Source organism: Phodopus roborovskii, unplaced genomic scaffold (assembly GCF_943737965.1).
Source record: "Phodopus roborovskii unplaced genomic scaffold, PHOROB, whole genome shotgun sequence".
Lineage (NCBI taxonomy): Eukaryota > Metazoa > Chordata > Mammalia > Rodentia > Cricetidae > Phodopus > Phodopus roborovskii.
In genome coordinates, this window is record NW_026126407.1 from 22304817 (window position 1) to 22590278 (window position 285462).

Below are 285462 nucleotides of genomic sequence, written 5' to 3' on the forward strand. Positions count from 1 at the left end.
AAAAGAAGTATCTGTGGTTGAGAGACTGGTCATGCAGCCAGCTGGAAAGAGTAACTGCATACTCAAGTGGAGATCTGATGACCTGGCAAATCTGTTTTTTTTTTTCTTTTTCAAGGAATATTAACTTTTAACAAGTCCAGCTCTGATTCTTTAAGCAGGCATATCTGGAGTTATTATTGGGAGATTTTAGACAGAGGGTTTTATTTATTTCTGAGCTAGTTTGTGTGCCTCAGGCTCTAGCAACTAACAAATCCACGGGGCCTGTACAGGTCTCAGACTCCCCAGGCTTCAAGTCTATCTCAGACCCCTGGCCCTGAGTCTGGGGTCACTCTGTGATCTCCTAGTGTTGTGGAGTTTGCAACCCCTGGGAAAAGACTATAGGATCATGCAATTATAATTAAAAGATTTATTGATTGCTGCTAGCAGGATGAACAGTCTCTGAAGCAAATTTGAGATTGCCATCTATAACAGTCTGGAGAAGGAATTTAAAAGGGGAAAACCCATAAGAAGGGCTGGAGTATCTGCACAAGCAAGCCAAGGCTACCCTTCTCTGCCAAGATGAGTAGTCGGGGCAACTTCAAAATCATCCTTGCATGTCTGAATAAGCAGTTCACAGAAGCCAAAAAGCAGTTAGTATTTCAGGCTACATCACTGAAAAGCCAAACCCAGCATGGGTCAGAGGTCATGAAAGCTGCATCCCTGGAGTTGCCAGGTAGCTTCAAAATTGTTATTACTTATATAACTTTGTGGAAAGGGGCCTTGTGAATGCTGATTACTTCTGGAACTGGTGAGTATCCCAGGAGGGGACATGTCATTTCTGCAGAAGTAACCAGTCCATGACCAGTAACTGTCCTGTAGCAGAACCTCACTCCCAAGTTCTGCAAGTCTGTCACTCAGCAGCTTTTGGAGTCCCTGGCAATCAGAGCTCTTTCACACTGACACTATAGCTCATTCTGCTTTGTTTGGAGCAATAATTAAGAGTAGCTTCATGTTCATGCTAAAGTATATCAAGCAGTCTTTTCCGGGGAGGTAATACCTAAGGGTAGACACAAATATTTACAATTGGACTAGCCAAGCCTCCTGCATTCAGCTTATTCCTTTGTGTTAGTTCCTCCCTGGTAAATAATGATGGAGGAGATCCTGGGATTTGATGTGGGGGGAGAAGGCTGCTGTGCTGGGGAGCCTCTGTGGTTATGAAAACAGGTGTTGACACTTCTGATGTAACAAGGAAAATTTGAAAAAAAAATTGTGGGTGTATGTTTGTTCACCAGGGTTCGTGTGTGGAGAGGCCAGAGGTTAATGTCATGTGTCTTCCTCTGTTACTCTCTGACTTATTTTCAGAGTCAAGGTCCCTCACAGAACCTGGATGTTGCTGATTTGGCTAGACTAGCCAACCAGCAGGCTCCTGGGATCCACTTATCTCCATCTCATTACAGGCCTTTTTACACAGGTGTTAGACAATCAAACTCAGGCCCTCATGCTTGTAAAGTGGCTTTTGGCCCTTTGAGGGCTCTCCCCAGCCCCTGAAACTGTATTCTTAAAAAGCCATGATTAGGGACTGGAGAGGATTTCCGAGGTTGAGAGTGTATACTGCTCTTGCAGAGGACCTAAGTTCTGTTCCCAGCACCCACCTCAGGATCACAACTGCCTCTCAACTCCAGCTACAGGGAATCCAATGCCTTTGGCCTCCCTGGGCGTCCATACTTATATGACCACACACACATACACACACTTATCAATAAAATTACCCTTTTTTTAAAAAAAATCCATCATTGCTAGGTGGTAGTGGTGCACACCTTTAATTCCAGTACTCTGGATGCAGAGACAGGTGGAGCTGAAGGCCAGCCTGGTCTACAGAGTGAGTTCCAGGAAAGCCAGGGCTACACAGAAAAACCCTGCCTCCAAAAAAATCCATTATTAGAAACATTTGGGGGAATACCTGAGGAGTATGTGGGGGAAGGGATGGGTGGAAGTGATATAAACATAGCACTCATGTACGAAGTTACAAAAAAACAAAAAAGGACAAAAACCAATACACATGTTTATATAGTATACTATTTATTTCTTTATGATAAACACTAATGTATGTTATATGCAATACATAATATACGTGTATGATGAATATGTAGCATGCACACATATTTCTGTGTCTGGATAACGATAGATATGTATATACAACTAACAAGGAGAAAACTCTACATCTATGTTCTAAGACATAGAATTTACACCCTGCTTTCCAGCAGGCTAACAGTGAGTCATAATCTGCAGGTCAGGTCAGTTTTCTCAGTGTTGGAGCCAGGTTAGAATCCCTGTGACAAACACTGACAGACATGTACGAGTTTAGCAGCAGCAGCCACATGACTTTTAAATCGCAAGCTTGCTTTTTTACAGTGAACATACTGTAATGAAAACTGTGCTATAAAGTTGACCTCAAAAGTGACTTCTGAGCATCATCAGGATGACAACAAGACTTCTGTGATTTCTTTGTAGACCTTTCCTGTGAGTCGATTGAATTATGTTAACAAAAGAATGAGCAGGTGGGATTGGAATTAAGGTTGAACAAAGCTCTGCCCTCCCACCACCACTGAGACTTCTTAGTCCATCCCATCTTTACCCCCAGCATATAAAGAAGGCCTCCCTTTTACATTTAAGTGATGATTTTTTGCAAAGTACTTGTGCCTGAAAGATGATACAGTTGATGCATTTTTCTCAACAAATACAATTATATTTTCTTTCTGTCTCAAACTTATTTTATTTCTTTCTGGGTTTAAAAACCATAGCCTCCCATGTGCTAGGCAAGCATTGTACTACTGAGCCACACCCAACCTTCTACCCACTATAAATCAATAAAACTCTAATATACCCCTCTGCTATCACAGTACCTGTGTGGTTACTATTGAAAGTCAGTTTGGCAGGATCTAGAATCACTATGAAACAGACCTCTGGGCATATCAATGATGGCGTTTCTAGAGGTGGTTCATTGTGGCTGGAAGGCCCACTCTGAATGTGAATGGTGTCATCCTATGGGCTGGGATCTTGGGCTGAATGAAAAGGAGGAGCAGTATTCATTTCTCTCTCTGCTTCCTGATTGTGGACACAATGTGACCAGCTGCCCTGCTTTCCTACTGTGATGACTTTCAGCTATGATGGGTTGTACTATGAGGCAAAAATAACCCCATCCTGGAACAAATGGCAAGAAAGCAGACATGCTGGGATGTGACATTGGTAACAGTTGGAAGTGGGAAAATATTTAGTGTTATGAAAGGAAAGGATGGAGGGAACAGGGGTTAGACAGTTACAAAGTTAAGCTGACGACACTCTGACATCTACTGAAAGTAGGATTGAGAGAAATGGATGTGGCAGAACACAGAGCAGTGTCTGTCCTAGATAAACACAAAAACACACAAACTGAGTGAAATGGAAACCTCCCTGTGAGACAGAGAAGGGCCCCTGTGTCTGGACAGGGGTTTGGCCTGTAGAGTTAGGGATGGCTGAAGAAGTTCAAATCCAATAGGAGACTGTAGGTGCACAGAGTGTGAGGGACCATGACTAGACATGATGCTGTTGGGGGCAGTGCCAGGGACTTAGAATTTTTTCATACAGAACTTTGTGAATCCCATTATCAGTGGGACTAATTCCCCTCCCTTGACACATCGGAGGAGAGGTCAGAGAACAGGCCTCTACTAGCCATGCTTTCAGACAATGGGCAAAAGCAAGCTCTTCCTCATTCCAGAAGGGATGCTCTACCTCCCTAGAAAGGGAGGAAGAGCGGGGAAAGAGATCAGGGAAAACCAAGAGGCCTCTAAGAGAAACAATATAGGTGCTAAGGTGACTATGTGGCAAGTGTAAAATTCTGTGCAATTAGAAAAACATAATGTCTCCTCTACTGGAATCCAAGATAGTTCAATTAATAAAATTAAACAAATGGCACAAAGCAAAATCTATTATGGTGTTTCCTAAGGGGAACACCCATCAAAAAAAAGTCGGCCTAATGACCTCAAGGAACTTGGAACTCATAGGGTGGGAAGATGGAGGGGATACAGCTGGGGAGAGGAACTCAGTTGTCTAGCCATCCTAAGGAAGGATAATGAAGTCTTTCAGGATTTTCCTCAAAATTTTCTTGGTTTCCTCAGCAACTTCATCAAGTACACGTTTCTGTTGTGTGTGTCTATAATGACGAGAATTAAAACAGCAATAGACAGAGTCAAACCCTGTAAAGAGAAGTTGGATTCCAGAATCATACACCCTAGACAGTGCCGAGCCATCTTGTGGATATATCTGTGTAACCTGGGACTGCTTGGCATCCATGTAATAAGCATCTGGCTGTCTCATATTCAGAGCCACCTGCTGGAGGGTTTTGTCATCCACACCAAAGAATTGTTGGAAGACTTTCTGACACTCTCTCAGATTATCTGGACACATGATTCCAAAATCATTGCTTAGATTATCTGCATATATGCTCCTTTTAATGGCTTCTACTTTATCATTAATAGTCTTATCACAGATATGGAAAAGGGTTTCTAAGAGGCCATTCTTCCTGCTGTTGAAGATGTCTTCTTGCAGCATCTCCCTAAGCTTTTGGAAGTCATGTGCTAAAGGGTCAATGTTGGATACCAGGAATATGGGGGGCTCCTTCACCCCCTCCTTCTGCAAGTTCTCCCAGATATTCTTTTGGATACTCTGCAGTAGCTGGGGTTCTAAGAGGGGACTTGAGCTGAGGTCCCTGTCCAGCTTTGTCCAGACAACATAGAACCTCCTTCTCATCCTCTGCATGGCTTTAGCCAGCTTCACATGATTTGAACTGAACTGCTCAGAAGCAATGATGATGACAAGGTCATAATTGTCTAACTTCATCTCCTCCAGGTAGTTCTCCATGCTCTGGGCTGTGACCCCTGTGCCAGGCAGGTCCCACAACTCCACATTGGGAAACTTGGAGGAGAAGTACTGGGCTGGTTCCTTGGTGATCCTCACCACCCCAGTGGGAGCTGAATCCTCTTCCTCGTGTCCAATGAGCCTAAGGGCATTGATGAAGGATGACATGCCATTGCCTGAGTCTCCAGTCACAGCAATTTTCACTGTGCTTATTGATACTTTCTGTTGGATATCCTTGACTATAGAGACCACTTCAATCCAATCCTTTCCTTCCACAGCCGTTTTAATCTTCTCAACAACTTCTACAGATAAAATATTGCTGTCTTTGTGAATGAATATAGGATCAGAGAAGTATGTAAATTGTTTATCCTTGGGGAACCCAACTGTCTCTTCCATGTTGGGGAGCAATGGAGCAACCTGTAGGTACATTATAAAGGGAGTTAGGATAGTTGTGAATACAGATACGCACAGGAAACACTGCTCCTTGTCCAGGCTTTCAGATCTACAGTCAATCCTACATCAAAACCTACTGATAGCAGACAGAGCTGGCTGAGCCTTCCTGTATATGAGCACATTCTTGGAGGGCAAGGATAGCTCTCTAGCTGTTGCTGCAACACTAAACCCCAAAGGTAAGCACTGGAATGTCAGGAAGTTCTCTTATTCGCCCCTTCCTGGTTGTCAGGATTACCGAAGAAGTGCACTCAGAGCAAGGAACAGCGTATGCCAGCTCCCTGTCTGGAGGATCCAAAGGTCTTCCTTTCACTCATCCTTTTACACCAGTGGCTGTTTAATCCTGTTGCACTCTGAAAAGTGCTTTTACTTCCCCCAATGGTGTTCAGTAGTAGAGGTATAACCAACACACTGCTACACATCAGGTTCAACAGCAAAACCTCAGGTTTTCCAAATAACCGCATCTGTGTCTAGAGACATGGGTTAGTGTTTAAGAGCACTGTTGGGTTTTTTGTTTTGTTTTGTTTTTGTTTGTTTTTGGTTTTTCTAGACAGGGTTTCTCTGTGTAGCCCTAGCTGTCCTGAAACAAGTTCTGTAGACCAGGCTAGCCTCAAAATCACAGAGATCAGCCTGCCTCTGCCTCCCAAGTGCACCCTAGAAATCCAGGGCTCTTGTCTGTGGAAGATGCTTCTCAGCCACCCTTAAGTCTTTTGGTACTAGGTTTTGCTCTCCATAATCCCAGTGGGAGCATCCTCTGGCTTGCTCATCCTCTGCCTCGCTCATCCTCTGGCTTGCTTATCCTCTGGGATGGACTGTCCTGCCTGCAGCACAGACCTTCTCCCCAGGCTCCCCTGTTCATCAGTCCTGAGGGTCTGGCTTCAGTCTACACATAGAAAGAGCAGGTTGACACCCCTCCTGAATTACCACAGCAACTGCCTTGGTGAATTGTGGGAAATTTCCTAAGCCCATAGTTTTCTGCAGATTACTAGATTAGTTGCTTTTCCCCTGTGACAAAATACCAAGAGGAGTCCTGTAGAAGTATTCATGTGAGCAGCTGCAGGAACCATGGCTCAGACACTGACAAGGCTTTGCTGAGAGTTCAACCTGGAGTTCGAGTGGCCCCACTTGAACATTTGAGGGTTATATTCAATATATACCTCTGGTGTCTCTGGTTTACTTCTGGGCACATGGGTCAGAGATCCAAGAGAATGAGGAACAGATCCTCCTGGCCTCTGAAGGGAGCCCTGATGGGAGATACCATTCTGTAAGTATGTTTCTCGTATTGGATAATGAATAAAGCACTGTTGGCCAATAGGAAAGCAAGATAGGCGGGACTAGGAGAAAAGGAGGATTCCAGAAGTAATAGGGAGGAGATTGAAGATGGAGGATAGAGAGCAGAATGCCAGCCCCTCTCTCCGGTAAGATAAGACCAGGTGGAAGTACTTAGATTAATAGAAATGGGTTAATATTTAAGACAGAGCTAGTCGATAAGAAACTAGTAACAGACCAACAGCTTTATAGCTAATACAGGGTCTCAGGGTATTATTTGAGGTTGGCAAGGTGGTGGGACCAGACTGGTGGAAAAACCTACTCATAACAGAGCCCTACAAGCAAATCCACTGGAGAGGGACAGCCAGACCTGGGAGGAGAACCAGAACCTGTGAGCCATGACTCAGGAACCTCCTAACATACAGAAAGAGGTGCATGTCACAGAAGCCAGGGCTTGCTCTCACACACACACATGCACGCACGCACAAATGCACAGATTCACACACATACACACACAAATGAGAGGTTGTGCAAAGTGGTTCACCTAGGCTACATGTGGTTCTACTGGATTAAGTTGACTTGTATTTTATTTTATTTATTTATGTTTTTTTTTTTATATATAGAATCTCTATATAGCCCTGGCTTTTTTTAGAACTCATTATGTAGACTAGGCTGGCCTCAAACTCAGAGATCCATCTACCTCTTCCTCCCGAGTGCTGGAACTAAAGGCATGTGCAACCACACACAGAGACTTGTATTTTATTATATTTATTCCAATTACACAACTTTACTAAAAAGTTCCTGATAACTAACCAAAGTGTCATGACTTAAGTAAAACAAAATAAAAACTATGGGTAATAGTGGGAACAATATACTTTAAGCACCTATGAAGGCCAATTTTAGTTGTGTGCTTGATTGGATTAAAAATACCCTGGGCTAGCCAGGCAGTGGTGGTGCACACCTTTAGTCTCAGCACTAGGGAGATAGAGGCAATGCATCTCAGTGAATCTGAGGCCAGCCTGATCTACAAAGTGAGTTCCAGGACACCCAGGGCCATTACACAGAGAAACCCTGTCTCAGGAAAAAAACAAACAAACCCCAGGGCATTTGCAAGGCACACAAATAAGTATGTTTGCAAAGAAGTTTCCAGGGTGGGATACCTGAGGTAGCAAGACTCACCCTGGATGTAGGCATCACCATCTCCTGGGTTGGGGTCCAGAACTAGATAAAAAGACAAAGAGATGAAATGAAGCCAAGCCCCAACATACACCCCTCTCTGTATCCAGACTGTGGATGCCTGCAGACAGCTGACTTGAACCCCTAGGGCCATACCTTCCTGCTCGGCTGAGCTGTATCCTCTCTAACCATAAGCCACAATAAACCCTCCTCCCTTAACTTGCTTCCTGTCTGGGATTTTAACACAGCTGAGAATGGTAATGAAGACTGATCTTACCCTCATGTGAAAATGCCATCATGTAAAAACATTCTGTTATTACATTTACTCATTTATATGTGTTGAAGGTGTGTTGAGCATGCCAGATGCACAGGTAGAAGCAGAGGACAACTTGTGGGGGTCAGTTCTCTCCTTCTCCCATGTGGGTTCTTGAGGTCAAACTCAGGTCATTAGGCTTAGGAGCAATCACTTTTACCCACTAAGCCAGCTCATTGGCCCAAAACCCATTATTTTATGCAATTACCATAGACTAATAAGCATACCTTTTAAAATGTAGATAACAGTCTAATACAGCTCATACTAGTCTAAAACTCACTATGTAACCTTGAACTGAATCTTCTGGCCCCACCTCTCAAGTGCTATGCTTACAAGTATGAGCCACCTCACTCAGTTAAAAAAAAATACAAATATTGAAAAGTCACATTGATGAAGAGAATGCCCATGCAGGGCTCTGTGGAGTTCATTCCTCCTCCAGTGACCTGAGCCTCCATCAAAAGGCTTGTAGAGATGTGGGGAGCAGCCTGGACTGGTTATGTCTCTGAGCTGTCAAGGACAGATCCTATTGGGCCTCGACCCTCACTTTGTGTAACTCTTCACCATTAGGGGACACAGGGAATTCCCAGGTGCTATTTATTCCCAGGAAAATGTGATCCACAATGGTGCCTACAACATGGGGCCCAGGAACTTTTACTTAAAACTTAACAAAAGCTTTAAAAGGGGTTTTAAAAACAAAAGAACAGAGACAAACAAGGCTTCTTAGTAACACCATTTTTCTAGGTGTTTTGCTAGAGACAAGCAGAGATGTGCACAGCTCCTTTAAGGAAAGTTCCCTGACTCAACATAAAGATAGATTCAGATAAAGGGAAAACCTCTAAAGGTTTACAGTATGTTTTAAAATATACGTAGGCTTGGGAGAGAAAAAGAAACAGGATAAACTGGTTTTTTAAAAAAAATACAAAGAAAGAGTAGCTGGGTATGGTGGCACATGCCTTTAATTCCAGCACTTGCGAGACAGGCAAGCAGATCTAAGTGACCCTGGTGTACAGAGTGAATTTCAGGACAGGCAAAAGTTACAGAGAGAAACCCTGTCTCAAAAAATAAAAATTAAAAAAAAAAAAACAGAAGAAAAAGAAATAGAGTAATAAAAAAGCCACGTAAAGATGGAAAGTACACACAGAGTCTGGATACTGTGTGCTATTGTGTTGTCTTTGTATTGTTTAACTGCTGAGGAAATAACAACTGTTAAAAGAAATGCTGTTAAATTGATCCAATTTATATATCTTAAAAATACTTTTAATTCTAAATTTAAGTCTAAGGACGGGTTACTGGGGAAAAGAATTTCTACTTTTGTTTCCACAGAAAATAGAAAGCTGTGGATTCCTTCCAAATTAACATGGTTTGATCAAGCAAGACCCCCTCAAGCAGTGTCCCAGGTGATCCAACATTCCAAACAGCTAGGACAAAGCAGCCTTGCAGACCACTACAGCCAGAATTTCTACTTCTTCTTAAGATCCCCATGACAGTGTTCCCTACCAGCAGGAAGCAGTTTGGAAAGAACAATGCCCAAATTCCCAAATACTGTTTATAAATGTTTGTTTTCATTAAAATGGAGTTGGTTATAAATGGTTAATGACCACAACCAATCTCTTTTTAAAGGTAACAGGGGATTATGGTATAGAAATGAATACTTCTTTTTGAAACAGATTTTCATTTATTGATACAAATTTAAGGTCAATTTTGTGATATGTATATTTCTCCTCTTGTTTAGGTATTGTGTTTAGATAGCTCATTTAGAAATGTAATGTATAGTTTAACACAGATCATAGTTACCTATGATAGTCAAAAGTTAGAGTTAAGTTAGATAGATTTTCTAGATATATAGAGATATATTTGAGATGGATAAATATCCTTCAAACCTTTCAAAGACCTACAGAATATGGCATTTAAAATGCTTTAGGGTTTTTCTTGACAGTGAGACATAACTCCTGGCAATACCATCTGCATCAAAAAGGAAGATGGACATTGAAGAAACTTATTATGGAGTTTGCCTCCAATATGACACAACTAGCCATTTGGGCAAGATACTGCTCTTGTCTGGACTTTTGACTTTATGCTGTATAAACTGGACATGCAAGATACGCAGGAAAGTGACTGCTAAAACAAGGTGGACATTGCTACAGAGTTCCTGCCTCATGGAAGAGTCTGCCAGACTTTCTGCAGGACACAGAGAAAAGTGACTGACAAACTACCAATACAGGTGGACAGTTTAAAGTTTCCTGCTTTGCTGAGGAGTCTGCCAGACACATTATGGCCTTATAGGCTAATGATAGAACATTACAGAAGAACTTCAGGTAACTGTTCAGGTAGCAAGTTGTCTCTGTCATTTCTAGAGATTATATATTATCCTTCTGTGGTCTTTGATGGAGTTGAAGACAGATAGTTAAGGTTATAGTTTTCCTTAGTAAGGATTAAAGGTAAGTTACATATAAGACTTTAGACTCACAAAGATAGGATAGATGATAGAATATTTTCTTTAATTCTTGGTAATGTTTATGAACTAAATATTATTAACTATGGTTCTTATTTGATAACTGTTTTGTTATATATTTTACTATGTTAAAGTTAAAATCCTTCTTTTTGTTTAGACAGAAAAGAAGAGATGATGGGAGATGTCATTCTGTAAATATGTTTCTCTTATTGGTTAATGAATAAAGCACTGTTGGCAAATAGGAAGGCAAGATAGGCAGGACTAGGAGACAAGGAGTATTCTGGGAGATGTAGTAGGAGAGTCAAGATGTAGAGATTTGTGAGGGAAGAGGTACAGACCATCTCTCCAATAAGATAAGACCACGTGGAAATACTTAGATTAATAGAAATAGGTTAATATTTAAGACAGAGCTAGCCAATAAGAAATACTAGAAACAGGCCAACAGAATTATATATAATACAGCATCTCTGTGTGTTGTTTGGGGCTGATGCCGCTCTGGGACCAGGCTGGTGGGAAAACTGCTCAACAATCCACCGCCATGGTCTTTGGGAAAAGCCTTGGAGCTGGCATGCAGGCTCTGGGCAGGTGTCCCACACATATACACACATGCTCTAATGATCCATGAAAGACTGACCTGGTGCCCATGGTGTGTCAGCTTCTCCAGTGCAGATGAAATAGTTGAACTGGTTTTTGACTTGTTTTGATTTTTTTCCTTTTTCTTTCTTTTTTTTTGTGTGTGTGTGTGTGTGTGTGTGTGTGTGTGTGTGTGTGTGTGTGTTTTGTTTTAAAGGGGCCAGTGAGATGGCTTAGCAAGTAAACACACTTGCCACCAAGCCTGGCAATGCAAGTTCATATGTAGAAAGAATCAGCCTCACAAATGATCCCTTGACCTTCACATGCACACAGATACAGACAAACACACATACACACAAAACAACAACAACTTTTAAAATAATTGGATTGAGTTATACAAAACAAAAGTTTACTTAGAACGTCAGTCTTTCAAGTCCCAGTCTCACTGTGATCTGAATTTAAAAAAAAAAATGTGTTTACATGATCCTGGGACATCCCAATATTGCCATATTGCCAGTGGGAAGTTCTGACCCTGGACTCTGGCCCCAAAGGGAACATCAATAGAGTGGCTGAGAAAATATGAGAGAAACCCAACCTGCTTTCTCTAATCTAGGCCCCATCAGAAGACCTGCAAACCAGGGATGTGCAGGGCACATTGCCCCTCTGTTGGTGGCTTGGAAGGACTCTACAGCCAAAACATGAGGTACTGTGTGGTTCCAAAGATAATCAGAGAGGGTGCCTCCTGCACGAGATCCCGGACAGGAACACCAGACCCCAGACTCTCCTGCCCTGAGCAGGTTAATAGGCCAAGCTGCACTTAGGAGCCTCCCACCTACCTACCTTATAAAAGTGGAATCCAGGCCCGGGATGGTCAGGAGGAAGAGATCACAGTGAGGGGCCCTCCTGGGAAGAGCACATAGAGGAGGGGAGCAGCTGAAGGGCAGCCTGAGCTCCTGGGTTTCCTCCAGACCCTGCTCCACTCTGGACCTTGCTCCAACTCCTCATTTGTAGGCATGAGCCCTGGCAGCCTCTCCTGAGAGGTGGGGCCTGCAGCCAGAGCAGCTTTCAGTTTCAGTTCCTGGAAATGGCTGGTTTTCAGGATTCAGCTGCAGGCTCCACATTCTCCTTCAGAAAGGGGTGGGTTCTGTCAGATGGCCAGGCTCAGGGTGGGAAGTCTGCCCAGGGGCAGTCGGGGCCTCCTGGTGTGACCCTGCTGCCTTCCTTCCAGGAGGCTCCTCCTGGTCAGGTGAGGTGCCAACCCCTTCAGACCTCACTTCAGGAACCTGAGCACTTTGAGAGCTACAGACCCTTCATAAGATGGCTCACACAGCTGCTGGCCCTGCCACACTGTTCACTTGGTCCCTCCCACACCACTCAGCACAGATACACGACTCCCTCCACCAGGGAGCTAGCCCTTCTAATCTAACCTAAGTCAGTCTATACTCTCTCCAGAATCTGATGCCTCTGCTGCTGTCACTCCTGAGTCCAGAAGACACAGTACCTGGCTCACATTTGCTCTGATCACATGATCATTTTCCATTGTACTAGGTAATGTCTTTTTTCAGATAATGTACCCTGGGCTATTGATGACCTTGGAGTAGAGGAATTATAACTATTGAGCCTGTGTCAGTATTTGACACCATGGCGAACAGGTTTGGTGTCTTCAGCACAAGGCAGCGTGAGCTGGTAAATGCCAGATCCAGAAGGTATCCTGTGGACCAAAGGTGGCATGTCTACCTGGCTTCTCATCCCCTCACTCTCAGTCTCTAGGCTGTTCTGAGTTCCTCCAAGCCCCTGTCTTGCTGTTCCAACACATGGAGAAATGCTTCCCATGGTCACACAACCTCGTCCTCTCCACCCACCCCACCTCAGCCTGGAGTGGCCTCCCTGGATGCCTGGTTCCTCTTTCCAGAAGAGGACAGCCCCTGGAGCACCCAGCCCAGAACTTCCAGGTCTGTGATCTTCATGCTTATGCTGGTCAGCAACTTCCACCTCATACCACTCATACAAGTGCAAGTGCACATGCATACTTTCATTTACGCACGTATGTGATCTAAGTATGGGTGACTTCATTATACATACACCTTGGACCCAAAGTGGTCCGCTGAGTCTCTGGGAAATATTAAAAGCAGCGGCTTCATGCTCTGCGGTGATCACTACTGCCTGTGAGATCCCTAAGTGCCCTTTAATCTCTCCACAGGCCTCATGTCTTCATTTGAATATAGGAGCAGCAGTTGGGCATGACCAAGCCCCTGGGGATGCTTCATAGTGAAGCTCATTAATTTATGCAACTAATGTATATTAATAATTATGGCACTGGTATGATTTAGGTGGCAAAGAACTTAGCTAGCATGCACAGGTCACAGGTTCCATCCCCAGCACCACATAAAACTGTGTATGAACTCAGCATGGTAGTGCATGCCTTTAGAGCTAACATTCTGAAAACAGAAGCAGGTAAGCCTCTATGAGTTCCAGGACATCCTGGTCTACAGAGCCACATAGAAAGAAAGACCTTATCTTGAAATAACAACAAAATCCTCTGGGGAGGGGGCTGTATGTCTCTCATCCCAGCACATGGGAGGAAGTAGAGGTAAAAGGGTCAGGAATTCAAGGCCATCTGTGTGGGGACATCAGGCCCATACCCAGGCTGGGCCTAAAGGCATGACCCAAGCCTGCCTCAAGTTTGGAGACCTGTCTCTGGTTGCACTTCTGTATAGTGAAAGTAAAGTAACCTCTGCCTGGTAACTGATGATTAAAAACAACACTATTGGCCCTCACTAGTCTCTCTATCCACTATCATCAAAATTCTCCCTCTGAAGCCCTCTGCCCCTACCCTGATGCCTACTTGAACATCTGCTTGAAACAATAAAATGAGTTCCTGCCCTGACCAGGCTCCCTGTCTGATTGTCTGATTGTCCTTGCAGTGGGCAGCAGCTGGGGAACAGGAGGACACAACACTCACCTTTCCTTGGTCCTGTCCTCTGAGGAGGGAATTGTGGAGGGAGCAGTGACCCTTCACTTCACTGGCATGGGGGAGCACCATCACCAGTAGCATCAGTATCTCCTTCATTATTACCAGGCCCTGGATGATAAACAGAAAGGGGGCCTTCAGGGATTTGTGATATTTGGGATCATGATTATTTGGCACCAATGAGGAGTAGGACCTAGGCATAAACTTAAGATTTTGGGCCGGTAGCTTCCCCTGTGGGGAAGATGTATCCAAACCCTCTCCTCATTGTTAGGAGTGGTTGGGTCCTCTCCATTGGAAAGATAAAGGGGTCTTTCCATTTGACCAATATATAAAGTTTAACATTCAGTGTGCCCCAATGTTTTTGGAACCTTGATTGGTGTTCTCCTTTTGAAAATTTTAAAATATTTAATGTGAGGAAGGCTCTATATAATTGTATATGTGGGCTATCTATCCCCCCTTTTTGTTTTAATAGCTATTCCTTAAGGCTTTGGTGATGTCCTTCTATTATAGCTTGTTCTTGTGGGTTATATGGGATACCAGTAGTGTGTGTAATATCCCAATTTTGAAGGAACTTTTGTAAGGATTGACTGTCTTAATACATTTCGGCAGGCCCAGAGTAGCAAAGCATTGGAGGAGGTGATGTTGGGCATGTTTGGTCTTTTCGCCTGCATGGGCTCTTGTCCAACAGGCTCTTGAACAGGATCTGTGGTAACAATGACATGTTTGAGTTTCCCAAAAGGGGCAAAATGTGTAACATCAGTTTGCCAAATATTATTAGACCCCAGTCTTCAGGGATTACTCCCCGGGGCTGCAGAGATGGCACCTTTAGGTAAGGCCAGCATGATCTGCAAGTGTGGACTAGCTTCTTTAAGTCCTTAACAGGAACCTTGGAGAAGGCCCATTGGAGGCCTTTCCAATTGAGATGTGTTAGTTCCTGAAGTCGCCCAGCTTGTTCTAGTTGGTTGCAAAGGCAAGTCCCTTGTGACAGCAGCCCCAGGAGGCCTTGATGGCCACACAGTTGTTGATTATAAATAGGCTCCCTTCTTTCCTCCATTGTGTGGAGCTGGATCATAAGGGCGGATTTGGGGTTAGAATCAAGGCCTATATGCATTCCAGGGAGGTGTGGAAGTAGGTTAGCCATATACAGGCTGTCAGTGAAAAGATTGCATGGGTTGGGGGTTCCCCGGAGGGCCATGAGTATTGCCATCATCTCCTTGTATTGGGCAGAACCATGGCACAGGAAAAACTTTTGTAAACATGGGCGTTGTTTCCCTGCCCTGAAAGTTACAAACGCCGACCCTTGTTTCCCCCAATCTGTGAAAACATTAATAGCTCTGGGGATTGGCACCAAACTAATTAATCAGGGGATCTGAAGAGTCAGTCTTTGGGCAAGGGTCAACAGTTTGGCTGGGCTATCTCAGAAATCTCTTGAGGGCCATGGCCAGATGAGCTTTGGTTGGCCCTGCATAGCCAGTCGATGTCCACCAGGTAGAAGGGGAAGGCTATATCATCATGATCTCTTCCATAATGTCTTAGGGATATACTCTGGGCCCTGATTATAAAATCAGCCATTTGGTCTGACTGGGAATACATCCAGGGGAGCACCCCAAGGATCTCCCTTTTGGGTCAATGCCCAGCAGGAGGGTCCCCCAAAGAGCAACCATAACAATAGCAGAACCCCAGGGGAACCCTTCCAGTGTCGAAACTTTTGTATAATCTCCTGGTGATAGGTCTCAAGAGTGTTAAGATCATGGGGGTCCTCCCCCCTCAATAGCTCATATAGGGGTTTGAGCTCTCCCATACCTAGAGAACCTGGGGTCTGAGCCAATTGATCTCTCCCAGCAACCTTTGTAGCTGGGACAACATTAAAGGGCTTGACACCTATAGTGTGGGCCTCATTGGTCCCATTGTGAGAGACATGTCCAGGATTCTAAAGAGAGGAATTTTCTGAACTTTATTAGGGGATACCCAAAAGCCATGGGAGGTAAGGACATTAAGACTTCACCAACAAATTTCTCCAGGGTTTGAGGATGGGTGTGACCTAAGACCAGGTTATCCATGTAGACACACAAGAAGGAACCCTCTCTTTGTAAAAATGGGTGGAGGATTATAGCAAGACATTGTTGGAAAACGGCTGGGCTATTGGTCATGCCCTAGGGCAGAATTTGCCACTCATAATGGGCATATGGGTAAGCATAATTAAGGGAGAGCACTGAGAAGGCAAACTTCTTGAAGTCCTCAGGGAGAAGAGGAATGGAAAAGTAACAGTCTTTGCGGTCCACTACCATAACTGAATAATTAGATGGTATTTCGGGTATCCAAGGCATCCCCCTTAAAAGTGCACCTACCAGCTCCATTCTTTTGTTGACTTCCTAAGGTCTTGTAACATTCTCCAAGACCCAGAGGTATTTTTGACCACAAATACTGGTATTCCAGGGGCTCATAGATGGCTGAATATGGCCCAGCTTAAGCTGCTCATCCACTAAAGAGCAGAGGGCTGAAAGTTTGGGTCTGAATAAAGGCCACTGCTCTACCCATATGAGTTTACCTGAGCTCTACCAGATGGTTAGAACACGGGGAACAGTGGCCCCTAGCATGAGGGTGGATCAGGGTGGGCTTCCTCCAGTCATGTTTCTCCTGGTCATGGTCTCCCCTTTCAACAGAGGGCTCATGGGGCCCATCATCATCATTGAAATACTCAAGATGGTCTGTGGTGATGATCACGTCCATCTGCCCCAATAAATCCAGGCCCAGCAGATTGGTCAATAAGCCTCGGACAACGAGAAGCCTGATTTTCCCCTGCTCCCCATTAGGACCTACCCATCTTAGGTGGGTGGTTGTCTCTTCACACTTGGTATTCCCTCCCACACCCAATATTGCAGGCCCTGGGAACAGGCCCCAAGAGGATGGTACCTCCTCTTCTCTTAATACCATCCTGTCAGCCCCCAGTGTCTACTAAACAGTGGAATCTCTGCCCACCGTTAATAACACTCTCAGCTTTGGGTGATATCCCTCTATGATAGGCACCATCCAGTGGGCAGCAGGCCTCCTTGGTGTAACCGGGCTGGAGGTTGCCCCGCCCTTGGTTTAAAGGGCCATTTCTTATTGAGTGCCCTTCTAGATCACACTTAGAGTGGCATTCCACCCTTCAATGGTAACCCTTTTTACAACAGGGGCAGGGTATAGGAAGAGCATTCCCTTTATTTGGCTTTTGGCTAGGGGCTCCTTGAGGACAACCATGCTTAAAGTGTCCTGGCTGACCACACCTAAAGCATGTCCCCTTCTGGGCTTCCTTTTGGGGGCAGCTAATGTATTAGCAATTGCTTGGGTCATCGAGGCAGTCTGAGCCTGCAGTGCTGCCACCAGAGATTGCCTGCTGATGTTGGGTGCCAATATCTTGGGTGGCTATAACCAATTGCTGAGACAGCCCAATGGGCCCCGTTCATTCCCTCCCAGACTACTCCAGCTTAACAAATTCATCCCTAATCCAGCCAGAGAGCAACTTTTGGTGGATGCTTTTTTGGACCCTATCAATGAATTCTGGGAGACATTCCCCTGGTTTTTGCCTCACCCCAGCAATGGGTGACTCTGTGGGCCCTTCCTCCAATTTTGCCCAGGCTTGTAACTGGGCCTGTTGACTTGATCTTGTACAGGGCAGCGGCTACCACAGCTTGTTGGATTGTGATTGAAAATGCTTCCCCTGTGCCAGACAACATGGCATAGGTAATGGGTATGGCCCGGTTAGCTTGTTGGTTTTGTTCCTCTCTGACCCGGTACTCCTTGTAGAAGGCAGTCCGTTTAATGAACTGGGTACTGGGTAGGACAGCCTTGGCTAGGTCCATCCAATCCTTGGGAACACAAGGTTTGTAAGCTATTTCTTGAAGGAGGGCCAGGGCCCATGGGGAATTAGGTCCATCCTCTGCTACTGCCTTCCTCAACTTCTTAAGGTCCTTGGCCTCCCATGGATACCATTTGAGAGGCCTGTTAGGATCAGGGATACATGAACAGGAAAAGCTCCAGGTACCTCACCATCCTCCCTTTTTCTTTCTTTCTTTTTTTGGTGGGGGGGGGGCAGATATGCTTCAGCATATGTTGGCTCTGACAATCCCCATGGCGTGGTAGCAAAGGGTCATGAGACAGAAGATCCCGTCAGAGGGCAGCATACAGGGAACTGTTTCCTGGGGTGATTTAGAATCTCCAAGGGTGTAAGGAGGAGGATAGTAGTCTCCCATGCTTGGCCCTGGGGGATCCCCAAGAACTTTGGTCTTCATTTCTATTCTTTTACTTTTGGTCATTTGGGCTCTTTATTGAAATCAGCCCAATTTTGTTCTTCTGCTTCCTCTGTGGAAGCAGGAGGGGCCATTGACCTAATTCCCGAGCCTAAGCCCATCCCTTCCCGCCCTGCCCCTGCCTTGGGTGCAGCCGACAGATGGCTGACCAGAAGGTTGAGGCTCAAGGTCAGCCTTTGGGGGGGGGGAAGGTTGGGTAAAAAGTGATAGTAGGGTAAGGGGACCCACCAAAGTGCTTTTCTCTTTCCACCACCAGCCTCCCAACCCTCTCCCAGGATTCCCCGATACGAAAGTCTCCCAGATTTCTGTTGCATTTGCACCTGTGAGCTCCAGCCCTGTAGACTGAAGCATGAGGCAGAGAGCCTTAAGGGCTGGGTCATGTTTGGTTGACTTGTGTTACCCATACTAAGGGTCTCATTCACCTTCCGCTTGGCCTCGGTTGTGATTGCCGCATCGCCTCACGTTGGGCACCAGTTGCAGGGCTGCTGCTCCACAATTCCTCCCTCAGAGGAGAGGACTAAGGAAAGGTGAGTGCTGTGTCCTCCTGTTCCCCAGCCCCTGCCCACCAAAAGGACAATCAGACACAACAGGGAACCTGTTCTGGGCAGGAACTCTTACTGATGCAAGCAGATGTTTAAGTAGGCTTCAGGGTAGGGACAGAGGGCTTCAGAGGGAGAAGTTTGATGATAGTGTATAGAGAGATTAGTGAGGGCCAATAGTATTGTTTTTAATCACCAGTTACTAGGCAGAGGTTACTTTCCTTCTCGCCCTGATGAATCATCGCTATACAGAAGTGCAACCAGAGGCAGGTCTCCAAACTTGAGGCAGGCTTGGGTCATGCCTTTAGGCCTGGCCTGGGTGCAGGTCCGGGGACCATCCCCAGACCTGATGTCTCCACACATCTGTGAAGCCAGCCTGGGATACAAGAGACCTTAGTACACACACACACACACACACACACACACACACACACACACACACACCTGCCCCTGTTTGGGGTTGGAGGTAGCTGGAGAAATGGCTCAGCATTAAGAGCACGTATTTGCTCTTCCAGAGAACATGAGTTCATTTCTCAGCAACCATGTCAGGCAGCTCACACATGCCTTTAACTCCTGATGGCCTCTGAAGTCACCCACATACCATGGCATACACAGACATACATGCATAATAATTCTTCTTTTACAGAAAGTCTATGGGGCTGGAGAGATAGCTCAGGGGTTAAGAATACTGGCTGCTCTTCCCAGCAACCACATAGTGGCTCACAACCATCTATAATGAGATCCAGTGTCCTCTTCTGCGGCATAGCATACATTTAGGCAGAACACTGTATATATAACTATATAAACCTTTAAAAAATAAAAAATAAACAAAAATATATGTAGGGCATTTGTAGACAGGAAAGGGGGCAGGAAAACAATGGTAGCAGGGTGACAAAATAAAAACATAATAGAAAGATAACAGAGTGACACAGCAGTTTATTTTCTGCTGCTTTTCAGAGAAACTGCAGATGTCAATAAGGCGTTAGGAAACACGGAACAGCTGAGGGACAAAGTTAGAAAGGGACAAAATCAGCCCAGGCTGCTAAATATACTTTGATATTAGATAATAGTGTGGGACGGCCAGGGACCCTCCTGGGGAAGTCACCCCAGCCCAGGACTGTGCAGCAGCACTTTTCTTCACAGACAGCCAGGCCGCCTACACTAGCAGGTTGTGCTGTGCCTGTCCCTGAACCAGAGGGCGCATCTAGATGAACCACCCTTGCTCTTCTGTGTGAGCTTACAGACACAAAGTGAGGGCTGAGATCTGGAGGCAGAGGCAGGTGGAGCTCAAGGCCAGCCTGATCTACTGAGTGAGTTCCAGGACAGCCAGGGTTATAGAGTGAGACCTTGTCTCAAATGACAAATAAAAAGAGAATGGAATTGGACCAAGCTCACTTCTCTCTGCAGGTAAGCAATATGTCCTACAAAGAGCCCTGGAGAGTTGAGGGTGTGGGGCAGTTGGCGGGGTGCTCTCCCTGCTCAAAGCCCAGAGCTCCATCCTTGGTACTGTATACAACTGGGCATGATGACACAAGCTTGTAATTCTACATTTGAGAGGTAGAGGCAGGAGGATCAGAAATTCTAGGTCATCTTCCACTGTCTCCTAGGATACATGAGACCCTGCCTCAAAACAGCAGCAGCAGCAAGACTTCAAAACAAAACAAAAAACAAACAAAAACAAAACTTCTGAGTGCTTCTTACTGAAAAACCTATCAAGCATGACCCAGCTAAGGACAAATGGAAGCGAGCTGAAACTCATTTCCATCCTCTATGTCCTCCATAGCCAATCAGCCAGATGCTGACTGTACCGTGTGTTCAGGAGTGGCCAGAGCCTTTCTCAAGGTAAGTTTTTAAGTACAAAAACTATATCCTGGGTTGACATACTTCAGTTAATAAGAATAGTTAGCTAGGCTGGGCATTGTGGCACACCCCTTTCATCCCAGTACTCAGGAGGCAGAGGAAAGTGGATCTCTGAGTTCAAGGCCAGCCTGGACTAAAATGCAACTTTCAGAACAGCCAAGGCTGTTACACAGAGAAACACTGTGGGACCACTAGCCAGAAGTGGAACTACAGGAGCCAAACATCAAGGTTAATAATTTAGAGACTTTGCCAGAACTATTACTTTGACGGATGAGGTCTTTGGCAGGTCATGCTGTCTATGTGCTGAGTTTTATGACCTGAATGGTTCTTCCATCATGGGGTCAGTTGTGCTAAGGCCTGGGGACCTCTCCCATCTCCACCCACATACAACAAAATCTCTCTCTCCTTCCCCCTCCTCCCCTTCCTCCCTCTCTCTCTCTCTCCCCCTCACCTCCATCTCTCCTGCAGGAGCACACACACGCCCCTCCTCCACACACACATAGATGTGTGGGCTAGGAAGATATTTATGCCATAGTGTCATTGCTTTAGGAAGGGACCAATCAGGTTCCTTAGGATTCAGCTGCTTGAAAGAACACCTGGTCCTCAACCATTCTCTTACCTCTGTGCCCTCTTTCCTACATCCTTGCTCTGCTGACTATATAAGCTCCGGGTGGAAAAATAAAATTTGCCACTTGCTCAGATTCTTGTCTTGTGGTCAATTCCCGGCCCCTGGATCTCTTATATTCTGTTCTCTCCCACATGAGCTCCTGCCATTGTTATGGCCTCACCAGAGGCCAACCTGATGGGAACTCCCAGGCTCCAGAATAATAAACTTTATTTCCTTTTATATTGCTTAAACTCAAGTACTGTGTTGTAGCACAAGAAAATAGATGAAGACTTTGATATCTGGGCCTTGAGGAATCCACTCTTCCCTGTGCTGGGACAGGCTCAACAGCCTTGGTGATCTCCTTGAAGACATTTTCAGCAGGCCATCAACATGGCTCAGCAGGTAAAGGTGCTTGCTACCAAGCATGACAACTTGACTTCAATCCCCAGAACCTAGAAGCTTTGGAAGAAAATAAACTCCACACACTATGGTATGCATGCAACCACACACATGCACTTACACATGCACTCACACATGGACACACAGTAGATTTTAAGGGACAGTTTCCACCATCCTCTCCACCCTCCAAATTTGTAAGTTTTATCCTGTGCCAGTTGAGGCAACACCAGGGGTATCTAGAGAATGATAAAGATAAGAATAAGACAGCATTAATGAAGGCAACTTTAATAGTTTGGGGGGGGGACCATTTGATTTAAACATGCATCACAATGAAACTAACTGAAACATCAAAGCTATGTGCTAGGCTAGGAAAACATGGCTTATTATCTTGACGGCTACTTGTTCTTTAAAGGAACAGTGTATTAGAGTTGAGTGTGGGAAGATGAACAATTTTTCTTAACTTCTCTAACAATACTAAGTCTTGTTACAATGAGTTGCTACAGTTATTGATTTCTATTGGATGGCTAGGGTCTTAAGGAAAAAGAATACTCTGAGGCAGCCTGAATTTCACTTGAGAGTAAAGTCAGATCCTCCTCAAAGGACTTCAGTAGGGAAGATATTGTCCTTCAGGACTCTCCTCAAGAAGGTCTTGGTGTCCTGAGTAACTATTTCAATGATGAGCCTCTGTCTCTGGTGTCTGAATTTACGGACAACAAAGTTCCACAAGCCAAACCACCACCAGTATGCAAGAAACTTGAAGAACATGTCCACAGGAAAACACATCAAGAACTTCAGCCTCCAATCCATCTTATGCAAGTCCTGGAACTGGATGGCTCGGTAACCCATCTCCAGTGTCCCTGTCCTTTGAGCCAACTGCTGAAGTGACTCATCGTCTACACCAAAGGACTTCTTGTAGGTTTCAAAGCTCTTCTGGAGGTCATCAGTACCATACATGTGGCTCATAGTTATCTTCAGAGAAGACGTGAGGTTGATGCTCTTGTCACAGATGCCAGAAAGGGTCTCTAAGGAATCTGTATACCTGATATTGGAGATATCTTTTTTCAGTGTGTCTCTAAGCTTTGGGAAGTCATGTGATAAAGGGTCAAAGTTGGATACCAGGAATATGGGGGGCTCCTTCACCCTCTCCTTCTGCAGGTTCTCCCAGATATTCTTTTGGATACTCTGCAGTAGCTGGGGTTCTAAGAGGGGACTTGAGCTGAGGTCCCTGTCCAGCTTTGTCCAGACAACATAGAACCTCCTTCTCATCCTCTGCATGGCTTTAGCCAGCTTCACATGATTTGAACTGAACTGCTCAGAAGCAATGATGATGACAAGGTCATAATTGTCTAACTTCATCTCCTCCAGGTAGTTCTCCATGCTCTGGGCTGTGACCCCTGTGCCAGGCAGGTCCCACAACTCCACATTGGGAAACTTGGAGGAGAAGTACTGTGCTGGTTCCTGGGTGGTCCTCACCACCCCAGTAGGAGCTGAATCCTCTTCCTCGTGTCCAATGAGCCTAAGGGCATTGATGAAGGATGACATGCCATTGCCTGAGTCTCCAGTCATAGCAATTCTTACTGGGTTTCTAGACATATTCTGTATTATATATCTGACCACACAGATCACATTCCAGAGGTTCCCCGATTTCACTGCCTGCTCGATTTTCTCATTGACTTCTTGAGAGTAAAGGATCTGGTTGGTATAGAAGGACTCACTAGCAGTGATGGATTTAGACGATGGACTGATGATGAAGGATTTTACCATGTTTATGAAATATGTAAAATGCTGCAGGAGACAAGAAGACACAGGATGACACAGGAATCCACAGAAGTCACATACCCCAGTCATGGGTTTTAGATCTGCCACTGAGACCTCACTTGAACAGTGTGGCACCTCCTTCGGGATGGGGTTGCTCTACAGCCCTTCACAGTGCATAGTTACAGCTGCACTGAAGGTGTTTGAACCCGAGCTGCAGAATGTCAGCTGGGCCCTTCAATGGGAAAATGGGTGGGCAGGTCTGACCCCTGAAAAAGCCAGCTCTCCCCAGCCAGCCATTCACTGAGCTTCTCTTTAAGAGTCAAATATTTAGCCTGGTGTGGTGGCACACACCTATAATCCCAGCTCTCCAGAGGCAGAGGCAGGTGAACCTCTGCAAGTTTCAGACCAGGCTGGCCTACACAGCAAGTTCCAGGTCAGCCAAGCCTATATAGTGAGACCCTGCCTCCAAAATAAATATTAATTTTTTGTTTGTATGTGTCTGCATTGCACACAAGTGCATGTGTATATGTGCATGGGATGGTGGGTAGGCCAAGGGTCAATCTTGGGTGTTATTTCTGAGGAGTCCACTCACCTTGTTTGTTGTTAAATTATTTTACTTTTATGCGTATGGGTGTTTTACCTATGTGTATATGTGTGCACATGTGTTCCTGACACTTTGGGAGGCCAGAAACGGTGTTGGCTTTGCTGGAGTGTAAGCTGCTTCATGGATTCTGGGAACTGGACCCTGATCTTCTGGAAGAGCAGCCAGTGCTCTTAACCACTGATCCTTCTCTCCAGCCCTTGTTTGTTTACTAAGATGGTCTCTCATTGGAAGCTGTGGTTCATTAATTAGGTTAGACTGGTTGGCCAGGGAGTCCCAGAGATCCTGTCTCCACCTCCCAGCATTGGGATTACAAACCCATTTTGCCATACCTACACTTTTTGTTGTTGTTGTTTGTTTTGTTTTTTGTTTGTTTGTTTGCTTGCTTGCTTTTCTTTAAACAGGGTCTCACTGTGTAGCCCTGGCTGTGCTGGAACTCACTCTGTAGTCCCAGCTGTTCATAAATTCACAGAAGTTCATCTACTTCATTGAATGTTGGGATTAAAGTTGTGTGCCTATGCTCAGCTTTTCTCATGTGGGTTCTGGGGATTGAACTCAGGATTCTCATGGACTCTACTGACTGAACCATCTCCCCAGCCCAAAGAAATTAATTACTTCTAATCATACTATGAAAATTGGGATACCATTCATCAGTAACTACCTGCAGACAGCTCAAACGAAACTTCCCAAATAACCTAATGATTCAGGTTTTTTGTTTGTTTGATTTTTAGATTTATTTGTATGCATGCATGTTTTTCCTGAGTGTATGTCTGTGTACCATGTGTGTATCTTCTGTCCTCAGAAACTGGAAGAGGGTGTCAGATTCCCCTGAGAGGGGAGTAACAGACAGTTTTGAGCCACAACGTGGGTGCTGGGAATTCAACCCAGGTCTTCTGCAAGAGCAGCCAGTGTGCTTAACTGCTGAGCCATCTCTCCATCCCAAACCTACTGATTCTTAGAATTCAGTAAGATTTGTGGGTCCCTGTGCATTGACATTGGTACTAATATGAGGATTTGAACTATTCTGCAATCAGGGGCTGGCTGAATCCTTACCATGTAACTCAGGATTGTAATGAGAGGTGGGTGGGGTGACATAGTGGGTTGTATTCAAGATCATAGAAAAGCTTTTCCCATCTTGCTATAACTGCCTCTCTGATGTACCCACCAATGTACTTTAAATTTACTTTGATCTATGGCTTTTTGTTGTTGTTATTGTTATTCTGTAAAACTATAAAAACTTCATGAAGCTTCCATGTTAGAACATGAAGGTGGGGTAACCTAAATCTTTATTCCTGGGCCATGGTAACTCAAAGTGGCTCCAGAATACACTAGCTCTTATTTCCTTTAAAGGAAGAACAAAGGAGGAATTGCAAGGAAAACAAAACTCTTTTTTTGTGCATTACCACCAATGTTTTAAAAATTAAGTCCAAGAGGCTGGGGTGTTCTCCATTGATGGAAGTGTTTGCCTAGCATGCATGCAGCCCTAGGGTCAATCATGCATGACATAGTAACTGGGCATGATGCCATACACATGTATTCCCAGCACTTGGGGTTGGAGGCAGGAGAAAATCTAATCCATTCTGTGTATATTGCCAACTCAGTCACATGTAGTGGTAAATGCTCTTCATCCCAGCAGAGGCAGGCAGATCTCTGAGTTCCAGAACAGTCAGGGCTACACAAAGAAACCCTGTCTCAAAATTAAACAAGCAAGTAAGCAAATAAACAAACAAAAACAAAAATTCTTTTGTTTGTTTGTTTCAAGGCAGGGTTTCTCTGTGTAACACCCTTAACTGTCCTGGAACTTTGTAGACCAGGCTGGCCTTGAACTCACAGAGATCTGCCTGCCTCTGCCTTCCAAGTGCTGGGATTAAAGCAGTGCACCACTATCACTTGGCCCTCAAGACCATCTCTTTAATCCACACAGTGTATATCAGATCCATGAAGAGCTCCCAGCCAGACCCACTCCTTAGGATCCCATGAAGCAACTAAACACTTGTCCTGTCCTAACACTGAAGTGCCCTAGTGTCTGCCACATAAGGCCTACTATTCTGTGGGATGACTTCCAGGGTAGAGCTTCTGAGTGTTGTGGTGGCCTCACCTGCCTCCTGGGGGTGGCTTCTCCCTTTCTCTTCTCCTGGGATGCCCTCTCCCCTCAGTTGGCTTCTGGGATGGCCTCCCTCCTTTCCCCACCAGGTGGTGGCTTTTCCATTTCTCTTCTCCTGGAGTGGCCTCTCCCGACTCAGTCCTCTCCTGGGATGGCCCCTCCTTTCCTGGAACTTCCTCCCCTTGGTCCCCTCCTGGGATGGGTCCAGCTGGACTCCCAAAACACTTGCTACTGCTCCTTGCACAGTCCTTGGGCCTGGACATGAGTTCCACACGGAGGGGATCAGCCAAGAGCCCCTACCTGTGTTTGAAGAATTACCCTGCCCATTGCAACCCAGACAAGTTTCTGAGGTCTCAGGTTTCTGACTGCATTGGGCAAGCATGCTACCCACCTCCCAGACCTTGGATGGCCACATCATGACTGAATCCAAGGGACGCTCTATGCTGTCTGGGTGAAGGCTCCTTAGTCAGACCTCTGTACTGGCGTTCCTCTGGTTCTTCTTTCTCCCTTCAACTTTATGCAGTGTGAAGGTCTATGTCCGTGGGCATGAACTTTGTGGGTCTCTTACAAGTCTTAATGATCTTTAATCTTCTTCAAACCTATTACAACACCTGTAATAGAAAAAATGATATTACATATGGAGAAACATATTGTTAGAAACCAATAAGGAGCTCTTTCTGCCATCTTTCCACACCATGGTGCACATGATTGCCCCAGAAGATGCTCTCAGGAACACCAACAGTGCTGAGAAGAGAGGCAAACGCCAGGCCCTCATCAGGCCCTGCTCTAAGTCACCATTCTGTTCCTAACTAATGATGAAGATGGTCGCATTGGTAAATTTTAAATCACTGATGATCACAGAGCTGGGAAATTTGTTGTGACCCTCACAGACAGGTTGAACAAGTATAGAGTGACAACCCTAGATTTGATGTATAACTCAAAGACCTAGAAAAACAAGCCAAACAATCTGTTCTCATCCTGTCAGTTTGGCTTTATTGTACTGACAACCTTTGCCTTCATAGACCACGTAGGAGCAAGACAAAAAATATACAAGAGGGAAAATCCTGCGATTCTTTTCATAAAGATGTAAAAATACATAAGTAAAAAGCCTCCATGAACTGTTTGAAAGAAGAAAGGAAGGAAGGAAGGGAGGGAGGAAGGAAAGAAGGAAAGAAGGAGAAAAGAAAGAAGTCTTGAATTACACAAGGTAATTCCTGATCATTCTTCTGATTGGTCTAATGCTGACCATTATCCTGCAAGGGATCTAGATCTCTTTAAATGCTCTGGAGGAATAGGATAAAAGAGAGGGTTCAATGAGGAAAGTGCCTGCCTCACAAGCAGAAGGATGTGAGTTTGGATCCCCAATGCTCACTTAAAATAAACCAGATTTGATAGCTCATGTCTAAAACACCCACAATGGGGATGTGGAGACAGAAGAATCACATGGGGCTTGCTGGCTAGCTAATCTAGCCAAAAGTTTCATTGAGAGATTCTATTTCAAAAAATAAAGGGGAGAGTGACCGAGGAAGACATCCTGACACCCGACACCAGCCTCTGAACCACCCCCACAGACACACAGGCACTAGGAAGCACACCCAAGTTTATGCACACAGTTACTCACACATGCACACACACACATGCATACACACACAAGCAACACACTCTCACACCTGCATGAGAAAGTCATATTCACAGTTTATGTGGCTGCATGTTGGTCTGCTCTATATTACTGTGTTCTGTCCAATTGTGTTTTGTTGTATTCTCTTCTGAAAGATTAAAGATGAATGTTAGCACCCTGCTGAAGAGCCAGCTTTTCTGCTGAGGTGGACAAACGATCACTTAAGAAGCCAGGCATGCAAGCCAGAAGTTTTAGTCCCTGTGTGTTCCACAAGAATTACATGTAATTCCAGGACTTCCCAATATTGCCAGTGGGAAGTTCTGACCCTGGACTCTGGCCCCCAAAGGGAACATCAATAGAGTGGCTGAGAGAATATGAGAGAAACCCAACCTGCTTTCTCTAATCTAGGCCCCATCAGAAGACCTGCAAACCAGGGATGTGCAGGGCACATTGCCCCTCTGTTGGTGGCTTGGAAGGACTCTACAGCCAAAACATGAGGTACTGTGTGGTTCCAAAGATAATCAGAGAGGGTGCCTCCTGCACGAGATCCCTGACAGGAACACCAGACCCCAGATTCTCCTGCCCTGAGCAGGTTAATAGGCCAAGCTGCACTTAGGAGCCTCCCACCTACCTACCTTATAAAAGTGGAATCCAGGCCCGGGATGGTCAGGAGGAAGAGATCACAGTGAGGGGCAGCTGAAGGGCAGCCTGGGCTCCTGGGTTTCCTCTCAGACCCTGCTCCACTCTGGACCTTGCTCCAACTCCTCACTTGTAGGCATGAGCCCTGGCAGCCTCTCCTGAGAGGTGGGGCCTGCAGCCAGAGCAGCTTTCAGTTTCAGTTCCTGGAAATGGCTGGTTTTCAGGATTCAGCTGCAGGCTCCACATTCTCCTTCAGAAAGGGGTGGGTTCTGTCAGATGGCCAGGCTCAGGGTGGGAAGTCTGCCCAGGAGCAGTCGGGGCCTCCTGGTGTGACCCTGCTGCCTTCCTTCCTGGAGGCTCCTCCTGGTCAGGTGATGGTGCCATGTTGAGACCTGTGAGCATGGTCCTCTTAGGACTGTGGCCCTTCAAAGGCTGGTCCTTGAGGCTGCTGTCCCTGCTCACTTGTTCACCTGTTCCTTCCCACCTCACTCACCCCAGGTGCAGAAATGCCACCTACTTGGAAACTTCTCTGACCTGCTCCATTCCTGTCATCTGTGCCAGGATAGAGGCATGTGGTCCCAACAGAGTATGTCACCTTTAACTGGTCTCCTTCTGCCTTGTCCTTGTGCATTTCTCCAAGTTTGGAAGAAAACAAAACAAAACAAAACAAAACAAACAGATCACTTTCTTTTGTAAGCTCACTTGCTACTTCCTGGGCAACAAACACCGTTGTTCAGGGGCATGCATTGGACTACTGAGGTGCCCAGGCAGAGGGGAATGAGCTACTTTCCCTGCATTGCTGTTTAGCAGGACAAGGCACAGTGGCTGGTGAGAGGTAATGCAATTATCAGCACAGTCCATGCACCCTGGGCTGCCCTGATACCTTTTACTGACCTAAACTTTCAGTTTCTCCCACTCATTGTGTCCATCCCCATCCCTTCTTTCAATATGTGTGCCTAAGTGTATGTATGAGTACCACATGCATGCATGAGCCTCAGAGGTCAGTTTCAGCCCCTGGAACTGGAGTTACAGGCAGTTGTGAGATGTGAATACCATGCCATGTGGATGCTGGGAACCGAACTTGGGTCTTCAGCAAGAGCAATAGCTCCAGCCCTTCCTCCATGTTTGTGAATTGTAACTCTTGATAGGCACACAGATTCCATTGTGGGAAGGGCACAGGTCTTCCTGGCTGCACTTTCCCACAGGCCCAATCGAGCATGGCATGTGGCAAAGCCTCCATGCCCCAGCTACTTGTTGATTCTCTGTACTTCCTGTCCCTTTCTGGGAACAGGTTTCTAGTCACCGACACACCACTTCAGTAGCTTTCTCAGTGTCTATGATTCAAGTTGCAGCCTCAGAAATCCCTGCAGGACCCAGCGCTTTACCTCTGTAGTGGAGCTAAGAGCTGTACTGTGCTGGCTGGGTGACCTGACAATATGAGCAAAGGGAGGCTTGTGGGCCACCTGTCAATGTAAGTCACAGCCTCATTCTTCTTTATAGTAATAATAAAACACTTTTTAAAAGATTTACTTACTTTATGTATATGAATGTTTTGTTTGCATGTATATCTGTCTGTGTACTATGTGTGTGCCTAGTGCCCACAGAGGTCAGAAGAGGGTGTCAGATTCCCTAGAACTGGAGTTATGGGCAGTTGTGAGCCAATATGGGTGCTGTGAATTTAAACCCAAGTCCTCTGTAAGAACAAGTGCTCTCAACCACTGAGCCATCTTTCCAGCCCTTCAAAGCCTTTCTCTACCATGGGAATCTGTGGGGTAACCTCTCTAGGGTCAGGAAAAGGAGGACCTTGGGGCAAGGACTCTGTTGTCTTGGAGTGACAGAGGGCGATGTGGCTAAAAGATTTTTTTTTTTTTTTTTGTTGAGAATGACACCCTTGCATGCATGGTCTCAATCTACAGATGATTGAGGAAGCCAGTAAGGTACTTACTGTGCAAGCAGCAAGGCCCTGAGCTCAGGCCTCCAGAACCCAGGTCTCAAAAGTTAAGCATGATGATAGGTGCTAGTAATTCCAGTACTGGGGAAATGGAGACAGGCTGATGGCCAGCCTGCCTAGCCTATTTGGCAAGCCAGTTACAGTGCCTCAATATACAGTGCTAATTACTTTACCTCCACAAACACGGAAGAGAACATCTGTGGAACAGCAGCCAAAGTCGCCCTACAGCCTCCACATGGTGTGCACATACACGAAACAACTTACAAAGAAGGTATAACAGGCCCTGGTCTAGGCTGTCTCTAACACAACTCTAATAAAAAAATACAAACAACTAATTTTATTAATATATACATTAAAAACATTACTTTAGCCTTATCAAAACAAAAAATAATAAATTTAAAATTAAAAGCAAGACTAAAAATGGTAATAAAATGAAAACAAAATATTAATAACTTTTTATAAAAACACAACTTTCCAACAAATGCCATACAAACTATAAATATATATATGTTACACCTTTAATTTATAATGAGACCCAAAATTAAAATAAAACTAAAACACATCTATTAAAAATTTAAAAGGATACAAATCTATCATATAATATAAAATTATTACAAAAACAAATTACAAACATAAGTCAACAAAAGTTAGACGCTTAAAATTTGAAAAATTTAGCGTCTACTTGTACCTTTAATTTAAAGACACTAAATCCATAAAATTATATACAGTACTTTATATTTCTTAGGGTAGGAGCTACAATGTTATTACTACTTTGCTTAATTTTTCCAATTCTTTTTAAAAATCATCCTATACTCACTACACACTGTTAAACATAATCTCCAACTATTTTTCGTAAAAAAAAAAAAAAATTTCCACACCTGCTCCGGTGGAGACGGTGCAGCATGGAGCATAGAGAGCTTGAGGCTGTCTGTCCCAAGGTTCGCACCACGTGTGGTTAGGCCTTCTGGAGGTCCCTGGCATGATCCCAGAAGAAGGCCTTTAATCAGCTTCCTGCTTGGCTCTGGTGCTGGGTGCATGAGTGCATGGATCTGTGTTCTTCTATTAGTCTTTGAAATCATAGCCTGCAGCAGTTGCTGTTACAATTGCTTCAACGTTCTAACGTATCATTTGGGAAGATTATAGATGTTGTGCAAAAACTTGAGTTAGGAATAGAGGGAAAATTTAGAAATAAAAGAGAAACTAAAAGTAAAGACAAAGTGCAATTAGAAATGAAGGATTTACAAAAAAGGGGATTAACAGGCGAGTAAACAATTCCCTAGAAATTTGATTAAGGGTGGCAGCCTCCCAGATATAGAGACCCATACATTACAGTCCCACAGATGCTCCACTCCCTTGGACAGGTGTTTATGATAAAGGACCTAGTTAGATGGGTGATGGTGAATGGAAAGCGAGTTAAGTTCAATGTTATCTATCTGGGAAAGAATCAGGAGAGCTCAAGCACCATGGTTTGCCCTCTCTGAAGAACAGCAATGGCAGTTGAGGTGGCAAGTATATAAGTTTTTAATATTTAAAAATAATCAAAAAATTCCTTGTCATAATCATCTTAAATATAATATTTTCAACCACCCCAAAACCAAAAAAAATACTAAAAATTATAAATCAAAACTTGTGGTAAAGGCTACATCATAAATATCAAAACTAGGTGTCTAACAAGCTAACCACAGACAAACATAAAATAAAATTTTCTCTTCCTATATAGTCTATGTCTAATGTTCTCATATTCCCATTGTCTCAACACTAATAATTTCTAAACAAAATTATAACCTTTTGGACTCCTGCCAAAAAATTTGTTCCTTAAAATGATTGTATATATTCTAATACCCTAAAATAAAATTTCACAACAATAACAAACCTCTCTTATGTTTAACTCTGTCTGTCGCACCAAATTCACTCCTGACCTAAATATCCGAGTTAGGTCTCCCTGCAGACCAATGGTCCGCTAAACAGTCTGCGACACCAAAGGGGACTACTGAGCATGGGACCTTCCCCACGCTCGCTCCTGTGCCAGGAACATTGAGTACACCAGGGGATACCAGCAGGATTGTCACTGCCCACCTTTTCAGCTCTGTGCCCTTATAGCTGGCCTCAGTCCCCCCACTGTCATGGGAGCAAGAAGAAGCAAACTCCTGTCCCTGCTGGGCCACAGGGAAATTTCCAGTCCCAGGCAATGAAGGAGCATGCATTTCATCCCAGCACTCAGGTAGATCTCTGTGAGTTCAAGGCCAGCCTGGTCTTCAAAGAGAATTCCAGGACAGCCAAGGCTACATAAAGAAACCAGGTCTCAAAAAAAAAAAAAAAAAAAAAAAAAAAAAAGACCTCTGAGTAGGACTTGGGGCTGGAGACCCCGATCTAATTTAGAAATAACAGGCCTCTGTGATATTCCCACCAAAAAGATAGGAGTTTTCCACTAAAGGCAATGTGGAGGAAAGGGAAGAGGCAAGCGCAGGGTCAAGGCAGCTCTATACTCTATAATCCCCTCCTCTGCTCTGTAGATCCTGACATGTCTGTTACCCCCTGCCCCCACCCCCACCCCCATAGGTGAAGCCCACTCACAAACTCACTGAGGAAACTGACAGACTGCAGAGACAGGACAGAGAGGAAACTGCATTGACTAGGGACCTGATCCGAGATCCACAGCAACGTGAATCTCTTGACACCAGTGCCTCTATCCTGCCCAAGTGACTTCTCCTTCCTCACCCCCAGCTTCATTTAGGACCAGCAGAGTCATCCCTTGAGCCCCTGTGCCTCCCCCCTCTTTCCTTCCTAGAAAAGACTGAGTTAAGAAAAGGAACAGCCCCCAGGAGGCCTTGATCCCAGCAGACTTGCAGGTCCCTGAGTTTGAGACCAACCTGGTCTATAGAGCAAGTGCCAGGGCAGCCAGGGCTACACACAGGAATCCTGTCTCACAACAAAACCAAAACCAAAGAAAAGAAAAAGTAGAGCTTTGTCCTGCCTTCACATCCCAATTCTTGTTTATATGTGATTCTTTTTTTCTTGTTTTGCATCCTAACCAAAACTTCCCCTCTTCCTAAGTCCCCTCCTTTCTTCCTCCCAGCACCCCCACACACTTTCTGCCCCCTCCCCAGCCCCATCCTCTCCTCCAAGGCTTCAAGAGGCAATTCAGCAGGAGGAAAGGGTCCCAAAAATCAGACATCCCCCACTGCTAGGATATAAGTGGATCTCCGTGAGTTCAAGGCCACCCTGGCCTATAGAGTGAGTTCCAGGACAACCAGGGCTGTTATACAGAGAAACCCTGTCTTGGAAAAAGCCAGCTCTCCCAGGAAGCCTAAGGAGGTGCGGCTGCTGCAAACAGTTACACACTGGTCCTGGCTCCAGCAGTTTCCATAGTTTCCATATCTTGTTCTCAATGTAGTGCCTGCAAGAGCCACATAGAGTGGGTCCCCAAGAAGTTTGGGAAGAACATTTTTAGATTCTTCCATTTTAAATGTTATTAGCATTCCAGCTCAGGAGTTTTGATCACTCAAGCAGTCCTCCCAAAAATAAATATAACCAGTGCTCTCTGGGAGGGACCCTGGCTGGCGAGACAGGGTATATTTATAGACTGGGCATCCAGTTAGAAGTTCAAGGCCAAGTGACTTAGCAGATAGATACAGTGTATGGACACAGGCTATGCAAAGCACAGGAAGCCTGCTCTTGAAGCCATTTGCCCAGGATCTCCTTCCAGCTGGGGCAATCTGGAGCTAGGGCTGCATCCTGAGACTGGAGCTTTGTACCTCCTCACATGGTGACCCACCTAGAAGCTGTGTTTGTGGATCATCTCCCCATGGAAGGAACATGGAAGCCCATCATCCCCTCCTTGCTCCCTTCACTCAGCAAGATGTGAACAGGCTCAGGTGTGAATCCCTGTCTTATACACACTGAGAAGTCTGGCTCGTCAGCCCCACCGTGTGCTCTGCTGTATTGGCAGGGACATCACCGACACTTCTCAGGGATGCGGGTGCTGTACCCACTCCTGGGTGTTAGATGCAGATGTTTGCCTGTAGCTAGCATATGTCACACATGAAAACATTCAACACATGTATATATGCACACATGTGCCTATATGCAGGCAGGCACAGAACCTTCCACTTCTGGTGGCCCAAGTTGATGAAGTCACCTACTATTTACTTTGAAACTAAATAAAGGATCCTGGTGTCCTTCTCAGAGACAGTGGGAGAGGGGGCCTTAGCTCCAGATCAAGCAGATTTGGTGTCTCGTTGACAGGGTTCCCACATGAGACCCCAACCCACACTGTGCTCATCTCACTGTGACATGGAGACTCTCTGTGGCTCTGATGGAACTGACTTAGTCTGCTGCTGTCCTGAGGCAAAGGTGGCTGTCGTCCCCTCTGTCCTCCTCACCTCACAAAGCACCTGAGTCCAGGCTCAGTTATCATAAAGCCAGCTACTCCCAAGTTCAGTATAACTGAAGAGTTCGTGGTGGGGTTCAGAGATTAGCTCCCCTCCTCCTGCCTCTACCCTCAGATTAGATAATGGCCCAGAAGTCTGTGCACCAACCCTGGTGAGGGTGCCTCTACCCTGACAGCCCCTTGGGGGAGTCGGTCCTGTTCTCAATAATCTGGGGTGTAATTCAGCCAAAAAGAAGCTTGTTGCTGTTGTTGTTGTTAATAATAGCTCTCCACTTGTCTGAGTGGTGGTGATCAGGTGGCTTGAAAGAAGCTAGAAGTGGTATGGATTGGGTTAGGCTCCCTCTGAGCCATCCCTTCCCTTGAGCCCAGGAATCCTCTGCTGGCCTGCATGATCTTCATGGGTGTTGGCATGCTTGCTGAAAGGGAATTTATGTTTTCAGAGCTTTTTCATGTAAGAAACATGAAAATGCGGCAGAGGAGCAGAGTAGACCTCACCAGGCTGAGGCTGCCTTATTGAACAGCGAGGGGCCCCAGCCTTTCTGTGGGACAAAGGTCAAGCGTACTTACAGGGCCTGGGAGTCATGCACATATACATAGGTAACTACCAGAAAATTACAGCTTTGAGTGTGTGTGATTTGATTTGACTGGGAGCAGGGTGGGTTGTTTTTTGTTTTTTTTTTGTTTTTTTTTTTTTTTTTGGACCTGGGTATATTGTTTCTATAGACAGAATGGTCAGGCTGGGTCTAAGGCAGTTTTTAGGGGTAGGGGCTATTGCCCAATGCAGCATGACTCAATTCTTCATGACCTGAGTCTATTACCCAACACATGTAATTTACTCACCAAACACTTAGTAAGCTTTACAGGGTCATAAAGGGCCCCAACTTTCAACAAGATTACCCCAATAAGGTAACTGCTTAGAAGGGTTTTCTACACAAGTTGGGCCTGAAGAGAGTTGTCCACAGTCCAGTCTGAGAGCTCTAGACTCGTCTCCTCCATCCTGTTCTGGATGCTGACCTTGATTCCCAGCCCTACCAGATAGTCACTCAAAGGCAGTCTGGGCCTGGGCCTCCTAGTCAGGCCCTCCAAGACTGCCAGGGCTCAGGTGACTAAGAGATGATGCACTCACAGCAGGTGAGGTGACAGGCTCTTCTAGAAGAGGGAAGAAGGGGGTAAGGCCACACACCCCAAATTGAAGCTAGGCTGTTGGGTGGACCTTATGGGTTTTTTGTTTTGTTTCACTTCATTTTGTTTTTGTTTTGAGCCCAGTTTCAAATCCTTTCTTAGACTCTAAAAAAAAAAATTTTTTTTTTGTCAAGTATGCTCCATAGTCCAATCTGCCCATTTTAACATTCTGCTGTCCGCTGTCCGCTGTCCACTGCCCAGGTCCTAGCCTAGATGGCTGCTCTGTGCTGGCAGACAGTGCCCCTGTAAAGCTCTGCCTGATAGGATTTCACCTGAAGAAGCAGAAGTGTGCTGGTTTTCCAGGGAGCATGTCTTCTTAGTTGGCCATTATTGGTGATAATCTCAGCTCTGCACCCCTTACCACCACCACACACACACACACACACACACACACACACACACACACCTGGCCTGAGAAGGCTATTGGATGCAATAGGTCTGACTGAAGGTGTGAGGTCAAACCCTGAGCATCCCACAGTGTCCTGAGTACAGGGACCACTAGACCAGAGAAAGAAAGGGAACCAATTGTATCTCACATCTGGAGTTCTGTTCAAGGGCAGGTGAGACATTTTCCAGCGAGTAAATCTTGTCTTTCTGTAGGATAAAAAGGGCCAGTCAAAGATACACGCTTTGTCCCTGACACCAGAGTCAGCTCTTGACACTGACCAACTGAAACACAAAAAAACAATCCTTGAACAGGAAACCAACCAATCCCTGAGCACTTTGGCTCTAAACCCAGAGCCAGTGAAAGAAACACACCCAGGATTTGAAACCTGAGCTGAAAGAAACACTTTATCCCTGAACCCAGAGCCAAAGAAAAACATCCTGACTTTGAAAGCAGTGCTAAGGAAACACACTTTGTCCCTAGAATCAGACCCAGTGAAAGAAATTTTCCCTGACCCTAAAATTAGAGCCAAAAGGTTAAAAAGTATCAGTGAATGAAACACAGTTTGCCCTGAAATCAGAGCCATCTGTGCCCCGACTAAACTAACCAATCCCTGAGCAGGAAAAACTAACCAATCCCTGAGCAGAAAAACCTTTCCCTGGGACAACTCCACCCCTAAGAAGCCCTATATAAGCCTGTCTGCTGGTCCAATTGCTGGCTGTCCTTCACCGTCCTGGCAGAGGCAGCTGTTCTCCTGGATTCCTCCTTCCCAAATAAACCTCTTTCTCAAAAGAGTCTTGGGTGAAGCTCTCCATTCACCAGTGCAGAACAGAAGTGGCTGAGTTGCTCCCTTAGGGGGATTGAGCAAGGCTCTGGAGAATAGGAGAAACTTGCTAGGACATTCCCTTAGGGGGCTGAGCAAGGTTGTAGCAGAGAAAGTAACAACTTTTTGCTGGATGATGACTCTAGGACAGGAGCAGGATTGGTAAATCCTGTAAGAAGACCATCCCCTACCACACCCCAGCTTCAGGTAGCCTGGCTTCCTGGTCAATCAGGACACCTTGCTCTCTAGGGCTGAGCTGTCCTAGGTGGCTTGGCTTACTGATAAATCAGTACACCTTTGCAGCTCCAGAGCTGTGAACACTCACACTTGCTTACATTTTGGTGGAAAGCACTCACAGTGCTAGACTTTCTTTAATCACCATGTGAGAGTCAGTCACGTTGTGTTTGTGTCACTTGTCTCCTGAGCACTAGTTGTTGTTGAGTAGATCTTTTGTTATTTGTGTGTGTGTGTGTGTGTGTGTGTGTGTGTGTGTGTGTAAGAGAGAGAGAGGCAGAAAGAGAGAGAGAGGAGTCCATGTGCAAATGTGCATGCAGGTGCTCAAGGAAGCCAGAGAAGTCAAATCTGGAGCTGGAATCACAAGCACTTGTGAGCCATTATGTGGCTGGTAGGAACCAAACCCAAGTCCACTATAAGAGTAGTAAAGTGTTATCTTTTTGTTTTGTTTGCTTGTTGGTTTGGGATTTGTTTGTTTGTTTTGTTTGTTTGGTTGGTTGGTTTTGGTTTTGGTTTTTCGAGACAGGGTTTCTCTGTGGCTTTGGAAGTTGCCCTGGAACTTGCTCTATAGACCAGGCTGGCCTGGAATACACAGAGATCTGCCTGCCTCTGCCTCCTGAGTACTGGGATTAAAGGTGTGCACCACCAACGCCTGACTAATAGTTAAGTGTTGTTAACCACTGAGCCTTTTCCCCAACCCTGGTGATATTCTCTTAGTCTGGACTCTTGGCTTCTCCTGGCCGCATCTGTATCTTTAAATTCTCCTTTACCTTTCCTGTGTGTGTTGAAGATGCACAAATGGGGGGGGGGTGTTTATGTATACAAGCAAAGTTTAAATTTCCACACAAAAAGTTCTTAGAAATCAACAGACTACATTACTTTTGCTGATAAACAGTGCCAGCTTCCAAAATATATTTTCTCATTTGTGTATCAGTTACTCGTGCTATTATCCATTCCATTTAATTTTTGCTTTACACATACAAAACAATCATTTAGATGCAGTGTATTTTTAAACCTTCTAAAATAATTTGATCACGAATAGACAAATGATTCAGCTGTTAATATAGCTTCTGAGGAGGACTGGAGTTCAATTCCCAGCACCCACATCAAGTAGTTTACAACCACGTATAATAACTCCAGCTCCAAGGAATCTAAAGGTTCTGGCCTCCACAGGTATATTCATTCACAGGCCAAATCCTCACCCCAAACACACATATATACACATAATTTACAAAATAAAACCTTTGAAAAGAAAAGAAAATAATCTAAATGAGAAAGTAAGCAATTCAATTTGCTAATAAAAATATTCCAGATAAAACAATGTAAGGACTCAGTTATTATTCTGACCTGCCCCTGTCACCTGGCAGAATGCACTCAGGCAGTAGCCCAGCCAGCCCAGGGTTCCATGATTGCCTAGTCTGCACGCATGTGCAAAGGACCCCTTTAAAACAAAGACCTTGGCCCACTTACATTCTCTTTCCTGGATCCTCTTTTTCCCCTCTCTCTTTCCTGCTCTTCCCCTTGGGGCAGACAGCACTTGTCCTGTCTCCCCCTTCTCTTCTGTCCTCTCTCTGTCTCTTTACCTCTTTTCTCTTTCCTTCCCCCTCCCTCCCCTTTTCTAATAAAACTTTTCACTAAGCTCTGACTGCCCGGCATGTTTGCCCCTCCACCACGGTCACCCTCGTCTGCCATGTGCTTTATCCTGACAATGTCTCCATTAAATATAATGCAAACTTCTGAACATGAAAATCAAACAAAAAAACAATAGCCCAACCCACAAACAAGGACTTTCAGGTGTGCTCTGCTATCTGACACATACATGTTTGCCTGGGCAAGCTCATGCCACCAGTGTGTGTTGAAATCTCATTGTAGCTCTTTGTCCCTGTACACAAATAGAACCAAGCTTTCCAGATTAAGCGGCAACCACTTTCTCTTTCTCACATGAAAGAAAGGCTTACTGTGTCTAACAATGTCTCCTGGAGGCCAGCCCTGGAAAAGGCTTCTTTATGTGAGTCACAACCTCCAAAGCATAAAGAAGGCCTTCAAATAGATAAGGATATCTCCATACAAGTGGGAGGGGCAGTGTGCTCAGGACTTTCCTGGGGAGACTTAGAAGCAAACTGCTAGAAGGCATAAATAACTCATACGAAAATGTCCATCGACCCAACATTCCCAAATATTGCACAAATATAGAAGCCCCCTCAAGCATGTTACACTCAGAGACCAAAACCAAAAGTGGCATGGCAGCCATCATGCCACTCAGCTTGCTGGATCTTTGTCAAGCAACTGTGCTGTCTTTATGACTTTTGTCATTCCCATCAAATATGGCTGCACCAACTGACCTCAGGCTGCCACTGTGTGTGGATCTCAAGTGGGAAAAAAAGTATCTCTTAAATTAGTCTGCAGTTGTGACAATTATCTATTTTTTCTTCATTCCTCCCTGATCCACAGTAAAGCCTGGACCACCCAAACACACTGGGTCAGGAATGGTGGAGCACAGGGATGATGGGAAGGTGTCTAGCTACCAGCAGGTGCATCCACTTGGGACACATCCCTGCACTGCTACACATGTAATATTCATCCACAGACTTCTTATAAGTACTCTCAATTCAGTATTCTACTTTCCGGAGCTCCAGGGGGGGCTTTGTAGCCCTGTGGGAAGTAACCAGCAATTCACCTTCAACCTTTGTCCCTTTGATGTCCTACTATCGCTGTTGGTGGTCCTTACCTTCTGTGACTGTTCATAAACAATTTTGTGTGATTATAAATTATTGGTATGCATTTTATTGAAGGCCTAAGTCTCAAGAGTTCCAAGTTCAGGTTATCCAGAAATCACAGAAACAGTTTTCTTTTCCTGGAAATGCTTGTGCTGCCCAGCAAGAAACCAAAGCAGGCCTGGTTGGTTTCATTTTTAATGTTTATGGTTGTGAGTCTCAGTAACCAGCCATTTCTGTCCTGACAGAGGGACCCAGGCCAAGCTGGGAGCTATTCTAGGCCTTTCTTCCAGCCTCACTCCAGTGTCCTCATTTACTCCCCTCCCCCGGCTTCCAGTGTTAAACCAGGAATGTGTGCCCTCGCGGGAGGACATGTCTCTGGGGTATTTGTTGTGGAGCTCTGTGCTGCAGTGGCCACTTCAAGGGGTTCAGCATTCTCCACCATTGTTAGGAAAATTGTGGATCCAGTTGCTGCCAGAAGGTTTTTGGTTTCTTTTTAACTTTTTTATTTATTCTTTGTGGCTTACAGATCCTGCAACTCTATCCCACCCATCTCCCTGTCCATTTGTATCTTACCTCTGCCCTTGTAACCTTACCACCACCACCACCAAAAAGTAAGATATAAGAGAAAAGAAAAAAGAGGGGGGGGGATGAAAAATCAGGTTGTGGTAGCTGTGGTGTGGCCCAGTGAGTCACACAGTACACACTTTAGTCCACACATCTTTACTTGTGTGCGTTGCAGAGTCATTGGTCTGATTTGAGGCCTCTGGTTCCTGCTGCACTATCAATGCTGGGCCCTCACTGGGGCTCCTCTTGGATATCCTGTTATTGCCCTGTGTAGTGGAGATTCTGTAGCTTTGAATCTGCGGGGCCAGCCCCTCACCAGCTGCAGGGATGAGCAGAGTGGCCCCTACACCTCACCTGGGAAACACAGTAGAGCTGGCCCTGATGGTGCAGGTGTGGGTAAGCCCGCCCTGAAGGTGTGAAAGCAGGAAGACCAGCGCAGCCCCTTGCTTATGGCTATATAGGGTGAACTGGCTAGGGCAATGCTGGAGGACTCTTAGTAGTTAGCTCTCAAACCCAGGACAAATGGCTGACTGAGGTGCCTATTTAACATGTCAGATCAGATCTGGCTGCCAGGTCCTGCCAGCATCCCGCAATCCCTACCTGTTACATGGTACAGCTGGTATAGCCCATCCCCTACCCTAAACTCCTCCAGCCCAGAGGCTGGGCTGCCCTTTCTCCTGACTGCCTTCCCCTATATAGTCCATCCATTTTGGTTACCTTTTGTCTCTACCCTTTACTCTCCTGTCTTGGTCTCTTGGCTCTCCTCTCTCCCCTCCCTCCTCTCCTCACATGGCTCCAGGTCATGTTCACTCTGGACTCTCCCGATGTCCCTGCCTCTGATTATGCTCTCCTTTTCATCCACAATAAACCTTTACCTCCACCACAACCAGGAGCTGTCATGTCCTCCTCCTTCCTTCCTTCCTTCCTTCCTTCCTTTCTCTTTATTTTTTTTCATTCAGGGGCTGTTTAAGTGTCTCAGTAATCTAAATTATTGATGGACATTTCATACAAAGAAAAAGCCTCCCTTTGCCAGGATGGTGGCGCACACCTTTAATCCCAGCACTCAGGAGGCAGAGGCAGGTGGATCTCTGTGAGTTTGAGGCCAGCCTGGTCTACAAAGTGAGTTCCAGGACAGCCAGGGCTACATAGTGAGATTGTCTCAAAAACAAACACACACACAAGAAAAGAAAAGAAAGACCGTCCTTTACCTTCTTTTAGTGTACAATCTATACTTTTATTATAATAAACAGCATGCACATTAATTTCTTCTTTTTATACAGTTTCCTTAGTGTATTTCAGAGTTGACCACTGAATCTTAGTTTTACTGTGACGTTGTTGTCATAAAGTCTAAACGTCATCACGGCCTGGCCAGAGTACTTCAGGAATCTTTCCAGTTTCCAGTGTCTTGGAAGCACTAGAGTCACCTAAGTCCCAGGCCAGCTGCCTCATTCTCCCAGTCTTTGCAGCCTTACTCAGAGTTCTCACGTTCTGCCAAGAAAACTTTTTTCTTAAGTAAAATTTTAGCATCATCAGTCACTACATCAAGAAAATAATTTTGGATGTAGTAACTCTTTCTAAAGTAAAGGCCAGTGGCTATGAATCCGCCGGTGACAGCAAATATTTTCTCCAGGTATTTCACCAGTTTATCCCCCACAGATTCATCCATCTCACAAGACAGCAAATGGGGTGACTTAAGGATGGACTCAAGTTCCTCCAAAGGCAGGGACAAATCCCTGGCCACGTTTTCCAGAGACTTGTCATCCATCCCAAAGCAAGACCTGTAGTGGAGCAGGATCTTCTCCAACTCCTGGACATCGTCCTTGAAGAAAGACATCATGGGGATGGTAGCTGATGCTCCAGACTTCAGAGCCTCCAGCCAGATCTTCTGTTTCAGGGCATCTTTCCTGCGATCAATAGCAGCCTCGGTTATATTAGGGATGCACTGCATGAAGATGTGACGCTTGTGTGCTGGCAACTCCTTCAAAAGGGTGGATTCCAGTTGAGGAAAATCAAACTGTGCTACCTCGATGCTAGAGACTAAGAAGACACGAGTGAAGGCTACATCTGCTTCCTGGAGTTTCTCTACACATTTTTTTCGGATATTCACCAGGATTTCTTCCTTATTGTAGGTCCTTGGTGTACATCTTTTCTGATTCCACAAATCACTATCAATCTTTGTTCGAACAAAATAGAAATTCTTTTTCATTTTTTCAATTGCTTTGGCCAGCTGGGCATCATTCTCTTTGAAGCGAGTAGCTGAGATGATAAGAAAAAAGTCGTACTCCTGGAATTTCATTTTTTTCAGATATTCTTCTGGTTTAAAGGTAGTAGACCCAACCCCAGGAAGATCCCAGATGGTCACATTAGGGAACTTGGGGTGGGTATATTTCTCTCTTTGAATTGTTGTCTCTACCACTCCACTCCTAGCTGATTCCATCTCTTCATGTCCAATGCCCCGCAGGGCATTGATGAACGTAGACTTCCCTGCCCCAGTCTCTCCTGTCACTGCAATGCTTAGAGGGGCATTCTCGATGTCAGTCAAAGCAGTGTTGATTGCAGAAATCGTCTTCTGTACATCCCCTTCCTGCAGAAACAACTGAATTGAATTGATGGTCTCCTCAGAAATGACTTTACTCTCCATCTTGAAAGTTTTGAAAAAGGCATTAAAGCTGGAGGCCATATTGTGGGCATTTGCATCAGGTGTGGAAGAAGACTGACCCATGGCTGCAGTCAGTGAAAGACACTGGAGGGAAGGCAAAAAGAAGATCAAAGGTCAGCACAGCACGGAAGGGCTCAACTCTGCTGTTAGGGTGGAAGCTGCTCTCCAAACTTACTAGGACTAGGAGCATTGCCCTACTCTGTTCATTGGTGTTTCTGGAACTTGGCTGCTTTGCTTTTCAAAAAAATTGTTTGTTAATTTGAAGATCTGATTTCTCAATCCAAACTTTTTAACCTATTTTATTCTTCATCTTGTTTTATTTTTATTATTTTGAAAAAAAAAGTTTGGACACAACACCATCTGATAAGCAAAAGGAGAAATGGCACCACACTGCAGCCCATTTGTGGCGTGGCAATTCCTGACTCTGAGAAGTCTTGGAGAGTGAGAGTGTAACACAGAGGCACAGTGTTTGCCTAGCTTGCGCCTGGCCATGGGTTCGATCCCCTGGACCACATACACACAAAAATCAAGGATTACCATAAAGTTATAAGACAGTATGGGGTTGCTGAAAGAGTAAACAAACAGAATGATGTAAAAAAAAAAAAAAAAAAAAAAAAAAAAAAAGACTCCAGCTGGAGAGATGACAGCAGTTAAGGGTACTTGCTGCTCTTACATGGGACCGAGTTCAATTCCCAATATGCAGATCAGGTGGCTCACAACTACCAACAACTACAGCTCTAGGGGATCTGATGCCCTCTTTTGGACTCTGAGTACATCTGCACTCACATGCACATACCCACATGAAGACAAACACACATATACATAAATAAAAGTAAAATAAACCCTAGCAATAAACCCCACTACTTCTCTACAAAACACAAATGTTACCAGCAGACTGACAAGATAATCACAAATTGGAAAAAAAAATATTTGCAAAGTCCCATCCAATAAAAGACTGTGGCCTGAAAATATATAAATAACTCTTGAAATTGAGAAATAAGAACAAAGAGCATCATAAAAAAGATGGATGTGGTGGCACCCACCTTTAATCTCAGCACTTGAGAGGCAGAGACAGACTGACCTCTAAGTTCAAGACCAGACTGGTCTACAGTGAGTTCCTAAGGTATCCAGGACTACATAGGGAGACCCTGTCTCAAAACATCAAAAGTAAAATAAAAATAAAAAAGTAAAATGGAACTGAAGGCAAGGATGTAATGATATCACTAAACCCTAGATAAATATTAAATGGGTGTTAACTGGGGAACCATTACACAGAAAACTACAAAGAACCACAAGAGCGTTTCCCTGTCCTTCCTACTGGATCCGCTGACCCACCAGGAATAGCATGCCAAGGAAAGCCACGCCTCAAACTCCTCTTTCTGCTTCTGTCTGCCTGAGGCCATGCCCAAGGAGGTGTGCCTACTGTTACAAGTTCATTGACAAGACACCTACCTGGAACACTCACTTTAAAAGACAGCATGGCAGTTTCTTTATCACTAAACAGTCAACGTGTGCGCTCCTTGACATTTTACATGTTTTCTCCCACAAAAAAACATGCACATGGATGTTTCTAGAGGGTTTATTCATATTACAAACCTTGGAAATATCCAGGATGCCCTTTAGTAGGTGAATGAACTAATAAGATGTGGAATTCCCAAGATGACCGTGTACTATTCAGAAGTATACGAGCTGCACTGTTAAGCCATGAAAAGACAAGTGAGTCAAAGCACCCACAAAGGCTACATAACTCCCTAGCACATCACACATGCTGAGTTACCTTCCAGATATAGCAAAGTTATGGGGAAAAAAACAAGAATCAAGTCAGTGGTTGCCTCTTGTAAGAGCCTGTGTGAAAAGGCAACACAAAGAGTTGTGGGCAGTGAAAGTACTCAGCGTGACACCATAACGGGGTGTGTGCCAAGATGAATCCTGGATAAATATGAGCTGGAGGCAACTCTCACATGGTCTCTTAATCTTGTCTGGCCACAACCTATCACTGACAGTTTGCTATTCTGGTAGGGATGCTGGTGATGGGACATGCATGTTCAGGGACAGCAGCCTTTGGGGAGACCATTCATGTGTCAGAGCAGCAGTCTGTAAGAAGTCACTACCTGTCTCTTGATTTCTCTATGGAATCAAAAACTTCTTTTAAAAAGTAAAATATTAATTAAAAAAAAAAACAAAACCTAAAGAATAAAAAACAGAAGAGACGCCTCTGGGATATTTAATGAGATTCCTTTAAATTATATTTTGTTTACTTTGTGTGTGTATGGGAATGAGTCTCAAGCAGAGGTAAAATGCCTTGTGAGAGTTGGTTCTCTCCCTCCACCACGTAGGGCCTGGAGACTGAGATCAAGTCATCAGGCTTGGTGTCCAGTGCCTTTACCTACTGACTCATTTCATGGGATTTTCTAAGAGGCAGTCCACCCGAGCTGAGCCCACTCCTCACCCTGCTCCATCTTGTGTAGAAGGAATCCAAACACATCCCAGGACTGACTCCTGTAGAATGTCCCACAAGTAGAAGGGATAGTGTGAATGATACAAGAGTAGGGGTTGAAGAGGGAAGAGGGCATTGTCAAGAAGATTCCTCTGTCACTTTGGAAGGGCCATGTGTAAGGATTCAGGCATTATGCTGGCCTGCCTCTGTCACCTGGCAGAACGCACTCTGGCAGAACTCTGGTCAGCCCAGAGTTCCATGACTACTAGTCTGTACATAGGTGCAAAAGACCCCTTTAAAAGAAAGACCCCACTCATTCACCCTCTCTTTCCCTCTCTCTTTCCTGGTGTTCCTCTGGGGCAAACCTGACGTTTCCTGTCTCCCTCTTTTGTCCTCTCTCTGTTTCTGTGTCTTTGTATCTTTTTACTTCTTTTCTCTTTTCTCCTCCCCCTTTTCCCTTTCTAATAAAACTTCTCACTAAGCTCCATCTGACTGGCATGTTTGTCCCCCCACCTCAAACACCCTCACCTGCCATGGAATTTGACAAGGTACACCATGAGCTTTATTCCTAACACCATGACCTCTCAGGTCATAAAAGACTTATGACACAGGAAACAAGAAGAAATCACATGTCCAGTGTAAACATAATTATATAAACCCTCTATACTGAACCTCATAGAGAGGGGGTATGTGGAATATTCCTTTATACTATGTGAATATATGTCATTGTGATCAGTTTAATAAAGAAGCTGACTGGCCAATCACTGGACAGGTAGAGGATAGGCAGGACTTGCAGAGAAAAACAGAGTGTGAGCTAGAAGGGAGGAGTCTCAGGATTTCGAGAAGAAAGAGAGAGAAGGAAGACAAACTTGCCATGTTGAAATAATTCATCTGAGAAGATATGCAAGTTCCGTTTTGATATGTATATGACCAGGGATGGCAAAAAAAAAAAAAAATCTCCTTGACAGAATGAGAGACATCTGGCTTATAACTGGGTAGGTAAGGAAGCTACCTATCTGTGCCTGTCCAGCATAAATATCCACACACATATCCCTGAATGGACACACACACACACACACACACACACACACACACACACACACCAGGTGGGGAAAGCATCCAACATGTGTAGACAGCAGCAACTGTCTCACCCAGCAGCATCTCTGAGAATATGTATTTTGTGTTACAATGAGCAAGTCTGAGGACAAAAAGGATTGACTCCCAGAACCTTGTCTTCTAACTGTTGGCAGTGCACCTATCCACTGAGAACAAGCCAGGGCAAAATGAGAAGGAATGAAGGGAATGTGTCCTATGAAGCTTGTGTGCTTTTGCGCACAGTTTCACTCTGTCCTAACAACCCTGTTAACACAGTGTAAAGACTTCCTCCTTAAAAGTAAGCACTCGGGTTCTAAGGCTTGAGCCCATGGCCTTGTGCATGCTAGGCAAGTACCCTACCACTGAGCTGCATACCCAGTCCTTTCCACCTGAAGAAGATTAAGGATCAAAGAAACCAAGAAATTGAGAGATATGAAGGAGGGAAGTCCTACTGTTCCCTAAGATCAGAGCGAGGATTCAAGGTTGAAGTTCTGAGGACAGAATTATTTGCAGAGGCCAAGGCCAAGCTCCATAGTTTGATTGAGAAATGAGAGTTCAGGAAGACACATGAACTCTTGAGTTTATGCTTAGATAATGTTCCTTGTCTTCCAAGTCAATGGTGTTTAGATATTCAATAGGAGATTAGGAGATGTCTAGTGCTAGATATTGTCCAGTATAGTCCCTATCCTTTGATACCCCTGTCCCCTGTCTTTTCCATAACCTGGATATGAATGCTGTCTAATAACATTACAGATATTAAGTTCTCTGAATGGCTCTTAGCTGTCCTCCACCCATCCCGCCCCTCAGCCTAAGTCCATGGCACTCCAACCACATCAGGCATGCAGGCTGTTCCACACTCAGACCTATAGCCTACAATCCTAGTTGTAATCCTGTATTAATTAAAATATGTATCTTCTCACTCACCAGCTCCCTTGAGATAAGGAGATTTCTGGTGGCAGAGTTGAGTTCCTAACCTTCCCACTGGAAGAGCAGAGAATGGGTTCTGTGAAGAGCTTCCCACAGCATCAGGCACAGCTAGTGCACACAGACCTGCACAGATTGGACTTTGAAATCCACCTGTGATGTGCTTGACTGTGTAACGGCTGTGACTGCTACAGAGGAGACTGAGCTGTGTTTGAAGAGCTCTGAGGTTTTTGCTTTCACAAGAGTCCTGTCAACAGAGGGAGGGAGCCACAAACAACACTGCAGAGTAGGAACTTCCAGGAACATGAAAATGAAAGTAAACTTCTCATCACAACAATTTCTATCCATAGAAACTGAAAGCCACAGTTGGCCTGCTTCTGGCATGAACAATGGGGGGGGGGTGTGCAGAAATCATGGGAGGAGGATGCAGTGTCTGAGGAGAGGTCATTTCATCTGGACTGTATTTATGCTATCCAAGAGCTGAACCAGAACTCAACCCACAAACCCACTCATGGCCTGGTTCCATCATCTGTACAACCAGTCTCTGTGGGGATAATAAATAAACTAATGTGTTTACATGCCCTGTCCTGGGTTCAGACTTTCCAAAACTCTCTAAGTTTCCTCATTAATTTACTATGGACTCTTGAGGTCCCACAGAGGAAGGGAAAAAAAGTATTTGCTCAGGCTTGGCAATTGGCCACAATAGCTCTCAGGACTCAGGAGAGTGCTAGATTTACAACTTCAGTTTTAGTGCAAAGAGGCAGGTCTAGGAGGGAGCACACAGCATGCCTTCCCTCCTCCCTAGAATCAGGGTACATCCTCTTCCAAGCATATTGATGTATTGTTCACTCACAAGGCTCCACTGAGCTTTATAATCCAGGGATTGTGCTGTCTGCTTCTAGGCCCCTTCCTCTACACAGATGATACTCATTGGGAGAGGAGCTGTCAGGGTGGCTAGAAGCATCCCTGGCACCTGCCCCCTACATATCAGTAACATCCAAGTCCTCTAAATGGGAGAGGGGAATAGCCCCAGGTGAGTTACGTTCATCCAGAAAGAGAAATTGCCAATATTGAGATAAAACAATATCACTACAGATATAAACATTAAGCAGCATATTGATTCCCTACTGATGCTGTAACAATCTAGGCAGTGCAAATCCATCATAGTGCTGCAATTAAGAAATCCAGCCAAGGGCTGGAGAGATGGCTCGTGGTTAAGAGCACTGCCTGCTCTTCCAGAGGTCCTGAGTTCAATTCCCAGCAACCACACAGAAGCTCACAACCATCTATAATGAGGCCTGGTGCCCTCTTCTGGCTTGCAGGCACATGCAGGCAGACTACTGTATGCATAATAAACAAACAAAATCTTTAAAAAAAAAAAAAAAAAAAAAAAAAAAAAAAGGAGGCAGAGGCAGGTGGATCTCTGTGAGTTCAAGGCCAGGCTGAATAGCCTGGTCTACAGAGCAAGTTCCAGGACAGGCTCCAAAGCTATGGAGAAACCCTGTCTCTAAAAAGTTAAAAAATAAAATAAAAAATTCAGCCAGAGTCCCAGCAGACTAAAATCAAGACATCTGCAGGGCTGCTCTGAGAATGTGCCCAGTAGGTAGAGTGTTTGTCTGGCACTCATGAAGCCACTGGTTCCATCTTGGGTACTGCATAAACTGGACTCAGAAGAACATACCTGTGATTCCACTTGGGAAGTGAAGGCAAGAATTTCAGAAATTCAAGGTCAAGTAGTTCAAAGTTAGCCTGTGCTACTATCTCAAGAAATCTTCAACAGAAGTAATTTTGAAATTATAAAAACCCTTTTTACCAAGGAAGCTGCAGACTTTGCACAAGGCCAGGTGGTTTCCCTGGATGCGGCCAAGAATAGCCAGCCCACACTGACGCCTTGTCTGAGAGTCCTAGTACAACAGAAGGGCTCTTCCTGGGTCTAGCTTTTGGCGGGAATCCACAAGCCCTCAACTCTGGTAGCTCTTTCTTTACACATCTTAACCTGGAAGTGGCAGTGGTGTCCAGACTTTCTAATTTGTGAATGTCTTCCTGTTCCATTTTGCCTCCTTATTTATCCCATCAACAACATCATAGCAATCCAGTGTGAAATTCCTAATAGTCCCACTTTCCTGATTGCTGATTCAGAGAATGCATTTAAAAACAGAATAAAAGTCTTTGAACAGAGACTAGCAGGGACTAATAGCTCTGAGCACTGCAGCCCAGCAGCAACCAGCAGGGCCACCCTGCTCCCCAACCATATAGCTCAGCATCCAGCTGCCTAGTACTCTATAGCACCACAGACCTGCACTTCATCATGGAGTACCATTGAGAACTTTTAGAAAGAACTTGACTTTTTTCATTTTATTGGCACATATCAATTTATGTTTTCCTGTTAACTGCATTAGCATACTCTAATTATATAAGTGTTTTCAAGACAATGTCTGCATGCCTGGGTCATACCTGGATTATATTTAGCCCTACTGCCCCTTTATCGTCATTCTAACAGAGTTGTTTCCACAGTTGTTGATGGGATGTGTGCTGGTCATTCACTGCACCCTGCCTAACCTTCCCAGACCCTGTGATTATTTTCAGTTCCTCAGTTCCACATGTGAGAAAGCACAGTTGTCAGTCTCTCATTACACATTTCACATTTTGCTGCAAGCAGGATATCTTTGGCTTCCCATGTGAAAAGCTGTCTCCTGTTGTCCACAGGTATTAACAGTATGTGGCAGACATGTACAGACACCCCTTCTGTGTATCCCCAGGAGTGACAGGGCTGGACCCTTCCCCGTTAAGATCACATGGAAATACTTAGATTAATAGAAATGGGTTAATAATTAAGACAGAGCTAGTCATCGGCCAAGAGTCTTATAACTAATATAGCATCCGTGTGCTCATTTGGGGCTGAAGGGCGGTGGGACCAGCCAAGACAAAGAACTTCTCGTAAAAATGTTATATAGATAATGCACACTGGAAGTGCCTGTATTTTCTTAAGGATGCATTTTAAAGTATGTATATGTGTATAAGTACACTTAGAGGCTTGAAGAGGATGCTGATATCCCCTACAGCTGGAGTTACAAGCAGTTGTGAGCCACCTATGTGAATGCTGGGAACCAAACTTAGGTCATCTCCAAGAGTAGCAAGTACTCTTAACTGCTCATAATGTAATGTTTTAATAGTTTTAAGCAGTGCCTGGGATGTAGCTTAGTAGTAGAGCATTTGCCTACCATGCCTAAGATCTGGTGCTGTAGATGAATGAGTTTATCCTGGGATGTCTGTCTTGTCCAATTGCTCTGTGTGTCTGAGGTTTCTTGTATATTAGTATCATATTGGTTTTATTACTATGGCTATCTGAACCATACTGTCTAGCCTGGCTGCAAACTTAGTATGTAAAGGGACCTTGTCATTTACCAAGCTCTGTGCCAGTACTTGCACTAAAGAGAAGCTGAAGTTTAAAAAAAAAAAAAAAAAAAAAAAAAAAATAGCCTGGAATTAAGGATTTTGGTTCAAGTGTTCCTACTATAAGGATTGGAGTAACATACATATCAAGTAATCACATCAAAATACTAAGGTCATTCTTCACAGAGGGAGAGGGAGAGGGAGAGGGAGAGGGAAGGAGTGAGAAAGGGAGGGGAAAAGGAGGGCTCTATGAGAGCCAGGCGTACTACTTTTGATATTAATTTCTGCTATGAGAGCGCCACCTACTGTCTGGTTTTAGAATGTAATGCTAAGGTTGGTTCAAGTCCTCATCTTGAAAAATGAAACAAAAACATTGGCCTCTGGCCTCTGCACATGCACACAAGGATATGCACACCCACACACATGCATATAAACCCCTCCCTCTCTCCCTCTCTCCCTCTCTCACATATACACACACCCTTGCAGTTATACACTGCACTTGAATAATTCAATGTCAAAGCATAAAAACCATTTTTTTTGTTTTACTTTTTAAAATAAATGTAAAATATATACACTGTGGAGAGAGAATCACTGTCACAGAGTGTGGATGATGGTTCGGCTTCTAAGTTGCTGAATATACTCCTTGGCATGATCAATTGTTGTCTTGGGTGCTTCAGGTGGGGGTGGGGGTCCTTCCACCAGCTTCACAAAATAGTGGCAATAGACCTTCTCCATGATTCCAAAGCGACCTCGGCCATGGTAACGGAGGCGCTTCAGGCACTGGCCCCGACCTGAGGTAGACTCAGCTACAGAAGAAAAGAGAGAATTATGGCACATGTCTACTGTCCATTGGACTACATCTGCACTGGCGAGCAAGTCGTGATCCATCTTTCACTAGATCCTAAGAAGACAGGAGCTTGCTGGTTAGCTAGAACACATTCCATCTCAACCATAAGTCTCTTAGCACACAGTTTATGTTGCAAGAAGACAGAAAATATGGTAACACCTTCAACTATCAAATCTGACCAACACGGTAGAGACTGTTAGGACGGTGGAGGCATCTCTGAAACTAGGCACGGTGTTGGTGGTGCCTGTAATCCAGGAAGCAAAGGCAGAAAGATCAGGATTTCAAGGTCATCCTTAGCTATATTAGCAAGTACATGGCCAGTCTTTTGTTTTGTTTTGTTTTTTCGAGACAAGGTTTCTCTGTGTAGCCCTGGCTGTCCTGGAACTCACTCTGTAGATCAGGCTGGCTTTGAATTCAGAGATCTGCCTGCTTCTGCCTCCTGAAAGCACCACCATACCCGGCTATTGAGGCCAGTCCTAAATAGAAGAGGTAACCCAAGGAGAAACTTGACCTGAGACCAGAATCACCCTGCATCCCTGTTCCTGTTAGAGGGCAGTAAACACATCCTGATAACAAGCACACTCAGCTTGTTTGAGAAGACAACAGGGGCACACTGACACTATGTGTAAGAGGCACACAGAGGAAATAAGAGGCAAGCAAGGGGTACTGACTGCTTGCTGACTCTAAGTCCTTTGTGTGTGTCCTTAGGAGTGCTGGGGCTGCACCATGTGGTCGGTCTGCTTTTAGTGTCTGGAGTTCTGCATACTGATTTCCCTAGTGGCTGCACTAGTTTATATTCCCACTGCCCCCACTAGCTGAGGATGTTGAGTCTTTGTTCAGTAGTTTATATTTGTCTCTGTGTAATTCATTTGCCTGTTCATTGATTGGATGGTTTGGTTGGATGGTTTGGTGGTTTTGATCTGTCTGCCTCTCTTTTATAGATCAGCAGGTCTTTCACCCTGATGACTCAGTCACTTGTGGCAGAGGCACATTATAAAAAGATCCTTTAAGTTTACACACAATCCTATTCACATCCTTCCACCCGACAATTCATCTATCTTTCCTCCTCCCCACAACAACCCCCACCCTGAGAGAGTCTCTCTGTGAAGCTCTAGCTGTCATGGAAATCACCATGTAGACCAGACTGTACTTGAACTCAGAGAGCCACCTGCCTCAGCCTCCTGGGTACTGGTCCTAAAGATGTGTGCACTGTGACCAACAATTAATCCACCTTTTAGATGATCTGTGGTCATTCTCAGTTTTATTGTGGCTAAAGGGTGGCAGCATGAGACAGTCCTAAAACCCTTGTGTAATAAGCACGGGTGAGTCCATGGCCTCAGTCCCATTCAGAACAGCTGCTTGAAGCTAGCACATCTATCAATCATGACAGATTAACACTGAGGTACTCAGGGCTAAAGAAAGTCCTTACCAGAACAGGTAATTGGCCTAAGTGTTCAGACACCAAAGACCATTTGCAACAAATTAGGCATCAAGTGAAAGACATCTCTGGTGCTGATGATAGAAAGTCTTACCTACGTATAAGTTGGATCTGAACTCCACATTGTGTTCTCTCACTGCCATGTCTTGTGCTTCTAAGAGTACCTTAAACAACAAGAAAGGCCTGCTCAGATAGCTGATTCTGAACTAAAGTGGAATTAAACATCTCATCTCTTGTTATGTCTAAAATGTGTGTAATCAAACATTTACAACAAACAATGAACTTTTATTTATTTATTGGTGGGTTTTGTTTCTTTTTTCTTTCTTTCTTTTTTTTTTTGTTTTTTGTTTTTTGTTTTTTTTTTTTTTTTTTTTTTGTTGTTGTTGTTGTTGTTTTAGGCAAGAGCTCACTTTGTAGCTCTGGCCTGCCTCTGCCTCCAAGTGCTGGAATTAAAGGCATGTGCCACCATTCCCAGCCACAGTGAACTTTTTACAGGCACCAAATGCAGGTTGTACCAAGGAACAGGAACAGTGAGCATCCATTCCTCAGAACTAAGGTAGGGCCCACCACCCTGCTGAGCCATGGAAGCTCTGGAAGGGAAAGACAGAGAGCCCACACCCAGGACACACCATCAGAATGAACATTGAATCTGAGTAAGGTACTCAGCCTTCTAAAAAGGGAACAGCCATGTGCCCAACACGTTAGTACTATGCTCAGCAAAGTGTTGGAGACTCTAGGGCCCACCTAAGTACAAATACAAACCGATGACTATAGGGGAAGCATCAGAGATGACAAGCTTCCGAGTCTCCTGAGTGGCCCTTCCATCAGGACTTCTTGTGAAAAACAAAAACCATACCAAGTCTGGGCTGCAAGTGCACTTTAGTGGTAGGGTGCATCCCTAGTGTATGCTAGGCCCTGAGTTTAATATTTGGTACCACTCCAAAATAAGGCCCAAGTCATTAATCATTTCATCAACAACAAAAAAGTGTCTGGTACATATAGAGGCATCTGAGGAAAATTGCATGCAAAGCATCTATTTCTCAGGAATAAGGGACTTAAGAAAAGCAGGAGCCCTGAGCCTGTATCTAATAAAAAAATACACTTACACCACCTATCTTAGGAATCCAGGATTTAGACTAAAGATCCCTCCCAACCACCAAGTCTTACCTCTTTAATTATTTGAGCCCCCTTTTTATCATTGAACTCCAACTGAGCCAAAGCCTGATCGATAGACATGCCTCGTATCTAAAGGGGGATAGGTGAATGAACAAACTCCTTCTCAAAAGCAATGTTCCCTTTCGATGACAGTAAGAACCTTATACCCAAACAAAATAGAAAAAAGGTTTGAAAGGGATCCTATCATTTAGTTAAATCAAATTTACATGCTACAAGCACAAAACTACATTTTTATGTATAACACTTTCAGAACTATTAAGGCAGACATGACTGAGAAACAAGTTGATGCCAACCACACTCATCCTAACGGGATAAATGGTTCTGGATTGCTGTATTTCTCTCTCCTCCTCATCAAGGAAAAAACCCAAGAACCAACAGTGCCATGATGTTAACCCTGTTTGTACAGGTGAGCAAGCATGTGTCCTGGGTCCTCTGGCTAAAGACTATTCTCATGGGAGATATGGTTCTGTATGCTGTGAATATATGCTTTTCTTATTGGTTGATACATAAAGCTATTTCAGCCAATGGACAGAAGGATTTAGCCAGGCAGGAACTCCAAACGGGATAAAAAAAGGCAGTAGGCAGAGTCAGGGAGACCCCATGTAGCTACCAGGACACCCAGGCATTCTCCGGTAAGCCAAGACCCCATGGAGCTACATAGATAAATAGAAATGGGTTAATAATTAAGAGAGAGCTAGCCAATAAGAAGCCTGAGCCATCAAACAGCTAATAATTAATATCAGCCTTTGTGTGTTTATTGTTTTTGTTTTGTTTTTTGAGACAGGGCTTTGGAGGCTGTCCTGGAACTCACTCAGTAGACCAGACTGGTCTCTAACTCACAGAGATCTGCCTGCCTCTGCCTCCTGAAAGCTGGAACTAAAAGCAAGCGCCACCACTGCCCAGATCCTTTGTGTGTTTATTTGGGACTAAACAGTTACAGGACTGGGCAGGACAGACACTTCTGTTTACACTATTTTGCTGCTCTGGTTTCAGTGTCTATTTCCACTGAACACACAATGACACTCCCTACTCTTTGGGAAAATTGGGATAATAATCCTCATGTTCAAGTCTTCAGAGGGAACACAGAGCTTCTTTTCCTGGGTATCACATGGAAGTAGTCATGTTAACTTACCAATTTTGCCAGATACCACATCTTGTCCTTGCTGTATTTTATTTGTCTCCTACAATGGTAAATTTCCTTGCAAGTAAGAAAAAAAGAAAAAAACATGTTGTAGGTTTATCAAAGTGACAGTGACATAACTATTAGTTCCCATACTCCATGCCCAATGACAACATTGTTGTCACAGGGAATAAAACACTACAAAGACTCTAGAGATTCTTCTTTTTAAACAAAATTTGCTTTTTCTCCAAGCCTCATTATGTTAAAAGACTAGTAAGGAAGAAACAGAAACTGTAACTCTTTAACCAAGTAACTATTAACAATTCACAATTTTTAGTAAGTTGAGTGGAGAAAGGAGTCACTTTATAATTCTTTTATAAACTAAAACTGACAAACCAAGTGGTTTGCTCAAGACCTGAAAGTCTGTAAGCTGAGGGGAAAGCCAGGCATGGGAAGAATCCAAGTCCAGCGTGGCTGCCTCTTGAGGTGGTGTGAATGAAAATGCCCCCATAGACTCATAGGCAGTGGCATAATTTCAAAAGATTAGGATGTATGGGCTTGTTGGAGTAGGTGTGGCCTTGTAGGAAGAAGTGTCATTGGGTTTCAGAAACTCAAGCCAGGCCTAGTGGCTTTATCTCTTTTTGGTGCCTGCCCATCCATATGTAGAACTCTCAGCTATCCCTCCAGCACCGTCAGCCCGTGTGCCACCATGCTTCCCCCATGACCTTAACGGACTGAACCTCTGAACTGTAAGCCAGTCACAGTTAAATGTTTTCCTTTGTAAGAGCTTCCATGGCCATGGTGTCTCTTCACAGCAGTAAAAACACCAAGACACCCCGAAATGTTCCCAAAGACTCTAAAGTTCACCTCCTTCCAACTATTAGCCCTATTACCACTTAAAAAAAAATTTTAATTACATATTTTTAACTATTTTTTAAAATTAGATGGCTGGAGTTGTGACTCAGTTGTTAGAATGTTTGCCTAGTCTTGGGTTTGAGTCCCGAAACTGCTTACACTGATGTGGTAATGCTCATGTGTAATTTCTAAACTTTTTAGCAGATGTATATGCTGGAAGCTGCTTTACATCTCAGACTAGAATAATCTCTGGTAGTTGGGCATATGTAAAATAATAATTTTATTACTGAGCAGCTAAAAGTAAGATACATCTTTGGTAGGCATCCAATGACTCAATATAAACCTGAGGTTCAACGGTTTGTATATTACAAAAAGAAAAAAAACAATAATTGTACCTATATTCCAATAGACAATGAATAAGGCAACATGTGCCAACCCATCATGTTTCACTATCAATAATTTAGCAGCGAGGTATAATGTTGCACAACTTTAATTTCAGCATCCAGGATGAAGAGGCAGGCAGATCTCTGTGGGTTTGAGTCCAACCTGAACTACACAGTAAGAATAGCCAGGGTTACATAGACTCTGTTTCCCGCCCCCCCCCACACCCCTCCAAAAAATGTCACCAAAAAGCCCCAGGCAGTGAAAAATCAGCATCTCAAGCCCTTAGTGAGGCTCAGAAGACTGAGTAAGGGCAAGCAAATAAGCAACAGCACTGGCAATCTAAGATACAGAGGCAATCTGGTCCACTTAAGTCAATTAATTAGAACATGGAAATTATTGCACAATTTCCCTTTAACATTAAAAAAAAAAAAAACCTCATTCTGGACACAAAAGAACACAAGTACTGGTCAGGCACGGCACAGTGGCACACGCCTTTAATTCCAGCACTTGGGAGACAGAGACAGGAAGATTTCTATGAGTTCAAAGCCAGCCTGGGCTAAGTTTTGAATTCAGTATTAGCCTATACTGGCTAAGAACTGACTCAAAAGAAAGAAAAAACTTAAGAGATTACTTCTACCCATAAACTTACTGCTGGTCTCCGAGGTTCACCAGGCAGTTGTGGTGGGTAAACAATATTATTCTTCTTTTCCCATCTTCGAGAAACATCAAGAGAAGCACTTGTGTGGACACATGATTGGGGTAAAACTCTGAAAGGAGAGAAGTCTGTAAGAATCGAAACTTGGAACTTTCCTGGAGTTTTGGAAGCCACATGACCACCATCTGGGCAACTTCAGGCTCACAACTGTAAGTTTTTTAACTGGAGACTAAGATGAGGTCTGGAAGCTTGTGTGAGCCAAAATGGCGAGCAGGTATTAACCCACACTCTTTGCCCTGACGAGTGAATGCCAACAATTTAGTCCTAAAAAGGACTGAAGGAAGATATAACAGATTTACTCCTTGTTTGACCTGTGGAGTCACCTAACTTTGCTAAATATGCAAGACAAATAAATGAAACAACTAGAAAACAATATAAAACTAAAGCACAGGAAAGACAGCAGAGGACTTCACAGAGTGGCTTCAGGTAACTTTTTTTTGGTGGTGGTGGGGAGCGGGTATTTGAGACATGGTCTCACTATGTGGACCAGGCTGACCTTGAACTCACAGAAATCCACCTAAAAACTGGGATTAAACATGCTGGGATTGCACATGCAAAAAGATAATTCTTAAATAATATTCACCTAGCAGAAATGGAGACTCTGACTTCCACAGGTGGTAAAGGCTTTTATCACCTGTGCAAAGGACAGATCTGAGAACAGCAGAGATCTGATGCAATCACTAAATGTCAAGTATTAAAAACCAGGCAGTGGTGGCACATGCCTTTGATCCCAGCACTCTGGAGGCAGAGGCAGGTGAGCCTCCATGAGTTCAAGGCCAGCCTGGTCTACAAAGCAAATTCTAAGACAGCCAGAGCTACACAGAGAAACACTGTCTGGGGAGTGGGGGGAACAACCACCATCAGAGAGGTTTGGATTGCAAATTGAGGGTGCAAAAGACTTCTGTTAATGCTGATTAGCAGATTGGAATTCGGTGAAAACTTTAAATTCCATGGCCTGAACACCCCAAATGTCCATTCTTCCTCCTGTCTTCCCCAGTAGCAGCCACTCCTCCATATCACTCAATAAACCCTTCTTGGAAAGCAGTGTCCTGGAGAGCATCTTCAACTTCCCTGCCAGGACCAGTCACCAAGTCTTACTGACGTGACCAAGAACTGTCTCTCAAATCTTGGTTTATTGGCTCCTAGATAGAGGTTCTTGTCCATGGTTTTTGGCCCTATTACTATAGACCTAGGATGGCCTACATGTTAAAGCAAGAATGTATGGCAAGGATGTAGAGGATATTCTTGCTGCAGGATCGTGAGAAAGCAGAGGAAGGAAAGGTATCTTCAAAGCCATGGCCCCAGGTGACCTAACTTCTTTCTACTCAGACCCATTCTGAAAGGTCCAGCCACCCCGCAATAGCCCTAACAGATGGGCTTTCTGGATCATTCAAGATACACAGCAATGCAATAAATAGGTAAGTGAAAATAAATAATCAGGAATCTTTTCCAAAATGTCTAAATCTACCCCCAGTTTGCTACAGATGCAATGCTGCAACCACCAAAATGCAGGACTACTGTCTTCTACTACATCAGTCCCTCTGGGATCATTGTTCTCCCATCACTTCACCAGTTTCAAACGCTATTCCTTTGTTTTTCAAGACAGTTTCTGTGTAGCTCTGGTTGTCCTGGAACTCACTATGTAGACCAGGCTGGCCTAGAACTCAGAAATCTGCCTGCCTTTGCCTCCCAAGTCTTGGGATTAAAGCCATGCACCACTACGGCCTGGCTTCAACCACTCTTTCTATGCCTGCACACCACAGGGAAGTCCTTCTGTAACAAGAATGTTCATGCTGCCAGGCAGTGATCGTATACACCTTTAATCCCAGCACTCAGGAGACAGAGGCAGATGGATCTCTGTGAGTTTGAAGCCAGCCTGGTCTACAGAGCTAATTCCAGGAGAGCAAGGGCTGTACACAGAGAAATCCTGTCTCAAAAAAAAAAAAAAAAAAAAAAAAAAAAAAAAAGGTAACTGTTTTACTAGTAGAGTCAGGGTCTCTCTATGTAGTCTTGGCTGTCTTGGACTTCTCTACAGACTAGGCTGGCCTCGAACTCATAGACATCCACCTGTCTCTGCCTCCTGAGTGACAGAATTAAAAGTATTCATCACCAAGCCTTGGGTTTTTTTTTTTCTTTGTTAGTTTGTTTTGTTTTGTTTTGGCTTTTTGAGACAGGGTTTCTGTATATATCAGCCCTGGAACTCGATTTGTAGCCCATGCTAGCCCTGAGCTCAGACATTCACCTGCCTCTGCCTCCTGAGTACTGGTATTAAAGGCATGCACTACCACAACTGACCCAGTTTATTATTTATATAACATAAACACTTACTTTTATTGTATGTGTATTTTGTGTATGTATGTGTGCAACCATAGACATGCAGTACCCTTGGAGGCCAAAAGAGATCACCAGATATGCTGGAATTGGAGTTACAGACAGTTGTTATCCAACATGTGATACTGGGAATTAGAACCAGGTCCTCTGGAAGAGCAGCCACCCCTGAACTGCTGAGCCATCCCTCCAGCCCCTATGACTGTATCTTTCTATTCTATCTCTTCCCCAGTGTCACTGACAACCAAGAGTCTTGGTGTGGCAGCCAGCAGTTACCTATATAAAAAGATTGAGTTGGGCAGTGGTGGCATAGGCCTTTAATCCCAGCAATCATGAGGCAGAGGCAGGTGGATCTCTGTGAGTTCAAGGCCAGCTAACAGTACAGAGTAGTTTCTAGGTCAGTCTCAAAAAACAAACCAACCAACCAAAAACCAAATCAAAAACAAACAAACAAAAAAAAAAGAGGATTGAAATTTCCCATAGTAAATGACCCACCTGGAAGCCATGAGCACTCTAATACCCAGACTATGTTCTTGAATATCAAAAGAATCAAACCTCTGGAGGAAGAGGCTGGTCACAAGATCCTAAGCAGAAAGTATGCAAGACATGTAGCATATGTAATACAAACCCAGAGACAGATATTGGGGCTCAAGCTGAAGATCAGAAAAGCAAAGCAGCCAAATCAGAGAGCTCTTATTTCTACCAAGGCTGGGGCAATCCTGTGCTCAAGGTGGCTAGAGACTAATTCCCCAAGACTGAACACCAGCTCTGTGACCTTGCTCCTGTCCTATATACCTCTCTAATGCTGGGATTAAAGGTATGAGCTCTGTTCCTGTTTTAGACTGATTCACTCTCATGTAGCCCTTGGGTGGCCTTGAACTCACGGAGATCCATCTGTCTCTGTCCCCTAAGTACTGGGATTAAAGGTGTGTGCCACCACTGCCTGGCATCTATGGCTGTAGCTAGCTTTGCATTCTGATCTCCATAATATATCACAATTCCCTTTTTCTGTCTAATAGAAAAGAAGGTCATAACCAGTATAAGAAAACTCATGTATAATAACTATATACAATATATACAAACAATAAATACTCAACAATGTCTAGTTCATTTGCATTTAACTAATTCAGAGAAAATATTCCACTATCTATCCTAACTTGGTGAGTTCAAAGTCTTGTTCCTAATTTCTGTTCTAGTCTAATTTGCATTATCAAATTATCTTTTAATGTCTCTCAGACTTTTACACTTTACACCTCTTCAGTGAGTTTCTTTCCTGAGTCTGGTAAATGAGGAAAACTATAACTATACTATCTAGTCTTCAACTCCCTCAAAGACCCAAGAAGGAAGTAATATTAACTGAGTAAGCCGGTAGTATGAGCAAGTGACTTCCAAAAAAAGTGAGAAATGACAGTATGCAAGGCAGGTAAAACCTAGTTTGCCAAAAAGAAAAAAAAAAAAAAAAAAAAAAAAGAAAAGAAAAGAGAAATAGTTTGCCAGATCAGAGACCGAGCAAACTAGCCGAGACCACAGACATGAAAGGGACCTGGGAGTCACAGGCCAAAATGGGACAACCCTAGCATAAGTAAAAGTAATGCCATCAGGGAACTGAAACCATCAAATATATTTAAAGCCATAATGAAACAGAGCAAATGCTAGTAAAATGCTTAACCTAATTCATAGAATTCAGTAAACTTCAGATATAATTTTATATAGTACAAGAGTAAAATGAACTTCATTCTGTTATTGGATGACTAATTAATGCACCATACCAGACAGTATCTAACACAGCAGTGGGCTGATAGCCAGTAGAATTGAAAATGAGGCCCATCAGTTATCTGTTCTGTCTCCCCTCCAAATATGCCTGTGATCTCTAGACCTTATAGAACCCAGCTTCAAAGTTCCTTAAACTTCAAAGTTCATTAAAAATCCGTGGGTACATTGTCACTTCTTTGGGCTTGGTTTTCATATGTATAAGAAAGAAGAGTGTGATTATGTCTCTAAGGCCTCTGACATTTTTTAATATCATCACTCACAACAGGATGACAGAACCATGAACTACTTAGCTCTGACTTCAATCCTTCTTCTAAGCAGCCACTATGATAAACTATGAAACAAGATTTCTTCAGAGAGAGGTACATATCTTCTGACATCCCTTCATGCAGAAGGGCCTTCCATTTCTCAAATCCTCAACACAGATTTGGCAAATTAAATATAATGCTTGGTAAATTAAGTATGTCATGAATTAATAAATGGCAAAGTTTTGTGAATACTTAACAACATTCTCAAGATTCAAGAGGATCTTCAACTGCATCAAGTACCAAACTACCATTAAATGAAAATATTACTCTAAACAAGGCAATTAAGGTACAAGTACTATATATGCAATCAAAACTTCCTAAGTACCCTATGGCTCCACACCAGTGCTAACTCAACTACATTCCAAACAAAGAACGTTTGTTTGTCTCCTGCTATAGTTGTTGCACGGCCTGAGATTCCAACCTATGACTGGGAGGTGGAGGCCAGCCTGACCTAAGCAGACTCACAAACAAACAAAAATAAATTAAAAAGCTTCTCTCGGGAGGCTCTGGAACGTTCTGCAGAGCAAAAGATTCAAAACTCCATTTGCCTGAGGCGCAGACAACACGGAGGGCGCCTTCAGTACAATGTCAGGCAAACCTCTAGTCTCCAAACGGTCCTTGCCCACATAAGTAATCACAGATGCAAGGAGGATGTTTGCTGGTATGCCACACGACGTGGAAGAGTTGAATCGTGGCCATAAAATAGGAAGAGACTGTTCAGAAAACACTTAGGAGCCCTCGGGGCAACAGTCCTCACATGGTTACAAAGTACAGTCTCGGGCCGTGCAGCCCTCTCACCCGAGGCCTAAAGCACAAGCGCCGGGTCAGGGATGAGGAGCGGCGCGGCCTGAGCCGCTACAATCTCCGGGGCGGAAGACTTACCGCAGCGTCTGCGTTGCCCAGATCCTCAGGTTAGGTACCCACAGTGCACCTGCAACATGAATACGAGCTGTCAACTCTGATTCTCACTGTCCCCCCCAGTCCCCAAGTTCTAGGAAAGCCTTAATTAAGACTTACACAACTCTCGAACCACTGCAGCAGCCATGTCGGGCTCTACGGAAGCCCCGGAGTTCAAACAACCGCTGACTTCACGCATGCGCAGTCCGGGGCCAGCCACAAACCGGAAATTCTGAATACGTTGTCATGGAGACCTAGAATACATAGTCCAGGAACTGATCAGACCAGCCTTGCTTTAAAGTGAATGACCTCATAAAGACAGAAAAATCAGTGGATTTCCGGAAATTCACCTGGATTCAGAAAAATTGTGATCTCACCAATAAGCAGCCTGAAAGAGTAAGGGGCCCTGTTAATTCCAAAGATACAAGGAGAAAGATCACAAACCCAAAATCATCATGGCCAAATTAATTATGCAATTAATTGCCAGGCAGCGGTGGCGCACACCTTTAATCCCAGCACTGGGAAGGCAGAGCCAGGCAGATCTCAGTGAGTTCCAGGCCAGCCTGGTGTACAGAGTGAGTTCCAACTGCAGAAACCCTTCCTGATTCATTTTATTTATTTTAACAGGCTCTCACAGTATAGCCCAGGCTGCCTGGCCTGAATCACTCACAACAATCCTCCTGCCTCAGCTTCCCAAGAGTTGGGATTTACGCCAGAACTCCGATTCATTCTTTTAGTATTTAGTTAAATACATTGTTTTTGTTTTTCGAGACAGGGTTTTTCTGTGTAGTTTTGGAGCCTGTCCTGAAATACATCGTTGCAACAGTCAAAGAAACCTTTCTTTGGAAGGAAAAAAAAAAAAAAAAAAAAAAAACAACCCACCTCCCAAAACTAACAAAGTACGCCACTACATGTCTTTAAAAAAAAAGAAAGAAATACTGGATTGAGGTACTGAACTGCCCAGAAGACTAAATCGCAGGGGCTGGTTGGCTGGTTCCACCGGTCTAATCCCTTAATTAAGAAAAATGCTTAACCTCGGGGCCCTGAATTCAGTCCCGGGAGGCGCACGCGAGCAGAGAGCGAGCGTCAGCGCGGCTTGGACCCCGGCGCGCTCCGTAGCGCCCGCCTTCAGGGGCGGGGTTCAACTTGGTCCCGCCCCCTCCAGCTACACGCCGCGGTTGCGAACCACACCACCGGAGCTGCTCGCCTGAGCTTCGGCGTCCGCGGAGATGAAACCAGAGCCGCGGACGCTGCCGCCGTCCCCTAACTGGTACTGCGCGCGCTGCAGCGACGCGGCGCCTGGAGGCATCTTTGGCTTCGCTGCGCGGACCTCCGTCTTCCTCGTCCGCGTGGGCCCGGGCGCCGGCGCGAGCCCAGGGGCGCCCCCGTTTCGAGGTCAGCCCCCGACGGGCCGGCGCAGTCCTTTCCGCCTTGCTCTCTGGAGGGGGGGGGGGTTGTAGGTCGCCGGCTTGTATCACGGTCGCACGTGGGACCATTACGCTCAGAGGGGCAGTCCTAGGCTAGATCCGGCGTTTACCGCTCTCCTGGCCTTCCTCGCCAAGGCCCCGCCGGCCCCTAGGATGCCCCCCTGGGGTGGGGGCTATTCTCGGTTCCCTGATGCTGATTTGTGTAGGATGAGTGGGGTGAGTATGAATTTGCCCCAGATGCGATGATGCTTGTCTGTGATCCCACTACTCTGTGGAGGCTGAGACTGAAGGATTGCCGCGTGTTCAAAGCCAGCCTAGTCTACAAAAGTGAATTCCGGGCCATCCAGGGCTCCATAGCAAGATGCTTACTCAAAAGAAAATGAAGCAAAGAAAACCAGGGTTTGGTTATGCGTTGTGTTACGAAATACCAGTTTATTCTATTCCTTATGACCAATGGCGGCAAGAGTAAGTAAAAATGGCTTTCACGTTCCACCTGTGGACTAAGACTAGCTCAGCCCTGGTCCAACAAAGGACGTGAATATTACTTTATAGATGAGAATACTGAGGTTCAAAGAAAATGCACCTGTGTGAGGTCCCCAGGATACTGGCACCTGCCATTTCTGTTGTGAGTCTATGGATGGTTTTGGTCTACTGTGTTGACTCCCGTTCATCTGCTTGTTCATCCAGCAGCATGTTGTCTGGTTGTCTGGAGTCTAGTTTAGTTAAACAAGTCTGGTTTTACTTGCAGTTGTAGGAGAGTTGGTGGGACACACTGAGAGAGTATCTGGCTTCACTTTTTCTCATCACCCTGGACAATACAACCTCTGTGCCACCAGCTCAGATGATGGGACTGTGAAAATCTGGAATGTAGAGACCAAGGCAGTGGTGACAGAGCACTCACTCCATCAGGTAACGTTTATCCTGAGCCCTCTGAGTGTTTTAATGTGTCTCATCCTTGTGAAGGAATGTGTTCATTAGTCAGATATGTCCGAAGGTCTTCCAAAACCTTTTAAGTTGCATATACTTATCTATCAATTAATTTATTTTAGAGAGCAGAGTTTAAGGTAGGGAATGTAACTCAGTAGAGTGCTTGCCTAGCATACACAAAACCATTGGCTCAACCCCTAGAACTATATAAACAGGCAGAGTGGTGCACACCTATAATCCTAGCACTTGGGAAATGGAGGCATTTCAAGGTCAGCCTGATCTACAGGCAATCCAGTCGAGAGAGAGGTAGGGGGGAGAGGGGAGAGACAGACCACAAGTTAACTATGCACCTATTTATGAAAGTAATACTAAAGTGTGGCTTCATGTAGTCACTAAGTCTTTTATGTATTTTGGTAGTTTTTCTTTGTGAGCTACCATGTAAGTTCTAGAAATCAAACCTCTGGAAGAGCATCTAGTAACCTTAACCACTGAGCCATCTTTCTAGCCCTTGGTCACTAATTCTTATCTATGGCTGCTTCCATGATACAGCAACAAAGTTGAGGAATGGTGACAGTGTGACTTACAAAATCTAACAGTCAATAAGTTTATATAAAATAAATACCTGGGCAGATAAGATGGCCTTCCAGGTCAAAGTGCTTGTCGTGTAAGCCTGATGACCTGAGTTTTGATATTTTGTATGTGTATGAGTGTTCTGCCTGTGTGCCTGGTGTGTGTGTCCAGAAGGCCAGGCATGGTGGTGCATGGCTGCATTCCTAGTATTCAAGGGAGAGGATCTCTCTGAGTTCCAGGCCATCCTGGACTACAGAGTGAGACTGTGTCTCAAAACCACGCAAAAAGTTTTCACTTCATATTGAATATATTACTATACAGGGAGTTATAGCACATTTCTTAAGTTCCTATAATGTGCCTAATAATAGGCTGGTTTATAGTACATTGACAGATGAGACTCATCTGGCTTTGCTTTGTTTGAAGCACACAATATCAGCTCTTCATTGGTCTCCGACGGTTAAGGACTTGATAGTCTCTGGGGATGAAAAAGGAGTTGTTTTCTGTTACTGGCTTAACAGAAATGACAGCCAGCACATCTTCACGGAACCCAGGACCATTTTCTGTCTTACTTGTTCGCCTCATCATGAAGATTTAGTAGCCATTGGGTGAGTACCAAGTACTGTGCTATTTGTTGATGATTTGGTTTAATGTACGGTCCTGCTTTTCATTCTCCTTGCCTTATACACCTCAGTCCTCAGAGGAAGCTTGCAACCCTGGTGTCATGTGATCTGTAGGTTCACACTTTTCTCCACTTTCCTGTTACCATGATATTTTGCTTTCTTCCCTCTTTCCAACTAATTGTTCCAGTCACCCTCCAAATATTCGTAGTGTGTTCTTTCTCTCTTGGCTTATGCTATCCTTGGATGTGGCATTAACTCCAGAGCATCAAATGACTCTACTCTGGGTCTGGCACCATGTACCTGAACTAGGGATACATGTATCCTTGTGGTGATGTATTATTTGTGATTTATTAAAGCTTGTCTAAGGATTCAGAAAGCAAAACCAGCCTCAAGCTATAGAGAGCAGGCAGTGGTGATACATATCTTTAATCCCAGGACTCAGGATTAAGAAGTAGATGGATCCCTGTTAGTTCAAGACCACACTGACTACACAAAATTGATCCAGTCCTAAAACAGCTCACACAAAGGTGATCTCAGCTCCTGGGGATCACACACCTTTAATCCCAGCATTAGGAAAGTATATAAGATAACAGTAGGGTCTCAGTGCTGTCATTCAGTCTGAGAGTTAGTCTCTAGCCACATTGAGGCAAGCAAAGCAATCTGAGTGAATGTGAGGAGCAGTGAGAGAGGTAAGAAGTAGTGGCCAGATGTTTTGTTTTTCTGATCTTCTTCTTGAAGCTTGAACCCCAATATTTGTCTCTGGATCTTTTATTTGTTGTGCTATATATCCTAACATGTTCCTCACAAACAGGACAGATAAAGAGAGCCAGCTTCATGATATCATTTATGGAGCATTTGGGTGTAGAAAATAAAGTTGTGTCTTACTTGGGAATATTTATGAAGATAGGCTAGGGATGCTAGATCGCAAATTAGAAACAAAGCAAAGCAGAAATTCGGTGGTGGTGGGTCATATAAGCTGTTTTGGTGGTTAATTTTTTTTTTCTTAAGCTAGGTAGTAGATACTTTAAAAGGGTCCTAATAGTGACCCTTTAGTACAGTTCCTCGTGTGTTGTGGTGGCCCCCCAACCATAAAATTTTTTTTGTTGCTACTTCATAATTAATTTTGCTACTGTTATGAATCATGTAATATCTGTTTTCTGATAGTCTTGAGCTACCCTGTGAAAGGGTCATAAAGGGTCATGATTCACAGATTGAGAATCGCTAGTTCAAGGTTTGGTGTTTGGTTGGTTTTTGTGAGTGTGTGTTTGTATGTTTGTTTTTAACATGTGTGGATCTTTTACCTGTTTATGTTTGTGCACCAAGTGCTTGCAGTGCCCAAGGAGACCAGAAGAGGGTGTCAGATCCTCATAAAAGGTGTGAGCCGCCTTGGATGCTACAACTTTAGATCCTCTGGAAGAGCAGCCTATTCTCTTAACTGCTGAGCTGTTTCTCTAGTTGATATGTTTTAATGTGTCCATAATAATTCACTTTATAAAAAGCTATTAGAATTTCTCAGTTTGTTCTCAATTCATAGATTGATATTTAGGACAAATATAGCTCTAGGGTACAGTGTGTCTTAGGGTTTCTGTTGGTGTGAAGAGACACTGTGACCACCACAACTCTTAGAAAACATTTAATTTTATCTGGCTTACAGTTCAGAGGTGTAGTCCATTATCCTCATGGCAAGAAGCAGGCAGACATGGTGTTGGAGAAGGATCTGAGTGCAACATCTTGATCTAGAAGCAACAGGAAGAGTCTACCACATAGGGTGTGGCTTGAGCATCTGAGATCTCAAAGCCTACCCTCCTTCCCCCAGTGACATACTTCCTCCACCAAGGCCATATATCTATTCCAACAAGGCCATAGCTCCTAATAGTGCCATTTGTAATGGGCCAAGCATTAAAACAGTCTATGGGGGCCATTTCTATTCAGACTATCACACAATGTAACAGTTCTTGTTAGGTTTGTAGTTGGAAAGTAGTATCAATTATGGAGCTAAAGATGTAGCTCCTTTGGTAGACTTTGTCTAACACATATACCAAAGTCCTGGGTTCAGTCCCCAGTACTGCATTAAGCAAATATGTTGGCTATTGCCTGATCTCAGCACTTGGGAGGTGAATGCTCATAGTGGGTTTGTGGCCAGTATGGGATGCATGAGGCTGTTTCAAAAAAAGAAAAGTTAATTAACTAGCTGTCTTTATTTTTTAGTAACATTTTTAAATAATTTGTTTCTACTTTCAGGGCAGCAGCAATACAGACAACTGTAAATCTAAAGGGTACTGGGTGGAAGGTGTGGAAAAGGGGGAAAATCATGACTTTTTAGTTAAGCCCTGGAGGTTTGCAAACAGCTGTAAAAGGAGGTGGGGCATGGTGGGAAGGGACTCTTCAAAGAAAAGAGTAGAATCTAGAGTTTCAGGTCAAGCCCACATACGATTTAAACTAGTATATGAAGAAACAAAAAGGAAGAAAAGGCAAAGTTATGCTGCTTGAGTTGGAGCTCAGAAAGGTGAGAGACTTAGCAGTGCTAATTCCTCTAACTTATTTTTCAGCTACAAGGATGGTATAGTGATTATCATTGATATCAGTAAAAAGGGAGAAGTCATTCATAGGCTTCGAGGTCACGATGATGAAATCCACTCCATAGCCTGGTGTCCTCTATTTGGTGAAGACTGCTTATCCATAAACCAAGAGGAAAACTCTGGTAAGTCGATTGAAGGAGGTTCTGTTCTCCTTAGACATAAAGAACTAAGTGTAGAATTGCAACTTCTAAATTATACGTAAAACTTGTGTCTCACGGATCAGACTAGGAAAGGGAGAGCTGAGTTTTGGGAAGTAACTTTTTTTTTTTTTTAATCACAAGTGCTTGTTCAATGTAAATTAAAAATAAAATTGTTATCTCTTTACTAGAAGAACCTGACATTCCCAATGGGAAACTTATAGCAGAAACCCCCATCACAAAAGGCTGCTACTTAGCCACAGGAAGCAAGGATCAGACCATTCGAATCTGGAGCTGTTCCCGAGGTCGGGGTAAGGTTGATCCCTAGGGTTTGTTGTACTATTATTTCTGTGGTGAAATAACCACAACAAACCAACTTGGAGGGAGTATTGGAGGGAGTAAGAGTGAATTAAGATTGATTTCCTTTTGTTTTATGTGTTTGGGTATTTTGTATACCCCAAGGATGGTGGCATCCATTTGTAGACTGTCCTAGCTTTGTTTCTGATGCTTTAATAAAACACAGACCAAAAGTAACTTAGGGAAGGAAAGGTTTTATTTCAGCTTATAGTTTGCAGTCTGTCATCGAGGGAAGTCAAGGAGGAACTTGAAGCAGAAACCATCTGATGGTGGCTCACTCCCTGGCTTACGCTTAACTAGCTTTCTTGTACAGCCTGGGACCACCTACCCAAGGATTCATCCCGTAGTGGGCTGGACCCTCCTGGTCTGTTAGCAGTCAAGACAGTTCCCCACAGTTTATGCTCAAAAACCAAACTAATCTAGATAATACCTCACCGTGACTCTCTTTCCAGGTTTTCTGTATTCTGTCTCAGTGTCTCTTTGGTGGCAAAACTTGTGCTGCTACAATAGAATTAGGTACTTGTTTCACCTTATTACAAGGATATCATCTGTCCAAAATCTATTATCAAAGTCATTATCCCTCATGTCCTGGTTAGAGTTCTCTGTTCTGGACATCTGGCTTTTGTGTCTGTTTTCTGGTGCCTTCCAGAAGGCAAGGACTCCTACTTTGCTGAAGGAGCCATGCCTGTTATGCAAAGTAAGGTTGTCCTAGAACTTGCTGTGTAGACCAAGGTGATCTGAGACTCACAGAGATCTGCCTGAAAGCAAGATCTTTACTGTAAGAACAGGAATACTGAGCTTTCCTTGATTCTTAAGGATGGAAAAAACTTGAGTTGTAGCTCCTAGAGATGATTAAGAGCAGGTGATACAGTCCCACATGTGCACTGTGCACATGAACAAGCTTGCTGTGTTCATATGGTCTTCAAATTTGTGTTTCCTGCTGTTGGGTAGAGGGTATGTGCAAAGGAGAGTCAGAGGCAGCTGCAGAGTCATCAGTTCTCTCATATCTTTGGGTGGGTTCTGGGGATCAGACTCAGGTCATCAGATTTGCGTGGCTGTGCACAGTGGCCTTGGGTTCCCCATTGCTAGGGAGAATGAAAAGTCCAGTTGTCTGAACTCCATTTGGAATCTCCTAAATCAAATGTGTGAACTCAAGCCCTGGCATGTGTATTTTTAATGTTGTGCTTAAGGTTCTAATGAACCTTACAGCTCTCCAGGTCAGTACTGGTGGAGGTTTCCCTGACCCAGTATGTTGATTGCCAAATTTGCCCATTAGAATTATAACTAACTCAACCTGTGGGTCAAAACTCTTTCACAGGGATTGCTTATGGGATATCCTGCATATCAGATATTTACATTACAATTCATAGCAATAGCAAAGTTACAGTTATGAAGGATCAATGAATATAATTTTATGGTTGGAGGTCACTACAACCTGAGGGACTATATGGAAAGTTCATAGCATAGAAAGGTTGAGAACTCTAACCTAGGAAAATTCCACCGTTCTGCAATTATTGGAAACGTCAGGAAGGTTCTTGCATGTGTGTATATTCATGCTATGCACACATACATCAACAAGCCAAAGGATAACCTTCTGTGTTATTACTCAAGTGCCATTTAAAGACTATTTCTTACTGACTGGGAACTTAATAAGTCAGCTAGAATGGATGGTTGGCTAGGGAGCCCTCCCTAGCATTTGGACAATCATATGCTACTGTGCCTGGTTTTTCATATGGGTCCTGGGGCTCAAACTCAAATCTTAATGCTTGCAAGGCAATTACTTTATGAACTGGGCTATCTCATCTCCCCAGCCTGTCTCAGACAAAAATACTCTTCATTTTCAAGTTTGCAGATAACCTGTTAAAGTTTGTTTGGCCTAAATGGCTAGATTGGGGTTAACCTCTATCTTAGTAATGTCTCTAGAATAAAAGGAGTGTGTCTTCTTGTGTGTGCACATGTGTATGGGGTTGATGTTGGGTGTGTTCCTCAGTTCTTCAAGTTTGTGTTTGTTTCTCTCAGCTGTGATTTTTTTTTTTTTTGAGACAGGAGCCCATTGAACCTGCAGCTCAGTGATGAGGCTAGACTACTAGCAGCTGGCTAGCAAGCTCCAGGGATCTGCCTATGTCTGCACCCCCACTGCAGCAGACTTCTTTTTAGTGGGTGCTGGGGGCCTGAGCTGAGGTCTTCATGCTTACATAACCAACACTTTACATAGTCATCACTCTAGCCCCCAAGGTTTTACTATAACTTAACTAAACAACCTATAGACAGACCATAGAATTGAGGGTTTCTGGGAGGTTCAGGTTACTCTTTCACTGTCTTGAGAGCGCATTGACTTTCTTCTAATCTGCAGGTATAATGGTTTTGAAATTGCCCTTTCTGAAAAGAAGAGGAGGGGGTGTGGACCCAACAGTTAAAGAACGTCTTTGGTTGACACTTCATTGGCCCAAGAACCAGCCAACACAGCTGGTATCCAGTTGTTTTGGGTAAGTCTTGGGGTCATGCTTTCTAACAAATACTATTTTCCTGTTGAGATTCAGAGATTTCCAGGCATATTGTATGTTCACAAAAGGGAGAAATAAGTGCGCACACCTTTAATCAAAGCACTTGGGAGCAGAGGCAAGTGGCTCTCTAGTTCCAGGACAGCCAAGGCTATACAGAGAAACCCAATCTTGGAAAAAAGGAAGAAAATGGAGAAATATCCAAGGTTTATGTTACCATTGTAATTCATCTAATTAATTTTTGGGGGGTGGGGGTGAGACAGGGTTTCTCTGTGGTTTTGGAGTCTGTCCTGGAACTAGCTCTTGTAGACCAGGCTGGTCTCCAACTCAAAGAGATCCACCTGCCTCTCTGCCTCTTGAGTAGTGCTGGGATTTAAAAAAAGTGTACACCACCACCACCCAGATCATCTTTTTGTTTGTTTGTTTGTTTGTTTGTTAAGACAAAGTCTCAGTTATGGCACAGATTGGCCTAGAACTCAGGATCCTCCTGCCTCAGCTTCTCAAGTGTCTCACATTGCCCATCTTGGCATAATAATTGAAATGGTAGATGGGAAAATTTTTGAAGCCTGTGCTAAGGGAAGCATGACACCTTGGATCTGCCCTGTCATTCCCCCCCAATCCACGCACACATGTACAGGCTGGAAAACCCTAGGTGGTTTGACTTAAGTTGCTCTATAAACCAGGGTTCCCTGATTCATAAGTGGCATGAACCACTTATACAATTCACCCATTTATACGGATATTCAAGGGGGTACAGTCAAGATGCACAGGGCAGCATGTGGGAGAGAGAAGGCCTTTCCATTCCTTCTTTGGATGTTATAGAATCATCATTACATACATGTAATTGATGAAGTCATTGGTGACCAACTTATCTTGATCCTCCCCTTCCTTAAAATTTGGCTGGAACTGCAAGTCACTCACCTATCCTGCCTGGGCCTGCTGAGTGACCTTCCCACATCTTGAAGCTACCTAGAGGCTGCAGGTACCAGCTTAATGTGCAAAAGATACTGCTTCAGAGATACATGCCAGAAAAGAACAAAGACTAAATACAGTGTCAAGCTGCCCCTGATTGCCAAAGACATAGAGAAAATTTCACAGGCTAGTTCCTTGCTTTTAAATAAGACAATACAGAAAAGCACATACAAATTGCCCAAAATGTTAGCTACACCTCCTACTGACATCTATCTCAAAAAATGATAAATCTTAAACTTTGAAAGTTTTTGTTGACTTTTATAAATTAAAACTAAATATGAAGTGAAATGTCTAAAAGAGAGTACATGGACATGGTAGCCCATGCCTAAAATAGACAGTCCTTTTGAGACTAAGGCAGAATAATCTTCAGGCTAGCTTGGGATACATAGCAAGACTATCTCATTTTTTTTTTTTTTTTTTTTTTTTTTTACTGTGTGCATTGGTATTTTGCTTGCAATCATCTATGTCTGTGTAAGGGTGCCAGGTCTCCTGGAACTGGAGTTATAGTTGTAAGCTGCCATGTGGGTGCTGGGAATTGAACCCAGGTCCTCTGGAAGAGTAACCAGTGCCCTTAACCACTGGGCAAACTCTTGAGCTCCTCAAAAAAACTTTTAAAAAGATAGTCATGTACATTGAAGTTTCAAGAGTAAAAAAAAAAAAAAACCGAAGTGTCATTCCCTCTGCTACCTTGCAGATGCATACTTCCTTTTCCTTCCTCTAGATAGAGTAAGGGAGTGTATGTTGCAGTTTCTTTGCTTTGCTTTAAAATATTTCAAAGATTTATTTATTGTGTGTGTTCGAAGTGTGTGCCGTGGCATGTATGTGGAGTTGAGGGGACAACTTTCAGGAATCGGTTCTCTCTTTCCATCATGTGGATTCTAGAGACAGGACTCAGGTCAGGCTCTGTGTAGCCATAGCTGTCTTGGAACTTGCTCTGTAGACCAGGGACTCACAGAGATCCACCTCTCTGTGGCATGTGACACTGCCACAATAAATTTGTAAAACAGAAAATACGGCCACCAAAGGAAGGGAGTATGCAGCAGGCCCAGCAGTTGGGACCTACAGTTTAATCTGGTTGTAAGCTCTGTCAGAAACTGGTCAGCCCACTTACAGATTCGGGGGGAGTGTTCCTCATGGCAGACCCTGTTCTTGTGAGAGCAGTGTGTTTTCTGCTTCTTGTAGTGAGCCTCTTGAGCTAAGAAGAGGACTACGTCTCTCTCCTCAGCCATGCTAATCTTTGAAGTTACTATAGGAGCATATATCACATTCTTCTGCCACTGAGGTTCCAGACCTGGCTAGACAGCCACAGTCTGACATCTGGTGAGAGGTGTGCTCTTCTTCTTACAGAGGCGAGCTGCTGCTGTGGGACCTTACCCAGTCATGGAGACGGAAGTACACACTCTTCAGCACCTCAGCAGAAGGACAGAATCACTCCAGAATCGTGTTTAATTTGTGTCCTCTGAAGACAGAGGATGGCAAACAGCTGCTCCTGTCCACGTCCATGGACAGAGATGTAAGAACTGATTTCCACCTTTGTTTGGAGAAGTGGTGTGTCACGAGGATGGGGCTGGAAGGTGAATGGCCTCATACACATGTGCATTCCATTCAGAGCCCCAGCTATCACATGCACTGGATATGGCAACAGCAGAGGCTGTGAAAAGTGGCTAGAGGCACTTTTTTTGTAGGGAATGGGGTTTGAGACAGGGTTTCTCTGTGTAGAACCAGCTCTGTAGACCAGGCTAGCCTCAAACTCATGAAGATATGCTACCCTCTGCCTCCCAAGTGCCAGGATTAAAGACATGATCCACCATCTCCCAGCTAGAGACACTTTTTGGAGATAGGCCTCTAGCCTAGTCTGGCTTTGAATCCATCATTACCTTGAACCTCTTATCTTTTTGCCTCCACTTTGGAAGTGTTTTAACCATTCCTGGTTGTACTTGTGGTTGGAGCCATGACCTCATGCTAAGCAGGTGCTCTACCAACTGAGCTGAGACTCTAGCCCTTGATCTAGGCATCATTTTTCTCCTACACACACACACACACACACACACACACATACACACACACACAGGGCTTGTCAGGCAGCAGCTCTTCCAGAGTTGTGAGAGAGGTGTTTAGCAGTGCTGTGACCTAGGGAAATGATAACCCTGTGCTCTCCATTACTAATTAGGTTCAGGATGCCAAATTCACTGAAGATGCCTGAGAATGAATGTGCCACTAGATCCATTTGAACTTTGTGATTCAATTGCACATTTGTTTCCCATTTGTAATATTTAATTCTTAACCCCCATTTCTTTGCTTTTTTGAACCTTTGCTCTTTTTTAGGTAAAATGTTGGGACATGGCCACCCTGGAGTGCTGTTGGACATTGCCTTCTCTTGGAGGTTTTGCCTACAGCCTGGCCTTTTCTCCTGTGGATGTGGGCTGCCTGGCCATAGGTGTTGGGGATGGCATGATCCGGGTGTGGAATACACTCTCCATAAAGAACAATTATGATGTTAAAAACTTCTGGCAAGGTGTTAAGTCCAAGGTTACAGCGGTAAGGGGGCTTCTTGGAGATTTTTTTCAGATTCTTTTTAGATACTGCTGGAAATCAAAGGATGTTTAAAGGTATCTGTGATGAAGATGAAGTTCTCACAGTCTAAGCTCTGGATATTTGAAGCACATGGGATTGGCCTTGGGTTGCATGGGGTGGTGAGAATACAGTGACTTTAACTTTGTTACTGTTTTTCTTAATGCATTTATTTAAGTGTGTGCAGTGGGAGGGGGGTTCAATTCTTCCTTCTTCATGAGCCTTGGGAGAGTGAAAGCTTGGAGGCAAGTGCTTTTACCTGCTGAGCCCTTACTGGCTCTTCTTATCTAGTCCTTCTTGTTATTAAATAAGAGAATTAAATGAAGAGCAGAAAAGTTTTCCATGAAACAGTCAGGACTGCATAAGGACTCCTTTCTGTGCACTTATCTCTCATCTGGTAATTTCTCTTGTAGCTGTGCTGGCACCCAAACAAGGAGGGCTGCTTGGCGTTCGGAACTGATGATGGAAAAGTGGGATTGTATGACACCTGTTCCAACAAGTAAGTATGGTGACTGTCCCAGCTTAGTGACCAGAACATCTGTGATGTAAGATTTAACATGGAGTCCATAATCCCAGCACACAGTAAAGCTGTTTTAGAGTAAAATTTTTTAGTTTTTTAGATAATGACAGTGTAGACTGTTATTTAAGAACTACCAAAATGGGCTGGAGAGCTGGCTCAGCAGTTAAGAGCACTCACAACTGTCTCTAACTCCAGTTCCAGGGGATCTGATACACTCACACAGACATATATGCAAGCAAAATACCAATAAAATAAATAAACAAAAGCCATTAAATAATTAAAAAAAAAAAAAGAAGATAAACCAGTGTGACTTTGTACAAGAGTTTCCAGATACACACAAAGCTGACAGACTTGTGGAGAAACACACATGCACTTTTTCTGTTTAATTTGTGGTTCTTGATGTCTTGTGTGATCAGCCTCGGGACTAAGAGGTATAGTTGACTTGCAGAACACTTGCCTAGTGTGCCATGCGCTTGCACGCTTGGTGTGAAGATGAGGCTACACGCCTTTAATTTCAACACTTGGGATGCTGAGGCAGGTGGATCTCTTGAGTTGGAGGCCAGCCTGGTATAATTTGACACTTTTCTCAAAATAAAAACAAATACAATGTGAAGATGGTATTCTGTATAGTTGTAAAGTTCTGTTATGACTGAGAAAGTTTCAGATTTTTGTGATGTGCTGACATAGGTGAAAGTCATGTTTTCTGAGGTAATTTCTGTTTGGGTTCCTGTGGCATGTTTGGTTGTCTTTCTCTGGAGTACCTGCTTCTTTCTGTAGCATTGGTACATTTCCAAATCTTAGTGCATTTTCTAAACCTCTTCATCTTGTACTTGTCTGGCTGTTTCCTTTTTGCATGGAACTCCTGATGACACTTTTTCTGTTGTCTACAATTTCTGCCTCATATCCGAATAAACATTAGCACAGATGACCAAATTCTGGAAGAGCCATGAACCCAAGTGTGATAGGTTGTATGTGTTATGTACAGTCTTAATGTTTATAAAGAGTGTAGATAGGGCTAGAGAGACAGCTTAGGGGTTAAGAGCACTGGCTGCTCTTTCAGAGAACCCAGGTTCTGTTCCCTACCCCCACATGGTGGTTCACAGCTGTCTGTAACTCTAGTTCCAGGGGATCTGATCTGATGCCTTCTCACCTCCATGGGCAACCAGGCACACATTTGGTAAACAAATGGATACAAAATGCCCATGTTCTTAAAATCAAAAAAGAAAAACCTTTTTAAAAGATAAAGTAGCTTATAAGTAATCTTTTTAATCTTTTTTTTGAGATGGGGGTTTCTCTGTGTAGCCCTGGCTGTTTTGTAACTCTGTAGTCCAGGCTTGCCTCAAACACACAGAGATCCAGCAGCCTCTGCCTCCTGAGTGCTGGGATTATAGGCATGTGCCACCACTGCCTGGCTGTAGTCTTTTATTTCTTTTATTATTGTTGTTACTTGTTTGAGACAGGCTCTTCATCCATGTTGGCCTTGAACTAACTCCATAGCAGAGGCTGGCCTGGTCCTCATAGTCCTTCTGTCTCCACCTTTGATGTTTTAGGATTATAGGCACTTTGTATATGTGTCACCTTATAGAATATGTTTACTTTAGTGAGTTATTTGACACATACTAAGTCAATCTTACTTGTTCCTTTGCCTTATTTATTTATTTTCCCTTTTCATAGGGATTGTGTCTGGCCTCCTTGATCTTTTTTGACTATGACTTCTAGTGTGTTCTAGGTTACATTTGGGGTTTGTATTTTTGCCTCAGACTGTATATTGGACACAGCTGCCCTGATTACAGATTAGACCTGCTTGTTCAGTTCAGCAGCCCCTTGCCACACATGGCTATTGATACTGAAATTACATGAGTTTAGAAATATGGGACTTCATTTACACTGGCCACATCTCAAATCACAAGAGTAAAATGTGGCCTAGCGTGTTCCTTTCTCAACGTGGGAATGGGTGGGTTCAGGGTTCCATAGCATAGGAAGAAGCAGGATGACCTCTTAATGTGTGTAAATAAAATTCTGTAGGATGTAGGGACTCATCCATACTCACTGATTACATCCTGCTGGCTGCATGCACACCACAGCACCCTGCAGTGATTGGCAGACCACAGGACTGCAAAGCCTGACCTGCTCACTGTCCCTTTATGGAAAAGGATGTGAGAGCGTTTCTACTGCGGAGCTGCCCTCTCTTCGTGTTGTTCCTCCCTCTGCCTTACCTCTGTTTCTTTGCTGTGGTAAGGTTCTGTCTTAGTCACTTCTCTACTACTCTGATAAGACACCATGACCAAGGGAACTTACAAAAGAAAGAGTTTAATTTGGGGTCCACAGTTCCAGCGGGTGCGTTCATGACCAGCATGGCAGCAGGCAGGTGGGCATGGCACTGGAGCAGTAACTGAGAGTTTACATCGTAATCTATAAGCATGAGTCAGGGAGAACTTCCCTGGGAATGGTGCTGGCTTTTGAAACCTCAAAGCCCATCCCCAGTGACACACCTTTATCAAGGGCACACCTTCACAAACAGGACCAAGAAGAATTCACAGGTAGTAATCTATTGGGGCCACTCATTCAGACCATCATAGGCCTCATGAAGTCGATTCCACAGTCTATGTGCAGTGCTTTAAATATTTATGTAGAACCTGTGTCTGCTTGACTTTTTGCTTTTTTCTCCCTTTTTGCTTAAGTACAGTTTCAAAGGTATATAACTAAACAAAACTGTGTTGACTTTAGTAGCAGTAAATCATCCCGTAAGCTGAGTAGTCAGCCTACAGTAGTTAAGCAGTGAGGTAAGATGGAAGGTGTCACTGTTAGGCATCAGGATGGTTTATTTTGTTGCTTTGAGCCAAAGAAATTTGTACTGTCAGTGCTGTAAGTGTGTCTGGTACTTCAGTCAGTAACATGGTTCCTTCAACGTAGATTCTGGAGTTCTAAATCCGTACCTAGACTATGATTGAGACTAAAAGTTTTGACAGTGCTGGGTTTTTTTTTTGTTTGTTTGTTTTTGTTTTGTTTGTTTTGTTTTTCCCCAAGAAGTCAAGCTTGATGCCCCTAAGAGCAAGACCCCCTGAAATAAAATAAAACACTTTGAAGATCTGCCTTCTTTCAGGTTTAATTGTAGTTTAAGAATGTGGTACTGGCTGAGCTTGGCTTTGTGGTGCATACCTCTAATCCTATCATTCAGGAAACAGAAGCAAATGGATCTCTGTGAGTTTCAGGGTAGCCAGATCCACATAATGAGGTCCTGTCTTGGGGGCGGTCACTAATGGCAGAGGGTAGAAGTGAGGAGCCTGTCAGCCCTCAGGTTGGGTGACTGGTTGTCACAGCCTCTGTACTCCTTTGTGACTACTGAAATGCCAAATGTTTGGCATTGCTTTACAGAAGAGAAAAATGATTCCAGCTGGGTGGGCAGTGCACTCAGGAATTGTTTTGGTGGTAGACATTATTACATGGTAAGTTAAGTGTTTGCTTTTTAACAACCATTTGGGGCAAAGTTAAGTTGTTTTTCTCTAATACCAACAACCACATGTACACAAAGGACCTTTCAGAGAAAGTAGGCCTATTTATTAAGTCATCCTGTTTTCTCTTTCCACAGACCTCCACAGATTTCGAGCACATATCATAAGAAGACTGTGTATAGGTTGGCTTGGGGGCCACCAGTACCCCCAATGTCACTTGGTAAGTATGTGAGTCATTCTTAACACACGAGTGTATTCTTTAATTAGAGTCTGAAAGCTGGTTGTGTGTGCATGTGTGAACTATGCCCCCAGGAGTCTATGAGGGTGGCAGAGATGGGTGATCGTGGTGGTTAGAGGAAAACCTTTTCTCCCGCCTCCCCCAACTCTGATGTATTGCTTTTGTGTTTGAGCTGGGTCTTCACTGTACAAAGTAATCTGTACAAAGTAATCCCAGGCTGGGCACTGGCCTTCCTATCCTGGCTGCTGCTTTCCCTAAAGCAATGTGTCTGGGGTTTTTTTGTTTTGTTTGTTTGTTTTTTTAAGCCATCTGTGGCACTGGAGGGAGTTTTTTGTTTGTTTGTGTTTTTGTTTTTTTAATTTTATATAAATTGGTGTTTTGCCTGCTTGCATGTTTGTGTGAGAGTATTGGATCTTGGAGTTACAGACAGATATGAGCTGCCATGTGGGTTCTGGGAATCCTCTGGAAGAGCAATCAATGTTCTTAATCACTGAGCCATCCCTCCAGCCCCCAATATATTTCCCTTAATGTCTTTTAAAAAGAGTCAGAAGTTTTCCACACTCTATCTTCTGGTGCTGAAGTGTCTGCATTCCTTAGCATTAGCTTTGTGTAGAGGGTTGCATTGCAACCAGGGAGGTAGCTAGCTCTACAACTAAGGACAGTGCCCTGAAACCCCCTTCTTGGCCATGTGAAGTCCTGTACTCTGTTTGTACAAACAGTAAGACTCATTTCTGGAAGAAAAACTACACTGTCAGAAACTTTTATTTGAAATCATAACATTTTTTTTCTCTGATCACATCTTTAGTGCTGCTCTTGAATGTCAAGAAGAACCTTTGCAGTGAACCCAGTATCTCAGAAGTTAGCAGTACCTGTTCTTCTCCCCATAGCTTTCCAGATTGGTAGGAGGGTGGCTTTATCCCAATGTGTCAGGTCATTTCCCATCCAGAGCTGGAAATGAAGGGCTGTTAACAGTGTGGTGCACTGCGCTAATGATGTAGCTATGGAAGCAGCTACACTGTGCAGTGAACTGAAGAGTTTTTCTTTCATAGGAGGGGAAGGAGACAGGCCTTCCCTCACCTTGTACAGCTGTGGAGGGGAAGGCATTGTGCTGCAGCATAACCCATGGAAACTCAGTGGTGAGGCCTTCGACATCAATAAACTCGTGAGGGATACCAATTCCATCAGAGTAAGTTCCAGTGAGCTGATGTCCACTCCTTTGATGTCTCTTATTCCTCGGGGCCATCTCTAAAGATGCCCATTATGTTTAGCCACACTTCGCAGATAGTTGAAAAAGCTATTGCTGAATTTGTGGTTTGCCTGTTAAACCTTAGAGATATTTATCATTGAGTAAAGCAAAGAACTGTATGGGGATGAGGAGACTTAATTGCAATGGCAATGGTAAAAACTTTCTTTATCTCACTGGAAAGTACCCTCTTGTTTTGGGTTTTTTTGTTTTGTTTTGTTTTCTTTTTTGAGACAAGATTCAACATATATAATCCTGAGGGGCCTGGAACTCATTATGTACACCAAGCTGTCCTCAAATTCACAGAGAGCCTCCTGCCTTTGCTTACCACATGCTGGAAGAAAAGGTGTGCATCCTTTTGAAGCTAACCCTTTCAACTAGAAGTGCCCTGTTGACAATGACTTTATGTGGTTGACCTCAGGCCTCGATGGTCTTTTCTTTTGATATGGTGACTTCTTGTTATCCCAGGATGACTTCAAGTTCCTGATCCTTCTCTCTCAGCCTCCCAAGTGCTGGTATTGCACAGGGGTGTTCACCAAGAGTCACATGCACAACAATGCAAAAAAAAATTGTGAGGTCCAGGCAAGGACCTCACATTTAATCACATTTGCTTTAACTCTGTGTCATTGTGTTTGTATGACTCAACTAGTTTTTCTTTTCTGAGACAGGATCAAACATAACCCAGGCTAGCCTCAAGCTTGGTTCCTGCCTCCACCTCCCAGGTGCTAGGATTACAGGTGTGCACCACAATGCCTGGCTTCTACAATTGTTCTTAAGTCAAATCATAAATATTGAGACTTCTTTACCCCTTGCAGTTTTAATTGCTGCTTCTCATTTTTCTATACTTACCACAAGGTAACATAATCCTAAATCATATTTGATTGTATTCTTTCATTTTCTTCAATGTTGTTTATGTATTAACACCCAGTAATGAAAAGAACTCCTGTCCTGACAAGATTTTAGTTGAGTGACAGCTGAGTTTCTGTACTAGAGTTCAAATGAGAATTTTGTACAGGAGATAGAAATTTGGGCTCTCTTCACATAAATGACTTTGAAAAGGCTGTGGACATGTATGGAGTAGACAAAAGACACAAGAAAAACAGTCATGAAGCCACTGAAATGGCTGAGCAGGTAAAAGCGGTTGCCACTAAGCCTGACTACCTGAGTTGTGTCCAGGAACCTTCATAAAGTTGGAAGGAGACACTAATCCCAGAGTTGTCTTCAGGCTTCTACACACACCCATGCCCTTGAGCAACATATACACACAAACATAATCAAATGTTTTTAAGAAAAAGCAAGCAAACAGGCAAGGTTCTTACAGGACCCTGAGGAATAGCTGGTCTGATTTTGAGCAGTAGACTCATGGGAAAATGCTGGGGAGTGTGCCTTTTGCTAAGGGGACTGGCAGGGTAGAAGGAATCCTTTTGGTTAGCTTTATTCTGTAAGGTGGAAGGCTGCAGACAATACTTACTGGCCTCTGTTTCATTTAAGAAACTGTAGTCAGAGTACTTGTTCTCAGTAACTCTTTGGCTGAATGTGGTGTTAGTCTAGAAAACTGCCCTTCAAAATTAGAACATGTTTTAACCCCAGGGAATTTTTTTTTTCTCCCCTCATGATGTCATTGATTTGTGAGATGAAGAGCGAGAAGAAAATGTTATACCCATGTCTGGCTTGTTTTGCTTTCTAGTACAAGCTACCTGTGCACACAGAGGTCAGCTGGAAAGGAGATGGCAAAGTCATGGCTCTTGGCAATGAAGATGGGTGAGTGTGTCCATTACACAGTTGTGTTATTGCAGCATTCCTGGCTGGCCAAGGCTTTCTGCAGTGCCCAGTGGCAGTCCCTTTGTGTTCTATGTTAGGATTCACTGTGGATATCCTCAGCTGATCTGCACTCTTTATCTTTGTGAAGACAGAGTTATTTGAATCTTTGTAGCTCAGTTATATGTCTGACTACACTGTGATGGCTAACTGTGTTTTGTCTATTGTTCACTGTAGTCACAGTCCTTTTTCGGACATTAGTTCATAGCTCTGTCACCCACACCTCTACCCCCAGCTAGTTCCTGGTTCCTTGTGAGAGAAGGGCAACTGCCATGGATAGAGTGTGCTGTGTTTCTGTCTCACCTTCCCTGAACTGAGGGAAGAAGGGGAGGCTTGTAACTTGATTAGCCATCATTGTCTTCCTGCTGTGTCTTGTTCCAGATCAATAGAAATATTCCAAGTCCCCAACTTGAAACTGCTCTGCACCATCCAGCAGCACCACAAGCTGGTAAACGCCATAGTGTGGCACCATGAGCACGGCAGCCGTCCAGAGCTGAGCTGCCTCATAGCTTCTGGCTCCAACAATGCAGTCATCTATGTGCACAACCTGAGAACTGTCCTAGGTAACACTGACTTCTGTGCTGGGTTAATGCAGGATTTTTGAGACAGGCTGGCTTTGTGTAGCCAGAAATGACCTTGAGCCCTGTCCTTGTGCCTGTGCTGAGGTTGTAGCCTTGCACTTCCGTACCCTACTGTAATCTGGGGTTCTATGCCTAGGGGAAGATCCTTTAAAATGAAGGTGAAATTATAGACTTCACAAATAAGTATTTTTTTTTAAAGTTGCCTCAGGAGATAGAGGCAGGCAAATCTCTATCTATAGAGGCAGGAGTTCAAGGCCAGCCTGGTCTACAGAGCAAGTTCCAGCATTGGCTCTATAGCTACTGGGAAACCCTGTCTTGAAAAACAAACAAACAAAACACATGAGGGACTTTGTCACCATTAGAGCAGACAATAAAATGTTGGATTTCTTTAGGTAAAGGAATTGATAGTGGTTTGGTCACTCTTCCTTGCAGTTGGGTTTGATCTGGTGTTTTCTCATGAGTAGCTCCAGATGATCTGCTACTGCCATGTGAGTGCAAGTGTGTCTAGGAGGAGGTAGCCTGTGGTAGCCTGTGTGGCAGCCCTGATAGTGAGCTACACTCTCTCTCTCTTTTTTTCTTTTCTTTTTTTTTTTTTTTTTTTTTTTTTTTTTTTTTTTTTAATCTTTAATTTTGAGCTTCTATCATTTCCTCCTTCTCTTTATATCCCTCCAAACCCTTCTGTGTACCCCCTTTACTCTTTGGTTTTTTGAAACAGGGTTTCTCTGTGGCTTTGGAGCCTGTCCTGGAACTAGCTCTGTAGACCAGGCTGGCCTCAAACTCAGAGATCTGCCTCCCTCTGCCTCCTGAGTGCTGGGATCAAAGGTGTGTGCCACCACCAGCCCCCCTTCTTACTCCCCTTACTCTTTCGAATTCATATACTCTTTTTTCTTTAATTTTTGTTGCACATATATATTCTTAAATACATAAATGCAACCTTCTCAGTCCATTTAATATTATTAATACAAACATGTTTTCAGGACTGAGGATTTCGTATCCGATAAGCAATTGATGCAGTCTTCTTGGGGAAGACTGTTTCTCCTTATCTCAGTATTTCTTAGTTGCCTGTAGTTCTTTAAGGTTGAGGCCTCTTAAGCTTTCTCCCTTGTACCTTTGAGCTTTCTCCCTTTGACATTAGTCTATTGGCGTCATATTTGTTCAGGTGATGTTTGCGTAGCCATTTTGGTGAGACTTCATGTCTTTTCAAGGAGACACAACCTCATAGAAAATTCCCTGATCCACTGACTCTTAAACTCTCTCTCTCTCTCTCTCTCTCTCTCTCTCTCTCTCTCTCTCTGTGTGTGTGTGTGTGTGTGTGTGTGTGTGTGTGTGTGTGTGTGTGTGTGTGTTTGTGTTTCTCAAGACAGGATTTCTCTGTCTAACAGCTTTGGCTGTCCTGGAATTTGCTTTGTAGTCTAGGCTGGCCTTGAACTCACAGAGACCCACCTGCCTTTGCCTCTTGAATGCTAGGATTAAAGGGGTGCGCTACCACTGCCTGGCTAAGCTCAGTCGTAATCACTGAGATCTCACAAAGCCTTCCCTGCCTCTTGCTATGTTCTGTCTTCCTGTGCATCCTGTCCATGGCTGTTGTTTTGACTTCTTCCTCTTGCCTTTTAGAGAGCAATTCTGAGTCTCCAGTGACCATCACAGAGCCCTTCCGGACCCTGTCAGGGCACACAGCCAAGGTTACCAGTCTGGCGTGGAGCCCTCATCATGATGGAAGGCTGGTATCTGCTTGCTATGATGGCACAGCTCAGGTACTGTGTGTATCCTTGAGCCTGGAAGTCCTTCACTGTGTAGTCTGACTTATTTTTGGTGGGGAGGTTGGTTGGTTTTTCTAAACAGGGGTTTCTCTGTGTAACAGCTGTAGTGGTCCTGGAATGACTTACTCTGAGTTAAACTTTCTCTTCCCTATGTTTTCATTCCCCTTCTGTCATTTATAAAAGGACTGTTTGAGCTAGAAGACACTGTAGTTTCATCATAGCCCTTAGCAGATCACTTTTGACTTATAGTCAATGTGGGGAATCCTGATTGCTCTCAGTGTGGTGGACCCAAGTAGCCCAAAAAGACTCTTTCAACCAAACCAACATAAAACTTTTAGATAATAGTAAATTCTGTTGTTTGAGTTTTTGCTGCATGGTCATGCTGTACAAGGCAGTCTGTCCTCAGACTCTTTGTATTTTGATTAAGTTTGGTGGGTTTTTTTTTTTTTTTTTGTTTTGTTTTTTGTTTTTTTTTAATTTTTGGTTTTTTGAGACAGGGTTTCTCTGTGTAACAGTCCTGGCTGTCCTGAAACTTGCTCTGTAGACCAGGCTGGCCTCAAAGAGATCCACCTGCCTCCCAAGTTCTGGGATTAAAGATGTGCGTCATCCCCCACTGGCTTGGATTGGTTTTGTTAATTAACATTTTTTTGGGGGGGGGAAGTAGAGGGGTTGGTGCTCTTCTCCCATCATGTAGGTCCTAGGGATTGAACTCAGGTCATCTCAGACTTGGCAGCAAGTGCCTTTTCCACTGAGCCATCTCACCATCCTGTCCTCAAAGTGTTAATCATCTTGCTTCAACCTTCCATGCTAGAACTGTAGATGTGGGCCACGGGAAATAGTGTTGTCACATGAATGCCTTAGTTACATTACAGATCATGTGAAAATTAAAAGCCCATCATCAATTTATTTTTAATTGAGCAACTTATGCCCCAAAACAATATAACTATCAGTTGTTTGTTCTGTCATACTAACGTTGATTCTAGGTGTGGGATGCCCTTCGGGAAGAGCCTTTGTTCAATTTCCGAGGACATCGAGGCCGACTGCTATGTGTGGTGTGGTCCCCAGTGGACCCAGAATGCATCTACTCAGGTGCAGATGACTTCTGTGTATACAGGTGGCTGACTTCCATGCAAGACCATTCCCGGCCTCCTCAAGGTTGGTCAGAATGAGGTTATAGAACCCATACTGGTTGGTTTTTTTTTTCGGAGGGGGGTGGTTCTCAATCCTTTTCTCTGCCTTAATAATTGCTGCTGTGACCCCATTTAGCATTTCCCATCACTGCCAAATTATAACAAGTGTGGCTGTGCTCTTAACAGAGTTGTTAGACCTCATTATTCACTAGGAGTAGGAGGGCATTGGGAATGAAGGCACCTGTAATATCTTATGCCAAAAAGAAAGGGTGTGCTCAGAGAACTGAGACATCAAAGTACAGGGAGCAGCTTGAAGGGCCCTTGCTAAACATAAGGAGGACTGTTGACAGGAGGGGCCAGCAAGATACCTGAGAGTGGAGGATTAGTCAGGATTCTCTAAAGGAACAGAACTGAAGAATGGAACACACACACACACACACAGGACTTATTAAAGTGGCTAATGATCTGTGGCCTGGGTAGTCCAACAACGGTTGTCTCCAGATGGAAAGGCCCAAAATCCACCAGTTACTCAGTCCACAAGACTGGCTATCCCAACAGTTCCAAATCTGGTGCTGGATGGAGTCTGGGAAGATTCCTAGAGAACTGCTAGTCCTTCAGTCTGTATTGGAACCCTGAAGAAGTAGATTCTAATACTGATAAGCATTAGGGCAAGCAGGCAAAAGGTAAAGACTTCTCTTTCTCCATGTCCTCCTTCTATACAGGCTGCCACCGTAAGTGTGACCCAGATTTTAATGGGTTTTCTGACCTCAGATCTAGTCAAGAATATCCCTTAGTAGAGAAGCATAGTAGAGACACGAGCCTTTAATCTCAGTACTTGGGAGGCAGAGGCATGAGAATCTTTAGATGTGACTTCAAAGACAGCCTGGTCTACATCGCCAGTTCCAGGACAGCCAAGACTACGTAGAGAGACCCCTGTCAAGACACCCTCTGATCACATAATTAAAATAACTCAAAAGGTCAGACAAAAAGCATGTACTATGTATCTCCCAGGTATCACAGAGGAACATGTCTCTGTCTGCAGTTGAAAATGTAGTCTGCATCCCTTGAAAAGTGTGGGCAGACGTGTGGAATTAATGGAATTGCAGGGGGTGACAACTGAGAAGAATGTAGCTATGAAGTCCTGGAGAAGACTGGCAGAAGAGGGCTCTGTGGCTCAGCAGGATTTCTCCAGGGCATTTCTGATCCACAGTGTGTATTTTAGTCTATTCTTATTTCTATTGTGATCTCTGTAGGGAAAAAATGTATTGAACTAGAGAAGAAACGGCTCTCTCAACCTAAGCCAAAACTTAAAAAGAAGAAAAAACCCGCCTTGCGCCTACCTGTAAAGCAAGATTCATCCATTGGCAATGAAGATGAAAGTTCAAGGGAGAACTCGGGACCCATTGAGAACGGTGTGTCAGACCAGGATGGTGAGGAGGAAGCCCAAGAGCTAGAGCTGCCACCGTCTCCAGTGGGTAGGTACCTCTAAAATACCATCTCACTGGTGTATTGGTGTAACAGGTCCTTCCTCAGTGTGAAGCTTCTGTGTCAACTGAGTCTTTGCAAACCAGGTTAGCAATGTTTAAAGGGGTTTGGTTTGATTTTAAACATTTTGTTTCATGTGTATGAATGTTTTTCCGGCAACTCTGCCAGTGTACCACAAGAGTGCAGTGCCCATGGAGGCCAAAGAGAGCATTTTTTTGGGTCCCCCAAAACTGGAATTAATGAACAGTTGTGAGCTGCCACATGAGTTGGGAATTGAACCCAGATCTTCTACAAGAATAGCCAGTGTGCTCTTAGCCTCTGAGCCATCTCTCCATATCTCTAAAAGGTTGTCTATCTCTAAAAGGTTATCTAAAGACCACTTAGAAATGTTACAAGAGATGTAGTGGATGATTGGGGTGGAGTCAGTAGTACACAGAAAAGCTTCAGCTCTTCAGGGTAAGGCCATGGGGCACAGTGAGATAGGGCAGTGTGTGAGCAGAGGCATGGGTGGAGAAGAGGACACCATCTGTGAAAAAGAGCACTGTCCCTTGAACAGCTGACCTTAAATGTTCCTACTTAAAAGGGAATGAGCAAGTTTCCCCTGTTCATCCTGGAGTCTTAATCACTGTTGTATTGCTATAAAGTGACACCATGACCAAGGCAAATCTTATTTTAAAACAGAACATTTAATTGGGAGGTTACTTAGAGGTTCAGCGGCTTAGTCCATTATCATCATATGTCAGCACTCGTGGTTCTGGAGCAATAGCTGAGAGCTACATCCTGACTCACAGGCACCTGTGTGAGCCAGTGGGGGCCATTCTTAACCAAACCGCCACGAAGGGTCAGTATTCTTCTGTCAGTTCTGCTGTTTCAGTTCCCAGATTCTCATGGAATACATGTGTCACTAGCTCCCTTTGTGATCTTGTGCATGTTTTAAGAGAAATGGTTTGTAGATAAAAATAGCACTTTTATTCTTTTAATGCCTTAAATATCTGTGTTTATATCTATCAAAATGAAAAATTAAATACCAGAGGGGATAAACTGATTTAGGATTGTGGCTGTTGCATACCTGCTGTTTTCTATTAGTGAAGCCTAAGTTATCTGATAAGTGACTTGTCATGTGAGCAGTTTCTGAACCAAATGTTTGAATGATGGGAGTAGTAACACCTGTAGTGCAGTCTGTAAAACATGGTTGCTGGAATTGCATTGTTGAGCCTGTCAGTGCTCTTAAAACAGCAACTAGACTAGACCCTATGGTGAAACAGGGTCTCACTCTGTAACCACAGTTGGTTGTCCTGGGATTCATCCTGCCTCGGTATCCAGAATGCTGAGAGTACAGGCCTGAGTTCCCTTGCCTACTGCCTTTCTATATTGTTCTTGTCTCAAACCTTTTCTGTTTTTGTTTTTGTTTTGTTTTGTTTCTTCTCTTGATGTAGTTGCTGGTGAAGCCGTTTCCTGCACTGCCGTTTCCATAGGTTTTGACAAGTCAAAAGTCATAGTTAGTAACAAAGTCACCTCACTGAAAAAGGAGCCACCCAAAGAGAAGCCAGGTCAGTATCTTCTGTGAGCACATTTTACCAAACATTCCTAAGACATTCTGTGCCCAAAAGAACATGGAATGTCTTATAGTTGTTGAGACCACTGTAAATGTTAGCAGAGTGTTTTGCATGTTTTGTGACCCTGCACCATCCAGTGGAGTGTGAAGTCTGCTGTCTGGGAGTGGCTTGCTCAGTGCTGCTCTCCTACAGGTGGCACCCACACTGCCCACATTTGCATTCCTTCAGCTCTGTCTCTGATCTGTTTTTCTGAAACCATGTGCTGTTGTGTCATTTCAGACGCCTTGCTTAAGAAGAGAAAGGCTCGCTCCATGCTCCCCCTGAGCACAAGCTTAGACCACAGGTCCAAAGAGGAGCTCCATCGGGACTGTTTGGTACTAGCAACTGCAACACATGCCAAAGGTACCATGCGCTGCTTCTTGCACCTACCTGTGTGTGCGCAGTTGATAATGCTATGTTAAGTGAATGAATGAATGTCTGAGGTCACTGCCACCTGTGCTTTTCTCCCAGCTTTCCTTATACTTGACCTACCTGTCCCACTGCCATGCCCCTATCTGCCAGTCACTGCTCCCAGCATCCCATCTGTCATTTCATCACCAGCCAGCCATCTTTGTGTCACATCTGCTTTCCATTCTTCCCTGCTAGTGTCTTTAGAGATGCCCTGTAGTGTGGCAGTTACTTTAAGGTATTTGATGGAGTTTTTATTTTTTAAACGACTTTTGTTTTGTTTGTCACAGCCCAGTATTTTGGTATTTGAGTGACTTTCTATAACTAGCAGGGGGGTAGAGTAAATGAGGATCTAGAATGTGGGTTTTGTTTTGTTTTTAAATTAGCAGAACTAAAGGAAGATGTGTCTGCTGACCTTGAGGAACGGTTCCACTTGGGCCTTTTCACAGACAGGGCTACTCTGTACAGGATGATGGAAACAGAAGGTGAGGCCTCACTCTCCCTAATTCTGTCATGTGCCTTTGTGTGGCTACCAGCCTATGCCTTGGCATTCCATGCAGCTTGACCTGCTTACACGCCTGTTGCCATCTTGGCTATTCCCATATATCTTTTGTGTGGTTATTGCACTAATTGGTGCAGTGCACTTGAAAGCCACTGGTGACAGTGGCCTGCCAGGCTCCAGTTGGGTGACAGTGATGAGCTGGCCTCCAGCCCCATTCACATATGTTGGATTTGGTCTATGGTTTACATTGATAATCCCAGTGCTAAATCCAGGCTATAATCCAGGTTAAAGCAGGAGCATCACAAGATTGAGTCTATCCTGTATGTTCATCCAGTGAGCTCTAGGGCAGCCTGAGCTATGAGGAGACTTTGTCTTTTGAGAAAGAAGAAAAAAAAAAAAAATCCAGGGAGCAGATAGATGGCTCAGCAGGTAATAGTACAATCCTGACCAGTTTAGTCCTCATAACACACACAGCTTATACTATAATCCAAATATCCCTACAAAATAAGGAACAGAGACAAGAGGATGAGCTGCAAGCTGGTGTCATAGTGCAGAAACTAAAATCCTGTCTCTGAAGCAAAGTGAAAGGAAAGATTTAAAATTGGGGCTGGAGAGATGGCTCAGTGGTTAAGAGCACTGACTGCTCTCCCAGAGAACCCAGATTCAAAACATAAAGCCTCTCTTCCACTGTGACTTCTGTTTTATGAAGATCATAGCTTTCAAACACTGTCTCTTCCAAACAGGGAAAGGTCACTTGGAAAGCGGCCACCCTGAGCTTTTTCACCAGCTCATGCTCTGGAAAGGCGATTTGAAAGGTGTCCTCAAGGGGGCAGCAGAGAGAGGAGAGCTCACAGACAGCCTCGTGGCTGTGGCACCAGTAGGTAAGTGCTTCTTAAAAAAGTGTCTTGCATTCCAGAATGTGCCATTGAAGGTGCCTCAGCATTGGTGTGATTGTGCACAGCCAGTACCTGGGAGGCTGGGTTAGAAGAATCACCAATTCAGGGCCAAAATGAGAAAAGATGACGGCATGCATGGCCACGGTGTCTTGTCACTTTCTACTCCCAGCCAGTAGTGTTCCCTGAACTTTATCTTTTGTGTGATAGAGTCAAAAAAAAAAAAAATCCTGTTTCAGAGTATGGGTGTGGGGAGGGAAATGAATCAGAAAAGAATCAGAAAAGTTACAGCAGCATTTGAGCATTTAAAGTAGAACCTGATTGTTCTGCCTATGGGAGTGATGAAAATGGCATTTTTAACTCAAGTATACCTCCTTTTATGTGCCCTCCTCCTCCCTTTTTACCCCTTTAAGCTGGCTATAGTGTGTGGCTGTGGGCCGTGGAAGCCTTTGCCAAGCAGCTGTGTTTCCAGGATCAGTATGTCAAGGCAGCCTCTTACCTGCTCTCCATCCACAAAGTGTATGAAGCTGTGGAACTTCTCAAGTCAAACCATTTCTACAGGTATGTGCAGTTTGTCCTCAACAAGCATCTGACATACTGTGATCTGAACTTGCTGATGAAGCAATGTGAACAGATAAAATAGTTGGGGGCTTGATGACTCATAATTATGTGTATGTGTGTGGGTATGTGCATATGATCGCACTTGTCTGTGGGGTTCAGGGACAGTAGATCCCCCTAGAACTGAAATTACAGAAGGTTCTGCACTACCCAGCATGCTGGGAACCAAACTGGGGTCTTCCATGGGAGAGCAGTGAGTGCTTTTACCCACTAAGCAGTACACATGTACACCTTTTTATAAGAAAAATCCAACATTCCTGTCTTAGGGTTTTTATTGCTGTAATAAACACCATGACCAAAAGCAACTTGAGAAAGAAAGGGTTTATTTCAGCTTACACCTGTAGTCTCAACTGCTGGGGGAAAGTCAGGGCCAGAACTCAAGGCAGGAACTAGGAGATAGGAACTGAAGTAGAAGCCATGTGTCTCTTGGCTTCTTCAGTTTGTTTTCTCATAGTCCAGGACCAGATACCCAAGGGTGGCACTATGTGCAGTGGACTGGGCTCTCCCAAGTCAATCATTAATCATGACAGTATCCCACAGACTTAACCTTCAGGTCAGTCTTAGGGGGCATTTTCTCAGTTAAGACTCTCTTCCCAGATCTTGTCTAGCTTTGGGTCAAGTTGATAAAAGCCAGCTGACACTGTTCTCAATTAGGTGAAGGGCCTGTCCTGTCTACTGTTCTGTTTTGGGGGTTACTGGTGTCTCTTTTCAGTGTAATGCTGTATGTCAGCTACAGTGGCGAAAGACCATTCTAGATGGCATGCACTAGACCCTCTGTTCTTTCTGTCTTACCATGTCTGCCATTAAGTAGGGATGTTTGAGTTGGTGACATTTAATATTAATTTGCTGTGGTTGGCTTGAATCTGCACACCTTGGTGTTTCTTTCTTGTTTGTCGGGTATATATCTTTTTCTGTTTTATTTTGAATTGACTGTTTTTGTCAGGTCCCAGTACAGACTTTCTGGCTACATCCTCTTAAATTTGTTTCTTTAAATGTGTATGGATGTTTTGTTCACATGTTTGTGTGCTTGAAGAGGCCAGAAGAGGGCATTGTATCCCCTGAAGCTGGAATTACAGATGTGTGGGTGCTGGGAATTGAACCCAGATCCAATGGAAAATACAGCCAGTGCTCATAATCACTGAGACATCTCTCTAGCCCCTGATTTTTTTTTTTTTAAATATTATGTTCTACTGGTGATAATTCCCAAAACTTCTTTTGTATATGAAAGCCTATAATTTCACCTTCATCTTAAGAGAGCTTTTCCAAGTTTAGAATTCTAGATAGTTTCCAGGTGTGGTGGTCCATACCGCATCCCAGCACCAGGAAGAATGAGGACCAGGAACATCAGATGTGGTGAAACACACCTGTGATTCTATCATCTTGAGGGGCTAAAACCTAGAAGGATCCTGTACTGCAGATTTTCTTTAACCCAGGCTGGCTTAACGCCTGCCTTAGTTTTCCAGGTGCTTAAATCAGAGGTGTGTGCTCCACACTGGTTGCATTTTCATCTGTACTGCATGAGCACAGTGGAGTTTTCTCTATTCGTTATCACTGATTTTCAGTAATGTGATGATGCACTGTGCTGAGATTGTCCTTTTGTTTATCTTGTCTGGGTTTTGTGGTCCACCTTTAGAGAGTGCTAAATTTTGTTGGTGGCTCGCTCATCTTGACCTTTTTGGAAACAGGGAACAGAGTATAATGGTGCTAGCCTCAAGTCTGTGGCCATGTTGTCTGCCTCTGGAATGCTGTGAATGCCTTCCCCTTATTTCAAAAAGGCAGATTTAGAGGACTCCATACTGTGGACTGGTGTGGCCTCCTACCTTCTGATAACTCTGTTGCAGGCGTTGCTTAGTGAGTGAGTTGCAGCAAGCTCTATGCCTAGAGCTCCAGGCTCTCTGGCTGTTCAGAGTTTCCAGCATGGCCAGATACCCAGCAGGATCCACAAGCAGGAGCTCTGGCAACCTCCCTGTCTATGAGCAGCTTTTTCCTCCTTTGCTGATACAGTCTTTGGTTTAAAGAACTGTGCCTAGGGGTAAAAGCCCCAAGTATTACTTTTTTCTTTTCCTTTTTTTTCTTTCATGACAAGGTTTCCCTGTGTAGCCCTGGCTGTCCTGGAACTTGTTTCTCAGACCAGGCTGGCCTTGAACTCACAGAAATCTTCCTGCCTCTGCCTCTCCTGTGCTGAAACTAAAGGTGTTGCTCTTTAGATCATTTTCATCCCTCCTACAGCTTTATGGCTGCTGCAGCTCACACTGGATTGCACTTGGAAGATATTTGCCAAGTGACATGGATCAACCACAGATGCTTTCTTAAGAATCCCACAAGTGCCACATTCTTAATCTTGGGTCACTTTCACTGGGAAAGTTTTCAACTTTGGGATGCTCTGTGTCCCCAGTGGCAGATACACTTTTCTGAAAATCCCATTTCCCAGGAAAGTGTAAACTTTATCATTGGAAACAAAAGTGACAGGCTTTATTTTGTTCATTTTTGAGAAAGTATCTGTAAGATACTGGAAGCTGTTAGTTTTATTTGTTTTTGAGACAGCCTCATTTACCTCCAGCTATTCTGGAATTCACTATGTAGACCACACTAGCCTCAGATTCAGAGAACTGGCTGCTGCTTTCTTCTGTGTGCTGGGACCACTGAGCTTGCCAGTGCTTTTTAAGAAACGATATGAGTTTTCTTGAAGAAAGCAGCTAGCTGGGGCTGGAGAAAGAACTCTGGGCAAGGTGGGCAAGAGTGTTTGCCCTGTAAGGAGGAGGCCTGTGTTTAGATCCCATCACCCAGTGAACAGCTGGACAAGGCTGACTGACTATGCCTATGACTCCAGTGTCAACAGGTGAGAATGAAAGGACCCCAGGGGCTCATCGACCAATCAGCCTACCCTGTCTTAACTAGGATAGCGCAGCAGTTAAGGCCTCTTGCTGCCCAGCCTATGGACCCAGGTTTGATTCCCAGAACCCATGCAGGGAAAAGCCTTACAGAACCAACTCCAACTCCTGCAGGTTACCTGACCTCCAAATGCATGCCTTGTACATGCACAGTCACCTGCAGTCTAAAAGGGAAGGCGAAGAGTGATGTGTAGGCACAGACACTGACATGCACCACATACACACACACACACACACACACACATACACACACACACACAAATATTGAAGGTAAAAGTAGTCAGTTTGTAGTGTACTCATAAATTTTCCAAGATGACTGACATGTCAGAAGCAAAGCATTTTTGCCATTTTGCATTTTGTAATGGTGAATGTTTAAAATGCTGATGGAAAGAATTAATGAAGTTAATCATTTGGCTGTGTCAATGAAAACAAGGCACTCACTGTTTTCATTGGTAACCTCCTGTGGAGGAACCCTTGCGGGTTGACTGAAGTACCTGCTTTTTGCCTTTAGAGAAGCTATTGCAGTTGCCAAGGCTCGGCTTCGCCCTGAAGACCCTGTTCTGAAGGACCTGTACCTGAGCTGGGGGTCCATCCTGGAGAAAGATGGCCACTACGCTATCGCAGCCAAGTGGTAAGCAGAGAGGCTGAAGTTAATTTAGTATCTGCCTGGAGCACACAGAATGGAAAAAGCTCAGTGTAGAAATGGGTGCAGTGACTGGAGATGTAAAAATGGAAAATGCAGCCCAGCTTCATGTCCCACAGTTACCTGAATTGGCACAGGCAGTCTTGAAAGTTATACCTGTTTCCATTGATTAGATAAGCAGAATGTGGGGGTGAGTCCTCTCTAGGTCTATCAGCACTTGTAGAGGTTCAGCACAGTGTACAAGTCACCAGCATGTGGCCATCCTGACCTTGACCATCACAGAGACAGGGCCACCGGGATGCACAGGCAGTCATATGGACAGAAGAGGTGTGGAGGGTGGCATTGCTGGTGACAGGGTTTCATTCTTGCCACAGCTACTTAGGAGCCACTTCCGCCTATGATGCAGCCAAAGTTCTGGCCAGAAAAGGAGATGCAGCCTCACTCAGAACAGCTGCAGAGCTGGCTTCCATAGCAGGAGAAAGTGAGCTGGCTGCTTCCCTGGCTCTCAGGTGTGCCCAGGAGCTGCTTCTGGCGAAGAACTGGGTGGGCGCACAGGAAGCCTTGGGTCTGCATGAAAGCTTGCAGGTCAGTGTCTGGAGCCTGGGGGGGGGGGGGTGCCTGGGTCCCTCTCTGGTCAAACTTGCAGTTCATTAAGTGTCCTTTAGAAATGTCCAGAAGCCATGGTGGCTATCCTGATGCTACAGGGCTGAGGGGTGGACCAGGTGTAGCTTCCGTCCAGATAGAGAGGGACTGGGTTAAGGACCCTGGGTTATAAACAGTTCCCTGGGCTACCAAGGCACCTGCAGAGCTGCTGCATGGTCCCTTTCACACTACTCCAATGCAGTAGCAGGCATGCTAGGAGGCTTGGGTGCTGTGTATTCAACCGGACATGCCCTGTCATCTTTGTTTTTGTGTGTTATACCTCTTTGTTGCTGGATCCTAGGGTCAGAGACTGGTCTTCTGCCTCCTTGAGCTTCTGTGCCGGCACTTGGAGGAAAAACAGCCTCCCGAGGTCAGAAGCCCCTCCTCCGTTTACCACCAGTGGGCCACAGGCTCTGAAGGGACCTTGGTGCAGAGAGTGACTGATGTGTGGCGCAGCACCTTCAGTGTGGACACCCCAGAGCAGTGTCGGGCCGCCTTGCAGAAGCTGCAGGATGTCAAGTATCCATCTGCAACAAGTAACACTCCCTTCAGACAGGTATGCCATGGCCCAACCTTAACAGGAGCTATGTAGGGCAGGTGTTCTTTATCCCTCAGAAAATACGTAAAACAGTTTGTATCTCAAAACAGACATGGCAATCCAGGCCCTGGGAAGACCCCTCAGATGAAAGCCTTAAGCTATGTATTCCTTTGGGGCTCTCATTTGTTTAATTTTAAAATACAAGCAAGTTTGGGGCTGGTGAGATGGCTTGGTGGTTAAGAGCACTGGCTGCTTTTGGCAGAGTCCAGGTTGGGTTATCAGCACCCACATTTCCAGGGATCCAACACCCTCTTCTGGCCCTCGTGGGCACCAGACATACACATCACACATAGACATACATATAGGCAAAATACTATATACAATAAAGTTGAAGTCCTCTTAGTCTCCTGAGCTGCTTCTTCACCCATTGTACTCCCTGCTCACCAGAGAGTACCTGCCCCCAAGTTACCCATGCTATGCCGAGATGTACTGTAACCACTATGTTCATCTTGGAAACATACTTCAGTTTGTCTGCTTTCTGAATTTTTAAATGAAAAGGCACATTTTTTAGTAAGGAGACTTCCTCAAATGGTATACAAAATGGGAAGCAGCTTTGCTGTTTCTTATCAAGTGACTGGGTGATTCACAACAAGAAGTGAAATCAGTTTAATCCCAGCAGAGGCTGGCAGAGACTAGCCTGGTCTACAAGAGCTAGTTCACAGGGCAGGCTCCAAAGCCACAGAAGAACCCTCTCAAAAGACCAACAAAAAAAAGAAGTGAAAGCAGGAGGCCACTCAAAAAACCTGTATACAAATATTTGGAGATATTTAGTCCACAACAGCCCCCAAACAAACAACCACACACAAGGGAAAAATAGATCTCTGCAGATCATTGAGCCCCCAGAAACATGCCGACAGTCCCAAGACCCAGTAAACTGAAACTGTGGCTCTGTTTACATAGATTCCAGGAAAAACATCTATGTGGCATAAAAAAGTAGCTCGAAGTCTGAAGTGGGGGGTGGGGGTAACTAGGAAAGATACTGTCAGAAGGTTGGTGTTTGACAAAGGTATTCTGTGCCTTCATTCTAACTGCGTGTTAGAATGCTTCAAACTGCATAATCTAAGGGCTGGAGAGATGGTTCAGTCAAGTAGGTAAACTGGGTTTAGTGCCTAACACAGCAGTTTTCACCCATGTCCCCAGGACTAGGGAGACAGAAGCAGGTAGACCTGAGGGCTTGCTGTCAAGACAGTCTAGCCAGATTGGTGAGCCTCAGGTTCTGGGAGAGACCCTGCCTCAAAAGATAAAATAGGGCTGAGTGGTGGTGACATACCACTTTAATCCCAGCACTTGGGAGACAGAAGCAAGCATATCTCTGGATTTGAGGCCAGCCTGGTCTACAGAGTGAGTTCCAGGACAGTCAGGGCAGAGAAAACCTGTCTCAAGAATAAAAAGATAAAATGGAGAGGGATTGGAAAAGACAACTGACGTTGTACCTCTGACTGCCACATCCTAAAATGGATCGCTATCAACTGTATTCCCATTATTCTGTTGATTTTCTTCTTTTTGTTTTGTTTTGCGATGGGGTCTCAGGCTGTAGCTGAGGATGACCCTGAAGCCCTGGACCTCTTGCCTCCACCTCCCCAAAATGCTAAGATTACAAGTGTGTGTCACCACACCAAGTTTATGTAATGCTGAAGACTGAACCCAGGGCCTTGTGTGTACTGAGTATGCTCATGGCCAATTAAGCATAACCCCCCCCCAATTTGTTTTTCTAATTATAGCTTTTTAGATACAGAAATTTAACTTGCTTTGGTTTTGTTTGCAGTCTGAAAACAGGATGTTATACAACCCAATCTGCCTTTGATCTCATGATCTCCTGCCTCAGCTTCCTGGGCATGCCAGCTTTCTTTGCCTTTACTGTTTTCATTAAGTGTAGTGGTCAGTGCATCCTCCTCAGAATACTCAGACTTTAGCACCAGACAGAGGGTAATAGGTGGGAAGTAAAGGCCTTCCAGGGTAGCTGTTCTGTGCAACTGGGTTCCGGGACAGTGGGACCAGGATGGTCAAGTCTCTGCCACAGCAGGGTGTTAACAGATGAGTGAGACTCTGGCCTCTTTCCAGCTGCTGCTTCATGTCTGCCATGACCTGACCCTGGCAATGCTGAGCCAGCAGGCTGCCTCCTGGGAGGAGGCTGTACCGGCACTGCTGCAGGCTGTACTTCAGAGCTACACCTCAGGGAACTTCACCCTCATGCAGGAAATCTACTCAGCCTTTCTCCCAGGTGGTAAGTCACACGCCCATACACACACCTCTGCCTGGGGCCCTCGCATTATAGCACAATATAACCACCTCAGATGGTACTGTACTAGGAGTAGCAACATCATTAAAAGGTGATAAGGCTGTAGCATGAGGAGCACAGATTTTGAGCTGCATAGGTTACAAAGTGGGGGGGAAAAAAAAAAAAAACAAGCCACTGGTGTCTTTACCTGGCCATGCTCTGTCCCTTAGAGCTTAGCTGGAGAGGTAAAGAAGCAGCTGGTATGGGGTGCAGGCACTCTGACATCTCAAACTCAACATGGAGGAAGATGGTCAGACTGAGCAGTAGTTCAGGGTAATCTTTGGTTATGTGGTGAGTTTAAGGCTAGCCTGAACTACATGAGACTCTGTCAAAACCCCCCCCCCCAGAAAGGGAGGGGCAAGAAATGTGACTTTCCAGCTGGGCAGTGGTGGCACACACCTTTCATTCTATCACTCGGGAGATAGGCAGGCGGATCTCTGTGAATTTAAACCCAGCCTGGTCTACAGAGAGAGTTCCAGGACAGCAAGGCTATATAGAAACATTGTCTCAAAAATAAATAAATAAATAAATAAAATGTGAGTTTCCAAGCTGGAAAGATAAGGAAAACTAGGCATTTCTTAACTATGTGATTAGTCCCTACAATTAATCTCAATTTCCAGAGCACAGTGTGGTTCAGACCCCTACCCCCACCACATTAGTGTGACCCCAGAGCTCTTAATGAAACAGTACTTTCTGTCATGCTGTGACCTGTGGCAGTGTTTGCATTGTCCTAAGGAGGGAAAGGAAATGATTAATTCCACTGGCTGTGGGCAGAGGATATAATCCCAAAAGTTACATTGCTGTCCTTTTCCTGGGATCTGTCTTGTTGGATGACAGAACACAGGGGTGAGAAGCCAGGTTTCTCACAGATAAATGTACAACCTATCCTAAGATCCTTTTCTTCTAGGCTGTGATCACCTACGAGACAAACTGGGTGACCTATCTCTTGCCACTGCAGCTTTCAAAAGCTTGGAGGCCTTTTTTATTTACGGGCAACTATATGAAGTATGGTGGTCACTCTGTGGTACTGTCCCTGAATCCAGCGTCTGGGTGAAAAACACAGTCTCTGCAGAGCAGAGGGAGCCAGAGGACAGAGCCAGTGCCAAGGACACAGAGCCTGAGGCTATTGCTGAGCCACAGGCAAGCCAGGCTCCAGCCCCAGGCCTCAGGCTCAGTGCAGAGAGTGAACATTTACTTAGTGCCTGCAGAGAGCTATTCTCAGAAAGGCACGCCAGCCTCCAGACCTCCCAGAGGACTGTTGCTGAAGTCCAAGAGACACTGGCAGAAATGATCCGCCAGCACCAAAAGACTCAGCTCTGCAAGGCCACAGCCAATGGCTCCAACAGAGATGACCCCAGCCAGGAAGCAGAGCAGGCACCTTCTCAACCTGAGAGCCTAAGGTAAGTTCAGGTCTGGGACTATGGGTTGCCTTGTTGTCTGCAACTGTGTCAGGATAAGTTTGTGATGCCGTTGACTAGGCTGCTGGGAATCAGCAGACCTAGATCAGACAGCTAATTCCAGCCCTCCTGAAGCCGCTCAGTGCTTACAGATTACACCTACATTAGCATTCACCACTGAGATTACAGGTGTGTGCCACTCACTATGTGTGCTTCTGGTGCTTCATCTTGATTACATTCCTTACTGATAGAAAATAGCAGTAAGCTCAGAAATCTAGAACTTGTATTAACTGTAAAAAATTATGGGGCTGGAGAGACAGATTGTAATTAAGAGCATTTGCTCTTTTAGAGTTCCTTTCTGTCACAACAGCTGTAACTTTAGCTCCAGAAGATACAATGCTCTCTTCTGACTTGTATGTGTGCCTGCACTTTTATGTATATGCTCACACATAGAAACACCTGCATACACATAAATAATAAATCCAAAAAAGGAAAATTGTAATCTCAGTGCTCCAGAGCTGGAGGCAGGACACATTGAAATTGTGGCTACCTAGGAAATGTGGGGCTTTCTCCAAAGAAATTAGAAAGTGGTCTGTTCAAACTTCGAAATCCCAGTCACTGCTATAGGCAGTTAAGATTTGCTTTTTATGTGTGTAAGACATGATGTTGGGCTGGAGAGAAAGCTCAGAGGTTAAGAACACTTGACTGCTCTCCCAGAGGTTCTGAGTTTAGTTCCCAGCAACACATAGTGGCTCACAACCATCTATAATGAGATCTAGTGCTCTCTTCTGGTGTGCAGACATACATGCAGACAGAACATTGTATACATTTAAAAAAAAGACATACTCTTTCCCTGTGGCAGTCCTTCTATCTCAGCCTTCCGAGTGCTGGGATTATAGGTATGAGTACAGCTAGTTTGCTTTTAGGAAAAAGTGCTGGAAAGCCCTCAGATCAGCTCTTTCCTTTCCTGTGAGGATCTTAACACTGCTCCTGACTGCCTCTCCACTCCTTGGAGGCCCTGGTCTTTCACATTTGTCTCAATCTTTCCGCTAAAGCCCCTATATTTTGTGTCTCAAGTTTTGGAAACACAACACATCACATCTTTAGGTGTATATCTCACCCCATTTTGTTGCCTACTCGATTTCTGTATTTATGCGTTGAAGTTACTTAGGCATAACAAGTGACTGGATTCAAGAAAGTACAGAGGATGTGACAAATAGCCAGTCACTCATCACTGGAGACAAGCAAATCACGACACAATGAAGGAAATCACGACACAATGAAGGACTGGGTATATGGCTGAATAAGGATAGTCTGTCCCCAACATAGAAGCCCTGGATTCCATCACTGGTGGCACACTAAAAAAAAAATGGACATAGTGGTGCATGCCTGTTATCCCAGCGCTGGTAGGATAGAAGCAGGGGATTGAGAGTTCAAGATCATCTCAGTTACATTGTGAGGTTCAAGGCCAGCCTATGTGAGACTCTTCCTTTAAAAAATAAAATGAATCTACAGTGAAATACTACTTCACACCCAGTGTGCTGTGGCTGCTACCAAGGATGGTACAGCACAGCTTGAATCTGTGTCCTTGGTGAGAATGATGAAAATTCCTCAGTATTAGAAAATGAGATTTGCATGAGATCCAGCAGTTCTACTCCTGTGTCAAGAAGAGTTGAAAACAGGGCAGCCCGGCATGGTTCTACATGCCTATAACCCCAGCACTCCAGACCCCAAGGTTAAAGCCAGTCTGAGCTATACAGCAAAATCAGTCTGTGTGTGTGTATGTGTAATTGAAACCCCTATATTAAACACTTGTAGCACTGTGCATGATAGTACTGAAAATGGGGAGCGGCCTAGTATCTCGAAGGACAGTGGGTAGATGAGCAGAAATGGTATATTCATTCAGTGAAATACTATTCAATGTTTACAATATTCAAAAAGAAGGGAATTGTGGCGTATACTACATTTACTACAGGGTAGATGGCATAATGATTCTTGGCCAACAAGCTGAGATAGAGCATTACCACAGAAGGGCAAGCTTCAGTCTCACAAGAACTCTGGCCCTGAACAGGTGTGGTAGTGAATGCCTTTAATTCCAGAACTCAAAAAGGCCAGCCTGCCTGGTCTACAAATCAAGTTCCAGGCCAGCCAGGGTCACACAGGACCTCAGGTCCTGGATGATAATGATGGTTGCACAGCATGATGAGTGGAAGTATGTTTTTAGATGGGTGAAATCATATTAACTATTATTTTACCATAATAAAAACATTGGGGATAGGCAGGTTACTCAGTAGGTAAAGGCATTTGCCACCAAGCCTGATGACCTCTGTTTCATTGGAGAGCACCAATTCCCAAACGTTGTCTTCTGACCTCCACATATACACACTGTGGCGTGCAAGTACAACCATGATCATACACATGTAAACATTTGGTAAAGGTTGGGTGACCATATATGACTTCTGTTTATTGTTACTCTTAGTAGCAGAGAAGAAAGAAAGGCACCAGCCTCTCTCCCTGAATTAACCAGAAGACTCACAGAGGCAAATGAGAAAATAGCTGAGTTTCCAGAGAGTGTAAAGGTAAGAGTGTTTGGAGATGCTTCATGACAAACCCTGAAGGTCATCTACATCCACCATTGTATATCCTGAAAATTGTAGGATACAAGAATTGGGTGTGCTAGTGCATGCCTTTAATCCTAGCACTGGAGAGGTAGAGGCAGGTGGATTTCTGCGTTTTAAGGCTGCCTGGTCTACAGAGCAAGTTCCAGGACAGCTTAAGGGTATACAGAGAAAGCCTGACTTGAAAAGACCGCCCCCCCAAAAAAAAAAAAAAGTAAGATGCAGTTATCTCTGCTTAGCTGAAGTGATTTGGGAAAGTAGCAGTGCAGTACTGACCACATGATAGCTTCCAGCTCAGTTTGGGGGAAAACCAAACAAGACTTACGTATGATTGAGAGATAAAACATTCAGGTCAATGTAGAGGGTAGGTAGCACATGCCTAGCACTCATGGAGGAGCAGTGCATTGGACTGTAGCCTGGTGCTAGGAGCAGTGGCGTGTGTGAGTTGATCTGGGAACACTTAGAAGACTCACCCATGAGGACATGCCAACAGACATATCAGTTTCATCCATTTCTCCATACAATTGTCAGTGCACACCTCTGCAGACGCTGCCTTGTCTTATCATTGTTTTAGGCCTGGCCCTTTCCAGATGTGCTGGAGTGCTGCCTCGTCTTGCTTCACATCGGGTCACAGTGTCCTGGTGCTGTGAACCCTGAGATGCAGCAACAGGCCCAGGAGCTCCTTCAGAAGTATGGCCACACTAGAGCTTACAGAAGACACTGCCAGACCCTGCACACATGAACTACCAGAGGCCATAAAGCTGTGTCGCACAACTTGTGACAGCTTTCTTCTCAGTCACAGTTCACCAAGCCTTCACACCCTGATCTTCAATGGAATGATGCTGTGGTCCAACTGACGGCTGAGGGTGATGTTCGAGTCCACTCACAATGGAGCCTGCCTGGTCCCTCCCAAGTGGTTTCCTGTAATGGAGTGAAAAGCCAGCAGAGTCACTCCCAACCAGCCCTCACCAAGACTGTCGTCTCAAGCCTTACGAGGTGTCCCCAAAGAGAAGCCTTTGTGTTCACCCAAAGTCTGTCTGTCCCAGATGCAGCTGCCTTTATAAACCCTCACCTCGGAAGGGTCTCCTTCTGTTGGAGCTGCACTTGACATGCTTATCACTGTTGGGGAGAGGGGGCTTCTTAATTATTTGTTAGCTGGGCCTTCTCACCTCTCAAAGACTAAAGGAATTAGCCTTGCCCATCCTGTTGACAATCTCATTCGGTCAACAGTGATTTTATTTTTTATGGAGTTGCTTATAGGGACAAATGGCTAAAGCTTTCTGAAAACAGCTAATGAGGCCAGGCCATCTGTTGTCCTCCAGTTTTTGTGACATGGCTGAAGGTGGTCAGACAGCTCAGGAAAAAAAAAAAAAAAAATCACTTCTAGTGGTTCTTTAATCTTTTGGGGTCATAAAATCCTTTTTTGAGAATTGACTAAAACACAGCCTGAAGAACAATACATTATTTCCTCATTTTATATGTGCCTCCCAGGTCATTACTTACACTTTACACCCTGAACCCTAAAGTACTATTTATTCACCAGCTCTGGACCTGCTGCTAATAACAACCCAGCAAGACAGGTCAGAGACTGATGCCTCCACTGTCACTGGTTTCTAGGACAGGAAAAGCAGATATGTTCAGCTTGGGTACTCAGCATACCTTCCTCCTGTCTCTTGAGGTCCATTGTGAAGGCTTCATCTGTGGGTAGCAAGTTTCCCAGCTGGAACTCCATGGGATGTGCATCTAGAGATAGTTGTGTGTCTAGCTTTGGGCTCTAAAACATGCTAAACCCAAAATAAGTTAGTACTGTACCACTGTGTGAACACTAGGAAGATGCATTGGTCTTAAAGGCAAGAGTCTTAAGAAAGATGCTAGTGGGCTTGACTTCATAGAGGACTGGATAGTTCCAAGCAGTTTCATCTACAGAATGGGAAAAGCTGGTCCCCTCTACTTGAATAAAGAGTAGTTGGTACACTACAAACTTACCTTTGTTATTTGCTGAAACCAGTGCTTGATGGGAGCAACCCTGCACACTGCATGCCTCTGTTACTGCTGGGAAAGACCAGAGGCAGGAGGAATTCAAATTCAAGTCTAGCCTGGGCTATGAAGCAAGACGTCTCAAAAATAGTAATGATAATCCAATGGGCTAGAGTGATGGTTCAGGTTAAGAGCCCTGGCTGTTCTTTCACAGGGTCTGGGTTCAATTTCAGCACCACATGGTGGCTTATACATCTATAACGTTCCAGGGGATCCAACACCCTCCTCTGACCTCCAGTCACCAGGCGTACACATAATACATAGATATACACACTCAAAAAGAAATGTAAAATAAAACTACCCAATAGAAAAAGTGACAGCCATTTTCCACCTAAACTACTCTTCAGTATTGTATGTTATCCACCTGCTATTACTTGAATATTAATTCTGAATCCCTACTTATGAGAACCAGAGAAGCAAAGGCATTCTCTCAAGGTTCTAGCAGGAAAGCATGTGTCACTAAGCAAACTTTTCTTGGGGATGGGGCAATGTCTTTATCCCTGTCTAAAGTAATTTGGTCTAGACCTGTTCAGTTAACTTCTACTCTTTTCTTTTGGAGGGGGAGGGAACTTTTGGTTTTTTCGAGACAGGGTTCATTGTGTAGCTAGCCCTGGTTGTCTTGAAACTTACTCTGTAGACTGGGCTGGCCTGAAACTCATGGGATCTGCCTGCCTCTGCCTCTCAGGTGCTGGGATTAAAGGCTTGCACTACCACTGCCCAGCAAAAAAACTGAATTTAAGTGGTCCAGACCCTGTGTAAAGCCTAATTGCACACTAGGGCACCCTTAACTGAGAGCCACTTTGCTCACAGGTATACAGACCTGCCAGCCAAAGTTCTAGATCTGTCTGGTACAGTGGTGCAAACCCTACACTCCTTGCTATTCAGGAAGACAGCTATTCAGGAAGTCTGGGACAGCCTATGTAACAAAAGACCCTGACCAGAAGAACCCTCTAGAAGGGCCCTAATACTTGACTGACAGCCTTACTTTTTTTGTGAACAGTAAAAGCTTTGGTGGTGGTTGGGGGGGGGGGTGGACTCAATTAGGAAGTCTTAAGTTCAAATGCCCTACAGAATTCCACTGAGTCTAACCTATACATAGATATACAATTAAAGCTACTCCACTGTCCTAGTAAAACCCAACAGCCAGCAGGGTGTGAAGGTATGCTCCCTCAATGAGATCTTCCTTCCAAGGCTAATTTGTTCTGAGGTAAGCCAATTCTATCACAGATACCAGATCCTTGCTACCAAAGACCACATCTCATGCCAGTGATTAAAAAGCAATCTTTATTTTACAAAATTAAAAACATAAATAATATTTACAAACATCTTAAATACCAGTTGACATTTTGTAATCATTTCAAATTCAGTTTCCCACAAGCTTTTAAAATGTAAGACCACTCCTGCCTGCTTCAGTGAGCTGCTGCCATCTGTCTCCACCTTCCAAAGAAGTTTCTGCTTTCTCAAAATTGTACTTTCTATAGTCATTTTAAAAAAGTGTGCTTCCAGAAGGCCTAACCTTAAAAAAAATCATCAGCTTCTGACAGAGCTCTGGGATGACTCCCAGATGTCTGAGGTGAAGTCCCTTACTGCCCTGCTCACAAGTGACTCATGTGACTTGCTAAGATTCAGCATTCCAGAGCTCAGCTTTACCACCTCTTGACATCTCAGGCTTGCTAAATAAAAGCAGGGGAATGGAATCTAGAGAACACAGCTGATTGAGATTACCCTGCTGAGAACAAAATGAACTTGGAGCATGATCTAGCCTAGGGAAGTTCATCTCAAAACTAAGATGACTTGAGGTGAGGCTCAGCTGCCAGCTTAACACCACAAAAAGGAGAGACTCTGAGCTCTCCAGGTTTCAGCTTGGCAATCATTGAGTAGAACAATCAGGACTGCTCTGTCCTGGAAAACATTGACAAAGGCAGGGCAGAGCCGGCTGGTGCAGACCTACTTCCCCAAACATACACCATGTTCCCTGACAGTCTCAGCTCATCTGAGAATCTTCATCAGAGCAGCAAAAGAAAAAGAATGACAACGCATAAGAGTCATATACATTTTACTGGTTTGTTTCAGACATCCTGGAGGTTTAAAAAGGTGTCCATGGAGCCATGGATGCTGGTGGCAGGAGGCAGCAGAGGGACGTGGGCATGAGGAAAAGGAAGACTTGTTTACAAATTCAGAGCAAACCCCCTTCTTCTGGATCTAAAATAAAGGCATCTTTAACAGAAACCCGAAGTCTCTGCTTGGAGCAGAAGCAAGTCAATGGCTGGGGCAGATGGCACAGGCGGCATGGTGCATGGTGCACACGCTATCACTGCTGCATGTTGTTGATCATGGCCAGAATGCTCATCTTCTCCTGGGCAGAGTCCACATCCTCATTCTGCTTCTGAGCCACTCCTGTGCCCAGGCCATAGAGGCGCCCACAGTACTTGGCATCATCAATACTGTCCTCAAAGAATAGCTGCAGAACAGGACAGAACCAGCTGAGAATGGGGCTAGGAGTCATGACACCTCCCGGCTTCTTATGCCATGACACTCAGCAGACTGGACACTAACTGAGCAATGACAACATCTCCCACGGAGGCTTTTCCTGTTCCTCTACATCAGGGCTCTGCTTCCTAAACAGCCTGGGAATTCTGATTTGTCACTGCTGGGAACCATGAGCTACTGCCAAGCAAAGCAGTGATTAAGAACTCAGGCTTGCCAAGTCACTTCAATTCCATTCCACCATGCTTCCTTATAAAAGTCAGGAAAGCCGGGTGAGGTGGCACACACATGTAATCCTAGCACCCGAGAAGCTAAGGCTGAAAGTGACTGAAGAGATCATGGACAGTGAGCAGCTCAACCTTAACATCACTGGGCAGATGCTGTCTAGTTCAATCACAAGACATTGAGCACAGCCCTGGCCAGAAGCACCACCTCTGCTACGTGTAACAAGAAACATCTCCAAGGCATCACCAAATGTGCCAGTTGGCAACCACTGACCTAATAATACACTTGTTACTATTTAGATCTAAAATGTTCCTAGAAGTCCTTGTGTTGAAGGCTTAGCACCAGCTTGTATGGTTACTAGGAAATGGTAAAAACTTGAGGTGAAGAGTTGTCTGGGCCAGGCTCTGTACTCAGTCTCTTCCTCTATTCCCAAGCCACCAGAAGATGAACAGACCTCCTGCCAGGCCCTAGAACTCTGATACTCTAACTTGCTGGGGCAGACAAGAGCCAGCCAACCACTAGCTAAAATCTCTCAAGTTGTAAACCAAAATAAACTAGTCCTTTGAAGTTGATGGCCTCAGTTATTTTGTCAAAGCCACAGAAAACTAGTTAAAATAAACTCCTGAACTCATAATAGTGGTTAAAAACACAAAAAAGAAATTCTAACTAGTCTGTTATCCCAGACTTTAGGAGGCTGAGGCAAGGAGATAGTCAGGTTCAAGGACAGGCATAAGCCTTTAATCCCAACACTCATGAGGCAGAGCAGGTAGATCTCATGTACATATGAGTTTAAAGCCAGACAAGGCTACACAGACACAGGGAAAATCAAAAGCAATAGAAGAAAAATGTCAACAAAATTGTAATTTTTTTCCCCTCAAAGTAGGGTTTCTCTAGGTAGCCTTGACTGTACTTGAACTCTCTTTGTAGACCAGGCTGGCCTTGAACTCATGAGATCCACCTGTCTCTGCATCCCACGTGCTGGCAGGGCACCACCATTGCCCAGCTTTCATTGTAATTTTTCAAAGCATATTTTTCCTTTTCAAACATTTTAGAACTTTTAAAGAGTAGGTAAATAAACTAAAAGAGAAATTCACTCTTCGTTAACAGTGAATTGGCCGAACTGGGTAGACTAACAAATAACATTCCTATAATAGAAAGCAGAAGTAAATAAAGGAGAAGCTGCCTGGAAACTCAAGAAGCCTTACACTGGAGCATTACCTCTTTCATCCTGAAGAAAGCCATCCCTGTCAGCAGGGAGTCTGAGCCTGCTTGATGCTGCCTTCCAATCCTCTGCAAATCCAACTGATCAGCCACCTCCTGAAGACCTCCCTAGAGGACAGAAAACAAAAGATGTCACATACTAACACTATTCTGAACTCAAGACTACTACTCCATTTAGCAGTGAGACAGGCTCATTCATTGAACAAGCCTCAGTAGGTAGGCATTTTTCAGATTTTCACTCTCCTTCCCACACAATACACTATGTACATGCAAAGACAAGAAAACAACTTCTCAAGTTCTCTTCTACCACACAGGCTGCAGAGATCAAACTCATGTACATCAAGTTTGGCAGCAGGAACCTTCACCCACTGAACCATCTCACAGGCCCAACTTCTTGAACTTTTTTGTTTTTTGGAGACAGAGTTTCTATGTGTATCCTGGCTGTCTTAGAACTCACTCTGTAGATCAGGCTGGCCTCAAACTCACAGAGATCCTCCTGCCCCTGCCTTCCAAGTGCTGGGATTAAAGGTGTGCAATACCACCACTATCAGGCCCTTCTTGAACTTTTACAAAGTTAGAGAACCCCTTGGAGAATCAGAACTGCCATAACATACTGCACATGACTTCATGTCACCAACTACTTTGTGAGGTTCTCAGGTCTAAGAGAATGGCAGCCAGCCTCAATATGCAAGAAAGGAGGCTCTTTTGGTGCCAAAGTTACCAACAAAGACAGCTACAGTGGAAGCCCTGGGCCTCTCCGATCAATCAACACCCTCTTCAGAGCAGTCTGGCAGGCCTCGGAACATGCTGTTCAACTGCAAACACCAAGAGGAACGCTGTCTGTTACCTTAAGATTTTTGCAGCTCTTCATCAGGTATTTCACATCATAAATGGACGGAAAGAAAAGGTTCAAAATGTGGAAAAACTCATGCTCTTCTTCTGGCAATCGAGAATCGGTAAGCAACTTTACCATGTAGCCAAAATCATAACCACTGCAGGGAAGAATGAAGCAGCTGTCAGAGCACAGCTCCAGCCCAGCCTGAAACCACTCGAGATTTAAACTGTGCCCCCCCCCCCAGGCTGGGGACCTGACCAATCTGAACTTCACATTCATTGAAGACAGGACAAGTTACTATGGGAAGCAAACAAGGACCTGAGAGTTTATGGATTTTATTCATCAAAACTTAAAAGTAAGGCTGTAGGGGTCATGGAGAAGGATCTGCTAAAAGAGCAATCATGAGGATCAGAGTTCAAATCCCAGCACCCATGTCAATAGATCAAAATGAGTCCAACATCCTCTCCTGGACTCCCTGGGCACACACAAACCTTTAAAAACAAAAAACCCTCCAAAAGTATTGAAAGGCTATCTACCATTTGATGTTGTTAGGAAGGACAATCCACACCAGGCTGGAAACAAGCAAGCACACAGCACCTCATCCACCAGGAATATAGCACTGAAGGATATGTGAAGCAAAGCCTGTGTATGTGCTCCAGTGCTCCCTAACACTGGACAAAGGAGCACCAGTACCACCTCCAACATCGCACTGCTGCTGCCAAAGAGCCAGCAGGACTCACATCAACCAGAATTCAGTTCCTCTCCAATGCAACCCAAAGGCAGAAGGCAGAAGCTATGAAGGAAGAGACAGAGGCCAAGTGCCCAGGGACTGACCTGTGAAACGAAAGCCACTTGACGTTGTCACAGAGAACCACTCCTGATGTCATGAGCAGCTCTGCAAAGTGCAGTGTGTCGATCCCTTCCTCCTCATGCTTCTGGAACTGCAGCCCTGAGTTTGCAAGGAGGTCTATAGAATCCTGGGAGTACATATCCTCTCTGAAAAACAAGGTGTCAGTGTGAGCTGCTGGGTAATGAGGCAGAAGCAATATCACCATCAGCTTATAATTTGGAAACACAGCATTCCTGAAACACTACAAATCTATAGCTCTGTATTTCCTAATTACAGAAGATCTACATCATCTCACTTGAAGTTTGTTTTTTGGGTGTTTTTTTTTTTTTTTTTTTTTTTTAAAGCAAATGAATGAATTAGACAAGTGTTTTATGTAAGCCACCACTTGAGTCCTCCTGGGAATCTTCTGCAAGGGCAGCCAGGACCTTAACCACTGAGCCATCCTCCCAGCTCATTTTTTGGTCTTGTTTTAAATCTTTTTTTAAAGATTTATGTATATGGGTGTTTTGTTTAAAGATTTATTTATCTATTTATTATGTATACAGTGTTCTGCCTGCGTGTATGCTTGCACACCAGAGGAGGGCACCAGATCTCATTATAGATGGCTGTGAGCCACCATATGGTTGCTGAAAATTGAACTCAGAACCTCTGGAAGAGCAGCCAGTGCTCTTAACCTCTGAGCCATCTCTCTAGTTCGTACATGGGTACAAAACAAACTTCACAGAACTAAAACAAGTTTATTCTAAAAATAAATAAAAAGGAGGGGCTAGAGAGGAGGCTCAGTACATAAGAACTCTTACTGCCTGTGCAGAGGACCCAGGTTCAGTTCCCAGCACCCACATGGTGGCTCACAGCCATCTGTAACACCAGTCCCAGGGAATCTTATGCACTCTTCTGACTTCTGTGGACACAGGCAAAACATTCATGTACATAAAATCTTAAAACCTTAAAAAAAAAAAAACTGCTGCAGAATAATTGATCATACTGTGTGAAAATGTGTCACTGTTTTATTCTGACTGGTTTAATAAAGAGCTGAATGGCTAATAGCTAGGAAGGAGAGAATAGGCAGGATTTCCAGGGAGAGAGAGGAGCTCAGGTGCACAAGAGATTAGCCATAGAGACACAGAAGAAATGGGATATACAGAATGGAGGAGATGTAGAGCCATGTGAGAACATAGATTAATAGAAATGGGCTAATTTAAGTTTAAGAGTTAGTGGGACAAGTCTAAGCTAAGGCCAAGCTTCCACAGTAAGTTTCCGTGTTGTTATTTGGGATCTGGAAGTCCAAAGAAAGTCTGACAAAACCTATTACAATCTACTCAGACCTTTTCCCGGTTGTTTTTGTTTTAAGGTGAGGAATTTGAGACAAGTTCCATCTATGTAGTCTTGCATATCCTGGAACTGATTATATAGACCAGGCTGGCCTTGAATCTAGAGAGATCTGCCTGCTTCTGCCTCCTGAGTGGTGGGATTAAAGATGTGTGGTTTTGAACTGGCTTGTTTCCCTTCTGAAGTACTAGGGAATAAACTTAAGACCTCAATTTGAGTGCTACTCCACTGAGCTACACAAACAGCCTGGAATTCTTTTTAGGCTAAATTGCAAGAGTTCTTTAAGAAAACTAAGCTATCCAGACATTATGGTTTATGCCTGTAGTCCCAGCACTCTGGAGGCAAAGGCAGGAATATTTCTGCAGGTCGGAGGCCAGCCTCTACATAGGAAATTCCAGGACAACTAGGGCTACATAGAGATCCTGTCTTACCCCTGTGTTACCCCACCACCCCCGAAAAGGAAAACTTCTCTTCTTGACTATTCTAACACCTATGTATGTTAAACATAATAAAAATATAATTAGCCTGTGGTAGCACACACCTTTAATCCAAGCATTCCGGATTCTGGAGGCAGAGACTAGTAGATTTCTGAGCTCAAGGTCAGCCTAGCCTACATAGCAAGTTCCAGGACAGTCAGGAAAACATAATAAAGACCCTGTGCCCCAACCCCAAAAAAGCTATGATTAGTAAAACCTATGGCAATCAGTTCAGTTCATTCAAATGTAGCCATCTAAGAATAGCAGTGAGGGGGTCTCAAGACACTTACGTCAAGTTGAACTTGAAGTTGAACTGCCAAGTGTTGATTCCTGAAGGGTATTCCCCTTTCTCATTTGTGAATGTAAGGCCCAGCTGGATGATTTTTAGAAGGTCAACATTGCACCGCAAAAGCTGATACTGGTAATCTATGGAGCTTCGAAATTCACCAATTGGTCGTACCACAACACCTGGAAACTCTGTGTCCTAGGAACAAAAGCCTCTCACCATTAAATCTCACCAAACAGTGGAAACTGGGCTAGCAACTCATGAGCAAAACTACTCTTCAGTTTATCGAACCCCCAGGATAAGCTCCCATGGTCTGGAACACAAAAAGGACACAGGACAAGTGACTGAAGGGAGATGTAAAATCAGATAGAACTTATTTTGTAATAATTTTTATTTCATGCGCATTGGTATTTTTGCCTGAATTATATATCTGTGTGACAGTGTTGGATTCCCTGGAACTGGAGTTACAAACAGCTGTGAGCTATCATATGGATGCTGAGAATTGAACTCAGGTCCTCTGGAAGAGTAACAAGTGCTCTCAACTGCTGAGCCATCTCTCCAGCCCCCAGGTAGGAGTTTCTAATATGAGTTAAATAAATACAAATACAGCCAAGTTGGATGTGGTGGTTCACAGGTCCTTTGTTCCTGTACATTAGCTTCTTTGTATGACTTATACTTGAGAGAGAAGCATGGCTGCTGGCCTGATGTTCAGAGTTTTCATCTTGGTCTAGTCTTAAATACAGCCTTTCTTTTTCTTGAAAAAAAAAAAAAAAAATTACACACACACACACACACACACACACATATATATATAAAGCCCTCTTCCCCTTTATAAAGCCCAAACTGACCTAAACTTGCTGGTCTTGAACCCCTGATCTCCCCAAGTGTATTGGACCCCTGATATCCCCCCCCCAAGTATCAGGATTACAGAATCTCAGCCTGCTGGAAGAGCTTATGATGCTAGTGCTTCTCATGACAGAGTAGCGAAAGCAGGGTTTGAAGACAGTAGCAAGCAGCAAGCCTGGAGTGGAACAGAGCACCTGCTTGCTCAGGGGCTGGTCCAAGACAACAAGCCTCACCTTACCAGAAGTCAGACAGGAAAGTGAGCCACATAGTAAAAGATCTTCCCAGTTGACCCAGAAATGCCAGATGTCGAATTTAACATGTCCTGACTTTTGAGTGCTAGCAACAAAATGAGTATTTCTGAAAACAGAAGCCAGGCATGTTGGCACATGCCTATAATCCCAGCACTTAGGGGATAGAGGCAGGAGGATTAGGAAGTCAAGTAATCCTCCTGATAATCCAGCAAGATCAAGAGGAGCCTGTGTTTCATGAAACTGTCTCCAAATTTAATTAATTAATAAACACCACAAGGTGAGATTCACATGTGTGAAGAGATGCACCTATGCAGCTGAGGCAGGTCACATGCTATAACACTTGTCACGCAGCACCACACATACAGTGGGCACAATGGAGCACACCTATAATCTCACCTAAGAAAGCAGATGTAGGAAGATCAGCACAAACTCATTTCGAGGCCTGCCTGGGCTAGGTATCCAGATCTTAAAGTAGTAAAAATAAAAATATAAAAGACTTTCAAACAGAGGAGCATTACAAAAACTTGCATCAGAGACTGTGACCTCCTCAGAGACAATAGCTGCCTTGACTCACAGAAGAAATGCAGGTTTCTGTCAGTCTGACCTTTGGTGGTAAGGACCTACTCACCATGGCAATGTAGCTGTAGCTGAGGACAATCTCTCGGATCTTCCGCATCTCTTCCTCAAGATTGCTAGCCCACACCTCACAGATGACCTGACTGTTTTCCACAAGAGCCGCAGGCATCCTGAAGGCACCTGAGGAGCCACTGTGAGTTAACTATGTGAGCAAACAAGTTTCTTCTGGTTTGATTTGATTATCCACACTGGGTCCAATCTAGATTTAAAGATTTTAAAATCATGTAAGTTTACACTATAGTGTAAGATATCAATAAAACAAACATCAAAATTGTATTTTAGCCACATACAGTGACCCAGATATGTGATCCTAACACTCAGGGAGCCAAGGATGGAGAGATTAAGACCAGCCCAGATTGAGTCCATTCAAGGTCAACCAGTGCTACATAGCTGTTTGAGACAGGATACCCTATCTCAAAACAAACAAAAGGGGTGGTGGTGGCCCACACCTTTAATCCCAGCATTTGAGAGGCAGAGTTTGAGGCCAGCAAGAGTTCTAGGACAGCCAAGGCTGTTACACAAAGATATCCTGTCTCAAAACACTCCCCCCAAAACAAACACACACAAACTTGAGTTTTACAATAACTTCATTAACAATCAATACATTCAGCCTTCACTACCTATGGAGTGTTTATACTTGCTTGTCAAGTTCTCTCAATACAAAGAAAAGCCCTACTTACTAACATGAACCCTTAACAATGACACTAAAAATGGGAAGTTATAGCCAGGTGTTGGTCGTTGGTGTTGGTCGAGCACGCCTTTAGTCGGGGAGGATCTCTGAATTCAAGGCCAGTCTGCTCTACAGAGCTAGTTCCAGGACTGGCTCCAAAGCAATACAGAAAAACCCTGTCTCAAAATAAGCAAAAAAAAAAAAAAAAAGTTATGTGGAGTGTGGTGGCACTAAGGAGGTAGAGGCAGAAACCCTGTCTTTGGGGGGGGGGGGAAGCAGGGGGGTAACTAGTGTGTACATGCACATCTGTGTACCATGTGAGTGCAGCACACAAGGCCAAAAGAGGGCATCAGATCCCCTGGAACTGTTCTTAGAGATGGTTATGAACAACCATATAGGTACTGGGAACCAAACCTGAATTTCCTGCAAGAGCAGCAAATGCTCTTGGCTGCTGAGCCATCTCTGCGCCCTGTGAGATCTGCTTTTTAAGACATAATAAAGAAGCTGAGCACCAACTCCACAATGAGTGGTGGGACTGGAGAGATGGCTTAGCAGTTGACACTGGTTACTTCTCTTGCAGAGGATCCAGGTTCGGTTCTTAGTACCCAGATTGATAGTTTACATCCATCTGTAATTCCAGGCCCAGCAAGTCTGATGCACTCTGGCCTCCACATGCACCAGATCGACACATGGTAAACAGACATTCTGCAGGCAAACATTCATACACATAAAGTACAATTAAAGAAGAACAGAGGGTGGCAAGTAAAATAATTCAAGCAGGAGCTGGCCAAGGATGTATACCACAGAACAAAGTACTTGGCTGGGTCAACACAATCTGAGCTCAACACTGTCACAACAGCAAATCAACACAGCTCATTTAGCAACCTCAAGCTGATCCTTGACACCAAAACACACATACACACTTCCCACTGCAAGGGCTCTGGCTTTAACTTGGGGAGTTAAACACAGTGTAAAAATATAGGGAAACCCTGGGGTGGGGGTGTACATAATGGCAAAAAAGCTTCCTTTTTTTATATATATATTTTTTAAGATTTGTTTTTGTTATTTGTCTGCATCTGTGTACCATAGGTGTACTTAACTGTCTGAGGAGGTGGTAAAGTCTCCCTGTGGTTGCTGGAACTAGATCCTGGTTCTTTCACAAGTGCCCTTAGCCACTGAGTTAACTCTCCCGCCCATAAAAGCTTCCTCTTAATGCAAACCCACTGTATGGATCCCACACACAATATGCAACAGTGGGCTCTGGTGCACATGGGCAAAAAACTCAGTAACAATACATGAATTTGAGGGTTTCTAAAGACCAGAACAAGAGAAGTCCTTGTTTTCAACCTCAGAATTGACAGGTGCAATAGAGACACCAGAAGAGAATGAGGATCTTTACAGGGTTTCTCTGTGGAGCCTTGGCTGTCCTGGACTGGCTCTGTAAATCCACCTGTCTGCCTTCTAAGTGCTAGGATTAAAGGCATGTGCCACTACCACCCAGCTGAGGATTGTTCTTAATGCTGTCTACTTATTATTAGACCTTTCATTCAAGGCAGACTACACTTTACAGATGCTTCCTTGAAACTACAAACTTAAGTGACTGTGGTAGTTCCCAACATACACACACGTGGCAGCTACTTCTTAGAGGCACAATCCACCTCTCCTATTTGGTCTATTAATGAAGGCTTGCGAGTGAACTAACAGAGGACAGAAAAGATGCACATTCACAATGATTGTGCAGTAAATTCAACTTTCTGACAACTGAGAAAATGTAACAACCAATCCTGTCTCTCCCTCCCAAGTGCTGCAGTTACAGGCATGAATGAGCCCCTTCATCTGGTTCCTGAAGTCACTTTCCATGCCCAGTTACTGTGAAATAGGTGCCACGACCTCATTTCCCTGGACACAACCATAAACTACAGAAGGTAAGTGGTGTCACTCCTGAACCTTTAAAACATGTTTCCATTAAAGCAAAAGGGATACAGGCATAAAGAAACAAAGTGCCTCAAGTTGTTTAAAAGGGAATTTGTTTTAGTATGCCAACCACTTTCAAAGCTACAGCTACATTATCTGGTGAAGGAAGACCACATAGGAGCAGACACTGGCAAAGAAGATCCACAAGACATTCCTGCAGCAAACCTTTGGGAATATGAATAGCAGACTCCAGCCTGGAGGAGAGTGGTGGCTCATGCCCCAGGAGGCCACCCTGGCCTGAGGCTTCCCAAGGTCCAGACCAGTCATGGCTTTGGACCCTATTATTCACAGTGCGCATTTAACTGAGCAGGTGAACTTCCCAGGCATAAGGGCTGCTGGGGAGAAAAAAAAAAAACAGCAATCCAACAGAGGCCAAGGGCACCCACCTTCCATCCAGGGAGCCCAGGCTCCAACAAACAGCACAGACTTGACTTTTTCAGTCTTTCCTTCAGAATGAGTCTATGCTTTCAAGTACAGTTAGTATAACACAACCCCTAAAGTAACTTCATTATTAAAGCTACAACCAAAAGAACAATAACAAATTTCACAACTCAAAGAAAAACTGGGCACACTAAGGTGAATATACTTGGAAATAAGATGGCAGTCCTGCCCTCAAGAGGCTGAGACAGGGTCACCAAGGAATCTGAGGCCAAGGCCAGCCAGGGATACAGAGTGAGATCTGCTTTTATCTTATTTCTTATTTTTTTTTTTTTTTTTTTTTTTTTTTTTTTTTTTTTGGACACAAATCTCTCTATTCAGTCCTGGCTGTGCTGGAACTCACTCTGTAGACCAAACTGGCCTTGAACTCAGAGATCCACCTACTTCTGCCTCTAAATGCTGCGATTAAAGGTGTCCCCCACCATAACTGGCTGAGCCCCCTGTTTTTAAAAGAAAACAAGCAGGCCACTGGTGGCACACGCCTTTAGTCCCAGCACTCAGGAGGCAGAAGTAGGTGGATCTCTGTGAGTTCGAGGCCAGCCTGGTCTACAGAGCTAGTTCCAGGAGGGGCTCCAAAGCCACAGAGAAACCCTGTCTGGGGGGGGAGGGGGAGGACAAAAGAAACCAGCTTGTCGGTAAAGACACTTGCTGCCAAAGCCTAACAATTTAAGTTTGAGCCCTAATCTCACTTGATAGAAGACCTTAACCCCCCAAGTTATCATGACTTTCATGTGGGCAACTTGGCACGTGTGTGCACACAATAATAATTAAAATTATTATATATAATAACACACAATAATATGACAATATACAATAATATTATTACATAGCTTAAAGGAGAAGATACAATAATAATACAATAACTTAAAGGAAAATGGGGGCTAGAATGATATCTTAGAAGTTAAGAGCACTTGCTGCTCTTCCAGAAGGCCGGAGTGTGATTTCCAGCACTTGAGTTGACTCACAACTATCTGTAACTCCAGCTTCAGGGAATGTTAACACCTCTTCTGCCTACTTTTGACACCAACATACATGTGACATACATCCAGAGACATACTGAAATAAAAATTAGATTGATAAAAACGAATTTCTAAAAAAATATATATTCTTCAAAATTCCTTAGAGAGGTTTGGACGCTGAGTTTACATTCTTTTTTTTTTAATTTTTTAAAAAGTTTTATTTTATCTGTACTTAGTTTGCATGCATAGATATGTGCACCATATGCATACCTGGTGCGATGGACCCCCTAAACTGGAGTTACAAACAGCTGTGAGCTGCCATGTGGGTGCTGGGGATCAAACCTGAATCCTCTAGAGCCACCTCTCCAGCCCAGGCTGCATTATTCTTTAAATTTTTACTTTCTTTATTTATTTATTTATTTATTTATTTATTTATTTATTTATTTATTTGTGAATGGAAGGGGTGTTGTGTGTATGTAAGTGCAATGCTGGCAGAGCCCAGAACAGAATACTCTTGATGTGGTTACTGGGTACCGAACCGACCCTCTGCATGAGCATAATGCGCTTTTAGCAGCTGAGTGATCTCTCCAACCCCTAAAAGCAAAATTTTGATCCAATACAATGTTTGTTTCCCTAAAACTTGATCCCCACACCAGCTCCATTTGAAACTGCATAAGGGAAAGGTGTTCACAAGCACACAGACAGACACACACACACACACACCCCTCTGCCCTGTGCAGGCTTCAGAGCAATCTGTTCAGACTGCTCCTGATTATTTAAACTTCGAAGCAGAGATCCCTGTGCATCCAGGTGAGCTATGAAGAGCAAGTCGTGCGAAAGCCAGAAACATTCTTTCCCTGCCAACAGCGGAGATCGTTCAGCTGAGTGTCTCCTGCTCCTCTGGCTGTTTTCGCCAGTGCGACTGGGAAACAATAAGCTTCACTTCCCTGTTTCAGAAGACTAAACAAAGACTTTGCCGTGCAAGACCAGCGCAGGAGGAAGCAGCGGCCCGTTAGAAGAAATGGCAACAGGTCCCCTCCGGAGCGTTCCAGGCCACAGCCCTGAACTCAGCCGGTGCCCCAATCAGCTTGCTGGCTCTCTCTGGGTAGCCCTACCACGCAAAGCTGCAGCACCCCAAGATCCAAGCAGGGCGGCCTCCAGCCTCCCCTACCACTCCTTAAGGGCTCCAAGCCGGACTCCAAGGACCCGGAGCACCGTAGCCTCTGCGCCTCAGTGTTCCCGTGTGTAGTATGGGTCGCCACAGAGGCACTTCCGCCCCACGCTCCTACCCTGAACAACCCAGCCCGCTTACCCTGGCAGGCGGCCCCGCCGAGCGCGGGCTGGCGGCCGAGTCCGGGCAGCAGTGGCCCTTGACCCGGAGCTCTCTTCTCTTTTGCCCCGGATCCGCTCCAGGAACCCAGAGGGACAGTGAGACTCGAGCCCCGGCGCCCAGAGAGGCCGACGATGTGCACCAAGCCAGCGGGATGTGCCGCTCTACCCTTCGGCCCTCCCGACTCGCCTACTCTCTCGCGTCATCCCAGACGGGCACGCGCCCGCCTGTCCCCGCTCCGCCCCAAGTGCGCGCTCAGGTGACTGCGCCCGCCTCTCTGCGCAGGCGCAGAATGAGGGGCCTGGGAGGTGTCGGAGGACGCGTGCGCAAAATAAGGTGTGACGTGTATCCTCAGACAGCACGAGACAGCCCAGACCGTTCGGTGCCTCATCTTTTACGACCTCAGCTGAGTTCTGGGGTGCCCTGAGTCGCGCCGCAGGGAAAGACAGAATCTAAAGCTGGCTCCAGGGCGTGGCCCCTCTGACCAAGGCTCCAGTCAAGACACCCTTCCTAATGTCAGGGCGCCTTACGACTACTGGTTGGAGGTGATGGCACGTGGGGTGTCCTGTCCCCTCGATTGCTGCGCCCTGGATTTTCACTCACATAACATCCACCCGCGGAACCCCTTCTGGGTGGCCATTAGCTGGGGGTGGGGGAGCGCCACCAAACCGAGTCATGGCTGAGGTCAGCTGAGCACGGCCTCCCAGGACCTGTCCGGAGCATTGCCATAGCAACCGGAATGTCAATGCAAGGCAGCTTTCGGGCCTGCGCGGTCAGCCTTTAGCGCTGCGGGCGAGTGCAGAATGGGAAAGACAACAGAACCCTCCATCCACTGTCCTGCTGGGGACAGGGCTCTGGTGGCAACGAAGCCAGGCTGGGATGCACCGTCGCCTCGTGCTCTCTCTCCCAAGAGGCAAGAAGACTTAGAGCCTCACAGGAGGCCTGCCCTTCCCAGGGAAGAAGTGAGGCTCCTGCCTCCATCCCTAGTGCTTCCTCTTCAAGGGGCTCTAGGTAAGGATACAGCAGGTGTCCCCCTTCTGACATCCAGTCTCCTAGTCACTCTGCCCTTTTCATTTTAAATTTTAAAATATGACTTGCTGACTTTTCAAACGGGATTCCCGAAAATTACCCTCTAGAGAAATGAAATCCCACAGCCAGCCTTTGGGGTAGAGATGTCAAGGGCAGTTTCTGAACCTCAGGCTTTGCTTCTCTCCAGATCTGTAAAATAGAGACACGGGTCTCAAGGTTTCGATAATGATGAACCCCTAGATAGAGAAACAACAGTGGACCCTAAAAAGGAGTAATTAGTAACTGTATCTGCTCTGGGTTCTCTCTGCAACAATGTTGACGACATTTGCAACACAGCCGGCCTCTTTTGAGGTGTCGGGTTGTGTGGGCTAGCTAGACACTGCCCTTCCTCAGTCAGTTCGTGTTCCGTGCGGTCAGTGCTCTGTTCACACACTTGTAAAAGAGATTCAGGAAAGGGTGGGTCTGTCATGTGCGAGTCATGTGAGGAGCAGCCTTTGAAATTCTTGGAATTTTTTTTTTCTTGCCACCAGTAGGCCTGGTGTGCACTGAAAGCGTTAAATAGGAAACATCCTGTTCGCCCCACACCCTTCACCTAGAGCTTCTCATCAAACACCAGTTGTATTTCAGGAGGCATTGGAGTGTAGTGTCTGCACTTTAAACAATGGCTTTCAAACTGCAAGTGAAAGAAAGTAAGGTTTAAATTCATTTCTTCAACTGGAAAAGCATACTTTTGAACACACAGAAAAACAATGGTTATAACAGGGTTCTTAAGAGTGGTTGAGGATGGTGGTGGTGCATGCCTTTAATCCCAGCACTTGGAAGGGAGAGGCAGGCAGATATCAGTAAATTAGAGGCCAACCTGGTCTACAAAGTGCCAGAACCCCTGTCTCAAAAACAAAACAAAAAAGAGTGGGTGATAGCTCTCCATGGCCAGCCTGGCTTCCTGTTATCCCATTCTGAATAAAAGTATTCACTTCTTTAAAAAAAAAATGTATACTATGTGTAAGAAAATAAGATCTGAAATACATTTGAGTTTGAAGTATTTTGAATATGGACAAATAACCTCCAGGTCAGTACTAAATCAGTTTCTGTGACCACATTTACAAAACCAGGCATGCTATAAGCCTATGGATTGCTTACCAACCCCCCCCCCCATTTAAGTTCTCACTCAAGGTCTAACACTTTATATTAATCTGCCCTTCATTAGAGCCAGTACTTAGAAACTGGTTTTGGCCACAAGGTGGCTAAAAAGGGGGTTAAGGAAACAGTAGTTTGCTGAGTGGTGGTGGCAAATGCCTTTAATTGACTTTAATCCTAGCACTTGGGAGGCAGAGACAGGTGGATCTCTGAGTTCTGGGCCAGCCTGGTCTACAAAGAGAGTTCTAGGACAGCCAAGGCTACACAAAGAAACCCTGTCTCAAAAGCCAAACAAACACAAGAAGCCATAATTCACACCTGTAACCCAGAACATGGGAAACGAAGCCCAGAGGATTGCCAAAAGTTCTAGGCCTGGTCTACCTAGTGAGTTCTAGGACAGTCAGGGCTACACAGGAGATAGTGTCTCAAAAATAAATAAATAGGGCCTGGAGAGAGGGCTCACTGGTTAAGAGCATCACTTGCTCTTACAGAGGACCCAGGTTCATTCCCAGCACCCACATGGCAGCTCATAACAGCCTATAACTCCAATTTCAGGGGATCTGACAACCTTCATACAGACATACATACAGGCAAAACCTCAATGTACACTAAAATAAATACATCTTTTTAAAAATCTTTTAAATGAATAAATGTTTTGAGTAAATATATAAAAACAGGCTAAAGAAAGCTAGGCATTAGTGGAGCATGCCTTTAGTCCCAGCACTCAGGAGGCAGAAGCAGGTGGATCTTTGTGGGTTCGAGGCCAGCCTGGTCTACACAGCTAGTTCCAGGACAGGCTCCGAAGCAATACAAAGAAACCCTGTCTCAAAAAATAAAACAAAACAAAACAACAACAACAACAAAAAAAAGGCAGGCTAAAGATTAGTGAGATGGCTTGATGGAGAAAGCCCTGTCTGGCCTGAGGCATGAGTCAAATCCCCAGGACTCAGATTATGACCTTCACATATGATCCATGATTTGTACACACACAAATAAATATTACTGGAAAAATTGAAAGCAGTTTAAGATTCTGCCATCCTGCCTTCACTTAACATCTGTTCCCTTTGTTGTAAATTTGGGTCAGATTGGCATGCTAACTCCAGGAGGGTCTGCTCTAGACAGACCAACCAGATTAAACCTCTTCCCTAGATAAGGACCAACCACATTTCACCAAGACTGCTTCATTACCCAGGCCTCTCACCCAGACCCAGTCCTCTGTTTAAACCTAAAGCTCTTGCCAGTGCCCTCATAGATGGGAGAAATGTTTACCTCCCATATTGCCAAATGGTTATTTTAACTAAACTCCCATTTTGTTCTAGATACATGCTTGTTTCAGTCTAAGTGTCTGAACATTTTATTTGCATCCAACAAAAAACAAAAGCCTGCTGTGTAACAATTTCAGGTTTCTGTGTAGTGATAGGTTGAACCCAGGGCCTCACCAACAAATACTTTGTCCCTGAGCCACAGCCACAGCCTCCAGTTCATTCTTAGAAACCTATATTAAATCTGTTTTATCTGTATTAGATTTTCCCTTTGCCTTAAAATCTACTAAAGTAACATTTCAAATCTCCCTATATTAATCAAGAGACCTTTAAACTTCAAAAAACCTGGCCTAGATGTGGTAATGCACTCAGGAGGCAGAGGCAAAATAATTGCCACATGTTCAAGGCCAGCCTGGGCTACATAACAAGACCCTATCTCAAAAGTGTTATTAATTTCAAAAGTGTTCCAACTATGCATCCTCTGTTTCATAGAAAAGGAAACAGATAGCTTGACTAAGGAGGTTGCCTCTCAAAGACTCCTGACTCCTCACCCAGGATGAAGGGCTCATCCAGGAGGTTTGTCTTCTGGAACCTTTGCTGTGATCATGGACTCATGTTAACACTGGTGAATGAAACAGAGGCTGATGAACAGGTAAACAGGCATTCTAGTAAGAAAGGGTGGTGTATGGCACACTCCTCTATGCCAATGCTTGGGAACTTGCAGCCAGCCTGGTGAACATAGCAAGTCCTAGGCCAACCAGAGCTACATAGTGAGTGAGAACCTGTTAAAAAGAAGAAGAGGAGGAGGAGAAAGGAAGGAAGGAAGGAAGGAAGGAAGGAAGGAAGGAAGGAAGGAAGGAAGGAAGAGAGAGAGAGAGAAAGGAATATCAGTGTGGTGCCACACCTGTACCCTAGCACCCAAAAGGTTGAGGAAGGAAGCTCAAGGCCATCTTTGGCTACACACTGATTTCTAGACCAGCCTGTGCTATATAAAAATTGATCTCAAATGTACGTAAGTGATTCTGAGAAATCGTAATATTTGTAGAGCCCAGTTGATAATCCAGAACAATATACTAGAGCAGGTGGGGGGCAAAAGAAGGGAGAATGACAGGCAGGAAAGAAGGTCTCTCTGAGGAGGTGAAATTTAAACAGAAAGGAAAGAAATGAGGAGTTGGGCAAGTGTATTTCAAGCAGAGGCTGGGAGATGAGTTTTTTGTGAAGAGGTTATGAAAGGTCAGATAGCTGCAGAGAGGTAAACCAGGAGGCTGTAGTACAGGCCAAGAAGAGGCAGACCTAGGAGACTCCTTCCAGGTGCCTGGGGAAATCCTGGAGTTCCTACTCACTCAGGAAAAGAGCTGGTTGAGATTCGGAGTGGAGAACAAGGCTGTGAAGTGGTTTCTCATAGCACAGGCTAACTTCAGATATGAACTCCTGATCCTTTTGTCTCCATGCTGGGTTTACAGATGTGTAGCATCACACCCAGCCTGGTTTGTCTTTTGAATATGACTTTGATATCTACAGATGTAAAAACAGAAACAATTTGAATTTTACTAAATTTGGTTCAAAAGGCAGCTAGTTTTTCCCATAAGGTGATAGCTGAGATATGTTTTACAGGTGACTGACTGAGAAGTAAGGCCACTGTGAAGATATTCACACTGCTAAGTGAATACAGCATAAAAAAAAAAGTTGGTCCTGGCCTACACAGAGCTGGGCAGATAGAAATATAGGCCAATGGAAAGAGGTAGGCAAGTGAGAGGGAAATTTGCCAGCTGAGCTCTTGTCACCTCTGAAACTTTCTTTGTCATCCATTCACACAGCAAACCCAGTCTCCAATATTGAAAAAAAAATTTTTTTTTAATTATGTGTGTCTGTGTCTGTGTATGTGTCCCAGTGAATGCAGGTTCCTGAAGAGGCCAGAGGTATTGAATCCCCTGGAACAAGAGTACAGAGGATTGGGAGCTGCTAGACATGGGTGCTGGGCCCTGTGGAAGAACAGTGTGGGCTCTTAACCCTGGGCTGTGTCTCCGCCTCCTGATTTGCTTTCTCATGAGCAGGACCAGAAACCTTCTTTTGAACTGTGATGTCCTATAATGTTCTAGGAGCAGCGGGAGCCCGAATTGCACAGATGTTTCCAACCACAGAAAGAACCAGAGGCATGAGAGTGGGTGAGAACAGGAGAAACACCCTGGGGTGGGGGAGGGGTGCTTTAGAAGCAGGGATGAAAGGAAAGGGAAAGTTCCTGTGCATATTTGTAAGTGAAGAGTGGAAGTTTGCCCATAGCAGTGACACTTGGAGGAGTGGATAATGAAATCAGGAAAGGACCCAAAGTAGGTTTCAGGGCCTCTGTCATGGTAAGCAGGCACCTTACCCACTGTACTACACTGTCCATGCCAGGAACCTGCCATAAGGGAACCGTATCTGATCAGTGCACACTATACGCTCATTATGTAAACATCTACCTAAAGAATGGAGGAAAGTATATTGATGCCTCTCAGAGATGAGGAAAACTCTGAACAAGTTGTACCCAACCATGTAGTTAATTTTTAAGCAAGTGTTGAATGTTTCATTGAGCCCTGATTTAATACAACAAACTGGTCCAAGAATATGACTAAGGCATGGTCTTTTGTTGGCTAAATAATGTGTGACACATCTGGACATTAGCTTTGTGAGACAGTCTCACTGGGTAACCCTGGCGTCCCTCCAGTGCTCAGTCCTCCTTCCTCACTCTACTGAATGCTGGGGTCACAAGCAAGCACCCCTATACACAGCAACACAGCAACCCTCCAGTGCACTAGATGGAAAACTCTCCACATTCAGATGTTAAAAACCTGGGCTGGAGAGATGACTCAGAGGTTAAAAGCACTGGCTGCTCTCCCAGAGGTCCTGAGTTGAATTCCCAGCAACCACATAGTGGCTCACAGCCATCTATGATGAGGTCTGGTGCCCTCTCCTGGCCTGCAGGCATACACACAGGCAGTATATTGTATACACAATAAATAAATCTTAAAAAAAAAAAAAAAATCAAGGTGTAACCCCAGCATCAGGGAAGGAAGAGGTGTGAGGAGCAGGATCAAGGCCATCCTCTACAGGTGGAGTTCCAGGGCAGTCTGGCTTACCTGACGCCCCATCTGAAATAAGTAAATAAGTAAATAAATAAATAGGGCTGAAGGGATGGCTCAACTTTTACTGCCTTTGCCAAGTTCAATTCCAAATACCCCAATCAGGCAGCTCACAACCACGTGGGACTCCAGCTCTCTGAAGGCCCCTGTACCCACATGTGTACATTCCCACAAACACACACACATATAGTAAAAATATTTTTAAAGCAGTATTAAAATACAATGAAGGACAGTGAAATGCGCACTGCTTCTGAAGGGGTTTGCAGAATCCAGGCCTGGCATGCACAAGGCCATGTGCCACCCCAATTCTGGAGATACCAACTCTGGCACATGCCTATAATCTCACCACTATTGGAGGTCAGGAGAATCAGGAACTCAAGGTCGTCCTTGAAACATGAGTCAAAGCCCAGCCCAGCTACATGAGGACCTGCCTCTCAGAAAACTGAGGAATGGGGCTGGAGAGATATCTGCCTCTTGTGGAAGACCAGTATCCACATGGGACAGCTCACAAGAGCCTGTAAATTAAATTCAGTTCTGGGGGAGCAGACAACCTCTTGTGGCCTCCTGGGATACCTGCAGCCAAGTGCTGCACATACAGACAGGCAAACACACAGATATACAGTTAAGTTTTAAAAAGAAATTAAAACTTGGGAGGCAGAGGCAGGCAGATCTTTGTGAGTTCGAGGCCAGCCTGATCTACAGAGCTAGTTCCAGGACAGCTAGCACCATTGCACAGAGAAACCCTGTTTGGAAAAACAAAATAAAATAGAATTAAAGTTGGGTGTGGTAGTAGTAGCAAACATCTTTAATCCCAGCCCTTGGGAGGCAGAGGCAGGCAGATCTCTGTGAGTTTTAGGCCAGCCTAGTCTTGAAAGCAAGTTCTGTTATGCAGAGAAAAAAACAACAAAATTAAATGCAACGTGTGTGTGTGTGTGTGCGCGCGCGCGCGTGCATGCGTGCTTGTGTGTGTGTCTGTGTGTGTGTGTGCGCGCGCGTGTGTGTGTGTGTGTGTGTGTGTGTGTGTGTGTGTGTACACACACACACACATTTTGGTGGGGGAGGGAGGGAGGGGAGGAAGAGAGAAAAGGAAAAGTGAATCAGTCACTTCTCTGATCTGGAACCTTTGGACTAACTGTGTGCCACTGCCTACTACACACATCTTTTCCTCAGCCTGTCTGACATGTGTTAACATTTTCTAAAACTGGAGAAGACAGAGGGAAAAAGAAAGTTGGAAGGGAGCAGAATTTGGGCCCACGCCCTGTTTCCTTGAGCTGTCCTCTCTCATTAAGGGCATGTCCTTCCAAGGGAAAGGCATTCAGTTTCCAGCCCACGCAGACCTAAACTTTTTCTCATCACGTGCCTGGCCAGAGCCAGTCATCAGCCATGTAATGTGATCACCAGGGCCAGCCTCCCGACCCACCCAAGCTGAGCCCGGTGACAATAAGGTTAGCCTGCAGAACTACGCAGCAACCACAAAAAAAAAAAAGACAGAAGCACTATAGGCTGGACCTGTGGCTTGGAGACAGGGACTCTTGGGAACAGCCCTCTGCAGAGGTGAGCAGGGGACTGTTGGGAGGGGACCATTTGGGAAGGCCAGGGTACATCCAAGCCCCCACTCTGCCATCAGCCTGTCCTTGCCCCTCCTCGGCAGGTGGAGTGTGCCTGGGCTGTTCTCTACCTGTTCCTCACCACCTGCCTGTGTCTGCACCTTTTCTCTCCTCCATGTTGCTTTTCTCAAAACTGACTTAGTTCTAAAGCTGGTAGAGAGACAGCTCCCCAAAGGAAAGTGAAACTGGAAGAGACTGCTGGGAGGCAACCCTCATCCTACCAGGGCTGCTGCAAACTGCCACACTCGGGAAGTCTCAGGAGGGAGTGTGGGCTGGGAGCTGGTGAGCCAGGTCAAGGTGCCTTCAGTAAAAGTGGCTCCAGGTCTGGGTGATCAATGTGTCCAATAGTCCTGAAGAGGGACTCCTACCAAAGCTATTGGGTAGAGATGGCACGGCGAAATGGTTTGCAGGGAGATCCTAGGTGCTTAATCCAGGCCAGACATGGGGCTTCTGCATGTGAGTTGCTGTCAGTTTGTCTTGTAATTTGAAACATTTGTCACTGGCTGAGACAGAGCAAGTCAATTTGATAAAATAAATGCAAAGAGGGTCTGCTTCTGCCTTTACCAAGCAAGTCACACCAGCAGGGAAGAAAACCATAGAAGTGCTCAGCCACAAGCACTGGGTACAGTCTGGGAGCCAAAACAAAACACTTTTCTTATTTTGGGCTCTGTGTTTATTTATTCAGGAAGTGTTTCCTGAATGTGGGCTGGATGCCAAGCTGTGTTTGGCGCTTTGACACCACCTAAGCCAACAGGCACGTACTGACATATTGGTGATTTTTGTTTGTTTGTTTGTTTGTTTTTTGTTTGTTTTTTAAATTGTACAAGGGTTAGAACCCAGGGCCTTACAGATGCTAGGCGTGTTCTATAATCAAGCCACACAGGTTTTTCTGGTATTTGTTTAATTTTGAGACAAGGTTTTGCCAAGCTGTCCAGGGTGACTGTGAACTGTGATCATCCTGCTTTGTCATCCAATGTAAATGGGATTCCCAATGTGCACAACCATAACCCACTGGCCAGAAACTCTTAAAGGACACTGCCCAAAGGGAGTCTGAGCTTCTGGAGAACCCTTCATCTCTGTTCAGTGTCAGCCACCCTTCCTTCTGGCTCTTCTCACACTAGGGCCACTCTTGCTCTTGTGAGCCTTCTCTTGCAAAAGGGCATGTTTAGGCTGCTGTTTCTGAGGCTGGTGACTGTCCAGGAGGCCTTCCTTTCTTTTTTCTTTCTTTTCTTTTTTTTGTTTTTTTTTGTTTTTTTTTTGTTTTTTTTTTGTTTTTTTGTTTTTGTTTTGTTTGAGGCAGGGTTTCTCTGCAATACTTTAGAACCTGTCCTGGAACTGGCTCTGAAGACCAGGCTGGTCTCAAACTCACAGAGATCTGCCTGCCTCTGCTTCCCAAGTGCTGGGATTAAAGGTATGTGCCACTAAAGCTTGGCTAGGAGGTCTTGACTGGCTGGCTCTTCCCCAGGATACAAACAGCCTGTGAAGAGGCTGGGGGTGGCCAAAGCATTATGTCAGTTGCTGGCTCTGACATTGCCCCACTTGTGAAATAGAATTCTTAAAGAACATGGAGCCTGAGACAAAATGTTGAGAAGCCTGGCTTCCACTGGCGGCAGAGGCAGACAGATCTCTGTGAGTTATAATGAAATATATTCTAAAAAATATTTCTGGCTGGACAGTAGTAGCACATGCCTTTAATCCCAGCACTCAGGAAGCAGAGATAGGCAGATCCCTGTGAGTTTGAGGCCATCTTGGTCTACCAGGACTACACAGAGAAACTCGATCTCAAAAAAGCAAAAACAAATTTAAAAAGGGAGGTGGGCAGGGGTAGCCTAGCCTCCTGCACTGAAAGCCATGCTGGCCACTAGCCTGACACATGGTGTTTCTTTTCTTTTTTTAAACTTGTTATGTATACAATGTTCTGTCTGTATATACCCCTGCAGGTCAGAAGAGGGCACCAGATCTCACTACAGATGGTTGTGAGCCATCATATGGTTGCTGGGAATTAAACTCAGGACCTCTGGAAGAGCAGCCAGTTCCCTTAACCTCTGAGCCATCTCTCCAGCCATTTTTTTTTTTTTTTTTTTTTTTTTTTTTTTAGTGAGTTTTATTAGACAGGGGAGAGAAAGGGGAAGGAAAGAGAAAAGAGGCAAAGAGACACAGAGATAGAGAGATAGGAAAAATCCTATCTGGCCCAGGAGAAGAGCAGGAAGGAGAGCCAAGAAGAGAGGGGGAAAGAGGGCGGAGCAGGAAAGAGCCATACTCGTGTTTCCACCTGCCACAGCAAAGGGGCTATTGGCCATGCCTGGATTTTCATTTAGATTCTACGGATCTGAACTTAGGTCCTCATGCTTATACAAGTGCTCTTACGCACTGGACCAGCTCCCTAGCCCTGGAGCAAGTCACTTCTGCTGTCTGTCTCTTGAGCTACAAAACAGAAGCAGGGCCAGATGACCACGAGGGCTGACCTAGTTTTGGATTGGGGGTTTGGTTTTGTTTGTTTGATGCTGATTTTTTTTTCCCCCTGAGGCCCTCATGCCTCAAACTCATTAGGTAAGGCTGGCTTTGAACTCCTGACTCTTTCAAGAGTTGGGATGTGCCAGGCTGTGGTGGCACAGGCCTTTAGTCCCAGCACTTGGGAGGCAGAGGCAGGCGGATCTCTGTGACTTTGAGACCAGCCTGGTCTACAGAGCTAGTTGTGGGACAGATTCCAAAGCCACAGAGAAACCCAGTCTTTAAAAAAAAAAAAAAAAAAAGGAAAGAAAGAAAGAAAAAGAGTTGGGATGCTAGCCCTGGCCCACCACGCCCAGCTTACTTTGGATACCTCGGGCCAGCCTGAAACTCCTCTTCCAGTCCTCCCACCTCAGCCTCCCCCGTGCTGGGATTGCAGGCATGAGGCAACACCAGCGATTTTGTTGAGACTGTTATTGTTTTTGTTCTGTAAGTTATTAGGCCAGGTGTAATGGCACACACCTGTGACCCCAGCATTCTGGATGAGGTTGGCCTGGGCTACAAAGAAAGAGCCTGATGCAAAGACAAAGCCAGCTGGATGTGGTACTTCATCCAGGACTCCAGCACTCATAGGTAGCTGCAGAGGAATGGGCTGTTACTCCTCTCCAGAGGAAGGAGGAAAGAAACAGGAAGAAGCAGCCCTTCTTAGTTACCCACCTAGTTTCCTGGTTTGGTTTGTTTTTAATATTTATTCACTTTTGTTTTACATGTATGAGTGTTTAACCTGCATGTATGTTTGTGTACCACGTTTATGTGTGCCTGGAGCCTTTGGAGGCTAAAAGAGGGTGTTGAATCCCCAGGAACTGGAATCACAAATGTTTGAATTAAGAGCACTTGCTGCTCTTGAAGAGGACCTGAGCTCTGTAGCACCTACACTGGGCAGCCCCTACGTGCCTTTAATTCCAGCTTCAGAGGAATCTTACGCCCTCTTCTGGCCTCCACAGGCAGTGTTTCCACATAGGAAAACCACACACCGATACAGACAGAATTCAAAATTAAAAAGAATGCCAGTTATAGTGGGGCAAGCCTTTAATCCTAGCACTTGAGAGGCAGAGGCAGGCAGTTTGAGGCCAGCCTGGTCTACAGAGAAAGTTCCAAGATAGCCAGTCCTACTCAAGCCAGTGTCTTGAAAACAAACAAAACTTAAAAAAAAATCATTAAAATAGCTTTACAAGATGTTTACAAAGAAAAGTTTTTGTCAGACTGGCTCAGTTGGTAAAATGACACTTGTCAAGCCTGAGAGCCTGAGTTTCATCTCCAGAATTCACGAGGTAGAAAGAGAGAATTGACTCTTAATGGTTGTCTTCTGATCACCACATGTGGGCTATGGCTGTATATGCATGCATGAACACACACTCACACACACAGATATGTTAATTAACATGTAATAAAGCAGCTGGGCATTGGTGGCACAGGCCTTTAATCCCAGCACCCAGGAGGTAGAGGCAGGGGAATCTCTGTGAACTGGAGGCCATCCTGGTCTACAAAGAATTCCAGGACAGGCTCCAAACAAGACAAAAAGATGTAATGGGACATTTTTATATAAATGACACACCCATTCACATAAGGACAACACACACCATAACAACATACCTACATAAGCAACAATGCAGAGAAACTAACCAGAGCACTCTGGGCAGAAAGAAAGATTACTGGGGATCAGGCTGGGGGCAGAGGGAAGAGCAAGCAGGATTTTTGTCATTCTGCAGAGTGGAGATCTGAGTGCGGCAGGCTGTCCAGATCTGGATCCCTAGCATGAGGTAGCTGACCTTTGGGGGAAGCTTACAGTTAAAATTATCCCTGGAGGATTAAAGGTAATTCCCAGCAGATAGGGACCCCCTAAAATACCTGTTTTTCTAGTAAATAGAACCATGCCTTTATGCTTGTTTACCAATGGCAATCCTTCTGTTTACACCACCACCGCCACCCAACTAGCTCTTAGATGTTTAAGGCATAATTTTTCCAAATTGAGTTTGTTTGTTTAAATAAGGCAGCACAGCTCCCACCATCTGCTTTACACAGACCAATGCTGAAAAGTATTAAATTTATAAAAAATCATAGCAAGCCAAGTTCTCTTTAAGAGATAATCAATTCACTGTAATACCAGGAACCTGTTTTTAGTGCATATTATTGTGTCTTGTTTTCTCTTTCCAGGATGTGTCCCTTATCCTAAATAGTACTCACTCTTCCAAACACTGTGTCATCTGGAAAAGTTAGATAATACTATCTTGAAAGTTAGGAACAGGGAAGGAAGTCATTCTTATCTTTAAATTTGAAGGGTCTTGTATATCTCAGACTGGCTTCAAACCTGGTAAGTGGCTATACTTGCTTTGAAGGGCTTTTTACTTGTTTTATTTTGTGTGTGTGGTTTTTTTGTTTTGTTTTGTTATGTTTTGTTTTGTTTTTTGGTTTGGCTTTTTGAGACAGGGTTTCTCTGTGTACCTCTGGATGTCCTAGAACTCACTCCGTAGACCAGGAAGGCCTCATAGTCATGTATGCCTCTGCCTCTCAAGTGCTGGGGTTAAAGGCTTGTTCCACCACCACCCAGCCTTGATTAACTCTTAAGGAATGGGACAAGAATATTTGTTGCTTCACAAGAAGCCAATGGCTAGATGATAATATTAGAATATTTCTCTTTTATCTAACCATGATCTATTGTGTGTGTGTGTGTGTGTGTGTGTGTGTGTGTGTGTGTGTGTGTGTGTGTGTAATAGGAATTGGTTCTTTCCCTCCTGCTTCCTTTGAGGCAGAGTCTTGCTTTACTTCCTGTCACGAAACTTTGCATTGAGTCTCCTATCTGTGCCTCCCATTGTACCTACAAGTACTGAGACTAAAGATTGGAGCTGATAGATGCACCAGTACACTAGCTTTTTATGTTCACTCGGGTTCCTGAATCGAACCTTGCCTAGCAGATGCTTTACCCACTGAGATGTCTCCTGGCCTAGTGTTAGGAGCTTTGGGCGGTTTCAGAAGCCTCATCTCCACCCAGAGCCTGAGGTCAGAATTGTGCTGTTTCGGCTCCTGCTTTCACAAGTTGCTGGTTATGAGGCTGGGATCCATCCTGTGGACTTCTGTGCTACTGTTCTCTAACTAGCTACCACACTGTTACATTAGAACAAGACCAGCCTAAGGTAACTTCCAACTCTTAGATTAGAGAGGGAGAGAGAAGGGGACTGGAGAGATGACTCAGCAGTAAGGGCCACTTGCTGCTCTTCCAGAGAACACAAGTTCAGTGTCCACGGTCCTCATCAGATGGTACACACACAACACACACACACACACACACACACACACACACACACACACACACATTTTGTTTTCAGACAGTATTTCCCTATCTGGCAGGAACTCAGAGATTCACAAGCCTCTGCCTCCTGAGTGCTGGGATTAAAGGGGGTGTGCCACAATTTAAAAAAAATGTGTGCATCACTACACTCTGACCAATAAAAAAATTTTTTTTCATTAAAGGTAGAGAAAAACAGTTTAGCCATCAAGTAGGAGAGAGGAAACATTTTAAAAAGAGATGTTGCTGATCATGGTGGCACACCCCTTTAATCCCAGCACTCAGGAGGCAGAGGCAGGGGGATATCTCCGAGTTCCAGGCCACACAGAGCTATGCAGTCACAGCCAGTCTCAATAAATAAATAAATAAATATTATAGTATATAATGTTAAATATTTTATAAATGTCATTAATTTTACTTGTCAAATTTACTAATTTGAAGCTGGACGGTGGTGGCTCACACCTTTGATCCCAGGACTTGGGAGGCAGAGGCAGGCGGATCTCTGTGAGTTCAAGGGCAGCCTGGTCTACAAGAGTTAGTTCCAGGGCATGATCCAAAGCAATACAGAGAAACCCTGTCTCAACAAAACCAAAACCAAAAAAAAAAAAAAAAAAAAAAAAACAAAAAATTACTAATTTGAGCCAAGTTGTCGGCAGCAGTGTAAAGCCGTTTCTATGTTCCAGGGCCCCCTGCTTCCCCTCATTCCTTGGGAGCCTATCCCTAGAAACTTTCTCTGCCCTCATAGAACTGAAAATTTGTCTACCCCAGGCAGAGAAGGTCTCAGGAAGCGAAGTATTTGACATAGATTCCAGAAACTATGCCTCATCCTCAGGGACTCTGGAGCCTGGCCACCACCTCCAGTTCATGGGTGTTGGCATAGCTCAACAAACAACACATCAGGGAACCACAGTAGATAAACTCCACTGCTGCCACAGCCCCAGGGCCTTCCCACACAGGAGGAGAGCCTCCTCCCTTTGTCCTGTGTGTCTGCAGCAGAGTCCAGCAAATGTGTGTCCTCACCCCTTGCTCCCAGCAATCCCTGGTTCCCAGAGCTCAGCTCTGCCTCTTAAATGACCATGGCTGTCATAGGCCTAGCGTTTGTTGGGTCTCGATGAACCTACAGTACCCCCAGAGAGTTTGCTCCTATCTGTGATGACCTCTCTCCAGGGCCCTTTCTTCTGCTTTCTCCACAGTCTCAGACCCACCATCCTCTCAAAATCATTTGACCATCAGGTGTCAACTTTGTTAGATTCCATCTATGAGAGACCCTAGTGCTTGTCTGTCTGTTTGCCCCCCCCCAAATATATTGTTCCTTCCTTCCTTCTGAGTATAATAATGAAGATAACATTCAGGGCCTCATATGCAGGGGAAGATGCTCTACTATTGAGCTACACCCCATACCTCCCTTCACTTAAAAAAAAAAAAGTGATTTTTTTTTTCTAGATTAAATCACTTTATTTTAATTGACTCACAAATAAACCATCACACAGCTGGCTCAAGGAAGTCAAGCACTTGGACAGCCCAACTCTACAGATCTCAGTGACTGCCTTCCATGATCACTGAAACAATGGTACTGTTATAATAATGAGGTTTGATTTGTGTTCACAGTTCTCACCCTCAAGTAACTTGCACATCAAAGCTTACTTTCCATTTGTTCATGAAAGGAGGTTTCAGTTTCTGGTCAGGTTAACAGTCTACACTGCCTCAGCACCCCTTTGAAAACATCTGGTGGCCCTGGTTATGGGCACCCTCCAGGAACTGATTTCAAAAACACAAGCCCTTGCAGATTGCTGCTGTACCAGCCAGGCTCCCTGGTAACGGATGTGGGCTCTGAAGCCTGCTGGTGTGGGTGTTAACTGTCACCGCATCATGAGCCCACAGCTGCACTGGCTGCAGTGGTCATCACCCAGGCCAGACTGTTGGAGGAGCCACCTGAGATGAGAGACTTTGGTTTCCATGTGTCATCCTGAATGTTTAGCTGCTCAGCATCTAGATATTCTAAACTGTCAATGAGCATGGCATGCGAGCAATGAGCATGGACGTGCAAGCATCTCTATGGTAGGGTTTGGTGATTTGAATAAGAATGGCCCAGCAGGTTCAATTTGAATGTTAGGTCCCCAGTTAATGGAACTGTTTGGGAAGGATTAGGAGGTGTGGCCTTGTGGGAGGAGATGTGTCACTGGGGGTGGAAAACTTGAAGATCTGATGTGGACTCTCAGCTACTTCTCCAGCACCATGCCTGTCAGCCATTGGCCTTGTTCCCTCCCCTGGTGATCCTCAACTAACCTTCTGAAACTAAGCAAGTCCTCCAGTTAAATATTTTACTTTAAAAGTTGTCCTGGTCATGGTGGTTCCTCATAACAGAACAATTAAAGCATAGGGTATAGAGTCCTTTGGGTACATGCCCAGGAACAGTATGGCTGGCTCATATGCTAGTTCCATGTTTAATATCTAAGAATGTTCTGTGCTCATTTCCACAATGGCCTTGCTCGTTTTTTTCGGTCCCACTGAAAGTACTAAGGTTCCCTTCTCCTTGGTCTTTGCCAGCACTCGTTATCTTTCAGATAAGAGACATGCTTGCTTAATCCCAGCCCAAAGAAAGGTTGTAGGCAGAAAGATCAGGACTTCAAGGACATCCTCAGTCACCACAGTGAGGCCAGCTGAGACTACATGAGACTGTATCTCAAAGAAAGAAAAAGGAAAAGAGAGGGTGGGGTGTGTGTGTGTGTGGTGGTGGTGGCACACGTCTTTGATCCCAGTATTCAGGAGGCAGAGGCAGGTGGATCTCTGTGAGTTCAAAGCCAGCCAGGTCTACAGTGGGAGTTTAGGACAGCCAGGATTGTTAAACAGAAAAACCCCATCTCAAAAACCGAGCCAACCAAACAAATAAATAAACTGGAGAGACTGAGAGATGGCTCAACAGTTAAGAGCATTGGCTGCTCTTGCTGAGGACCTGGGTTCAGTTCCCAGCACTCACATGCAGGTTCACAACTATCCCTAATTCCAGTTCCAGGGAATCTGATAGCCTCTTCTGAACTACATGGGCAGCAGGCATGCAAAACATCCATACACATAAAGTAATCTAAGACAGCTTCTGAAAAACTGGATTTCAGTTGCATCCCATGGAAAGCTTCCAGAGAGGAGAGCTATGTCCTGATCTCATTGGGACTGATCTGTGTCCTTAGAGTGTGCTATATTTCCATGGAAACTAAAACTGGCAAGAAAGAATAGTTTAATGGTAGTCACCACATTCACACAGCCCCATCTTAAATCTATCCTGACATAAAGATGTCCCATGGCTTAGGCCGGCTGCAAAATCCATAAGTAGGGGCTGAAGAGATGGCTCAGCAGTTAAGAGCACTGGCTGCTCTTCCAGAGGATCTGGATTCAATTCCTAACACCCACGTGGCAGCTAACAACTGTCTGTAACTCCTGTTCCAGGGAATCCAACACTCTCACAGAGACATATATGCAAGCAAAAATCCAATGTACATAAAATACAAATAATTTATTTTTAAAAAACTCCCTAAATAACTGAGAATGACTATGAACTACTACCAATCTTCCTGCCTCCACCTCCCACATGCTGTGTTCACAGACGTGCCCGCCTAGTTTATGCAGTGCTGGGTATCAAACCCAGGGAGGGCCTCGTGCATGCTAAGTGAGCACCTACCCAGCTACAACCACCACCCTTTAAATCTCAACTGGAAACATAGATGTGGTTCTGACTAAAGCTCAGCTTTCACAGTACACTAAAACCCAGTCTCAGCCACTTGAGTTGGTCACATGTAATCCCAGCACTCGGAAGGCTGAAGCCCGAGGAAGTTTGAAGCGAGCCATCTGAGAGGAAACAGTTCATTGTGAGCTCAGAGACCTATGCCTAAGGATGGGAAGCACCCTGGGCATTCAAGGGCTTTTGTCGTCAACAGTTTCTCATCACAGATCCACTAATTTTTTTAAGTCATGTATTAATTCATCACTGTCTTTAGAAAATTTGTTTTTAGTCTGGTCTACACAGCGAGTGCCAGGATAGGGTCCAAAGCTATGGAAAAACAACAACAAAAAGGCTTGCTTTTATTTTTAATCTTTGTTTTTATGTGGGTGTGCCTGTACATGTGTAGGAGCGATGAGAGCATGGGATCTCCTAGAGCTGGAGTTGCAGGCCAGCAAACTCTCTCTGAACAGCTCAGCCATCTCTCCAGCCCCAGTCTTTAATTTTTTTGAGACAGGATTTTACCATGTATCCCGGCTGGCATGATATTCACTACGGAGACCAGACTGTCCCTAGTCTCTCAGGTGTTGGGGTGACGGGTGCATATCACCAGACTTCTAGCTTGGTTCTTCTGAAGGTGATTTTGGAAAGTATGGGTTGTTATGGCTGAACTGAAGGTTTTCCTTCAGGTTCATACCTCCAGAATTTGCTACAGTCCCCTGTCCACAGTGAGTTCTTCACAAAAGCTTCTGGAAGGTGTGCAAAGTTCACATTTCACAAGCTCTTGACAAAGATAATGTTGCTGATTAGAAGATGCTGGGAGAAGACTTTGACTTGCAAGGGAGGTTACCTGTGTGCTGTTACAGCACACGTTCTGGAAGTTTACAGAACAAATACTCCAAAAATATGTTCCACCTTCTCCCAAGTGAGAGGGCCATCCTGACCTTGTTGGTTACCTTATACTGCCTGATAGCACCAGAGAGAAAACTGAGCCAGAGCTATGCTGGCAGGAGACATTCTGCAGACATCTGGATAACCTCACCCTTCCCCATCTTGAAGCAAACATGGACATTTGGCTACTTGTCCCAAGACTGTCAATAGGCTCAGACCTAAAGCCCCCACCCTCCTGCCTCTCTGGGCTGTGTGCATTGTACGTACATTTTCAGGTCCCCAGACAGCAAGCAGACTGTGGGTCTAGGGAAGGACCTATGTTACTCAGAGTCCTGGCGGGGTGTGAAGGAAGTTTCTCTGATCTTCCCTGTCCACTTAGGAATATGGACCAGACCAGGGTGGAATCACAGAGACTTTTATTTTTAGGTCAACAAAGTAAATAACAAACAAACAAAATCAAGCAGTGATTTAAAGGAAATGCATGGGCTGGAGTATGATTCAGATGACCCCAGCGCCACACAAACTAGGATTGGTGGCTTTTGCCAGCACATGGGTGAGAAGGCAGGAGGCTCACAAGTTCCAAGTCAAATTAAGGGGTTTTGTTTGTTTGTTTTGTTTTTTGTATGTTTTGTTTTGTTTGTTTTTGTTTTTGGTTGTATTTGTTTTGTTTGAGGCAGGTTACTCAGCGTAGCCTTGGCTGTCCTGGAACTCGCGCTGTAGACCAGGCTGACCTCGAACTCATATGAGATCTGCTTGTTCTGCCTCCCAAGTGCCGGGATTAAAAGTGTGCACCATCACTGCCTGGCTCAAAGTCGAGTTTAATGTTGGCTTGGGCTACTACAGCTGCCTTAAAACACTGTGCTTCGCCATCCCCTTTAAAGCCAGTGTATTGATGCAATGGACAGATGCAGCTACCTCCGGTCCTAACCAAGGCTTCAGTCCCGAAGTGTCCACTGCAAAGGGTCCCCAAGGCTTCTCTGTGGTACAGAAATGACTCTGTCAGGTCCTATTACAAGCTTCCTCATCCCTGCCTGGCACCTTCAGGGAAGAGCTCCCCAAGAGGCAGGGGATAAGCAGGCCCACGCCTACCCCACACCAAGCATCCTCTTTCCCTTTGTCTAAGCTCCTTCTCCTTGTCCCACATTGGGCTAGGAGACCTGAAATCCCTGCGGCTGGGTATGGCCCCAGGCACACTGGATTGATGGTGACCCATTCTTCTGGGCTGGTCTGCTGGCCTTGTGAATCAGACTATGCTGGAAGTGCCTACTAGAGACAAGGAGAAATTACTACATAGCTTTCAGTGACAATCTGTGTGTGCACACGTGTGTACACACGAGTGTGGAGTCCATGGAGGAAGTTGGGTGTCTTCCTCAAGTGCTCGTCATATTATTACTATGTAGCCAGCCTGGCTGCCTCCCAATGTTGGAATTAAAAATTAAAAGCATGCCCCACCATGCCTGACCATCCACCTTAATTTTCCAAGCAGGATCTCTCATTGAACCTGGAGTTTTTTGATTCAGCTAGACTGACTAGCTGGCGAATGAGAGCCCCAGGCATCCTTTTGTCCTTACCACTCCAGCATTGAGATGATGACGGTACCACTGCACCTGGATCCAATGAAAACTTTCTTCTCTGCACTCTGTCCTCCTGAATCCAGAGTGCTGGGATTACAGGCATTTGTGCATCACCCCCGTCTGCTGTTGGGATTGGAACCCAGAGCTTTGTGAGAGCTACACACCTGCTACAGTCACTGTCACACCCCCAGCTCTAGGTTGCATTTTCATAGTAGCTATTCCAACCAGTGTGAAGTGACTGGCTCATTGTCCCTTATGGTTAGTGAAGCTGAGTATCTTTCCATGGGCTTATTAAAGCTTTGTCATAAAACAAACAGGATATTCAGTAGCCAGGCCAGGGGTAAATCAAGGCAGGTACCAAACCCTGAGGGCCTCTCAGCACATCCTAGCTGTCCCAGGCAAACACCTCCCAGAGAACAGTGGCTCCGAGTCAACAATTGAGAACTTAACGTACACTCCCAATTAAACAGAGTAAAAGAGCCAAGAGGTACAGTAAAGAGAAAGGACAGGCTGGACAGGTGGCTCCGTTAATAATAGTGCTGCTCTCTTTCAGAGGACCCGGTTCAGGTCCCAGAACACATATTTGGTGTCCCACAATGACCTATAGCGCCACCTCCCCTCTATGAGATGCCCTCTTCAGGGCTCCACAGGGACTGCACTCATGTGTAACACCCATGAAAGACAAAAACATCTGTACATAATCTTTTGTTGTTGTTGTTTTGTTTTGTTTGTTTGTTTGTTTGTTTTTTAAGATTCACATATATGATTGCTTTGCCTGAGCCTGGTGCCCAAGGAGGCCAGAAGGGGCATCAGATATTCTGGAACCAGAGTTACAGATGGTTTTTGAACCATCATGTGGGTGTAGGAACTGAATCTGTGTCCTCTGCAGCCCCCCAAATCAGTTTTGTATAAAGATCTGCCTTCAATGTTGGAAGATCTCACATTGTCTCTGCCCCTTCCGTTACTCTGCCTTTCTGGCATTTTCCTAGCTACTTACTGTTTATTTCCCCAGTATAAAGGCAAGGCTCAGTTTATCTAGTGCCAGCCGTGTCTTCCTCCACTGCCCCCTCTTCAGTGGCACGTGGCAGGGACTCTAAAACTTGTACTTTACTTTCCAGATGACAGGAGACATACAAAGCCCAAGACGCCATGAGAGGACCACCCAGGTAAGCACCTGCTCTCCCACCGTGCTGGTTGAGGGCTGCCCCTCCCCGGGCACCATATTCTCCTGTTCTCTTTCATTCTTTGAGATAAGGTGTCCCTACATAGTCCTGGCTGGCCTTGAATTCAGAGATCTGCTAGCTTTTGTCTCCCAAGTGGAAGATTAAAGGCGTGTGCCGCCACCACCTAGCTCTACTATGCTTCCTATACACTCCAAGGCTTTAGGGGTGACCAGGCTCCAAATCCCTTTGTGACTACACAAGGTATTTGGTTCTGTGTGTATATGGTGTGAGTGTGTGTGTGTGTGAGTGTGTGTCATGTAAGCTGGAAAGCCCACAGCCTCCTACACTGACCCGCTCTCTGCCTCAGCTCTGAGCTTTGGAACCAGAGAACCAATCATTTGTTCAGCTCCCATCACTGAGAGATGGAGGGACATCCCTTGACCCAGCTCAGCTCTGTACTGCCTGCATGTCCCTGCACTATAAGGCGACCACTGTACTTGTCCTGCTGCAGAGATCAGGAAACCCTCTGGAAGGAATCCAACCCTGCACATCAAATTCAGCCTTTCTTTTTACTTTTTGTAATTAAAAAAAAAAAAAAAAGATTTATTTTATTCTGTGTCTGAGTTTGTGCCACCTTGCCCAGGTCTGAAATTCAACTTTTCATTAACTAATTTGGTTTATTGAATACAAAAGTTTAAGAATCCACCAACTGGCTGGGTAGTGGTGGCACACCACACGCCTTTAATCCCAGCACTCAGGAGGCAGAGGCAAGATCTCTGTAAATTTGAGGCCAGCCTGGTCTACAGAGCAAGTTCCAGGACAGCCAGGGATACACAGGAAAAACAAAACACAAAAACAAAAAACAAACAAACAAACAAAAACCTGTCTCAAAAAGAAAAAAACAAAAAACAAACAAACAAACAAAGAAACAAACAAACAAAACAAAACAAAAAAACAAAACAAAAAAAAAAAAAAAAAAAAAAAAAAAAAAAAGAATCCCCCAACTGTGGCCCATGGCTTTTATTCTAGCTAGCACTCAGGAAGCAGAAGCTGGCAGAGCTCTGTGAGTTTGAGCCAGTCTTATTTACATAGGGAGTTCCAGGCCAGCAAGAGATAAACAGTGAGACCCTGTCTCAAAAAACAAAACAAGGTCGCTGGCCTTCCCTCTTTCTTTCTGTGCCGATATCACTCCCGCCAACATGGTGAATGTTCCTAAGACCCGCCGGACGTTCTGCAAGAAATGTGGCAAGCACCAGCCCCATAAAGTGACACAGTACAAGAAGGGCAAGGACTCTTTGTATGCCCAGGGAAAGCGGCGTTATGACAGGAAACAGAGTGGATATGGTGGGCAGACTAAGCCCATTTTCTGAAAAAAGGCTAAAACTACAAAGAAGATTGTGCTGAGGCTTGAGTGTGTTGAGCCTAACTGCAGATCTAAGCGGATGCTGGCTATTAAGAGATGCAAGCATTTTGAACTGGGAGGTGATAAGAAGAGAAAGGGCCAAGTGATCCAGTTCTAAGTTGATCTTGTTATGAAGACAATAAAAGAAACTCACCTCATTTGATTGTGGTTGGTCTTTTGGGAAGGAATAAACTGAAACTATCGAAACAAAAACAAAACAAAACAAAAACAAACAAACAAACAAACAAAAAAAAAAAAAAACAGAACTGGAGAGATGGCTTAGTGGTTAAGAGCACTAGCTGCTCCAGAGGACCCAGGTTCAATTCCCAGCTCCCACAGGGTATCTTACAACTGTCTATACTTCCTGTTCCAGGGGATCTGACACCCTCACATAGACATACACACAGACAAAACACCAATGTACATAAAATAAAAAATAAATTATTAAAAAAAAGAAAACCCAACCAACCAAAGAGACAAAAAGGATCCCCTGACAGTCTAGAAAGTTGCTGATTTGTTCTCAGAGCCCTTTAAGGGATTCACTGTAATAACACAAAGGAGCTTATGAAAGTTGGGGTGATGAGTGTCAGAGGACAGTCCTTGGGATGGGGAGATGGCTTGGTCAGTAAAGTACTGATGTGTAAGGACCTGAGTTTAATCCCAGCTCTGGGAGGCAAACACAGTCTGAGACCTCAGGCTTGCTGGCCAGGCAACCAAACCTCATTAGTGAGCTTCAGGTCCTGGTTAGGGGTTCTGTCGCAAAAGACAGCTCGTGACGAACAGCGTCCAAGGACGTTTTATCTTTTGATGGAGAGTAGAATAAACAGGGTTGAGATCTGACTTGAAAATTCAGGTGTCTGGGAATGGACTAACAAAAACCATATGCCCCTCAGGTCCTGAACCTGGTAGAAGGTAGTGTCCTCTCAGCTCAGCCCCATCAAAGCTCCATGGCTGTCCTTTTCGTTAGCTGGAGTGAGCCCAGGTGCCCACCTCCAGTTATGGCCTTTGTTTTTGGAGACAGGGTTTCTCTAGCTTTGTAGTCTGTTCTGTAACTCACTTTGTAGACCAGGCTGGCCTCAGACTCAGAGATCTATCTGCCCTTGCCTCCTAGTGCTGGGATTAAAGGCATGGACCAGCAAGGCTTAGGAAGAGTGTGGTGTGACATTTGTCATTAATGTCTATAGTACAAGAGATGTGGGTGTCACACTGGGAGCCTTTGGTGCCTTCTATGACTTCTGGTTAGAGTTTTGTTTTTTTTTGTTTTTTTGAGATTGTATAAGGGCTGTCATCCAGTGATTATCAGTGGACTCTCTGTGAGACAGGCAGATCTTGAATTCTTGATCTTCCTGTCTCCGCCTCCCAAGAGCTGGGATTACAATTGTGTGCCACCATACCTGACTGTAATTGTGGTCATTGAAAAGGGGACTCCAGGACACACTGAGTGGCTCTTTCCCTTTGCCAAGAGGTCTGATGACATACACATGGCACAGCTGTTAAATGCCTTTCCTATCCAGATCTGGGTGGCAACATTGCTCAACAGTTTCTCTGGAGTTGGGGCAATCCTGTTCCCTCCCCCAGCTTAGAGTTCTGGTTTTTATAAACACACCCAGTTACAGCCAAGAGCCTTTGGTAGGAAGGGCCTTCCACAGACGGGGAAAGGTCATCAGCCTGCTCCCAGCAGGAGTCTGATCGACCTGACACCCTCAACTGCAGGAGGGACACATCTGGGGCTCCATGAGGAGGACGGCTCTCATCCTGGGCTCTGGGCTGCTCCTGTCTGTAGCCTTCTGGAACTCAGTCACATGGTAAGTGTGCTCTAGACCTTTGGGATGAGAGGCAAGGCATGAAAGAGCTGGCTTTCCAGTCTTCTCCCAGAAACATAAATATCTTTTTCCTTCCAAGGCATCTTCAGAGATTTTGGGGTGCTTCTGGCTACTTTTGGCAGACCCAATGGGAGAGACTGCTGTCTACATTTGAAAGCAATGAGTGGATCCTGTTCATTATAGGTGAGGTTCCAGCCAGAGGGCTGTATGTTGGACTCCACACTTGCTCTTTTCCCACACTACTTTATTATCATTTATTGTTTTATTTATTTATTTATTGGTTTTTCGAGATAGGGTTTGTCTGTATTGCTTTGGAGCCTGTCCTGAAACTAGCTCTGTAGACCAGGCTAGCATTGAACTCACAGAGATCCGCCTGCCTCTGCCTCCCAAGTGCTGGGATCAAAGGCGTGTGCCACCATCACTTGGCTTTTTCTTGTTATTCTTAAAGATGCTATATCAGCATTTCTATGTGGTGTATTTGCTTCCTGTCGCTTTTTCACTTGAGGATTTTCCCAACTATCCTGCAGAATGAGTCTACCAATGGCCTTCCCACACTGGCCAAGTCCTTCCTGTATCCTTCCTACCCCAGATACCATGTTTGCTGGGGAAGGAAAGAACTAGAGGAAGGGGACAGAGGCAGAGCTTAATGAAACAATGTCTTTGTCCATCGGGATTCTCAATCCAGTAAGAGGCCACAGTAGTTAGGCACCACTACTGTATCCCTGGACGACTGCCACAGGTGGGAGATTAGGGACATGAGAATGTGGCATGCATTGTCTCAGTCAGTATTTTCTTAATTTTTACTTGTTATTGTGTGTGTGAGATGGGTGGGGACATGCACATGCCGTATTATGTATGTGGAGGTCAGAGGACAAGTCCAAAGACTGTTGCTCTCTTTGCACTTTTACATGGTTTGGGGGGTGGAGCTCAGGTCATGGGGTTTATCTAGCAAGAGCTTTATCCACTAAGATGCCCTGCAGGCTCTATGTTTCTTCTTCTTGACATAGGATTTCATGTATCCCGGGATGTTCAAGAATGGGCTATGTGGCTGAGGATGGCCATTGAACTTCCAAGCTTCCTGCCTTCCACTAATATTTTCTACAAGTTTTTGTTTTTCAAGACAGGGTTTCTCTGTATCTCCATACATGAAATGACATGCCAGACAGTGGTGGCACAAACCTTTACTCCCAGCGCTGGGGCAGATTTCTGTAGGTTCAAGAACAGCCTAGTCTACAGAGCAAGTTCCAGGACAGGCTCTAAAGTTACAGAGAGAGAGACCCCCTCTCAAAAGACAGTGTTTCTCTATGTTAACAATCCTAGCTGTCTTGGAACTAGCTCTGTAGACCAGGCTGGCCTTGAACTCAGAACTCAGAGATTAAAGGCATGTGCCACCACTGCCCTGATTCTAAAATGTTTTATAGAGCATCGGTACTGGGAATAAGAGACCAGGCAGTTAGTTTTGGTGGCACATGCCTTTAGTCCCAGCACTAGGGAGGCAGAGGTAAGCAGATCTCTGGGAGTTCAAGGCCAGTGTGGTCTTCAGAGCTAGTTCCAGGACAGAGAAACCCTATCTTGAAAAGAAACAAAACAAAATAAAACAACCCAACAAAACAAAAGAAACAAACAAACAAACAAAAAAAAAAAAAAAAAAAAAAAGAAAGAAAAAGAAAAAAGAAAGAAAAAGAAAAGAAAAAAAGAGACCAGGCAGTCAAACTGCTTTACCATCCAAACAGGAACACTTGAGAGCAAAAGGGAACAGCATCAGTAACTGTGCTGAGAGGGTACAGCAGCGGTTATTCCAGAAGGCAGCAGAGGCAGGGTGACTGCTGGAAGTGAGTGAAACCCTGTCTCAAAGCAAGTCAAAAGAACAAAACAAAACCCCAAACCACACATGTGGTGGTACACACCTTTAATCCCAGCATTTGAGAGGCAGAGGCAGGGGGGAAATCTGTTATGAGTCAAGGTCAGCCTGGACTACAGTGAGAGCCTCTGACCCCATAATGAGGATGCTCCAACTCCCCCTGCTCTCTGCCTCAGGAACTGCCCTCGTGCCTGGGCTGTGCTTCTGGGCCTTCAATGGCCTTCTACTGGTGGTGGACACAACAGGGAAACCCAACTTCATCTCCCGCTACCGCATCCAACTGGGCAAGAATGAACCGGTAAGTGTCACTGCAGCTCTTAGTTCTGGGAATACAGGGACCAAAGTTAGGGCAAGATAAAGACTTACCTTTGAGGTGACCTGAATCCAGAGAGTTAAAGAAGGGGAGCTGGAGGGTGGGGTAAAAGGCTTATCTAGCCTCAAAGAAGCCTTGGGTTCCACCTCCAATGTACATGTGGGGGTGTAGAGTCACTCAGGGAAGCAGAGGCAGGGGGATTAGAAGTTCAAGGTCATCCTTGGCTACACAGGATGTTTGAAGGTAACTAGGGCTACATGAGATCCTGTCGATCCTGTCTGCTTCCCAAGTTCTGGGATCAAAGGTGTGCGCCACCATCATCCAATGCAACCTGTAGAGTGAGCTGTCAAGACAGCCACAGTAAAGGAGGGAAAAGTCCTAGCTCCTAAGCAGCTGCATTTACTCACTGTATTCGGGACCTGCCTTCCTGGTGCCAAGCTGCAGAGACAGTCTTCCCTTACACAACAGGGCAGTGGCTGACTCTGAAAACAAGCTGTCCCCTCAGCCCCACCCAAACCCTGTCTTGGCAATCTGCTCTTAATCTTCCCAGGTGCCCGGTGAGTCACCTTTGCCCTCAAGGCAGTCTGCCCAGCCTGACACCAAAGGCAGCAGTGTAGAAAGGAGTCCTGATGGAGTCCCCTGAAATGGTCCCCTCCTGAGATGGCAGCTGCCAGAGAGCTGGGAGAACTTCCTCCAATCCACCCTGGCAGACCGGACTGGAGCCCTTTGTTAGTATCTGACCCTTAAGACCGTTTTGTCTATAGGCCTGCTGTCTCCAAAGCAGCCACCATTGACAACATGCCTTCATCTTTAAGGCCGAGCACTGTAATGACTGTCATGGTTCAGATGAGGCTTTGTCATGGTCCCTGGGTAGGACATGAGACAGACTAGAATCTCTTCTCCCATCCCAAACAGGGTCTCATGTAGCCCAGGCTGGCCTCTATCTTGCTAAACAGCTGAGAATAATCTTCCTTCCTCCACTTCAGTGGGTTATGCTCCAAGGACACAAAGAGGGCACTCTACCCACTGAGCCATGTCCCAGCCCCACCCTGGGCCTTTGCAGGTCCAGGGCTCCTACAGACCCCCAGTCTACAGCTCTGTATACCACGTGCCACCTAGAAAGCTTCCTATATGCAGTGACTAGACAGCACTCAGCAGTGTGGGGCCTCTCTGAGGCCAAGGTCTAGAGGTGAGTGACCTGCCCAAGTTTCAGCTTTCCAGGTCACAGAAGCAGAGTTCAATCCATTAGCTCCAAGGCCAGCACACCCATGCTTCAGACTTTCTGAGGACACATAAGGATGGACCTTGGGACCATCTAATGCCTGGCTAGCTGTAAGAGGTGCTGACTTTAGGAGGATCCCAGAACAGACTGCAGTGGAAGCTGAGGGTGGCAGGAATTCCTAGGATCCTGGCCTGCCCACACATTCTTTCATCTCTTTCTTGCTTATGCACACCTCTCCTCTCCCAACTCCTGCTTCCTAACCCGGTCCCCATTGTACTGAGGGAATGAGAGCCCAATGCCCAGCTCCCATAGCGTTAGGTCTCATGCCGTATTTTGGGTTGCACCAGCCACATCTCCTGGCTCCTATCTATCCAGGAAAACAGCTTCGGCATTCTCCCTTCTTTCTTACTATTTATTCTCTCTCCCAACCCCAGCTCTTTGCATTATCACATAAATGTTTTACTGTTTCCATCTCTAAGACATAAAGCACAAACCTGGAAGTCCAGCTGAGAGGGAGGCAAGAGGATAGATTGGGAGTTAATGCCTGCTTGTGCTACATGAGATTTTCAACACTTTTTCTTTTTTTAATGTGACAGTGTTTTGCCTGCTTCTATGTCTGTGTACCATACATATGGAGTACTCACAGAGTCCAGAAGAAGGTATCAGACTGACAGTCTTGAGCTGCCATACGCATGTTGGGAATCAAACTGGATCCTCTGTAAATACAGCTAGTGCTCTTAACCAAAGTCATCTGTCCAGCCCCCAAGACTTTCCAAAACCTGGCCCCACTTAACACAAATACACACTGCCACCCATATGCACCCCCCTTGAGACAAAGCTCTTTGACAGAGTCATTTATGCACTCTCAGGGCTGTCTCTGCAGCCTCTCAAAACTGCATATGCAGTCCTTCTTCTGGGCTGTCTTTTTTCCAAGCATTTAATAGCAAGGACGTTTTAAACAGAAAGAAATGTAGGAAAAATATACGAGACTCATTACATACCACTTCAGATTCAACCATTGAAGACTAACTTTTTCCTAAACTGCTCCAAGTTTGAGACATTGGATGACCATTATTGTTTCTAGTCTTTTTCTGCTGCCACCTTCCTGTTTCTGTAGACCACACAAGTGGCCTAATTCTCAGGTCATAAATTCCCAGCAGGTGTCCTGCAGTCACCAGGGTACTTGGTGGAGGCTGCCAATACTTACTTAGGTAGGCAAACCAAAGCGACCATTTAGCCCTTTCTCTTGGGACATGTTTATCACCTGTTCTGTCTCTCTGGATTGGCCATAAGCAGAGGGAGCAGAGGTTGGGGCCCTGGGCACGCTGGCCTTGAACCCATGCAGATGTTCCCTTTGTTAGGCTAGGGCAGTCAAATCTCTTATCTAATCCTTCAAGGTGACTGAGGCAAACATCACTGCTTGTGTGTTCCTGTGTTTAACTGGTGTTTCATTGTCCCTGTAGAGTACTGGATGCTCTGTGGGCCAGAACTCAGGAGTGGCTGATCCTGGTCCACAGAGCCTATGCTCTGGTAAGGCATGCTGGAGGACAGACTGTACTGCTCATGGCCAGCCCCAGACTACCCCAGTCACTCCCAGAAGCCCACCTTGAGCAGGTCAGGTAGAGACCTACTTCTCTTGTGTCCCCTCTCCCCACTCCTGTCCTCTGCAGGTGGATCCTGTGAAGCTGCGCCAGTCTATCCCCACAGTTCTCTTCAACCAGACCATGATCTCGCTTCCCATGCTGGTCATCTTCTATCCTCTCTTCAAGTGGAGGGGAGACCCCTGCTGCCGAGAGCTACCTACCTTCCACTGGTTCCTTGTGGAGCTGGCCCTTTTCACCCTCGTGGAGGAGATCTTGTTCTACTACTCACACCGGTGAGCTCTCTATGTGCACACAGCTGGCCTCACCCTGGGACAGTTCTTGGTCAGCAGAGGCCTGTTTTCAGCCCCCCCCCCCCAAATTGCCAGAGACACAACTGACTCTCCAACCTGACAATGCCAAGTGAAGGAAGAGCCACCCTATTTGTATGGGAGAATGAGTCAGTTCCCATCCACTTCCTGACAGTCCTTTCTAGGTACCACCAGTTTACTTCACCACTGGGGCTGCCAGGTAACATAAGCCAGCCTCTTCCTCCACAGACTAGAGGAAGGCAAGGAGCAGATGCCAGCTTCTCAAATGTGGACTTCATTCTCACCTTTGCTTTCTGATGATCTGCTCAGGATGGGGAAAGAAAACTATGAATTATCTTTCCAGGCTCCTTCATCACCCAACATTGTACAAGAAAATTCACAAGAAACATCACGAATGGACAGCACCCATTGGTGTGATTTCTATCTATGCCCATCCTACAGAACATGTGGTAAATACAGCCCCTGGAGCCTCGTGGTTCCTCACCCTTTTTCCCCCTTCCCACTGAATGTGGGAAGGTACCTAGTATGCCAAGTACCCAGTGTGTTATTGTATTCTCCCCCAACTCACCTTTTACACACCAACTGAAGAGGAAGGTGAAGCTGAGGTGTGTCCAAAGTTACAAGCCAAGGTTGTCTCCCTAAAGCACCATGCAGGCAGAGTGAACACTCAGCTGGGTGCCTCCATCTGCTACAATCAGCCTTTCTCTTGCAGGTGTCCAACATGTTGCCTGTTCTGGTGGGTCCTTTAGCAATGGGCTCTCATCTGTCTTCCATCACTGTGTGGCTGTCCCTCGCGCTCATCATCACCACTATCTCCCATTGTGGCTACCACCTGCCCTTCTTACCTTCACCTGAGTTCCATGACTACCATCATCTCAAGTAAGCCAACAGTACACTTGCTCAAGTGTCTGCAGCTAAGTATGTGCCAGCCAGGGGAGACACCTGGCTGCAGGGAAGATTCTGACTAGGTAGGGTTATCTTCACCTTTTTCTCTGACACCAGGTCTTTCCTACAGTTGGGATTTTTAACCGTTATTTGGGTTCTGGGTTTACTGAATCTCAGAAACTGTGTGTATAAAAGCTGACACATTTGTATAACATGGGCTCTTTTCTTAGTTTTGAGATGGTATTTTTCTATGTAATCTTTGCTATCATACTTCTCATGTAGACCAGGCTGGCCTCAAACTAGAGATCCTCTTGCCTTTCCCTCTGAGTGCTGGGATTAAAGGTGCCATACAACTGGCCTCATCCCTGGCTTTTCAAAGCTCCATCTACTAGCTTTCTGAGTCACCAGACAGAACACTCAAGTTCTTGGATCCCATCCTGTGAAGCATGGCCTGGGAGCCAGCCTAATGTTGTCCCTTCCCAGGTGTTCTAATGCAGGGAGCCTCTCAATCTATCTGCATAAAGTTCTAACTTCTACACACCAGACTCACATAATGGGGTAAGGAAGGAGATAGAGGCAGGTGGATCTCTGCTGAATTCAAGGCCAGCCTAGTCTACAAAGTTGAGTTCCAGGACAGCCAAGGCTACTGAGAAACCCTCTCTTGAAACTACTACCCCAAAGGAGGGGAGAGGCATGGTGGCAGGTCTTTAATCCCAGGACTCAGTAGGGAGGCCTCTAAAGTGTGAGATCTCAGCACCTGCATAAAAGTCAGCTTTGGTCCTCTGCATACCTACAGCCCCTAGCATTGAGAGAATAGCTGGGGCTTGCTGCTTGACAGCTTAGTGGATTTAGGGAAAAGAACTCCAGGTTCAGCAGAACAAAGTAAGGGAAGGTCAGAGTAGTGGAGGACATCAATGTCCACTCTCGTCTCTGTGCAAGTAGTCATGATTGATACCCAGAAGAAACCTGGTAAACACTTGCCTAACATGTGCAAGGCCCAGGGTTCTATCCTCCAGTTCATAAAGTGGCTCACAACTTTGATGGCAAAACTGGGGAAGCAAAGCCAGTGACAGTTTCAGTTCAGTTTGGTGAAGACTGTCTCAAACACAGTAACAAAAACCCTAGGCAACCCTCAATCAGAACCCTTCAAATGTTCCAGCTCTACTGCCACAGCTGGGCAGCATGGTGACACTAAGCATGGGAGGTTCTCTTTCCTCCTTCAGGTTCAACCAGTGCTACGGGGTGCTAGGCGTGCTGGATCATCTGCATGGGACTGACATCATGTTTAAGCAGACCAAGGCCTACGAGAGACATGTCCTCCTCCTGGGCTTCACCCCACTTTCAGAGAGCATCCCTGATCCTCCAAAGAAGATGGAAAGTCCACTTGGACCATCTGGACTGTTCCCTCACAAGTAGGAGGTGTGGAGATAGCCTAGGTGCTATGCTGCCCTTAACAACTTGGCCACCATACTCTAAGGACTATACCATTTGGGTAAAGGGAATGCAAGACTCCTGCCAAGAAAAGGCCATGATAGGGTCTGGGCTTTCCCTATACTTCTCACATTAGGACCAGGAGTTGAGTTAGGGAAAAAGAACTAGCTATTTGGGCTGGAGGCCAAAGGAGAAAAATCACTTGGTTCTGATACAATCCCCATACAGGTAGATCCCCTGTGGCCAAGGTGGCACAGAGAATAGGGTGACACTGAGACTGGAGGCTTCCTGGCTCCAGAAATTTTTTCCTCACACCCAAAGCTAGGGCACCCTGGGGTAGTCACAGGTCAGATGTGTTGACATGCTAGATACGGTCCGTGCTTCCCATCAAGAAAGCCTGGGTTACTTTCTCCCACTAAAAGACACAAATCCCTCAGAAGGAACAATGACAGCCCTCAAGAGCTTCTCAGGAGCACCCCAGCCCCTGTGCCTTAGCCTGTTTGTGAACTGGGGCTGAACTCATGTGGGGGAGGACCCAAAATCATCTCCCTCAACAACAAACTTCAGAAAACATAGCCCAACAGCAGTCCATCTTTCTTTAAATGTTAAGTCCAGGGAGTACTATAGCAGTGTGGTTTCTCCAGTAAAGTTTTACCAGGCCCCACCCTGGCAGGTCATGGTTAGAAACTACAGGATCCCAAGAACTTGGCAACTAGGTTGGTTGATCTGGAAGAATGCCACCATTACCAATTTGCTAAATCCCAGCACAATTGTGCTGACCTGACACTTTCAGTTCAAGGTTCGTCAAGGCTCCCTATTGTGGTTTAAATAAAAATACTTTTTAAACACAGCTCAGTACAGCAATTTGTACTGTAGTCCCAGCTGCTCAGGGGATTTATGTCCAGTTCAGAGCCAGCCTAGATACAGGAAAATGGATAAGCCAGTTCTCCAGAATAGGGTTTCATTCTGCAGCACTGAGGCCAATGCAAGAGTAGGCCAGCTGGCAACTGAGCACTTTTGCAGGCAGTCCCAGCCCAGTCCTCTGCCCTTGGCAACCTGTGCCCTTTGATTCCTTCAATACCAATTCACTACCCCTTTCTACTCTACCATCACCAGTTGGCAGCCATTCCCTTCCTCATGAGCATCTGAAATGCTTTCTGTGATATCCTCAAAAGGGGCAGGGACAAGAAGCTAAAAATGGAGATTGAGGTACAAAGCCTGTCCCCATAAAGGCCTAATATTGGTAAATAAGGTCTTAATTTCTCCATAAAAGCACGACAAAGGAGAAGCATGTAAATAAAGTGTCTGTTTAACTCTAGTAGATCGTGTTGTCCCTCCCCATACACACTTCAAAACCCCAGGGAAGTAAGAAGGCCACTCAATTGAGGAGCCAGCTGACACTGTCATCCCTAATGATGCGACTGAGGTGGCTCACTGGGCAATCTACAGAATGGAGGCCACTGGTGGCAGCTATCCACTCACCTGGCAGTATGAAATGCTGTGTCAGGTCTTGGAGGAAAGCCATGACCAAGCCATACCTACAGTTCTACAAACACTTTGCACACATCCCGCGGAACGGAAATGCAACTTCACCTTTTCACAAGCTTTACAGTATGCAGAGTCCATGAGGGTCAAGGGGGCTGAGCACCTGGATAGCAGCACCAAGGGCCCTGCCTTAAGTAGATGCCCAGGAAGGAGCCAATAGCACCCTCTTCTTAGAGGCTGTATTTCATTCACACTATGCTCATGCAGATAGCATGGGCTTCTCCATCTGGGGACACACACCAGGCTCATTTCTCAACCCAACAGAAGTGTCCCAGATGGAAGACCAGCCAGTGTTTTGCCTTTTCAAGTTTTTATTTTTATACATTTTTTTTGTATTAAAAAGAAAAGCATAATAATTACCACCAATTACAAAGGACTAGAGCAGGACCAGAATAATGAATCACTTCAGCCTGGGAAGCAGACACTCTCAATAATATTAATGTTATGATACAAGCTCATTCAAGTATTTTACATTTTTTTTTTTTTTTGTCCTGTTGAATGTGATATCCTAGCACATGGTAAAGACAATGTATGAGCATAAGGTGGAACCTTCTCTGAAAAGCCCATGATGAGTTTTCCTTTCCTGTGAGAACTGGGCTGAGTGTTCTCTTCTGCCTCTGCCATCACCACAGCTGGAGGGAGAGTGGGGCTGGGGAGAGGTACTCTGGGGCTCCCATCCAGGGGACCAGGTAACCCAAGCCTCTGGTATACTCCATTAGCCTTGTCTTCATGCCCTTTCCCTTGCTTCCAGACCATCCAAGCAGCTTGCTTTCTTTTATAAATGTCATCAAAAAGAGTGGGAAAGAGCAACAGAACAAAAACATTTAACAATTTGACATGGGGCTCAGCAGCTGTCTGAACCCAGGGGTCCAGGCAGCCTTTTCTTAGATGAGCACATTTGCTCTGAGGCTCAGAGGGCAGAACACAATCTGCCCCTTGCTGGGCCCAGGCTGATGATCAACCCTGGACAGGCAGAGGATGAAGGCGGTTCAGTTTGGCAGGCTGTCTCTGTCTCAGGTCTTGAATCCCATGGGAAGATGGTGATGGGGAAGTGGCTTGCTCTGGTGGCCCCTGCCACTCCTGGCATACTTGTCACAGATACATCGGTCCTAAATTCAAGTGTCTTCAGAAGGTGAAGATGTAAACTACTCTGCAACGTCAACTCCTAATATGTCACAACAAACAAAAACATGCACGCACACACACTCACATATACACAACTCATACATTCCCACCCCTCCTCAGCCTATGTTGAGATGATAGCCTTGTCTTCCTGCCCCAAAGGGGCTTCCTCCCTCAGAGGGGCCTGAGAGGATCAGGGAGAGGATGGCAACCCTAGCTTGGATAGTCTAGATGGGAACCACCTTCCTCCACACTGGGCCTCAAAGCCCTGAGGTTCTGTGGTACTGGATACAGTATAGGGCTGAGCGGGGAAAGGAAGGAGAAAGGAAAGAAAGAAAAGGGTAGCCCACTCTTTGGTGAAGGTGCACTACAGGGCAGGTACCAGACTTCGGGAAAGGCCTTAGTTCCCATCAGCAGACCCTGTTCCTTTATCATTTGAGACAACTGAGTCACAGGAGCTGACACAGGATGTGCACATACTAAGTAAGCACCAGGAGGGCAGAGTGGGGCACGGCACAAGCTAAAAGCAACAAGATACCCAAAGACAGAGGGCAAGTTCTTGCCAGCCTGGGATGCTGTGTCCTAGTCCCAGCCTTTGGGACAACAGAGGAACTCAGTGATGAAGAGGGCCACGCAAACTTCAGGAACTGAGTAAGATCATCACATCCCTTGCACTTCCCGGGTCCCAGTGTGGGGGTGAGCAGTCTCCCCAGCCTGCATGCTCAGTTCATCATCACCCTCCCCAGCTCCCGACGACAGCAGCCTCCAGCCACTCCTCTATCATGTGCAGGGCAGCTCAGGCAGGTGGTGGCTTAAGAAGAAGTCAGGTATACTCTATGTCCGCATATACCTTCCTGCCACAGTGCTTCACCAAACGGCAGGATCCCCCAGCCCTTGGTTCCTCTCACCTCTTGATCCCTCGCAGGGTCAGTGAGAGGGGTGGGCAGAGATGGCTTGCAGGGGGTGGGTGGGTGTATTAAGATGGGAAGACCACACCAGACCCTTGAAGAATGGCACCTTTCTCCACACTGTGAGACAAGCCTCCTTGAGGTCAAAGGTCTTTAAGGTCAGACACAGGTCTAAGCTGTGGCCTTGAGTGGATGTTCACTTCCTTGCCCTGGGGTTGGGGAGACACTCAGGCTGAGGACAAGTGTGTGCCAGACAAGGCCAACTCTGTTTACAACAGTCTGAAGCAAACTTGGCCTTGGGGTTCCGAGGGAAGGGCAGGGTGGGCCTGGTGAGACGACAGCAAGCAGAACAAGGACAGTGGCAGCAGTGTGCAGACAGAGGACATCAGCTTGAGACGATGAAACAGCAGGGGTGTCCTGGGCACAGCTCTGATTGAGCTGCCCTCAACTCTCTTGCCTCCAGGCAGGAGGCCCTGTACATGCAACTCAGTCCCGAGGAAAATTCTAGTTAGTCCAAGCCCAGGGGCATCCCAGGCAGGTGGAGCTCTTCGAGGCTCGAGGAGGAAAACAGGCATTTGGGCATTAGTTCAGGTTCCCGCTCCACAATAAGGCAACTTTTAAAAAAATATTATTTCCAAAAACAGAACAGAAGAAAAAATTCCAAGGAGGGGGAAAGACATCACTTTCTATGGATTAGGTGGGTTCTGACTTTTTTTTTTTTTTTTTTTTTTTTGTCATTTTTTTTTTTAGTGGTCGATTTTGTCTTTTTTTTTTCCTTTTTTTTGGGGTTTTTTTTTTTTTGTTTGTTTTGGGTTTTTTTTGTTTTTGTTTTTGTTTTTTTTTTTTTTTGTTTTTGTTTTTTTTCTGTTTTCCCAAGGATGGAAAGGTCAGAGGAAAAAAAAATAAAATGAATCATCTTTCAATAGTCTCTTCTGGTGTGAGCAGCGTCTCTGGGCTGGGGAGAGGGGGGAGGGTGGGAGAGGCTGAAACTCCCCAACCCCCACTCTGAGATCCTTTGGTTTCCTTCCCCCAGAGGTGGCAGAAGGGTATGTGAAACAGCAGGGGGACATGGTGATGGCAAACCCCAGTTGATGGAGGGGCTGGTGCTTCTGGGGCCCATGGGCACCGCCAGAGCCTTCTGGTGGGCTGCATAGTTGGCTTGAGGGGAGCGGGAAGAGGCAGGGAGACAGGTCGGCCTAATAGCCGCAAGAGGGCAGAAGAGTGATTTTGGTAATCCAGACAAACTATCAATAATTTAAAACTTGATATATATATATGTATATATATATATAAAAAATTTCCCCCTTCCCCTCCCCGCTTAGAAGTTAAGATGGAAGTCATGGAGACAGGAGAGGAAGAGGGAACTTGGAGGCTCCTGCCCAGGGGGCACCACTAATAGCCCAAATGGTGTACACTGCTACTTAGCATAAAGGCCCATCCTAGAAACTCTAGGCCTGTCCCTTCTCTGTCCACTCTCCTGGGACTGGGCACCCCCATGGATCCTCACCCACCCCACCCCTTCTATCCCAAACCCCAGGGGGCTTCTGAGCGTTCACTTTCCCAAAGTCAGTGTGTCCGAGTGCTGGCTTGTCCATTTGGCATCTTCCCGAGTAGCCTGGCCAGTAGGTGTCGTAGGGGGTTGGCAGATCAAAGTGGCAGGCCTGCTGGAAGACTGGGAAGGGCACCGTTTTCTGCCCTCACCGCTGCCTCCTGCTACCACTGGGTGTCGCTTGTGGTTGCCTTCCTCACCCATGGGGGGCTGTAATAGAGGAGTCATAAGTGGTCAGAAAGCACTAGCCACACCACTTTCCAGGACCAATCAATCAGAGGCCTCCTTTCCACCTCCAAATATAGACAAATGAAGTAGGCCCATCCCATACCTTCATGCTGACACTACCAGAAATAAGATAACTGACCAAAGCATAAAAGTAATTTACAAAAACCCCCCTATATTTAGGTCTATATTCTAAAGAGCAGGATCTGATCCTAAAAATTTCTGTCCCCTTCTATAAAGGGATATCCCTTACTGTGGTATATGGCATACAGTATGGTACATGTGTTGGCTCCACAGGGCCACATATACTGGGACTGTCTTACTCCAGCCCTCACTAGGTTCACAAGCTAACAATGAAGGCTGTGCTCAGTCGGCTCTACTATTACCAAAGGCCACCAAAAGTACATTCAAGGTACCAGGGTCAAACCACTGGTCTACCTTAACTAGTCTACCCAGCTACCTACAGGTTCTCTGCACACCCTCTCCTCCCCAAGAGTTGGTAAGAACACAAGCCAGTTTGCCCATCCGTATGTGACATAATTCTACCTGCATTCAACACTACCCTGCAGTGGGCACTGCAAGCAGTACCAGTTTTAAAATAACTGATGACCACTGCTGCTACTTACTTATATCTACCACTTTTTGCTAATAGTTCTCAAAAGAACAGAGATTGCTACATAAAACTTTTTGGTTAAAACCTTTTCTATCTTCTTTTGGAAATGGTCAAACCCAGGGTCTTGAATAAGTTAAACATATAACTTACCACTGAGGTACACCCCCAGCACCAATGATGAGTCAATTAAATTGACTTTAAAGGCAGCCTTTGATACACTCAGAAGCGATACCCAGACTCACCACAGGATGTCACTGTACAGGCACTGCTCCAGACAATGGAGAACTGGACATTAACTTACAAATTTCTCATCTTTCCCAGAAGGAACAAGTATATTTATCAGGATAGCTGGTCCTGATCCTGACACAAACTAGCAGTAGTGGGCCTGGGCAAGCAGGTGGGCCGTGATATGGAGGGAAGGAAGGCTGGGAACCACCAATTCTAGTGAGTACCCGCTGTCCACTCTCACCATCACTTCAGTTAAGGAGAGGGATGCTGCTCTTTACAGGACAATTAAAGGAGTCATAAGAGAGGCTTTCACTCACGTCCACTCGGAAGTCTTCTAGACGTCGGAATTTGCCGAGGTATTCTTGCAGTTTGGGGTCAATGTCCAAATTTTTGGCTTTGGAATATTTCAAGAAGGCCCAGAACTTCTCTAACCCATATAGCTGGCCTGTGAAGAAAGGAGAGTTGGTGAGCTGGACTGAGATGAAAGGAGACACAGGGCCTAATACAGCAAGGCCCAGGAGGTTTCCTGCAGCTCTGATAGACTCTTACCAGCCTCATAGTCCTTCACAGTCTCCTCCTGGAAATCCTTGAATATGTCCAGTCGGAACTTCTTCTCCAGACCATAACTGTAATATCGAAAAAGGCACTCCAAACCATATCTGTGGAGGACAGAAGCTGATGAGCTTAGCACAGTGTCCACTGGAACATGGGGGGGTGATGGTGTGAAACATACCTTGCTGGCCTAGAAAAGGAACTCGGGAACAGATATGACAGTGAACTATCCTAGACCAGAAACATGGCCCACAGAAAAACTTCCAGCAGCACTAACACTAGCCCTGAAGAGCCACAGTGTTCAAATCTTCCAGGGCTCAGTCAATTCTACCCACCACAACCTGCACTCACATTGATCTGCTTGCTCTGTCTCTAACTACTGCTTTTTCCTTCAAAAGCAGTAGAGTAGCCCCAACAGACCTTCCAGCCCACAAAGTCAACACTATTTCCTGTTTATAGGAAAACGTGCCCTTCCCTGTACCAGCTCTTTGACACACAATCAGCAGGTTTGTTCATTTACCTTAGAAAGTTTACCACTAGGAATGTGATATCAAGGAAATGACCAAAAATACAGATTTCTATTTTACAGGTACATAAAGCTATCCACAGCTATTATGGAATAACCTTTTTGTACACTGTGAAGATGTGTTTTTGCCAAGGTGCCTTCTGATTGGCTTAATAAAAGAATGGACTGGCCAGTAGCTAGGCAGGAGGTATAGGCAAGACAGCAAGACACAGAGAATGCTGGGAGGAGGGAGGGTGGAGTCTGAGTATAGATCAACAGCAAAGAGAAACAAGATGAACATGCCATGTTGAAAGAAGGTACCACCCCGTGGCAGAGGGTAGATAAGAAATATGGGTTAATTTAAAATGTAAGAGTTAGCCAGTAACAAGCCTGAGCTATTCACTTTAAGTCTCTAAGTGGTTATTTGGGAGCTGCTGCTGAGACACAGAAAAACTCTGCCTACACATAGCAGCACTGTTAAACAAAATGAAAAACCTTTAAAAACAGAGATGTGGGCTTATGTTAATAAAAGTTCACAATGAAATTCACTGAATGGGGCGTTGGTGGCACATGCCTTTAACCTAGCACTTAGGAGGCAAAAGCAGGTAGACCTCTGTGAGTTCAAGGACATTAGGGATATGCAGAGTGAGTATCTTGGGGGAAGAAAAGAGAAAAACTCAGTGAATGATACTGGCCATATATATTTCACAGTGCTGTGTAGATGACCCTCTGCTTTTTGGCAGGAGTCAAGAGCCTACCCTATGTGGCAAGGCATCCCCCCCCCCCCCCCGCATGCTTATGGCTTAAAGGCAAAACTGAGCAGAGCAGGGAGCAAAGAAGAATAAACAAAGGAGACCTGTATGCACAGGTACCACATAACCTTTTAAGCTTTGAAAAATAGAATATGTGAATACCCTGCTCATCTTAAAATTTTAATTTCAGATCTGGCAGCTGACTCCCTGGGACACTACCAGTCTCCAAGTGCCATACAGAGTCCCTGGCCCACTCACCTGTAGCCTTCTTTGGCATCCTCCAGTGCCAGCTGCTTGAACTCCTCATACATCTTTTTGTTGAAGTGATCCCGGAGGAAGAAGGACCAAAAGCGGAAAAGGGTATTCATCTCCTGAGACTGGCCAATGCCCAAGCGCTTCCGCTCTGATGGAAAAGACAAGAGAGGAGAAAGTCAAGTCAGACTGTCCTTTGTTCACTCAGAGCTAACTACTCTGCAGGCCTCGCTGCTAGGCAGCATTGGTCTTTGATCTGGCCATCTATCCAGCTCTGAGGCTCACCTGCTATCACTTAGAAGAGTGGTTCTCAATCCTCTTCATGCTGTTACCCTTTAATATAGTTCCTCATGTTGTGATGGCCCGGCCCCTCCATGTAAAAAATTATTTCACTGCTAATTCATAACTGTAATTTTACTACTGGTATGAATTGTGATGTGAATGTCTGATATGTAGCCCCCTCCAAAAGGGCCAAGACCCACAAGTTGAGAACCACTGAATTAGGGCGGTGGTGGCTCATGCCTTTAGTCCCAGCACTGGGATCTCTGTGAGTTTGAGGCCAGCCTGGTCTACAGAGCGAGTTCTAGGACAGGATCCAAAGCAAAGAGAGAGAGAGAGACAGAGACATAACACAGTGCCATCACAATAGAAAACTCCAACTTCCTCCAAAGGATAACATAACAACTCTGCTCAAATTTTCTATTGTACACACCATATAAATTTTATGTTAGACACTCACCCACCCCCTCACTCCCAGAGTAAGGAAATAAATAATGAGCAGGTACCAAAGCCATTAAATGGTAACAGACTGACCTGCATATCCTCATGCCACCCTATCAAAACTTTACACCTTTAAGGTATTTCATGTGAGCAGACATTCTACCAAGGCACTCTCCTACCATCTTCAGGAGCAAGGCCAGTAACTGGCTTTACTACAAAGGGCCAGAGGAGAATAAGCACCCAGGCTTTGCAGGTGGCATAAAGTCTGTTTGTTACTATTTCTTCTATTCTTACAACTGCTTCAAAAGAAAAGTTGCCCAGGTTCCAGAGCCACTCACTAGCACTCTGAGCTAACCTGGACCCAAATCTTTACCTAGAAAGCCCTGCTCAGTCTCAGCCCAACCCTAAAGTCCTTTTCTGGGGCACACTGGCAACAGCTAACACAGCAATGTTGCCAGAAATAAGCAAAACCTGACATTTCCTATACTTATGGGTGAAACAGAAGAGTTAGAATATTCTGGGCACTATAGTCCCTTAACTTAAGTTTTTATTTTTGAGTTTCAGTAAGGAGCCAGGCTGGCCTACAACAACTCATGATCCTCCTACTCAGCTCAGCTTTGAGATGTTTCGACTACAAGCCATTTCTTATTCCAAAGTCAAGAAAAAGTCAACTGTTGCCTGCCCTGCCCCCTCCAACCTTTAAGCAACTGCCAGGGACTAGGCTGGCCCATACTTACCGTTAAGGCAGCGCCTCCGATACTTGTGGTAGACATGTTGTGTGAAGCCATTCTCCTTGAGCAGCTCATGGGAAGGGTGCTGGAACTTGGGCAGCGACTGAGGGGTACAGCCATAGCTGCCAACTGCAGGTGTTCCTTCTGAAGGACTGGAGCTATGGAAGCCACAAGAATGATGGCATCACCAGTCACAAATTTCCTACTTAGCCCCACACTAAGATTAGGGGAAGTCTTTCTGACCTACCAGCCAGTGTGCAGCCTTATACTGCATTGCCCTTAACCTATAGTAACCAGCTGTACAGTGACCTTGGGAAAGTTCTGAGGAGTTACTGAGGCTTACAGGGCTTAGGACACTGGTCCAGGGGTGGCAGAGATCAAGGCAAAGGAACTGATAGCATTATACTTGCTTCGAATCCTTACCTAATTTTAGTGTCCGCCATCTCTGTGGGAAGCCAAGTACACGGACAGGTGACTCCCAAACCTTACTTTAAAAGATTTGGCAAAAATAAATTTGAAAAGTGTTTGGCCCTACACTGAGTAGCTGAGTCATTGACCTGTGTGATGCTGGGGATGAAACCCAGTCTTGTCATGACAGCATGTCTTTGCAGTCAGGCATGGTGGCAGTCTACTAACAGCCAGGCATGGTATCCATGCCTTTAATCTCAGCACTAGAGGCAGAATCTCGTGGGCAGGTGGATCTCTATGAACAAGGCCAGCAAGGGCTGCATAGTTAAGACCCTGTCTAAAAATAAAAGGACAAAACACAAAGTAGCTTCCAATTCCTGGACCTTGGGCTAAGACTCTTCTCTCACAAGGTTGCTTGGATTTAGATTCAGATGGTGAGAGTCATGTGCCCTACATGCCCCAAAGGCAGCCTGACTGCCCTGGCCATAGTACCTAATAGAAGCAGTCCTGGGCCTGTGCTCCCGGGAATCCATCACCCAACCCACATGACTCTCCAGGGGAGGGTTCGAGCTATGCCTTGTCTTCCTTTTTCGAGGCATCTGTAAAATGAAACCAGAACTTGTTATCTACCCATCTACTACTATGATGTCATCAAGCAGTCCTTAGAATAAATACAAGTGGTATATTCCATTTTACAAAAGCATTTTCTTATTTTGCTATACTTGCAGGTTGAACACAAGGCTTTGTGTACTAGGCAAGGGCAATACCACTGAGCTAAGTACCCCCACCCCTAAAAAAGCATTTTCTGATTATCTTACAGTGAAGTGGAGGAGCAGAGTGATGTACCTGAGGCCTCACATCTGGTCCACCCTCCTTCAGGCTCTGCAGGCCATGCCTATACTCAAGTCTACTTTGTGAGCTCTCAGTGTAAGTATGCTGCTGGGGACCTTGGCCCTTTGTTGGCTCAGACAGGCTGGAAAAGCAGGCAGGATTCCACCTGGCTGAAGTACCTTACCTTGGCATCTAGGGTTCTTCCTTCTTTCACCACCGGGTAAAACCGTGGTGTCTGACTAGAATCTTTGAGCTGAGGGGTCCGGGGTGTGCGGGGAGTCCTGGCGTTTCGGTAGTTTGGCGACTCTGGGACAGTGGTTGGTAGAGATCGGGCAATGGTGGACGGCTCAGGAGCACCAAACAGCTTGTTGGCCAGGGCGTCAGTGGGAACTGCAGAGGCAGAATGGGGTCAAGGAAATTTCTGGCCAAGGCTCAATACCCCTTACCCTCACTGGGCTTCAGGTGCCCACCCCTTACCTTGTTGGAATCGAGGTGGTCCAGGAGGAACCTCCTGGTTGGGATCCACAGGGGGCTCAGGGGTCAGTGTATCAAATTGCTCCCGACTAATCATATTCACTTTCTTGAAGTTCTCGACTTCTTGCTGTAGATGTGAAGTAGGTGGAAAAGCTGTTAGTCAATAAGATGCTCTGGGTGGCTCAGGAATCAAGATTGGCAGGAAACTGGTGAGGATAGCTTCCCAGTCCACACAGTATTCTAGTCTCTATCACCGCCCCTCAGCCCAGGTACCCTGCTGCTCTCAAAGAGATCAGTGCTGATCCTCCTCCTCTCCCCACACATGACAGCTACCAAGGAACTTGCTGCAGACTGCCCTTACACTTCCTGAGTCTTCCTATGACTGTGCAGACAGTGCCAGCCACTTTCATCTCTACATTACTATTTGTTTATCGCATTAGGCCCACTCCGCCCCAAACATAGCTACTCCAAAAAACTGACAAGAAATATCTCCATGAGGGTCTCTCTTTTCTCCACATTCCACTAATAAGAGTCCCTAAAAACTTTTTTTTAAAAAATATGTTTGATTACTTAAGACTAGAGATAAAAATCCAATTTTTCTTTTATTTTTCATAAGGGACATCAAAATGATTAGGTAGGACAGCTATTCACTCTATGTTGTTTACACTATACATATATACATTTCCTCTTGTCACAGTATCAATCACTCCCTCATACATAAAGACAGAAAGTTATAATGAAAGTACCTGCCCAAAGTCACATGGCCAAACAACTGTCCTCCATTCCACATTACAGAACCCCAGGTACTTGTTTAAAGCTATGCTTGAGCCTCACCTTGATCTGTGAATACTCAGGTTCAAACTTCTCAGTCCAAAGGTCTTGCTCATAGTAGAAGAGCCCATCATTAATGACCTTGGCCAGCTCAGCACTCATCTTGGCACGAGAAGTATGGTTGCCTGTGCGGTCCCCCCCAGGGTGCCGACGCATGTAAGGTGGTGTTTGAGTGACAATGAGGATCTTGTTGACATCCCGGTCATCGATCTCATAATCAGAGTCCTCATCAGACCAGGCAGTGAAGGTATTCTTCCGCCCATCCATCTGCTCCATCTCCTCGTCAAACAGGAAGTCCAGTTCTTCTTGCTCATCCTGATCCTTAGACATCAGCTGCTGAGAGGGAAGCTGCTGAGGCAGAGCAGTTGTGTGGGAGAACCTGGGCTCCTCTGACTTCTGAAATAGGGACAGACACCAAAGGGGAATGACCTAGGAATGACACATGAGACCCCCTGGACCAGATTTTCTAGCTGCCCAAAAGGCAAAACAAAACAAAACAAAAACATCACAACTGTAACCCTGGCAACACCAGCAAATCACAGGTGTCCTCTCTGGACTCAGCTTCATGGAGGAAGAAACACCCCAAGGGAGCCCAGTTACACAGTCATTCACAAACAATTGCTTCTGTTTACCTTCATAGTTCACACACTGGCTGCTGGAAGCAGGCACAAAGCAATTCAACTGAACCTTTCATCACCTGTCTACTCAACACCTTGGCAGAAAGGAAGTTTCAGACAAGCAGTCTTGCTCCAAGACTTAAGACTGAGGTGGGGGGGAAGGGAAGCAGCCACAGCAGATATTCAATGGTTTGATCAGTGAGCATCCACCCAACAGTACCAGGCCCTATATGAAAACCCGAATGAGCAAGACAAGAACCTGTACTTAGAAACTTCACACCTCAGCAGGATAAAATGTACCAGCAGCCATCTGCAGCATGGTTCAGCAAAGGCTCAAAACAGCCTAGAACGTCCAAGGATGGTGCTGAGCCAGCCAGAGTTGGGAGTGATTAGGCCAAGTTTCCTAGAATAAGCCACTAGATGATATTGACAGGAACCGAGTAGGGTAGGCAGAAAAGACTGAATGTCCCAAAGGCAAGGTGAGACATTTCAGTAGTGACAGATTCAATGGACCTGACACCAGGAGAAGCAGGTCTTCTTCTACACAGTATCCATCAAGGAGTCAATTCTCTGATGGGTCAAGCACATCCCACAGAAACTCCAAACTTTTTCTTTGAAGGTTCAAGGTATGCTATGCAGGAGGATTGGGGCTAGCTACCCCTGGTTCCTATCTTCCTAGAACTTATACATTTAGTTGCCTGGGCCTTGGAAAATTCTTGTCTACTCAATGTTTCTCTTGGCTGAGGCCAACAACAGTGACATATTCTAGGAATGAGCAAATAGTACAGGCAAAGAAGACAGGAGACCCAGACATAGTGGCAAAACATATGTAGGACAGAATTATATAGAAGACAAGTCTAAGGTCAGCTTTGAGGCCACTTTACAAGGCCCAGACCAAAGGTCTCTCAAGAGGGAGCTGAGGTTGCAGAGGTAGAGGAAACGAATCTGGTGCTTGCAAAGAAGGCAGGGATCCTACCTGCAGTCAATACACAACACACACACTACTTTCCTTTTCTAGGACAGTTTTACTTTGACTTTCTTCATCTAAGCGAGAAATTGAGACCCAAAGTCACTAGCCATCACTGTAGGAGACTTGCACTCTCCTCTCCATTGCCTCTTCTAAAGACCTGAGGGACTTACATACAGAAGACCAAAGACAGATTTGGAGGAAAGGCCCAGAAAATGAAAAAGGATTGGCTACAAATGAGAAACCGAAACCACGGCTACATGACCTTATTCTGTGGAAAAGCCACACATAAACTGAGTTGGGTGTCTGAGAGAAGTTCCCAAAGAATATAAACAGGCTACTTCAGCATTCTTACAGCAGAAAACCCAGGACCACCTAGGTTTTCAGCTTAGCCCCTCAGGACTAAGCCAGGCCTCACCCACCTTGGGGCGTGCTGGGGAGGGCCGAGGCCTTTTCTTCACTTCAATCCAGCTCTCAGAGTCCAGGTCTGGGAGGCTGGCAGACAGGCCCTTGGGAAGGGTTTTCAGGTTGCTGACCTCTTCTGTTTTGGTTGGCACTGGGGTAACAGCACGGGGAGAGCCAGGTGCCGACTCTGGAAAAGAAAAGCAGGGCTACATCATCCTAGTCCTTTCAGGGCAGTCCTGAGGTGACTGCACATTGTAGAATAAGGTATCTAGCCTCTACTGGGCACCTACCAGTCTCTTTCTGGTAGTGCTGGCGGGGAACAAACTCTGGGCAGTTGAGAAGCTGAGAGAAATCTGTTTGTGAATAATCCACTATTGGGGGACCAGGAAGTGGCCACTTCTCAGGTTGTTCCCTCCTGCGGACTTTCTCCTCTACGATCTCCACCACTGTGCTGTCCTTTAGAGCCTGAAGAAGAGAAACAAGAATGCAGAGAACCACCTAAGGCAAACAGATATCTGAGACAATCCTTAAGCACCTGGTTTAGGCCAGCAGCGGTAGTAAACAACTGGCCACACTTTCCCTGAGTGACAGACACGTGTAAGAGGTACAAACATGAAAATGAAAACCAAAATTAGGGATTGACATGTAAAATAATCTTGTTTCGAATTTAAATAAAATATCATAGCAAAAGAAAGAAAACCAAAAATACTTAACAAACCCACAAGTCAACTTCAAGAAATCTAGAGAACACTTGCATGAAGGAGACTGTATGTCCAAGATTTAGGCAAAATCCTATATTAACAGTGACAATGACTGTAATAGGGAAAGCACCTACCATCATACTGGCATGCTGGCAATTTAAACCATAAGACAGGAATAGGTCAGGACAAATACCAGCCTCTTATTTGAATTTTGAGAAAAACAGATTTATATAATACAACTGTTATTAAGAGGCACAGGTGAATTATTATGAGCTGTAATCTCTGGATACAAAAGTAAAGATTAGTCTTTTTTTTCTTTCCTTTCTCGAGACAAGGTTTCTCTGTGTAGCCCTAGCTGTCCTATGTGGCACCAAACTCAAGAGATCTGCCAGCCTCTGCCTCTCAAGTGCTGGAATTAAAGGTGTACACCACTACATCTGGCTTAGAGGTTTACAGCACCCATATGGCAACTCACAACTATCCATACTCTAGTCCCAAGGGGAATTCAACACTCTCTTCTGGGCTCTGGAGGCACTACATACACACAGTGCACAGATATACAGGCAAACAAAACACCCATACATATATATACTACTCCCCCACCCCCGCCATGAAAGGAACTGGAAACAACCATGATTCCACTTTAATAGTTAACCCCCATGGGATAGTGTACTATGCAACTTATAATAGAACGGGGTAGTGAGTTCTAAGATATCCAAGGCTATGAAGGGAAACCCAGTCTTGGGAAAAAGAAAAAACATGGGGGTGGAGTGGGGTGGGGTGGGGGGATCTGTCTATTTAACATTGCTTTGCAGCTAGCTCCCAGATACAGTAAAACCAAGAAGTGATAAAATACCTGTGACTTATCACCATTTACCAGTATTTGGGAGGCAGAAGTAGGCAGATCTCTGTTGAGTCCCAAGCCAGTTTGGTCTACATAGCAAGTTCCAGGACAGTCAGAGTTATACAGAGAAACCCTGTCTCAAAAATGTAAAACAATAATAACAACAAGAATTTACCTCTGACCCCTAGCAACAATTTTATGCACATAAATCTCTATGTTTTTATTTATTCATTTTGTTGTCAGTATTTTTCCAGACAGTTTCTCTGTGCAGCCCTGACCTAGAATTCAGAGAACTTCCTGCCTCTGCCTCCTGAGCATGCATCACTACCACCAGCAAAAATGATGTTTTAATACTTTAATGTCATAAAGACTTTGAAACCACATATTTTACTTAATATTTTCTGAAAACTGAGAATTATGATGGCTGATATAATTCACAAATAAAACTAGTATGTACTAAGTTAAAGGCATAGTTTCACAAAAAATATTTTCATGACTTGCAGTGACATTTATCTGACCATGTAAATTCCCAACAACAAAACAGAAGCCAGTCTGCAGTGGTAATGAAAGAATTATTATAGAAACAGTAAGTACATAATATGGATTCAAATAAATTAATTGGGAATTTGAGACATGAAATTAAAACAAAACAAAAGACAGCAGCCAGGCATGATAGCACACTTTTAGTCCAGCACTTCGAAGGCAGAGAGGCAGGCAGATTTCTAAGGGATTCAGTCTAATCTAGTCTACATACCAAGTTCCAGAATAACCAGGGTTACACATACTGACACTGTCTTAAATTAGAAGAAAATAAGCCAGGTGTTAGTGGCACACGCCTTTAGTCCCAGCACTTGGGAGGCAGAGGTAGGAGAATCTCTGTGAATTCGAAGCCAGCTTGGGTCTACAGAGAGTTCCAGGACAGGTTCACAGGTTCCAAAACAATACAGAAAAACCCTGTCTCAAAAACAAAACAAAACAAAACAAAAAGAAAGAAAACACACACACACACACACACACACACACACACACACACACACACACACACACGTCTGGTGGCAAATACCTTTAAAGCACATGGAAAGCAGAGGCAGAGAAGCAGGTGGATCTCTGAGTTTGAGGCCAGCCTGGTCTACGCAGTGAGTTCCAGGATGTCCAGGGCTACACGGAGAAACCCGATGTTAAAAAAGGACGGAAGAAAGGAAATGAAAATAATCACCTCACACTATGTACTTTACTGAATCTAGAAACAATAACCAATTAGCGACCACTCTGAAGAGGAATTAATATTTTCTTTAATCCCAATGCTTAGGAGGGGAAGGCAGGCAGGCAGATCTGTGAGATCAAGGCTAGCCTGGACTATACAGAGAATTCCAGGATAGCCAGAGACGTTATACCCTGTCTCAGAAAACAAGAAAAAATTATTAACAAAACAAAACCCTAAAACAACAACCAGAAAGCAGCTCACCTGGAGCAGGATGAACTATGGCTTCATGGACCAAGAAAAAAATATAGGGCAATCCATCTTGCTCAAAATGCATAGTGAGTCCTGAAGGGAAAGTCACCTTTGAAGGACATGGGGTGCCCACTCTCAAAATTGTACAAACTGCTCACAGGGTACAGAGGATTAAGCTCCTCATCTGTCCCTCCTGTTCTACATGTTGGTTATCGAACAACGTGACAAGCAAGTGTCTCCTTAAGCTAGCTAAGCAAAGGTTGACTAAAGTGATTAGAGTAGCACTATTTTGCAACCCCTAAGGAAATTGTTTTTTGCAATAATCGCAGCCGTTTTTATCTCAGGCAACAGAGTGTCACAAGCCATCCAAAAGAAGACACTAGCCATTTATTTACAAAGCCCCAATTCTCATAATGCCTCTAAAACAGAAGACCATGTTACCCAAACTCAGGACTATAGATGAGTATGTCAGATGCTGCCTCTATCCCATGAATCATGTAGTCTTGTATACGAAACGTGGCCTAATTTACCCAACAAAAAATAGCAAGGGAAAAATGAAAGGGTTGAAGGAGATACAAGTTCACACAGATCTGATCTCTTATATTTACAAACAATTTTATTTTATTTTGTTTTTCTGAGACAGGGTTTCTCTGTGTAACAGTACTGGCTATCCTATTACTCACTTTGAAGAACAAGCTGGGCTCAAACTCACAGAAATCCACCTGCCTCTGCCTCCTGAATGCTGGGATTAAAGGTGTGCACCACCACCCAGCTCATGAACCATTTTTAACTATGTTTGATAGCAACAGGGGAGAATCTGAAACAATATCTGGCAATATTAAATAACTTATTATTTTTAGGTGTGATGATGATACTGCGGCTATTGAAATGATAGATTTTGTAGGAAGACCTGCAAGGTATAAGTTAAAGCAGACGAAGGGTACACAGGCAAGACCAGATGTTGTTGACTCTTGATGTAGCTGAAGTGCTGTACCATGGTGGCCCCCTGGGATTCAGTAGATGCAGTTAGTGGGGTTTATGCAGAGTTTAGCCCATCAACTCAGGACTCACAGGGATAATCTTACTTTCCCACCCTTACCCAAGGGAGAAGACATACCGCAAAGATGAGTGAAATGTCAGTGGTTAGGGCCTGTACACGGTGAAAAGAAGCAATAAGGGTGATGGGAAGGAAACCATCAGCATCCATTTTCCGTCTCAGGAAGAAGTCTCGTTCTAAATTGTCCACGCTGAAGTAGTATTCACTAAGTGGGGGGAAAAGGCATCACTGAGAGGCTATGGGCCTTCCCTGCTTCCTATCCACCCCCGCAATCTCTGGCCTTCTCACCCCTCTCCTATCATACAGCTCTAAGTTGAGGCTCTCATCCTGTGGGTTACAATCCTATGGAGGCCAAAAACCCCAACCCTTTCACAGGGCTGGTCACCAAGTTCCATGAGGATATTTACATTATGATTCATAACAGTAGCAAAATTATAGTTAAGTAGCTACAAAACTAATTTTTATGGTTGAGGAACTGTATTAAAGGGACACAGCTTAAAAGAAATGATGCCCTGCTACTGACTCCCACCCTTTCTTCTATCACAGGTGAGCCCAACAAACTAATCCTCCTTTGAACTCAGTTCCTATACTGTTCTGCTCCTAAAACATTAACAATATGCTCGCTGCCTGCTTCCTTGTATGGGTTTCTCTCTGATCTGTGAGCCGGCAAAGTATTTATACAGAAAGTATTTATACAGAAATACCTTTTATCCTATGCTTTGTTACTTATTGTGACTTTGGAAGAGTTACTGGCCTACCTGCTCCCCTATAAAATAGGGATAGGAGGAGACCTAGCTTACGGGACTCCAGTATGCAGATGGGATAAAAATAGCCTGCAATCGCTTGGCAAGAGCTTGGCCACAGTCACAGCTCAAGGACATGCTTGGCAGTACCCACCACAGTGCTGATGGGCTGCTTTGTGACTGACTAAAGAGTATATAGGGGAACCAGGCTGTTCACCTGTTAATGGTAGTCTTTACTTTCATTAAGGCAAAGTAAATGTGAGTTTACATCTGTAATAAACAGTATTCTATGAAAGCACAAAAGTTACTTTGCATAGCTTAAACAGGGCTACTACATCATCGTTCACTAAACCCTGTTCTGAGCCTCACATTGGCGTAGACAAGCAGGCAGAACCTTCACACTCACATCTGGCGCTTGATATAGTCCTTGAGCAGCTCCTGGTCCACATTGTAAATCTCAGTGCTGCTGAGATTGTCAAAGTAGTAGGTGATGTTGTTCATGTATTTGGGGGTGCGGGGCCCCTCAGCACCATCAAATTTTCGGTAGCCAAACTGGTAGTCAAAGTGGGCTACAGGAGAAATGGGCATCGTTAAGAAAGAAGATACCCCACCTACTACCCATCCCGCACTCCCTTGGTCATCCGGGAGCCCAAATGGGTGGGTTTCACGTACTTCGAGTGCCGCCCCGTCCGCGGCCCCGTCCACGACCACGCCCCCGTCCACGGCCACGGAAGGAAGCCCGCGCCCCACCAGCCCCATCACTCTTCACACTCGATGTCTCATCCTGGTCATGCCAGGCAGGCTCTGTTTTGGTCTCTGGTTGCCAGGCTGGGGTGGGTGGGGCCACAGATACAGGCATGTAGGTGACAGGTTCAGATCCTAAGGTGAGAAGGAGCACAAGGTAAATCCTGAGAGCATCCTCCTCATCCAAACCCTCCATAATAGGCAGTACATACCTTTGATCTCCCCTCGGCTAGCAGGTGTATGTCTTGGCTCCTGTGGTCGAGTGGGACGTGAGGCCAATTTCTCTCTTGGTACTTCAGGCTTCATGTCTATTTGCAACGGAACCCACTTGTGTTTGTTCCCTGAGGGACAGCATGGACATGTGAGAGAGGCATGACAGGCCCCTCCTACATGGCTTTTTCCTCCCTCCCCCAAAGTTTGGGCCCAAACCCTGTGCCTCTTCCCAAATCTCTACAACAAGGAGGTCGGTACTCTCACTTTCTGGAGCCAGACACCTGGCTGCCCAAAGTTAAGACTAACTTTCCAGGCTTCCTTCACACATATGCTACTTCACTGCCTGTGAGAACTGTGAGAGACTAGTTTAGGTGGAGTGAGCAGGAACCAGGGAGCCATCTTGGATGGAGAGTGGCTGCTGTGCTGAGATGAAAATGAGAATGTGTCAGGATTGCTATCTCAGGCCCAGCCTGTGTGTCTGTGAAAAAAAGCAGTCAAACTTGTATCATTTCTACAGGTTTTAGAAACTCTTAGAGCAACGTAAAAGCCCATTTAAGAATAGATGTACTAAGGCTTAACACGGCTATTCTAAACAGTGAGTCACCTCCTGGCTTGAAGACCCTCCAAGCAAGTGATAGACTTATGTCATTTAAAAGTTCTGCAAGCCACACCACCTCTCAGGTCCTTCCCAAACAGAAGCACTTACCTTTCTTCTTCTGTCCGCCTCTTTGGCAGTCCTCATCCCCATTCTTTTCCTCCCCTGATTCATCTGACTTTGTTTTCGGGCTCTCCTTACTATCACTTCCATCTCCTTTCTCCTGCTCCTTCATGTCCTTCTTGGGAGGCAGCTTACGGGCAGGCTGAGGCTTGTGGGACTGTGGCTGCAGAAGGCAAGGGAGAGAGTGCATACTAGAGCCTCCTGGGCTGGAGGTCATTGGGAAGGTGTTAGGGTACGCTACACTGGATACATCCAAAGGCCTAGCATTCACTACACATTTCTCTAGCCTACCTAAATCTGTGGGCTAGAAGAAATGATGACCCTAGCTTGTCTGTACTATCTTTACAGCAAGGGTAAGACCCACTGAGGTGGTCACTAGTTCAGAACAAAAGTACGAGAGGAACAGAACTGACCAAGAGTCTCTTCTGTCAAGGTCTAAGGGAGCTATATATACTTTCCCAATCTGGAGCCAGGGCTTGACCTGATACCTCTCCTTAACCACTCAGAAAATCCTACCACAGTTGCCTCCTAACCTACTGAACCATCAAGAGCTACTATATTGACTTTTGGGAATTAGATCACTAGAAGGCAAAGAGGAAATGAACAGTGCCTGGAAGATCCTGAAACTAGGCAAAAGCTCACATGATGGTAATTCCTAATTATTTCATTGCTGCTCACCTTATAACTAGTCTATACATGTATTTGTTCAGATTGGGGGGGGGTTCCTATGTTACCCAAATAGGCCTTGAACTCCTGAGCTGAGCAGCCATTCTTTTTGAGTAGCTGGAACCACAAAATATCCTGTAGTGCCCTAACAACTACTCTTGAAAACTCAAGACAGGTGAGACTTATGGTTCTTGGACAAAAGCTAACAGTTTGTAAAGATGGCATCTGAACCCTCCCCACACTCACCTGCACGCTCTTGTTGGCTATCTCTCCAGGTGTAGGCCAGTTGATTGCATCTCCAAAGTCACCAACCTACAAGATATAAGTCTATGAAGGCCTCAGAATTACCCCGCCTGGGTCTTTTTATCCACACCCACGCTCTAGTTCCCCCAAGAGATTTAGATTACTTCAGTGTGTACAATCAAGATGCTGTGCATGGGCACCCAGAAAGGGCTTCCACACTCTTCATGAGGGGCCAGAAGTGCTTACTAGAACATGAAGAGGGATCACCCACAGGAGTCACGTGCACCGCTCCTTACCTTACTGCCCTTGCGCTGTTTAGGAGCAGCTGCCCTCACTACTTTTGCTGGAACAGAAGGTTCTATGGGAACAACGAGAGAGAAAACAGCTGTTAAGAACCCGTATCACCACCATGCACCTGCAGGTTCCCAAAGGAGCCACTGCAGAGAGGGTAAGAGTATGTGCTGACAGTCTGCCCCCAGGAGTCCAACTCTGAGTGGGAAAGCCTAGAATCCAAGTCTGTATTTCTTAGGAGATGCCAACTGAAGCTTGAGAAGGAAGCCCATGCCCAAATCTTCACCGTAACTCAGGCCTCTAAAACTATGGCAAAATCTCTAAGGAGAAGGAAAAACAAAACAAACAAAATTAAATAAAAATGAGCCCTCTATAAATTTCTACATAAGCAGTGAAAGGGAAGCTAAAAACATGTAAGTGGACAAGTCTAGGGTCATACCAAGGCCTGCTATGTCCTCACTGACCTATAGTTGAGGCAAGAACCAGCTTCTCCATCCCTAAAGAAAAGGTATACTCCAATTTGACCCTATAGTTCTGTCTCTTTGGACAGCATCTCACAGTGTAGCCATTACTGCTTTAGAACTCTTCAGGAACATCAGGCTGTTGAACTCAGAGATCCCCCTCCTCTGCCTCTCAAGCATGCCACCATGCCCAGCCAGTTCCATCTTTTAAGCTTAACCCCAATAATAAAAGTTAGACATGAGCTATGCACAATTTCCGCTCCAACAGTACTGAAATCACCAAATTAAGTCTATCTACTTTCACAACAGTCATTAAAATGCAATGGTCTCCAATTGTGTGAAGATGGACACAATGAAACAGGCACAAAAAAAATGTTTTCTATGGAATAGATAAGAATGTGTACATTCACACACCTACAGGACAAACTATGGAAGGATGTGTGTTAGGAATAAAAGGTGTATCTATAAAGACAAAGATGGCTTTTAAAGAATGGGGTGGGGTGTGCATGTCTTTTCTAAAGGAAGTGGCTCTGGTTAGTTTGCTCCCGTATACATGCACATACTTTCCCAACACTGCTCTGAAAACCAAGAGTGTATGTCTGTCTCTCCCTCCTCTAGAGACACATAGGACTCAGCTCATCCACTTATCTCTTGTTTCCCTCCCCTGCCATGCCAGGTCAGGAACTGCCCCAGCCTCCAAGCATAAAAATCTGCCCAGCTAGCCTCACAAGAAGGTTCTTCATCAGACCATGTCTTTTAAATGAGCAGAAAGTGTTCTTGCCCAATGCATCCCTGGCTTCCGGCCATTACTGGAGCCACTGCCCCTAATGGTAGATACATGCCTTCTGATAGCTAAGGTTGTAGAGACCAGCCCACAGCACCCTCACCCTCCAGCACTGAGAAGCAGAAAACTAGAAAATCTCAGCTGTAAAAAAAAAAAAACTGTCCTGTGTCCCCAGAATGACACCATCTAGTAGTTCCTTGACTAGTCTAAATATCTTCACCTGTGCCAAGTGTGGTAGCATATGCCTTTAACGCTAGCACTTGGGAAACAGAGACAGAAGGAGCTCTTGGCATGTAAGGTCAGCCTAGTCTACACAGCAGTTCCAGGATAGCCAAGGATAGTAGAGTGACCCTGTTACAAAAAAAACAAACAAAAAGATTTTCACCTACTTTAGCCCAGGGCCCAGCTAGTCCCCACTTGAGCTATAACTGAAGTAATTTCTTCATGTGCTCAGCAGCATTGGCACACAAAGGAAAGCAGGCCCCAGGGCTATCGACAAAGTTTACTATCAGCAAGTACATGAGAACTGGGAGTGAGGTATATTAAAGATGTATTTGAAAAAAGAACAAAAATTTTTCTAGCCATTGGTCTTTTAAATTTCTTGGTCTGGGTAAATATACATCACCAGAAAATGTAAAACCAACTGTTTTTTTTTTTTTTTTTTTTTAATTTCCACAGTCATGTGGTGGAGCTGCTGTACCCTCAAATAAATTAATGAAATAAACCCCCTTTAAGCTATTTTTTCACTTAAAAAAAAAGAGGTGTGTGTGTGTTGTTATGTAGCCCAAAGCAGTCTCAAAGATTCCCCTGTCCCAGCCTGCCAAGTGCTGAAATTCCAGATGTGTGTCCCACTACCCAGTGCATGCATGCGCTCTCTCGCTCTCTCTCTCTCTCTCTCTCTCTCTCTCCCTCCCTCCCTCCCTCCCCCATTTTGTTTTTTGAGACAGGATTTCTCTGTTTAACAGCTCTGGCTGTCCTGCAACTAGCTATATAGACCATTCTGGCCTTGAACTCTTATAGAGATCTGCCTGCTTTTCTGCCTCCCAAATGCTGACACTGAAGGTATGCATCATCAATCATGGCTCCCCAGCTTACTTCTTCTAAAAACTCTCAAAACTGAATCATATGCTGGGATCACCCCTAGATTTCAGCAGATCATGATCATCGAAGTTCTGTCTCCAGTACAGAGAAAAAACCTGAAGAAGCCTATTCGTTCCTATCTGAGCATCCACCTGAGTTACTTAAGAAAGGGGAAAGCAGCATCACACTTTCCTGGGTGACACAGAACCAATCCTATGGAGTTTATTAGAAAGTTCCACCCCCCAGAGGACTTACTAAGAGGATCTATGATGTCCCATTTCTTCCCCTGGCACCTCAGTTTGACCTCCAGGACCCATTTTGGGGGGTGAGGGTGGCACTTTTGAGGCAAAATTTCTCTGTATAGCCCTGGACAAGACTGGCCTCAAACTCAAGAGCTTCACCTGCCTGTCTCCCGGAGGACTAGGATTAAGGGCATATAGAGCCACCTCCACCCAGTGAACCCATATGATTGAAAAGAACAGATTCCTGCAACTGACCTTCACATGTGTGCTATGCACACACAAACACAGAAAGGAAGGTGGTAGACAGACAGTCCAGTGATTAAGATCACCAGTTGATCTATCAAAGGACCTGGGTTCAATCCCCACCACTCACACGGAGGCTCAAAAAGTAAACTGTCTTGGGGGGGAGGGCGGTTAATAGCTCAATTAAAAATAATAATAATAATAAAAAAAAACTGTCTCTAACTCCAGTCCTAGGAGATCAGATGCCCTCTTTGGGTCTCCACAGGCAGTAAATGCACATATGCCCCCCCCCAAAAAAAGAGAGAGAGAGAACATTCAATAGAAAGTACATAAAAACATGGCGCATGCCTTTGAGTCTGGATCTCCTCTGTGAGAAGTGGGATAATATGTATGTCAGAGGAACATGTAAGTGAACAAAACACAGAATGCCTACCACATAGTAAAGCATTCAACAAATGTGTTACAATTTGAACCCTCAGCAATGACAAAGGCCACCAAGCCATCTCTCAAAAAAAAAAAAAAAACACCATTCCAGGAGATTTCTAGAAAAGTCTGCTTCAATTCCCACCCCAAATTATAAATCAGACTCCCCCAGCCTGTCTCCTAGGCAGATTCCTGGGGAGTAGGCACCCATATCCTCACACTACCCCATAGACAAGAAAGACCTAGGCTTCAAGGTGTTTCCCTAGGAAAGAAAACTTTTAGAGTTGTACAGCTGAAATAGGAAAAGAGGAGGAAATGTACTACTGAACCTAGCCCCTTATCCCACACAGCTTTGGCATAAAGCTCTGATTTGCTGGAGGAAGAAAGGCCTACCGCCCCTTCAGCTGAATTTCTGGAATTCAGCTTTTCACTCAGGAAGAGGAAGAAAGTCCAGGTGTCAGGGAATCCCTCCAGCCCAGCAAAAGGACTAAAATCAGAAATACCTGGTATGAAGCTACCAAGTATTTTCTGTACTGTCCAGTTACAGAAAGACCAAAGGCTGATAACATTTTGCAACAAAGTCTACCCTCACAGAGGCTGTACACCTCCTGAGTTGAACTGAGGATTTGGTTCAACCACACTGAAAGTAATTAAGTTTTTTGTTGTTGTTGTTGTTTGTTGTTTGTTTGTTTAGAAGGTATGTAGTCATACTGAAACCATGGGCCAGTATGGATGAAGGGATAAGATGGGAGAGTGGGACCAGAATGGGAGGTCCTAGATTTCCTGGTGTTGGTTATTATATCCTACAGACCACTGTCTAAAAGCTGTTTTATCTTGACTGCTGGGCTTAGCTGTCTGAGATTCACAAACCAGCCAACTCTCCCACCAGGCTAAAGTCAATGCCCTTTTCGGAGACCCCCAGAACCTGGGTAAAGTCAAGACCCTCTACTAGGTGCTCTCAGGACACAGTGCATGCATGTTAATACCCAGTTACCTTCTGGCCTCTCCAAACAACAGGTTTCCTGATGAGTACAGGGACCAGGCTACACTTACAGCAGCAAGCACAGAGCCTAGCTCAGGACCTGACCCCAGCAGACTTGTGAGGTCTTTAGTCTGAGCCTTCTGGGAGAAAAGAGAAACAGCAGACTAGACATTAGCCAAGGCCAGGCAGCAATTCTATCAGATGCAGGGTTGTCAGAGCACTACGTGCCATCCCAGCAACAGCAGTTTCTTCAGCTGGACTAAATAAAAGCTGATAGGGCTCTGTAGTATGAGAAAAGTAAAAAAAAAAAAAAAAAAAAAATAAAAAAAAAAAAAAAACACTCATCCCAAGCAAGGTGCTAATAATCATAGCTACAGTTAAACATGACATGGATCTCACAATCTTTAAGATAAAGTTGAACTCATTCCTTTCATTGGTCCCATAAACAAGAAAATCAAGATATATGCTTAAAAGTGTCTGCCAAAACCAGAGTCAGCAAGCCACAGAACAAGACCTGGAGTGTGTATTCTGGTATCAAAGGTAAAGGTGAGAAATAAGCTAGGAGTCACAGAGTAGGTCAATCTGCAAGGCCTTGAGTGCCAGTGACATGATCATCTATCTATCTGCAAGCCTCTACCCCAGGTCCTCCAGACTTTCCCCCAGGAAGGTTCCTCAAATAAGTCTCAGACTAGAGCACAGAGCCTCACCCCAGCCCAGAGCCCTAACTATGGAAAGCAATGAAGTCACAGGGAGGGAGGTGACTGGCTTGTACCTCTCCCTACCAGGCCAGCCTAGGTAGAGTAAGAATTAGGACCTAGAGATGGACAAATCTGTCTTTGTCTCATTCCTACAAACCCCGGCAACTCCCCAACAGGAGGGTTACAAGGTAAAAAGAATGTCCAGGTAGCCTCCATAACTCTCTGTGACCTGGACTGCCTCTTACCCAGTCCCCAGGTCTACAGATAGAAGGGGCTATGGGGAGTAGGAAGAGGCGGGCTTCAGAAGATCAGACCATCTTGAAGTCCTGCAGAAACAAAGCTGTAGGCCAACATCCACCTTGTAATCTTGTGGTATAGAGTATGAATTTATGGGGGGGGGTAGTGGTCACATGATGCTTGCTACCCTGGCCAAGCCCAATGGACTATCTGCCCAGACAGGGACTTTACAACTCAATAGTGCCTGTGGTCACTCCCACAGCTGGTACCAGTGCTGAAGCCCTACCTGAAAGTGGAGTGAAAATAAGTCTGAAACCCCAGCTCCCTAACTGACTTTTTCTAAAAGGCTTACTGGACTCTTGTTAGAATAGCAACTAGCACCTCAGAAGAGCAACTACCACCTTCAGCTGCATACTGATTTATGCAAAGACTAAGTAGGTATCTTCTAATGAGATACCACTGATTCTCTTCCAAGGGATGCCACCTTTCTAGTGCCGAGCAAAGGGAAGAGACTTCCTTTCCACACATGGTATGTTGAAGCAAAATGGCTGATCCTTCACCATAGTAAAGCTTCAGTGTAAAAGCCTCCTTAAGAGCCCCCTCCTCCACCACTACCCACAGGAAATTGCTATTTAGTAAGCAATTCTAGATCAGGTTCTAACCCTATGATGTTGGTTGGAGATTCCAAGGACACAATGACCCCTGAAGTGCAGGCATCTGTTAACTTTCCTCACTCAGGAGGGATGAATCATTATTGTCATCAGCTCAACAAGTCCTACGAGTGCCAAACTTCATTTGTGCACAGCTAGCTCATGTTTCACAACCACTCAAGAATTAGGTATCTTTATGACAGTTAACTTACAAGGAAACCAAGGCTCAGAAACTCACTCAACTAGCAGGTAGCAGAGGTAGGACTGAAACCCAGGTAGTAACTACCCAGTACATTTTGCCTCACAAGCTGGCCATGTGTCTTACAGAGAACTAATGGGAGTTCCACAAGTACAGGTTCCCAGCATCCAGGACTTTGTGTCAAATACTCACCAATATTGACCAAATATGTGCTTACCTCTGAATTCTCGGGGTAAGGGGCCCTCCAAACTACAACCAAGCAACAAGGCCACACAGCTGGATTCTCACACCAATATAAGCATCCAAGGTCAGCTGTGGGAAAGTGTGAAATAGGCAAAACAGCACAACAAATTCCCAATCCATAGTCTTTGGGTGTGAGGACCCCAGGCAGTACTATATAACCTACCACCAGTCCTGTGGCTGAGATGCTCCCTTTGCCCTGAACATATGCTTAATGCTCCAAGAGAGGTTTAGTTCCCAAGCAAGCAAACAGCAAAACTACACAGGCTGATACCTGTGCTATGCCGCTGTTTATTCAAGGAAGGATTTTTGAGATAGGGTTTCAAGAAGCCAAGGCTGGGTGGGGGCTGGGGAGATGGCTCAGAGGTTATAAACACTGGTTGCTCTTCCAGAGGTCCTGAGTTCAATTCCCAGCAACCACATGGTGGCTCACAACCATCTATGATGAGATCTAGTGCCCTCTTCTGGCATTCAGGTGTACATTCAGGCAGACCACTGTATATATATAATAAACAAAAAAGAAGCCCAGGCTGGCCTGAACTCCTGATTCTTCAGTCTCCATCTCTCAACTACTAGAATTTCACGTGAGTGCCAAGTCTCATCCAGTTTCAGACACAAGAGTGCTCTGATGAGAAAGCTGGGATCCACTGTTATTGTCCCCAGGTGATGCTTCCCTAACACAGACCATTTCTGTCTGGTGATGAGCAACTGCCTAAAGTACTACAAACTCTTTTTTATTCATCTTTGAAACTAGGTCTAAGAAATTCAGGTGGGCTAGAGAGATGATTCATCAGTTAAAAGCATTGGCTTCAGCTGAGCTTGGAAGGCCGAGGCAGAAGGATCTCTGAGTTCAAGGCCAGCCTGGTGTACAGAACAAGTTACAGGACATCAAGGGCTACATAGGGAAACCTTGTCTCAAAAAACAAACAAACAAACAACCCAAAAGGCACACACGTGGGTAAAACTATCATATATATAAAGTAATAAAAAAAAAGGGGGGGAAGCCCCGGCTGCTGTCAAATCTCCCTGTCTCACCCTCCAAAGACCACACATACCCCTTTACTATTCTATCAAGTCACCTCTACTGCTCTAAATCAAGACTCTCAAGCAGTTGACTGTTGAGAGACGCTTCTAGCTTTCCAAGAAATTACTTTCTACTGCCCAGATTATGGGAATGGATATGCTGACACCCAACCCAACCAGAACAGAATAGGAACTGAAAATAATCATTGCATACTGGGAGTCTGCAGCTTGGGAGCAACCTTAGGGTCACATTAGCAGTGAGTTGCTGTTGAAGTGGTCTTGGGATATGAAATTGCAGCTTCCCAAGTAGAGCTCTTCCCAAACTGGAAAAGCCAATACTCTTCCCAGCTAAAAAGCTGTGCGCACCCATTCCCACTCGTCAGGGGAGCAGCTTTCCCTGCAGTACCACTGACAAAGCATCTACTATCTATTTGCTTCCTCACACGCACCAGAATTCTAACCAAAAAGGAGGAGTGCTTGAACACCATGACATCTTTTTTTCTTCAGCATGGAGCAATAGACTAGGATAGGCCCCTCAATGATGAACTTGAAGTCACTACAGAATAGAACAGATCAAGAGGGCACACATCTCTGTGGCAGCAGTCCTGGCTCCTAAATCCAGATTTTGCTCAAAGATGCCATATCTTTCCCCAGATGTGGAGGGAATTTCTTGGAGTGGCCAGGTCATCCAAGCAGGAAAGGCAAGAAGATCACAAGCCTGAGGAGAACCCTAGGTACCACAGCAAGTTTGGGGCTAGTTTCAGCTACACAGTGAAACTCTATGTCTCAAAAAATATAATAGTAGAGGGGATATGACCCCCACATCAAACTAATCCCACCAATAATGTACCTACCCAGCCACTGGGTTAAAGGCATGCACTGTGGAACCTATCTTTCAATGTGCTAACCAACTGTCAACAGAACACACAAGTTCTGGGCAGATGGATCAAAACTAACCAATAGATCTCATATAGCCCACAACATAAGGTTTAAGGTTTAACTGGGCAACATATCATTAACAACTAAAACAATGGCATAAAATATGACAGGCAGGCTTCTTGTTGAGACTGTATGATATTCCCTCACAGCACTGTTAACATGAAATGAGTTCAGGGGAGTATAGCAACCATTTTTCTTTTGTTAGGCATTTCCAAATCTTTCGGGACCCAAAAGGATGGAAAACAGGGAAAGTGTGGCTGGCAGACCAGTGCACTGAACTGAAGACATCCAGTTACATCTGAATTTAAGACAGGCAATGTGAATTGTTACATTAGGTCCTATGCAATACTCAAGATACACTTAAAAATGCTCATAAAATTCAGTTCTTATATTCTTAGCTATTAAACCTGGCTACCATGAGAGGGAAGGATGGCTCACTACCTCCTGTCCAAGCTTCAAAGTGGTTGGAGTGTACTACAGCCCCTACTCTGGACACTTGGAAAGAACACCCCCACTGCAGGGATGGGTAGGTAGTGGCCTCCTACAGTCCCTTCCAGGCTTCCTTTACTATCACTTTTCCTTTATATAAAGATTATCTCAAAAGCAGCCAGCTACCCATGGGGACAAGCTTCCTTTGAAACTTGGAGCTATAAAGCCCCAGTTTCAAATATGTAAGAATTACTCTCTACAACTTTCTGCTCAGAATGGTGGGAAGAACCACCTGCTAGGTCTTGGCATGGTGGTACACCTTTAATCTCAGCACTTGGGAGACAGAGGCAGTCAGAGCTACATAGTAAGATCCTGTCCCCAAAAAACTAAACAGAGAAGAAATAAACAAAAAACTATGCTAAGTATTATAATGCTGTCCCCCACAATGACCAAGCAGCAGCAGAGTAGGCGATCCTAAGCTGGTTTTGGGATAGGCAGTGGTGGCGCACGCCTTTTATTCTAGCACTCAGGAGGCTAAAAAGCAGGCAGATCTGTGAGTTCAAGGCCAAACTAGTCTAAAAGCGAGTTCTAGGATAGACTCCAAAGCTAGAGAAACCCTGTTTTGGGAAGAGGGGGAAAAAAAAAACCATTTGGACATATCTTGACACTTTTAATTTAATCCAAGGAAATTTAAACTGTTATTTTGGTAGAGGTTATCCAGAAGCACATTTGACATTTTAAAATCAGGGCTTCTTAAGCCACGGGTCGGTAAAGCTAGACTCTTAGTATTCCTTTTTATTTCACATTACATTCTGCTGTGTGAATTAAGAGCTTCTTTCAAGAAATGGTAATAATACTAATACAGTGGTGATGTCTTTAGTTCCAGCAGCAGAGGCAGATGGGTATCTCTGAGTTTGAGGCCAGCATGGTCTACAGAGTGAGTTCCAGAACAGCTAAAGAAGAAAAACAAAAACAAAACAAACCAGAGAAGAGGGGGGGGGGGAGGCGCAAAAAAAATGGTGGAGCGGTTACAGAAACAGGCCCCAAGTCCTCCCTATTTTTCTTTAACTCTTACCTAGATTCCAGAGCAGAAAAGAGCAGGAAAAACCCTCGCCTCACAGCTATAGAAATATGACCAGAGATACACAGTACCTCCAGTTTTAACAAATTCCCTGCCACAGAGAAGGAAGGAGTCTGCCCTCCAAAACCCTGCTAAGGGTTCACACTTGATTAGGAGAAGAGTCAGAAAGTTTTAATGACATGAGCAGAGAACCAGGAAAAAGGAGCTTACCAACCTGTCTGCACTTCAAGTCTCAGGAATAAAGACAGACAAGGTCACCGGGCTGAGGTGGCACGTGCCTTTAATCAGAGTACTCGGGAGTCAGAGGCAGGTGGATCTCTTTGAGTCAGACATGGTTTAGCTTCACATCAACCTCCCAACTGTGGCTGTGCCAGAACAAAAACTAAAAGTTACTGTCCACCTGTGTCATCCTTACAGCCACTGCTTCTACCTTTTCTTCCCCCCCCCCCCAAGTAATGTCCATGTCTAAGTCCCTTAAAATAATGGTGACTGCTGCTTACTACTAAGCACTTACTGGGGGGAGGGGGAGAAATCAAGCCTCCTGATGTGAATCTTTATGCATTACACCTTTACAATCCACACAGCAAGACCCTATTTTAGAAGATTCAAAGCTAAAGTCTCAAAAGAATTTAGTTTAAGCCAAAGAGGACAGAGTAGAAAAATATGTGACTCCCAAAGATCTGAAAACATAGGCAACACAGGAAAAAAATGCTAGAGTTCTTTGTTTTTAATGTCCTCAAAGAACTCCAAGCTCAAATCTGCAAATGTTTTGTTTGTAGACAGGGTCTCTCAATGCAGCTCTGGATATTCTGGAGTTCACTATGTAGACAAGGCTAACCTTGAACTCTCAGATCCTTATGCCTTTGCATAAGGACTGAATGGTGGGACTAAAGTGTGTACCACCACACAAGTCTTACAGGAAATGAGGTTTCTCACCAGAAAATCAGCTCTCTGAAATTAGCTCATCTATGTTATATGCATTGGGGGAAAGCATGGCTGGGGGGGGGGGCGCTAAGGGGTTGTCAAGAGTCAAAGCAATTGTTATCACAAAATCAATGTCCCATGACTTACTAATCATCAAGGTCTTGGGGTTCAAGCAAAAACCAAAGCCCCAGAGAATTTTGCTTCCAGAAACAGAATTGAGACAGATGGGTGCAGGAAGCTAAAAAGCCCACAGATCACAATGTCAAAGAGGCAGAAAAGGGGAAACAGGTGAAAAGTAAAGCCAGGATATGCATTTAGGCCCTGCTCTGAGGCCCAGGAGAAAACTGAATGGGGCATAAGTTACCTTTCCTTACCCTTGATAACCAGGGCTAAGTAAGTGCTTCCTCATTCATCACTACTGTCTCACTAGAATAAGCTGCAGTTTTCCCATTCCATAAACAAGTCATGACTTTCCTGACTTGTCTCAATAGACAACTGGATCATAGACATGGCTCAGTGATAAATAAAGCTCTCCCCCAGTATTCCAAAGGCTCTGGGTTCAGTTGCCAGCAATCTGATTTTGAGATCTTAGGCCTGGGATCCTGCCACTGGGAAGCAATGGCAAACAGCCAATCCCCATTCCTAGTGCTCAGCATATGAGACTTTAATCTTTAGCCTGCCTGGGACTGGCTCATGCTACTGCCTGGTGATGCTCTATAGAATCTCAGACAGCAAGAGGTTCAGGAAAAGTCTGGAGTCTATGCCTGTTATAGGCAGAAGAAGAGCAGCCACCAATCTGAGTGCTTGCAACTCCAGTCAGCAATGGATGAACAGTGTGTGCATATGATGTGTTGGGTGCTGGAGGACAGGCCACAAACAGGATCTGCTGTGTGAGCTGACAAGGTTCTATGGGATCAGTGCTGTCTCCATTCAGGGATCATTCTGCCCTAAAACAAGTGAGAACTCTAAGACTGGGCTATCCCGAAGAAATGAAGGAAAGCCAGAAAGAACAAATGCAGAAATACAAGCCAAGTACAACAAGGGAGACCCGGATGGTGGTCTGATAGCTGTTTGGTACTATATGTCCTAGCTTACCTGTTCAGCTACCAGCAGGACAGTGTAGCTGATAGGTGACTGCCACCTTGAGCATCATCTAGCCTCAGGACAAAAGAGCTCCAAGGAATGCAAGGTAAGCCACCTCTTGATTCCTGGAGATCGATCCCAGCTTTCAAACTTGGCTCATGGTGGCATGCATGATGGTGATAATCAAGAATGGACTTGAGTTAAGTGTGAAGATGTCTGACTTTCCTAGTTGGCAGGTCCTCAGTCACCAGCAATCATAACCCTTCCTACCTGAGGGCTGATCCAAAGTTGCCTCAGAAAGGCCCTTTAGAGTGTTCATGTGAGGTAGCAGCAAAATGAAGAGAAGAATAAGCTGAAATACAGTCCATTGGAAATTGGACAGGGTAGTAAAACAGGATGGAGCAGAGATGGTCTAACTTATGAGCACTGTAGTCCAAAGGCCCCCTGGGACCCAGAATTCACAGGCTGTCCCAGCAAAACTTCAACAGCATCTACACAGCGCACTGCCACTCATGTTATCCAAGCACACACATCAGTCACAAGGGCAAACTAACTGCCTCTGTCAAAGGGGTAGCTATCTGGCAGCAAACAAACAGTACCACGGGAGGCAGCCCCCCACCCCCAACGTTTCATTTTGGGAACAAGAAGACAAAGCAACAAGGAAACTGGTTGCCCTTCCACATACAGGCTGGGCAGAAGCACACAGGCAGAAGCACCCTAAGGAGTCTCTCTCTCATATACCCACTCTAGCCATGCTGGTCAGCATCTACCAATGGTGTCCAGGGGATTTGGAGGCACTTCCTGGACAAGCCCAGATGAGGGTCTTTGCTTGCCCTCCACTGATTTCTTCTACAGCTACTTCCAAAACCAAATGGTAGGGAACTGAGAAGGCAGCAGGTGTAGAGGGAGGAATCCTGGTCCTGCATGACAGCAAAGATAAGAAGTATGCCTATGCTGCCAGGCTTCTCTTAGCCAGGCCAGGGACAAGTGCTCATGTGAGTTCTGAGCATAACTGTGACCTGTGCACAGAGCTCAGGGAAAGTGAGGGCCTCTCTCTACAGCTATCTAGCACTGACTAGAGTTCCTGTCTTCCTTCTCCCAAGCCTGCTGGGAGCTAGAGAACTTCCCTCATCTGTGCTAAGCAAGCACTCTACCAACTGAGTAACATTTCCAGCCGACTGTATTGTATTTCTAGCAGGTAGTACTGCTTTAGAGAAAGATGTAATCCTATTAGTGCTCACTAGTACTCATGGTGGTCAGTGGAACACAATGCCAAGGTTTTCCTTTGCTAAAAATCTATTTGGATATTTTTGATAATGAATTGTTACTACCTGAGTAATTTAAAAAGATTTTCCACTTCAAAAAGCTAAAAGGCCCAGCACATAATAGTTGGTGGCCCAGATGACCTCACAAAGCCTGGAGAACCAGCCCACCCTTCCTACTCTTAAGGCCAGACCTGAAAAACCCCAAGGTCAGTAGCTCTCTTTCCAAAAGATCTGTATGGCCCTAACATTGGAGGGGGGGTGGGGGGAAGAAGAAGGGTCAAGGCTCCCTGGCAGGATTCAAAGTTCCCAAGACTTGGCTCATACCCATTAGTCTTATGCCCAGAGAGCCCAGCCTGCCAGAGGGGCAATGGGGTCTCTGGGGTTACACTTCTTCCAGAAACAGCTTAAGTTTTATAGATATATGCATGTGTACGTGCATATATAGAGACATATACACTCTCTTAGTGAGGGAGAATGCAGGCTAGGCAACAAGTTACTGACTTTGAAGTAAATGTGTTATAGGCAAATCTCAGATACTGTTGCCTTAAGTAAATTTCTGAACCAATAGGCACTCCATTTTCTTTTAAAGATTTATTTATTCTTATTTTCTATGTGCGCTGGTATTTTGTTTACGTGTATGCCTGTATGAAGGTGTTAGGTCCCCTGGAACTGGAGTTACAGACAACTGTGAACTGCCATGTTTGTGTTGGGAAATTGAAACCGGGTCCTTTGGAAAATCAGCCAGTGCTCTTAACCACTGAGCCATCTCTCCAGTTTTCTTATACAATAAGGATCATGTCCAGAACTAGGCCCCACATGACTGTGGTAAAAATGGAGATAATGAATGGGATGGAAGTTCAGGACTCTGATAAGCAATGTTAAGGATACCCCAGCACTTTAACCAGATTACTACAGCAATCTCTCCACCCATACAGCTACAGTGCTGCACAACACCACTGTGAGAAAAGATGAGAAAAAAAGGCCACAAAGTCAGAACTGCCTGGTCTGGACTTACTGGTGAAAAGTCTTACCCAGCTGGTCTAAACCCACAACAAGATATAGCATGGTGGCATTTGGAGACAGAGTTCCAAGCTACTCTGGCCTAATTAATGAGTTCCATGACAGCTAGGCCTGCACTGTGGCACTAACAACAACCCACAGCGGTTTCTGACACAGCAGTCTCTGCCCTGAGAGGAACAGAAAACTATTAAGACCCAGGGTCATTAGGGCTGGAGAGATGGCTCAGCAGTTAAGAATCTGCACTGCTCTTCAAGAGGACCTGATTTTGAGACATACATTAAATTCCCAGCATTCACATCAGGTGGCTCACAAATGCCTGTAACACCATTTCCAGATAGTGACACTTCTGGCCTCTACAGGAGCACACACAATTAAAAAAGACCCAGGTCATGACCACTCTGTAACTCACCCAGGACTTTTCTGATTCTTTGCCCTATTGTTGCTGGTGCCCTATGAAGACACCAACTCAAGAGATCTAGACAAAAGAACCCAATGCCCCTTTTTTCTGATGGACATGGTATGATTAGTTCAGCTCCTGAGCACTTGAGCTGTTCAGAGGAAGTAAACAGGGAAAGTGAGCTGGAATGGAAGGAAGGTTGGACAAGATAGATGTCTCAGCAGCTAAGAGCACAGGACCCAGGGTTCAATTCCCAGCATCCACATACCTGTCCATAACTCCCTCTCCAGGGCTTCTGACATTCTCACACAGACATATATGCAGGCAAGACACCAATGAACATGAAATAAAAATAAATTAGATAGCCAGGCAGTGGTGACACATGCCTTTAATCCCATCATTCAGGAGGCAGAGGCCAGTGGATCTTTCTATGAGTTTGAGGCCAACCTGGACAGGCTCCAAAGTCACACTGAGAAACACTGTTGAGAAAAACATGGTGATGGTGGGGAGTTGTGGGTGTGTGTGTGTTGGGGCGTGGGTGGGTGTGCCTGAGTGTAGTACCCCCAGACTCCAGGAGAGCGTTAGGTCCCCTGGAGGTAGACTTTATACAGGTGGTCAGGAGCTGTCCCACATGGGTTCTGGCAACATAACTGGAGTACTCAGAAAGAACAGCAAGTGCTATTAACTAGTTGAGCCCTGTCCTCAGCCCACACATTTCCTAGGAAAGCAGACTTGCAGGTATAAACAAAAACCTTGCCTACATTCTGCTCTGACAGAAGGCAAAAGAAAAAAATTTTTTTAATCTCACTTGAATACCATGATTCAAGTCCTGTTTTAGACCAAACAAAACAACCTCCTGGACTGCTCAAAATCCCTAAAAAAAACAACACAACTAAAAACAACTTTTAATCCTTACCATCTTGTAATTTTGGCTCAATTATTTACCAGATCATATATGCTACTAAGTATCAAAATGTATCTGGGGGAACAGGGATTGTTCAGCAAGTGACTCTGGTGTTATTTCCTTCACATTCACTGCTCACTCACATTGGGTTTCCTGCAGGCTTTTCTGCTTCCATCTTGCTCCTGACCCCATTCTCTACAAACCTGAGGAATCCTTAAACATTTTTGTTGTTTTTCAAAACAGGGTTTCAGTGTGTAGCCCTGGCTGTCCTGGAACTTGCTCTGTAAACCAGTCTGGCCTCTAATTCACAGATCCAACTGCCTCTGCCTCACAAACATTGGTGCCTTGAAGCTTAACCTGAAAAATCTTAAAAGCATATACTTGTCATCTCTTCCTTCCACAACAGAAATGCAGAGTCCTCTAAATGTACCTGAGCTCTCTTCATCTACACAGGCCATCTCTGTCCTTAGAGGATACTAAGTGCCTTGAGGTTCTCTGGCTAGAAAGATCACCTCTGATTATACCTTAACAATGCCTGCCCCTATTCACTGGCCAATACTCTATGAAATTGCCTCCAGAGTAGCTGGGATAACAGGACTGCACACACGCCCTGAAGATGGCTGTTTCTTTAAGCTTCTATTTTGGGAGGTGATTTGTTAGGCAGGAACAGATAATTGGTAGCTAGTTCACTGCTTCCCTGTGGGAATGTAAACAATAAGGCCAGGCTGCTGCTCTCTCTACTGCCCAGCAGAATTCCCAGGGCCTGTTAGTAGGCTGTTCAAACCAATGGCTAACTTTGTGACTTTTCAAGCTGGTGAGGGCCAAGCAGCTTCTGTCACACAAAGGTCAGGTTCATGCCATGGGATCTGCTTGGATAAACCTGAGCACTGTACTAGTCTGCCTGTGTTCTGCTAAGCTGGCTGACACTTGGACCCCAGATCCTACCAGGCCTAAGTTCTACATGTTCAGACCAGAAGAGGACACCTCAGTAATGACCTAACCACAAATATAATGTAGAACTCTCCCATTCCTTCCACGGAGTACCTATCACTGTCTGCATGCTGCTGAGTATTTTACCACCTATGGCACATCCCAACATGAGCCAGAAGCCTAGGTAGAGTACAATATTCTATACCCGGAGTCCACTACCTTAGCCTAGGGAGGAAAGCTGGTCCACCCTGAGTAGGAGAGTCTCTGAATAAGATCTCAAGAGTCTCTGAATGAGATCACAACAATTGGGGTCCTAACTTTTGACTTAATTGATATAGTGAAATTAATTCTAATGAAAAGAGCCTTGACAGACTTCTTGTGTCTCTACAGCTCCCAGTCACAAGAAGCAGGAAAATTCAGTAAAGTTGCCCAAGTATCTCAGTGAGATGCATAGCTGAAGCTAGCAGCTGATCTTCCAATGTGCCTGATTCCCTACCCTCCCCCACTTCAGGGAACATAGGACAGTACTGTCTGGGGTAAGTCTCTGTCCAGAGACAAATGTTCCAAGGAGGCTTGGCTCCCTTCCCCAAATAGAAGATGACACCACACTTACCTGGGATTGTTCTTTCCCTTTTCCATGTGGCAGCTAACACCTGCTTAATCATTCTCATAACTACAAGATGACTGGGATAGAAGGGGCCTTAAGCGACTGGAACCAATGATGCTATTTATACCCACTCTATAGGAGGAGGCAAAGGAAAGGCTAGCTGGGGCCTAACAAGTTTCCTTAGCAAGTTTATCCTTAGTTGTGCTCCATCCAGGGCTTCAGGCCACAGTGCTCTTGGTATCACAGCCTCACCACATTCCCTCTCCCTGAAGAGAAGATTAAGTAGCTCTCTCTGGGGAGCCTTGCAGTACCATCCAACAACCCCTCAACTGTTCTACAAGGGAATTCCTTATATCTTGAGCAAAACACTGTCCCTTCTCTTTTGATGATGAAAACACATGATCTGGGCCCACAGGTGGTCTTTATGCTGGAAGAAAGCCCAATGAAGGATGAAAACTCAAGGGCCTGCATGTAAATAACTACTAGCCAATAGTCCAGAGGGTGCAGTGCTTTGGCTACCAGTTGTCAGTGATGGCCCACTTTGATTCCAGATCATGTCCCTCACCCCAGTATTCGTATACAATTCAACAAAGCTTTATGCATTGCCTTTTTAATTTTTTTTTCCTTTAAAGCAAAGCTGGAAATCTCTACGATTCTAGATAATTTCTTTCTTTTTTGGAGGTTTGTCTTTTGAAACAGGGTCAGTCTCTTCACATAGCCCTGGCCATCCTGGAACTTCACTATGTACACCAAACAGGCCTCAAACTTATAGAAATCTGCCTGCCTCTGCTGCCTCTTGGGTGCTGGGATTAAAGATGTGTATGCCAGCCACCACACTCAGCCTAGTTTTCTCAATTTTAAAATATGGATGGTTCCTTAAAGCAAATCAATTGAAACCTGTCAGGAGGCAAAACCTGTCATAAGGATGTGGATACAGATATATATTTTGTGACTTGGTTTTGTATTTTGAAACAGAGTTTTAACTATGTGTTCCTGGCTGGCCTGAAACTCCCTATATAGACTATGCTGACCTCAAACTCAGAGACCCATCCAACTGCCTTTGCTTTCCATAGGCTAGGAGGTAAATAACACCATGTCCAGCCTATTCTTTCTTTTTGGTGTGGCCTGGTTCTTGCTGCAGTATCTCAGGCTGGCCTCAAGCTCAGGGCAATCCTTCTGCCTTCAATTCTAGAGTCAGAATTAAGGATGTTCACCACCACATGTAGCCCATTTGTGACTTCTTTCTTTCAGAATAAAAGCCCCACTGTGGCATATTACTCTTGCTTATTGTTTAATTGTGGGTGAGGGAGGGACTGGCAGCTAACAGAGTCTAAAATTTTTATGAATCAACAAACTAGAACTTTGCCAGTTTCTTGCTACAGGTCCTTCAAGACATTGCCACCTAAACTATTCAAATGTTACTACTGGGCAAGGAACTCAGCACCTGCTATGTTCACTTGGTCAGTTACCAACTGACCAAGCCAAAATCTACCAATGCTGCCCCCATACCCACACCAAAACTTAACCACAGAGGTCACTGAGATGATATGACTTAACTCCAAAACAAGGCTATGTTCTTAATGCCAATTTACCTTTTTGTCATACAGAGGAAAGAAGAGATCTCTGCAACAAATCCAAAGCTGTGGAAAAACACCAAAGCACTAAATGGACAATTTTACCACAGAGCATCCAGACTCATCTTCCACTTAAAATTCCAAGAGCCACAATTTGGTTCAGCACATAAAGGAGATCTGACTTTGATCCCTGGTACACCCATGCACCTGCATCAACTCCAGCAAGTAAGTTGTCCTCTGACCTCTAATCACAGGCAGGCAAGCAAGCAGACAAAACTCATCAGAGCACCAACAGAGAGAGAAGGGGGGGGAGAGGGGGGGGAGAAAGAGGGGAGGGAGAGAGAGAGGGGGAGGGAGAGAGGGGGAGAGAGAGAGAGAGAGAGAGAGGGGGGAGAGAAAGAGAGAGGAGAGGGAGGGAGGGAGAGAGAGAGAGAGAGAGAGAGATCATCTCCATTTGGGTTTCTTACAAGGTCTCTACAATAAGCCAGCAAAGTCCAGGGTCAGGAAAACTAGCTGGAGGATGTGACATGAACTACCTTCCTTTTTATGCTCAGGTCCAAATTCTGGGGATCATGGGCCATGAATGAAGAAAAATGGCTTCAACATATCCTGTTAAGCAAAATGAAAGGCAAATTCAAGAGTAAAACCCAAGTTTCTGTGCTAATTCCTGTGGAGCACTTGCACACTCTCACCTAAGCTCACCTTCTAGTGGTCCTAGTAGGTGGGTGCTATGGTTTGAATATGCAATGACTCACAGAGGCTCACGTGTTAAAGGCTTGGTCCTCAACTGGTGGCATCATTTAAGAGATTTTAGAAATGTTTAGAAGTGGAGACCTAGCTGCAAGTAGGCAACTGAATATGTGCCCAGGTCCCTTCCTCACTCTGCTCCCATGTCCAGCAAGAGATGGACAGTCTCCTCCTCTATACATTATTCCTGTATGATCTTCAGCCTCTCTCAGGTCAAAGTAACCCAGCCAGCCCAAGACTATAAACCCTCTGAAACCCAGAGCCCAAACACCTGCATCTAAGTTGTTCTGCCACTGGCCATGCTGTGCCTAACCTGTGAAGAACCTTATGAAGGACAATTCCATCTCTGCAGCCCCTTCCAATTTTAACAATCTCCATTTTCTTCGAAGAATAGGAGGAAAACCAAATGCCAAGGCACAGCTACCAGAACAGAGCTGATAACTAGGGCCTGGACTGTGAACATCCTTAGGCCAGCCTTCTCAGGAAGGCACTTAAGTTTAGTAGCCTGTCTGGGACATTACAAACTTCTTGCTCCTGAGCATAGGTTTTAATTCAACTGAATTCAGACATGTAGAAAACTTCTGGTCAACCAGAACAGTCCAGGACTGTGCAGAGTGGCTGAGGTACAGTGTAACGCGGGGGCTCTTTTTTGTAATATGGGAATTCTAGTCTAGACATGAAAAGTAAAACCATTTATCTTAATGTAAGAGGTCATCTTGTAGAAGGAAAAATTTGACCACATCACTTTTCATTCAAAATCCACTAAGGCTCCCCCAGTGGCCTTCTACCTAAATGGGACTTGGCAGCCTATAAAGCAGGACTGCCCACCTTTCTAGTAGTTGGGTATGCTCCAACCACAGGAACTCAGTTCCCTGAGCCCCACCCTGCTCTCAACCAAAAATAAAATGATCACAGGCTCTTAGCAACCCCACTCACCCTTCCTAGTCAGCTCAACCCTGCTCTCCAGAAACTGAGCTGAACTGCACCGGATGTCCCTGTTGTACCACACATGCTCTTCCTATCCACTATATTATCCTCAACACTTCACACATGGCACAATCCCACAAAGCACGCTATCTACTTTCTCATCGGTATGTGTTCATTAACCCGCCCACTACAACCTGTCAGCCTTGGCTATAGCAGTGGAGACACCTTGACCAAAAGGAGACAAAGCTAAAAAAGACAAAGCAGAGTCAGAGAGATGGGATAACATCTAGGGCCAGGGTTTCTGAGACTATGCAGGTGGTCTAGGAAGGCCTCACCATTACTGCAATCCAGAGAAGGAATATTCCAGAACCAAATGCCCAGACACACTATGAAACACTACAGGAAAAGAAGAAAGTGGTACATGGTGCATAATGGGTGGGGGACCCAGTTCGGGAAATCTTAGGATGGGCTAAGGACTCCTGTTCTCAGAAACCATCAGAGGATTCCAAGCAAGGGTTAATAGGACTAACAAAAAACAGTTAAAGAGGCTGTTGGAACAACCTAAGAAGAAATGATGTCTAGTTAATAACTCAACAAAGTAGAAAGAAACATCTAGATCTGGAAGCAAATTTTAAGGTCCAAAAGGATTGTACTGGTGAATAAGACGTGCTTTGACAAAGATCAAGTGCAGGATGTCATCAAGTTTTTCTAAATCCTTAGGATAGCTGCTCAATCTTCTTGTATGTTCTTCATATGGGAATTAGTGTAAGAGCCATCTGCTGAGACTACATAGTGACTACTTTAAACCAAACCAACAAACAGAAAAACTATGCATCCTGTCTACTGTAGGATGCAGGAACCTCCGGTGATTAACAGCTATAGGAACAGTACCCCAGACTAAGATGAAGAACTTCACCACACCTGGACAGCTTTACACACTTCATCAGGAAGGCCCTCTCCCACATCTAGAGTTCAGTCAGTCCAAAGACTCAGCCAAAACACAACAGTGTCACATCAAAAGACTATTTCATTGAAAACCCTCAGGAGACATCTCAGCAACAGGAGGCTGGCCATCTCAAAACTCACCAACTTCTGACTACTGGCCCCCCATTGAAGAAAAAGGCATGAAATACCTCCTCCCCCAAAACCTCAGTCTACACAAATCTGGTTGTGGAATGCATCTTCTGGCTGTGAACCAACTGTGTCTATGTAGGATGCTGTGTCATCAACCTGATTCTTAGAACTTAGGCAGCATTGCTTGAGTAGGAACTGAATAAGGAATGAAGAGGCTAGACTTAGCTGTCTTCACCAACTGTTATCAAAACCTCAGCCCCATCCTCCCTCTCTCCTGGCCACTTCCCTGAGATCACCCTGGACCAGCCAATAGAGGTCTGTCTGTGAGCCTTGACTAAAACCTTTCCAAAGCCAACACCTAATTACCCCTCTGAGCTTCTCTTGCATAGCCCTCCCATTTTTAAGAGGGCTTTGTGGTTTGAGGCACTGCTCTTTCTCTCTCTCTGTTTCCCAGGGAAGAGAAGACAGATGCTGAATAACAACATAATATGCTGACTCTGGCTTGGGACCCTCTGCAGACCCAGTAGAGGTTCAGAATTCAAGAGGGCTCGTGCTGACTACCCCATCCCCAAAAGCCAGAGCCACCTCCCAATCAACTTTCCTTGCAAGGCAGGTAGCTGGAAGGCTGCACCCCTCCCCTGCAAAGAATCCTAACTGTGCCATCTTCGGAAGTCAAAGTGACATGAACGAGGGTGCAAAGGGCCTTAAGCCTCACTCAAACTGTTCCTAGTATGTGCTCATTTGCAAAAACATTTAACATAACCAACAAACTCCAAACAAGGAATGACCATATGCCCTGAACAAAACAGGATAACCTAATATGACCTAAAATGATCTCCCACCAAAATGACTTGTGTAAGGAGTTTGCTTGAGACAAGATCTCTCACTCTATAGCTCAAGCTGACCTAGAATTCTCTTCCTGCTTCAGTATTCCTGTGATGGGAGCATAAACATGAACCACCATACCCTGCTTCAAAACATCTCATGGTCCATTTGTTCAAATGGAGATCCACAACAAAGCATGATTGGACTTCAACCTTGTCATCTTTAACATTTCCCCTTCTCAGAGTCCACTCTTTATTAATAAAAATTTGTTTTACAGAATTTCTTGTTAAACACTGGATAAGCTAGGTGGCCACACACACCTTTAATCCCAGCACTTGGGAGATGAGGTATTAGGATGTGAACTTTAAGGTCACCCTATTTTCTCTATGCATTGGGGTAGGAGGTGTCTCAGAGGTGCTTTTAAGAACTTTCTATCACCACACAGTAAGGCCAATCACTCTACCACATGCCTTCCCAAGCTACCAATCTCAGATCATGAAGCCAAGAGTCTCTCTCCAGCCTTGGAGTCAAGATATGAGTTCCCTATCACATTGGCAGATTTGAGGAAATTAAAAACTGTGCTTCAATTTTGCTTTGGTGGGGAGTGGGCTTGGGGTTTTATCAGGAAGAAACAGCTTTAAGACTAGAATCTTAAATAAATAAATAAATAAATAAATAAAAAGACTAGAATCTTAGAATATTTCAGTCTAATCAATTCACTGCAAATGAAAAAACAAGGTAGGGAAACCACAGGGTATGTGACTGGAGCTCAATCAAAAGCAGGATTGGTACATGATGGTAACTATCACAAATATATATGCTTACTTTTATTTATATGTGTGGTCAGAGTACAACTTGCAGGTATTAACCACACGGATCCTGAGAATCCAACTCAAGTCATCGGGGTTAGTAGAAGGTGCCAGATGCCTTTATCTGCTGAACCATTTCACTAGCCCCACAAAAATAATTTTAAACAATACTTACTGTATGCAACACTTATGGGTTCCCACCATGTCTGGCACCTGTGCTAAGGACTTTGTAACATTTACTACCTTCAATCCTCACAACTCTCCAAAACCACTACCATTAGTCTACATTAGAGGAGTAAATTAATAATGACTCAGAGAGGTACACAATTCCAATATTACCCAGTAGTAAGTCAGAAACTTAGCTAGAGAACCAGCTAAGTGTAAACCCAGTTTCCAGAGCCTGAAGTCTAAAGACCCTAATGATAACCAACTACTTTAGTGGCAGGGCAGGGTCTCAGGACACCATGAGTTAGCTATGGAAACCTGCCCCAGTAATTATCAGCTCCTGTTTCAAGGAGACTCATACAAACACAAATGAAGCACCTAAATCTCAGACTCTCCCCCAAGCTCAGGCACAAGCTTTCTCAGTATACCCAGTGAGAGGCAGATGCACAACAATCACACAAGCTGCTTGTTGTATGTAAGAGAGCACAGTGAGCTCTCTCTAGGGTCTAGGAGATGTAAATTAACTAAAGTTTAAGTTGAATTAAAGCTGGACTTGGAAATGGGCTTGGTGGTGCTTGCCTTTAATCCCAGCACTGATCCTGAGGCAGAGGCAGGAGGATCTCTTGTGAGTTCAAGGCCAGCCTGATCTACAGAGAAAGTTCTAGGACAGCCAGGTATTATACAAAGAAACCCTATCTTGGGGGTGGGGGGTGGGGGAAGGTAGTCATTTCTTTGAGTGACAGACCAAACTTTAAGAATCTCATTACCAGCCAGGTGGGGCACACCCTTAATCCCAGAACTCTGAAAGGCAGATCTCCAAGTTGTGGCTAGTCTGGTTTACAAATCAAGTTCCAAGACAGCCAGGGCTGTTACCCAGAGGAAAAGGGGAGGAAGGAGTTAATACAATGGACTGGCAAAAAAGGCTCAGCAGGTAAAAGCACTTGCAACCTAGCATGACAATCTGAACTGAGTCCTCAGTACTCATATATGGTGGAAGGAGAGGGCAGACTTCTGAAAGATGTCCTCTGACCTCCACTCACCAACACCCCATCACACAAAACAAATATGTAAAAAAAAAAGAGAGGGAGAAGAGAGAGCTGTTGTTCATACATATGCTTTGCATCCAAAAACAAAGATACATTTTTGTAGGTTTTTTTTATTACAAGGGTGCATCAACTCATAGAGTCAAAAGTTAATCTTTTTTTTTTTTTTTTAAAGTAGTGTCTCCAAGGCCAGGCGTGGGTGGCACATGCCTTTAAACCCAGAACTTGGGAAGGCAGAGGCAGGCAGATCTCTGAGTTTGAGGCCAGCCTGATCTATAGAGCTAGTTCCAGGACGGGCTCCAAAGCAATACAGAGAAACCCTGTCTCCAAAAACAACAAAAAACAAACAAAAAGTGCCTCCAGCCCTGCCATGGTGGTGCACGCCTTTGATCCCAGCACTTGGGAGGCAGAGGCAGGTGGATCTCTGTGAATTGGAGATCAGCCTGGTCTACAAGAGCTAGTTCCAAGGCAACCTCCAATGCCACAGAGAAACCCTGTCTCAAAACCCCCCCACATACACACAAAAAGGGAGATCCAGATTGAAGTCCCATAATCTCCTAGGCACTATACCAATGGTCTCAACCTGTGGGCTGTGACCCCTTTGGGGTGGAAGGATCCTTTCATAGGGGTCACCCAAGACCATAGGAAAACACAGATATTTACATTATGATTCATAACAGTAGCAAAATTACAGTTACAAAGTACTTATGAAAATAATTTTATGGTTGGGTATCACAACCTGAGGAACTGTATTAAAAGGTAATAGCATTAGGTAGGTTGAGAACCACTGTGCTAAACTAAATCATGTACAGGTGTCAGTTACCACAGTGAATGCCGCCTTGGAGGCAACTGCATCATAAACTAATCCCTGTTGTACAAATGGGGAAGGTGACATACATTGCTAAGGGGTATAGTTGGCACTGTGAACACATGCAGTCTAAGCCCAAACCTATCTTCCCATGGCTCTCTATAGATTGAGGGGGTATGGCTTGAATACTACAAAAAGAATGTAAATAATACTATTAGGGAGAGTATTCAAAAGGACAAACCCCAAAATTTTAAAGTGTAAACCTGCTGGATGTGGAGGCTCACACCTTTAATCCCAACACTCAGAAGCAGACAGATCTCTCTAAATTCAAAGACAGTTTCATCTACAAAGTCAATCCCAGCATAGCCATGGCTGTTACAGAGAAAACCCAGTCTCAAAAATTATAAACCTAAAACCAGGTATGGTGTTACATACCTACCTGTAATCTCATCACTAGTAAAGCAGAGGCAGAAGAATAAGGGGGTCAGGACCACCCTTGATTAAATAAGTTCCAGGCCACCCTAGGCTACATTAAGACATGCCCTCATCCACCTATCCAGCACCCCCCTCTCCAAAAAAACCACTATAAACCTAGAATTTAGAAATTTAAACTAGATTAAGTATTCCACATGGGAGGAAATGGACAGTAAAACATTTTATTACTAGTTACTGCCTGTGTCCCTTAAGAACTAAAACACTAGCATCTAAGCCAAAAGGAAGCTAAAAATAGGCATTTGCAGCAAGCTTTGGAAAGATTAGCTTATGAGGCTCAATTCTATAGACTCCAAAAACATATGCATCACAGAACACAAAAATCCCAAGACCACATAGTCACTCCACTAGAGTCACATTTAAACATGTCCAGTCTGCATATAAAACCAGGGCTGGAAAAGATCCTATTGGCTGACGAGAAAAGGCTAAGGCCTAACCTTACCAGACAGACAACCCAATCACAGAATTCACTCTGCAAAGCACCAAGGCCTTAGCAGGTTTAAAGGCAGAAGCTACTGGACTAATTCAGGTAGTCTGCCAAAAGACTACTCCAAAGATTCTAAACCAACTGGTAATCACTCTTGTTTTATGATCCCAAAAAAATAAACAAAAGCAGGACAAGTCAGAGGTGATGGTTCATGTCTTTATCCCAGCACACGAAGAAGCAAAAAGCATGTCGATCTCTAGGTTCAAGGTCAGCCTCCTCTACAGAGTTCCAGGGCAAACCCTGTCTCAAACCCTCCCCACTACTACCACCCCGTAAAAGGAACAGAACTTATCTACCCTACCTAGAATTTGTTCTTTGGTCACTTAAATCGTGTCTGGCTTTATCCCGAGATAAAGTCGAGATGCCAGCCAAGCTGTCTTCTTCCCACGATCAATAACCCCAGTGACGCAAGCTATCAAGGGCCCTTGGCTTTACACAAAATGCCAGCTCAGGCACCCAATCCTGCCTGATGTCACAGCTGATTTAAAACCCACAAGGCAGGTTCACCAATAGCTAAAGCGCGGCGGCCTGAGAGAACAGCCTCATTTAAACTTCTGAGGAGCCCGGCTCGAGAGGATGATTATACCTCTGAGTTTAAAGAGGGGCAGGACCAAAGAGCGTCTTAAAGTTGTTTCCCCCACTCTGTGGGTGGAGAGCGAGGATCTGAAAGAAAATGGAGGTTTTAGCACTGCCCCTTGCATAAGAGGATTCTGGAAGGGAAGGAGAGGAAGAGAACACGGGTACTACTGCACACCCCATGTGCCCTCCTCCTAATGAAGCAACCCCAAGAGAAATCGAAAGGGCAACCAACGTGCTGCTGAGGATGGGCTGTGCTGGGTTCCCCCAGGGCTAGGCCTGCGCTTTCCAGCACTCTGGTACCTGAAAGGGACTACCTCCGACTTCCTCGGCTTAAGGGAATTTTAAAAATAAAGTACTGGGACTCAGACGGTCAAACTCCTGGGTCGCTCACTACGAGGCACCCGGGAATACACAGGCGGAAATCCTCTGTGCCTCCAAGGCTGTCCCCGAACCGTGTGCCCCTCGCTGACCAAGCCGATCGCCCTCGGTCGGGATTCCCTAGTCACCTCCCGCCCGGACTCGGAGGGGGAGGGGAGCCCCGCGTGCAGCCCAGGCCAGCGAGCGCAGCGAACAGCCCCGGCGCGGCGCATGGCGCCCAACTGTCACCCGCTTGCCCCGCACCGGCCCGGCCACTCCTTCGCCACCACACACGCCCCTCGCGTCGCCGCAGGCCGCCACCGGCTCCGAAGCACGCTGGAGCCCGCACTCCCCACACCTCACCCGGCTCCCCGAGGCGCAAAGTTGAGAACTTCAAAGCCAGGCCCCGCTCGGAGCCGTGACACATGTTCTCTGAACACGCACTCCCGGGGCGCCAGCACGCACAGGGAACACAAGGCACACCGAGAGCACACCGAGCGGCCCCGCCCGGATCGGTCCGGCCAGCTAGGCCCGAGGCGCGCCGTTGCCACCAACCGCTGCTGCCCCGGCAGCCCCGCTCTGAGGGAAACGCCCGCGTCACCGCGCGGGCCAATGCCGCGCCGAGCAGACCCACCTGGAGGCGGCTGTCCGTTCACCGCGGCCGGCGGCGGCGCGTGCTTCGTCCACGGGTTCACCTTGGGCGGCGGCGCCTCCACGAAGTCACGCCTGCCGCCGTCCTCGCCGTCGCTTCCCGCTGGAGCTTCGGCAGCTACGGGTGGCCGCGGGCTCTCGCGCTCCGCGCCGTCGCGGCCGGGCCTGGCGCAGGCGGGCCTTGGCCTGCGAGCGCTGCCGTCGGGCTCGCCGCCGCCGTCGCTCGGGCCCGGTTCGGCCTGGGCGTCAGGCGCGGGCTTCTTCCTCGCCAGGCCGTGCTCGTCGGCCTGCAGCAGCGCGGCACCCGCCGGCAGCAGCGGCTCCACTTGAGTGGCCATCTGCGCGGAGCGACCGGGCGCGCCGCGGGCCCCGCTCGAGGCCGCTGGCGGGGCGCCGGGGCCCGGGCCGCGCGGACGCGGGGCGGCGCGGGCGGGCGGACGCGGAGCGGCGCGCCGGGCAGAGGGCTCCGGCGCGCCTGACCGGCCTGGCGGGCCTGGGTCCCCGGCCTGCGTCCCCCCGCCCCCGGCCCGGGGCGGCTCGGGGGGCTGCAGCGGTGCGGACGGCCCGGGGGGGAGCGGCGCGGAGAGCCGAGCCAGACCACGCGATCCGCGGCGGGCGGCGGGCGGGCGCGCGCCTCGAGACGCGGCGCGCGAGGGGCGGGGACGGCGCAGCGGTGAGCGCGCGCGCGCACGGCCGAAGACCCCGCCCCTCGGCTGCCATTCCTGCGGCGCGGCCTGCGGACGGGGGCGAGCACGTGCCTGATGCAACTCGGGAGGGCGGGGGTGGGGGAGGAGCCTTAAAGGGCCAGCGCCCAAGAGCCACCGCAGGTGGAGCACATGGGGCCTGGCCACGCGGCCAGCCGGTTTGCTAATGCTGGCCAAGTGATCTTTTCATGCGTCGGCCCTGACTTGCATATGCTGCAAAGAGGTTCTTTGACTAGCCCCTGTGCATGGCTCCTGAACCCACTCCTGTGACCTTGGCCCAGCCGCTGCCTGGCCAGGGCACCCGCAATGGGTCCAGTGAGTCCTTACTTACCCCTTAGAGGCAGTGAGCTCCTCGAAAGAGAACAGGATTCCCAGTAGTGCCCACCCTATCCAGGCCCCCGAATCCGAGTGTTCTATGGGCAAGAAATGGCTTTCTTTTCTTTTCTTTTTTTCTTTTTTTTTTTTTTTTTTTTTTTTTTTTTTTTTTTTTTTTTTGTTTTGTTTTTTGTTTTTTGTTTTTTGTTTTCTGGTTTTGTTTTTTGAGACAGGGTTTCTCTGTATTGCTTTGGAACCTGTCCTGGAACTTGCTCTGTAGACCAGGCTGGCCTCAAACTCACAGAGATCTGCCTGCTTCTGCCTCCTGACTGCTGGGATTAAAGGCGTGTGCGCCACCAACTCCGGGCTGAAATGGATTTTCTTTCAAGTAGCTTGTGTTTTTTTCTAAAGAATTGTTTAGGGTGGATTTGAAGTGACAGTTGGGGACCCTGAGAGCTCTGAGATTTGTATCCTGACCTCCAGTAGTCAGGTCCACTTCCTGGGTCTCAATTTCTCTATTGTAACATGAAGGAGCCATTTATTCCAGGCAGTTTCAAATTTCACTGTCATTCGGTTCGATAAATATTTACTGACTTGGTGCTCTGGGGGCCTTCGAAGTTCTTAGAAAGGTCTGCCAATAAACCAGGCTAACATGCACCTGTTCTCCCTGAATTTACACTGTAACGTGGGGAAAGGCTCAGTAAACATGAGAAAGGAATGCTATCCAGCAGTCACTACACAAGGTAAAGAAGAAGATGATAAGATTATAGCTTCTTTAATAGATAAGTGAAGGTTTCCTGGAACAACGATCCCAAAATACTAGAAATGGGAGAACTTCTGGAACTAGATCTAGAAATCTGAGACCCTTACTACTGCAGGCCTTCCCAGGAGTCCTACACTCACCTAAGGCCCTAACAACTTGGAAAAGAAGGATTAAAGAATAGGTGGTCTCCTGGGTGGAGGGCAAGGCTTCCTGGAGAATCTTGGAGGCCTTGGTATTATGATCATCAGGAATACTAGAAGAAATACTGATAGCAATCTGATGTCCAGCTCCAACTGCTGAAAGCCTGGGACAGCTCTCCATACTTCTTCCCTCAGGGCCCCTCTCTCAGAGGAAAATCAAGGGCAATTAATGCCTGACTTAAGAAGTCAGTGAAACAGCCAAAGTGCCCTATTATAAGGCACACACTAAGGCCCGTGCTTGAACAGGTGCCACGGAACATAAGGTTTAAAGGGACTCAAGAATGGCATGTATACCCTGAGTCAGAGAGATGCCATTACAAATCTACCAGGGTGCACTTTTAGTTACTGGTAAATACTCTCTGAAGATTATATTTACACTAGACCTCCTCTGGGCTTTGTCGGCATTGACATAATTGTCATTAGTGAACATGTTTATTTTGACACAGAATCTCAAGTAACCTAGGCTGTCCTCAAACTGGCCATTCTACCCAGGGCCATGACCTTGAACTCTTTGAGACTGGTCTCTTGTGTAGCTCTGGCTGTCCTGAAATTTACTCTGTAGACCAGGCTGGCCTGGAACTCACAGAGATCCACCTGCCTCTGCCTCTGCCTCCTCAGTGCTGGGACTAAACGTGTGTACCACACCTGGCATGGAACAGTTCTTATATAATTTCACATAGAGGGGAAATGTACCCCCATTCAATATATAGGCATAGCAGGATTTTGTGCAGATTAGGACTAGCTGGCTTATCTACACCCAACAATCAATGTCATTGCCAACAAGGGCCCTGCTGGTGGGTGGGATCTGGGGCTTTGAGATGGCTGCTCTGGGCCCTGCCCAGGTCCAGGGGTAGAAAGGCATGGAGTGGGCCACTCAGAATTTAAGACTATCCTCAACTAGAGATACTTAGCCCTGGGAAAGTAAACTGAATGATTGCTTCATCTTCTTGTTTTGAAGATGAGCTCACTGAAGTTCAGAGATACTTCTCCAAAGGCACAAGGCCAACCCATGATAGAAGAAAATCTATGGGTTTTTACTACATTAAAATAATGGAGGAATAACGGAGGACTGAGAAGCCAGGCATTAGTGGCATACACCCTTAATCCCAGCACTCAAGAGGCAGAGGCAGGTGAATCTTTGAGTTTGAGGTCAACCTGGCCCACAGAGTGAGTTCTAGGACAGCAAGGGCTACCCAGAGAAACCCTGTCTTGAAAATAAATAAATAAATCAGAAAATAGAAAATTGAGGTTGGAGAGAAGGCTCAGTGGTTAAGAGCATTAGCTGCTCTTTCAAAGGACCTACATTTGGTTCCCAGCACCCACTTTCTGGCTCACAACAACCTGTAACTACATTTCCATTGAGCTCTCATACACAAAATAAAATAGAATCTTAAAACAAAAATAATAGAGCCTGGAGTAGCAGTGTGCAAATGCCTTTAATCCCAGCACTCTAGAGGCAGAAGTAGGCAGATCTGTTGTTCGAGGCCAGCCTGGTCATAGAGTGAGTTCCAAGACTGCCAGAACTGTGACACAAAGAAACCCTGTCTCAAAAAAAAAAAAAAAAATCAAAACAAAAAAGAAATAAAGAAGAAAACAGAAAACAAACATAATAGAATAATAATAGGCAAGCCAGGGGTGGTGGCACATACCTGTAATGTTAAGACAAGAGGATTGCAGAGAATTTGAGCCTAGCCTGGGCTACTGAGTGAGTACCAGGCTAGCTGGAACTAAATAGCAAGACCCTATCTCAAAATCATAAATAAAATACGAAATTTTTAAAAGTATAAAAATTACAAAAGGCTAGTGCTGTAGTAACTGGCCTAAGTATGTAGCACTATCAAAAAGGAAGGCTGGGGAAATGAGTTGGGTTGTAATGCAGGCGATGGAACTCACTCGGAGCAGCCTTTTTTTTCTCCAGTACTGAAAATTGAATGTTAGTCTCTTCTTGGATGCCTAGGACATGCTGTACCAGGGTACCACTGAGTAATTCAGGCTAATGATTCCAGTGATTTGATTTTATTTTCCTTGAAGTGCTATGGATCAAACTCAAGGCCTTGAACTTTCCGGGCCCAGTGTTGGACTGTTGAGCCTATATCCCCAGCCCAGACTTCTGATTCCTAACATATTACAGCTTTCTGAACAGAGAAATTTTTTTCTAAGTACTACCCAGAAGCAAATAGTCACTGCATGCTTGTAACTTCAGCATTCAGGTTGTGAAACCAGGAATATCAGGAGTTCAAGGCCAGCCTTGTCTACATATTGCACCTGAGGATAGCCTAGATCACCCATGACAAAAAAAAAAAAAGTATACAGTGGCTTTAAATACCTTCATGAAGTTATGTGCATGTTTGCCCCTGGTGCTGAGAACTTCCTCAACTGAAGCAAAGTTGGAAATGAAGACCAGGTAACTGGGAGGCTATCTGGAACTATGGCTGCCTTTGGGCAGCCCCCACAGCCCAGGACCAATCATACTGTCTTATTTTGGGGCTAGGGATGAGTGAAAGAGGAGTGACCCAATCCGTACTGTAGGCTTCCAGTGCACTTGCTCATATAAGAAGGTTGCTTTTGTTTCTTTGTTGGTAATTTTTTGTTTTGTTTTGGTTTTGGTTTTTGGTTTTTCAGACAGGGTTTCTCTGTGTATCCCTGGCTATCCCAGAACTACTAGCTCTGTAGAGCAGGGTGGCTTGAAACTCAGAGATCTGCCAGCCTCTGCCTCCCAGTGCTAGGATTAACGGCCTGTGCCACCAGATTATTTGGTAGATTTTTGATGTATATGGTTGTCTTGCCTGTATGTATGTGTGTGCCATGTATGTTCTAGTGCCTGTGGAGGCCTGAAGAGTGTGTCAGATCTCCTGGAACTGGAGTTATAGATGATTGTGAGCCACCATGTATATGCCAGATCTCTGAAAAAGCAGCAAGTGCTTTAAATTGCAGACCCATCTCCCCAGCCCCAACAATAAATTTGTAGTCCTCCTGTCTTTACCTCCCACATCCTAGGATTACAGATATGCACCTCCACACCACCTGGCCTTGCACACAGAGTTTTATTCCCCTGTGAGTTTAATTTTCCAAAGGACCTTGGGTTTCTGGAGGAAATTGCGCTGAGCTGCTCAATTCCTCTGGTAGCTCTTGGATACAGTACTGCCTTTGCCAACAAGGGAGGGGGATAAAGAGTGGGAAAGACCTTGACCAGAACAAACAATGCCAGCTAGGGAGCATTTTCCATACCTAAAGTCCCACAGGCCCTCTGACACATGCAGTGCAATGACTTCAGCTGCTGGGAAGAAGCTCAGCTGAGGTCACCTCTGTGGCCTGTCATGTGGGAGGGAGGGGGTACCTCTAATCCCCTTCTATCTCCAGTACTAGGGTTCCAGTCGTACATACAGTGATGGGGATTGAACCCATGGCTTTCTATAAGCTAGGTGAGCACACTAGCAACTAAGCTACATTAGCAGCCCAGGCTGATGGGACTGTTACTGGCCAACCTACTGTGTGGGGTTCACCACACAGCCTCGGGCTGCTCTCTGACTCCAATGGACTTTGACAGGCCCCACCTCTGCTCAGCAGCTCAGTGTTCTCACTGGAACAGCCTGACCCTCGCCTCCTCCTACACTCTCTCTACCTTCCAGCAACAGTCGACCACTCTCAGCCAACAAGGAGAAGCAAATGATATGACAAGGAAATTCCATCTCACCTGAGTTACAAAAGTTCTCATCAAAAAAAAAAAAAAAAAAAAAAAAAAAAAAAAAGAAGAAAGGAAGGAAGAAAGACATGTTGGCAAGGATGTAGAGAAAAAGGAACCCTTATGCACTGCCAATGGAGTGTAAATTAGTATAGCTACTGTGGACTGCCAGTCAGTTGGTGGTTCCTACAAACAAGCAAAATGGAACTACTATTATGATCTATTATGACACTCCTGGGTATGGATCAGGAGATGATGTCCATAGGCAAGAGGGACAACTGCATACCCTTTGTGCATTACAGTGCAGTTGATAGGAGCCAAGATTTAGATTAGCCTAGGTATCCATCAACAGATGAGAGCATGAGCAAAATGTGTGGAAACGATGGACAATCATCCAGCCTTAAGAAGGAGTGAAACATTGGCATCTGCATGAAAATGATGACCACAGGGCTGGTGAGGTAGAGAGTAAAGGTGCTTGCCTCTGCCAAGCTTGCCAACCCGAGTTTAATCCCCAGATCCCATGTGGTAGAAGGAAAGAACAGACTCCATGCAAGTAGTTCCCTGACCTCCACATCTATACTCACAGATGTAAAGTAAAATAAAATAACAAAATTTAGAGAAGGATGGAGATACAGAAAAATGAGTACTAAAAGAAAAGAACCCAAGGGCAGACCAGGTTTTATTAGGGCCTTGGAAGGGGACTAGGTGGCAGGAGCGAGTAGAAAGATGGGCAACCTGATGTTGATTAGGTGGGAGGCCCCATTCATTTGTACAGTTATGATAATAATAACAATAGTAAAAAAAAAAAAGAACATACAGCCAGCTAGATGGCTCAGAAGATAAAGGTACTTGCCACCAAAACTGATGACCTGAGTTCAACTCCTGGGAACTGACTTCTGCAAGTTGTTCTCTGGTCTCTACCTGCAGGCACAGGAAAAATAAGTAAATACAATTTAAAAAGCAACCTGTAGCAAATATGGAAAGATAAAACACTGGGCTACTCACTGTTTCCTCAGTTAGTTAACACATATTAACCAAATATTTACAATGTTCCAGGCACTGCTGAAACCCCAGAAATAAAAGTAGAGTACACACATAATCCCACCTTCAGCCCTATATGACTTTCTGCCCTCTCCCTTTGGGCCCCACCTCACCCTATATGACAAGGCTGTTTCTCTGTGTAGCCCCAGCTATCCTGGAACTAGCTCTGTAGACCAGGCTGGCCTCAAATCCAGACATCTGCCTGCCTCTGCCTCTGCCTCTGCCTCTGCCTCTGCCTCTGCCTCTGCCTCTGCCTCTGCCTCTGCCTCTGCCTCTGCCTCTGCCTCTGCCTCTGCCTCTGCCTCTGCCTCTGCCTCTGCCTCTGCCTCTGCCTCTGCCTCTGCCTAATGAGTACTGGACTTAAAGGTGTGTGCCACCATTGCCTGGCCATTTTTATTGTTTATTAATTGTGTGTGTGCATGTGTGCACACATGAATACAAACACCCTAGAAAGAAGTACTTCCCAGAGGCATCAAACATCTGGAGCTGGAGTAGTTTCAGGTTGTTGTGAGACACGAGTATTGAAAACTAGACTTGGGTCTTCTGCAAGAACACTGCATTCCCTTAACAGCTGAACCATCTCTCCAGTGTCTTTCTCTTCTCTAGTACTGTGATTACAGGAGTGTGCCACCCAGCCTGTCTCTAGGCTTAGCTTGTGTTCTTGCCCATTTCTTGGTTATAAGACCTCAGTAGTCTCTTTGCTTCCCCAAGCTTTCAGATATAAATTGTAAAGGAAAAAATAAAAATAAAAAGATCTGTGCATGGTAGTGCATGCCCTTAAACCAAGCCCTTGGGAGGGAGAGGCAGGCAGATTTCTGTATGTTCATTTACATAGTAAGGTTAGGGAGACTGTTTCAAAGGAGGCAGAGGAAAAAAAAAAAAAAACAAAAACTAAATCACTTGCTAAAATTCTTTCTGCCTTTGAAAAAATAAAATGAAACACTATTTATGAAAGTTTCCCAGTCCTGCAGGTCCCTTTGTCTCCCTCAGCCTCGGTTGTCTGTGAAATTGTTTATAATAGCATCTATCTGGAGAGTTACCATAAAGAGCAAGTGAGTGAAAGAACGGGAAGACTTGAAGTAGTGTGTGAACACCAACTGGTACTGGTCTCACAGGCATGTCTTTTTATTTTTTGTCTTGGATCTGGGGATGGAACCCAGGACCTTGTACATGCTACATACAAGCTTTACTTCCTAGCAGCACCCCGGGCCCCACACAATATTTTCATTTTAGAAATATTTTATAATTTTTTTTTCTTTTTTGGTTTATCAATGCAGAGTTGCTCTAACAGCCCTGGCTGTCCTAGAATTCGAGAGATCTGCCTGCCGCTGCCTCCCAAGTGCTGGGATTAAAGGCAAAAAGACCACTGCCTGGCAATTTTTAAATCTCCTTTAAAGTTACATTTACCAGCAGTTAAAAGCTCTTTCTGCTCTTGAAGAAGACCTGAGTTTGGTTCCCAGCACTCAAATTATATGGATTGCTACCACCTATAACTCTAGTTCCAGGCGATCCAAAGTCTTCTTCCAGCTTTCTCAGGCAACTGTACACATGTGGTATATATTCACACATGTCAGACACACATATGCATAAATAAAAATAAATCCTAAAAAATAAAGTGAATTACAGCATTTGTGTGTATGTATGTATGCGCATGTGCCTGTGTGTATGTTACTGTATGACTGTGTGCACCACACTGCATGTGTAGAGTGCAGCCTGCAGGAGTCAGTTCTTCAACCACGTGGGTCCTGGGAATTCAACTCAAGTCATGAGGCTTGTCAGCAAGCATATTCCCCTGCTGAGCCACTTGCCAACCCAGTATTTTTTTTTTTTTAATTTAAATACAGATCAATGGCTCTAGCACATAGTATTGACCCTTTCATTAGTCTAGCTCTCCTCTGATGTGACTCCAGCCCGCTGCCCTCATTAGATCCCTGGATGACCCCATCCCTTTAGTCATGAGGTGCAGACAAGTCCTTGAAAACTGAAGTGAGGGTGGTAAGGACTCTAAGAGAAAAGGACAGGAAAGAGGCAGGCCAGGAAGCCTTCTTGAAAGTGGCTGGACTTGAGAGGGAATTTGAAATGGCAGAGGATTTTTTCTAACTTAAAGGGAGTCTAGGGAAGAGGGCAGCTGGCTCCAGACCTTGGCATCCTTGAGGGAGGGATGTCTCTGAGTTTCCCTGACAAGTTTCCTAGGCCTTTGTCTTGGTAGAGATGAGGAACGGTATGGGCTGTCCTTTATCTTGGGTGAGCTGTGCTATCTAGGAGGTCCAGCCAGCATACATGGTCAGTGTCAGTTTGTGAACAGACTGAGTGATCTTCATCTTTCTTCTCAAGACCCTCAGCATGGCAGGGGGAGGCAGTGGAGAAGGTGTAGCCTCAGTCCCAAATATGATGTGGGATGCCTCCTTCAATCACAGTAACAAGGCTATTATCTATTCTGTCACTGTGAGTCAGAGGCTGGGAAACGGTACGTTTAGGTTGAAGATGGAGCCTAATGACACAGACTAAAGAATCATGAAGACATAGCCCTTCTCTGGACAATCTGGAGAAACTAGGGGTGAATAAGGGGAAGATAGATAGTTCAGCGGTTGAGTACTTGCTCGAATCCCTGGGTTAACATGCCTCAGTACTGCAAAATACATAAACTAATTAAAAATATTGGAGGAGTAGTGGTGTCACACACCTTTGATCCCAGCCCTCGGGAGGCAGAGACAGATGGAGCTGTAAGTTCGAGGCCAGCCTAGTCTAAAGAATGAGTTCCAGGACAGGCTCCAAAGCTACACAGAGAAGCACTGTCTTGAAAAATAAATAAATAAATAAATAAATAAATAAAGTTTAACGCTTGCATTGCTATAGGAGGTCCCAGGACCTTTAACACCCATGGCAACTGCTTAAGTAGTGACTGCAGCATCCCCCAAAGCCACACACCTTAAGACAGGTTTCCTGCGTTCCCTGGAACCTGCTTCTGGAATCACTGGCTCAAGTTCTCACCCAGCCTTCTCTGCTCTGTGTTTCTCCTTCATTCCTGTTGCTGCTTCCACTGAAATCTAGAAAAAGCCCCTTTACTTCATCTGAACTTCAGCCTACATATTCTAGAACTTTCTACATTTCCTAGCAGTCTTTTTTTTAAAAGACTTAATTATTGTGTGTGGATACATGTTTTGACTGTACGTATGTCTGTGTACCACATATGTTCCTGATGTCTGAGACATCAGAAGAGGTGCTGGAGTTACACATGATTGTGAGCTGCCATGTGTGTGCTGGAAACTGAACCCAGTTCCTCTGGAAAAACAACCAGTGCTCTTAACCACTGAGCCATTTCTCCCTTTTTTAAAAATTTAGAAGAGCAGTGGTAGCTCACACCTTTAATCCCAGCACTCAGGAAGCAGAGGCAGGCAGATGTTTGTGAGTTTGAGACTAGCCTGGTCTACAGAGAGTTTCAGGACACCCAGGGCTAAGCAGAGAAACTCTGTCTCAAAAAAGCAAAACAAAACACATAATAATAACAACAAACCCTCCGGATTAGACCTAGTCTGTGCTACGTTACCACTAAACTATGTTCTATCCTTACTATTTTATTTATTTACTCTGTGTGTGTGTGTGTGTGTTATGTGTGTGCACATGCATTCATCTTCTGTGATGTGTGTGTGAAAACAGAAGACGACTTTCATGACTGTTCTCTTCTCTTTACATGTTTACTGAACTTAGGTTTGGTGGCAGCTATCTTGCAGACTCTGAATAGCAGTTTCCAGTGAATCTTAAACCTGTGGCATCAGATGATTGAGAGAAACATAGGGCTAAATAATATTAAGCATGGCTGTGGTTTAGAGTGCAGCCCTTTACTATTCATGGTGATGGTCTTTGATCCCAGTGAGGGAGGGGAGCTGTAGGCCACCTGAGAGCCTGCGCCTGTGAAAAGCATAAGGTCATAGAGCTTGCACATTCCTGGGTACTTGGATCGCTATGTCCACCCCAGATACATGGAGAAAAAAGGAACTGCCAATGAATGTGAGTGGCCTAATTACCACTTGGGTAAAGTACACAGAGACCTGCTTACAAAAGCAGAGTGAAGTCAGGCTCATTTGCATGGGTAGCTGGGACTGGTATACCATTGTTTTTTCCTTCAACTGCTCCTCCTCTTCCTCCCCCTCCTCCCTCTCCCCTCCTCCTCACTCCTTCCTCCTCTCCCCTTCCTGCTTTCAATTTCCATTCTTCCTTCTGTTCTGTTTTTTTGGACATGGAGCCATGCTATCTAACCCTGGCTAGTTTTGAATTCACAGTGATCCTCCTGCCTCAGCCTCCCAAGTGTCCTGTTTGCATGTCTTGAAAAAAAAAAAAAAAAACCTTCTAACAGCTTCCTGTTGTAAGAACTGACTCCAGGCCCTGGGCTTGGGGGCACAAGCCTAGAATCCCAGCACTTCGAAGCTGAAGGCAGGAAGATCAGAAGATTAAGATCTTCATCAACCACGCTGGGCGGTGGTGGGGCACACCTTTAATCCCAGCACTCAGGAGGCAGAGGCAGAGGCAGGCGGATCTCTGTGAGTTCCAGAACAGCCTGGTCTACAAGAGCTAGTTCCAGGAGAGCCTCTAAAACCACACAGAAACCCTGACTTGAAAAACCAAAAAAAAAAAAAAAAAAAAAAAAAGAGAGAGAGAGAGAGAGAGAGAGAGAGAGACCTTTATCAGCCACACATCAATTCTGAGGCCAACCTGGGCTACACCAGACCCTGTCTCCAAACAAACAACCACAGCAAACAGATCTCCCACAAACAGCAGCCAGCTCTAGGTGTCCTCTCCTGAGGCTTATCCCTGCCAGTCAAACTCTACTAGGCTCACCCTAGCTTGTTCTCACTCTCTGTACCCTTGTTATCTACCCTCCAACCCTCAGCTTAAACTGTTTCTCTCAGACAGCCCTCCCTAGAGCGACTTGGCTGATGTACTCCTTGTTCTTCATAGCTAGATCACAATGCACTTTGTGTGACTTCCTGCCATGGACTCCTCTGCTATGGATGTGCTAGGCTTCCCTTGGCATCCCAAGTGCCAAGCTGGGCGAAGTAGGTACTTGGTAAATGTGCTGAATGAATGCTATGTGGCCTCATATCTCTGGGCCTCCGCATCAGCATACATGAAATGATATGCCAGGCATGGTGGCACACACCAGTGATCCTAGCACTGGGGAGGCTGAGGCAGGTGGATCTCTCTGAGTTCAAGGTCAAGGCCAGCCTGGTCTACAGAGTAAGTTCCAGGATAGGTTCCAAAGCTACACAGAGAAACTCTGTCTCAAAAAAACAAAAAACAAAACAAAAACCAAACCTGTTTGAAGTGCATGTTGCTGAATACAGGACTGTGTTGTCTCTGAGAGGCAGACCTGGACCTCAGGCCCACAACCTCAAAGCATGTTGCATTTCTGAAGCATTGGCTCAGTACCCTGTCATTTAGCACGCTGCTGTTCCTTTTCCTTACTTTTTGTGCAAGGTCACCTGCCTCACCCTCCTAACACTTCCCCCTCACTGAAGCCAATGCCAAAAAGGGAAGAGTGTGCAGATGGGGTGGGGTGGTGGTGGGAAAGGCATGTTCAACCTTGGAAGCCCCAGGGTGGATGAACTTTCTGTCACCACCCTCAACTGAAGGCTGGAATCTTTTTCATTGTTATTTTTGAGACAGGATCTTACTTTGTAGCTTCCTTGGAACTCACAATGTAGACCAGGCTAGCCTTAAACTCACAGAGATTAGTGCTGGGATCAAAGGTATGTGCCACCACACCCAGAAGTCATCAAATCCTGCCATCTCTAAGTCAGAAGGGACCTTTGGGTCACTTCCCTCCTTTAGGCCACTTGATCTAATCCTCTGCCTTAAACTTAATAACATTCTTGACTCCACACAAAGTGCTCAGACATGCACCTTGTAGCCTATCATTTGCCCATCTGCTTTCCTTGGTAAGATTTTTTATCAGTGGTGTAGTGTACAGAGATGCAGGGCAATGAAGGGATGAAGGTCCCAGGCCTAGATGTGCAGCCTGGCTGCCCAAGTAGGATCCCAACTCTGCAGGTTCACACACTGTAAGCTGAAGCCAATGGGAAGGCAGACCTTTCTGTGCCTCTACTCCCTGTCTGTCAAACAGAGAAAATGGTATTGGGCTACTGGGACAATAAGCGTTTACACACAGTGGGAGAGGGAATGTCTGTTGAATGATGCCCTTGCTTAGAAGGTAGTGAACGCAGATATTTTCTGGACTAGTTGGTTGGTTGGTTGGTGACTACAGGGAAAGTGGGCCCCAGTCCAAAGAACCTAGAGCTGGGGTTTAGACTTTGGGGAGGGAGCACTCAACCTGTGTTCATCTTCACTTCCTCTTTCAGAGTGTGAAACATCTCATCCGAAGGGTGGGCGAGCAAGAGTAACCCTGTCTGCTTCCTGCAGTGTGTAGATCTAGTGTGAAATGGACAGGAAGGCTTTGGAAATGAACGACCCCACATTCGTGTAAGGGATGCCTTCCCTTCATGAAGCCTGGCTTTGTAAGCACATCACACCAGCCTTAGCTCTCAAAAGAGCCATTCTGGGGCTGGCCAGGTGGCTCAGCACTTAAGAAAAAGACTTTGCCACCAAGCCTGAGGACCAGAGTTTGGTGTCCACACCCTGCCTCCCCCACCCCACCCCACCACACACACATCAAGGAAGGAGAGAACTGATCCCCATAAGTTCTACTCTGACCTCCACATGTGAGTGTGGCATATGCCCACACCCTCCAAAAAAAAAAAAAAAAATGTAATTTTGCTTTTAAATAAAAAGGAAAAAGGAGAGCAAAACACAAACTATTTGGCCAGCCATATGTTTGTGAAACTTGCTGTGAACTCAAAGAAAGCTAATCCCCTAAGAATATTCATTACTTTCAGTACTTTAACCAAATAAACAAAGGTGTCTGCCACCACGTTCCACCCTGCTTTGATTATAAACCTACAGAGGAGTAGATCTTGGTCTGGCTCCTGTCTGCCATCTTTGCTTATTACCACCACCCCCACACTCCCATCCCATGGATTTGTTGGCAGGATCTAGGTGAGTTGACTTCACTCTGCACATGTAGGCGGATGCTGGGACTTGGTCATTTTAGGCTATCCCATGTCCTTTGTTCAATTCCTGTCCTGTCATGTGGACCCACACCTGGAAGAGCTCCTGCTGTCAGCCCTCAAATTAAAGATTACCTTTTCTTTTTAAAGATTAATTTTGGGGGCTGGAGAGATGGCTCAGCAATTAAGAGCACTGGTTGCCCTTGCAGAGGACTTGGGTTTGACTCCCAGCACATACATGGCAGCTCACTGCCCTCTGGGACTCCATTTCTAGGAGCTATGATGTAGTTAATCTTCTGGTCTTTACTGCTATCAGGTTGCACAGGGTGCAGACACAACACCATACAGATAAAAATAAAATAAATTGCCAGGCAGTGGTGGTGCACACCTTTAGTTCCAGCACTTGGGAGGCAGAAGCAAGTGGATCTCTGTGAGTTGGAGGTCAGTCTGGTCTACAGATCGAGTTCTAAGACAGCTACAGAGAAACCCTGTTTTGAAAAACCGAAAAAAAAAAGAAAAAGAGGCCCTGGGTTCCATTTCCAGTATTCCATAAAGCAGGCATGGTGGTACACATCTGGGAGGTTGTAGCAACAGTTCAGAAATTCAAGGCCAGACTGGGGTACATGATACTATTTCTTCCTTTTTCTTTTTTTCTTTTTTCTTCTCTTTTCTTTTTAATTTTTGAGACAGGGTTTCTTTGTGTGAACAGCTTGGCTGTCCTAGAACTAGCTTTGTAGACCAGGCTGGACTCAAACTCACAGAGATCTGCCTGCCTCTGCCTCTAGAATGCTGGGATTAAAGGCATGGGCCACCACAATACAGCTGAGACTGTTTCAAAAATACAATGACAACAACAAAGGACAACAAAATCTATGTGCCTCTTTTTTTCACTGAAAAGCAGTTGGTTACAATGTAGCCTCATTTGTAAGATCAAGTCTTTGTCATCTTCTGCTCAAATGCTTATGAGTCATTTTCTCTGGAATGCCTCAAAAGGTATGGTGGCTGTTTAGGAGTGACAGCTAGTTTCGTTCATCTGTGTTCTTTCCTGAACAAATATCTTCCTACTTATTGAAATAGCTACAAAACTTTAGCCACAACATTGAATAAGCAGAGTTTACATTTTTGATGCTTTATTTGTACTTAAATGAAAAGTTATTCCTAGGGGCCCATGTTAAGATTAAAATGAAGCCAGACTTGGAGTCTCACACCTTTCATCCCAGAATTTAAGAGGCAGAGGCAAGCAGATCTCTGTGAGGCCAATCTGATCTACATAGCGAGTTTGAAGACAGCCAGAGCTATGTAGTGAAACCCTGTATTGAAAAAACAAAAACAAGATCATAATGGTATGGGCTAGTTGAGATGGCCAGCCCCAGCCTGATGACCTGTGTTCCAGCCCTGGGACCCACATGACAGAAAAGAAGAATAGACTAAGTTTTCCTTTGACTTTAACTCATGGGGCCAAGGCCACTTATAATAAATAAATTTTTTAAAAAATTTCAGTTGGTCTAAGTTTATTGAAACTTGCTACAGAAGATAAAATTCACACTGTTCTGGGTTTTAAGATTATAGAAACCTAAAATTAAAAATTTTAAAGAGATTATAAAGGTAGTATTTCTTTATGTAGGATAACACAACTGTTCTATACATGAATCAGTTCATATGATAATTCTTTGAGGTAAGTACTATTACTAAATCTTTTATCATTTGAGGGGATGACTCAGTTGGTTAAACACCTGCTATACAAACATGAGGATCTGAGTTCTGATCCGCAGCACCCAAGTGAAAAGCCAGGCACAGCCTTGTGTGTCTGTTACTTCAGTGCTGGAGTGGGGTGGAGACAAGTTTCAAAAGCAGGACAGACAGATGAGGTGCCTATTTAACATATTAAAGCTGGACCTGGCTGCCAGGTTCTAGCATCCCTCAGTCCCTACCTGTTGCAGAGTATGACTTGCATTCTCCACACCCTCTACCCTGAACTCTCCAGTCCAGGGGCTGGGCTGCCCTTTCCCCAGAGGCTCTTCCCTACACAGTCCAGACATTTTGGTTAACTTCCCTGTTTTGGACCTTTTGCCTCCTGGCTGCTGCACCTGGTTCCCCTCTTTCCTCTCTTCCGTCTCTTCCTCCTCAGCCCCACATGGCCCAGCTCAGCCTAGGCATGTCCACTCTGGACTCTCCCAGACATCCCTGCCTCTCACTATGTTCTCCCACATATCTACAATAAACTGTCTCCTCCATCATACCTAGGAGTAGTCATGTCCTTTCCTTTTCTTTTCATTTTTTCTTTTCATTCGGGATGACCCCTGGATCAAACTCCAGGTTCAGTGGGAGACCCTGCCTCAAAGAAATTATGTGAAAAGTAACCAAGGAAGTACAAGACATAAAATCTCTGACCTCCACACATGTGGACACACATACACACAGACACACACAAAACAGATCACAGTTTGTTATCATTTGAATATGCAATGTTACCATTTGGATACACAGAGGAGTGTGTGCAATGCTGGACCACCCTCTCCCCTCTCCCCCAAATCTGGTGACATTATTTTTGGAGGTAGTGGTTGCTAGCTGGAGGAAATTAGAAGGGTGAGCCATTGAAAGTTGTACCTGGTCCCGTCCCTTCCTTTGTCTCTGCTTCCTGTTAGCGCGGGGTATGAGCAGCCTCCGTCTCAGTTCCAGCCTCTGTAATGTTCCACTTCAGCATGGGCCTATATCAGTGGAGGTGAGAACTATGGATTGAAGCTTCTGAAACTGTGAACCTGAATCTGTAATTCCCCTCTTTAAGTTGTTCTTTCAGGTCTCTGGGTCACAGTTATGGGAAGCTGGTTCACTCAAAGAAGCTTGTACAAACTCTTCTACAAACATTACAGTCAAAACCATAGCAATCACACCCCAGACACCAGTCTGGAAGTGCCACTACACCAAAGCCCTGTCCTTACTTGTCTTCCTGACCATGGGTCCTTTCAATAGCCATGGATCTATAGTGCATGTAAATACATTATATATGTGTTATATTGATCACTAAATAATACCAAGGCCAACTTTCTTGAAAATCTTTTTATTGTTTCCTCTCTCTCTCTCTTCCCCCAACCCTCCATTTCTTCCTCTTTTTTAAATTTCTTTCTTTCTTTCTTTTTTTTTTTTGAGACAGGGTTTCTCTGTGAGCCCTGGCTGGCTGTCCTGAAACTGGCCCTGTAAACCAACCAGGCTGGACTCAAACTCAGAGATCTCTGCCTTCCTCTGCCTCTGCCTCCCAAGTGCTGGGATGAAAGCATGTGCCACCACTGCCTGGCTTTTTTCCAGGAATTTAAAACTGCATAAAACTTTTAGTGGAGTTAGACAGACCCAAGAGTGAGAGCATCCTAGGAAGCTGAGAATTCTGAACTGTGAAACTGTGCTGAGGAAGGACACTCACCTCATCTGCCTCCTCTGGCTAACATGACCAATGACTACACCCATCTACCAGGACCAGCTTCAATTTGAGAGAAGAGCAATATGCAGCCGGGGAAGGCTGTCAAGTATGGTAATTACGATGTTTAATTTATCTCAAAAGAATGATTTGGGGTATTAATTAATACTTTGTTCACAGACATTTCTTTCTCTCAGGAGCTCTGAGAAATGTGAAGAATATTTAAATATTTATCACATGCACTGCTGGAGACAGTCTATGGTTTCAATAGATAATTAAAATTCCTCCCCCTTTGGAATTAGGAGAATTGCCTGCAGGATGAGGCTGATGGTCACCAGACACAGGAGTGGGTCTCAGCCTGGGCGCTCTGAGTAGGGGGCTGTTTGGAAAGGACCTCAAAGTGAAGTCTGTTAACGATGAATATCGATAAACACAATACCACCTTCAAATCCCCACTGGTGTTGGGAATTACTAATCTACCCCTGTATTCTTTCCCATGGAAACTGGGATTTCTCTTGGGCCTCTCTTGTTTTGATTTGTTTTTTTGAGATAGGGTCACATGTAGTCAAGCTGGCCTCAAATTTACTATATAGTAGAGGTTGGCCTTGAATTTCTTTTTTAAATTTTAATTTAATTTAATTTAATTTTGAGACAGGATCTCGCTATGCTATCCTGGTTGACTTAGAATTCTATGTAGACCAGACTGGCTTCAAACTCAAAGAGATCTGGTTGCATGTCTCCCAAATGATGATGTTAAAGGCATGAGCCACAAAGCCTGGCTCTTTTAAATGTTTTTGTTTTGTTTTTTGAGACAGGGTTTCTCAGTGTAACCCTGGCTGTCCTAGTACTCACTCCAGACCAGGCTAGCCTTCAACTTAAAGTGATCCACCTGCCTCTGTCTCCTGAGTGCTGGTATCAAAGGCATACACCACCACTACCTGGCTTTATTTTTAAGTGTGTGTGTGTGTGTGTGTGTGTGTGTGTGTGTGTGTGTGTGTGCATCAGATTTCCTGGAAATTGAGTTACAGGCAGCTGTGAGCTGCCAAAGTTGGGTTTGGGTGCTGGGAACTGAATTTAGGACCCCTGCAAGAGCAGTGCAGATTAAACCACCTCTCCAACCTGACTTTAAATTTCTAATTCTCCTGCCTCCATCTCCTTAATTCTGGATTACCCTCTCCTCAGGAAAAAGAATAATCATGGATATACCACCACCTACCAATCAAATCAAATCCTATTTGTTAACCTGAACCTTCCCCCCACTCTTATCCCCACATGTGACAGCAGAGTGGCTTTCAGACGGGCAACTTCACTTGACTAAAATTAAATGGCCATATAGCAAAGCCAAAGTCCCTCCCCCCTCTTCCTCTCTCCCTCCCTCTTTCTCAGACAGGGTGTTGATATAAAGCTCTAAACTCACAGAGATCTGCTTGCCTCTCCTCTTGAATACTGGAATTAAAGGTGAGTACCACAGTACCCTGCTATTTTTTCCATTAATCCCCACACTGACCCTTTTTGAAGATTCCACAAGTACACTAGATTCCTCTCATGTGAGCCACTGAGAAGCATTTTCTGAATGATAGTCAGCCTGTTGTTTAAACACTTTCAACATCAGCTTTCATGGCAAAAATGGAGACTGCAATCTGGGTTCAAATTTTTGCCACTCTAAAGAAAATGGAGTATTGCCAGGTGATGGTGATGCATGCCTTTAATTCCAGCACTTGGGAAGCAGAGGCAGGCAGATCTCTGAGTTCCAGGACAGTCTGGTCTACAGAAGGAGTTCCAGGACAGCTAGGGTTACACAGAGAAACCCTGTCTTTTTTCTTTTTTGGTTTTTCGAGACAGGGTTTCTCTGTATTGCTTTGGAGCCTGTCCTGGAACTCTCTCTGTAGACTAGGCTGGCCTCAAACTCACAGAGATCTGCCTGCCTCTGCCTCCCGAGTACTGGGATTAAAAGTGTGTGCCACCAATGTCTGGCTAGAAACCCTGTCTTGAAAAACCAAAAAAAAAAGTAAATGTCTATGGGATAGAAATAGAAAGAGGCATTGAAAGGAATCCTTCACAGGCAAGGTACTGATCTCCTACAGAAACATGATTTGTATAGGAGTACACAGAAGGAGTACTACGGCAGGAGAGAGACATGACTCAGTGGGTCAATGGCTTGCCTAGCACAAGCAAAGCCCTGGGTTCAATCCCCTCATACCCCTTAAACCAGACGTGGTGGTACACACCTAAAGCAGCACTTTGGAAGTGGAAATAGGAGGATCAAAAGCCCAAGATCATTCTGAATTTGAGTTCCAAGCCAGTTCAGGCTGCACAATACCTTGTGTAAAAATATTAAAATAGGCTGCCTTAAAGGGACACATCTTTAACTCCAGAATTCAACACACAGAAGCAGGCAGATCTCTTTGATTTCAAGGGCCAGCCTGGTCTATACTGAGAAGTCGGGGGAGCCAAACAGTATAGTAAGACACTCTCTCAATAATAATAATGATGCTAATAAAAAATATACAAAAAGAAGTAAGACATTGGCAGACTGCAAAGCTGGTTCTGCTAAGGCTGCTTGAAGGGAAGTAGCATTTGAAGGAGACTCTGAAGATCAATAGGATTAAATGTTTCTTTTGATTATTATAAAAAGAGTATAAGGTTATGACACAATTAATGGGAGACACAGAATGTCAAGAGGAAAAGTCACTCCTGTTTTCTTTATCCGTCAACCATATTAATGTTTTTTTCTTCATCTGATGTCTTTCATTCCAAGAACAAACATATGCTGTTGATTTTTTTTAATTCTTTCACACAATGTACCACCATGCCGGCTTTATGTTTTGATTTGTAACTACTTTTAAATTATTTATTTACTTTATTGATGTTTTGCTTATATGTATATCTGTATGAAAGTGTCAGATCCCCTGGAACTGGAAATACAGACAGTTGTGAGCTGCAAATGGGTGCTGGAAATTGAACTCAGGTCCTCTGGAAGAGCAGCCAGTGCTTTTAACTGCTGAGCCATCTCTCCAGCCCCTATATGTTTCAATTTTTCACCTCTTTTTTTGTTTTGCTTTGTTTTGGTTTTTGGTTTTTGTTTTGAGATAGAGTTTCTCTGTGTAGCCCTGGCTGCTCTGGAATTCTCTCTGTAGGCCAGATTGGCTTGGAACTGAGAGATCCGCCTTCCTCTGCCTCCTGAGTGCTGGGGTTAAAGGAGTGAGCCACCACTGCCCTATGTTTCAATTTTTTTTTTTTTTTAAAGATCTTAATGTATCATGACAATGACTCACAGCCCAGTAATTCTGCTACTGGGAGTAACCGAGAGAAATGCACACATGTTCCAGAGAGGCACATGTAAACAGGGGCTATAGTAATAGGAGAAGTTTCCTGGTTATAGCACCTAGCTGTGGGCGGGTAGCTCTCCTCTACGCATGTGCTGCAGAACAGGTGCTTTCTCTAATGTCAGCTTCCCAGGGCACTGTGACCAGTGGCAGTTGGCCACCAGGCACTTTCCCATTAGTCCCTCCAAAGTGGAGTGGTGTAGCTGTGTCTCCACTGAGTCATTTCTGTGAGACTGGCTTCCCTTGGCACCTAAGTGGACACACTTGTAACAATTTCCAAGAGATGCTTTCTTCCGGGTTCCACTGGCCTGGCAGCTGGCCTGGCAGCCCTTCTGCCCCTTAAGGGAAACACAAGCAGGAGCTGTTCAGAATGATCCTAGTTCTGGGGTATGTCTCCTTGGGCAGATTCCATGTCAGTCAACACTGCGGGTGGAAGCTGACCTTATGCTTGCAGTTCCTGTGGTTTTCAGGGTTCTCCTGATTTCCTGTAGGCCTTCTCTTCATTGTTCCAACCCAGAATGTATTTGATGTCTTTTTGCTTGTTGTTTTAAGGAGTTATTTTTATTCTTAAGCCTGTGTATGTGTGTGCCTGTGTGTGGGTATGTGCCTGTGAATGACAGTGTCCATGGAGGCCGAGGTGTCCCTCTCTGGATCTGGAGTTACGGGTTCAGTTACTCACTGAACCATCCCTCCAGCCCATTTTTAATTTTTTATTGCAATTATGTGTTTATTTATTTGTTTCTTTGCTTGCTGCATCATGCATGTGGAGGTCAGAGGACAACTTGCAAGGATGAGTCCTCTCCTCCATCACGTGGTTGCCAGAGATCGAACTCCAGTTGTGAGGCTTGATGACAAGCAGGGGTTTTTTTTGTTGTTGTTTTGTTTTTGTTTTTGTTTTTGTTTTTCGAGGCAGGGTTTCTCCGTAGCTTTGAAGGCTGTTCTAGAACTTGCTCTGTAGACTTTGCTGGCCTTGAACTCACAGAGGTTGTAGGAGCATCCTCATTTTAGATTCTTCCTACTGATTTTCAGGTCGTTAATGTAATATAATCTTTAGTACTTTTTTTGTTGTTTGTTTGTTTTGGTAGTTATCATGTGTGGCTCTTTTTCTCTTTTAATTTCAACTTTAAAATTTCATTTTATGATTATGGGTATTTTGTCTGTTTGTATGTCTATCAAGCACATGAAAGCTTGATGCCCATGAGGACCAGAATCGGACACTGGATCCATTGGAACTAGAGTTACAGATAGTAATAAAATTACTGGGAATCACGCCTGGATCCTCTAGAAGAGCAGCATGTGCTCATAATTGTTGAGCCATTTCTCCAGGCTGTCACTTTGAAATTACCCAGTCCAGCTTCCAACTTCTGCTTCTGTCTCCCTTGTGCTGGGATTACAGACCTCCATGTTTGACCTCTTTTGTAGTTCTCTAATATCTTCTGATAGACTGAAAATGGAAAATACATGCTGGGCTTGCATGTATTTTGTATTTCCAGTGCAGGGAAGCTGCCTGCCTCCTTCCTATCTAAAAGTCTTCAGAAGTTGATAATTTGTAAACTTCTTTCACTCTTATCTATAGTCATAGACAGAGGAAGTCCTTTTCTAGTTCGAGATAAGGGACCCAGTGAAGACAGCTGAGAGCCCCCTCACATGGAACCACTAAGAAATGGGTGATCTGGCTGAGTGATGGTGCATGGGAAGTAGAGGCAGGAAGACCAGGATTTCAGGGTCACTTTCAACTTCAAGCGGGGCATGTGGACATGCCTTTAGTATCAGCACTCAGGAGACAGGGAAAGCACGTCTCTGTGCTTAGGATGTCAGCCTGGTCTACATCGCAAGTCCCAGCCCAGCCAGAGGCTACAGAGTGAGATCCTTTCTCAAAACAAGCAAACAAGAAGCATGGGCTCTCGCATCAGGCAGAACTGAACTGACATGTCTGTTCTGACACTTACTAACTGCATAACCACTGAAGCAGCAGATCTCTCCTCTGGTGGAATGGAAATGGTAGACACTGTTCCAGATAGGGTTGCTGGGGAAGGGGGGAGGCGGTGACAGTGTGTATAAAGTGCTTGGCAAAGGAACTGGATCTGCATGTAGGAGTTTCTACTTACAGCAGGATTAACACAGCAGACAAGGTCCTTACTGCAGTTTGCTGCCTGCTGTTTGCACAGAGGTGCCACAACCCCAAGTGAGAGCTGGACACCCGGTACTTCAGGAAAGGATTCATGGTTCCCTACATGCATGACTCAAGATACCTTGGCCAGTGCAAAAGTGCACGCCTACAATCTCATTCAAAGGTGGAGGCCATGGTATTAGGACTTCAGAGCTAATCTGGACTACAGGACACCAGTCTCAAACAAAACAAAATAAAACAAAACACAAAAACAAAAAGCCCTCAAAATGAAGCAACACAGAATACCAGCTCCGGTCTCAATGATAATCTCAGGGCTGCAGAACAGATGTGGGGTAGTGCTTACTGCTTAGGGTCCTCTTAGGGCCTTCCTGCCTGCATTGCTCCTGCTGAAGGCCTCTCCATAGTCCTGGTGGAAGTAGACTCAGCAATAACTCCAGGAGCATGCCTGAATACCAAAGTCTCCTTCCCCTGATGGTCTCCGGACAAGTCCCTGGCATGGGGGAGTTAAATCCAGAGTCCTAAGAAAGTCAGCTTTGGGTTTGCATCTAAGTCTGGCCCCATCCCCCCAGACAGGGTGAAATTACTTTGTAGACTAGGCTGGCCTCAGACTTACAGTGCTGGAATTAAAGGTGCCACTATGTCTGGTGTATCTAAATCATTGTATAAAACCTTTTAAAGATTCATTTATTTTACTTTATGTGTATGAGTGTTTTGCCTGAATGTATGTCTGTGTACCACATACATGCCTGATGATTGTGGTGATCAGAAGAGGGCATGTTGGACCCATGAGCCACTGTGTGGGTGCCGGGAACTAAACTCATGTCTTCTGCAAGAGCAGAAAGTAAATGCCGTGGCTAGAGTACATGGAACTTCTAGAAGTCAGTCTGTTTCTTCTACCTTGTAGGTAGAACCTGATCATCCTGTTGAGAGGACACTATATCTCAGACTTATAACCTGTCACTGTCCCCCAGTTAGACTCTAAGGTTAATGTGTGACAATCCCTGGTGAGACCCAGGACTCACACTGCCCAGTATCACTGCATTAACTCCCTGTGGGTCAGTCGGTCCCAGGCCAGATAATCAGTTTCCTGGCAGGAGGCCAGAGCATGAAGACAGGAGGAAACCAGATGGCCTCAGCTTCACCTGTGGCTTTAGGCAAGTCTCTCTCTAGCCCCAGGCACCACTCTCCTCTCAGGAACTTAAACCTGAAGGCAGCCGAGAGCCAGACTCTGACATTCTAAGAATCAGAGGTTCTGTGACTCCTGCATGACTTGGCAGCGCTCTGTGTCCCCTGACCTGGCTCCAAAAAGCATGGAGAGTGCTTGGCTCTCCCTAGCTGTACTCTGTGGGCTGGTCTCCCAGAGTTATCCATCTACTGGTTGGGTGTGATGGTACAGGCCTGCAGTCCTGCAATCCAGACAGAAGGATCACTCAAAACAAAAACAAAAAGTAAAAGGAGAGCCCGGGGCTGCAGCTCAGGTGGTAGGTAGGGCACTGGCCTAACACTTGCAAAGTCCTAGATTCCATCCCCTGCATCATAAACTGGATGTTGTGCACACCTCTGAGGCAAGAGGATCAGGAGTTCAAGGTCATCTTTAGCTACAAACAGAACTGTGGGCTAGCCTGAGCTATACTGTGACTCAGCCTCAAATCAAACTAACCAAGACTTCACCTGGCTCAAACAATGGGCAGATTCATCCTGGTCCCTCCCTTCCCAGCTGAATTCTCTGTATATGTCCTCATTCCTCCCCTCCATCTTCTGGTGGGGACAAATCTTAGATTCTGGAATTATCCCTCTGCTCCTCGCTCCCTGGAGTTGCATTCATTGTCCTGGGTAACACAGAGAGCACAGAGGACAGGACCAAAGGTGCCCACAGCTCTATGAAAGCATGCACTCACTTAGGCACACATCTGAGCTGAGGAAGTAGAGATGCTGCAGAGAGGGACATAGGGAGCCTGGAGGGTAGCAATGTGGGCTGCCCTACTCTGCCAGTGACCTAAATTCAATCCTAGGACCCCCCCCAAGGTACAAGAATTAAACCAGCTCCAGCAAGCTGTCCTCTGATCTTACAGCACAGACCATGGCACACATGTGCCCATAAATAAATACTTTTTAGAAAGAGAAAGGTGGATACCCGGGAGATGACTCAGCGGTTAAGGGTTAAGAGCACTGGCTGTTCTTCAATAGGACCTAGGTTTAATCCCTATCACCCACATGACAGCTCACAACCATCTGTAACTCCAGTTTCAGGGGATCCGACACCCCCATACAGTCATACATGCAGCCAAAAACACCAATGCACATGGAATAAAAATAAATGAAATTTTAAAAAAGAAAGAAAAACAGACAGACAGCAGGCCAGTTGACTTCCTAATTGGTGTTTTATCTCTTTCTCTCTTAAAGAAACAACATGAGGCCAGGCAGTGGTGGTGCATGCCTTTAATCCCAGCACTCAGGAGGCAGAGACAGGCAGATTTTTATGAGTTTGAGGCCAGCCTGGGCTATAGAGTGAGTGCCAGGATAGGCTCCAAAGCTACACAGAGAAACCCTGTCTCGAAACACCAAAAAAGAAAAAAGAAAGAACATGAAGACAAAACAAACAAAAAAGGAACCTACTGGTCAATCTCCTTCTCTCTATACTTACTAAATTAATAAAATTCAAAAGGCCAACTAGTTGATCTCCATGAAAAAAAGAAAGAAAGAGGAAGGAAGGAAGGAATGGAGAGAGAAAGAAAGAAAAGGGTGGTGTTGTTAGAGGTGTGGTTAGTTTAATGATGTAACAGTGACAGCAAAGAGGAGGTGTCTGGGAGGTCCCTGATGGGCTGGCATCTAGGAGGTAGGTGTCAGGCTGAATGACAGCTATAAGTCAGGCTGCATCACAGCTGGCTGCTGACAGTATCCTCTCTTCCTGCCACCTCAGAACCAAGGGTTATCATCTGTTTTGCAGATGAGAAGCCCAAGGTGGAGCCAGAACCAGGAGCTTAAATACTAACTCTTGGCCCTGTGAAAGATTGCATCTTTGACATGGATTCAGGACCGGGTGTGAGAGTTGACCTCTCCCCAGTGCTTACACTGTCTCTCCCTGGACCAGCCCTGCCACCAAATGGAAGTGGGGAGACCCCTTTACTTCTGTGGCCCCAGACTTGTTTTATGTTGTGTGAATGGGGAGCACAGGGTCCGGGAAGGATTTGTCTTGTTTGTTTTGAGACAAGAGTTTCCACCTGGGATAGTATAGCCTTGAACCTGCTTCTACATCCTAAGTGTTGGAATCACAAGCCTGTGTCACCCAATCTGTTTCATTTTTACATATTTCAAAATATGCTGGAAGGGGGTGAATGGACTTCACCAGTTTGCCAGAAGTGTCTATGGCACTGGCATAGTTAAAACCTCTGTCTTAGGACTTCTCTTCCTAAAAAGGGGAGCTGGGGAACTGGCTGGAGATTGCCAAAAGAGGGTATTTAGGGCTCGGGTCCCCTGAGGTCCCTCTGCTCCAGTGTGCTCTCTCAAGCCAAAGAAAATGACACAGGAAATTGGGACAGGAGCAAAGGGACTCTGAGAAGTAGAGCAGAAGCTGAGGAGACCGGCTGGCAAATCGCAGTCTGGTGGCACAGAACTGGGTTCCTCACCCCACCTCACCAGGCTTCCCAGGGCTCCTGGGGCCCAGGCTGGCTTCAAGCATCTTCTTTCCCAGGCTTCATTTTTCTCCTCTAAGTCACTAGAGTGGGAGGAAGGATGGCTTCAAGGTCAAATATGATCTGCTCTGCCTGACTTGGTGCTGGATTTCAGACAAGTCCTCTCTTCTCAGGCCAGTTTCCATGTGTCTAGTGAGAAAGCTGACTGGCTCAAAGATACATTTCTCCATGCACACTGCTATCCTCTCAGCCATATCTGCAGTAGACATCACCAATAGATCTCAGAGCCTGATCATTCCACACTCATCTAAAGCTTTGGAAGTCTTTTCTTTTTTTTAGAAGTGGCAAAAGGAGAGCTTAAGAGATGTCTCCGAAGTTAAGAGCACGTGTTACACAATTGTGGTGACCAGAATTCAGATCCCAGCACTCACATAGCAAGGCGGATATTTTATGCATGCCTCTAACTCCAACACCTAACTGGGAGGACAGAGGAAGATCAGGTTTGTTGGCTTCCAGCCTAGCTGATAAAATACAAGCCCTGGGGTCAGGGAGAGACTCTGCCCTAAAGGAATAGGTGAAAAATGACAGAGAACACACACACACACACACACACACACACACACACACACACACACCCATATATGCACATACATATACACTCACATAGACATATATAAGCATTTAAAAAGTTTGCTTTGAATGAGAGGACAAATAGTGAAAACTGCTTTTAGATGTTATTCCTAGATGGTCAACATCTTCAGTTCCACCCACATTTCCTTTTCTGACACTGTAGATCTCTACAGATACCATCTCCAAGGATGGTGGGATGGCTCAGCAGGCAAGGTGATTGCTGCTAAGTCTGATGACCTGAGTTCAACCCCAGGATCTCAAGGATGGAAGAGAACTGACCTTGGCAAGTTGTCCTCTGACGTGTGAACCCCCACTCATACACATTCATCATACACACAGTAATAATAGCAAATAAAAAATGTCAAAAGATCACATCTCAGAACTCAAATATGATACCAGACAGGTGTGAAGAGCTATATAGTAGGTGCTTTCTGGTGTGTGTGTGTGTGTGTGTTTGGTGGGGCACAACAGAGAAATTGAGACTGCTCTCTGCTAGGTTATACATTTTCTCTCATGTACCTACTTACAGCAGGCTCAGGTAAGAGTTTGGCCCTGAGATGTGAACTGTAGGAGAGCCCTTCCTGGGTAGTGTGGTGCTCTTCTAGCTGATGGAGAGAGACAGGTGGAAGCAAGCCTCTCTGGTCAAAGTGTTGGGAATTAGTGTTGCATGGGACCCCTTCCTGTCCCTAGGAGACCCACACCACAAGGATCATTAGGCAGGCTGCACAGCAAAGGCAAAAGAAAATGAACACTATCTGTGTACTGGCATGCAGAAGTCTCGAAGGCGAACCTCGAGAGTCATTTCAGAGCTTGGCTAGCCCAGTCAGAACAGAGTCAGCCAGAGGTAACATCACCTAGCTTTCCAGTCAGCACTAGTCTGGGGGCTCAAGAGTGCTATGGTCACCTGAGTGACCACAGACACAAGGTGGAGAGAAACCTAAATGAAAAGGTGGACTGGGGCAGAGGGTTCCCTAGATGAGAAAGCCCCCCCCCCAGGCTGGGGCAGCGGGGACTGGTGGAAAAGTGGTAAGCTAGAGGTCACATACCTGCACTATTTAAAGGCAGCTAAAGGGCTGGGGACGGCTGAGGGAATAAAGCACTTAGGATTCCAGCCTGAGGACCTGAGTCAGAATCACTGGAACTCAGGGGAAGCAGCTGCAGCAGCTCACACCTGCAATCCCAGAGCTCCTAAGGTAAGATGGGAAGTGGAGATGGAGATTCTCTGGAAGCTAGTGGACTAGCCACGTGGCACACACGTTGGCTAAAGGAAGAAATCCTGTCTCTAGAAAAGTGGAAGGCAGCCAGGAGGTGGTGGTGCACGTCTTTGATCAAAGCACACAGAAGACAGAGGCTGCCGGCGGATTCTGTGAGTTTGAGGCCAGCCTGGTGTAGAGTGAGTTCCAGGACAGCCAGGGCTATACAGTGAAACCCTGTCTTGAAAAAAAAAAAAAAAAAAAAAAACAAAAACACGAATTGTTTTTTTACAAATTGAATGTTTACAAATTCACAAGGTATGGTGGTGCACACCCATAATCTCAGCCCTCAGGTGTCAGAAGCAGGGGGGGAGGGGCACTGCAAAGTTGGAGTTACCAGGATGTATTTGCAAGACCCTGTCTCCAAACAAATAAACAAATAAAATCCTGCCCGTGAATGGAACCCAAGCTCCCCCTTGCACTAGGCCATGCTCCTCCATGCAGCTACATCTTGAGCGAGAGACCTCATTTATCAGCCTCAGTGTTGCAACTAGTACCATGAACCGGTACTGTTTTGAGTCCAACACTATGTAAACTGCTAGCCCAGTAGGTGCCAGCTAACCCAGCACTCCTGAGGAGTGCTTCCAAGCTTCCCAGGGGGGAGGAGCCCTAGCCCCTGCAGAGCATTTAGCTTTAACTCTCTAGGTAACTGAAAATGACTTGAACTTCCCCCACTTCACCAGTGCAGGGGGTTACAGGTGTGCATCACCACAGTCCAGTTTATGGGGAATGAACCGGGGGCTTCATGGTACACTTTTCAATGTTTGCTTGCTCAATGCACATGAAACTCTAATCTCAATACTCAATACACACACACACACACACACACACACACACACTGCTCTGTACCCTCTTGGGAGAAGTGTGGAGATGCCAAGGCTGTGGTTACCAAGGAAAGGTATTTGAAAGCCTTCCCTTGGGTGCAACTTAGCAGTGTTGCTTAGGTCTGCCCTGAGCAGGGGACTGGCTAGCATGACTCTTCAGAGGCCAGAGAACGTTCCACCAGAAGTTCATTTGCTCCTGTGTTCATGCAGCCACGCATCTGGAAACTGTGTGAGCCATTACTTACTCCCCTGCCACAGCTTCAGAACCCACATACCTTGAGACTCATGGGGAAGGGGAGGAGGAAAGGGACAGGCAGCTAACTCAAAGACTGAACAGAGCGGGTTGTCTTATTGTTTGCTTTGTTTCATTTAGTTATTTGGTTTTGGGGACAGGGTCTTGAACTGGCCTTGAACTCTTGATTTTTCTGTCTCTGTTTCCATGTACTGGGACCACAGGCACGGATTATCAACACATTTATTAATGATCATAGTGGAGTTCTGGGATGACAGATGTGAGGCACTACGTTAGACATTGATTTCTTCAAGTCTAAAATCTCTGTGTGTGTGTGTGTGTGTCTTACTGGCTGGCCTGGTACTTACTATGTAGATCAAGCTGGCCTTGTACATCACAGAGATCAGTTTGCTTCTGGTGGGACTAAAGGCATGTGACATTGCACCTGGTCCCTAAAATGCATTTATTTCTCCCTACCTTCCTTCCTTCCTTCCTTCCTTTCTTTCTTTCTTTCTTTTTTTTTTTTTGTTTTTTTTTTTTTTTTTTTTTTTTTTTTTTTTTTTTTCAAGGCAGGGTTTCTTTGTGGCTTTGGAGGCTGTTCTGGAACTAGCTCTTGTAGACTAGGCTGCCTCTGTATTTTTGTCTTTAAATTCCTGCAATTTATTTATTTATTTAAGCTGTGATTAGCAAAAAAATTCCTGCAATTTAGCCCTCCATGTAATATACTGTTTTATTTAGCTCTAAGAATAAGCTTGGTGAGAAAGCTTGCCCAATTACAGTTCCTATTTGCAGCTGGAGAGCTGAAGCTCAGAGTAGTTAGGCAGCTTGTCTAAGGTCACAGAGCCAGAGTATGCAGAGGTATTCTGCCCTAAAATCCCCAGCCCACTCCCTGAGGATGCCTTGATCCTCTGACCAGCAGCAGTATAGTAAGGACCATTGTCTGTCCCACTTGTCTCTGAGCCACACTTCAGCATAGGTTGGAGGGAGACCTCACTGTACACGTCCAAAGCTCCTTGGGCAGAGGTTGGGTGAACTGATGTGGGGCCCCTAGGAGCACTTCCCTCCCATGCAGGAGGCTTTCAAGCCCAGCCTACCACCTGAACCTCTTATCTGAGGCAGCATCATTTGATACCAAAGCAGGGCTAAACATGGGAACCTATTTCTGCCTGGTGTCATTCAACCATCTAGGGGTTCCCACCCACGGCCCCCACTCTGAAACCTCACAGTACTCTTTCTCATATTTCACAAGGTCAAGTAAAAATTAAATATTGACTCCTGATAAGATCTCGAAGACAAACTAAAATGCCTCATTTCTCTACTTTTGGCTAACCTTGCATCAGCTCAGTGGTGGCTTCCCACTGACCAGAAAACACACACTGGCTACAACTGTAGGGCGGCAATTGCTGAGGAAAGGCTGTCAACAGTGACAAGTACAAGTTGGCAGGAAAGAACTTCAAAACGTGGTGCAACAGAGGTAAACTTCCAAAGGGGATCTGGGCTCCCTCTTTCCCAGGTTGGGAATAGAGGTTCAGAGAGCTGGGAAGGACTGACTCCAGGTCACACAGCCTCTAGAGGCAGCACCCAGGTGTTCTGCCCCCAGACAGGGATCATTCCGCCAAACCCTGCTGCCCTGAAGCTCACAAAGCCCAGGGGTCTGGACTCACCAGAGCTGCTGAAGGGGATCAGGACAGGGAAATGGTTCCTCCACGTCACCTGTGGACTCCTTCTCTGGGGCAGCTGCCAAGGTCACTCAGCTTTTCCTTCCTGGGAGGTGGCCAGGGCTCGGCATGAGATCCTCCTGGGAAACCAGCTCTGGGTGAGGTGGGGGTGGCCTTCAGGAGTGACTGGGTACTAAGGTCACGATGGGGTCTCAGTGTGTGACTCCTGGCTCCCACAGCTGCCACCTGGCATGATTGGTGCTCACCAGTTGTCACACTGCTTTTGCTGCCAGCTGCCAGTTGCCTTTAAGAGAGCCGCCTTAGCTCATTGGCTGATGGCGCTCCTCCAGCTTCACCTGAGCAGGTGAGAGAAGCCAGGCTGGGGGCAGAGCGGAACTCCAGGGAGTGGTCAACAGACTGCCTTCCCCACAGACTTCCTTCTTCTCTACTACCCCAACAGGGCAACTACCTGGGGCAAAGAATTGGCAAAGGCTACACTGTCAGGGCAGGTCACCTATCTCTGTAATTCCAGCACTCAGAAGATGAAGGTGAGAGGGTTGGAAATTCAAGGTCATCTTCCCCTGTATAATGAGTTTGAGGCTAGATTTGGCCAAATGAGACCTCTTAAGGAAACAAACAAGCAAACAGCTCAGTGATAGAACATTTCCCAACACATACAAGGCTCTGGATTTGATCTTCACTTATCCCCCAGTTTACACTCCACATAAAGGAAGCATAGATTTATGAAGCTCAGAGTAGTTAGGCAGTTGTTCTAAGGTCACAGAGCCAGGAGATGCAGAGGTAGGATGACTGTCCTGAAGTCCCCAGCCCACTTGTTCAAGGTACCTTGAGCCCCTGACCAGCAGCAGTGCAGTGAGGAGTATAAATTTATGCTATCTTCATATAGCATGTGTCTACAGTCTCAGCTGTTCAAGAGGACTACCAGAAATGCAGGGTCAGTCTGGGCTACATATTGAGTTCCAAGCCAGCCTGGGCTACAGTGTAAGCCTGGCTCAAACATACACACTACATGTGCAGACACACAAGCTACTTATTCCACACACATACTTTACACCCCCCACACACAGCCATCAGACTACACACATAAATGGTGCCCCCACATCACACACACAAAAATCCACCTCCACACAAATACCACACACACACACACACACACACACACACACACACACACACACACTACAGTATTTAGAGCTGATGAAAGACTACAGCTGATTATTGCCCTGTTCCTTTTTGTTTGTTTTGGTTTTTTGGTTTTTCAAGACAGGATTTCTCTGTGCAGCAACTCTGGCCACCTGGAACTCACTCTGTAGACCAGGGGGGCCTCGAACTCACAGGATCCATCTGCCTCTGCCTCAAGTGCTGGGATTAAAGGCACACACCACCACTGCCAGACATATTGCCCTGTTCTTAATGCAGATGATGAATTAGAGTTCTTGAGTCTGGAAGATGGCTCAGTGGGTAAAGTGCTCATTGCACAAATGTGAGGACCTATGGTCAGACACCCCCCCCCAGAACCCACATCAAAATCTAGATTCTGTGGCACATGTGTGTCTCCCAGCACAGGGTGCAGAGACAGACTGATCCAGGAGACTTGCTGGCCAGTCATCTCAGCTCAGTTAACAAGCTTCCCACCTAGCTTTAGATCTGTCTTAGTCAACAAGGTGGAGAAGTAATTGAGGAACTCCTGAGAACAGCCTGGAGTCCCACACTCAGGCATGTGCACCTCCCAAATATCCGTACACCACAGACAGATAACCACACATGAAAATAAAGCAAAAATCCCGTCCTAGAAATTGAGGTGGTCTGCCCAGTTTGCAGGATACTAGAGAGGAAAGCAGATAGTGTAGGGCAGAATGTGGATACACCCCTGCAAGGCTTCCCATGTAATGTCTCTGGACTACATTTCCTCACTGACCGTGAGGCCCTGGCAGGACTTCTCCATCTGTTGCTAGGCAAGCATTCTACCAGCTGATCTCAGTGCCTAGCCCTGGGTGGCATGAGGGGCATGAGGCTTCCACTGTGCAGACTGGGTCAGGACTATTGGGCCAATAGTGCAAGTGAGTTCTGGGCTTCAATTTCTCTCCCTAGCACAATGATAAAGGAGGGGAGAAGGCACTTGCAGGAGGCAGTCCTGCACAAACCTGGTCACCTCTCAGAACTATTTCCTTCTGCATTAATAAAGGGAGACTGAGCCCAGCCTGGTGGCACAAGCTTTTCAACACAGTACTTGGGAGGCAGATGTAGTCCTATCTCTATGAATTCCATATCAGCCTGGTCTACATAGAGAGTTCCAGAACAGTTAGGCATAGTGAAACCCCGTCTTGAAAACAACAAAACCCCAAACAAAAGGAAAGAAAGAGAGAGGGAGGAAAGGAGAAGGGAGGGAGAGTGGGTATGGGGCTATACCCTGGCCATATTATAAAGCTGGCTTGGTGGCTTCCATCTTTCATTCTAGCACTCAGGAAATAGAGTTCAGGTCAGCCAAGACTACACAGAAAGACCCTGTCTCAAGAGAGGGAGAAAAAGAGAGAGAGATCACAGAGGTCAGCACCAGTGCATTCTGAGTTCTTTCTACTTTTGCTTTCAGAAGTTTGTCCTTAGCCAGGCAGTGATGGTGCACACCTTTAATCCCAGCACTCTGGGAGACAGAAGAAGGCAGATCTCTGAGTTTTAAGGCCAGCCTGGTCTACACAGCGAGTCCTAGGACAGAGAACCCTTGTCTTAGGAAAAAAAAAAAAAAAAAAAAAAAAAAAAAAAAAAAAAAAACAGAAGTTTGCCTGTGGCTTTAAAAGAGCCATTTAATTTCCATCACTAAGTTAAAGTTATTGTTGGGCCTCAGGGCCTCCCCCCAGGCTAGTCAAATACTCGAAGGCTGAGCTCACAAGGAAGTTTCCCTGTGCTTTAGAAAGCAAAACTCTGAGCCAGGCGGTAGTAGAGCTTGCCTTTAATCCCAGCACTCCTGAGGCAGAGGCAGGTGGATCTCTGTGAGTTCGAGGCCAGCCTGCTCTACAAAGCTACACAGGAAAAACCCTGGCTAAAAAAAAAAAAAAAAAAAAGGTAAGCAAGCAGCAAGCAAAATGGCCATAGTTAGCCATATTCCCTAATTGCTAGCCCTTTGGTGAGTGATTAACATCTCCCTGTACAGACTGCTCCAACCACTGCAGTTTCACCACTACAGCAGATTGCCTGGGAAGAAGGAAATAGAAGGAAATAGCTGCTTCTACCCTTGCTGTGGAAAACTAGAATGAGTGGCACAGTCAAGGAAGCTAGTCACGTCAAAGAGACATAAAGACATGTTCGTTAGATGGGTGGTGGTGGTGCATACCTTTACTTCCAGCTTTCAGGAGGCAGAGGCAGGATGATCTCTGTGAGTTCAAGGCTGACCCAGTCTACAGAGTGAGCTCCAGGACAGACTATAAAGCTACACAGAGGAACCCTGTCTGGAAAAAACAAACCTAAATAAATAAATAAATAAAAAAGACATGCTCATTTGTGAGTCAAGAGGATTTGGGTATCAATAAAGAAAATTACTGCAACAAGTTGGAAGATATCAGCTACACTATTTGTTCATAATTTTCCTAAATAGACACATCTTTATTCACTTTTCCAAGATTACCATTTACCCTAGAAAATACCACAGTGAGGATTATGATTTTTCTCTTGAAAATTCTGTCATGTCCAACAACTGAAGACAGTTATATTAGTTACAATAAATATGTCACAGGGCATGCCATATAAACAGACACTTTTCTTATGAGCTTGAATATGACATGAAAATATTTTTGTTGGAATCTATAGTTCTTGCCTTTTAGAAAATTAAATAAAATATTTATCCTGTATGTAGATGCTCCAGCACCCACAGGGACATCAGAGAGCAGTCTGTAAGAGTTGGCTCTCTCCTCCCACCATTCCTGGAGGTTGAACTCAGGTTGCCAGGCTAGGCATCAGGCACCTTTACCTACTGAGGCATCTCAAAAGCTCAGGGTCTCCCTAAGTAGCTCTGGCTGTTCTAGAATTTTCTATGTAGACTAGGTCAACCTCAAACCCACAGAGATGTGCCTGCTTCTGCTTCCCAGGATTCAAAGTGTGCATCACTACACCTGGCAAGTTTTATTTAGTTTTAATCAAGTATGAGTATGCACATGGATACAGGTACCCACAAAGGTATCTCTTTGAACTGGAGTTACAGGCAATTGTGAATTGCCTGATATGAGAACTTGAACTCTTACTTGGATCTTCTAAGAGAGCAGTATGTATGTACTCTTAACCTCTGGATGATTTCTCTAGCTCCCTTAATTATAGTTTTTATTATGAGGAGTTAGAATATATTTATACCATTTCATTCACACTTATTTAACTGCTAACATTTGCTAGCTCTGACAAATCTCAATTTGGGGAAGGATCAGGTGTAGTTCCCCAGCTGTTGGCAGAATAAATAACTACAACTTCTGAGTGCAATTTGGGTACACTCTGTGACCCAAAACCTCAATGTCTGGATTTTGTTAAAAAAAGATCTACAAGGACCTACTACTTGGGGGGCTTGCCCAGAACTTCTGGAGGGGAGCACAGCTACTTGTATGTATACTTTTGACCAAAGACCATCTGGGAAGCTCGGAGATGCTCATTCTCATCTGTAGATGTAGGAGGGAGCACCACAGGACTAGCCAACCAGATTAGCAGAATCAACCCCGGTACTCAATGAGGTGGCACACACCAAAGCCATATTATCATCACATCCAAAGCCATTGAACTGTAAGCCAGCCCCAATTAAATGCTTTTCCTGTATATGAGTTGCCATGGCCATGGTGTCTCTTCACAGCAACAGAACACTGACTAAGACACTTTGTTTTATGAGATGAAGGTTGCCCAAGTCTGGAGGAGAAAATAAAGCTGTGTGTCATATCATTATAGGTATCTCCCGGTGCTTGTCTACTTAAAGGAAAGAATTCAGTTGAAGGACACAGCTTAAGCAGAAGTTCACGGCCGGGCAGTGGTGGTGGCACACCACCTTTAATCCCAGCATTCTGGAGGCAGAGGCAGAGGCAGGCAGATCTCTGTGAGTTCGAGACCAGCCTGGTCTACAAGAGCTAGTTCCATGACAGCTTCCCAAACCACAGAGAAACCCTGTCTCAAAAAACAAACAAACAAAAAGCAGAAGTTCACTCATCGAAGCAGGCACTGTAAATAGAGATTGGAGGCAGCCTGGTTAGATAGATGGCTCAGGGGTTAAGAGCACTGAATACTCTTCTATCCGACCTGAACTCAATTCCTTGCACCCACACATTGACCCACAACCATCTGTAACTCCAGTTCCAGGGTATCTGATGCCCTCTTCTGGTCTTCTTTCAGGCTGCATGAAGCTGGTGTACAGACATACCAGCTGAAAAAAACCGCATGTGCAAATTTACTTGAGAGAAAAAGAGACAGAGAAAGACTGGGGTGGGTAGCCCCAAGATGGGGTGCAGTCCAGAGGGTTCTCTATTGTGTTTTTCTTAAATTATTAATATTTATGAGGCGGGTGGACTATTTGTTAGCTGGCTCTTTTTCTCTCTTAAATCATGGTAGAGTGGACATCCCTTTTAAGTATTTCTTCCCAGGATTAGCTAGAAAAGCCCACAAGGGAGGTGAAATCTACAATGTAAATGATATGCTAATGAGCCAGTCTTTTGAGGCTGCAGACCCTTCATTAAGGAAAACGTGCGAAAACATCCCGATGCTTTAGTTTTTCATACAGTGGAAAAAAACTGTTCCAACTCCAGTACGCTTGGCTACTGATGGGGTCACCAACACACAGATGCAGTTTTCCTGGGTTCTCTCATATTGAATTCCTCACCAACAGGTATCAAAATGGTGCCTCTTATATTTTGAAAGCTGTTTCAGTGGCCAATGGAAATGCATCTGTTAAACTAGGAGCAGCTGTGCACACTCTGAGTCGTTCCCAGCAAGAATGAACACCATCTCTGTGATCTCAAAGCACACACACATCCTCTGTTTCTTCCGCCAGTGGACGTGAACATGCTTCAAGTCCTTCTATCCACCCTGTGCTTACAGTGGTTCTCAGTGTCAAGGGCTCCACACACACTTTCTTTCTTTTTCTTTTCTCTCTCTCTCACTCACTCTCTTTCTTTCTTTCTTTCTTTCTTTCTTTCTTTCTTTCTTTCTTTTTTCTTTTTCTTTTTTTTTTTTTTTTTTTTTTTTTTTGAGACAGGTTTCTCTGTGTAGCCCTGGCTTTTCTGGAACTCCCTCTGTAGACCAGGCTGGCCTCAAACTCACAGAGATCTGCCTGTCTCTGCCTCCCAAGTGCTGGGGTTAACGGTGTGTGACACAACTGCCTGGCTACGTATTTATTTAATAATTAAAACATAATCTCATTCTATGACTCAGACTGGCCTAGAAATCTGTAGCCCAGGTTGGACTCAAACTCATGGCAATTCTTTCTATCTCCCAGGAACTGGGATCTCAGACATGTGTCATCATACCAGGCTCAGGTCCTTTATTGTACTTATTTTGTTTTATATTTATTTATGTGTCTATGTATGGGTCCCTGTAGAGGCCAGAAGAGGACATTTGATACCCTGGAGCTTGAATCATAGGAAGTTGTAAGCCTCCTAATGTGGGTGCTGGACACCAAACTCAAATCTTCTGGAAGAACAGGAAGCCATCTCTCCAGGCTCGAAAGCTTTATTTAAAATGCAGTTTCCTGCTGGAACACACTAAGGAGTCAGCCCTGCAGATCCAAAGCTGTAGGACCCCATGACACAGGGCAGCAACAGGATATCTAAGAGGAGGATCCAGTATTGATAGTCTAGCAGATGCTAGAGGCATCAAACCAGACCAATGACCCATTGCAATGAACACTTGAAAGTAAAGGTGTGTGGACTAAAGGGTATACTGTGTGACTCACTGTGACGCACTACAGCTTCCACGACGAGAATTTTAAAATTTTATCTCATTGTCGGGGGAGGTTGTAAGGGCAGATACGAAGGGATGAAGGGACTTGGAGATTAGTGGTATTGGGGCGAATGATGTGAAATCCACAAAGAATCAATAAAATGTTAAAGAAAAACAAACAAACAAACAAAACAAACCCTTCTAATTGATAAAGAAAAAACTAACTGAAAAAATAGATAAAATAAAATGCAGTTTCCACCAGGCCTGTTGGGATAATATCTATAATCCTATATATTCCAGAGGCAGAGGCAAAGTTTAAGTTCTGCCTGGGCTACATAGGGAGTTCAAGACTAGCCAGGGCAACATAATGAAACCCTGTCTCAAAATACAAAATGCCAGGCTGGGGATATAGTTCCATGGGTAAAGGCCAGCCTAAAATAGGAGAGACCTTGAGTTTGATCTCCAGCCTGCTAAAATGGGAGCATGGAGGCAAATAGGCCTGTGTTCCCAGATCTACAGAGCCAGGAGAAAGGCTGGGGCTTCAGCTCATCCTGCCCTTCACCAGCTCAAGGCCACCCAGGCTACATTAGCCCTATTTTAGAACAAAAAGAGAAGTCACACTGACCTTCTTAGGAACAAGCAGGATGGCTCATCCAGTAAAAGCCCCTGCTGCTAAGACTAGCAACCTGGCTCCTTCCCGGGGCCTACAAGGCAGGAAGAAAGATCCATACACAAATACAGTAAATAAATAAAACGCATTATTTTTATCAAGGCTGGCAATTGGACCTAGGTCTCAATTATGCAGGGCAAACACTTTACTATTGAGCTGTACTTCCGGTCTCAGAATCAATATTTTTTTTCCCCTCATATGGGTGTTTTGCCTGCAGGTATGTCTGTATACTTCTTCTTCTCCTTTTTTTTTTCTTTCTTTTTCACAGTTTCTCTGTGTAGCCTTAGCTGTCCTGGAACTTACTCTGTAGATCAGGCTGGCATTGAACTCAGAGGTCTATGTTCTGTATACTTCTTGAGTACCTGGTTTCCTTAAAGGCTAGAAGAGGATGTTGGATCCCCTGGGACTGGAGTTACAGACAATTGTGAGCTGCCATGTAGGTGCTGGGAATTGAATTCAGGTCTTATAGAAGAGTAGCCAGTGTTCTTAACCACAGAGCTGTCTTGCTTGCCACCATAATCAGTATTTTGAACAAGTTCTTTCTTCTCTGCCAACTTGATGGTGTCTACTGAAGTATTTGCCAATGAAGTTATTCCCTTAGATCCATAGGAATTTGTTGTCGTTTCTTTATCTTTGTTGTTTGGGATAGGGTATCATGTAGCCCAGGCTGGCCTCAAACTCACTGTGTAGTCAACAACCATGAACTCCTGATCCTCCTGCCTCTACCTTCCAAGAGCTAGGATGACAGGGATGACTAGCCCCACCTGGAGAGGAGCAGTCCGATGATCCCACTTAAGCGCCCACAGAACCAGATGGCAACGAGGTCTCCAGGGCCCTTTTCCGGGCTGAGAACTGGCTTCTCCTCATTCTTCCAACCCCACACTTCTCTGTGGAAGACATTGCCTGTGTGGCTGCCTCTTTCCAGAGAAGGCCCGGCAGGCTCAGGAATTATTCATTGAACTCTCAGGTTTCTTATTAGTATAGTAATAGGTTCCTGGGAGTGTGGAGTCAGCATGCCAAGAGAATTCATCCAGGCTTTGGAAATGCAGTAGGTTTCTGTCGACTGCTCATTTTTCATGTTCGTTCTCTCTCTCTCTCTCTCTCTCTCTCTCTCTCTCTCTCTCTCTCCCTCTCTGAAACAGAGTTTCTCTCTGTAGCCCTGGCTGTCCTGGAACTCACTCTGTAGACCAGGCTAACCTCAGACACTTGCCTCTGCCTCCCAAGTGCTGGGATTAAAAGCATGTACCAACATCCCTCCCATAACACTCTCTTGTATAAGCCTCTATTAGAATATCTTTATCAGCTCTCCAGCTCTGCTTAAAAAATGATCCCTCCCCCCATAAATTGGTGACACCACTAAGTGTCAGTTAAAATGTGTGTGATTATACACACCAGGCCATCTCGAGCACAGTGGACAGATACAGGTCAGGCTCATAGATGGTATGCATATGTAAGCCAGCTGTGGGGCACACCTGTAGCTTGGCACTTGGGAGGCAGAGACAAGACCTCTGCAATTCTAGAGCAGCCTGGCCTGTCTGTAGATGGGGTTCCAGTGCTACATAGCAAGACCCCCATGTGAAACAAACAACAAGAAGGGAGTGAAAGGTGTGAAAGGGGCATACTTTTCATCATAGCAGTCAAAGACAGGTGTCTGTGAGATCACCGTCAGCTTGGTCTACATAATGAGACGTTGTCTCCAAAAAGAAAAAAGAGGGGCTGGAGAGATGGCTCCATGGTTAAGAGCACTGGCTGCTCTCTCTCTCTCTCTCTCTCTCTCTCTCTATATATATATATATATATATATATATATATATATATATATTGGGGGGGGTTGTGAGCCTAGCCTTTAATGGCTGAGCCATCTCTCCAGCTCCTGCTCTCCCCCCCCCCCACTCAGCTCTCCAAGTCTGGCCTCTGTATGACACAGTCGGGAGTGTGCAGCATACCTAGGTATCATCATGTCACCATCTACAGCACTGGATTGATTTCTCAGCATCCACATGGTGGTTTACAACTGTCTGTAACTCCATTTGCAAGGTATCCAGTGCCCTCTTTGGGCCTCTGGGGTACCATGCACAAACATGGCAAACATTTCTGCAGGTAAAACAATCATATACATAAAAACCTTAACAAAACAACCAGTGCTCCGTGGTTGAGAGCACTATCTGCTCTTCCAGAGGACCTGGGTTCGGTTCCCAGCACCAATATGGAAACTCATACATGTCTGTAACTCCAGGTCCAGAGGATCCAACAACAGACATTATATGCAGGCAAAACACCAATGAACATTAAAAAGAAGAAAACAAAACAAAAACCAAAAACCAAAAAAAAAAAAAAAAAAAAAAAAAAACTACACAAAAATGTACTTACAAAGAAGGAGTAGGAATTCTATTATCCCAGCACGTCTGTGTAGAGGTAGGAAGCTCACAGGTTGAAGGCCAGACCAGGCTACAGAGCAAGTTCAAGATTAGCTGGGGCTACAGAAGGTCCTGGTCCAGCCAACCAACCAACCAATCAGATCATATATAAATTATCATATGTATTATTATGGTTGACTTTGTCCCTTTAATTCCCAGGGGCTCTCGGAATCCTAGTGGCAGGGCTAATATTAGTGTATACAGAAGTACTGTGAGTCAGTATTGACTTGATTTCACTAATATAAAATCTGGCTATGGGCCATTGAAATAGCCATTGAGATGGTAAGCCTGAGGACCTGAGTTCGATCCCTAGAATCTACATGGTACTTGCATATGTGTATACACACACATGCACACACACAGGAGCTCTGGTACTTGCACACCCATACATACACATGGTAAGTAAATAGATGTTTAAGACTGAGTGTGTGGCTAAACCACTAACGTAGCTCAGCCCTCAAGGGTGTTGTACTTTCAGGGATCCTCCTGCCTCAGCCTCTCCAGTGCTGCCAACTAATGGCTTTGAAACTCTTATCAGTTAGGGGTTGAAGAGATGGCTCAGTGGTTAAGAGTATTGGCTGCTTTTCAAGAAGACTCAGGTTCAGTTCCCAGCACTCACATGGTGACTCACATTGTCTGTTCTAATGGATCCATCTTCTGGCCTCCTAGGGTACTTGGATTTGGTACCCAGGTACACATGAAGGCAAAATATCTATACACACAAGATGGAAATTAATAATTTTTTAAGCTGTTTTATGTTTAGGACTGAGATCATGTCTCACTCCCCTCATTTTTTAGATTTTATTTATTCGTTTGTTTTGTGACAGGGTTTTTTTTGTGTAGCCTTGGCTGTCCTAGAACTGGCTTTGTAGACCAGGCTATCTTGTACTCACGGAGATCTGCCTCTCTCTGCTTCCTGAGTGCTGGGATCAAAGGTATGTGCTACCACCATCTGGCTAGGTTTGTTTTATTTTTTATGTGTATGAGTGTTTTTGTCTTCAAGTGTGTTTTGTCTGCAGGTATGTCTCCGCAACAAGGGCACGCTCAGTGTCTGCAGAGTTCAGAAGAGGGTGCTGGATCACCTAGTTATAAACTGCCATGTGGATTGTGGGATTCCTCTGGAAGCACAGTTAGTGCTCCTTTTTTTTATGCCACCCCCACCCCCCCACCCCACTGAGACAGGGTTTCTCTGTAGCTTTGGAGGCTGTCCTGAGACTCTCTCTGTAGACCAGGCTAGCCTCAAACTAACAGACATCTGCCTTCCTCTATTTCCCGAGTGCTGGGATTAAAGATGTGTGCCATCCCCGTCTGTCATAGCCAGTGCTCTTAATCACTGAGCCACCTCTCCAGCTCCTTAAATAAACAAATCTTTTTTTTTTTTTTTTTTCCTTTTAAGATAGGGTTTTCCTGTGTAGCCCTGGTTGTCCTGGAACTCATTCTGTTGACCAGGCTGACCTGGAACTCAGAGATCTTCCTGCCTGCCTGACTCCTAAGTGCTGGAATTAAAGGCATGTGCCATCACTTCCCTGCAACAAATCTTTTAAAAGAGACCCTAGTTACTTTATGAACTGTCCCACATTCCAGGATTCTCTGGTTGCCTCTGTGTGTATTAGTGGGTCCCCCCCCCCAATCCCTGGTTTCCTACATAGCTATGTTGGATTCAGGGACAGCTTTCTGGCATGAGCTTAGGTAGGTTAGTGATAGTTGGTGTGCAGCATTCTGGCAGGAAGTTTGGTGCTGCCTGCTGACTGTTGGTGAAGTAGTGATCTCTGGCTACTGTAAGGCTGGGCAGCCTGGAAGGAGGGTGCCCTGCTCTGCTTGAGGGAGCAGAACAGGTGATGAATGGCCTGTGGTTGAAAACATTCAAGGACAGATAAAATCACCTTCAATGTCAACACTTCATCCTTGATCAGACTTCTGGGAGCACTGTCCATCTGTCCATCTTTCCAATTCTGGTCCCACCCACCTCTGAACTAGACCCTCTGAAAGCCACAGAACAGGGTTCCTGTGCCTCCTTGCCAGAGTCTCAGCAGCTCCTACAGCATAAAGGTCTACAGCAGGACTGGTTTCAGTTAAAGAACTCAAAGAACCCAAATCAATATAACATGTGAATTGGATAAGTGGGGGTGGGACTGTGAGAATCATATCTGGTCCCTTCTCCTGTTGCTTCCTGCCTGCTGTGAGATGAGCAGCTCCCTTCACACAATGCTGCCACCTTAATCTGTCTCTCAAGAGGCGCAGCATGGAAGGAGACTGCCATAAAGGACAGATGTCCTGGTGCCACCTTAAGTTGTGTGTCAGAAACTTGGAGGAAAAACGGGGAGGAAAAGAGCAGCTAAAACAATGCTCAAGATGCTTCCTGCTGTGAGATGTTAAGACAGGGCCCAATAGGCCCTAAGAGGATTAAGCAGATCACCAGGGAAGCGGTGGTACCAGCTGGCACATCAGGTTGTACAGTCTGTATATTACACAAAGGTACTCAGTTTGGAGAGCAGGCAAGAGCTGACTGACATCCTGCTCACTTGTCTGAGCTGTGTTTTCTTCTAACGTATACAGAGGCTGATACAGAATAGGAGGGTGGTGTTGCCTTTCTCCTCCCACCTTCAAATGCCAAGTTCTAAATAAACCAATCACACTACAGAAGCCTCTGAGAAGAGGAGGCACCATGCCCGAGGGTGCACAGAGATGGGAGGAGGGGATTACTGTGAGCACATCTGGAGGGTCTCAGAGAGAGGTCTGACAGTCAACTGAAAGCTTCTTCTCTATCCCCCTCCTTAATCAGGCTCCCCACCCACCAAAGTGTCCTCTTACCTCCATACATGCACTGTGGTGCTCACACCACACACTACACATACAATAATATTTAGAAATCGTTGCAGAATATCTGTTTACACCGTAAAGCTGTGTCTCTCTGCCTGAGATACCTTCTGGTTGCTTTAACAAAGAACTAAATGGCCAACTGCTAGGTAGGAAAGAATAGGCAGGACTTCTGGGCAGAGAGAGAAATAGGGAGGAGGGGAAAATGGGTTAATTTAAGTTATAAGGGCTAGTGGGACAAGCCTAAGTTAAGGTCAAACTTTCATAATTAACAATAATTTCAGGGTCATTATTTGTGGGCTGGCGGTCACAAAAAAAAAAGGAACAAAACAAAACAACAACAACAAAAAACAAAACAAAGAACAAAACAAGAAACTACTGCATTTGGTTCCCAAAGCTTGGCAAATAAATCCACATAGGGCCTGAAAAAGATGAAAAAAAAAAAAAAAAAAAAGTTCTCAGTAGATTTGGTTTTTGCAGTGTACATGGGGGCATGGCTCTTTTAAGAGGTCCTGCTACGGAGTAGCAGGGTGAGGCACTACTTGGTGGTAGGACACTAAGTAGAAATGCCTACTGCAGTGTGGATCCAGAAACTTCCCAGAGCTGGGGTAGATTGACTGGCTCCAGGAAGGATCTGCAGGCATGAGACTTCCACTCTCCACCTGAAGGGGATGGAGCCAGCCACCAGGCCTTGTGCTAGTGTTGGAGGGCCTAGAAACTGCCTAGCAGTTTAAGGTTTAGCTCACATGGTCAGAGAAGGCTGCAGATGGGCCAAAAGTCAGGTCTAGACTGAAAACAACCTCTAAACAGATGAAGCATGCTTAAAAATGTGCTTAGATGCTGTAGAAAGAAAAGAAAATGGCTATAGACATAGAAAAATAAATATAGTTTAGAAATAATAAAGTCTTTAAAGAGAAAGTAATATAAAAGGAATATGCCACATGAGCATGGGAAATACACAGAGTGTCTGTATCTTGTATGTGCTTTGTTGACCTAAAATTTTTTAGACATTAATGAACAAAAACCAATAGCCTCTGAGAGACACTGGATTATGGAAACTGCTAAATTAAACCAACCTATGTTTTAAGAATGTCTTAATTTCAGAATGGAAGTCAGAAAATATATTCATTGGGGGAGAATTTTTGCTTTAGTTTCCACAGGAAACAAAAAGCTATGGATTTCTTCAAAATTAATAAGGACCATATTCAATCAAGGGAGACCTCCTGAAAATTTTGGCAACAGACATAAAGAAACAAAAGAAAAACTACAAGGTATGTTACCATGTGCTGTTGTCTTGACATGGGAATGGCTCTGAGAATGGATGAGACATGATAAATCTTGGCTACAGATTCCTCATTGCTTATTATTACATGCCATTCTTCCATATGGCATAGATAGAGGTTTGGGTATATAGTCCAAACAGACTTATAAAATTGACAGATGCCTGTTCAAACATAGAACAACAACAACAAATCATCTTTAGTTGACTTGTGCACACTGTACATCCCATATTTGTGTTAATACAAGTATTTGTTACCTTTAAAAATTTATGTGTTTTCATAAAAAAGGATGAGTCACCAATAAAGACAAATAGCCCAGGTGATTCAGCGTCTCAGAATGCCTCTGTTAGTGTGTATTCAAAACTCTGCATCCAGAACAACTTGAAAGCTGCTAGCTGAGATGTTCCAGCCTCACAAACTACTCTTGCCAGACTTCAGATTAGCTCTGTACTTTCCCAGAACACAGAGACTGGACAACAAACGATACACTTAGCTCTCCCAGGACTTGACCACTATCCCAATTTTTTCAGGGTTCACTAAAAGATACCATTGCTTCCCATACAACAGGAAACAGTTTAGAAAACATAGCACATTCCCAAGAAGTGGGGTGGTTTTGGGTCACTCAATAGAATATGGATGTTTATCATCATTTAGAGGGTTTGGTTCCAAGTTGTTGTTGGTCATGGTCAGGGAGAAAGTTGAGCAAAGGAGATTAGATCCAGGGATCTCATTATGAGACGAAAAAGAGGGATATAGGAATGATAGGATAAAAGGTGATTGAATCTTTTACTTCTAAGTAAAAGAGCAAGCCAGGCAGTGGTGGCACACTCCTTTTAACCCAGCACTTAGGAGGCAGAGGCAGGTGGATCTCTGTGAGTTCCAGACCAGCCTGGTCCACAGAGTGAGTTCAAGGACAGCCAAGGCTACACAGAAAAACCCTATCTCAAAAAAAAAAAAAAAAAAAAAAAAGAGCTACTACTAGTTTTAAATATTTTTCATTGGTATGGATTTCTGTATTGATACAAATTTAAGGTTACTTTTGTTTTAACATACTGTATATATGTTTCTACTCTTGTTTAACATATACCTCTGCAGCTCAATTTAAAATTTAAAGTTCTAGTCCTTAAAGGCTATGATTAAAAACTGTTTAGATAAATTAAGAAATGTGGGTTATTAGCTAGCTAGTCATCTGTAACAATCAAACTTATAGTCATGTAGGTATGTTTTCAAGGTCAAACAGAGATATATTTTAAATAGATAGTTTTCAAACACTTCAAAGACTTACAGAATACGGCATTTAAGAAGTTTTAATAACAGCCGGGCGTTGGTGGCACATTCCTTTAACTCCAGCACTCAGGAGACAAGGCAGGTGGATTTCTCAAAAAAACCAAAAAAAAACAAAACAAAAAACCAAAAAAAAAAAAAAAATGTTTTAATAACATAAGGCTTTGCATGACAGTGAGACTTGTCTGCTCCTGGCAGCATCAATTACTTCAAAAAAAAAAAAAAAAAAAAAAAAAAGATGATGGGAATTGAAGAATCTCAATATGGAGTTTGCTTTCATTGTAGCAAAGATAGCCATTTGGGCAAGAAACTGTGTTTGCCTCAACCACTGACCATATGCTGTACAAATTGAACAAGCAGAACACAAAAGAAGGTAACTGATGAACTTTTCCAAGACAAGGTAGAACAGTCCTTCAAAATTCCTGCTTCACAAAAAAAAAAAAAAAAAAAAAAAAAAAAAAAAAAAGTGTCAGATATTCTAGGTCTGTAGGCTGAAGATGTATGCCCTGACATTGCAGAGGAGCCTTGCGTGACTGTTCAGGTGGCCAGCTGTCTCTGTCCTTTCTATAATTTTGCAAGTTGTTTGTACTGCACTTTCTACTTACTCAATTGTTATTATATCCTTCTTGAGTCTTTGATGGGGTTAAAGACTAGATAGAGCTTTCTGGGCAGTAGTGACTTGTGCCTTTAATCCCAGGACCCAGGAGGTAGAGGCAGAAGGATCTCTGTGAGTTTGAGGCCAGCCTGTGTCTACAAAGTGAGTTCCAGGACAGCCAGTGCTGTTACACAAAGAAATCCTGCCTGAAAAACAGAACAAAAACAAATTTGGGAGACAGAGGCAGGCAGGTCTCTTGAGGCCAGCCTGGTCCACAGAGCTAGTTCCAGGACAATACAGAGAAACCCTGTCTCAAAAAAACAAAAACGAAAAACAAAAAACCCAAAAAACAACAAACAAACAAAATTAGAAAGTTATCGTTATAGTTTTCCTTGTTACCAAATTCAAAAAAAGAACTTACAAACGAGATGTAAAGTTTAGAAACATTGAGAGACATAAAAATTCAAGTTGTTTATCTAAGAAAGTGGTTTTAGCTCTAAAAAGATATTTTTAGGTTGGTAATACAAGTTATGATAGAAAGTGGTTTAGTTATGAAACTTTGGACTCATCAAGATAGGATAGGTAATGGAGTAATGTCTGTGAAGTTGACAGATACAAATGGACTGAATATTGTAAATATAATTCTTATCTGATAATTGTTCTTATTGCATATAGTTTTACTATGTGAGTTAAAATCCTTCCTTTTTTATTTTGACAATACCTGATAATTGTCCTCACTGTATATAGTTAGAGTTAAACCTTTCTTTTTTTAACTAGACAGAAAGGGGGAAATGTTGTGGAATATTTGTTTGCACTGTAAAGTTGTGTTTTGCCTAAGGAGCCTTCTGATTGGTTTAATGAAGAGCTAAATGTCAATAGCTAATCAGGAGAGAACAAGGCATGACTTCTGGGCAGAGAGAGAAACTGGGAGGAGGGATCTAGGTGCCCAATTTCTCCAGCAGACTCAGAGCAAGTTGGATATATAAAGAAGTAACCATGCCACATGGAAGAATGTATATTTTTTAAAAAAAATGGTTAAATTAAGTTATAAGAGCTAATGGGACAAGGGTAAGTTATTAAGGTCAAACTTTCAAAATTAATAATAAGTCTCTGGGTCATTTCTTGTGGACTGGTGGTTCAAAGATAGTCCAACAAGAAAACTTGCTACAAATAATAATAATAATAACAACAACTAATAAATAAGGCTGGCAAGATGACTCAGTAAGTAAAATTGTTTGCTTCACAAGCTTGAAGACCTGCATTCACTTCTTGGAACCCACATGGTTGAAGGAGGGAACCAACTCCCCCAAAATTGTCTTCTACATAGGCACTATGGTGTGAGCATAATTTTTAAAATCATAGTAATAATTAAGTTAAAAATAAGGAACTCCAGCCAGTAGGTGGTGGTGGCCTATGCCTTTAATTCCAGAACTTGTAAGGCAGAGGCAGGAGAATCTCTGCGAGTTCAAGGCCAGCCTGGTTTACAGAGCTAGTTCAGGTCAGCCTCCAAAGACACATAGAAACCATGTCTCGAAAAACGAACCAACCAACCAAACAAACAAACAAAAAACAAACAAACAAAAAAAAGGAGAATCTACCAAGAAACACTTGTTCAGCTTTGTTCTCAGATGGAAGGATTTTGGTTACAGTTGAATGGGAAAGAATATGCAGGGATGAAGTTGGCTGGCTATTCATAGCAGGACCCCTTGGTCAGCCACTCTGTGTCAGGGTCCTGGAGCCCCGGGCCTCGCCACTTGAGACAGAGTCTAAAACTGTGCAACATCAACACAAGGAGGCTGTGCAGCACCAACCTACCACTCAGCACCTATTTCTTCCAAGCTCAGAAGTATCCCATGTCCAAAGCCAAGTGAAACAGCCATTGTCTCTGCAGCCCTGAGACCACAGCCTGGACCGCCACTGGCCAGATGACCATGAAACAACCTGTGGCAGCCAACTCCACTGTCAAGTTACCCACCTGTCTGTCTCGGGCTTGTCTTCATGGCTACTCCAAGGGAAAATATGGGGAAACACCTACTTCACACTTCTGTTCAGTTGAAGCTTTCCATCTTCCAGGTTAATTATGAAGCCAAACCATCTAACAACTGAGACCCACTGTTTCCCCCTCATCGTTTTCTGCTGTCCATTTTTCTGTAGGTTTGAGTAGGGCTAGGAGGAGGGTCAGTATGATGAGGGAGGGAAGGAGGATCAGGAGTTCAAGGTCATTCCATTTACATAATGAGTTGGAAGGTAACCTAAGACAGCAGACCCTGGTTGAATACCGCCCCCCGCCCGAGGGGGGACCCACTAAACAAAAAACAGGCTATCTTTATTGGAATTGGGGATATGATTTTTCGTATCAAATATATGGTGTATACTAGCAACTGGTCACACTGTGGGGACAAAGATGAGGTGCGTGTCAGATATGTCCATGGGTTGCCAAAGTGCGATGTCTGGCCTGGCCCCTCCCGTTCGGTGTACTCTTGTGTGTCCTTTCTGCGTGGGGCAAGGGGGAGACCTTCCAGAGAATACTTTACCGCAGTTGCTGCAGGGGAGGGGCAGGGCAGTGGCCAGTCCCAGCCCAGAGCTTTGACAGGGCCCCAGCTGACTCCCTAGTGCTCAGTTAGCTGTTCGGGAGCTGCAGAACGATGACTCAGCCCAAACCCCAGGGCGGGACTGGCTAGGGCGGGAGTCCGGCTGGAAAAGGTGGAGGGAAAAGGATCGAAGAGATGGGAGGGATGGGAGTGCACGGCGAGTAGGGGAGGAAGGATACCAGTTCTCCTGGCTCTGGAAGCTGAAGGTGTGTCATAGGCAGGGTGAAGTGAAAAGCAACAGGAAGCTGCAGGAGAGCTGGGTACCACGCCCCATCTTTCAGCCGCATCCCCGCTGTGTGCACGCGCGGCCCCGTGACCACACCCCCAGCCCCTCTGCCTTTGTCAGGGTGGACTCCCATGGTAATCACCCGTTGCAGAGGCCAGGGGAGCCCCGCACCCCGGAACACACAGGCTGAGTCGGTCCCTACCGTGCACCCCAGGAAGGAACTGAAAGCGAAACGGATCTGCCTCCTGACTGAATCTGGAAGGCTCGGGCAAAGAAGTTTGTTTTCTCAGTAGTTCTTTTGTAATACAGATGAATGAGTTTGAGAACCGCCTGGTCAGCTTGGTTCTAGGCTAACCAGTACTACATAGTTAGACTTTCCCTCAAAAGAAGATATAAAGTAGGAAAATTAAACTAAAATTTAAAATCTTTAGGCCAGATGTGTCCTTGCATGTCTTTAATCCCACTAAAGGCAAACTGATCTAGGTAAGGGCAGCCTGAACTATTGGGCGGAGGTAGGGAGAGTGCTGGGAATTTGAGGTCAGCTTGGGCTACACTGTAAATTCAAGGTCAACCAGTGTTACTTATGAGCTTTGAAACAAATGAAAATAACAAGAAAAAGATGACTGTATCAAGGAAACATGGCATTTTGTGAATTTATCTATTTATTTGGCTTTTTTTTTTTTTCTTCTCTGAAACAGGGTTTCTTTGTGTAAACTTGGCTGTCCTGGAACTAGCTCTGTAGATCAGGCTGGCCTCAAACTCACAGAGATCCTCTTGCTTCTGCCTGGGATTAAAGTCGTGCGCCACCACCTGGTTAAAAAAATACATACATACAAAATGCTTGGATGTTTTGTCTGCATATGTGTGTGTACCATGTGCATATGTGGTGCCTGCAGAGGCCAGAGAAAAGCACTAGATCCTTCTGAACTAGAGTTGCAGATGGTTATGAACCACTATATGGGTGCTGGCAATTTAACTTGGATCCCCTGGAAGAGCAGCCAATGTTCTTATCTGTTGAGCCATTTCTCCAGCCCCTATTTATTTACTTTGGCTTTTCAAGACACAGTTTCTCGGTAGATTTGGAGACTGTCCTGGATCTAGCCCTGTAGACCAGGCTGGCCTTGAACTCACTTGTTCTTTACTGCTGAGCCATCTCTTTAGTTCAAATTTTACTAGTTTAAATTATGTCTATGTGCATGTGCCTGTGTAGTTATGTGCACATGAGTGCAGTACCCATGGCAGCCAGAAGAAAGCATTGGATCCCATGATGTTAGAGCTAAGTAGTTGTGTGCCTCCTGCTATGAGTGGTAGGAACTGAGCTCAGGTGCTTTGCACTAATAGTACATGCCCTTAATATCTGAGCTATCTATCTCCTCAACCCAAGGAGTGACTGTTTTTTTTAATTTTTTATTTATTGTACAAGGGATTCCAGGACAGCCAGGATTGAAACCCTGTCTCAAAACAAAACAAAACGAAAAACAAACAAACAAACAAACAAACAAAGCCACATATATCTTTGTGCTTGTGCTTGTATGTGTGTTGTGTTCACAATTCTCATCCTCTCTCTCTACTCCCCTTCCCCCTCTCCTGTGTGTTGGGAATACAACTAAGGGCTGTGTACACACTGGACAAGGACTGTCCCATACCACTGAGATTCGCCTCCAGCACTGTGTACTTTGATGTAGCTCTGGATCCCTCCATCCGCCATAAAGATCACATGGTGGGTTCCTCCCCACAGTGACTTCTGGGAGGTAGGTGGAGACTGTGAAAGGAGGCCCTGCATAGGCTGCTCACTAAGGAGGGTTATAACAGGCTGTAGGGGGTGGGAGATGAGTATCATGGGCTCAGTAAGACAAGGTCTGGAACAGCAGGGCCTCCCTTGCTTTTCCCTGCCCTGGTTCTGACTTTTTCTTAGATTATTTTAGCACTCTTGTATGGAATATGAGGAATAGGACTCTGCACATGCCTGCCCAAAGCACCTAACGGGCACTATGTCAGCCACTGAGTCAGGAGCTGTTACTACGGGAGGTAGGAGGCATACCTGAAGACTGTGCTTGTTCATGGTGATAGATCCGATAAAGGGCTATAGGGTCCACAGGATTCTTGCCTTCTCAGCTGCCTTTCATAGTGAGCCAGGTCTTTGAACTTGGGCTCGAACTCAGGTCCTTATGCTGTCTCCCTTGCCTCTCAGAATGAAGATCTATATTTAATCATACTTATTTCTCAGAGTGCAGGGCCTCAAGCATCTTCCTTCCTTCCTTCCTTTCTTTCTTTCTTTCTTTCTTTCTTTCTTTCTTTCTTTCTTTCTTTTTTTTTCTTTTCCAAGACAGGGTTTCTCTGTGTAACAGCCCTAGTGTCCTGGAACTTTCTCTGTAGAACACTGCCCAGTTCTCCTACACAATTTCTCTGAGCAACCAAAACAGAAAACTCATGGCAACACTATGTACACACGTTGTGGCTTTCATTTATCCTTGAACTCACAGGGGACTCCTGAGGTCAGCATCCTATCCTGCTGGCCATCTCTGGCCCTTAGCTGTGGACTCTGCTAGAAGCAGCTTTCTTGGCTCAGTGAGAAAACCAAGGAAAAGGGTTAGTCTCGGGTGGTTCCATTTTATGCTATGGGAGCATATGTGATTCTGTTTATTATTTATTTTTTATTTTATTTATTTATTTGGTTTTGTTTTTCGAGACAGGGTTCCTCTGTATTGCTTTGGAGCCTGTCCTGGAACTAAGTCTGTAGACCAAGATGGCCTCAAACTCATAGAGATCCACCTGCCTCTGCCTCCGGAGTGCTGGTATTAAAGGCCTGAGCCACCACTGCCTGTATTACTTATTTATTTTTAAGACAGGGTCTCTGTCTATAGTCTTGGTGCTCCTGGAGCTCGCTATGAAAACCAGGCTGGTCTCGAAACTACAGAGGTCCTCTTGTCTCTGCCTCCAAAGTGCTCGTATTAAAGGTTTTTGTCACCATGCCAATCATGATTTCATTTTTGTAAGTAAAACAGCCTGGTTGGGTGTGGAGGTCTATGCTTTTAATCCAGCATTTAGGAGATAGAGGCAGGTAGATCTCACTGAGTTTGAGGCCAGCTTGGTCCACATAGGGAGTTCCTGACCAGCAGGGCTACTCAGTGAGATCTCGCTTAACAGAAAGAAAGAACATAAAGTTGTTGTGGTGCTGGATGCCTATAGTCATTGTGCCTCAGAGGCTAAGGCAAAAGAGGACATAGTTAACGGCCATCCTGGGCTAAACACCAGGACTCTGCCTCAAAAAAAAAAAAAAAAAAATTTAAAAATGACACACAACCCAGGCAGTGGTGTCTCTGAGTTCAAGTCTAGCCTGGTCTACAGGACAGCCAGGGAGGACTACACAGTGAGAGTCTCCTTGTATCAAAAAACAAACAAACAAACAAACCAAAACAAAGTGTAAGTGTGTGTGTGTGTGTGTGGTTAAGTTCCTGAGGCTTAACCTAAGGTTCCCTCAATTGCCCCAGCCCATCCAAAGCAGTGGCAAGGAACTTCATGTGATCAAAGGGCCAAAAGACACAGGACAAAAATCTCTGAGGGTGTGTCAGTGAGGGTGTATCAGGCAGTTAATGAACAAGTCACTTTATTGGTGTAGATTTGGTGATATTTATGGAATTGGTAAGTTTCTTTTTCTCACCCACCCAGCATACATTCTTCACCACACCAAATCCTTGAGCTGCTTTAGCTTCTAGGCTCAGTTTCCAGTCTAGTTCACAGGCCTCAAGTGCCCCCAGACTGGACAGAGGAGACAAATGGGAAAGCCCAAAGCCACAGACAGTGAAAGAGACACACCTTGCTGTTTTCTTCTGGCTTTCTTTTCGGGGACTTTCCTCTTCTTCCCAAGAGCAAATCGTGCCCACCCTTCTTTGTACAAGACCTCAGGGAGGAGTGGGGAGAGAGATAGCCTCTCCTTGAGAACGAGTGTATAGATGATCCTACACAAGGGGTAAGAGTTGTTAGCATTCAGGCATCTGTACTGGCCTGTCCTTGGGGTTCTGACAGGATACGCCCTCAGCTGCAGCCACCAAGGGCATATTCACTATGTTCCCTTTTAAAAGGGCCCTGCCCACCTCCCATCCTTCTTTCTCTCCCTCTGTCTGTCTGTTCTCCCCTCTCTTCCCCCCCCCCCTGTTCCTCTCCTGCTGCTTCCATCCCCAGAGGCCTGTCTCCTTCCCTTCCCCTTTTTATGATCCCTTTCCCTAGTAAAAGCCCCCTCTGCTTGAACCTTGTCAAATGGCAGCTTTCTCTCTCACCCCACTTTTCTTAAATTACAAGAGTCTTTTTAAAAATTGCATTATTTGCTGGGGGATGGTGGCGCACGCCTTTAGTCCCAGCATTCATGAGCAGAAGCAGGCGGATCTCTATGAGTTTGAGACCAGCCTGGTCTACAAGAGCTAGTTCCAGGACAGACTCCAAAGCCACACACACACAAAACCCTGTCTCAAAAAACCAAAATAAATAAATAAATAAATATTTTAAAAAATGGCATTATTGAGCCTGGTGGTGGTGGCACACACCTTTAGTTCAAGCACTTGGGAGGCAAAGGCAGGTGGAACTCTGGTTTCCAGGCCAGCTTGGTCTACAGAGTGACTTCTAGGACAGCCAGGACTGTTACAGAGAAAAACCTGTCTAGAAAGTAAAACCACCACTGCCACCACCACCAACAAAATTGTATTAGTGTGTGTGTGTGTGTGTGTGTGTGTGTGTGTGTGTGTGTGTGTGTGCATGCTGCATGTGTCTGGGCATGTGTGCCAAGGTGCATATATGGAGGTCAGAGGATAACTTCTGTGGAGTTTGTTCTCTCCACATTTATGTGGGTTTTGGAGATGCAATTCAGATAATCAGGTTTGTGAGGCATCTTTACCATCTGTGCCACCCCACTAGCCCCTAGTCTAGGGTTTAACACTGGCTCCCAGGCTGTCCTGAAAGTGGTGACTCTTGTCATAGGCCTGCAGATAATGAACCACACCCACCAGCACTATCAGATCTGGATGCTGGTCCACTCCACCTCTTCCAGGAAGCCTCTCTGGATGGGGGCCTCCTTGGTCTCTTTGAGTTCATTGAATTCATGCCCCAGCCCCAGTCTTTTACCATGGTGTGGTGCAGGGTAAATTCAGCCCCCTCTTTGGAAGGAGGTTTCTCCAAGACTGGAAAGTGGCCTCTCAGGTCTTTGTCAGTTGCACAATTCTGTGGCTACTTTTCAGATAGCCTTGAGTTCTTCTGTCCCTTCCAGTCTGTCGCTAAGCTGCATGTTTCCCCTGCTTACAGCAGCCCCCCCCCCCCGCAGTTTCCCTCTTCACTTGTATTATTACAGCAGCCCCCGCTGTCTCCTGCCTCTTCCTGCACAGCCTCCTTCTCCAAGCCGCCTGAATGATCAGAAGACGGGGGAGAATGTGTGGTTACACCCTGATCAAGAGCCCTGTAGTAGCTTTCCACATCCTTAAAATAAAGACAAAAATCCTATCATGTCAGGTGTGGTGGTGAACTCTTAGAATCATAGCACTTGGGAGAAGACAGGAGGGTCACAAATTCCAAGTTTCCTTAGCAATGTAGCAAATTGAAGGCCAGCCTGGGCTACAATGAGACACACTCTCTCTGTCTCTCTCTCTCTCTCTCTCTCTCTCTCTCTCTCTCACACACACACACACACACAGTTTAAATGAAGTCTGCAGGAACAAATGCTCTGTTACCTCTCATAGCAGGCTAAGAAATGGCGTCAGCCCTAATTTCTGGAACCAGAAGTGATTTGGGGAAAATTCACATTTTCAGGTGTGCTGACATGAAGATGGTCCTGGACTCTGGGAACACCCTGCATGCAGTCACACATATTCCTAGGAGTGGCCATGTCCTCATTTTCATTCACAATAATAATAATAATAATAATAATAATAATAATAATAATAGTAATAATAAACAATAATACTTTAAAAGAACCAGTGAACTAATGTCTCTCTAAGACTGCAAGAATAGTCCCCCCACACACCATCCCCGCTTACCTGTGACAAGGCAGAAAGACACTCAGTGATGGAAGGGCTGGACATGAGGCAGACTGTCAAAAGGGTGATTGTTCTGCAGCTCCCTGGAGCAGGGACTACATAGCTGCAAACTTTTTCAGGATTTATTGTGCTGTGCTGCTGCGTAGCAGTTTCCTCAGAGATTAAAACATTCCCTTCAGCAGGAAGCTCCTAGAGCAGGAAGGCAAACAACTCAGAATCGCTTCAGGAAGTCCCTGAAACTGGCCAGATTTATTAGGCCCCTCCCTGCCAGAGTAAGTTATAAAAGCTGAAAGTCTTCTCCAGATAAGCAAAGCTGCAAAGACTCCGACATGCTACCTGGAAGAGGTTTAGACCAATTAAGGCAGCTGGGAAGGATGCTCTCTTGCCTGCTGAGCTGCCTGCAGGCTGTGTGTGCAGTGAGCTCCAGGTTTCCAGCTTCCTGAGCTGTCACCCATGCTGGGGGTGGGCTTTGATGATGCAGCTGTCATTGAGTCATTTCTGCTTCTGTAAGTTACCCCTCACCTATACTCCTGTAAGTGACCCCATTAAAGCTAATTGGTTTACAAAGTTGGGCTTTGGTGGCATCTATACTTTGGTCTGTCTTGGGCTCCCTATCTGGGATGAGTAGACTTTTGTGTTACATCTCCTCAGGAAAAGTTTTGTCACGCAACATGTACTTTTTTTTCCCCCTCTGGACAGGGTTTCTCTGTGGTTTTGGAGGCTGTCCTGGAACTAGCTCTTGTAGACCAGGCTGGTCTTGACCTCACAGAGATCAGCCTGCTTCTGCATCCTGAGTGCTGGGCTTAAAGGCATGCACCATCACTGCCCAGCTCATAACACATACTCTTAAGATGGGTACATTTTAGCCAGGTGTGGGAGCACGAGCCTTTAATCCCAGAACTCAGGAGGCAGAGGCAGGTGGATCTCTGTGAGTTTGAGGTCAGCCTGGTCTACAAAGCTACACAGAGAAACCCTGTCTCAAAAACAAAAAACAAACAAAAAAACCCAAAATAACTAACTAACTAAATAGATGGGTAGTTTCCTTCTGTTCTAGTACTGGGGAGGTAGAGGCAGGAGGATCAGAAGTTCAAAGTCATCCTCAGCTGCCTAGCAAGTTGGAGGCCAGCCTGGGCTACAAGAGATCTTGTCTTAACAAAACAAGCAACAAACAGGGCTGGAGAGATGGCTCCGCAGTTCAGAGCATTGGCTGTTCTTTCAAAAGACTTGAGATTAGCTCCCAGCACTCAGGTCAGGCAGCTCATAACCTCCTCTAACTCCAGCTTTGGGGGATCTGACACCCTCTTCTGGCCTCCTTAGGTACATTCATACATATATAACCCCCAACACATACATATTATTAGGAATAAAAGGGAAGAGACTAGGCTCCATTTTTAGGCCCCAATAAGGAAAAGAACCAGTAACCAGTGTCAAGCCCTTAGGTGTTCCTCTTTAGCTTTTAGGTTTTTCTTTTTCTTTTAAGTGAGAAGTTTTATGGTGGGGGGAGGGAGAAAAGAGAGAGAAAGACAGAGAGACAGAGAGATGGACAGAGACCTGTCTGCCTCTTCAGAGAAACCATGGAGAGGTTTTTTCTTTTCTTGATGGGTTTTCAAGCATCTCAGCAAGGATGACATCGAAATCCATACCCTCCTGCCTCTACCTCCCCAGTGCTAGGATTATAGGGCTATCCCAGAATGTCTGATTTATGCAGTGTAGGTAGTTAAACCAGGGCCTTGTGCATGCTATGCAAACACTCTGATAACTGACCTACACCTTCAGACTTGGCTTTTTATCTTAATTAATTAATTAATTAATAATTAACTTTGAGACAAGTTCTCACTCTGTAGCCCTGGCTGGCCTGGAACTCACTATGTAGATCAGGCTAGTTATGAACTCACAGGTACTGTGATTAAGTAAGTGCCACCTTGACAGGCTTTAATTGAATATAATCAGTTAATTTAGATATTTACTTATTCATTTATCATGTGTGCCTGTGAACAGTAGTCAGAGGACAACTTATAGGCGTCCCCTTCCACCATGTGGGTTCCAGGGATGGATCCCAGTTTCAGGCTTAATAGCAGGCGCCTTTACTGAGGAAGTCATCTTCCTAGCCCCCGTTTGTTGGTTTGTTTGTTTTGAGACAGGGTCTTTCTATGCAGTCTTGGCTGTCCTGGAGCTACTATGTAGATCAGGCTGGCCTTGAATCTACAGGGATCCATCTGCCTGTGTTTCCATAGTGCTGGGATTAAAGGTGTGTGCCACTACTCCCTTCCCTTAGCCCTATTTTTAACTAAATTTTTTAAGAAATTATTTTTACTTTATATGTTTAGGTGTTTTCCCTGCGTGCATGTCTATATGTACCACTGTGTGCCTAATGTGTACTTTCCAGAAGAGGTTGTCCATTACCCTGGAAATAGTCACAGATGGTTGTGAGCTGCCATGTGGGTGCTGGGAACCCAATCTGGGTCCTCTGGAATAGTAGCCAGTATGCTAAATAGCTGAATCAACTCTCTGTCTTTTCTATTTTTTTATTTTTATTTTTTTTGAGACAGAGTTTCTCTGTGTAACAGCCTTGGCTGTCCTGGAACTTGCTCCGTAGATCAGGCTGGCCAAGAATTCATAGATCCATCTGCCTCCTGAGTGCTGGGATTAAAGGTGTTGTGTACCACCGCTACCTGGCTCAATTTTAATTGAGTGATACATTTTTTTCCCATTTCCCTTCCCTTCTCCAATCTCCCCTCCTCCTGCCCCCAAGCTTCCAGTTTACTCAAGAGATCTTGTCTTTTTCCCCTTCCTTGGTGGATCCATGTATGTCTCTCTTAGGGTCCTCTTTGTTACATAGCTTCTCTGGGGTTGTGGCCTGTTGGCTGGTTGTCCTTTGTTTTATGTCTAATATACACTTATAAGTGAGTACATATTATATTTGTCTTTCTGGGTCTGGGTTATCTCACTCAGGATGAGCCTCTCTCTCTCTTTTTTTAATGTGAAAATTTATTGGGAAAAGGTAAGGGAGTAAGGGAAGGGAAGACAGAAAGAAATAGACAGAGACAGAGAGAGACAGATGACTAGCTGCCTCTTCAGACAAACGGCAGAAGGAGTGAATCTCTCTATATTTAATTAAAACAAAACAAAGCAAAACAAAAAATCCAAGCCAGACAGTGGTGGCACACACTTTAATCCTAGCACTTGGGAGGCAGAGACAGGCAGATCTCAGTGAGTTCAAAACCAGCCTGGTCTGCAAATCAAGTTCCAGGACAGCCAAGGCTGTTATACAAAGAAACCCTATCTGGAAAAAAAAAAAAAAAAAAAAACCAACCAATCAACCAACCAAACAAACAAAACAACAACAATAACCAAACCAAACAAAAAAAACCCCCCACCAAAACCCAAAACAAAACATTAAGTTGTCAAAAAGTTAAGGTGAGGTCAGTTGTCAAATGCCAGCAGTCAATTCAGGCTTCCTGGGAACTGTCTGGGCAGTGGGTTCCTCCCCACTAAGGACCTGGAGGACATTATTGTGTTTATTTTTATCAGTGTCTGTGGAAGGAACTGGAGGGTCTGAGAGAAAAGTGGTATGCTTCCTGCCATCTGAGGAGTCATGTGACCTGGGCCTGCAGGGCCCTGAGCCTCCACACTGTGTTGGACTGTATACCCCAGTTCAGTAACTATCTCAGAATGTTAACCTGAGAGTAGAAAGAAAACACAGAGAAGTATCACCACTGTGGCCTTTCAGGTGCATCCACTTTCTATAGCGAACTCATTTAGTGTGATGTGTCCTAGGGAGCAATTCATACATTCTTGTATGCACGCATGTGTCTGGACTGTCAAAGGCTAAGCTCTGCCCATGGCCTGGAACCCTCACTTCCTGCTCTCTCTGAGCAAGCTATGTGCCTTTCAGGAGCCCCAAGCCCTCCAGGCCAGCTGGGGCATATCAGGCCACAGCAGCCCATCCATCTGGTCCTCCCAGAGAGGGCGGGCCAGTCCCAAGAATCAGGAGGCTTCAAGGTCCCACTGATAACAGGAGGTGGAGGCAGAGGCTGGAAATATCTAGCAGGTAGGGTCTGCAGTAGGGGGATGGGCAGTTGGAGCTGTTTGGAGCTGGAGGGCCCCCAGCCCACAGCACAGAAAAGGTATGACCTGTGTCTTTGAGCCCACATCTATCTGCTGTGTGCTCTAGGCAAAAGTCAGTCTCTCTCTGGTCTTCCGATTCCTCTTGGATTTCCTGGTGGCAGCCTGGTTCTCTTAAAGGAAGGAGGCTGTGCCCAGACACCATCCTAACCACCTCTAGTGCCTAGGTGTCCCTGGTTCCACCCGGCTCCAGAGAGGATGTTCAAAGACCTGTTTGCATCCCTGGACCCCAAATGCTCACAAGCACACCTGTCTGGGCATTGCAATGTCTGGACAAGAAGGCTACCAGGGCTTGTTTACACATCCTAAAGTCAGGCCCCTGCTGGGGAGGGTCACAATAAGTGAGAATCTACAGACACTTAGCTACAGACACTCAGAGGAGGGGACTACAGCCCCACGAAAGGGTGGGGTGTGGATGCTGTTTGAGGGGTCTTTGGAATCTACCTGGAATGTTTGTTTCTTCCCAGAAGGTATAGAGGACCCTCCCAGCCAAATAGGCTGGATTTATTGACCTCATTCTGCACTACCCACAACTTCAGTCTTCATTTCCTATCCTCACATCTCCTTTTCCGCTTTCTTTTCTTTTTGAGACAGGGTCTCACTGTGTAGCCCTGGCTGTACTGGAATTGGCTATGTAGATCAGGCTGTCCTCATGCTCAGATCCACCTGCCTCTGCCTCCTGAGTACTGGGATTAAAGGCGTGTGCCACCAATGCCCGGCTTCCCGCTCCCTTTTCTTTTGAAACAGCTTCTCATGTAGCCCAGGCTGTCCTTGAACTCACTATGTAGCTCTGGCTGTCCTGGAATTTATTATGTAGACCAGGCTGGTATTAAGTTTACAGAGATCTGTCTGCCTCTGCCTCCTGAGTGCTGGGATTATAGGTGCAAGCTACCATATCCCGTTTTGTGGTGCTTGAATGGAAAGCAGAGCCTGCTGGATGTTGTTGGCGCACACCTTTAGTCCCAGTACTCAGGAGGCAGAGGCAAGAGGATCTCTGTAAGTTGGAGGCCAGCCTGGTCTACAGAGTGAGTTCCAGGACAAGCTCCAAAGCTACCCAGAGAAACCCTGTCTCGAAAAAACCAAAACCAAACAAAACAAAAAGAAAGAAAGAAAAGAAAAAAAGGCAGGGCTTTCTGCCTGCTCTGTGCCAATTGAGCTGTATTACAGCCTTAGAGTTGTGAGACAAAACAAAAACATTTTGTCTTTCTTTGTAGCCCTGGCTAGCTTGGAACTTGCTATGTAGGCTCCAAGTGCTGGTGTGACAGACTTGAGCCACCATACCTGGCTGCCACTTCCTACAGATCGGTAATTACCTCTAGCTAGCTCTCTTGTCTCCAGTTTCCTCCTCTGTAGAATGGGAGAGCACAGCTCATGCCTGATTGGGTGCAGAGAGCAGTGAGGGATTTCCAGTGTCACCCAGTGTCAGGCGTGGGTGCGTGCGTGCGTGTGTGTGTGTGTGTGTGTGTGTGTGTGTGTGTGTGCGCGCGCGCGCGCACACTCATTTCTAGGAAGAGCTTCTAGTCTGAAAATCCCCACTCTTGTACAGGGGCGCTTCATGCTCTCTCTCCTGTTTGCCATCAGGGTGTCACAGAGTGGGGGCTGGGATTCCACCTACTCTCCCCTGCCGGCCAATTTTCCCAGCAGTCCTCAGTGCTCTCTGCTACAACCACATCCCGAAGCTCGTGTACTTCTCTGATGTCAATGACAGGCTCAAGGCAACTTGTGCGGGCATCTGGTTTGGCTGTGGTCATGGGGCTTTCGCACTGAGACCGCCAACATGGACAGGTGCTCAGCGCATGCACCCTAACAGGGAGGATGGCAGGCAGTAGGCTGGAGCCTCCCTTACTTCTCCCCTTGGTTTTGACTGTTCCCCTGCAGAGGAGGAGCCAGGCTTCGTTTGATAGACAGCTCCAGCAGGGTGAAGGGGCTCACACTTGGAGTCCTAGCACTTAATTATTGTTATTTCTTAATTTCAGTGATTTTTACTTAGCATTTTATGTTCAGGATTAGTATCACAATCAAGACTGCCCATCGGGTAAAAGGGCTGTCACACAAGCCTGGCAACCTTGAGTTCACATGTGGAAGGAGAGAACCAGATTCCAGATCCTCCGGCCTCTACACTCATGCACATAAAAGTAAAACTAAAACGAATAAATGCAATTTTATGTGTTTGGTTTTGCTTTTTGAAATATAGTTTCTCTTCATAGTCCTGGTTGTCTTGGAACTTACTCTGTAGATCAGGCTGGCCTTGAACTCAGAGATCCTCCTGCATCTGCCTGCAGAGTACAGGAATTGCAGGAGTGAATCACTACCATCCGGCAATACATGTGATTTTAAAACAAGAATTTCTTCAGTCTCACGTTGGATGTAGGCACACTCGATCTTCCCCCTACAAAGTTGCTTTTTATTATAGTCTACCTTTGAATATTTTAGACTTATTTTTTATTTTATGTGAACAAGTGTTCACCTGTGGGGGTGTATGTGCACCCATCTGTGCCTAGTGCCCTCCACAGAAGAGGGTGTTGAATCCCCTAGAACTGGAAATACGGTTGTTTGTGGGCAGCTGTGTGGATGCTGGGAACCTAACTCAGGTCCTTACACCCCACACGAGCACTTTTATCCTCTAAGCTATTTCTCTAGACCTTCTCCACCCGTTCCCAGATGGGATCTCATATAACCCAAGATGTTGGCCTTTGCATTCTTAACCCTTCTGCCCTCCCACCAGAGAGTTGGGATATTGGCTTGTTTTACTACACTGGGTCTAGGTGTCACTGGGGATGAAGCCAGGGCGTCTGTAAGCGAACACTTTACCCATGGACCGTTTCCCCCATCCTGCCATCCTATCTTAATTTTGTTTTTTATTTCCTTTTCTTACACCTTTCAAAAATAGCTTTTAGAGTCAGTTGTCTTGGTTCTAGAGATGAGTCACCCTGAGCCCTTGCAGGTGAGAGATGTATGTGTGCTTTGCTTCATGGGAGGAGCTTCGCATTGTGTTTTAAAGCAGTTGCTCCCACAGGCTTCACACCCCACATCTCACCAAAGCCGTTCAGTCAAGGAGTCAGGCGGTTGCTTTCTGAATTACTGGCATATGCTCAGCTTTCTCCTCCACAGAGCAAAAGCCAAACACAGGATTTCTGTAGGGTATAGTGAAGCAGGGCTGTACACCCAGCACCGAGGAAGCTGAAGCAGGAGGATTGCCACAGGTTTGAGGCTAGTATGGGCCACACAGGGAGACCCTGTCCAATCACACCAAATGTTTAATTCATCTGCTATACTTTATAGTTCTGTCACCTTGGAATATGACAACTTCTAGCCTTTGTCAACTAGCAATGACACGCTCATGGACATGAGAATACACATAAATATAGCTTGTCAATTGTCTGTTTCCGAAAACCCATCCCATAAATGCTTAGGAAAAATGCCTAAACAAAATCAAATTTAGGTATGGAAAAAGCTGAATGTGCCTGTCTTTGCTGCCACCTACTGGTCACACATGATAATGCACATATGTCAAATTCTCAACACCTTTGAATTTTTTGTTTGGTTTTTGTTTTTTTTTGTTGAGACAGGGTCTTACTTTGCAGGCCTAACTCTTCTGGAACTTACTCATAGATCAGGCTGGCCTTGAATTCACATGAATCCCCCTGCCTCTGCCTCCTGGATGCTGGAATTAAAGTTGTATACTACCAAGGCTTCTTTCCTTGCTTAAATTTTTTTTAAAATTTTAGCGGCGTGTGTGTGTGTGTGTGTGTGTGTGTGTGTGTGTGTGTGTGCGCGCGCGCGCGCGTGCACATGTGCTGTGTACAGGTTCCTGAGGAGGCCAGAAGAGAGTGTCAGATCCCCTGGAGCTACAGGTTGTGAGTCACCCTATTTAGGTGCTAGAAAGTGAACTCAGGCCCTCCACAAAGGGGAGTTCATGTTTTCACCACTGTGCAGTCCCTTTAAAATAAAAGGCGTTATTATTATTTTTTGAGATAGGGTATTTCTATGGAGTTCTGGCTTTCCTGGAGTCCTCTATGTAGATCAGGCTGGCCCAGAACTCACGGGAATACAGAAATCCACCTGCTTCCACCTGAGTGCTGGGACTAACAGCGTGAAGTGCCACACCCAGCTGACCTTGAACTTTGTTTTGGCTTCCAGTACTGTGCATTCATACTCCCCACCTCTAAGTTAGGTATCCCCCCCCAACACACATCAGTTAGGTTTCAGTTGCTGTGATAAATATCACCACCTGGGGAGGAAGGGATTTCTTTCAGTTTCCAACTCTTAGATCACACTATCACTGGGGGAAGCAGGCACTCAAGGCAGGAACCTGGAGGCAGGAGCTGGTAAGGAGCCATGGAGGAGTGCGGCTTACTGCCTTTCTCACCATTGGCTTGCTTACCTGCTTTCTCATAGAACCTAGGAACACTTGCCCACAGTTGGCACAGGCACTCTGAGCAGGGGTGGGGCCCTCCCACATCCATCATTAAGAAAACGGCAGACAGGCTTGTGTACAGACCGAGTTTACAGAGGCATTTTCTCAATCCCTTCTTCCCAAGTGATTCTAAGAGTGTGAATTTGGCAATAAACAAACAAGTAAATAAACTAGCCAGTGAGCACATGCAGTGAGAAACTAAAAACTTATAAATGTCTTAATAAATGCCAAATTTCTCTGAAAATATGTAAATGAAAAGTAAAACATCAGGACAGAGCCAGGGTAGTGGGTTGTGCTTATAATCTCAGCATCCGAGAGGTAGAGGCAGGAGAATTGTCTTAAATAAAAGCAGCCTGGTTTTGGTTTGCAATTTAGTAGTTTCAAATCAACCAGGGCTAAGTAGCAAGACCCTACCTCAAAAATCAAAAACAAAGTTACCTTTAATGGTACCTTTAATCCCAGAACTGGGAGGCAGAGGCAGGTAGACCTTCATGGGTTGGTCTACAGAGGGCTTTTCAGGACAGCCAGAGCTACACAGAGAGACCTGTCTGGAAAAACCAGACCAATAAAACCAAAACCACAAAAAAATGAGGAGGAGGAGAAAGAAAGAAAAAGAAAGGAAGGAAGGAAGAAAAATAATAAAAGAAAGGAAGAAGAATGGACCAACCAAAAGCAAGCTGGGCACGGTGCACAGAATTGTAATCCCAGCCCTGGGGAGACAGAGACAGAAGGATGGCTGTGAGTTGGAGGATAGCTTGGTCTACACAATGAGACCCAGTCTCAAAAGAACCAGACAAACCAAACAGAACTCCCAAATCAGCCGGCCAAGTAGACATTCCCAGTTTCTTTGTAAACAGGAAACACTGCCCACCTTTGGCCTGGCTTCCTCTACAGGGTGTGTGGGGGGTAGGTGTTGGGGTGGGGGTGTGGGCTAGCCTCTGCTTTCTTTGTGATACTCTCTTGGTCCTGTCTTCCTAGGCCTGTAACTCCAGGATCATCAGCCGAGCAGACACACATTCCCTGTGCTAGACCGGTGTGACTTGAACGTGGACTGTCCTCCAGGGGATCGTGTGTTTGCACACTCACGCTCAGCGGGTCCCCAGCTGTTGGTGCTGTAAGCCTCGTGGGAGGAAGTGGGAGGAACCTCACAGGTTCCAGGCTCACTTACTTTGAGCAGAGTCTTCTGTTTCCTGGTCAGAGAAGATGTAAGAAGCCATGTTGCAAGCTCTTCTCGTCGCGAGAAGGGTTGAGCCCTGTGAGCCCACCAGCCAAAATAAAACCTTGCTCCTTTAAAATAAAAAAAAAAATTAAAAAAGGTAACTTATTTTACCATACCTAATAGCACACACCTTTAATTCCAGCACTTGGGAGGCAGAGGCAGGTGAATTTCTGAGTTCAAGGTTAGCCTGGTCTACAGAGTAATTTCTAGGACAGTCAGAGTTGTTACACAAACAGAGAAGCCCTGTCTTGAAACTACCCCTCCCCACCAAAAAAGATTATTTATTTTATTTTTATAAATATCTTGCTTTCATAATATTTACATGTATCATCTGTATCTTCAGAGGCCACAAGAGGGCATCAGATCTTCTGGAACTGGAGTTACAGACAGCTGTGAGGCACCATGCTGGCACTGGAAACTGAATTCAGCAAGTACTCAAGTACTCTTGACCTCTGAGCCATCTCTTCATCCTCTGTTTTATTTTTAACTTTCTCTGTCTCTCTTTGTCTCTCTCTCGCGCTCTCTCTCTCTCTGTGTGCGTGCGTGCGTGCGTGCTTGCGTGCGTGTGTGTGTGTGTGTGTGTGTGTGTGTGTGTGTGTGTGTGTGTAAGCCAATTGTTCACTTAGGCCAGAAGAGGTCATCAGCTCCCCTGATGAGCAATTGAACTTGGGTCCTCCCTAATCACTAACAACCATCTTTCCGACACCTGCTTCCTCTTCTTTTCTTTTCTCTTTCCTTCTTTCTTTCTTATTAAAAACAAATTATTTAAACTTATTTTATGTGCATTGGTAGAAGGTATCAGATCCCCTGGAACAGAAGTAACATTCAGTTATGAGCAGTGTGGTGCTGGGAATTGAACCTGGGTCCTCTGGAAGAGCAGACAGAGCTCCTAACCACAGAGCTATCTCTCCAGCCCCCTCTTTTTTTTTTTTTTTTTTTTTTTTTTTTTTGGTTTGTTTGTTTGTTTGAGACAGGGTTTCTCAGTGTAGCCCTGGCTGCTTGTAGACCAGGCTGGCCTTGAACTCAGAGATCTGCTCTGCCTGTCTCTGCCTCCTGAGTTCACTGCCACCGTCTGGCTCTGCTTCCTGCTTAATATGCTGCTTTTGGTTTTCTGTGACAGCAGTGGAATAAATAAATAATACATAAACAATACAGCAGCTTTTCATGTAGAGCTTTGTATCCTTCATTCTGGCATCCAAAGTCACTTTTAGTCCCATGTGACACACTACAAAAAACAAACAAACAAACAAAAAACACATCATATGACCTGTGCCTTGATAAAAACATCCCAATTACTCCTCTCCAAAGACAGGATATGGGTCACTTTTCCTGCTGTACAAATGGGAAACTGAGGCATGGACAGAAGAAGTAGTTTGCTATGAGTCATACAGTTCCAACAGCAGAAAGACAACGTGTCTCCTCCCTTGTTCTCTCCCCTTCTGGATGTCAAGTGACTCTTAGTCCTGTCCCTTCCCATCACTTCTCCAGCAGCTTCAGACACTTCAGGAGTACCTGTCCTTTTTACAGGCCTGGGCCAGAGAGGGACCGCACCATTGCAGAGATGGAGAGAACATTCTGGCTCTGTCCTCTAGGGGCCATTTTTCTCAATTTTATCAACTGTAGATAGGGAACTTCTGAGTCTCTGGACCTCTGCAGTGGGCCGAGAGGATGTCATATTAGCAGCAGTCCCTGGGGATATTGGTAAGCTGGCAGGCTTGGGGTCCTCTGGCCTGTGATACGGGGCTTCCCAAAGGACCAGACAGGGGCTCCATCCCACTGGGCATTCGGGAGACTTTGGGCAGAGGAGGTACTTATCTCAAGGTGTTGTGCTGGGCACTCAGCAGTGAGCTGATTACACGGTGCCCTACCTTGGACTTATCATCTCTAGGGAGACAGGAAGTCACCCTCTGGCAGCCCAGGAGGTGCTAGCAACACAGGCACAGAGAGGAGGGAGAGGACCAGGACTGTGGAAGATTCCAGATTCTACCTGGAGTGTCATGTAACCTGAGCTCCATGAGAGGCCTGGTGGTTCATAATGGTTGGCAGGATCTAGAACTACCTGAGCGATAAACCTCTGGGCGTGTCTGGGAGGGAGTTTCCACATTTGGCTAATTGAGGTGGAAAGACCCATCTTAACTGTGGGTGACACCATGCGTGGTCCTTAACGGAGTAAAGAGAAGAAGCTGGCAGAGCACCAGCATCCATCTCTCTCTGCCTCTTGACTGTAGATGTCGCTTGACCTGCTGCCCTAGGTCACAACACTGTCCCTGCTGTGACAGACTGTGAAGGATGGTCAGGGTCATGGACAGTCCCTAAAGCATTGCTAAGGAGGATGTGGCCACCGTGGGTGTAAGGTTTACACAAAACAGGATAAGATGGAGTCACCTTAGCCATTTCAGTCCCTAGGATTCTGAGCCAAAATAACCCCTCCCCTCTTTTTTTTTGGGATGGGGGGGAGACAGGGTTTCTCTTTGTAGTCCTGGCTGTCTTGGAACTTTCGCTGTAGACCAGGCTGGCCTCAAACTCACAGATATCTGGCGTATGCCACTGCCTCTCAGCAAACCCTGCCTTTATAAAGTTGATTTTTTTTGGGGGGGGGTCAGGGATTTTATCACACATTTGAACAAATTGATTCAGAGAAGAATTGGGAAATTGAGGTGAGACCTCCACAAGCTTCGGTGTGTGGATTAGACATTCAGAGGGAAGAACTAGAAGAGATGGTGCTTTTTACTGTTTTTATTTAAAGTTTAAAATCACTTATTTTACTTAACGCGTTGTGTATGTGTGTACACATGAGTTACAGCACACGTGGGTACATGTCAGAGGACAACTTGTGAGAGTCACTTCCCTCCTCCCACCATGTGGGGCCTGGCAGTCAAACTCAGACACCAGGCTTGGCAGCAGCAAGGATCTTTACCCCCTAAGCCTTTTCAATGCTGCTTGTCTATCTTTTGAGACAGAATCTCACTATATAGCTTGGCTAGTCTGTAGCTCACTATTAGCCCAAGCTGGCCTTGGATATGAAGCAATCCTCCTGCCTCAGCCTCTTAAGTTTTGGGATTACAGGTGTGAGCTGTCACACCTAATTCTTAGACATTGTTTTAAGGTTTTCTGTTAGCTTGTGGGATTTATTAGAAACGACAACAATAACAACAACAAGATTTTATTTGGCTCTTGGTTCTTGGGAAGTTCCCAAGGGCACAGTGCCAACATCTGACAAGCATCTGGTGAGGCCTGGCCTGTGTCATCAGATAGACAGAGCAAGCCTTGCTATCTGGCACTCCCACAATCCCTCATCAACCCAAGAAAGGGCCAGTTCCCTGTGAATCCAGTCATCTTCTAGAGGCCTCAACTGCAGACATCTCTGAAGGAAGGCTTTGGGGTTTCAATCTCCACGCATATATGGGGGGAGGCATACACTCGGACCCATAAAGACACTTCCCATGAAGAACTGTCCCAAATGATGGTGAAGGCAGAGCCTGTAGTTGGCATCCTGAGGCCCTGGTGTGGCTCAAGTCTGAGTCTGTGTGTCCAAGAGCCAGGAGTTCTGATAAAGTTTCAGCCTCTCTCTCTCTCTCTCTCTCTCTCTCTCTCTCTCTCTCTCTCTCTCTCTCTCTTTGTGTGTGTGTGTGTGTGTGTGTGATGTCAGAAAAAGAATTCATCAGAAGGACTTTTTGACTCACGTTAGGTTCTGCTCAGGCTCCTCTGGGTTGGATGAGCCCATCACAGAGGGAGGCAGCTGCTTTTCTTAGCCACCAGTTCAAACATTCGTCTCATCTCCCAGTCTCAGCAGAAATGACGTTTAGCCAAGTTCCTGGTCACTAAGAGGCTGCCAGGCTGACACAGATTCCATCCACAGGATACAGCTGGGTCTTGTGGGAAAGAGAGCAAAGCTTTGTTATGTCTGGTCCACACTCTAGGCTGGGTCTTCCTGACCAGGGAGGAAAGGTGCAGTGTACTCTGGGAAACTTCCCAGACTCTGGTGAACACTGCTGGTCAGTTTTTCCTGGAACACATGGAACTCTTGGCCTGAGCATTCTCACTGGAGTCTAGGCAACCCAGGGAAGCCCAGGTGCCCATCTCAGACAGGCCACAGGGGCTGCGGTCCCTCCCAACCACCTCCTGACATTTATGAGGTGCTGCTGAAGTGTGCAACCCCAAACCCTGAAGGAATGTTAATTGGCTAAAGCTGTTGCTCGTGCCCCAGCTTCACAAGAGCGACCGACATTGTGTTTTCACTTGTCGGCCTCACAGGAGCCTAGGCTGGCTGAGTGAGCCAGAGGTGGGGAAAGGTTATAGATAGGGCAGGGTTGCACAGATGGTTTTACAGGTAGGACCCTCTTCCGAGGCCAGATTGAGGATATCTGGACAGGGAGTAAAGTGCAGAGGTCGAAAGCAAGATTCTGGTGTCTGGTCCAAGGCCAGACACCTTTTGGCTTCATAAGCCCAGGGAGGTTCATCTCATCTCATGTTTATTGAAGGAAGCTCACCTTTCTGAGCTGTTTGAGAGAAAAAGGAGGTACCAGGATTTGGGATGAACTAATCTCAGAAAAGGTGGGGAGCAGGTCAATTGTGAAGACATCCTGGGGGTGAGTTGTGCCTGCCCAGGCCACTGCAGAGAGTCTGTCTTGACACGTAAATAAAGAAGCTAGACAGGGAACATAGAACACAGCAGATGGTTAGCAGAGGGCACACCTGTGCATCTTGGGAAGTCATGGTGGAGGAAGTGTCCTCCTGAACGAAAAGGACTGTCCTCAGTGGCAGGAGTATGCTGATTCTATGGTGCTGTGTATGTCAAGAAGGTTAGCTCTGAGCCTGCAGCAGACCTCAGGTGCCAGCCAGCAGAGATGACAGCTGAATGCTGCTGTATTTATTAATTCAGTAATTGAGGGGCCACGAGATGGCTCAGTAGGAAGGGTGATTGCTGTCAAGCCTGGTGACCTGAGCTTGATCTCTGGGACCTACATGATGGAAGGGGAGAACTAATTCCTTCAAGTTGTCCTCTGATTTCCATGTATGCTCTCTCTCTCTCTCTGTGTCCATATACATTTTCTGCACACACAAAATAAATACATAAAGAATAAAAACAAAATAAAACAGTAGTCAATCAGCTCCTGGGGACTCAGCATAGCCAGCATAGTTGGAGATATTGTCCTCGCTCCAGGGGTTGAAGCAGGAGGAAGGAGAAATAGTAGAGAGAAAGAAACATCAGTCTGGGTGCAGAGGTGCAGGAGGGCATGCCTGCGTGTGTCTGTGTGCAGGTCTAACACACCCGTTTCCACCGTCTGAGTTCTCTCCGCACCTGGCTGGGGAGGACAAGGTCTGTCAAACGCTGAGTATACAGAGTCCTGGGCCCACAGCTTGGGAACAGGGTATGGCTGGCCCTCTGCAGGACACTCTCCCACGGTGGCAGCAGCTGAGCAGGTCCCTTTGATATCATGTGTCCCCACCCAGGATGCAGACTCTGGGCAGAGCGAGACCTTGGTGTCCCCAGTAACTGTGGAACAATCAATCCCACTTTGGAATCACACAGACCTGAGCGTCGACTCAGGGCCGGCGAGTGGTATTCCACGCCTGAGCAGCAGATGGCGCTAAAGGCCAGGGTTAGGCAGGCTTGGGTTCTGAAGACAGAACTAGTGACCAGGGGCAGGTGTGCAGAGGCTCCTTTGCGGCTACTTGCTTAACCCTCCCACACTGTACAGGTGGGGAAACTGAGGCTCAGAGAGGAGTGTCTTTCTGTCTTGAGACAGGCCACCATTTCCTGCTTTGAGAGGATTTTTTCTTTTGTTAAAATGTATTTATGTATTATGCATACACACGCCAGATCTCACTTTACATGGTTGTGAGCCACCTTGTAGTTGCTGGGAATTGAACTCAGGACCTCTGGCAGAGCAGGACCTCTTAACCTCTGGGCCATCTCTCCAGCCCCTCTGAGATTGCTAAGTAACTTTCTGGTGCTCCCCAACTTGTGTGTGGCAGGGCCATTGTCTCAGCCCAATTAGAAGGGCAAAGAGATGAGATCTGACCCAAGCCAGGCAGGCCCTGGGCTTCAGGCTGGCCACCATGGGGTCTCTGCTGTGAGCTCAGAGCCAGACCTACCCATGTGGCCTGAGGGTAAGGTCTTGTGGGAGAGGTCTTTTCTCCAGTCCTCCGGAACACTCTGTGGTCTTGGACATGTCAGCCATGAGCAAGGATAACCTGTTGCTTGAAGCTCAGTAGTTCCAGGCCTGTCCCTCCCGGTGACCTCCCTCTCTTCCCCTCTCCCACAGCTCTGCTTGTCCCACCCCAATTCCTATGATCTCAGCTTCTACCAGAGGGGAACCCAAGTCCTCAGTCCCCCAAAACAAGCCCTCCATGGGTTCTCACAGGAGACCAGGGACAGAGCTTAACCTTCAGGCCGCCCCCGGGGCTCACACTGGCTCCAAATATCCCCCCTTCTATCCCAGTGGGTGTGTTGGCTCAGTACTCTGATTGGTACCCTGAGCCCAGCCTGGAGCCCAGAGCTGCTGGGCAGGTGTAGTGCCTTCATCCTTAAACTCCACAGACCACCACGGAGTCCCACCCTGACTTCCACCCTAGCCTCCAGTACAGTCATCTCTGCTCCCTTCCTCAAGGTAAAGGCAGACAGAAACGCCAACCAGAGAAACAGGGTGGTGTGACAGAGGTTAGTGGAGGTGGCTGTAGGGGGGTTTCCCTGGGTTGAGAAGCAAAAGAAGATTCGGCGGAGGACCTCTTAAAAACCCTGGGAAGAGGGGCTCAGAGTGAGAGGAAGTCAGGGCCCAAGGCTCTGACTTGGGAGAGTGGAGCGGGAGAAGGGAGGGGGAGGGGCACCACAGAGCCAGGGCCTGTCAGAGAGGCCTGGGGCAGGCAGGGTCTGGATTCTATTCCAGAAGAGGGAAAGCCTCTGCAGGGCTCTAAGTGGAGACTGAGAGACTCCCTTTTGGCTCCAGTCGGTAGCTAAGCCCCCATCCCAACCCCCCTCCCTAGAGCTAAGACCCTGGGGCTTGACTGGTAGCCAGGGCTGCTGACCCTGGCCACAGGTCTACAAGGTTAATCCCGGGCCTGGAGCCCAGGCGATTAGCAGGGGGCCACCCCTTGCTGATAAGCTCCCCACTAGCAGAGGGCTGGGGGAGGAGATGTCTAGGGAAGAGTGGGAAAGTGAAAGAATCCAAGCCCTGAGGGCACCTTTGGGGGCCTACACCCTCGTAAGGTGACAGTGGCTTTGTAGGTGACAACCTGCCAATTTTACCCCTCCTCTTGTGGTGTTGATTTTTATGGAGCCCTATTTTAAAATGAGAGAAAGGAGGGACAGGATTACAGAGGGGCTGTGGCCAGGCTAGGGGCTAAAACTAGACCACCTGTCTGCTAAGCTTTGGCCTTGATCTTCCTGAGAGAAACCCCAATGGCAGACAAGGCGACTGGGCTCCCACAGTGGGAGGCAGAGGTTTCAATGCTTCATTGAGCAGAAGTGTTCCTGCTTCGGGGTTTCTGATCCACTCAGCTTTTCCACACACCTGGGCCAGGCCCCCCAGGGCCTCAGGCACAGTGGAAACAGTTGGAGTCACTGGACATTGGCAGCAGGGGTGAACCTGCTGGGGAAGAGCTCCTCTTGAGATAAAGTCACTACAGGGTCAGGATCCTGGTGTCAGGATGCTATCTGTCTATCATATACTGCAAATGAGCACATTGTGGGACTTCAGGATCCAGCTGAGTCTAGAATTTCCCCATAATGTGATAAAATGCAGCAATGGGACCCCAGTCCAGATTCATAGAACCTTCACTGGCCCTAGGCCCCAGGCATCTGAGCAGTCAACACTCACCGGGTCCTCGGAGCACAGTGTTGGCTGGAATCCTAGAGTCTGAGGGCTCCTTTCCTCCTAGCACAAGAGACTGTATATTTGAAGACCTGGGGAAGCGTGTGGGAGAGGTTCAGTATCACATTTACAGCACAGCAGGCTCGGGAAGAAGCGTGGGACGAGGCCCAGGCTTGGGAATGGGATGGGTCCTGCCTGAATCTGGGCTCTAGTATTAGAGTGGGGCTCTCAGGTCTCCTAGTCTGACTTCTAGCAAGGACTGCTGGGACCCACCAGGCAGGGTCTGCTCTACATTAGGAACTTAACCATTACTCAGCCGGAGTTTGAACACTGGGCCTTTCCAGCGACACTGTAGGCTGGTTTGTCAGCCTTCATTTCCCCAAGTGGCCTTCTTGGGCTCCTGCTTTCTTTATACCTTCTTGACTGGGTGGGCCTGTGCAGTAGGGCAGAGAGGACTGCTCTGGCCTTAAAGGCTTTCAACCCTTCTCCTTCTCTGTGTCCCCGGCATAAGCTGCTGGCCTGGGAGTTTACCTCAGCACAGAGGGTCTTCAAGCCTGGCTAAAATGCAGACTACCTGAAGCCACCCCCATAGCCTCTAACACGACTGGTTATGATAGGCCTGGGTCTATGTACTCTCTCTCCCTCCCTCCCTCCTTCTCTCTCTTTATACAGGTCTCACTATACAGCTCTGGGTGGCCTAGAACTCACAGAGATTCACCGGTCGTGCCCCCCCCCTTGTCCTTTCTGTTTGTTGGTTTTGTTTTTGGGACAGGATCTCCTGCAGTCCAGGTTGGCCTTGAACTTTCAATTCTCCTGCCACCCACATCCCAAATGATGAGACTGTAGGCTGGAACCTCTTTGCTTGGCTGGTACTACACTTTGGGTATGTGCCCAGTCTGTCTGCAGCAGTTGGTTTAGCATGCTAAGATGCATTTAACAAGCCAGACAGTGTTGGTGCACACATTTAATCCCAGCACTCGGGAGGCAGAGGCAGGTGGATCTCTGTGAGTTTGAGACCAGCCTGGTCTACAGATTCAGGTCAGGTTCCAAAGCAATACAGAGAAACCCTGTCTCAAAAAACCAAAAAAAATTCTGAAGTTCCAGGGGCCTAGGAGCATAGCTTCTTTGATAGATTGCTTGCACTGCATGCAGAAAGCCATGAGTTTGATCACCAGCAACACATGTACACATATGTAACACTCTAGTGGATACAGGGAGATCATTCAAGGTGAGCATGTGTTATACACTGACTGAGGTCAGTCTGGGCTACATAAATCCCTGTTTTACCCTGTGAGTTGGTTTGATAATGATGTTAGGACTAGTGAGATGGTTCAGTGGGCAAAGAAACTCGCTGTCAAGCCAGATAATCTAAATTCAAACCTGTAGATTCCCCACCCAAATAGGTGAATAAATGTAATTTAAAAAAATGATGCTCAAATCCCAGCCAGCTTCAATGGGACAGTGCTGTGGCAGTGCCTGCGTAGGATTTTCCCTGTGTTGTTCCTCAGCCTCAGAGGCGAGTTGTTTGGAAGACTCAGTGACTGAAAGAGCTGGGTGACAGAGGCTGTAGCTGTCTGGGACAGTGTTTCCACTTTGTCTATGCTGATGGCAGAGGTCACATTCTGCCTGGCAGTTCATGGTGAGGGTCGGAATAGGATACTTGCACATATCTTCACTGGGTTCTGAGAGGGCAATGCCACAATCACTCCTTTTGGGGAAAACTGGGGCTCAGGGCATGAAGTATTTGTTCCCCAATGCTCACTGAGTGAGGAGGCAGAGTCTGGGTACAATCTGGAATATGAAGCTCTTCATGCTCTCCCTTCCACAGGGACAATCACTACCCTGGGGAGCGAAGAGGGAGGCTTAGCCTCAGTCTGGATGCCTGCCCAAGGCTGCTCCTCTCCTACTATCCTTTCTCTGCTGCTGGCAAAGGTGTGAAGCCGCAGGCACATCCCAGGAAGGGAGGGAAAGCTCAGGGGCCCCTTGGTGGCTGCAGCCAGCCAGCCCGGGTGCCAGGGCAGACTCGGTGTCACCACTGTGATTGGTAGACTAAACAGCTGAGCGGAGCCGGTCTCCTCCTTGCTGCTGCCTTTCGCCAGGGCGGCCGGCAGGCTGGGGGCCTTTCAAAGCCCGGTTCCCTGCCTGCTATCTCCCCATCAGGCCAAGGCATTTAGCCACTTTCTTCAAACACCCGGCCAGGGCCTGATGGTTAACGTCAAATCTGGCAGCGCGTCATAACCTATAGGGCTGGGACATTTATCATGGCCTGGGCCTCAGGGGACTTCAAAGGAGCCAGGGGTGGGGGTGGGAAGAGGCTCTGGTGGGACCCGCCCTCTGCAGGGAGCAGCAGATGGCTTCAGAATCTGCTGGCCAGCCCAAAGCCCTACAGGGATCATAATGAAAATACATTATAACAATGGCTGTTATATCCTGTGAGCTCACCTTCAGGGTACTGTGTGTGTTTTATTTCACTTAATGCCTACAGGTAAGCACACATTTACTGATACTGCATTAAAAATTCTTCTTAAAAATATATTTTTGTTTTTTTTTTCATTATGCATCTGTGTGCACAGGTGTCCTCAGAGGGCAGAGATGTCAGTTGTCCCTGGAGCTGGAATTACAAGTGGTTGTGAGCTGCCCTATGTGGGTGCTGGGAACTGAACTCAGGCCCTCCACAGTAGCAGAATGAGCTCTTACCTGGGAGCCGTTTGTCCAGCCCCTGGTGCTGTATCTTTAATAGTGCACTCAGGCACCACAAAATGAGGCCAGGAGAGGTTAAGCTGCACTTAAAGTCACACAACTAGTAATGGGAACATTATGAACATAACTATTTTTTTCTTTTCTTGTTTTTCCAGACAGGGTTTCTCTGTGTAGCCATGGCTGTCCTGGAACAGGACCAGGCTGGCCTCGAACTCAGAGAGATCTGCCTGCCTCTGCCTCCCCAGTGCTGGGATTAAGGGCATGCACCACCACCGCCTGGTTTATGAACATAACTTTTATTTGCTGTCATTCACAGCATGGTCTCTGTGCACTAAGAATTTTACATATTAGCTTATCCCCTTCCTCAGGAGTTAAGCGTTATTTATTTATTTAGGGTTTTTTGTTTGTTTGTTTGTTTGCTTACTTGCTTTTTTTTTGTTTTGAGGCAGGATTTCATGTATCCTAGCTTAGCTTCAAGCTTCCTGTGTAGCTGGGGATAACCTTGAACCTCTGACCCCTTCTCCCTCCACCTTGAGAGTGCTGGGTTTGCAGGCGTGTGCCACCATGTTCAGTTTTCACTCTCATATTTTGTTCTATTGTGAAAACTTTGATTATACTTGTGGGGATGGGCACATGTGTGCCATGATGTGTGTAGGGAAAGAAAACAAGTTGTAGGGACTGGAGAGATGGCTGTGTTGCCACATATAGTAGAGTATGCTTTCAGCTTCTTCAAGGAGAATTCAGGGAGTTACAGGACCAGACTGTACCCTTTGTTCCCAGCTGCTTGCTATACCCTTTAACATAGCCAACAAATGTTTACTGAAGGCCTGTGTGTCATGCCCTGTTGTGACAGAACAGGGAAAGAACAGAGGCATCGCCTGCCACCATGAAGCTAGTCTCTGATGGAAGACAGTGGACGGGCAAGCTGGGATGTACGAGGCAAGGGAGTGGTAAACACTATGAAAAATACAAGCTGATGAAGGGACAAAGAGGGAACTGTGTTATCTTGGATGGTCACAGAAAATGTTTGAGTAAGTGGCAGGTAACCACTTAATGAAAGGGTCTTAAATGAAAGAAAAGAGAGGCCAAGAGTATATCTCAGAGAATAATTCAGGCACGAGAAAGTCACCAGGCAGCTGCCATTCATGTATTAAATAAAGCCGTGTACCTTCAAGTCTAGCCCTCAAACATATTCTTATTCATGTGTTCATCCACCCACATACCCATCTACCTACTCATCTATTCATTCCATCAGCTCTCCCACAAATCTGTCCATCATTTATCCATTCACCAACACACTAACTCATTAAACATGTTCTGGGGGACCTGTTATAATCCAGGCATGTCAGGCAATGGAGGTGCCTTGAAGAGTTAGTGGCCAGACCTATTCTCAGCCTGAAAGGTGGTTGGGTGCCGGTGGTGGGGCATGCAATGGCAGGTAATAGTGTGCCACCACCATTCACCAAGTCTCTTCTGGGAAAGATGCTCCCAGATACCATAGATAATTAAATGTACACCCTAATGCCATGGGCCAGCTACCTACTTACAAGTTATTGGTCAGGGAAACCCCCAAGGCTCCAAAACAATACAGGCTATTACCACTACTCTTGGTTGCCCACTACAACTAGATGGTAAGAAATTACCACCTTCCAAGTAGTGGTGGAGCATGCCTTTAAACCTGGCATTCAGGAAGCAGAGGCAGGCGGATTTCTGAGTTTGAGACCAGAGTGAGGTCTAGGACAGTCAGGGCTACACAAAGAAACCTTGTCGTGGAAAAAAAAAAAAGCAATACCCTAAGTATTGCTCGTCTCTACATGTTCTAGCTGTAGGATATTGAAAAATCAAGCTGAACCTGGCTTGGAAACTTCTTTCTGCTGGCTAGCTTTAATGGTGCTAGAAGAGGCTATGCAGGCTGTTAGGGGAACTTTCACCATTAGTTAGTGCTGCAGTACCAACCTGCCAGGAAAGATGAGCTAACTGGTGCAGTATTGGCATGACTGTTTGGGTTGTAACCAGATGCTTTCTCATAGGATTTGCAGCCTGTCACAGGATGGAACTCGTGCTGGGGAGATCATAGGTCCTAATAGGGAAACTACTGTTGTTTTACTGAGTGGACATGATGTGCCTGTCAAATCACTCTCTGAACATGTATGTTTATGTCCATAGATAGTGCTCCTGTCAGTTTTGGATGGAATGGCTTCCCAGTGGTGGTAACACGTGTGTCTGCTCTAAGTGCTGTTGAGTCTTCAGCCCTAAATAGGACAACTCCTCCAAGGTTCAAGAGACATGGAGGAAGAAGGAGCAGAGAGAATGCAAGAGCCAGAGGAAGGGTCCTTGTGTTGGGCGTGACATGGTTGTAGCATGTATGAACTCATTATACGACGGCTGTGAGTAACTGCACAAGATTGAGTCCATCAATGTCCTGTCACAGAAGAGAGGTTCCACCCTGCTCTGAGGACTTCTAGGCAGTCACTTGTTGCTGCATGTGGGAGAGACATCTTGTTCAGTAGGCTAACGTGTAAATAACCCCTTATCCAAGATCCTGTAAACAGCGCTTGTGGAACTCACTGCGTCATGGAAAAAAAGACATGGGAGTAGAAGACGGAGAGAAAGGCATCAGTGGGAGGGGAGGGGACAGGAGAGTGATGGGGGAGTATGATGGAAATACATTATGTACATGTATGAAAACACATAGCACAGTATATTTTAATAAAAATAAAATAATTTTTTGTGATATTATTATTATCATTACTATTATTATTTTGTTGTTGTTGTTTTGTGTGTGTGTGTGTTTTTTTTTTTTTTTGTTTTGTTTTGTTCTTTGAGACAGGGTTTCTCTGTATTGTTTTGAAGTCTGTCCTGGTACTAGCTCTGTAGACCAGGCTGGCCTTGAACTCAGAGCTCCACCTGCCTCTGCCTCCTGCTGGGATTAAAAGTGTGTGTTACCAATGCCTGGCTGTTGTTTTTTTGAAGCTGGGCTTCTCAGTGTAACAGCCCTGGCTGTCCTGGGACTTGCTTTGTAGACCAGGCTGACCCTCTGCCTCCAAAGCACTGGGATTAAAGGCATGTGCCACCAAGCCTGGCTCTTAAAAATAATTTTAAAGAAAAGAAAAAATAATTCACTTCCCTTTCTAGCTTCATCTCCCATGCTTCACCCTATCATTTTCTGTTTGTGTGTGTGTGTGTGTGTGTGTGTGTGTGTGTGTGCACTGCTTGTGTCCATGTAGAGGTGAGAGGAGAACATGAGATGCCCTCCTCCATCATTCTCCACCTTATTCCCTTCAGGCAGTGTCTCTCACTGAACCTGGACCAAGGGTAGTGTGCATCAAGCCCAGGGATCGACCTTGGCTGTACCTCCCACAACACCAGGTTTTCAGGTGCACATGGACAGGCCTGGCTTTTGTGGTTGTTGGGGGTTAGAATTCAGGTCCTCATGCTTGCATAGCAAGCACTCTTGCTCATCCAGCCATCTCTCCCCAGCTCCCTAAGCTCCATCTTGTTTGGAGTTCCTTGTGTAAAGTCCCACCTGCACCTCCACTATCAGCTCCCAAGCTCCTTAAGATCAGTGTGAAATGGCCGGGCAGTGGTGGCACACACCTTTAATCCCAGCACTTGGGAGGCAGAGGCAGGCAGATCTCTATGAGTTTGAGGCCAGCCTGGTCTACAGAGCTAGTTCTAGGACAGGCACCAAAGCAATACAGAGAAACCCTGTCTCAAGCCCCGCCCCCCAAATCAGTGTGAAACACTAGGCTGCCATCCATTGATGGATTGCTTAGCTGCATGTTTGGTGTTGGGCTTAGCAAACATATTGTCTCTTACACTATGGTATTTATTGCTCACCAAAGAGGTGCTCCCTTCATTACCAGGATTCAGGTTTTACTTTTTTTTAGATTTATTTATTTATTTTATGTCTTTGAGTGTTCTATCTGCATGTATGCCTTTATACCAGAAGAAGGCACCAGGTTCCACTATAATGGTTGTGAGCCACCATGTGGTTGCTGAGAATTGAACTCCGATCCTCTGGAAAAGCAGCCAGTGCTCTTAACCGCTGAGCCCATCTCTCCAGCCCTCCCTCCCCCCAGGATTCAGGTTTTGTAATCTTGGTCTTGATCAATTCAGTTGTTCTCATTTCACAGATGGGAACACCAAGGCCCAGATGAAGTGATTGACCTGTATGGGCAGCTAGTGGGTGCAGAAGGGGACTTGAATCCTGGCCTTTGAATGACAAAGATCACCCTTAAGCACTTCCCGATTTCCTTCCTGCTTTGGACATCTCCTGTCTTGTGTTCCTGTGTTTGTGTATCTTTGAGAGGCCTGGGTGGAGAGAAGGAAGGCTACATACAGGAACGATCAAGGCCCTGATTTCATGGCCTTGGTGTCTAGATGTCAGGGTTTGAATCACACCTTTATGGCTGGGAGTTTTAAAATTTTATAACCTTGGCCTTCATAGAATCAGTTTCTGCTTTGAGTTCCAGTGGTCCAGTCTATAAAATGGGTGTGGCCACCTTACCCATCTCTTAAGTATGCTGTGAAGTTTAAGGGTTATTTGTGTAGCAACAGGTAGTTTGATGCCCAGCCCACAGCCAGCAGACCCCAGAGGCCAACAATTCACCAGTTGAACAAAAATGGCAGCTTACACCCCCCTCAGGCTGGGAGTATAGCTAAGTGGTGAGTTTGTGCTTAGCCTACATAACATCCCCAGCAACACACACACACACACACACACACTTCTGATTTTTCTTCACTGTGACAAACTACCTGACAGAATCAACTTAAGGTATGAAAGATTCATTTTGCTTATGGCCTCAAAGATTTCACACCATCATGTTGGAGAAGTTTGGTGGAACAGTGCTGTTTACATTATGGTAGACGTGTGTGTGTGTGTGTGTGTGTCTACACTAGGACCTAGCCTAGAGGATGTGCTTTGCTCTCTTGGTTAACCCCCTCTGAAATCACCCTTACAGGTCCCCCCAGTGCTATTCTTTCCTGACCTCCTAAGGACTTCTCAGCTTTCTGAGGTTCACAAGATTAGCCACTTTTTATGGCCTCATTTCCCTTAAAATTTGCCGATTTTGTCCTTTTACTATCTGCATGTCCTGATGTGTTATTCCTTTATGTGCATGTGTATGTGTGTGTGTATTTGAGGTTTCACATGTGCGCACACGATCTGTGCACAGCCGGCATGTGCACGTTCAGGTGTAGATCAGAGAACAGCCTCGGGTGTTGTTTTTTTCCAGGCATCATTTTATTGATTCTTTCCTCTCTTTTTGGTTTTCTGAGATAGGGTCTCTCTGTGTAGCCTTGGTTGTCCTGGAAATCTCTATGTAGATCAGGCTGGCTTTAAACTCACAGAGATCCTCCTGCTTCTGCCTCCCGAGTGCTGGGATTAAAGGTGCGGCTGCCATGCCAAGTTCATCTTTGTTTTTAAGACAAAGTCTCTTGTTGAAGGTCTAGATCTAGCTAGCTGGCTAGTAGCCCAAGGGATCCTTCTGTCTCTGTCTCTGCAGCATCAGGATTGCAAGTGTGTACCACCACACCTATCTTTAAATACAAGACACACACACACACAGAAGAGAGAGAGAGAGTTCAGGAGATTGATCACAGGCCCTTGTGCTTGCAAGAAACACACTTTACCAAGTGAGTCATCTCTACATGTCAACTTTTTTCTCCTTTCATTTTAGACTGATAGTAATCATCCCTAAAAGTGCCCCAGCTTTTGCCTGCACAGTCATTAAAATGTGCTACAGGCCTGCAGGAAGGGCACCGGGGTCAAATGTGACTATAGAATGACTCACCCCTGTCGGGTCAGACCTAGACACGGGCTGTGTGGGCTAGGACCTGTTCACCTGCCTCTTCCTTGGGCCTCTGGACTTTGTAGGGTTTCTTTGGCAGTCATCCCAATGATTTAGATGAAGAGTTCACAAATCTGTAAAAAGATGAGCAGAGCCCAGCTGCATTTCGGGCCTCTCACCTGAGGACATGGATGTGGTGTGACCCTCCCTCTCCCTGACTGCTGCTCAGGGTTCAGGCCCCTCTCTGTTCCTTTAGCTGCTCCAGCTTCTTTACCTTACTGGCTCCAGGACCCCTTGGGCTAGACACTCTTGAGCTGTTGGCCACAGTCAGCACATAGGGAGGCAAACCAGGCTCTGCCCTGGATTGTGTGCTGTTTGAGTTCTGACTCAGAGTCTGACTGGTTGTGTCTATCTCAAAGCCTCACATTCTTTGTAAGCCTGGAGCTGACCAGTAGGTGTGCATGGCTAAATCTCTCTGCTCTTCACTAGAGACATGAATATAGTTCCTTCAGTCTCCTGCCGTAGCCTTCCTCAATGATGGATTATGACCTGGAATTGTAACCCCAATATACCCTTTCTTTGCTAAATTGTTTTTGTCACAGCAATAAACAGAAAATTAGAAACTATCCAAAAGCATTTCTCCTTTTACCACATTGGTCCTAGGGATCCAACTCAGGTCATCAGGCTTGGTGCAGGTGTTGTTGTTATTATTTTAGTTTTATTTTTTATTTTATGCATTTATATATTTTGCATTTATATGTGTGTCTGTGCAGCATGTGCACTCAGTATCTGCAGCCCAGACCCTGGAACTGGAGTTACAGGCAGTTGTAGCCACTATGTGGATGCTGAGAATTGAACCTAGGACCTCTGGAAGAGCAACCAGTGCTCTTAACTACTGAACCATCTCTCCAGCTCTATTATTATTATTATTTCTTTTGTTTTCTTCTTTTGGTTTTTCAAGACAGGGTTTCACTATATAGCAATGGTTGTCCTGGAACTTGCTCTATAGACTGGGTTGGCCTCAAACTCACAGAGACCCACCTGCCTCTGCCTCCTGAGTGCTGGGATTAAAGTCATGCACCACCACTGCCCTGTGAGCTCCAATTTCTTAATTTCCATATACTACAAAGCCACAGTGACTGGCATGTGTCAGTTACTTTTCCTGTTGTGACAGAAGACCGGACCAGAAGCAACTTCAGGGAGGAAGGAGTTGTTTTGGTTGAAAGTTCAAGATGATGCATTCGTCATGGTGGGAAGGCATGGTGGCAGGAGTAGAAGCTTCTGGTCACATGCTGTCCACAGTCAGGAAGCAGAGACTGGACAGGAAGCAGGGCCAGCCTGCAAAGGCTGTAATGTCTGTTCCCAGCGTCTCACTTCTTCTAGTGACCACCCACCAAGGTCTTACAGCCATCCCAAAGTGACTGGACTCATGACACACACAAAGCGCAGTGAAGTTTGCTTTTTCCCACAGACACTGTCTGGCAGCCCGGCTGGGAGAGTCCACAGTGGGTGGTGGGCACGGGATGGACTACAGGCTTGGGGATGTGTGGGAGAGCCTGTCCTGCTGCTGGCCTTGCTGAAGTTGAGTCCTTGGCCTTGAGGGCAGGTAAGCATGGTGAGACTGGAGGAGGGATGAGGCACCTGGCACCTAAGGCACAACCCTGACTAGTGGGAGGGGCGGCACACAGAAGGGCATAGCCACCGTCTGAGGGCACTACCTACTCTGGTACCCAACACCCCTCTCTGCTGTGTGAATTCCTCATCCCTATTGTCACTGTGCTGGGGACTAGAGAGGCAGATAGGTTCCTGTCATTTCCTGTCTTCGGTGGGAAAGGACCTGCAAGTTTATTTATTTATTTATTTATTTATTTATTTATTTTTGACAGGGTTTCTCTGTGGCTTTGGAGACTGTTCTGGAACTCGCTCTGTAGACCAGGTTGGCCTCGAACTCACAGAGATCCACCTGCCTCTGCCTCCCAAGTGCTGGGACTAAAGGCGTGTGCCACCAATGCCCCGCTAGAACCCACAAGTTTAAATCGAGGTCTTTGTTTGGTGGCAGCATGTAGGGGAGCTGGCTGTAAGGCATTGGGAAGGCAGTTTACCTTTCAAGGCAAAGTGTTCGGGAATCATGTGGTCCATTTCACAAATAGGGAAACAGAGTCCCATGGAGGAGCTTCTCATGGGACCATCCTGTTATCCTGACACCAAAGTTTGCATCCTTGACATTTATTTCCTAGAGATGGGGATGTTTTTAACATGGACATTGTCTTGCTAGAACCAGGAAGAGCCCCTATGTAACACAGTACACAGCTATATGTGGTGAAACTTAACATAACTTTGTTTCTTTAGTTATTTTTTGTTGTTGTTGTTTTGGATTTTGTTTTGTTTTGGAGAG

At 45.4% G+C, this 285462-nt stretch overlaps 8 protein-coding genes and 1 non-coding gene across 17 annotated transcripts; 2 read left to right on the forward strand and 7 right to left on the reverse strand.

Moving 5' to 3' along the window:
* Positions 1 to 2037: 2037 nt before the first annotated feature.
* Positions 2038 to 12262, reverse strand: LOC127219243 (immunity-related GTPase family M protein 1). 2 transcript variants are annotated; one of them, XM_051180608.1, is made up of 3 exons: positions 11946 to 12262; positions 7771 to 7812; positions 2038 to 5289 (listed from the first exon to the last, which is right to left on the reverse strand). In XM_051180608.1, exons 2-3 carry the CDS (start codon positions 7789 to 7791, stop codon positions 4075 to 4077), a joined length of 1236 nt encoding a protein of 411 aa, XP_051036565.1. In that variant the 5' UTR covers positions 7792 to 7812; positions 11946 to 12262; the 3' UTR covers positions 2038 to 4074. The 2 variants fall into 2 exon arrangements, with proteins under 2 accessions (XP_051036565.1, XP_051036566.1); XM_051180609.1 differs by lacking the exon at positions 7771 to 7812.
* Positions 12263 to 22039: 9777 nt separating this feature from the next.
* LOC127219244 (immunity-related GTPase family M protein 1) lies at positions 22040 to 28769 on the reverse strand. Its single transcript, XM_051180610.1, has 3 exons — positions 28487 to 28769; positions 26625 to 26844; positions 22040 to 23555 (listed from the first exon to the last, which is right to left on the reverse strand). Exons 2-3 carry the CDS (start codon positions 26649 to 26651, stop codon positions 22365 to 22367), a joined length of 1218 nt encoding a protein of 405 aa, XP_051036567.1. The 5' UTR covers positions 26652 to 26844; positions 28487 to 28769; the 3' UTR covers positions 22040 to 22364.
* Positions 28770 to 41921: 13152 nt separating this feature from the next.
* LOC127219245 (T-cell-specific guanine nucleotide triphosphate-binding protein 2-like) lies at positions 41922 to 48103 on the reverse strand. The gene is made up of 2 exons (XM_051180612.1): positions 47852 to 48103; positions 41922 to 43479 (listed from the first exon to the last, which is right to left on the reverse strand). The coding sequence occupies exon 2, from the start codon at positions 43456 to 43458 to the stop codon at positions 42205 to 42207; it is 1254 nt and encodes a 417-aa protein (XP_051036569.1). The 5' UTR covers positions 43459 to 43479; positions 47852 to 48103; the 3' UTR covers positions 41922 to 42204.
* A 3673-nt stretch (positions 48104 to 51776) lies between these two features.
* Mrpl22 (mitochondrial ribosomal protein L22) lies at positions 51777 to 63309 on the reverse strand. 2 transcript variants are annotated; one of them, XM_051180613.1, is made up of 7 exons: positions 63203 to 63309; positions 63068 to 63116; positions 57714 to 57831; positions 55838 to 55903; positions 54697 to 54774; positions 53624 to 53693; positions 51782 to 52050 (listed from the first exon to the last, which is right to left on the reverse strand). In XM_051180613.1, exons 1-7 carry the CDS (start codon positions 63279 to 63281, stop codon positions 51839 to 51841), a joined length of 672 nt encoding a protein of 223 aa, XP_051036570.1. In that variant the 5' UTR covers positions 63282 to 63309; the 3' UTR covers positions 51782 to 51838. The 2 variants fall into 2 exon arrangements, with proteins under 2 accessions (XP_051036571.1, XP_051036570.1); XM_051180614.1 differs by lacking the exon at positions 55838 to 55903 and having other exon boundaries at positions 51777 to 52050; positions 63203 to 63238.
* Positions 63310 to 64230: 921 nt separating this feature from the next.
* On the forward strand, positions 64231 to 104343 carry Gemin5 (gem nuclear organelle associated protein 5). 4 transcript variants are annotated; one of them, XM_051180615.1, is made up of 28 exons: positions 64231 to 64477; positions 65258 to 65418; positions 66430 to 66611; positions 69176 to 69327; positions 69534 to 69653; positions 72053 to 72185; positions 74520 to 74685; positions 75498 to 75710; positions 76157 to 76242; positions 79853 to 79935; positions 81003 to 81139; positions 82884 to 82957; positions 83396 to 83577; positions 85210 to 85349; positions 86339 to 86510; positions 87739 to 87960; positions 89407 to 89520; positions 89806 to 89928; positions 90360 to 90458; positions 91219 to 91356; positions 91782 to 91929; positions 95389 to 95508; positions 95895 to 96105; positions 96464 to 96718; positions 98822 to 98984; positions 99946 to 100438; positions 102918 to 103014; positions 103628 to 104343. In XM_051180615.1, exons 1-28 carry the CDS (start codon positions 64312 to 64314, stop codon positions 103793 to 103795), a joined length of 4518 nt encoding a protein of 1505 aa, XP_051036572.1. In that variant the 5' UTR covers positions 64231 to 64311; the 3' UTR covers positions 103796 to 104343. The 4 variants fall into 4 exon arrangements, with proteins under 4 accessions (XP_051036572.1, XP_051036573.1, XP_051036574.1 ...); XM_051180616.1 differs by having other exon boundaries at positions 102921 to 103014; XM_051180617.1 differs by having other exon boundaries at positions 90363 to 90458.
* A 2010-nt stretch (positions 104344 to 106353) lies between these two features.
* Positions 106354 to 120093, reverse strand: Cnot8 (CCR4-NOT transcription complex subunit 8). Its single transcript, XM_051180619.1, has 7 exons — positions 119886 to 120093; positions 114525 to 114731; positions 112804 to 112997; positions 110693 to 110854; positions 109871 to 110015; positions 109021 to 109131; positions 106354 to 107551 (listed from the first exon to the last, which is right to left on the reverse strand). Exons 2-7 carry the CDS (start codon positions 114639 to 114641, stop codon positions 107402 to 107404), a joined length of 879 nt encoding a protein of 292 aa, XP_051036576.1. The 5' UTR covers positions 114642 to 114731; positions 119886 to 120093; the 3' UTR covers positions 106354 to 107401.
* Positions 120094 to 123859: 3766 nt separating this feature from the next.
* Positions 123860 to 153355, forward strand: Faxdc2 (fatty acid hydroxylase domain containing 2). Of its 3 annotated transcripts, none has more exons than XM_051180623.1 (9): positions 123860 to 123983; positions 141144 to 141191; positions 144304 to 144395; positions 144493 to 144596; positions 146451 to 146572; positions 149480 to 149685; positions 150065 to 150170; positions 150434 to 150600; positions 151830 to 153355. In XM_051180623.1, exons 1-9 carry the CDS (start codon positions 123888 to 123890, stop codon positions 152020 to 152022), a joined length of 1134 nt encoding a protein of 377 aa, XP_051036580.1. In that variant the 5' UTR covers positions 123860 to 123887; the 3' UTR covers positions 152023 to 153355. The 3 variants fall into 3 exon arrangements, with proteins under 3 accessions (XP_051036580.1, XP_051036581.1, XP_051036582.1); XM_051180624.1 differs by lacking the exon at positions 123860 to 123983 and adding an exon at positions 127912 to 128004; XM_051180625.1 differs by lacking the exons at positions 123860 to 123983; positions 144304 to 144395 and adding an exon at positions 127913 to 128004.
* A 693-nt stretch (positions 153356 to 154048) lies between these two features.
* Positions 154049 to 201718, reverse strand: Larp1 (La ribonucleoprotein 1, translational regulator). 2 transcript variants are annotated; one of them, XM_051180621.1, is made up of 19 exons: positions 201308 to 201718; positions 173951 to 174012; positions 173658 to 173723; positions 172734 to 172908; positions 172027 to 172155; positions 171743 to 171949; positions 171477 to 171639; positions 170388 to 170532; positions 166563 to 166737; positions 166290 to 166459; positions 164287 to 164712; positions 163456 to 163579; positions 163163 to 163368; positions 162640 to 162746; positions 161746 to 161897; positions 160295 to 160439; positions 158777 to 158886; positions 158545 to 158672; positions 154049 to 157371 (listed from the first exon to the last, which is right to left on the reverse strand). In XM_051180621.1, exons 1-19 carry the CDS (start codon positions 201660 to 201662, stop codon positions 157165 to 157167), a joined length of 3252 nt encoding a protein of 1083 aa, XP_051036578.1. In that variant the 5' UTR covers positions 201663 to 201718; the 3' UTR covers positions 154049 to 157164. The 2 variants fall into 2 exon arrangements, with proteins under 2 accessions (XP_051036578.1, XP_051036579.1); XM_051180622.1 differs by having other exon boundaries at positions 164287 to 164679; positions 201308 to 201717.
* A 39941-nt stretch (positions 201719 to 241659) lies between these two features.
* LOC127219863 (small nucleolar RNA SNORD55/SNORD39) lies at positions 241660 to 241731 on the reverse strand. Its single transcript, XR_007834296.1, has one exon. It is a non-coding gene; the product is annotated as a small nucleolar RNA SNORD55/SNORD39 (small nucleolar RNA).
* Positions 241732 to 285462: the final 43731 nt, after the last annotated feature.

Excerpts from the sequence above, each read along its gene's own strand:
- Larp1 (XM_051180621.1), bottom strand. The coding sequence starts at position 201,662 with ATGGCCACTCAAGTGGAGCCGCTGCTGCCGGCGGGTGCCGCGCTGCTG. Across the intron at positions 164,713-166,289 it reads CCTCCCCAGCACGCCCCAAG|GTCATTCCCCTTTGGTGTCT; the intron begins GTGGGTGAGGCC and ends TGTCATTCCTAG. Across the intron at positions 158,887-160,294 it reads GATGCCAAAGAAGGCTACAG|ATATGGTTTGGAGTGCCTTT; the intron begins GTGAGTGGGCCA and ends TGTCCTCCACAG.
- Cnot8 (XM_051180619.1), bottom strand. The coding sequence starts at position 114,641 with ATGCCTGCGGCTCTTGTGGAAAACAGTCAGGTCATCTGTGAGGTGTGG. Across the intron at positions 110,855-112,803 it reads AACTTCAAGTTCAACTTGAC|AGAGGATATGTACTCCCAGG; the intron begins GTAAGTGTCTTG and ends CTTGTTTTTCAG. Across the intron at positions 107,552-109,020 it reads CTTTCTTCAGGATGAAAGAG|CTATTCTTTGAGGACAGTAT; the intron begins GTAATGCTCCAG and ends CCTGTTCTGCAG.
- LOC127219243 (XM_051180608.1), bottom strand. The coding sequence starts at position 7,791 with ATGGTGATGCCTACATCCAGG. Across the intron at positions 5,290-7,770 it reads TGGTGATGCCTACATCCAGG|GTTGCTCCATTGCTCCCCAA; the intron begins GTGAGTCTTGCT and ends ATGTACCTACAG.
- LOC127219245 (XM_051180612.1), bottom strand. The coding sequence starts at position 43,458 with ATGGGTCAGTCTTCTTCCACACCTGATGCAAATGCCCACAATATGGCC.
- Mrpl22 (XM_051180613.1), bottom strand. The coding sequence starts at position 63,281 with ATGCGTGAAGTCAGCGGTTGTTTGAACTCCGGGGCTTCCGTAGAGCCC. Across the intron at positions 54,775-55,837 it reads TGTGGTATCTGGCAAAATTG|ATACGAGGCATGTCTATCGA; the intron begins GTAAGTTAACAT and ends ATCCCCCTTTAG. Across the intron at positions 52,051-53,623 it reads CAGATCCAACTTATACGTAG|CTGAGTCTACCTCAGGTCGG; the intron begins GTAAGACTTTCT and ends TTTCTTCTGTAG.
- LOC127219244 (XM_051180610.1), bottom strand. The coding sequence starts at position 26,651 with ATGATGTGGCCATCCAAGGTCTGGGAG. Across the intron at positions 23,556-26,624 it reads GGCCATCCAAGGTCTGGGAG|CATTTTACATATTTCATAAA; the intron begins GTGGGTAGCATG and ends TGTCTCCTGCAG.
- Gemin5 (XM_051180615.1), top strand. The coding sequence starts at position 64,312 with ATGAAACCAGAGCCGCGGACGCTGCCGCCGTCCCCTAACTGGTACTGC. Across the intron at positions 72,186-74,519 it reads CTGGTATCCAGTTGTTTTGG|AGGCGAGCTGCTGCTGTGGG; the intron begins GTAAGTCTTGGG and ends TTCTTCTTACAG. Across the intron at positions 89,521-89,805 it reads GCCACCCAAAGAGAAGCCAG|ACGCCTTGCTTAAGAAGAGA; the intron begins GTCAGTATCTTC and ends GTGTCATTTCAG.
- Faxdc2 (XM_051180623.1), top strand. The coding sequence starts at position 123,888 with ATGAAGGGCTCATCCAGGAGGTTTGTCTTCTGGAACCTTTGCTGTGAT. Across the intron at positions 149,686-150,064 it reads TTGTTCTACTACTCACACCG|GCTCCTTCATCACCCAACAT; the intron begins GTGAGCTCTCTA and ends TTATCTTTCCAG. Across the intron at positions 150,171-150,433 it reads CCCATCCTACAGAACATGTG|GTGTCCAACATGTTGCCTGT; the intron begins GTAAATACAGCC and ends TTTCTCTTGCAG.